Source organism: Gambusia affinis, linkage group LG08, assembly GCF_019740435.1.
Source record: "Gambusia affinis linkage group LG08, SWU_Gaff_1.0, whole genome shotgun sequence".
NCBI classification, from domain to species: domain Eukaryota; kingdom Metazoa; phylum Chordata; class Actinopteri; order Cyprinodontiformes; family Poeciliidae; genus Gambusia; species Gambusia affinis.
Window position 1 is genome coordinate 18772762 of NC_057875.1, and position 232327 is coordinate 19005088.

The 232327-nt window shown below is 39.1% G+C and overlaps 16 protein-coding genes across 43 annotated transcripts; 11 read left to right on the forward strand and 5 right to left on the reverse strand.

Annotated features, from left to right (window-relative positions):
• The first annotated feature begins 10732 nt into the window (after nt 1-10732).
• On the forward strand, nt 10733-12712 carry LOC122835628 (monocyte chemotactic protein 1B-like). The gene is made up of 3 exons (XM_044124823.1): nt 10733-10889; nt 11836-11953; nt 12044-12712. Exons 1-3 carry the CDS (start codon nt 10829-10831, stop codon nt 12156-12158), a joined length of 294 nt encoding a protein of 97 aa, XP_043980758.1. The 5' UTR covers nt 10733-10828; the 3' UTR covers nt 12159-12712.
• A 4429-nt stretch (nt 12713-17141) lies between these two features.
• On the forward strand, nt 17142-18769 carry LOC122835629 (monocyte chemotactic protein 1B-like). The gene is made up of 3 exons (XM_044124824.1): nt 17142-17275; nt 17902-18019; nt 18110-18769. Exons 1-3 carry the CDS (start codon nt 17215-17217, stop codon nt 18222-18224), a joined length of 294 nt encoding a protein of 97 aa, XP_043980759.1. The 5' UTR covers nt 17142-17214; the 3' UTR covers nt 18225-18769.
• Nucleotides 18770-21529: 2760 nt separating this feature from the next.
• Nucleotides 21530-65503, forward strand: LOC122835630 (septin-7). 7 transcript variants are annotated; one of them, XM_044124826.1, is made up of 15 exons: nt 21530-21620; nt 21711-21850; nt 26788-26887; nt 39736-39842; nt 52731-52831; nt 52907-53041; nt 55712-55829; nt 56364-56456; nt 57473-57569; nt 58788-58799; nt 61854-61905; nt 62830-62955; nt 63196-63331; nt 63589-63734; nt 64182-65503. In XM_044124826.1, the coding sequence occupies exons 2-15, from the start codon at nt 21812-21814 to the stop codon at nt 64219-64221; spliced, it is 1302 nt and encodes a 433-aa protein (XP_043980761.1). In that variant the 5' UTR covers nt 21530-21620; nt 21711-21811; the 3' UTR covers nt 64222-65503. The 7 variants fall into 7 exon arrangements, with proteins under 7 accessions (XP_043980761.1, XP_043980765.1, XP_043980764.1 ...); XM_044124827.1 differs by having other exon boundaries at nt 21617-21634; XM_044124830.1 differs by lacking the exon at nt 58788-58799.
• A 1070-nt stretch (nt 65504-66573) lies between these two features.
• Nucleotides 66574-69189, reverse strand: LOC122835632 (C-C motif chemokine 26-like). Its single transcript, XM_044124832.1, has 3 exons — nt 69061-69189; nt 66968-67091; nt 66574-66892 (listed from the first exon to the last, which is right to left on the reverse strand). The coding sequence occupies exons 1-3, from the start codon at nt 69119-69121 to the stop codon at nt 66781-66783; spliced, it is 297 nt and encodes a 98-aa protein (XP_043980767.1). The 5' UTR covers nt 69122-69189; the 3' UTR covers nt 66574-66780.
• Nucleotides 69190-76106: 6917 nt separating this feature from the next.
• On the reverse strand, nt 76107-76708 carry LOC122835634 (C-C motif chemokine 18-like). Its single transcript, XM_044124844.1, has 3 exons — nt 76607-76708; nt 76404-76530; nt 76107-76306 (listed from the first exon to the last, which is right to left on the reverse strand). The coding sequence occupies exons 1-3, from the start codon at nt 76668-76670 to the stop codon at nt 76198-76200; spliced, it is 300 nt and encodes a 99-aa protein (XP_043980779.1). The 5' UTR covers nt 76671-76708; the 3' UTR covers nt 76107-76197.
• Nucleotides 76709-79323: 2615 nt separating this feature from the next.
• LOC122835635 (C-C motif chemokine 4-like) lies at nt 79324-80489 on the reverse strand. 2 transcript variants are annotated; one of them, XM_044124846.1, is made up of 4 exons: nt 80459-80489; nt 79836-79991; nt 79633-79759; nt 79324-79535 (listed from the first exon to the last, which is right to left on the reverse strand). In XM_044124846.1, the coding sequence occupies exons 2-4, from the start codon at nt 79897-79899 to the stop codon at nt 79427-79429; spliced, it is 300 nt and encodes a 99-aa protein (XP_043980781.1). In that variant the 5' UTR covers nt 79900-79991; nt 80459-80489; the 3' UTR covers nt 79324-79426. The 2 variants fall into 2 exon arrangements, with proteins under 2 accessions (XP_043980781.1, XP_043980782.1); XM_044124847.1 differs by lacking the exon at nt 80459-80489 and having other exon boundaries at nt 79836-80030.
• Nucleotides 80490-82889: 2400 nt separating this feature from the next.
• On the forward strand, nt 82890-96002 carry si:dkey-30c15.10 (uncharacterized protein LOC559353 homolog). 10 transcript variants are annotated; one of them, XM_044124835.1, is made up of 25 exons: nt 82890-82985; nt 84128-84227; nt 84323-84490; nt 84719-84802; nt 85155-85339; nt 85494-85586; nt 85867-85956; nt 86454-86541; nt 87043-88020; nt 88750-89045; nt 89155-89246; nt 89698-89827; nt 90075-90210; nt 90519-90707; nt 90812-90938; nt 91107-91155; nt 91568-91621; nt 91712-91744; nt 91829-91853; nt 91961-92064; nt 92380-92433; nt 92658-92744; nt 93503-93610; nt 93694-93836; nt 94851-96002. In XM_044124835.1, the coding sequence occupies exons 2-25, from the start codon at nt 84134-84136 to the stop codon at nt 95014-95016; spliced, it is 3573 nt and encodes a 1190-aa protein (XP_043980770.1). In that variant the 5' UTR covers nt 82890-82985; nt 84128-84133; the 3' UTR covers nt 95017-96002. The 10 variants fall into 10 exon arrangements, with proteins under 10 accessions (XP_043980770.1, XP_043980775.1, XP_043980772.1 ...); XM_044124837.1 differs by lacking the exon at nt 82890-82985 and adding an exon at nt 83042-83363 and having other exon boundaries at nt 84752-84802; XM_044124833.1 differs by lacking the exon at nt 82890-82985 and adding an exon at nt 83043-83363.
• A 6045-nt stretch (nt 96003-102047) lies between these two features.
• On the forward strand, nt 102048-118040 carry exoc3l1 (exocyst complex component 3-like 1). 3 transcript variants are annotated; one of them, XM_044124848.1, is made up of 15 exons: nt 102048-102302; nt 106474-106637; nt 107186-107405; nt 109179-109391; nt 110060-110250; nt 110324-110542; nt 111512-111582; nt 112595-112712; nt 113634-113759; nt 114013-114113; nt 114269-114385; nt 114470-114740; nt 115715-115870; nt 116410-116567; nt 117114-118040. In XM_044124848.1, the coding sequence occupies exons 1-15, from the start codon at nt 102260-102262 to the stop codon at nt 117298-117300; spliced, it is 2355 nt and encodes a 784-aa protein (XP_043980783.1). In that variant the 5' UTR covers nt 102048-102259; the 3' UTR covers nt 117301-118040. The 3 variants fall into 3 exon arrangements, with proteins under 3 accessions (XP_043980783.1, XP_043980784.1, XP_043980785.1); XM_044124849.1 differs by having other exon boundaries at nt 116431-116567; XM_044124850.1 differs by having other exon boundaries at nt 116434-116567.
• Nucleotides 118041-118258: 218 nt separating this feature from the next.
• Nucleotides 118259-128969, forward strand: prmt7 (protein arginine methyltransferase 7). Its single transcript, XM_044124851.1, has 17 exons — nt 118259-118483; nt 119907-119943; nt 120270-120419; nt 121266-121374; nt 121928-122040; nt 123238-123467; nt 123539-123719; nt 124786-124913; nt 125011-125149; nt 125227-125310; nt 125411-125458; nt 125873-125962; nt 126914-127075; nt 127430-127504; nt 127721-127881; nt 128229-128325; nt 128456-128969. Exons 1-17 carry the CDS (start codon nt 118389-118391, stop codon nt 128612-128614), a joined length of 2058 nt encoding a protein of 685 aa, XP_043980786.1. The 5' UTR covers nt 118259-118388; the 3' UTR covers nt 128615-128969.
• Nucleotides 128970-129098: 129 nt separating this feature from the next.
• ciapin1 (cytokine induced apoptosis inhibitor 1) lies at nt 129099-135207 on the reverse strand. The gene is made up of 9 exons (XM_044124852.1): nt 135127-135207; nt 133556-133718; nt 133133-133276; nt 132445-132524; nt 131191-131359; nt 131010-131086; nt 130166-130284; nt 129875-129956; nt 129099-129780 (listed from the first exon to the last, which is right to left on the reverse strand). The coding sequence occupies exons 2-9, from the start codon at nt 133710-133712 to the stop codon at nt 129670-129672; spliced, it is 939 nt and encodes a 312-aa protein (XP_043980787.1). The 5' UTR covers nt 133713-133718; nt 135127-135207; the 3' UTR covers nt 129099-129669.
• A 200-nt stretch (nt 135208-135407) lies between these two features.
• coq9 (coenzyme Q9 homolog (S. cerevisiae)) lies at nt 135408-139781 on the forward strand. Its single transcript, XM_044124854.1, has 9 exons — nt 135408-135516; nt 136372-136552; nt 136694-136817; nt 137086-137228; nt 137850-137934; nt 138010-138114; nt 138420-138575; nt 138753-138806; nt 139433-139781. The coding sequence occupies exons 1-9, from the start codon at nt 135459-135461 to the stop codon at nt 139466-139468; spliced, it is 942 nt and encodes a 313-aa protein (XP_043980789.1). The 5' UTR covers nt 135408-135458; the 3' UTR covers nt 139469-139781.
• Nucleotides 139782-140595: 814 nt separating this feature from the next.
• polr2c (RNA polymerase II subunit C) lies at nt 140596-144959 on the forward strand. 2 transcript variants are annotated; one of them, XM_044124860.1, is made up of 9 exons: nt 140596-140757; nt 140948-140997; nt 141263-141331; nt 141431-141483; nt 142632-142760; nt 142852-142903; nt 142994-143162; nt 143247-143321; nt 144547-144959. In XM_044124860.1, the coding sequence occupies exons 1-9, from the start codon at nt 140672-140674 to the stop codon at nt 144689-144691; spliced, it is 828 nt and encodes a 275-aa protein (XP_043980795.1). In that variant the 5' UTR covers nt 140596-140671; the 3' UTR covers nt 144692-144959. The 2 variants fall into 2 exon arrangements, with proteins under 2 accessions (XP_043980795.1, XP_043980796.1); XM_044124861.1 differs by lacking the exon at nt 140948-140997 and having other exon boundaries at nt 140604-140757.
• A 285-nt stretch (nt 144960-145244) lies between these two features.
• On the forward strand, nt 145245-202202 carry wwp2 (WW domain containing E3 ubiquitin protein ligase 2). Of its 5 annotated transcripts, none has more exons than XM_044124855.1 (24): nt 145245-145409; nt 150912-150993; nt 155231-155387; nt 156235-156356; nt 157190-157327; nt 164719-164797; nt 167384-167541; nt 167670-167916; nt 169769-169858; nt 175860-176034; nt 184290-184344; nt 187550-187631; nt 189248-189376; nt 190425-190503; nt 191098-191169; nt 191422-191510; nt 194231-194390; nt 197035-197168; nt 198200-198340; nt 198439-198559; nt 199273-199377; nt 199526-199622; nt 200357-200429; nt 201581-202202. In XM_044124855.1, exons 1-24 carry the CDS (start codon nt 145386-145388, stop codon nt 201678-201680), a joined length of 2709 nt encoding a protein of 902 aa, XP_043980790.1. In that variant the 5' UTR covers nt 145245-145385; the 3' UTR covers nt 201681-202202. The 5 variants fall into 5 exon arrangements, with proteins under 5 accessions (XP_043980790.1, XP_043980791.1, XP_043980792.1 ...); XM_044124856.1 differs by lacking the exon at nt 145245-145409 and adding an exon at nt 146165-146313; XM_044124857.1 differs by lacking the exon at nt 145245-145409 and adding an exon at nt 147330-147481.
• A 2601-nt stretch (nt 202203-204803) lies between these two features.
• adat1 (adenosine deaminase tRNA specific 1) lies at nt 204804-217394 on the forward strand. 2 transcript variants are annotated; one of them, XM_044124863.1, is made up of 9 exons: nt 204804-205053; nt 205585-205653; nt 205834-205888; nt 205978-206108; nt 206380-206959; nt 207397-207542; nt 213167-213266; nt 213374-213460; nt 215604-217394. In XM_044124863.1, exons 1-9 carry the CDS (start codon nt 204891-204893, stop codon nt 215734-215736), a joined length of 1464 nt encoding a protein of 487 aa, XP_043980798.1. In that variant the 5' UTR covers nt 204804-204890; the 3' UTR covers nt 215737-217394. The 2 variants fall into 2 exon arrangements, 1 of the variants encoding a protein (XP_043980798.1); XR_006371335.1 differs by lacking the exons at nt 204804-205053; nt 205585-205653; nt 205834-205888; ... (2 more) ...; nt 207397-207542; nt 215604-217394 and adding an exon at nt 207553-210808.
• On the reverse strand, nt 216182-226310 carry gabarapl2 (GABA(A) receptor-associated protein like 2). Of its 2 annotated transcripts, none has more exons than XM_044124867.1 (4): nt 226113-226245; nt 225111-225166; nt 220690-220886; nt 216182-219500 (listed from the first exon to the last, which is right to left on the reverse strand). In XM_044124867.1, the coding sequence occupies exons 1-4, from the start codon at nt 226144-226146 to the stop codon at nt 219413-219415; spliced, it is 375 nt and encodes a 124-aa protein (XP_043980802.1). In that variant the 5' UTR covers nt 226147-226245; the 3' UTR covers nt 216182-219412. The 2 variants fall into 2 exon arrangements, with proteins under 2 accessions (XP_043980802.1, XP_043980803.1); XM_044124868.1 differs by having other exon boundaries at nt 216763-219500; nt 220690-220862; nt 226113-226310.
• tmem231 (transmembrane protein 231) lies at nt 226215-231973 on the forward strand. Of its 3 annotated transcripts, none has more exons than XM_044124866.1 (8): nt 226215-226343; nt 227486-227663; nt 228520-228686; nt 229412-229540; nt 229659-229802; nt 230235-230316; nt 230412-230517; nt 231253-231967. In XM_044124866.1, the coding sequence occupies exons 2-8, from the start codon at nt 227525-227527 to the stop codon at nt 231413-231415; spliced, it is 930 nt and encodes a 309-aa protein (XP_043980801.1). In that variant the 5' UTR covers nt 226215-226343; nt 227486-227524; the 3' UTR covers nt 231416-231967. The 3 variants fall into 3 exon arrangements, with proteins under 3 accessions (XP_043980801.1, XP_043980799.1, XP_043980800.1); XM_044124865.1 differs by lacking the exon at nt 226215-226343 and adding an exon at nt 227280-227359 and having other exon boundaries at nt 231253-231973; XM_044124864.1 differs by lacking the exon at nt 226215-226343 and having other exon boundaries at nt 227275-227663.
• Nucleotides 231974-232327: the final 354 nt, after the last annotated feature.

The window sequence follows — 232327 nt, forward strand, 5'->3', positions numbered from 1 at the left end:
TCTCTGATCGTTTTACAAGTTCTCAGGTTTCTCACAGCTACACCTCTCTATTTAAATTATAAAGTATTATCGCTGTGACAGAACCATTGGGTGTAGCAACCTAACCCTTCTCTCCCTCCTTCAACAGCTCAACAAGACATTGATCAGCAGTAGGAGAAGTCATTCACTCAGGTTCACCACAGTGAAAAGACAAAGAAGGTGCGTTAAATTAGAGCACTGCAGAAAAATGCGTTCTGGGAGGAACAATTTCCAAGTCTCGCAGTCGAAACACGCCTTTTGGCGGCTTTGTTGCGCAGGACAGTTTGACCATTTTCAGAGGAAAGTTTGTTCGATCATTTAAGTCTGACCTGTGAATCATTCAGGCATAAAACGGTTCAACTCAAGGGATTAACCAGTGGGGGGGGGTTTTGACACACAGCAGAGAGTTTTTAACTTATAAAATACATTTTAATGACAGATTCTTTATTCAGCAGAAAAGAGTTTTATCTGATCGTTCAGGACAGATTCTAAAGACACGTGATCGTAGAAGTGAACATGGACTGACTTCCAGTGTTTTACATGGTGAATGATGTTTACAGCCATTTTCAACCATCTGTTCCTAACTCACTTCAGGGGAGTTCGCACAGTAAATTATTATAAACTATTAAACTAGATAGGCTGTAGAAACATGAGCTGCTGACCACAGCAGTGAGACGGTGTGTGACACTATGAGTCAGAAAAATACCAGGTGTTGTGTGTTCATTTCTGTTTTACGGTTTCAGTCCAGAGGTCACCGGCAGCTCGGTCACACTCCTTATGACTCACATATGGTAGTTATTATGACAATTACTCTTATTTTTATGCTAAATGGCTTGTTTTTTATTTTCTAATTCATCACTTGTGTGATTAATTTTAAAAGAAATTTTGCTCCGATCCCAGAATTATTTTCTCATCTTTTCCTTAGATGTGCCGTCATTATACGTGAAAGTACACCTTCTTTCAGGTCAAGGGTTTAAACATCAAGATCCTGCTGCATATAGATCTGAAGTTATTTAAATATGAGAACTGCTCATTCCAACAGCAGGGTTCCCATGTGGCTGCATTTTACAAGCTCAGACATCTCTACGTTTTTCTCATCTGTCCAAAGTTCTGGAGGTTTTGTGGTCCATTCAGATGCAACTTTGCAAATTGAAGTCGTGATGCCATGTTAGTCTTTTCTTCCAATTGTCCTGCTAATATTTAACATGCTAGCTGTGAGATCTGACGTTTGGCTAAACAGCAACAGTGGTTTCTCCAAGGTCATTGCTTTTCTCTTCCCACCTTTGCATCGTGTGGGCTTCACAGCAAACTGCCAACATTTCTCCTCATTTAGAGGTGTTGTATTATCACAGTGCATTTGATTAGGAGCACATGGCTGCTCCAGCAAACAGTGTGTGCTCTCATTTGGTTTCATTTTGGATTCATCTTTGTTTATTAACCCACTGTGTGGAATTTGTCCACTTTAAGTTAGAATTAAACAAATTAAACTTTGCAAAGACCAACTCAGAGTTATTATTTTTGATATAGAAGACCCAAGAATTAGGAAGAGAGTCTACTTTCGTTTTAACTAAGACTATGTGAATCAAAAACCCCCACAGTGTGAACTCTGCTGATAAATAGGATCCTGGCTGGCTTCATTCAAGACTTTAAATTCATATCAATTTCTTTCTGCTTTTTATGGGGAAAATGTAATGGTGACAAACCCAAATTACCACAATGTAAAATATCAGTTTCAGAACATCATCTATATTGTTACCTTTTGTTCTTCAGATTGTTTCCATGTAAGTTTAAAAGCTAATTTACTGCAACACAGATACACAGACAGTGTTAAATTATATGTGGAAGGAAGAAGATCAAAAACACAAAATATGTTGGTGGAGAACAAGGAAAATGAAGTGATATTTTATGAGACAAGTTTCATGTCCTGCTATTTGCAAATTAAATACTATTAATATGGTTCTGTTTTTGTTTGTCTGAGCGGTTTTCAATCAATCAATCAATCAAATTTTATTTGTATAGCACATTTCAGCAGCAAGGGCTTTACATCAAATCAAACACAAAAACACAATGCAACATAGAATCAACAATCAAAACACGACAGTAAATCAGTTTCTGTTACGTTACGTTTCAAATACAACTCTAAACAAGTGGGGTTTTAGTTGAGATTTAAAGGAAGTCAGTGTTTCAGCTGTTTTACAGTTTTCTGGAAGTTTGTTCCAGATTTGTGGTGCATTGATGCTAAATGCTGCTTCTCCTCATTTGGTTCTGGTTCTGGGGATGCAGAGCAGACCAGAACCAGAACCTGAGAGGTCTGGAAGGTTGATACAATAACAGCAGATCTTTAATGTATTGTGGTGCTAAACCATTCAGAGATTTATAAACTAACAACAGTATTTTAAACTCTATTCTTTGAGCGACAGGGAGACAGTGGAGGGACTTTAAAACTGGTGTTATGTGCTCTATCTTCCTAGTTTTAGTTAGAACGCGAGCAGCAGCATTTTGGATCAGCTGCAGCTGTTTGATTGATTTGTTGGACAGACCTGTAAAGACACTGTTGCAATAATCAATACGACTGAAGATAAACGCATGGATGAGTTTCTCTAGATCTGGCTGAGACATTAATCCTTTAATTTCTTCTGTGCTGGAAGCAAAACACAGTTCACTGCAAATCCACATCTCCAGCCTCAGTTCATGTCACACAAACTCAAACGACATTAGTGCGAGGGCATCCGCCTTCCACCTGTTAAGCTACATTTTTTTAACAAAGACAGAGAAAACAGAAAGATATGTGGAGCTAAAAGAGCCAGCCTGGACATCCACATTTGGATCTAATTCCACGTCGAGCAAGGAGTTCAATTGCATTTTTTTTATTCAAGTTCTTGTGATCTTGTAGTTGTAGGTCTACAGAAATGTTATTTCCCAATTAAAGATACAAAAAAAATCAAAATTACAGATTAAAATTATTTATTGTAAGATGAATTCCTTGTTTTCTGAGGTTAAACTTTCACCACATTGAAAATAAACACCCAGCCAAAACGATGTTGAAATAATTCACAATAACGGAACTTTATGCTCAAATGTATATATAATTTTAAAGATGTTTAAAAAAAAATATAATCTTAGGGTGAATTTAATTATATGGAATTGAACATATAAAGAATTATGCCATGGATATTAGAGCATAAGAACTAGGAAAGAAAACATTGTCTGTCATATAGTGGTTGTTGATCAGGGATGGATTTGTGAGTCACCAGATGTTATAGTTATAGTACAGTTACAGTTTATCATTTTAATGATAGCTTTTAATCTCTTCTGCAGGCCAGCATGTACAACCGTTTTTGATTTTTTTTTTATGTTTTTCTAAACTAAGTCTGTTATCAGAGTCTGAACTTAAACATTCCATTTATAATTAAATTATGCCGCTAAAGAAAAGAGTGAAACTCTTTGCAGTCGGGATTTAGGTTATATTTTCCTATCCCTTCCTTCCTTATGGAGTTCAACCTCACTGACTCACATCACATAGTTTATATCCCATTTCCTGTTGATACTGTTGCTCACGGCATTCAAGCAACTGGAATTAGCCATCCGTAATCCCTGAGTAATTCGTTAAAAGCCGCTCTGGGGCAGGAATATTAAAATGTCCAATGTATGCTGGTGAAAGAAGGTTATTTGAGTTAAAGATTTAGATGTATGTTCAACATTACACAATGATTTATTGACATTTCATGTCCACAAAATATAGATCTGGTCCTGACAGCATTCTGAGGAAACTGGAATTTTTATCAAAATGTTTCCTTTTTCAAGTCAAAGTAGGACAAAGTTGCTGGAGGAGTTCAGCTCCAGGTTTGCATAGCTGCATGTACTGTAATAATGCTTCAGGCTAGTAGTCTCAGTAGAATTGATGCCTCACTTTGCTATCCTTTTCTGGTTTGACTTTTCTATAATTTCATCTTTTTTATTGATTTTTTTTTTCTTTTGTTGGGGATTGTTTATCTTTGGGATTGTCTAACTTGGTCTCTGTAACATGACTGAGGGTTCCGTTGGTTTTCTCTTTCTAATCTTCATCAAACTGCTTATTTTCTGCTTTTCTAAGATAAAAAACAAAGCAAACAAACTTTCACTTTATTTTTTTGTGTCTTGTGTCATTCTTTGAGCGCTATGAACTCTGATGTATGAGTGGAAATAATGATGATGATGGCTGTGAAATGAAGAAGTTGTCTGAGGTTCTAGTGTGAGCAAAGGGAACAAGCACTGATGAAAAAAAAAAGAATATCTTTATTTCTGCTTTTTATAATGTCATTAAATAGAAATGTCTACTGCACACCAGATGTGCCATTTCTACAACAAACAAAAATGTTTTCTAAAGGACACTTATTGGAGAAGTGAAAGAAGCAAGCAGAGGTTCCTCTTTTTGTGAGTGGGGGAGATTTCTGGCTATTTAAATTTACATACTGTGTCAAGTGTAAAAAACTCCCCCATACAGTGAAACTCTAGTTGTGTCCATCAACTTGAAGAAACATGGAGGTGTTAAACCAGAGAAATGTCAAAGGGGTTTGTTCGTTTCTACACAGCGATGACTCATTCTGAATGATTTGTTTGTCTCTTTGCTTTGGACATAAGAACCATTGATTTTATTTATTAAATTTTAAATAGTTAACATCCATGTATAAAGTAAGGTTGACGAATTAATGCAAAATACTAGTTAGATGATATTTTTATTTACAAAATTAGTTTTTAGTATTTTTTTCATGGGAACTTTAAGAGTAAAGGCCAGCAAACTCTTAAAAAACCGTCATTGATTTTGACATGTGACTCTCCGCAAGTTGATATCATAAAATTTAATGCATGACAGGGAAAAGACATGGCACTGGAAATGCAAGTAAAGTTTTTATAAGAACGAACGAAGGGGAATTTCGCCTAGTGGCTGCAGGATTAGGCAGCACATGGAGCAAAGACCAGGAGATATGCAGAACAGAGGTTGCAACAGAAGGAGGCAGTAAGAAAATAGAGGATCCATCCATCCATTTTCTGAACACCCTTCGTCCCTAATGGGGTCGGGAGGGTTGCTGGTGTCTATCTCCAGCTGCGTCCCGGGCGAGAGGCGGGGTTCACCCTGGACAGGTCGCCAGTCTGTCTCAGGGCAACACAGACACATACAGGACAAACAACCATTCACACACACACTCACACCTGGGGAGAATTTAGAGAGACCAATTAACCTGACAGGCATGTTTTTGGACTGTGGGAGGAAGCCGGAGAACCTGGAGAGAACCCACGCATACACAGGGAGAACATGCAAACTCCATGCAGAAAGATCCCCGGCCGGGAATCAAACCCAGGACCTTCTTGCTGCAAGGCAACAGCTCTACCAACTGCGCCACTGTGCAGCCCAGAAAATAGAGGATGAAAGATAAATATAGGCTTTGGAAGGAGTTAAAATGACAGGAGAGCCAGAGGACCCTATCAGGGAGACGTGGACACAGCTGAGAAAATAAGGAGAGGAGAGAAGCTGGCTGCAATCCTAAACAATAAAAAAACCTGAGACTTTGAAACTTAAGGGGAGAAACTTCAAACCATAATAAACACGGAACAAAAAAAAAACCCTTCTAATCTTAGGATCCTCAAAATGTGCAAGTGTCAATAAAAGTAGGAAATATCTAACAGGCGAGAAAATTGAAATGGTGAGATTTGACACATAAAATATAGAAATGACACTAAACAGAACGTACAAGACACAGAAACCAGAGGTGGACTGGCTGTCAGGTAATGCACCCACACACATTTTTGAGTCAGCCCAGGGATTTTATGATTTCACCAAGAACACATATTGAAAATTATTTTATCCACAGCCCATTGGTTAATTTTCTTGAAAGAAATGATCCAATGAAATCTCTCAACCAAGGTTCTATGTTATTCCATCTGAGCTGACCGGAGTTGGAGAAGTGAGTAGAAATCAACAAACCACAAAAGTGTGAGGGGAGGCTGCAAGAAAACAAGACTAAATGACATTTGAGTGGATGCAGCAAAATAAGCAAAACTTAGTGAAAAACACTTATTAGTACTTAGTGAAGAAGAGGACGACCAGAGAGACATGAACCAGAGACAGACAGAGGAAGAGACCAGAGTGGGTACTGGCACCTCCATGAGAAGTTACCAAAATGTTCATGAAGATGGATGTTTTGTGTATGGAAGCGGGCAGGTGTGTGTGCGTGTGCTTGTGTGTGTGTGTGAGATGTGAATTTGATACAGTATGAGGACCATTTTCCTAATGCATACAGCAAAGCATTTTGCCTACAAACACCAAATATCACCTTATTTTTGACAAACCAGTGATGTTCTGAAACTGCCTAATATATATATTGTTGGCTTTTCTACTTTATGGCAAATTATGGGGCTATGCGTCATTTTGGCACAGATGAAAACAAAATTGCATAAACTATTAATTATTTTGGTGTAAATGTTAGTAAACCACAAACAGTTATTTTTTTTCATCAGTCGTCTTTATTTGTAATTTCTGCATTTTTTTCTAATCAAAGCATTTGTTCAGTTTGCACATAAAAGCTAGATGGAAACATGTTTCTCTCATTACCTACTTTCCTCTCTAACCACTATCACATAAAGTCTGCTTGAGCCAATACAACCTTTAGAAAAACCCCACATTGTTTTTTTGCTTTAAGCATTTAAAGCTTCTTTCTGTTCTTTGTTTAATTGTTTATTCACTCTCGTAAGTTCACAGTGGCAGCCACCGTTTTCCAAAGAAGACTAAATAAATGACATTTAACACCCAAAAAGGAGAAGTACGATAAAGTTGGCTTTGTAAACACAAAAGTGCCTTACTATAATAGCCTCAAATGCACCTAATATGATTCAACTCAACACATGCTATGGTTTACAACTGATTTGTTGTCTGTATTTGATTTAGAAAGACATCATAAAGATGCTTTAGGCATTATGGAGCATAGAAAAACAGTTCAAATCAAAACAGCAAAACTGACAATAAAAATAAAATTTTTACTTTATTTAGATATTTCTTTGCATAGCCTATAAGTTTAAAACAATATTTTAAATCCCTCAGCAGTAATAGGCAGACTGATTTGCCCTTCCAAACTTGGACAATTAATTTTTTTTATCTCTTTTGATGCAGTAAGAAGAAAGACAGAGAGAATTGGCCTGAGATGTTTGCTTCTGCTTGTGATTCAGGTTATTAAACAGTTTGTAAAACAGATTTATAGGAAGGTGGGAAAACATGAAAAGGCTGTACTTTGTACTTCAAGCATGACTGAACGTATTATCTTGGGAATTTTGGCTGCAGCTGAAGAAAGATTTTCTTCATGTTTGACTGATTCAAACTCATCATTGGGATTACTATGAGTAAATTATGCAAAAAAAAACACAAATATGAGTCATTTTACAGTGAACTCTGAAATAGACATTTCTCAAAAAAACCCAGTCATTTCTTTAGCTTTATAAATGTGATGTTTGCCTTCTGAGCATGTTTAGAGGCATTTTTCTTCTGACAGGTAAGATAAGGTGTACTTCACTAATTCCAGAATTAGAAAATTATTGAGCATGGTATGACAAAAACATAAGTAGAGGCATCAAAAAAAAGAATATATATATATATATATATATATATATATATATATATATATATATATATCAGAATAAACAGTAACAGGAAAAACCCAATCTGGTGTCTAAAAGATGAGGACTATTTAGAAAAAGTCACTCTTGCAACATGAGAAAAATACAGACAACAGTGTAAACCTGGACCAGAACCCTGCCACAGCAGAGTCTCCAAAAACAAGAAATCCATTCAGGATAAATTTTTTCCCTGACAAATAGAAGTAACTGCTTGAAATTGAGCAAAGATCACAAGAAATTATTCAACACGTGACCAGAGGAATGTTCTTCTTATTGGTAAATCAAAAACTCCCAAAGCAGTTTTCATCTAAGCTGCCTGACCTTAAACCTAAACGCCAATGCTTGACTGTAAAGCTTTGAACAACAATAACTTTCAATTGTGTGAAAGATGGAACTTTTGGCTTATTTTTAAGGACTATTTCTTGATCTTCCACAATCCATCAGCGAAAAATCAGCACAAATAGCAAAAAGATCGGAAGCTGTCATTCGATTTTAATAGCAATCAATCATGAAGGAAGGAAAAAAGGAAAGCTGCGTTTTGAGCCTTCATATATGCTCTGCACACATCTGCTGTCTGACCCACTGCCCTCTGCTCACCATGGAGCATGTTTCAACAGGAAAACCAAGGTCATCACAGATGACCTCTTACACCCAGCCCACCCTCTGTTTGACCTGTGACCTTGTCTGAAATGCTTCAGGTTGTTCAGGTCACACGCCAACAGACTGAGCAGCAGCTTCTTTTCTTGACTATCAGACACACACACGCACACACGCCCTCACACACTGTTTGTCTTTCTGTCTTTACATTGACTTTGCATTGACTGTCATTAATTTCAATAGCTTAACTCTTACCCTTACCCTAAACCTAAGCTACACTCAATTCACACATTAGTCCTAAATTGAACCTGTTACCCAAAAACAGCAAATCATATTAAGAAAATGGTTCTGACAATGTATCAAATACAAGAACACAAACACACACAGACTTCATTATCCAATGATTACCCAATCCACCTCTTCCTACCTCCTCCCAGATCTTATACCGAATGCAATGTCTGCAGACACCTTGAACTTTAAATTATTAATCTTGTTTATGTATCTTATACACTGCAAGTAAAAAATACCTCTGTTTTAAATCTATTATCTCTTTGTTACTTTCTTGTGTTGTCTTTTTTTTTTTTTTTTTTTTTGAGTGGTGCATGGCGGTTTGGTGAGAGCATCCTTAATTTCATTGTGCCTCTCAGTATAATGACAATAAAGACCATTATGTTCTGCTATTTCTGAATTTTTTTACCTTTATTGTTAAACCACTTCCTTCTTATGGTTTCATGGTTGGGTACAGAGCCTTAGACTCTTCTGCTGCTTCCTCTCTTCCACATCTGACTTAATGAAGAAAGGACAATACCTTCCTTCCTTTGGTCACCAGCTGTTCTCTGTAATGTGGTCCTCTCAGCCCTTTTCCCCTGCATCATTTTCTCTGGTTAGAGCAAAGTCTTAATCCAGCCTCTCCTAAGGCAGCGTATCACGTAGCCTCATGGTTAACATTAGCATCACCAGGGATTTCGACCTCCTCTGGGCTCCAATGGTAGAAATGTCAAATGACCCTTCTCTGGTAATTCTAGTGTTAATGCTAAATCTATTGGGTTATTCTAATATAGATCTGTTATCTACAGCTAAAATAAGTGTAAAAACACCTGCCTTGTCTAAATGTGCTCTAAACTCACCTTAGACTGGAATGCTTTAATGCAATTAAAAACCAAATAAGCATAAAACATTAAACATTACAGAACATTAAATCAAAACTGGCTTCCCTTGAACTGGTTCCAGAATGGCTCTTTAAACAACACGTTTAAACTAGATTTGGGTATTGATTATTAGTTTCTGATTTCCTGAAGCTAATATTATTTATTAATGGCATTAATGTATTTAGGAAACGGTTATTAAACCAATTTTCTTGGCTCATCTCTGTTTTTCCTTATGAGTTTATTGCTACTCGAGGTAGAAGTATCGCATTTCCCGTGGTGTTGGAGTTCTTTATGTAACAATGTGGTTTTTCTGTGCATTCTTAGTTTATTTAGTCTCTGTGTTGTCTTATCAGATTCAGGAGCAGGTTCAGTGTCACTGATTATCCCTGATTGGTCCCACCTGTTTCTTGTTCCCCTTTTTATTTCACCTGTGTATTTAGCCTTACCTTTGTCCTCCGTTCCAGGCTGGATCCTTGTCTTCGTTGTTGCTGTCATTGTTGACTTTGTTAAGTCACAGTTCGCCAACTTGAGTTTGTGTCCATGTCTCGTCATTCACCTGTGGTTCCCGGCATTGTGTACAACTTGGACATTTAATAAAACTGATGTTCTCCACTTTATCCTGAGTCTCGCCACCATCAATCCTCATCATGAAGCTTTATCTGGGGATCTTTCATTTAAATTCCTGCAGGCTCTTTTAGTGCTTGTTTGTTCTTTTAATTAAGTTTCAGATTGGGACTTAAAACGTCCAGAGGACACCAAAGTACGCTACACTTCACTCAATCATTCACCCATTCACACACACTCTTACATGCTGATGGACTGTATTGTAGCTACGGCTGTCCTGGGGCAGTCAGAAGCAAGGCCACTAGCAGGCAAGAGTTCATGGGGTCACTTACCTGTTAGTGGCCCTTGAATTGTCTTGCCAACGACACAAAGACAGGCAGAGTTGGGGATTCGAACCTTCAGCCTGCCGGTTATAGACAAACTCCTGACCCCTAACCCAAGGTCACCCCAGAAAGTGACAATAACTTATGCTGATTGTTATTGGGGACAAAATATATCCAATGCTTGACTTCAGAAATGTTATAATATTTTATCAGATGAAGGTTTGTGATTAAAACAGATCATGTGACCACATAGTGGGAGAAAACACAGTTTTGGTCTGAGAGGGAAACCACGCTACTCATTATTCAACTTTAGTAGTTTAGAGAAGTGAAACAGGCACAAAGAAGGCCAGCCCTTTCATACACGTAGGTAATTCCCCAGTAAAAGATTGATGACATGGAAATTGGGGGGTGGTTTTCTTTTCTGATGTATAAATATGAAGGCAGATGGTGATCAAACAGCAGAGATAACAAGCTGACCTTAGCTGAGATTTTCAACCCGCTGCTGCTCCTTAACACCAACAAACACACTTCAGGATGGCTCGTCTTGCTCTGTCTGCGATCGTGATGATGATGGCCTTCATCGCTCTCACCGAAGGTAAGATGAAACTTTGAAATAAAACACAAACCGTATAATACATTTAATGATTATCAATCAACCTTTAAATTCTAAGATAAGTTTATATGATAAAAATACAGCGAGCTTAAAATATGCTGAACTAACATGGGTGATAGGTCAAAATATTTTGTTCAAACGTTTGTGAAAAGCACATTAAAATCTGATAAATTTAAAGTTTAAAGCTAAGTTTTGTATACAAATCAAATACTGCGTTTCTTAAAGATAAATATTTTAATCTTTGAAATATGTATAAAATTACAGAATAGTTTAATGTAATTCAATACATTAAAAAGCACTACAGTTGCTTAAGCAGCTGCAGAAATTTGCTTCTTTTTTGTACTTTAGGCAGCAGACTTTAGCAAGCATTAAACAGCTGGGATCAAAATAAGATTTCTAGATACTACAAAGTGTAACTTTTATGTCTTTAGTGACCATAAATCCATGTGCCACACACAGTTAAAGTTGCATTAAATAACATTTGGCAGGCAAGTTATACAGGCAAAAAGTATTATTTGTAATTGTGAATTGCCAATTAAGTATTACTTACCTCTACATTTCAGAAATCCTGGAAATAAAACAGATTTGACTTTTTACTTTCCTTTAAAAAGCGTCTAGAGTTTTTACTGACTTACTGATAAATGACCATCCATCACTTCATTGTTTAACATTTTTAGAAAGAAAAATGTTAAACAATGAACATTTGTCTTCTCAAACCCCACATATTTAATTTTTTACCAAAATAATGGAAAGCAGATACGAACACAGGTAAAGTCAGAAAGTGGAAAAAGCACAGTCTCTTCTATTTTTAAAAAAGCCATTTCAGATGTTGTCCTTTCACAGTTTAACAGGAAATCAATAAAGGGAATTCATAAAGATGAATTTGATGATAGATCTGAGATATTCACTCTGTGTTTTCTGTTTGCAGGCCTGCGTGGAGTTGGCCCAAAGAAGTGCTGCTTCAAGTTCAATGACAAGCCGGTGTTAGAAAATAAAGTTGTGAGCTACAGCAGAACCAGTCAGCGCTGCTCCAACCCTGCCATCTTGTGAGTATTCACTGTTACAGAAGTTGCACCAGTGACACTGAACCTGCTCCTGAATCTGCTGACACTCTCCTCTTCCTTTTTCACATCCAGGCTGAATACGGTGGCCGGCCGTCAGATGTGTGTCAGACCTTCAGCCTCCTGGGTGAAGGATCTCGTCACCTACCTGGAGACCAAAACTGTTGCTGGTGCAAACTCCAACCTGTAAACTTGACAATAACATGCCAACACTCCAGCTGACATAAATATGTAGGTTGTGATGCTACAGTTTCTTACTGAAAACAGCAGCTCTCTTTCTATGATATTTACCAAATATTCTAATATTTAGACTTGATAGACTACCAAGATGAGATGAAGGAGAATCAATTTTTTATATATAAATGAAGTATGTTTTTATTATGGTTGTTATGGAACAACAAGAGTATTTTGTTAAATGCAACACTTTAAGTTCAACCGTCAACACTGTAAGCTTTGATTGTAGTTTGAACTATCCAGATAAAGTATCTATTGTAAAAGACAAATGTCTTCCAAATAAACAAAGTGTCATCTTTATTAAATAAGCTAGGATCTGTTGCACTTGCTAATGTTCAAGAAATACAGCAAAACATTAGTTGCTGTAATTTAATTATTTAAAGTCTGTTATAGTCATGCTTTTGACCTCTTTGAATTTTTGACAGAAGTATTGTAATCCTTTCAGAAGTATAATTTTTCTATATGCTTACACATACATTGATTCTTATGAAATAAACTTATATTACTTTTCCAAATCAACAAAGTCTCTTTTTCATATTGTAAATTGTAGCTGAGTCTGGGATTACTGTTCACGGCATTAGAGCTGCCGCCTCCAACTCTGTTTCTGTCATGAAGTGGTGAGGCAGACACGATGGAACCAGGTTGCAGTGAATAAATGAAGATTTTAATAATGAAAAAACAAGTCAAAAGTCCAAAACTCCTGGCAGCACAGCTGAGCGGAAGCAAATGGCTCAATACTGGTAGCAAACAGGATAAACGAATGGACACAATGACAGCACGAGCAAACATCAGACGAGGACCCGACAAAGACACAGACACACAGGTGACACTAAATACACAGGAGGTAATCAGGGAATGAGACACACCTGGGAACTAATCAAGGGGAGACAGGACAACACGGAGACTCAGAAGAACACAAAAAACACAGATCACGACAGTTTCTGAACCCCTGCAGATGTCATGGCCATCAACAGGGTTTGCCAAATTCCTGTGCAAAGGTTTAAATCTGGTTGCTAGATGAGGCCAAAGCTACTGATCGACTACTGATAAGCAAATCCGTTTTTGTATGTCAATGTCAAACCAAAGCATTTGGCCTTAATACCTACAATAGTTTATTTGTGTGCCTGATCTGTAACATGTAGTATCCATTTTTCTTTTATATTTTAATATTTTTAATAAAAGAAGAATAAAGAAAACAAGACGTAAAACTCAACTTGAAAGTGTGATGATGCTCGAACAGGTTTTACAGCAAATGCATAAATTACGAAGTTTGTCACTGATTTTTGGGAAAAATGCATTCTCTAAAGCCCATCTATAGCATATAAACCAAGAGAAGTAATACCTGCTGGTATGATTGAGATTTTTACCTTTTTTCAGTTGCAACTTCATTGATGTTTTTAGAAAGATTTTCAAAAGTGGAAATTGAACAACATTTTTTTTGTAGGTTTTTATCTAAGCTACGCCCTAAAGAAGGCATTCCCTAATGTGTCATTTCCTTTATCTTTATGTGTGTATATATATATGTGTGTGTGTGTGTGTGTGTGTGTGTGTGTGCGTGTGTGTGTGTGTGTGTGTGACACGTCCCACAAAGCTAAGCTAATGTGATAAGGGCCAAGTTTGTTTAAATACTCTTCACCCTTAAACTAAATCGTCACTTCAAAGCTACTTTTTGGATTTACTCAGGTTGTCTTTGTCTGATATTTAGTTTTTTTTATGATGACTTAGTGTGCCAAATAAAGGGGAAAAAAAGAAGATATATTTGAGAGGGTAAACACTTTTTGCAACAATGTGGATGTTTGTTTAGTTGTTATTGATTCTTAGAAAAATATTTTCAAATAATTTGAAAGACATTAAAAGGTTAGATTTCATGACATGAAAATTGAACAGATAAAAATATATGTCATCTGCATACACTGAAATCGGTGCACAAGAAATGAGAAAGAAAAATCAGGGCTTGATTTGTGAGCTTCCAAATGTACAGTAATTATCTCTAGATTGATAGCTTTCTATGACTTCTGCAGGTCAGTTTTAATGTCAAGACATGGTCAACATTTTTATTTTTTCATTTTTTAATGGTTTTCCTCTATTTGAGCTTAAGCATGTAATTTATAATCAAATCACACTACAAGAGAAATAATGTTGTTTGAATCAGATGAGTCCAACTCCTGGCAGTAATAGTTTAGGATACATTGTCCTTTCGCTTGTTTTTTGGTTATGTTGTCCAACCGTACTACGGTAAATGTAGATCACATTTCCTATTACTACGGTCGCTAATGACATTCAAAGAAGTGGACTTAGATGTCCATAATCACGTATTAATTCCTTAAAAGCCAAACTGGGACAGGAATATAAAAAGGTCTAATGTGAAAGAAGGTAACGTAAGTTCAAATTTAGAAAAAATTTGATCTATGTTCAACATTGGCAACTTACACAGTTATTAACTTTTCACATCAACAGACATGTAGATCCGGTCCTGACAGCATTCTGAGGAACCTGGGACTTTTATTAAAGTGTTTCATTTTTCAAGTCAAAGTAGGATAAAGTTGCTAGTTCAGCTGTAATCTTGTACAGCTGTATGTACTGTAATAATGTTTTAGGCTTATAATGATGCCTCACTTTCCTGTAGCATGGCTGAAAGATCTGTTGATTTTCTCTTTTTAATCTTCAACAAACTTATTATTTTCTTGTGCTTTTCCATGATACACAACAAAAGAGCCTTTATTCTGAATTATTTGAGAGGAAATACTTGTTCATCTTAGCAGCCACCCATGACGTTGGCTGTGAATTACAGAAGTGGTCATGGATCACAGTGTGAACAAACAGAAAGAGCGCCATTGAAGTCTTACATCGATTAATTCTGCTTTTTTAATGTCATTAAATATTAATATCTGACTCACATCTAATTAGCTCTATCTAAATGTGTATTAGAAGACAAAAAATGTTTCTATTATTATTTCTGAAAGCAAGCCCAATCAAGAAGCGAAACCAGCAATTAGAGGTTCTGCTTTTCATGAACTGCGGAGATGTCTTGCTATTTAAATTTGCATATTTTGTCAAGTGTAAAATCTCCCCAATGACAGTTGTATCAGTGAACCCGAACAAACATGAAGTGTTAATCAGGAGAAAAGTCAAATGGGTTTGTTCTTTTCTGCACAGTGATACATATCTGTGATGACTCATTCTGAAGTGTGTGTTTTAAAATTTAAAACTGTTAATTTCATATAATTTTATTTACCGGTATACAAATTTTAAAAAGTCAACGTCCATACGTGAACTTTGGCTGGAGAATATACCAAGCGGAGTTGCTGACAAAAGTATTTTACAAAAACAGAGTTTTGCACTAACATTTTGCTAATGGAAAATTAAAAAGTAAAAGCAGTGTTTAATTTCAGGAGTTCTGGTGGAAGTCAAGTCAAATTCAGCAACAACCTCTACAGCAGAAAGACAAAATGTTGGGGGGAAGAACCTATAGTGGAAGCCCACATGGCTGGAAATGACAGGACAAAATCCCTGATTCAGTTTGATGTTGCTGTCGGTTGTTTTTGTCCAGTGTACTAAACAACCAAAGATTTTTATTAGGGATGCACGACATTGGATTTTTGGTCTTTATCCAATATGCCGATATACTAAAACTCATTTGGCCAACAACCGATACCAATACAGATATTTTTTTTCTTTTACCTACTTACTGAAACTATATGGCTTTCTCTTTTGTGGAATTAAAGTACTGCATTATTTTTGTCAATTAAGCCTACCACTAAATGAAAATGCTAAAAGGAGGCTGAAAATAATGTAAAGCTTTCAACTTATTCATGACATTTGCTCTCTCTAAGACAAGGAAACACTCAAACAGTGCAAGACATTTTGTGATTGTTATTAATTTTGTATTTCTTGGTGGTGTGCTGAAAATGTATTAATTGCTTTAAGAACTTATTAATAATCATTGGCAGTATTAAACAAATTAATATTTGTTAATTAATAGACTACGTTTTAGGATTGTATTCTTATTACTGAAATCTCTTTTATTGCCACAGGTTTGATTCTACAGTGTTGAGGGATGTTTTGGTCCAGTGTGAAGTATTAGATCAGGGTCCCAGTACACCTTGTTGGTGTTGTGGTGGAAAATTACTACAAGTTAACATCTGCTGATCACATTATATGAAATGCTTGTGAACTCTCACCAAAATAACTATGTGGGTTACATGTACAAGGTTGGAAGTTGTTTTCTACAGCAGAATCAGAACCAGACTGTTCTGATTCTACATTAATCCCTTATCCTTGGTATGAAACTCAAGTGTTGTGTCTGCCTGGCAGAGCTTTTCATCCAGACCTGGTTCATTATTGATTGTCCTAGGAGCTTTCTGTATTGTGCACAATATATGAATAAATCTGATTGAGTGATCTCACCTGACAGTGCTTCGTAAAATATATTTTTTTTCCACAACAGTGTTTTTTGAGATAGGTTTTTTAGTTTGTCCGAATCTCCATCAAACTCTTTTAATAAAACTTCAGATTCAGACTGAACAATGAACAATTAGTTATGCCTCTATGACTCAGATTGTTATTGAGGACCAAAAAAAAAAAACCCTGGTTTATGTTAGAAATTCTCTGCATGGTGGTTTGCACAGCAATGAGATTTTGCATTGTATACAGAGGCATCAGATAAAGTACCATGTATCAGATAAAGTACCATGTATCAGATAAAGTACCATGTGACCAAGTTGCAGGAGAAACCCCAGTTTTGGTCAGGAAGGGAAACCACTCTCTTCCTCATTATACACTTTTAGGGAAGTGGTAAGATATCACGTACTAGCAGATACAAAGAAGACCTTAAAAAATTATCCCGTGTACGTAGGTAATTCCCCTCCAAAATGGAAAATGGACTGGTGGTTCCCTTTTCTGATGTATAAATATGAAGGCAGATGGTGATCAAACAGCAGAGATAACAAGCTGATCTTAGCTGAGATTTTCAACCCGCTGCTGCTGCTTAACACCAACAAACACACTTCAGGATGGCTCGTCTTGCTCTGTCTGCGATCGTGATGATGATGGCCTTCATCGCTTTCACCGAAGGTAAGATGAAACTTTTAAATAAAATATGAACTATTTAATACATTTAATGACTTTCAAACAAATTTTTAATTCTAAGATAAGTTAATATGATAAAAAATACAGTGAGTTTAAAATATGCTGAACTACCTTATATAATAACTTAAATAATAATGCATTGCTTTGCATGAGATAATGGCAGGATTACTAAAGAGGCATATTTAATTCTTTAAAAACGTGTCAAAATATTGGCATTTAGCTACTGACTTGCTGATAAATAAGCATCCATGACTTTATAGAAAAGAAACACCAAAACAGATAGAAATACCTTAAATCTACACATGAGCACACTTTTAAGTATATCCATAACTTTTTTTCTGAATCTGTGTTTGGATTTTTACATCAAAGAAGTTCAAAATTGGCACAATTTTGTCTGTGTTCTGTCTTCTCAAACCCCACATATTTAATTTTTACCAAAATACGAACACAGGTAAAGTCAGAAAGTGGAAAAAGCACAGTCTCTTCTATTTTTAAAAAAGCCATTTCAGATGTTGTCCTTTCACAGTTTAACAGGAAATCAAGAAAGGGAATTCATAAAGATGAATTTGATGATAGATCTGAGATATTCACTCTGTGTTTTCTGTTTGCAGGCCTGCGTGGAGTTGGCCCAAAGAAGTGCTGCTTCAAGTTCAATGACAAGCCGGTGTTAGAAAATAAAGTTGTGAGCTACAGCAGAACCAGTCAGCGCTGCTCCAACCCTGCCATCTTGTGAGTATTCACTGTTACAGAAGTTGCACCAGTGACACTGAACCTGCTCCTGAATCTGCTGACACTCTCCTCTTCCTTTTTCACATCCAGGCTGAATACGGTGGCCGGCCGTCAGATGTGTGTCAGACCTTCAGCCTCCTGGGTGAAGGATCTCGTCACCTACCTGGAGACCAAAAATGTTGCTGGTGCAAACTCCAACCTGTAAACTTGACAATAACATGCCAACACTCCAGCTGACATAAATATGTAGGTTGTGATGCTACAGTTTCTTACTGAAAACAGCAGCTCTCTTTCTATGACATTTACCAAATATTCTAATATTTAGACTTGGTAGACTACCAAGATGAGATGAAGGAGAATCCATTTTTTTATATATAAAATGAAGTATGTTTTTATTATGGTTGTTATGGAACAACAAGAGTATTTTGTTAAATGCAACACTTTAAGTTCAACCGTCAACACTGTAAGCTTTGATTGTAGTTTGAACTATCCAGATAAAGTATCTATTGTAAAAGACAAATGTCTTCCAAATAAACAAAGTGTCATCTTTACTAAATAAGCTAGGATCTGTTGCACTTGCTAATGTTCAAGAAATACAGCAAAACTTTAGTTGCTGTAATTTATTTGTTTCTATTGTATTTTTATTGTCATGCATTTGAACTCTTTCAATTACTGACAGAAGTATTGTAACCCTTTCAGAATATGAAAAGGTTACAAGGGTATGTAATCATTTTTTTCTGTATGCTTAAATCTATGGAATTTTTATAAAATAAACCTAGATTTCTTTAAAAATTCAACATCTTTTAATTCTTATTTCAATGCTTTCGTATTTGTGGTTGAAGCTGGGATAAATGTTCGTGTCTTCAACTGTCCCACATTCAACTCTCTTTTTCTGTCTCTCAGAGGGTCCCCAAAATTTATTTTATACGTTGCTGAAAAGCCTTTAGTTTTGATTAAAACGTTAGAACTTTTTCTGTAGGAGAAGGTAGTAAAATACCTTACTGAGAGGTGGTGATTTTGACCTTTGTTTTACACAAATTGTCTTCTAATCTTCAAAGTTCTTTCAGTCATTTTATTTATTCTGATGTTCACTTCTTAATGAAGAACTGAAATTTTAGTCAAATTTCTTTGCAGGATTTGTGTACTAAGATTGTGCAATTTCTATATTATTGGTAAATGCTGTGATGGTATATCAGTGGCAACATTTTTTTCCCTCATCTATTTCACATTTATTGTTAAAATACTTCCAACACAGCATAGCATGTATTATCTGTTTGGTGTGGACATCGCCTGCAGCAAGATTCCATCTAACAAACAATGGCTTAATAGTCTCCACATGGACCTCAGGTTATGTAGTTGGAACAAGGTGAGGGTCATACCAAGCTGTGGAGAACTTCTCTGTCACTGGAGAGTGAGCACGTGATCTGGGCCACAAGGCATTAAACACTTGGTTGCCATGTTGGATTTTGTGGTTAAGTTGGCGGGGAAACTGTAAATTCCTACTTCAGGGTATATTTGTGTTTACTTATGCAACTTGGAACTTGGAAAATTCAGTTTCTTTATCAAATGGGATAGACAATTAAATGTACACACTTAAACCAAATTGATAACATTTTTCCTTTCTTTGTTGTGTAAGAAAAGCATAGCAATCAAAAATAAATAAATAAAGTGCTTTAATGTGGTTGTACCTGGAAACAATAGAATTTACTCAAGTGGTACTTGATATCCAAAGTTGGATAACATTTTAAGTTTGGAAAGTTTCTTTTTTAAGAATTGTGAGATTTTCAGCAGTATTTCATTGAATAATTGTGAACACTAGATGTCGCAACTCGATCATTTTGCATCTGAACAGTTTTACGCCTGTTCTCTACCGTGGTGTTACTGTACCGTAATTGCCATTACAAAATGTCAACAAGGTGGCAAGCGGTGCTTTGGTTGATGTATAGTCTATACTTGTTAATATTCTTGAAAAGGGTTTTAGGCAAAGTGTTTTGCAGCTCATTACCCAGTCATGTAAACACAGGGAGAGAGCATTTTATAGATAAAATGTCAAAAGTTTGAATTATCATATTTTCTGTAGCATCGGAGGGCATTATGTGGAATTGTAATATATTGCTAAATTTTCAAAGTTGCTCATGCCCTATTACAATTTTTCTGTTTCTTCTTAAGTGCTTTTGTTTTGTTAATTTTGAGGATATCAGCATATAGTTATTTTTAATTTGTTACATTTCAACTTTTGTTTTCTTTTTTGTTTTTCAAACCCACTGATTTTTTTTATAATAAAACACTAAATACAAAGCTAATAATGATAAAGTTTTAGAGTAACCAAGAGATAAATAAGCACTGGTCTATCCCAATTAATTACAATTCCATCTAGACGTTTTGTTTCTCTTTCTCTAATTCAGTTCAGGCTTTAAAGTATTTCATTTATAAGCTAGAAAATTCCTGAAGATACAGATACATCATAAGTTTGAGCCAACACACTGGAGGTTTTTCCCCAGAGAAATAGCTTTCAACAGAGCAAAGGTCAAGACTCTCTCACATTGTTATCCTCGTGATTCTTTTACCATCTTCCTGATTCTTCCTGTTTCTATAAAATTGTCATGTTGTCTGTCTGTTGACAGAGTATTTACTCTTACCTGTGCACGAGTGATGGCCTTGTTAGCTCTCAGTATTTGTGCAAGATATAAACAAATCTTACTGAGTGATTTTCACCTTACATTGAGTGCTTGGATTTATTTTATTTTATTCCAAAACAAGCCTCTATGAAAATGAAACTTTAGTATATAACTGGAGGCTGGTTCCACATCAGAAAAGGCTGATAACTAAAAGATCTGCCTCCCATTCTACTTTTCGAAATTCTTGAAACCACCAGTAAAGCTGTAGTCTGAGAGTGAAGAGCTCTATCAGGAACATCTGGACCAATCAGGTCTCTAAGATTTGATGGAGCTCGATTTTAAAAGCTCTAAATGCTTCTTAGTTTGTTTTGATTATATTCAATATGTTGATATTCATCTGCAGGAATAACAATTCATTCTTTTCTTGTTGTACTGGTCTTCTTTGTAGTCTTTCAAAGCAGTAGATTTGGTGCTGAACGCCCCACACCCACAACCAGGGGCCTATCCCATTTACGTTTGACCAATAGGAGAACGAATGAAGGATCCCGACAGATGAATCAAGTTACCCAAACTCAAGACAAAAACAGAGAGAAGATGGTTGTCTTTACTTTCAAAATAAAAGTATGGACTAGTTTTTTTCTTTGCAATGTCTTAAAGTAAATAGTCTGTTTGATGTGCAGCTGGGCACAGTCAATATTATATTACTTATTCACTTTTCATGTTTCTAATAATTTTTGTAGTGTTCACAGTTCATTGGATTTTTTTTTTTTAAAGCACACAAAGCAACTGTCGGTATACCAGCAGTCCAGCACACAGAAGCAAGTGTGCTAAAAAAAAAAAAAAAAAAGGGCACAAAAATAAAAGGTATTTTGAAATTCTCCACCGGAAGTGGCTTGGTGGAAGTACCGCTGGTTCTCCTCGTGAAGAAAAACAGCCGTTGGAGCATTTTCCTCCTCACTGTGCTCTACCTCCTTGTACTACCAGTAAGCGGCCATATGTAATTTGACCCAATTCATTCATTCATTCACTTTTCCACGTTGTTTCTGTTATCTTACTGAGCTTTGGTGTTTTAGCATAGAAAGCAACATTTTCTGCTAAGCTCCGTGACTCCCTCCGACGTTCCTCGGTGTATGCCTCGGTGAGTGTCCGTAGCAGGCTGGGTGGTGACAGCATAATGATCGAGCGACCAGAGACTGCTGTTCCGAGCATCGCTGTAAGTCCATGTCTACCTCTTCCAAGAGTCTGCTTTTGAGTATTTGTCTAAAAATATATTACAGTGTGTACCCACTCACGTGTCTTTGTTTCTTTGTATGTTTGCACACTATAATTTAGCGTCTTGGTTCTTGCCTTCCCATTTTTAAGCCCCTCTATTGGTTAAACGATGTTAAAATATAGCAGTCGTCATTTAGTCAGGGGAAGATGGACGCCTTCTTTATAAGTTTATTCTTTGGACAATATCACTGTGTTAAATTCTTGAGGAAATTAGACTGGTTTGAGGTCCTTATATAGGACATTTAGGGACGTGGTCTGGTTTCAATTAAAGCTGGCTGCGGTGGAAAAAGCTATACCTCTGCTCAGATAATGCTGTGGAAGTATGCAATGGATGCCTCAGTTCTTAGAACTACATGCTTCTGGTTAGTAGACCTTACACTCTTACCACGAGGAAGAGGAATTTAATAAACTAATGTATTTTATCTAAAACAACATTTGCTATTAAGTTTGCCAAAAAAGCATGGAAAAACAAATACTGCAATGTGAAGGAGCAATAAAAGTATTTAAATTATACAAGGATCATGAATGTTTGTAAACAATAAGGACAGCAACAAATTAATCAACCATTGATTCGAAACAATTACCTTGATCGGATCTGGTGGTAACAGGTTTGTGGAATACTGAAATAGGATACATTCTGCTTATTCATAAAATATTTCAAAACTGAAAACATCAGATTTTTGGTCAATAAGCACATGACCTAATAGCATAGTTTTGCGCCGGTTTTAAACTGTAGTAAATCAAGGCAGGGTATTGCGTAAGGTTGATGGATTTTTTTTGTAGCCCCACATTCACAACAAATGTCATTTCAAAGCACTTCCCAGAAAGCCAAGGTAATTCAATCAAATCATACATATTCTAAGTTAATTACATACAGTCCTAGTGGATCATAATCATGAATCAATGCACTTAAGTTCAATTTATAATTCAAATTTCTTAAAAGGTTTTCTATCTGAGGAAACCCAGCTGACTGCATCGAGTCACTGACTTGAGATTGTATTTATTTGGTCAAGCGGGGCCTTTATGCTTAAATTAAGTATTAATTTAAAACTTTTCTGTCTTTTGTTGGATTCAAAGCTACTAAATTTATATATATATATATATATATATATATATATATATATATGTATATATATATATATATATATATATATATATATATATATATATATATATATATATATAAATAAAAAAAACATAGCAGAAAATTAAACTATGTTTGTTATTGTTTTCAGGAGAATAAACTAAAGAATTGCCACGCAAGAGTTCAAAGAAACCCAAAATTGGCCAGGAAAAACTGGATTGTTCATCTCTGTTAACAGCATTTTAAAAACTTGAATGGCCTAAGCTCCCAAAATTACACAAAACCAGTAAAAACCTTAGCTTAAAAATCCAACAGAACATTGTAACAATCTTCAATAAAAAAAAAATTATGTTACTATGAAACAATCAACTGATTGCTTTATAATAACATGGAGGTTAGAATAAATGTCATATAATTGACTTGTAACAGGCTTTGTATTCAAGAAAAAAAAATTGTTGTTTTTTTTTATTGTATGACTCCACTTATTTCTCAAAGGTAATGTTTGAGTTAAATCCTGAAATTGAAAAGTTTATGATGGAATTTGAACCTTGAAGGATTTAATCCATCATGCTATCATACATCAGGTCAGTTGATTTTTAGGAATGTATTTACTGTAAACATCTCTAAGTACTTATTTGATTGAAAAAAACAATTTTCAGTGGGATCAATCACTGCTTTGTCGGATCAAAACTTCAATAAGCTCGAGCTGGGGAGAAGAACATACATTCACATGGAGAGCATTCATCCTAAATATAAGGTTGTCTTCCCAGATTCAAGTCAAATCTGCTGGGTAACCATGTGGCCTACTTTTTTGGTTTCATCTTGTAACTGGAAATATGTTCTGTATACGTTTTCAGTCATTTTCATTACCCAGCCATCTGAACGTTGGTGGTTTCTGTCTTTAGTGTATTTTTGGTGTCAGTTCATTATAAAATTTTAAACACAAGCTCTGATTTAGAAGCCACTTATGCCTCCATGTATGTCATTTCCTCTTTAGGAAGGCTTTTTTACACTGTCACTTACATTTAGCAATGAAGGATTACTCACCACAACGCATGCTACACCATGTTGTCATTCTGCATCTGTCTGCAATAAAGCCAAAGGTGACTAGCAGTGGCTTTCTTGGTATTACAAGGTAATGGTCATGCACAGAAAAATAGAAATAGCTGGGAGATAAGAGTAAAAAAAAATACCAAAACGGCACCAGCACGGTTATTCTTTTCAAAGGCATTCACTTCTCTCTTTGCTCTGCTTAAATAAAGCAATACTTGATGAATTATTCATTTGGAATATGTAAAACTAAAAACTGGAAACAGCTGATGGAGGCGGAGAGAAGGCCCAGGGATCAGCTGCTGCTGAATGCCTGTGGAGGGTGAGGGGCTTGGGAAGATGATGTCAGTGAGCCAGGCAGCTACTATCACCACTGGGTGGACTGGGGGATGGGGCTGCATGAATGGTATGGGCTGACTAGTCTTTTTTTTTTTTTCTCTCTCATCCCCCATTACTTCCTTTTTTTTAAGTCCCGTGCCTGCTGCTTTAACTGTTTCTCGCTTTCTTTCAGCTGTGTAGATCTGAAGTACACGCCTGTGCTCCTGCTTATTTCCGCAGAAACGTGAACCTATAAATTCACATGAACATGTTCCAACTGATCCACGCTACATCCATCTACCTCTTTGTTACATTCACAGTCAGGTGGTTGTTGGAGCTAAACGTTGACGATCTGAACTACCACTTTCTCCTGAAGTACTAAAATAAAAACTATGTGGGTACCCGTAATGTAGCACCAGGGAAGCGAACGGATTGTCAGAGGTGGTAGTTTATGTAACATACTCGGAGCATGTGAATGTGGGTGGATCACACATGGAAATGTTGGAAAGTGCTTCAGGCTTGTTTGGAGTAGTTACTCCTGCTTTTCTGCTGCAAGCATCACAGTATTGATGAGGTGAATAGATTGTGCCTGTTTTTGTTTTTGTTGCAGTTTCTGTGTTAACGTTGGCAAGGTACTTTCAGGTTTTTTTTCCCACACTAAAAGCTGAAAACCTTTTGTGTTACTGATTCTTTGTGAGAATTGATTGTGTTTCAACAGGTTAGATGTAAATAGGATATTAAATTCACAATAATTGTAGTGGTGACGATTAAGAAAGCTGCATGTGAAAATGTATGTGCCCTTTTCCTGAGTTCCCTTTTTTTTTTTTTTGCATGTTTGTTACACTTTAATATCAAAGTCAGTTAAATATTAGTCAAGAACAACAAGTAAACAGAAAATGCAGTTTTTAAATTAAGGTGTCCTGGCCCTGTGTGAAAATGTGATTGCCCCCGAAACCTAATAACTTGTTGGTCAACTCTTGGCAGCAAAAACTGCAATCAAGCATTTGCAGTAGCTTGAAGTGAGTCTTTTAGAGCTATGGAGCAATTTTGGCCCACTCATCTTTGCAGAATTGTTCTAATTGAGCCACATCACAGGGTTTTCACACATCAGCAGCATTTTTAAGGTCATGTCACTGAATCTGAGTAGGATTAATGTCAGGACTTTGACTAGGCCACTCAAAGTCTTTGAAACCGCAAAACAGCCCCAGACTATCATACTACTACCCCCATGTTTTACTGTTGGTATGCTGTTTTTTTCTCTGAAATGTGGTGTTTCTTTTACACCAGATGCAATGGCACACTTTATTCAATAAGCTTGGGAAAAGCTAAGGATCCTCATTTAGGTTACGGGAATATAAGATTTTTAGAAATGGCCTGTGGTTTACAGAATTTGCAAAGTGTCTACAATAATTCAGTCCAACTTTGACTAGTTGGAGGGAAGCAACCAAGGTGTAAAAGCACTGGACTCAGATGTAAAGTCAAAAAACATCAACTTAAGTTGGATTAAGTTGTGTCTCGAGTAAACTTGGCTACGAGGCAAGTAAAAATAAGAGAGGTAGTGAGTTTACTTATGTTGCCAAGTTCATGGAGGTATTAGTTTTAGTAGTTGGGAATGTGACAAAGGAAGTTTTTGATATTGTTGACCATTGAGTTTAAGATTAACACCTAATCTATGAGTAGCTCTGTCACTTCTGCACGTTTCCATCTGTGCCATGCATGACAGAGCTGGAGAGGCCAACAATCAATTGTGTTTGCCCCATGTAGCGTGCAGGACGCTGTATGGTGATTGGAGGGTTTTTATAATGATAACAAGCTGACAGAGAGACAGAGGGAGGGGAAAGAGAACAGGGAGAGAGATGAAGAGATACCTTTGTGGCAACCAGCTTCCTTCCTCACACCCGGTCGTACATAATGGACACGACTGAACACGTAGGATGTTTACTGTTTTTAATATTTTCATTTGGCTAAATATGTCTGCAGTAAGAAAGTAGATGTTTAGCAGTCTAATATTTCTGTTTTAGTTAGCGGAACTTGAGAGTTGTTTGCATCATTTTCCAACTAAAGCCTGTTATTTCTACTCTCAGCCCCCACCCAACCAAAGCAACTGTTTTTCCCCAACTTGTATTTATACCAGCTACACTTAAGTTGAAAGGGGTTCTGTCGATGTAGCAAAGGAAAAATGCTAATTGCAGGTTTTGAAAAGGAGAGAGCTTTTTGCCTTGTTTTATCGCTGCATTTTCTTTTTATATAAGTGTGAAGAAAAAGGAAAAGGACTGAAAAAGTTTTTCATGTTTGCATGCATCCTTCTGGTGTTAATAGGTTACTTTTCCCTGACCATGACTATATTTGAGCTAATCCAAGTTTGATAGTCTATTGTCATTGTCTGCTTATCAAACACTGAAACAGAAATCTTGTCTTTCTTTCAGCAGCGGAACTTGGAGGGGTATGTGGGCTTCGCCAATCTCCCCAACCAGGTGTATCGGAAGTCGGTCAAGAGAGGGTTCGAGTTTACATTAATGGTTGTTGGTAAGTTGGAAACATCTACGTCTTAACCGCCAGTATTCCATAAAAATGTTTGTGTCTGTGGTGAAGGCAGAGCGCTGCATGCACACCTGCACAACTGACAGTTTCTTTTAGAGCGTTAGTCGTTGGCGCAGCGTGACGGGGATGGAAATGTGTGGCGTCATGTGCACTGAGATGCTGAGGATGACAAGCTGACAATTTAAAGAATAGTTTCTGCAGAGAGCTGATGGCCTTTTTGGCCTGGCTGTAAAGGCCTTTAGACTGCTGCTTAGTTGGGAAGAATGTGTCAAAGATGGAGAGCTTGTCTTGTTTGCTCTGTTGGCCCCTGGACATTTATTGACACGTTTTTGTGTTTTAGGCCATTTCATTTGGAATGCGTGCTGCAGGATTTAAGCTCCAGTGTAAGTGACGTTAGGTGCAAAAACATAGCTAAGTACATCACAGCAGCAGGGAAGTGAACTCTGGCATGGAAGAACTGTGGTTTTGGCTGTACTTACAGACATGAAGCTGATACAGCTGTGGTGTTTTAACTTATTGAACAGAGCTCCATGTGGATTGGAGCACTGAGTAATTAACACATTGATTTTTACACAATGAGTTCTACAGAGCAGTGTCCAATATCTGGTGTAAAATTGATTGGCATAGGACACAGTTTTATTTTCAATTTCAATTTATTTTAAATTAAATCTTTTCAGACCAATGCAGCTCAAAAGATCAAAAAGTGAAAAAACGATTTTTTTCACTTTTTCTTCAAATAAAAGTTAACATGTACTCTTTTTAATTAGAAACTTGCTTTTCTTTTTGGTGTGTCTGTCACATACGCATGCAAGACAACACAGACTGTTACTTTAAAAAGCTTTAGTATTTTTAAACTATTGTGTGCAGTAATGCCAAATAGCCATAAAAGGAGAACTTTGCATCTGAAATTACATCCTCCTGCTGCAACAAATAAAATTAGATCATTGAGTGATTTAGACTGTGCACAAAGGCAAAACATTGAAAGTATTTTTTGTCCCCAAAACTGTTTCTAGCAGATTCATACCAAAGAGGTTTCAGTAAGGGATGTCTGCAAGAAATAGAAGCAGAGCAAAAAAAGTTACCTGGCCCTCCATCAGTAAATATGTTTTTAGTTACTCTTTCTCCTCAATATTGACATTTATAGTCTGTGTAATTTTAACACTTGCTACTAAGTGACTCTGCATACTAAACTTCTCTCACTCCAGAATTTATTCATTTGATCCATGCACAGGAAATCCAATCAGGTCCACAATGACTACCTACTGTTCTTGGGTTAGATTTGATCTAATAAATCTGCAGCTTGTGGCGACCCTGTTCTTTTCAGTGATAGTCAAGATGCAAACACAATGAGGCGTCCAGACAGGAAGTTCAGCTTCCTGTTTAGTGTCCATTAGCTTTGGACGAGCAGCACAGTGATGACTTGGGAGAGAATCAGAGACTTTCACATATAACAAATAAATGCCTGAAGTCCCACAAAGTCTGTATCTGGGTGGACACTTTTGGAAGAATAGTTATTCTTCTGAAAAACACATTGCTTTGTTTAATGAGTTTTTTGTCTTTTGTGGTTATGTATTGCTATTGAAATTCCTTTCACAATTTAAAATCAAACCATACGTCAAATGTGAGTAGTTTCTTCTTCTTTTTTTTTTTGGAACGCTTCAGGCAGTGGACTTGGAGGCTCAATTTTCCAAACACATTACTAACTTTACTTTTAATGTGATCTTTATTCCCTAAAGTCTCTCAAGATCCAAACAAGAGAGTGTTGTTAATTTATTTTTGTGATATTTAAGGGCTTCAAAGCTATTGGGTAATCTATGAGCTAATAAGGAAAAATACATAACTGGTTCAAATTTACACTTTGTCTTTTTTACTTGTATGGCAATTGTTTGTTAAAACACTAGCTGAACAAGAGTTTTGATGTATGAATATATACGAGATTGCTTTTAGTTATAGGGTTAAGAGACATATAAAAGTCAGCTTAAAGTGTTAGAAAAGCAGACAGAAAACACAACCAGCACTAAAAGAATAAACAGTTTGTCTAAGAGTATCGTTATTGTTTAAAAAGGGAGACTAAGCAGAATTTCTTTAACTATTTTTGTCCAAAAAGTTTGATTTTTTTTCTCAATGTCCCGATAAATATCCTAAATGTCAGATTTCCAGGGGTTGTTTCCAGAATAATCCACAGTCTCTTGGGGATCGTTCCAGTAAGAGGTCTTGAGACGGTTCAAGAATGTCTGGCAATCATTCAGCTCCTCCTTACAATCTAAAACTGTTTGACAGCCTTCATCAACAGTCTCTATAGTGGTGGAGTATTTATGGTCGAGATATTGCAGAGTCCCATCAATGGCCCAAAATGATCTCCCCAAGTGTAACATGCAGTTTCTGACAGTAATTGTCACAGCATCTTAAGAGTTTGTTTGCTGATTTTATCGAGTTGTATGGAGATTGTAAGTCTTTTCCATCCCACGTCTAGTGATCTTAGTGTTTTTGACGTGTGTGTAGCATCGAGCAAATGTTTCAACGCCAAAGCTAAACCCTAACCCACTGCTCCAGCTTCTAGACATCAAATGAAATTTGAGAATAATCCAAATTACCTCTGAAAGTACAGCTGCTGTTTGTAAATCATATGAGGGACTAAAGTCAAAAGGTTAAAAACTCAAATTAAAACCAGAGGGAGCTTTAAGAATAATACATCCAAAATACTTTGTCTGCTGACTGCTTTGTCCACAAATACAGTCAGAGAAGCTTACAATGGAGAGATGAGAAAGGAAATTTCAGTGTTGGACAGGAGAGCTGATCATGTTTTGATTTGAGGAGCAGCAGGATGAGGCAGGCTGTGAAAGTTGGTGCTGCTCTTGGCCTCTTGGTGAAGTGTGAGAACTTGGCTGGCTTTAGAGGTCTATTATTACTGTTCAGTGTTAGAACTAAAACATACAGATGGTGGAATATGAGGGGACTCTTCTGATCCCTGGAGGTCACTCACTCAAACTCCTGCTGCACAGATAGAAAGCTTCTTATGGGCACTTCTGATCAGTTAAGAGGTTAAATTAGAGTGCAGTAAAGCCTGTGAGCAAATATCAAAACTCTTAAAATGTGCAGTAAATCTGTAATGTTTATTGTAGATGGTAATCAGTAATCTGATAGTTGTCAAACCTGCTAAAACTAACTGAAACCTTTATGTACTAAAGGACTTACTTTCTGCTTTCATTGGTGTTTTAATACATATGGCTACATTCCTTGCATACAGGCCATAGATTAAAGTAAGTCATGTAAATACCATCAAGTTGGCCATAATCTATATTTCAATAGACATTTCTGTACTGACCTGTGATGGCAGCTGCACATAGTGTGAAGTAAAAAAAAAAAAGGGATAAACAAACATCAACTTCACCTTTTATTTTCATCTTTAAGTGACACGTGATGGCATAAAAAAAATAATCATATACCACGCCCTGCTTTGCCTGGTGATATTTGCTTATTGAAAGGGATTTAAACAACTCCATTAGCATGCATTAGTCAGCTGTTGCTTGGTTTGTTAGCATCTCTTTAGCCACAGCTCATGTTTCCCACAACAGTTATGTAACAACCAGGTTTTGCACAGGTCTAACATCTTCAATGGAAAGGTATTGACAAGAAATGTACATTTACGTCTGTTGTCTCTTGCCAGAAATCTTTATTTTTTCTGTCACTCGATCCCTCCCCAACAAGGAATGCCGTCAGAAACTTCTTCTCTGGCGGATTTTTCTTTTTCTTTGTATTTTTTCCTCCCCTCTGTCCTGCTCCCCTTCCCCTTCAGTCTTTGGGGAAAAAAGCTGCTTCCTGCCCCCCCTTTGTCCAGCTGGTGGTTTGAATAGAAACTCTTGGAAAGATTAGTGAGATCCAGCGCCAGCGAGGAGATCTGAACAGAGCTGATAGTCAGATGAGAGCTTGGAGGAGAGGGGAAGTGATGCCGGTTTCACGCTGCTCCTCATGTGTAATGAGACCAGTACTTAATAGCTCTGTCATGCTTCTGCTTTGCTAAAGCAACCCAGAATGAGAGCACAGAAGATGCTGTGTGGGATACTCACCACTGCAAGAAGAGTTGTGATGCAGATTGATATATTGCATCACAGATGCAAAAAAAATTGTTTTTGGAAAAGATTGTTTTATTTATTTATTGTCAAGCGGGCCTAAAGCTATAACACAATCATTATTACGATTAATATATTTTGAGTAAAAAAAAACAGGTTGGAATGATTGGATCAATTACATTACTGTGCAAGTAAAAATAAAAGATTAAATTTCAGCTTCCCAAAATACAATTGCCACATCCCTCAATTGTATATAGGATCAAAGTGACAAACTTTGCTTCCATTAAAGGGGTGATTGAGCCTTGAATGCATTTCACAGGTCAGGAACAGTTTGCCTTCTGGGTCAGGAACAGTTTGTCTGTCAGATTGATCCTTGTTTGATTTGAAAACTGTTTTAAATGAAAACCTCTTGTCTGTGCTGCCTGTCTGCTTGTTGTTGTCCTATAATCTTACAAGCTTTGTATGTGCACGTGTGTGTGTATGGTATGCACATCCAGATAAGACAGTCTGACAGGCTTAGGATTGACCGTCTTGTCTACTGACCTTGCAGAAAGAAGTGAATGAAGGGAGGCTTTGGTGCAGTTAATCTGCTGGCTTAAACAGATGCGCTGAAAACACACACATACACATACTACCACTACGTTTCTGCAACTGTTCATCATGTGGCTACTTAGTCATCCTTATAGCCATCGCCAAGGATTAGTTATGTATGTGCAACAATTTCTTTAATATTTTGTAAATATTACCTCATATGGCAATCTTGCATTGCATAACATTTTGAAAACACAAATGAGAATTTCAGATCATTTTCTCACAGATGCTTTAAGGAGGGAAATATTGTGGCCCAGCTGATCTGATCAAAATATCTGGTGTCTAAGGGAGGTACCATAATTTCTGAAATGAAATTAAAACAATGAAAACAAATATTGAGAAATTAATGCAATAAATTTTTTAGTGTGACATGCTGGGAACTAGGCTATATTAGGAGGCAAATCTGTTTCACGATATTGTGTATATTTCTCTTCTGCTAAAATGCTTCGCCTTCACATCCTCGCTACGATGGTTCTCATTATGCTGTTTACAACTGTTCTGAAGAGTATTGAACTAAGAAATCGTCCGTATGATAAATTCAGTAGACTCACAGCTCCACTAGGTGTTTGCTTATTGCTACTGTCGCTAGTTTGGGAGAGATTAAAGGATTTGTTAAACATGCATGAATGATAAAAGCACTCCCGTTATTTATATGGATTATTCACAACTGATGGCATCAGAACAATATTTACTAATAATTTCGCCGTCAGATGATTTTCTAATCATGCAACCCTAGTCACATATTTTGGACCACATGGATTCCTCTCTTTTGGTGTCACAATTAGCTAAATGACAGCTTTAACATTTCCTATGTAGTATGTGATACAACAAATTTTACTTCAATCAGTTTTCAGGAAAAAAAATCATCCGATTTCTGTAGATTTAAAAAAAAAAACAACTAGTGAATTTTATGGCTACATGTCTGAGATCTGAGGCTGTTTGAGAGGCCAGGTGTCTTTTTAGGTTATTGTTAGCATGTTGTAAGCAGTTTTATTATGCTGCTACTTCCTAAAACGATTTCCTATTTTTAACAGAAGTAATTCTGAATAAAAAAACATCTCTGTCAGAACTCTGACATTTGGTGATCTGTGATTAGCTGTATTTCCTGGCCTAAACTGTCAGCTTAGCCCGACTGAAGCATACGAACTGAAACGTACAGTCTGGTTTACACTGACTTCTGCAGTCACAGTAAGAATTAATTTTGTCTCGCATTCTTAAGTACTGGGACGTAAAAGATAAATGATGCACCATGCTTACTTCACAGAAGTTTTCTTTCTTCTTTTTCTAATTATGACGGAAGTTTATGTACAGTAAGAAATACAGGATTCCCTTTGTACTGGGGGTTTGTGACAAGACTGACTCTTGAAGATGCCAATGCTTCATAGACTCAGTAGGTAACGCTTCCAATGCCTATTTGCAGATTTACCATAGGTATTTTCCCATGACTTTGCCTGCAGGCTAGCTGCTTTTCTAGCTACACATAGACTGGGTAAGGACTTGACATCCGTGAAGATTATCTGTTTCGGCCTTACGGACAAATATGCAGCACTAATGGTCATGGTATAGATCATCTTTACCTCTTAATTTCACGCCAGTATATTTAAGTTGGCATTACTGCCTCCTGGGAGGGAATAATGTGCCTCTATAAACTTCTGCTCTGAGAAAAATAAATCGAGTCAAGAGAAATGAAAAGATTTCTCCTCAGAATGTAGATTTTGGGAGAACTATGTGAACATATTGGTATCATGTCGAAACATGAAAGTTGTAATATCACCTTAAAAGTTGTTGGAAAGAAGTACATCCTCAATCAAAATGACAGTTATTGCATTATTATAACCCTAGTAATCAGTATGTTACAGCTTTGTAACAGCAGCAATAATTGTTGTACTGTGATATCCTGAAAGGTAAGGTAAGGTAATTTTATGTATATAGCACATTTTCAGCAACAGAGCAACTCAAAGTGCTTTACATGAATTAGAAGGATATACAACAAAACAACAAACCAAAGGAAAGAGCAAAAGAAGAAAAAAAAAAAGTATAACCCCATGTTTAAGCATAAGTAGTCCATGATTTATAGAAACTGGGGTATTTTACTCAGGGTTATCATAACGTGAGAATCTTGTGGGCCCCTGCTTATCACCAGAGATGGATAAATGGAAAGAAGTAACTATTAGTGAAATCTGTACTTTTCCTGCTGTGACAAGTCAAAGTGTCAGGTGTCGAGTCGGCGAATGATAAACGATTGTGCAAACAAAAAGAGCTGAAATCTGAACATGTAACTATCATGTTTCTTACCTAAAGTCTAAGAAACTTTAGCCTAGTTTTGTTGTTACAAGTTAACATGGTGTAGGTCCACTGTGCAAAGACTTAAGGTCTAGAAGTAAAGAATTATGTAAAAAAACAGTTTCTGTTAAATCAGAGTAAAATACTTTTAAACAAGTTCAATATTAAGCTGGATTTATGCAAATCCAGACTAGGGTTGTCTGTCCTATTAGACCAGCAAGAATCTCTCAAACTAAAACGGTGGATTTGCTAAGGACCAAATAAATGAGGTATGCATGGCAGAGAGCTTTGTTACATTGCACAAGTGTTAGTTTGGCTGTACCCACACACCCCTACATAATGTGTTATGGGCTTGCTTGTGGTTACAAAAAGATCTTCAGCTTACCATTCAGGTTTCTCAGTAACACTCTTGTGGTATCATCTACATTTTATTGTGTTTTTCTGCAAGTTTTCCTAGCTCTAGTGTACTCCCTCCATTTAAGTGACAGAATGAAGGAAGTCAATTTCAGTGTTTTTCAGCGTAGTATTCTTCCTAGATGGGTTTAGTTTGCAGTCAACCGTTTGTAGAGCACTACATCATCCTGTTTACAAACCTTCCTCACCAAGTGTCCCCTTTGCCTCTGGGTTCAACACACTTCCCAGACTAAAATGCCAGAGTGCATAACTGTGTATGTATGTTTGGGAAAATGAGGTTGTGCATTTCTGCATGTCCGTGCATGCTCTGTTAAATTACTCCGGGCAAATCTCTTTTTGTTTCCTTCATTCTTCTTCACTGCTCTGCTCCCGTTCTCTCTCTGCCTCTATTTTGAGACGCACATGTATGCTCTGACCCAGCATGTGCCGATTCTGTCAGATTTAGTACTAGGCTCAGTGGATTGCACCAGATCGCCCTCTAATTTTAAAAGGAATAATAAAGTCAGAGAAAAGTAGTCTGTGTTCCTGCCTGTCTTTTTGATCACCAAGATGCAGAAAGAAAGGTTGCAAAGACCGTTTCGTTTAGGTTCTGACTGGTTTATAGGATCTGTCAGACACTGAGATCTTTATCTTTTCCCTAAACAATAACCTTTGCCCTCTGTTTCAGCTACTCCCCTTTAACTGCTACCATGGACAGTTATCTTCTCCGGCAGTCTGCTGTTTATCAAATACAAATTTCCTCCTGTCGACTGTGGCTGATGTTTTTTTGGGGGGTTTTCTTTATGCCTCTATATTTCCTAGTTGCCCCATTTCACAGTGTGTGGTTTTGACTTCACACATGCCTGATAGAGGTGTGTGTGTTTGTGTCAGGATGTGAGGGGGGCCAGCTGCTGTCTCCGGCCTGACCGATAGCGGCAAGGACAAAATGAGGAGAAAAATGAGGAATGTCAGGAATCTCATGGGAATCCCGCTGTGACCGTTTCTTGGATTGTTTTTCTGTTGTGCTCAGTCCATCTGGCTCAAACGTCTACCAGGGATTATATGCCTGGTTTTCTTCACATATATGGGGTAGGTCTACGTCATCCATGCTACTTGGTATTTGTGACTTACACTTTTAAGTCCCTAATTATATCCATCATTTATTTATCATATTTAAAATCTAAGGACTCATTAGATTAAAAATAAAAGCCAAAGTCTTATAAAAGAAATGTTGAGTAAGCCTGTAGATATGACAGCAATCTCAAGGGAGCTTAAATTTCAGATAAAATACCTCCACATGGCGAGGTGGCATAGAAATACTGACTCATTTAACAATGTTTCAAAACAAGAGTAAAGATATCTTAAGACCAAGTTGATCCCGTGAGGCCTCCACGTCATAAGCAATGAATAACGACATCTACAGTCGACAAGTATCAACAGGATTTTAGAAAAACATGTAGCATGTGTTTACCTTGTTAAATATCGTCAGGACGATTATTGAATAAACAAATACATGCTGTCATTACAGTTGTTGTGGTTTCATAACTGCAATAACCTTCCAGTCTTAGAGTTTTTATATTAATTTCAGTGAGATACCCCAGAAACAGCCAGTTTCTGGGGTATCTCACTTCTCCAGTTGTTTGAAGTGTAGAGTAGTGCAGCACGCCCGCCTTTCCCTCCCACATGTTGCTGTGCACTACTAGTCAGCTGGCTGAAAGACCACTGCTTCACTTTGTCCTCACTTACAAAAGAGACAAATTCATCAGAGTGGAAATAACTTCTGTGTGGAAAAAACGGTCATGTTTGGAAACTAAAGGAGTTCCACCCATGTCTCTTATTATGACTAAATAGCCAACTATTATTAGATTGTTATACTCTGTGTTCTCTGGATGTGACAAAAGTCAAAACCAATCCAAGTGAACGGCAGTATAGCCATACATTCACTACTCTGTTTCACAATTCAGAATTAAAACAGATATTTTCAGCAATAAAAAAGCCAAAGTGGACTTCAGGGAATGTAGATGGAAGATGGGAGAAAATGCTGAAGTTACTCAGAGAAAGAATATGAACAGCATGAGTGAGCTGGAAGGGTCAGCCATCCATCACCGGCGTTCAGGTCATTAGTCTGTTTACAGCTGGCAGTGCACTTCCACTTGTCATGTGGAACCAATATCTAATTAAAGCTGAACAAGAGGGGGCTAATTGGGACACTACTCTCCCCGAGGGAGTTTTTAGACTCCCGCAGTGCTTCCATCGCCCTGCGAGTCTCTCAACCAACGATACAAACTGATGAGCTACTTTCAGCAACAGCCACCGATCCTTTAGGTTCTGCTGTCAGCTTCTTGAAGAAACTGCTTTAATTATTATGTCATCATTGTGTACTTTTTAGAGTTTTAGTCAGAGACTAATTTGATTTCTCTGCAGTTTGAAATTCAAATTTACTTTGAGTTAAGATTTCAGTCAGCAGCTGCTATACTGATCACTGGATCAATGCCAAAAGTATTATTTTTCTTTCTATTTTTCCAGACGTTTTGCTGCTTCAAAGTGGGAAAGTGTCATAAAACCTTGATGGGTGGCACTTTGTTGACAGCAGTTGCTGATGTGAGGTGTTATATATTAAATTAACAAACATACTTTGCTTGTCATGAGTCTGCCAGTACTTTATGGTTTTGCAGCTTTCTTCTTCTTTTGATGAAAAGTTAGACTTTTCTTCAAAAGACTACCTTGTAAATGAATAGTTGACTGGCGAACAGATTGGATCTTTGCAGCCCCTCCAGAGTTCCAGTTGACTTCATGGCTGTTTTTCTAATTAATGGTCTCCTTGTTTCTACTGATATGTTTATAGTTGTTATACTCTTTCTGTTTTTGGATGATGGATTAAACATCGGTGGGATGCTTAAAGCTTGGGATATTATTTTATATCTTAACCGAGCTCTTGACTTCTCACAACTTCCTGCTGTGTTCCTCGGTCTTCTGGATGAAACTCGTTCATTGATGAAACATCACAAAACATCTGGAGTTACACGAAACTAAGCTACACGCAAACCAACAGTTTTCCAATTGATTGACTCCGGAAGGGAATTAGTTGCTCTGGATTTTATTTAGAGGTATAATAGCAATGTGGGCGGATTATAAATATACACCTAACTCATCAGATTATTCTTTGTAAAAAATTATTTCCCATGCTCTGCTTTGGTTTGTCCATTGCAAATCTATTGGATAGTGACAGTGTCAGAACAGACTGAGACGCTTCATTTCCCTGCTGTTTGTTTTAGTCGAGATAGCATCAGAAGTGGCACCATCCCGCCAAAATGGTCTCTGTGGACACGTGCATGCTGGACCTCGAACTCCAAATAGTCTGTAATTGATGAGTTGTTCATCTCCTCTTGGGAGAGACTGTGGGAGAAGCAGCATGTTCATCACTCAGACGGTGACAGAATATCATCCATAGCTGTGCAAACACACTCATGGCACCAGCTGAGAGTTGAAGACGGCGGGGAAAAAACACAAATCCACCAAGCTTTCATAGTCTGATTAAACCTCCAGATGTCCCACAGTCAATATAAAGGAAGGCCTGTTCAATTCAAGGGTGTGTCTAAGAGGAAAAGAAATGCATCCAAAAAAGAAGTATTCCCATAAGGAAATGGTGAAAGGCAAATATTTGTACAGAACTGGCTGACTTTGCATATTTCTGCAGATCTCAACAGCCAAAGCTCCCAGTATAGCTCATCACACAGACTGAAGTTTAAGAAAAGTGCTGATCAGTCTGGAGTTATTCAAGCAACATCTGATTATCATTTAGAAACAGGAAAACTTCTAGCTTAGTTCCTTCATGCTGCTTGCCAGCACTGTACAAATTTTTTTTAAATATATATATAAATATAAGTGATGAAAAGCAGCTTTGCACATTTGTTTGAGTCCAAGTATATCTGCAGAAAGTATGCTCTCCTTTGGCATCCTGTCTTGAAGCTGGAAGTCAATGCAAGGTTTCCCAGCCAGATGGGGATTCATAATGCAGTTTGTTACAAGAGGATATTTTTAATTTAAAAAAAAAAAAAAAAAAAAACACTTTTCATTCTTAGTTGTGCAAAGTTTCCAAGAGTAGAAAAGGACACAATGGGAAAGAGCCACTATCGGTATAGAGTGGGTAAAATAAGGAGATGTATTTGTGAATTTAAAAAGCTTTTTTGAGAAATAAAAATTACATAATGCTACACTTTTGATTCCAGTTTATCTGAAATTTATTGAATTTTATTTTTTTTTTATTATTATTATTATTATTATTATTATTATTATTTTATTTTTTATTTTTTAAAAGAATTGGAGGAGAAAATGGAGTCTTAGTTTTGTGGTACATTCCTAAGAAAAAATATACATCATAAAATCTGAACTGGGAGGAGACACTGGGGCAGATTCAGAATTTGCTGGCCTGGGAATGCCATGAATTTTCTGTAATGAGCTGGAGAGTAACTGAGTTGTCCGGGTTTTCCTTCCCGACCTGTTGCTTCGTGATCCGATCTGATAGGTGGAAGACGATAAACTACATGAATCTAAAGCCAAACACAAAATTGGAAACAAGTACAAAACCGACTAGTACATATTTCATGGTTTTATATTCTTATTCTCCGGCAATCCTTGTGGTAACAAAGCTTTGGAAATCTTTTTGCTTTTCTTTCACAAATGGAACACATGTTTCTAATCTCAAACTGTGTTTTTAATAAAAAAATCCCTTTAATAAAAAGGCAATAAGATAAGCTGGTGAACAATTTGGTCGTTGAACACCTGCATAGAAATTCTACAGCAGAGTGAAGTTAGTGATGCGTAGGGATGGCTTTGAGAGGCATGTCCAGCAAAATCCTCTCAAAAATTTTGGGGAACTTCAAAACGTTTTAACAGAAGATAACTATGTTTTGATATCATCAGATTGTGTTTCACCCTGTCTGCAGAGACTGCCTTGTCAAACAGACTTCCCTCCTCTTTAGTTTTACTCTTCATCTTCATGAGACATGAGCCAGATGCTCGGCCATCCCAGACCGCTGTGTGTGAGAAAGCATATGTGATATGTACACTTGGATTAAATGCACTTTGTCAAATAAATGTTTCTGCATCTTCTGTGTATTTGTCATCAGTGGGAGTGGAAAGTTTATACAGTGAGAAGAACAGAAATATTTTGATTTATTTATAAAGGAGGCATTCAGAGAGATGGACAGAGAGAGTGGATAAATGATAATGTTGAAGAAGGAAATCTCCTCAAGGCGAGGTAGAGAGGAAACGTTTTATTTCCTCTATCTGGGAGCTTTTTGTACTGGCGGATGACCTTTTTTCCTCACACACAGTGCATCCAGTTTTATTTTCTTTGTTGCAACCCATTTCCTAAATTCCACTAAATGTGTGCGGTGCATGCACACTGTATCTAGCCACAGAATTGAACAGGCAGCTGGTGTTCCATCATTATAACAGCAGAATCCTTGTTGATTCTTTACTTTTTGTCCTCAGGTGAATCTGGTCTCGGTAAGTCCACTCTCATCAACTCTCTGTTCCTGACTGACCTGTACTCCAAGGATTACCCAGGACCATCGCAGCGCATAAAGAAGACTGTACAGGTGAGTTCAGTTTGCTGTTGGACTAGCTTGATTCGGAATCGCAGCTCACTTCGACCTTTTGTCGTAGAATTGGTTTTGCAGATGTCAGCAGTAGCTCATTAATCTTTTTTTTTTGTTATGGTTTATTGCTTCTTTTTTTCTTTTTCTTTTTTTTGCTTGGTTTTGTTCGTTGATAGACGATGAGTTCTCTGACTGGATTCCTGATACAGAAACAAACACGGATGTGAGAACTGTGAATGTGGAAAGCAGATTTTCCTTCAACATTTAGTTTTTCAAAGTTGTTGTTTTTTTGTTGTTTTTTTTTGTATGGCCATTACCTTACTGTGCAGTTCTGCTAAAAAAAAAAAAGGATTCCTGCACGGTCTGGGCATCCTCCCCTAGACTCGGAATCTCCCCGGTAGACTTTATACCGGGCCAATCAGGAAACAGAAGGAGAAGTTGTGAATCATGACGTTGGCCACTCTTCCAAATATTTAATTAGTTTAGTTTTTAGTTTTTTTTGTTTTGTTTGTTTTTTGTTGTTTTGATCCATAGTTGAGAAAAAGGGGCAGATATTATAAGATTATTTTCTTCTTTCTGCTACCTTTCATTTCATTTTTAAATTATTATTTTTTTCTTCTTTGTATTGAATTTTTTTTTCTTTGTATTGAATGAAATGAATAAAGATTTAATAATAAAAAAAAAAAAAATTAACATTAATAGCCGCCTCGTTTGGATCAGTACTTCTCTCTGCGAGGTGGAGGATGGTTGTTTACAGCACAGGCAATTTCAGATAAGCTACTTGGCATTGAACTGGTGCATTAGTTAATCACGGGCAAATGTTAGCAATTGGGTAAAATTTAAAACCTCAACACAGTTCACGCCTCCAGGAATCACTTCTCATTAGCTGAGAGTCCAGATTCTATATGAAGAAAATTGTACAAGGGGCTGGTTTTTACCAGGCCGGTTTGAAACTTTTAGGACAGTTTTTAGTTTTGTTCAAAATCAAATTTCTTTACATACGAACCTTTCTTTAGCTTAGATATTTTAAACTGTTACTCTTATAACAAGTTATTTCTGAAAAATGCTAATCTTCCACAGTGATTGTTTTTAACATATTTCCAGTGTTTTGGGTTTTTTTTCCCTTTTTTTGTTATTAAGCTCTGCAAAGCGCGTGAAAAGTGCCCTATAAAGTTTATTTACGGTAATTGAAGTGACTGACACAGTAGTCTAGTCTATTTTCTGATTAAAATGGATAAAGATTTCTCTTTACCCCATGGTGAATGGAAATATTTGCTTAATTTCTTCATTTTTGAACCCTAATAAAACAGGCATTTTGGATATAACAGCATAGATTTTGCCTCAAACTCTGTCTCCTGCCAAAACTAACAGAAAAAGCTGTGAAACTCAGATCAGTTAATCCAGCCAAGCTTTTTAACATTATTTTGGTCTAAATATTTATGAGGCACAGCTTAAAACCGCATTTCTTATGGTCTCTTAAAAGCTTTAAAAGTATCCTAAAAATGGACTTTGTAAACCAAAAGAAAAAAAACCTCGACCCAGCTTGTGGTTGAGGTTCCAGTATTTTGATGGACAACAAACTGAGTCGCTGGTTGTTGAGTGTGAGGATCAAAAATAAACCAACCAAAGTTAAAGGAATGCACCAGTTCGTCCAAGTCAGACATTACAGCTGCCAAGTTTTCCAGATGTTTATCAGCGCAACATTATGAAGGACATTCGTTATGACTTAATTTGAAAGCCCTACGACAAATTAAGACTACTTTGATGCACATTTTCTGTGGTGTAAATGTGAAATGTTTCATTTAGTTATTCTTTAATTTGTCTTTATATACAAGAAAATTCAACCGTCCTCACTAAAAGTGACCACAGATATAGGAATGATGAGTTGGATGTCTGCAAAAATGTCTGCACCATACATTCCTGAGTTGCGACAGAGTCTTTGCAGACGTTTTGTGTGGTTTTTGCCTGCAGCGAAGTGGATAACGTAATGTCGAGTCAGGGAGTATGAAAAGGTCAAAGACAACAGACATTTCTGACAGCTTTGTTTCCAGTAATTCTGTCTTTAAAAGACAGGAGAAACTTAATGTGGTGAGGGTTAAAAGATCAGCTCTGAAAGGCGACTCCTGTAGTTACTAAACTAAAGGTCCCGATTGGTTTTCTGGCTCACTAGCTCAAAATGGTAAAAATATATTTTTGATTTGATTAGTTGAGACACAATTGACTTCAAGAACTACATATTTTTTGAATGAAACGGTGCAGATCATCAGCTCAACCAAGCTTACATAGTCATGTTGTTTCAGATATGTTCTATATAAACCAGTCAGTCTTGCGATCTGTCAAAAATCAGCCTAATAATGGGCGTGCTGTGGTGGCGTAGGGGATAGCGCGACCCACATTTGGAGGCCTTCAGTCCTCGACACGGCGGTCGCGGGTTCGATTCCCGTACCCGGCCGACGTTTGCCGCATGTCTTCTCCTTTCCTCTTCCTGTCAGCCTACTTTCAAATAAGGGACACTAGAGCCCACAAAAGACCCCCTGGTGGGGAAAAAAAAAATAAAAAATCAGTCCAATAATAGCAAAATCAATGCTTTAATAAACCTAAAAGAGAAAAGTACTAATGTTAAGGATTACTGTGGTCTGTATTCAGGCTGTTTTTTACTCAAAAGTGGTGGGACCTCTGCGTGTAGTTCCAGACCTATCTACAAGCTTGGATGACGGATGAATCTCTGCTCAACCAGCTGTTTCAGAAGGCAAAATCAAGAGTTTTATCCACTACATTTTACCTTTCTCCTTTTCATTGTTTCCAAAGAGTTGAAGCACAAGCAAAAAAAAGACACAGAGATGCTGCAGAATAAGAAAAACAGTTGGGGTAAAGGAGGATGGAGGAACTAAGAGGAAATCGGACTCAGTTGTGTCCTTTTATGGTTATGACAAACTAAAGAGGAGGAGGCAGGCTGCTGTTGGAAGAAAGGATAGAGAAAGAAGGAAGAGAAGCAATTTGTTAAAAGGAACAAGTTAAGGAATTTTGGGGGGAAACCACCAGGAAGTGGAAGATGACAATAGAAGCAAAAGGAAAGTGAAGAAATTTGAAGACAGGGGAGGAAGAAGCAATGATGGGTGAGGAAGACATCAAACATGGTATTGTTGGTGTCTGTCAGAAGGTATTGGGAATGATAAGTTTATAAGATGTGACAGAATTTAAAAAGAAAACGTGGCATCTGCTCAGAGATCAATTATGTCTCCCTGAGATTTGTGTGGGAAATGTTCTCACGAACCATCACACCATTCTGTCAATCCTTCATCAGCCCTGGCCTTAAAGCTGGAAAACCACCCTGTGTGGTTAATAAAGATCTTTAGATCACAAACCCCGCCACAAGGTTTGTGATTGGGCCGGGGTTGCAATGGCAGTGGAGGATTGCTGGATTGTTCTTTTACAAATCCCGTTTGTATAGGAACTCTAATTTACACTCTTTTACACCAGCACTGTGTTGTCTTTAGATCTAAACACAAACAAGTATCACCCACACAAACACATACAGGCCCCACAGCCTTTCCTTCTGAAAGGATGCTATTCAGTTTGCTGCTCAGCTGATTGGAAGTGCCTCTATGTGGGTTGGTGAGTGAGAAAGCTCAGCTGCACTGTGTGATTGTTCAGAAAGAATCAGTTTGTGGTATCTAGAGCACCGTTTAATCCAAATTACAAGCCTGGCTGTAATTCTTCACATTTTCTGAGGTCCCTTCAGCTGCTTGGCTCTTTCTACTTAGCAAATGGTTTAAATGAAAATGATCCAACAAGGAGTATAACCGAAAATAAGTAGGACGTTTTCTTTTAAAATTTTATGCTGCATCTTAGTTTAGAGCCAATCAGAATAGCAAATAAAAACTCAAAGTGGGAGGAAGCCCAGTAGCTATTGGACATGATAAACACAGCAAGCTGGATAAGGCTATTAAAATATACACAATATTTGCAGAGACTTCATTTGCTCATTTGTCTTTTGAGATGCGGCCAGTAAAAATTTAAGAAAAACATTTATTAACTTCATTCATTTGTGTCAAATTCCGTGTGTGTGGCTGTTAAATCTAATCATAAACCATGGCTTGTAAATCTGCCACCAGACCTGTTGGATATTTGAGTGTGTGCTGGGATCAGCCGGTGTTCCCACAGATTCATCAGTTTTTGGTCCTGCAGTCATTATCACACCCAATATCTACGTCTGTTGTACATAAATGAGACCCAGTGTGCTTTCCCAATCTCTTATTATTTGACTAAGTGGAGATGGCTGCCTTTAATTTCATTCATTTTCAAATTTTTCACTGCAGTGAATCATAACTTCTCATTCAATTGAAACAGAGAAAGTTGTGTTTAGGTTTCAAGCAGCTGCCATATCTAAAATATAACCTGCTGTGCAAAGTGATGGTAGATGACATTTGCCTTTGCATCTCTTCAGCATAGCAGCTTTATCACAATCAAGTCAGTGCATGAGAACAATGCTGCATTCATTGTCTTTGACTGAAGAACCATAACCTCCCTCTCCCCATGCATGCTGTGACTGTGGCGTGGGTTTGTGTTCTCCCCTCCAAGTAGGAGTTGGTGTCTGCAGGCGTGTTGGAAAAGGCCTTTGTGGTCTGAGGCTGACCAGCACAGAGTATTTATATTACAGAAAAATCTACCATGTTTTGTCGCTCACGGATCAGATTTCTTTTTAAATGATGCTTTAGGGCCTGAGGGGAAATTTTTGAGGCTTTCTCCCAATCTGTTTTCCCTTACGGAAACGGTTGAAATAGCCGATTTGGTTTCGGGACGGCTGACATTTCACGCACAAACACGTTTATTTGAACACACGTGACGTGTGATCAGTCAAACTCAGATATGTCAAATGACTGCGGTGCGTGATATATATGCTCAGTTATAAAGTCCGACAGATTATCTCAGGGTTTGTGGAAACCCAAGAATGTTTGTGTTGGAGTTAAAAGGCCGTAGTTCAAGTTTAAAGGGTGATCTGAAAATAACCAGATGGGCCTGTGAAAGAATGCAAGGCAGCAAAAAGCAACAAAGAATCTGTGTGACTGAGGAGCAGCTTTTCTCGTTCAACCTGAGGCCACTTGCAAGAATCAATCCATTTTCTAACACGAGTTTACTTAATTAGTTTTTTACTTTTTCTGACTTGAGTGTATTATGGCATAATAAAGCTAATAATGAAGTTAAATGTGCCAGTTTTTACAATTTCACTTAAACTAAATAAGGTCACTATTGCATACTAGTCATAATGTAACTGTGCACTTTTAGTAAAATCTATTAGGAAAAAATGCCTTTGGAGATCAATCATTGCCCACCTGTTTCTCTGCCTATCCCCAAAAAAATAATACACCCCATTACTTAATTGGACCGCCTTTTGCTTTGATTACATTGTCATTGAGGCAGTAGGTCTCTGAAATACCTTTTATTTCCATCCATTTCATTTATTTTTCAGTAGTATCTTGTTGAGAAGACGTGAGAGGCAGACTGCAGCACAAATTCTTCTACAGCACATTCCACCAACTCTTAGTAGGGTCAAAGTTTGGACACTTGGGTGACCAATCCGTTGGTGAGCAGGAGTTGTGGTTAAAAACTCATTGCTTGGTGAAACATAATAATCCATGTCGTAACTGTGCAATGGGAGACGCTTACATATTTCTAGGCCTGTCACGATAAACAATAAATCAATTAATCATACGATAAATTAAAACTATCGACGTCATTTTAATTTTCGCCATTATCGTCTCTTCCAGCCTTTTTCTCTTTCTGTTGATGACACTGAATGAAAAAAGGCTCAACTCCGGTGCGCTCCACTGACCCTCCCTTCCTCATTCCCTTAGTGTAATGTCCAGCGCACACTACACCATCTTAGTGCTGTTGGTCGATTGTTTCAAAACCTGAGAGACCACACATTAGCCGACAGAAATCCTAGGTGCCGTGTGGTGTCCAACAATGGGCACAAAATAATGGTTACAAGTCCAGTTAACTGATTTTAAAACCAGGCTTTAATCAATGCTTTACTACAATCTACCTGCAATACATGTGGCTCTAGTGTCAGCATAACGTCGTGACTGAATGAAAATCATTAGAACCTATTTATGTCACGTACCGGGTCGTAGCAATTTCGCTCCAACGCCTCCCCTCGTCATTTCTGTATTCTTTACACCAAATGTTTTATAAACATTAATGTTGTTTCCACATATCATATCCAATGTCCGCTGGACTTCGGGTTGCGCCGTGTCAGCTGTTTGGGATTCCCCTCTGTAATTTTCCCTCAGAAAACACAGAGGAGAATCTGTGCTTTCTGATTGGCTACCTGTCACATTCAACAGGCTGCGTTAACAATCCCAGTGGGGAAAACCCCTGATTTAGATCGGAGCGCCACAACGATCTAGCGTAACACACCACACACTACAGGATGATAACAAGCAACAATCTTAGAACAACAACGTTCTAAGATTGTCTTAAGGGGAAAATGTAGGTGTGAACTGATGTGAAGAATAGAATAAAAGTACTTTATTCATCCCAGCAGTGTGAACTATTGCATCAGGTAGTCGATGTGCCCATCTTCTCTATTTAAATCTAATGATTACTGAAGGGCAATATGGTAAACAGACTTCATAATCTGCAGTCTTTTGGTTGAATCTAGCATTTATTTACACTTTGGTGTTTTTATTCAAGTACATTTTTGCTAATGGAGACTGAGAATCCATTTTATTTTTGTTTTTGGTTGTTTTGTTTATTTTATCAGTTCCAGTGTTAAATGTTCTTTTGAAAATAAAGTGTCTCTATCTTTGGCAGGAAATCTCATGCATTATTATGTCATTTCCATTAAATCAGTGTACAAAGGTCTTCAAACAATATTATCGTCTATCGCAATAGTTTTTGAGACAATTAATCACTCAGCAAAAGTTGCTATTGTGACAGGCCGAAATATATATATATATATATATATATATATATATATATAGGTCTATATCCATAGATATAGATAGATATATAAATATCTATCTATAGATCTATATATATATAGATTTATTGATCTATATATATAGATCTATAGATAGATATATCTATATAGATCTATATCTATCTATAGATCTATATATCTATAGACCTATATATAGATAGATCTATAGATATATAGATATAGATCTATATCTATCTATATATAGATGGATAAAGATGTATATCTGTATCCATATATATACAGATGGATATATCTAGATATAGATTTATATCCATCTATAGCTATAGATCTATATCTAGATATAGATAGATATATCTATGTATATCTATCTATATCTATATATAGGTATATAGTATTGATATTATAAAAGTGTCAATTTGCATTCACTAAATCTTTTTAGACTGTGGCAGGAAGCCGGAGCACCCGGAGAGAAACCTGCAAACTATTTAGAAAGTTTAATTACAAAATGTATTTTTTATCTGCACCTAAAGAGAATTTAGAGAGACCAATTAGACAAATGTGATTTTAGACTGTGAGGAAGTCAGAGCGCCTGGAGAGAAACTTCAGACAAAAAAACAGTAAAATCCATTCACTAAGGTACAAAGGTTTCCAATACTTCTATTTAAAATCCCAATATAGAAACAGAAAAACAGAACAAACCAATGCCAAGGGAGAAAAGTGTTGATTTACTGGCCCAGTAAAAAACAAGACAAGGAAAAAACACCCAGCACAACAAACTAAACAAAAACAAAAAAACTGGCATAAAAACCTCCCAGAAAATTTCTGGGAGGAAATTTGTCTGACTCACTTCACTTTCTTCTTCCTCAAAATGGCCGCTTGTTTCATCCTCTGCATTATTCTGTTCTTCCAGACTTGGAGGTTCTGGCTCCTCTCCAGAACTTTCTTCATCATTCTGGAGAGGAGGGCCAGGAGAAAATGTCACACTAGGTGTGTTTAGGTGGTCACTGTGGGGTTCTTCTACATTCCCTCGCTTCTCATAGACATAAATAAATCCCCTTACATTCATGTCCTCACTGCAGGATTTACCAGCAGTGAGGACATACTCATCCACCACCTTTACTGTCTGTCGTCCCTGAATCAAATAGGTGTAGAAATTAGCTGATTCAGCATCTCTACAGATGACGGACGACAGACAGTACACCTCAGTTCCACTTTCTCCTGGTACCTCCATCACTGGATTGGGAACCACTGGGTATTTTCTAGTGACCCACTGTGGCAGAAACAAAACAATCACTTGGTTGTTGCTCAGGATGTTTTTACGATCTAAGCCGGACCTGCAACTTGAACAAGAAGGCGGGCGCCACATATTTATCCAGTTGTTAAATAAAGAAACAGTGTCGTTAAGTGTAGTCGAGGTCGGAAGCACAACGATAGGGCCGTTATTTAGGATCTGTGAGAAAGATGTTCCACAATCACTGCAGGTGTTTGTGCAGTACATTTCTCGATCTGTGCTGCCACCGTATGAGTCTAGCCAGACAAGAACAGACTCCAGTAAACAAGATATTTGATATTGTTTCCCCACGTCTGGTGACGGTTCTCTCTCCCTCAGTTCCATCAGAACTGGGGAGATTTCTGCTGGGGAAAACAAATATCCTGGTCGGTGGATGGCAGTGTGGATCAGAGAGGCACAGTTTGGGATTGACGAAGCCTCTTTGAACAGGTGTCTCTGGGCCAGACACCGTCTGGTGACGCTCAGGTGGAGAACACTCTGAAAACCGGCACTCATCCAGCTGTTATTGAATCTGTTTACAAATCTACAGATGTCACCCTCTGTCTGTCTCAACCTGCTTTGTTCATCATGTACAACTTTCCCATCCGGGTCAGTTTGTTGTTGAGGAACAGTGCAGTACTGGTTTCCCAAGACATTTCTCTCGTCCTGAGAGACCACTACCCCGGCCGGGGTAGTTTTGTCTTTGGGAAACGTAGAACCATCATTTGCTGGGTTTTCATTACTGATCCTGTCCGTCAAACCAGCTTCCCCTTCTGGGGTGCAGTCTAATTCAGGATCTACAGTAACCCTACGCTTCAACAATGGGTTCACAGACAGATCTCGGACTCTGTTTTCATTGTAAAGTGTTCGTCCCTCTGAAATGAATTCCTCGTCCGAGGAACTCTTCATGTCAGAGGAGCTGGAAAATGTGCCGTCGATCATCAGAGGTTTCTCTGCGAGTTCAGTCCCCGAAAAAACTTTCCCAGCCGGGTCAGTTTTTTCTTTGGGAACAACGGGCAAATTGTTCCCAAAGACTGAACTCACATCCTGAGTTGCGTCGAGAGACGATGTCTTAGTCAAATCCACTGCAGAGGCTTCATAGTCGACTTTCTGGTTGACAGACCAAACTGACCCAGCCGGGTCAGTTTGGTCTTGGGGAACCGTTGAAAGTTCATTCCCAATGGAAGTGCTCTCGTCCTTTGTACTGCGTTGTGAAATCTCCGTCGAATTAATCTCAGTGTCTTCGAAGTCAACTGGCTCGTCTTCAAGACAAACTGACCCAGCCGGGTCAGTTTGGTGTTGGGGAACCGTTGAAAGTTCATTCCCAAATGAAATGGTCTCGTCCTCTGTACTGTCTTCTGAAATCTCAGTCGAATTAATCTCAGTGTCTTCGAAGTCAACTGGCTCGTCTTCAAGACAAACTGACCCAGCCGGGTCAGTTTGGTCTTGGGGAACCGTTGTAGGTTCGTTCCCAAATGAAGTGGTCTCGTCCTGAGTGGCACCCTGGTCCAAGTCCTTTTCTGGCAGGTAATGGTCAAACAATTTCTTCATTCCTGTTGTGACCAGGTAACCAAGTCCCCAACCAACAGGAAAAATTAATGGGTAAGGCATCTCTAAAATACTACAAATCTTTGTCCGAAACGAAGCTGTGTTTCACTGAACTGTTTGGATCCTGACTGACGATGAACTGAGTTACACGCATTCAAAGTGTCATTGACCTTCTATGAGGTCATCATAGAAGGTCTATGAGGTCATTAATGACCTCACTGGAGCTCTGGTGCAAGGTCTTGCTTCTGATCGTTGCTATGGAAACGATCACATCAGTTCTGCATGACTCAAACTATAGATGGAATAATGACTAAATATTTGTATAATGTCATATTTTTAAAATTTATTTAACATAAAGAGATTGACAATAGATTTTTATATGATTGAATTGTTTCATTTGTGGTTTTCTGTATCTGCTGTGGTATAAATTGTCTTAACCCAATTATCCATGATTATTTTTTAACACAATCCTTTGGTAAGCTAGCTGTACCAAACTATGGTCCAGGGATCCCAGTTTGAGAAAGAATCTAATCTAATCTACTATTATCCGACACTTTCATCTCTCTGATTTTAGGGGATAAATCAGATGAGATTAACAATGATTTTCCAAAATGAAAAAAAGAAATGAAATGATCTATGCAGTTTGTCTTCAAGCAGCGAAAAGGTGCATAGACCCTGCAGTCATAGTGATGTAGCCTATATTTTATTAAATGATAACCTGATAAAAAAAAACCTACTTTGAAATATATATTTCAGGACTGTCAGCATTAATGCGTAAATACATGCGATTAATGATCTGAAAAGTTTAACTCGTTAATGTTCCTTCCACTGAAGCACCAATTTACTGTTAACAAAATGACTCATTTTAAACCATCTTGAATATAAATCATAGAAATCTGGCGTGAGACAATAAAAGGCTTTCTGAAACGGTTTAACGGTTCCGTAAGTAAATTTACGGAGTTAAAACTAAACTTGCTACTTACGATGCTAGAGCCGTTCCAGAGTGGACTTTTACATCACTTCTGCTGACTTTATATATTTTGATTTTCTGTTACAAAGTTCACTGATTGGAGATGGAAATATTAACTGAAGGGTTGTTGTTTACTATACTACCACAGTGTGAGTCACATATTCTGTAATGATTGATAAATAATGGATAATTGTTTGTCTATTCTTATTCTAGAGATTCTATGAAGTGTAAAAACTAATTCATTGGGTTTTTCTGTCATCTTTTTTAATAAATTGATCAAGTTTTTTTCATTGGACATCAAAAACAATATGTAAAGCATTTTGAAATGCCTTTCTGCTGAAATGTGCTATACAAATTAAATTTGATTGATTGATTGATAGTGTGAACTATTGCATCAGGTAGTCGATGTTCCATCTTCTCTATTTAAATCTAATGATTACTGAAGGGCAATATAGTATACATACTTCATAATCTGCACTCTTTTGGTTGAAACCAGTATTTATTTACACTTTAGTGTTTTTAATCAAGTATATTTTTTTGTTATTGGAGACTGAGAATCCATTTTATTTTTGTTTTTGTTTATTTTGTTTATCAGCTCCAGTGTTAAATGTTCTTTTGAAAATAAAGTGTCTCTAGTTTTGGCAGGAAATCTCATGCATTATTATTATTATCATCATTTTCATTAAATCAGTGTACAAAGATCTTCAAACAATATTATCGTTTATCGCAATAGTTTTTGAGACAATTAATCGCTCAGCAAAATTTGCTATATTGACAGGCCTACATATTTCCTTTATTAAATCCAGGTGGTTACTGTTTTATGTGGAAGTGTATAATGTATAAATCCAGACTGCTCTCCTGTCAGCACTGTTGTTTTTTCCCCCTCTGTGAATCTTTCACAGAATTGTATGCAAGAATGCAAATTGTCTGCAAAAATTTTAAAGCTATTTCCTAAACTGGTTGCTAGCTTAGAAAGGCGGCCTGGGAATTCATCAGTTAGTTTTCAGATCTAGGAAATGCCTCAGCATGTTGAAGAGTTTCTGACACATCGTTTTTCATTGTCTTCAGTTTGGATACAGTTGAATAAACATGTTTCAGATTTTAAGTAAAAATGAGTCAGCCAGACTTCTGCCTTTCTAAACAGGCTGTGAACAGGACGGCAAGTTTCCAAACTGTAGTTTTTGGATGGCTGCTCTCCTCGGCTCTCTGGACTAACACTTCTCCGCTCTTCTCATTTCCAGCTGTGAGAGTGCATGTCCAGAATGTCTGCTATGAAACACATGTCTAAACAGAACAAAATCCAAACAAAATTGCCTTCACATTCTGCTAACCGGTATTAATTAGAGAAAATAACTTGAATATGTGTGATCGTGAATAAACTTTGCATTGATTTATGAATTTGGGAATGGAGGGAGGTGAAATGGAAACGGTCTTTAGTTTTATTTTACAGAGCAGACAATATTTCTCACCTCTTAAAAGGTCTTTGTTGATTGACTCAGAATCCTCGAAATACTGTTAACTCATGAATACACATCTTCCAAATAAATATGCATGCCATCAATGTTCCTATGTTGTCCGGAAAAGTAGAGAATTTTATTCAAGGGTTTACAAAGTCTGGAATAGTATAGAAAAATATTTGCATTTCCAGATTTTCTGTCCATGTCTAATTGCCGTTTCCTTCCCATCCATCGTTTAACTCAGTTTTTTGGCCGACCCTCCATCCGTGTTCTTCCTCATCCATCTTTTCGTCCCCGCTTCCACCTTTTCATTGAATTATGTACATTGGACCACCACCTACTCCCAGTTCAGTATTCATTGGGAGTGCCCCACTAAGATAATTTTGTCCAATTTTGATATCTGATTTTGATATAAAATTATTGTTTTGGCCAATAATATCAACCAATGTTATAGAATTTATATTTCACTTACCCTTCGGCACCTTAAAAAAGAAACGGCGACACCACTGACTTCATCTCTGCTTCAGTTAAAAATCCCCACTAATCTGCCCTATATCACTAACACTGGTACATGACCAAATAAACCAGTTTTTCTTGCTGTTGATTGTCTGTACCCCCAAAATAAGGGGGTAGGAAGTCTGTAGATTATTGTCGGTGTAGTCACAATTATTCACAAGTGTGTGTTTGTATGTTTTAGGTAGAGCAGTCTAAAGTTTTGATCAAGGAAGGCGGTGTCCAGCTGACACTAACCATCGTGGACACGCCAGGCTTTGGAGATGCGGTGGACAACAGCAATTGGTACGAAATGCCGATAGTCGCATGTTTTCACCTTTTCCAGTATTCCTCTCTGATCTGTTTCCTCCATCTCACCAGCTGGCAGCCCGTCATAAATTATATCGACAGCAAGTTTGAGGACTTCCTGAACGCTGAGTCGAGGGTGAACCGTAGATCCATGCCGGATAACAGAGTTCACTGCTGCCTGTATTTCATAGCGCCTTCTGGACATGGGTGAGTACAGCATGAAATACGAGCTGATCTGAGACTTTTATTTGGAGGAAATGATGTCAATATGGCCACCATGTTTGTCTGGACACCATCGTATGGACGGATGTAGGGAATGCTTGCATGTCCCTGTGTTACAGAGGATGAGGCATGCAACCAAGGTTTGACCCACAAAAGTTATATAACCTAGTTCTGCACATGCTCAGAAAAGATCCGCTCACCATCACTGAATCAGCCAATTAGAATGGAGAGTCATAGATGCTCACAAAGGCAGACAAACGCCTTCTTCTGTCATCTTGAAACCTGTGTGTGTCTGTGTGCAGCTGTGGATTTGTGCAACTTTAAATCCATCTATCCACTTTGGCTTTAAGGAGGGATTTGAATGATCCCTGGAGTGTGAATAAATCTCTGGAGTTTAATCTCCTGCCAGGTGTGTAATTTGCATTAATATGTAAATATTTGAAGGGCAGCAGCCACATTGTGTCATACATGTTCCTGTCTGTTGAACTGGCAGAATTTTTCAACATGTAGATGAACTCAGCTGCACAATAATGTAGAGCAAATAGACCACGCATTACTGCTTAAATTACTCAGTTTTTGCAGAGCTTTTAGCAATGAGATTATGAGGGTGCAAGCAAAATAACTCCTGCACGTTAAAAACTGTAGAAATGCACACAAGTATCTATCTTTCTGTCCCAGATATATGTTCATATGTTGTGCAGACTTACAAAATTTTAAATAATCAGGTTCAATTTTTCAACATGCCCTCTAAATGTCTTTGACTGTAACTTCAGAGACGTTGACAAAAGTGCAGTTTCAAAGCAGCCGCCTTTCCCCTTTTAAATCTTGTCCGCTGAACAGCTGAAACGCACTCCAGAGCCGCTCCTTCCTCAATTCACAGAAAGCTGTAAAATTTGAAAACGTATAAATCTTGTTTTAGAGGTAAGCTCCAGGCGTGTTTCCAGGCTCGATCGTCTTCCAATGGATGGATTTCCAAAAAAGTTCCATCAGCGGATGAAATTTTGTCTGGCTGAAATGGGTTTTATTGATGGTTTCTTAAATCACTGCCAGTGTTCTCAGCTAATTTATGAGTTCTAATTCACAGAAATTCTTGAACACTCAATATCTTGTCTCCCTTAAGTCTGAACGCAGACAACCTGACTCCTGTTTTATCTGGCGCTGCTTACACTCAAATCGCTTTTGGAACAGCAGGACACAAACTTCTTCGTCTTCTTTTTGTCTGCTGCACACATCTTGTCTATTATAGTTGTTTTTGCACAAGCTTCCACAGTTGAATACACGCACAAATCAGGCATTGTTTAATTGCGTAAATAGAAATAACTACATCCATACAGACTCCACTGTTTACTGCCCATTTAATCATATACAATTGTTTTCACTGTAATGGAGTACATATTTGCCTTCCTACACCAGCTCTCTGAGTTCATTGTGTCAGGCGACACAACTAAGCAGAAGACTTATTTAACATTCAGTAGTGAAGACCCTGCAGGGACAGACGGCTTGTTTGTTCTCTTCTTTTGTTTTGCTCTAACTTTCTGTTCTCTGTGGCCCTCTGCTGGCGACCCACTGCACTGCAACTTCTTTGCAAAGTGGTGCAATGAGTAGGAAGGTTTAGATTCATTAATCTGGATTTATTTTTACTGTGAGTAACACTGCCTGACAGCGCTGCTGACCACAAATAAAGTTCACTGATGAATGTGGCAGCTCAGCATTTAATTGAGCCTGAATCTTCAGACTCAAACTCCAGAGACGGACTACAGAGCTGATTCTCATTTGGAGCTCGTTCTCCTCCAACTGCACTTTAAAGGGCTTCTGCAGAAGCATTTTTTTGTACAAACGTTTTAGTACTCTATTATTGTCACACTTGTCAAGGAGAAGTCACATATTAGAAGTATGTTTCCATTGGTTCATCAACAAATCAAATTAGACCAAAAAAAAAGAAAGATTAAGCATAAATAAAATAAAATATTGTGAAGAATGATGTCACACACTTTCTTGGGCATGTGCAGTGCAGTTCCTTTTGCTCTGATCCAAAGCAGAGCTGTTTCCTCTGAAGCATTTATCCTCAAACTATCGCTGAAACATCCCAATGTCACTAAAACCCTCATCTGCCCACCACCTGCAATACTCACTGTCATCTTGCAATCCTTTTTAATTCAGTTCTAGATTTTGTGGGCCAAAGACATGCCTCGACAGACTAAATTAACAGAATATTACCAATTACTACACACTATTAATAGTATTACATATTAACAGGATAGTTCCAGAAAATCCTCACTACTTTGGATACATTCAAAGAACCTCCTTAAACTTCATATGCTTGTCGTCATACTGTGGTATTTAATGTTCTGTGCAGAGGGTAATAATTAGTCACTCAGAGTTGAGTCATAGACTATTTAGTAGGTTATTATAGGTTCCAGGTATTCTCACTATACAGGCCAGTCAGAGATTTGACGAGTTGAAATGCCTTTTACTCCTCTGCCTATAAATCTTCCCAGTTAATTAATAAATAAAGCTCAGTAAATATAACTTAATACAAGGAGATAAACCTGCGTACACATTCTGACACATTTGAATGAATGAAGGTCTGTACATGAATATTATCTCCTTTTGACTTTAATACTTTCCTGTGTTTTTTTTTTTCCTCCACTTCAGTTTAAAACCTCTGGATATTGAATTCATGAAGAGGCTCCACGACAAAGTCAACGTCATTCCTCTTATTGCAAAAGCAGACACACTGACCCCCGAAGAGTGTCAACTGTTTAAAAAGCAGGTTTGTTTGTGATATATTACTTGGTATTAAACATCATTTGCCACACGTCCAAAAAATATTTATGCTGTTACAAAACGGCTCAAGCTTAATATTTTTGTCATAGCATTAGAAAACGGGGAGTGTCTTTGATCAGTTTCATAGATTACTTCTTTTTATTTTTAAAATTCACAGCTAGATGGTGATGTTGGACAGGTTGAGACTTATGCTTAATAGTCTGCTTGTTTATAAGAATGCTGTAAGGTGCGTGCGTGTGTGTGTGTATTTGGCTTAAGATCCTGGTTTTAAAAATATGCCTTAAAAAAATCTTCAACAAAAAAACCAACTACATACTCTTTGTTGACCTCTTTAAGTCGGAGGAAAATGAAGACAAATTATTTCTTGTGTCTCAAGGAAACGTTTTCTAATAAAACACAAATTTTTCCTGAAAATTTCAAAACTGTCTTTATTCTGACTCTTAACCAATTTAAGCTTTGTACTGCATTTCATGTCTTTGGGTCTCGTATCTTTGATTCTGAGTCGCTCGCTCAATTGCAGATCATGAAAGAGATTCAGGAGCACAAAATAAAGATTTATGAGTTCCCCGACACTGAGGACGACGAGGACAACAAACTCATCCGAAAGATCAAGGTAATTGTTATTATGGGGTCATTATTACATATCACGCCGACTTCTGATACAACTTATTAAATTTAGAAGCATCACGGTGACTCAAATATGTAAGGAGTTCAGTAAGTAACAAAATAGGTTTAAATTTTTGTGAGATGAGTTGTTGATGCAAAAATTAGTACAAAACTAATTAGACTGCTGTCTTACTATCGCTGTGTTCCTTCCTGAATGATTTAAGTGTTTAATCCTAACACACACAGGCCCAGGTTAAAACTGTGGTGGACTGTTTTTACATGATCATGTGCAGATATTTATTCTCAACAACATACAAGTGATTCCCACTTCATTTAGCCAATCATGAATAATATTGGTTTAAAATATAGGCGTTGAGCTCTTTGGTTGCCAAAGATCTAACAAATTTTCTTGGCATTTGCAGCTCCCAACGTCTCCACAATATAAAGATTCAAACATCTTCTCTTCTCTTAGTTTCCTGATTTCGTTCCAGTGTCTTAAAAGGTCAGAACATATTCTAGATTTATGGTACTATTACTGCTCCCATCACATAAAATACCATATAAATATTTTATAGCGCAAAACAAAACCTTTAGGTCACATTTGTGAAAACACTCAAAATCATTTCAATGTGAAACTACATTAATCATATTCATTATTATTACTAGAAACATAGAGTAGTGAAATATTAATGAAGTAACACCCACCTGTTTGACCAGTTGACTTACAAAATCACTAAATAGAGAACAAAACGGGCTGTAGTCACTCCCATCCGCAGTTCAAATTGTGGAACATGTGGAGCCTTCACTGGGTGCAGGCCAGCTGTGTTTTCTGCTTGGTGTTTCCATCATCCTCATTCAGAAAAGATTAAGTTCAGATGTGTTTCATGAGTTTTCTCTGTGGAAAGATGTCTGCAGTTTGGCCTGTTGAAGGAACCAAGTAATCTTGCAAGATTGTGAATTCTGAAATCAACTTTTTCTTGTTTGTTTGTTTGTATGTTGCTGTTTTTCGTTCTCTCCTTTTAGGAGAAGATGCCTTTGGCTGTGGTTGGCAGCAATGTGGTTGTAGAGGTGAACGGCAAGAAGGTCAGAGGTCGCCAGTACCCGTGGGGCGTGGCAGAAGGTAGGTTCGCTCAGGGCCAGGTCTGGAAGAGAGCAAAAAGGCTCCGAGTTTGTAAACGACACAGGCGACGAGAAGCAGTGTTTAGCTAAACCAAACAGCTGAGAAACCCACATTGTGTTTTAAGTTTCTGTAAGGTTTCTAATTTGGTTCTGTGTGAACTCTCACTGCACTCTGTCAGGCAGGGAGTCGTGCCAGAAAGAGGCTCAAATATGTCGCTGTTTAAAGTGTTTGGGAAGTATCCCACAGGCTGTTCTTCCTGTTTGGATGGATGAGACATGATTTTTCCCGAAAGAATGGCACACGATGCATGTTCTCCACAGTGACCCTTTGTGTCCACTCTGTGTGTTTATTACCGGGTAATGCATTAGCTTGTCAAAATGTTTATCAGCCAAACCTTATTTAGAGCTGCTATGATTGTTTAAGGGATTGTTTACAAGTACATATAGAGTCCACATTCAGCATAATGATAGCACCGTTTGAAGCTATTCTTCAAAACTAATTTACCTACTTTACCTACAGTCCTAGTACTGTCAGAGTAAGTTTAGTTTAGTTGTATAACTTTGAGATGTAAATACCTTATTTGTTTTTAAGCCGTTCAGTCTAATTGGAATTGACTAAAAGCTAAATCCCCAGAGGGGAACCATAGGCATTGTGGCTCTTTTTGTCCAATCAAACTATATCACGAAGAAGAAGAAACTGATTTACTAAGTCAGGGAAATATGTGTTAATCGTAAATAAAACCAAAGCTCCCTGAACTGAACTCATCTCCATCACTCTTTGATTTCCTCTTTAACCATTGCTGGGTTTATGAATCTTTTTTAGCCTGAGATATCAGCTTAACCACAGATTTGATGTGTATAGCGTTGAATTTTGACAAGTGAGAGGTTATCCGGTTATTTATTTCCCTCCTCCCTTCCCTTCTGCACCGGTGTACACACTTGTTGGTAGAGTTGATCCTGATGGGGATTCTGGAAAAGGAGAAAAGACCCAGAGTCCATTCTCACTATCAGCCACTATGAACTGTTCCTCTTTTCCTTGTTGTTGTTGTTGATGTTTCAGAAAGTCAGTATTTGTTTATTCTTAAGAAAATAAAGTGAAATACCTTTTTTGTTACTTTGTGGTTGACCATGTATCAGTCTATCACTGTTTCATTCTTTCTTTTCTCTCTTTTTTTCCTTTTTTTTTTGTTCTTTGTCTACTCTATTCCATGACTGACAGAGGGCATTTTTGGTAAACAAAACCATCTTTCACTTTATTTCATCCTCTCTTTTTACCCCCACACCTCTTGCCTCAATGTAAACTCCCTCCTCCCTCCTGTCAGAATCTGCCCATCCCTCCTTTGCCTCCACTTTTCATTTGCTTTGCTGTCACATCATCAGGCTGATGGTCCAACCAATGCTCGAATCAGACTTGGGCTATAGACTAAAAGTCTCCTTCACACTTCAGTAAATTAATTATGCGTAATCTCTGACATAAACTTATCTAGATGAATCTAGATTACATTTGCCTTTCAGATCGGTCTGAATGAGCTAGCGCATTAGTCTTGGTTCTCCCAGCAACTTGCTTCCATCTTTTTTGACGTATTACAAGATCCTGCAGGGTGCTTTTCCCGATGCTGCTTGCTAACACAGTGTGCAAACTGTCTGCTTGAAAAAGAGCTGAATGATCATTTTTAAGCAGTAAAAGTCTTAGATCTACCCGGAGACGAGGTTTATTCCCAGGTCTGATGCTGTAAATAGTCATGGAGAGAACTAGAGGCTGTTTGGTGCTGAATCCCCATCTGCAACAGGAACGTGTCACCCTAACGTTGCGGTTTCCTTCTTTGCTCCCAGGGCGTTTAAACACATCGCCATCGCTCTTAAACGTGAGCCCCGATTCACCCTGCAGCTCAGCTTGTGACGCCGCAGGCTGAGCTGAATGGTGCGGAGGGAGGATGGTGAGACGGCCCTGCTGTATCTTTGGATCAAGGACTGGAATCCAACATGTGCTAACACATTGCTTATAGTCTCATGAGTAACTGAGGGTATGTTGGTGTACTAGCAAGCCATGTAGCAGCTCATTTAGGGAAATAAGGTAACGTGGCTTGTCATGAATGTTCACTCGTTAGCATTCACAGAGTTTGAATGTTCGAGCTTTAACTTGGTGGAAAGATGTCTTGCTCAAATGTAGTTCTGCATGTATTAAATCAAAGGCTGTCCTCTTTTTTTTTTCATTTAACTAATGCAGTTCATCATCATAGCCTAAGTGAACCCAGTCTAGTATATAAAAACACTGAAAATACCTGATTCATGTGGAACTGTATTCTGATTGGTTAACTTTTAAAAAATTATATTGGACAACCAAGCAGTAGCAGCAATCAGGTGTTTTCTGTCATTTATTAATAAATAAGATCTTTATTTTCATAGTTGAAACTTAATTTTTCTTTGACCTTCAGCCTCCCACATAGCTCCTCTTCCTGGTCCCTTACTGAGGCTTGCACCCCCTGCTGGTCATGCACAGAACCTCCTGAAACACCCCCGTCCAACCACCACACACCCCCACACCCTTACAGAGACCTGTGCTCCTTAGCCAGCCAGTTTGGTCACATGCAGGTTTTGGTGTTTGAGCCGGGCCAAATCTGGGCTGAATCTGGGCCAAATGCTGGCCAGTTCTGGGCCACGTGTGAGCCGCACCAATCCCAGCAGCTCCAGACCCAGATTTAGCCCCTCGCTGGGCGCACACAGTAACTCAAAAACCGTACCCCTCCCCTTCGTCAGAGCTCCCTCCTCTAGAAGAGACAGGAGGTCAGTGGCTGGTTTGGAAGGCCAAGGGCAACGTCAGCTTAAGTTTCATCAATGGTAAGGTGTCCTCCTTCCCCCCACCCCCACTGGTGATGATGTGCTGCTGAGTTGGTTGGAGGCTAAACTAGAAGGAGCAACGTTCTGAATGAAGAGGAGGCTTGGAGATCCACCGTGTTCAACCTGAGCAGTAGTCTATCTGCAGTACTTTTCCAGAATCCCGTCTGTCCTCATAACCCTGTCGTCTTTGTCTCAGTATTTAAACCATCTAACTGAACCGTGACGTGTGAGCAGCTGTGTTTGCTGTTGTTTCTCCCACAACACCTCTGTTTGTGTTGCATCTGTGAGTCCAGTAGAGAACTGTGATCGGATGGGACGCTTTTCTTTTCCTACATAAGCAAAACTACGAACATGCGAAAGTTGCAATTTTGTATCAGATGCCAGATTAGTTCAAACTGGTTCCAGTGTTAGTCTTGATGTTTGTTTTTTACATGTAGTGCCCTAAAGAAGTCATTTTCGCCTTTTTTTGTAAAATAATTACAAAGTTCAATACAATGTACTGGTATTTTATCTGATAAACCGATGCAATGTAATATAGATGTGAAGTGGATCAGTATATACATATATATATATATATATATATATATATATATATATATATATTTGTTGTTTCCTGCGGGTTTGGCATTGTTCGGTCTGTTTTGGCTGGAGTCCAGCAGATTTACCAATTTATCATTAATGATTAGGAGCGAAACTGGAATGGTGTGATTAAGCAGAGGTTTGTCCTCAGGTTGTCCTGTAGGTGGCAGCAGTGCACATACAGATACCCTCAGAGGCTCATTGACTTTCTGAGTGTTTTTGCTTTGGGCTTCTAAGTGACACTGTGAGAAGACTTTCATTTAGAAACTTGAATAGTCCTGAAACTAGGGCTATTTTATTGAAACCATTCAAACAATAAAATTTAGTGTAAGACTTTTTTTTTTTTTCAGGAATCATTTCAGACATTATGATTGTGGGAGGAAACTGCAGCATGTATGCTGATGCTTTAAAGTATGAATTAAAAACTAGATGAAGCCATCCTGTCTGATCACGGTCTGTAATCCTTCTGTCCTTCGTTTTCTGTGAACGTGTTACTACAACTGATTCTACTCACACTTTAAACACTGGCGCCACCTGAACAGACCTCGTTGAATGTAGAGCCCTTCCTCTAGAACCGCTGAATGAATGATCACGTTGTCTTCTGTTAGTTTGATAACTATTTCCATTTTAATATCTCTGTTTTATTGTAACATTACTCAATCCATGCTCTAGCTACTGTCAGTAACATCCTGGACATCGTGTTGGTCTCAGTCTGTTTGGAGAGCAAACAAATCCCTGACGACTGGAAATCCACAGCAGAAGCTGTTAGATATCCAAGTTTCTGCCTCCGTTTCCTGGGAGGCATCAATGTTAAAATGTTTGTGTCTCTCACTGCTGCTGCGTTTTCCTCTTTGTTGCTTTGTTTCAGTGGAGAATGGAGAGCACTGCGACTTCACGGTTCTGCGCAACATGCTGATCCGGTGAGAAACGGAGCTTTTACTTCAGCACTTTTAAGTTTGCCCTGCTGGCTCTGAGTGTAATCGCTTTGTTTTAGTCCAAGAGATGGATGAAAGAAAGCGCTGCAGGTTCATTAGTAGAGTGCTGAGTCTGGTAGAAAAAGCGCGAATTAAGATTATACACATTTTTCCAAAACCTAAATCAGATCAAATGCCGATTTGTTGAGGCATTTACAGAATAGAAAATGTGGGAGTTTTTGGTTTTCATACATTTATTGAACTAAGTAGAACAATTATATTTGTCAGAAATTTGTGCATTATTTATTTTAAATTAGCAGTGTTTAGCCCTATAACAAGCTTCTGTTTTATATAAATGACCAAAAACATAATTTGTCATAAATTATCTGTCGTTACATTTATGTATTGATGGAAAATGCATTTATTTTCACAGTCATTCTTAAAGGAAAGTTTTTGCATAGCAAATTTCAAACGGGACAATTCAGAATGACGGGGAAAGATATAAATCACATCAAAAACACTTTGAAGATATCAAAAGAAATGTCGTAAAAACGGAACATTTTATTATTAAAATGCTAATTTTGCACAAATTTCTGTATTTATTTTTTTTAATTACAATTAAATTTAAAAAGAACCTTTAATCACGTCCACAATGGGGTTTTTATTTTAGATTGTAATATGTTTTTATTTTTTTTCATATTATGTGTTTTATTTTTGATACCTGCTATCTAAAACCTTGTAGATGAAGCAAGGGCATCATGTAAAATGTAATTTTTTATTTTATTTATTTATTTTTTTTACTTTTCATCATGTTATAACATTATTCCTTAATGCTTTGATTCCTTCATGCATGTTTGATAAATCCTTATATATTCTGGTGGATTTGGGGAACCTTCATGTCTCCTTATTTGTCTTTCTGTCCTTCCAAAGGACCCACATGCAGGACCTGAAGGACGTCACCAACAACGTCCACTATGAGAACTACCGCAGTAAGAAACTGGCCGCCGTCACCTGTAACGGGGTGGACACCTCAAAGGCCAAGGGACAGCTCACAAAGTAAGACCTCAGTGCTCAAAATTACACTTGGAAGGAGAAATGACCAAATATCTATGCAGATATGAAAACACTGAAATTCTGCTTGTTGTGGGTGATAGTAACTGAATGTTTGTGGTTTATGGAGTCGGGCACATCAGGAGTTATACTCAGCGTGTCAGATCAGTTTCTGCTGATGGAAACCAAATCAGACAGAGTGAAGTCAGCTTTGCGACTACTTTAATCTTTACTTTCTTTCCACAGAAGTCCTCTGGCTCAGATGGAGGAGGAGCGCAGGGAGCACGTGATGAAGATGAAGAAGATGGAGGCAGAGATGGAGCAGGTCTTCGAAATGAAGGTTAAGGAGAAGAAGCAGAAGCTGAAGGATTCAGAGGCTGAGGTTGGTGTGCTGCTCATACTGAAGAAACAAAAGTTTCAAATCAGCAGGAACTTATTTTAATTAATGAACATTATATTTTATTATTAAACAAATTTAAAAGAGCCATGGAAATGAGGGTAACAATGAAACTGTTACATGAACCTGTAAATACTGAAAACTACATCATTTCTTGCTAATTCTCACCAGCAGTGACGGCATCTAGAATTGAGCTTAATTTAGAGTTTCAGAGTGACTCTTTTGCTATTTTTAATCCAAAGCTGGAGAGGCGCCACGAGCAGATGAGGAGGAACCTGGAGGCGCAGTACAAAGAGCTGGAGGAGAAGAGGCGAGTGTTTGAGGACGAGAAGGCCAACTGGGAAGCTCAGCAAAGAATCCTGGAGCAGCAGAAACTGGACGCCTCCAAGTCAGTAACACCTCGATGTCATGTTGGTCACCTTCTGTCCTTCCAAAAAGAGCCAAATACTGTGGTGTTTGAAGTAACTTCATGATCCTCTGCTTAAGACAATCATGTGACCCCCTGGTGACCTTTTTAAGAATTTGATTCACATTTATCCAAATGTTATTTAGTCTTATTTTTCATTGGAAATGGAGACCACGTGTGAAAGGCAAACACAGTTTAATAAAACATCAGAGTTTATTTGAACATAGATTTCATTGTCCTGCTTATATACAAATACTGCTTATAGGCATTCAAATGAATATTCCATACCATTTTTTTATGTAATTCTTCATAAATTCTGCTTTTTTTTCCCCTTATAAATGTCTTTCATTATTTAAAGTATTCACATCTCTAGGCATAAATGTATTTTTTTTTTCTGTTTGTAACATAATTTAATTATTTCTCCCTCAGGACAATGGAGAAGAACAAGAAGAAAGGAAAAATCTTTTAAAAGCCCGAGTCGACCTCCCTGTTTGGTTTCAAACTTTCTCCTCTCCATCTCCTCTGAAGTCTTCGTGTCATGTGGGCCTGAGACCGCACACTCAGTCAGAAATCAGCTTCAACCTCCTCATATCACACGACACACACGCCGACTTGTCTCTGCGGCGCTTCTGGTTCTCATGAGGAATGAGAACCAGAAGCCTGAGCTTTTCCATTTTCCTGTATTTCTAGACAAAGAGGGGACTTCCTCGGAGTTGACACGTGGCAGGGACCGTGCATAGCCATTTGTAAACATGTAGTTGTTCGTAGGTCTGCAGATAAGCGAATGGTTTCTTCTAACCGTTATGAATTTGACACCTTAAACCCTCGCTGAGCGATTTGCAGCGAGGTCGGATAGATGTAGCTCAGAGAAATGCTCCCATCAGGACCTGCTTCCTCCAGCTGCAGACAGACCAAGTTAGCCAAGATGTTTAACCTTCAGCTGCTGTCGGCTATTGCAACATCTCCATCTGACTCAGGATTTTACTTCTTTCAAAGAAAAGAGTAACTAAAACTAGGAAAATATGATTCTATAACAGTATCTGAGTTTTAAAACGTATGTTGGCAAAATGTTCCTCCAAAATAACCATTTTTGTATTTTCTTGTTAAAAATGTCTTCTGTTAACAGACGCAAAGATCACATTTAAATGAAATATAATGTCCTCGTATTTAGCATTTTTGTCCAGTTAACCAGTTTAAATCGAAATGTTTTTCTTTTTATATGATGAATTTCACATTTTTAAATCTATAAATTTAAGGATTGCATACTTGTATACATTTTTTTTTTTTTCCCCATAATAAAACGGCATGATGAATTTGTGCTACGTTTTTATCAACGCATTTCAAATTTAAACCGGTTTCTATAAATAATCAGGTGTGAAGTTGTGGGTTCTGGCAGGTCGGGGTGTTTCGACATGATTCACTGTGCGGTGGCAGGTCTGTGTTATTTTATCAAATACTCAATAACATAGAGATTTTTGTTCACCTGAAACAAAACAAAGACGGGCGCGTTCTTCTGCTCGCATATATTTTTACTTCCATCTGTTTAAGACGTTATGCAAAAGACAAATTGGTGTGAAATCTCTCCTTGTCGCAGTAAATAGAAATGTTTTTAATATCGTGGTGTATGTGTGTGACGGTTGTCGTCATAGACCTCGAACCTTCATCTCCAGAATTTGGCCAAATTACAAAATTTATCTTTATGACCATTTAAAGAAACTTGAACCAAAGTGTTCTTTTTTTTTTTTTTTTTTTAATAAAAAACACTTTTTGAGTCGATAAACAATAAAGTTCATATGATTAAAATCTCCAGTTTTTTCCTCAGAGTTGTAATGTTTTATTTTCATATGATTAAAAAAAATACTCTATGTACAGCTGAATATAAAGTTTTTGATTTTGTGTTGAGTAGATCAATAAAGGGACAAACCTGCAGCACATAAAGCATTAACTAAATGCATACATGACTCTCCTCCCTTTGTTTTTCTTCCATTTAATTATTTTTTGTTTTGCATTGCATCTTGATAAACTATATGTAAACGCATCCATCTACACATCTGCACCCTTAAAGACCTTTTTCGTTATTTTGCATCAAATCTGAGATCATAAGGAACTTCAACGACTGGCCCAAATGCATCAGTTTAGCTGTATTTTTTATTTGTAATATTTTCTTTTTATATATAAATGCTGTGTTTCTTCTCTTTGTTTATCATGTGTTCTGTCTCTTAACTGTACATGGTTAATATTAAAGTTATGCTTTAACAACATCTGCTTCTGGGTTTTTTTCTCTGTAAACACCTGAATTTTAATCATTTCCAACTTTTTATTGCAATTTCTGTGAGGTAAAATTTTGGAGAGGTTTTTTGTTTTGTTTTTTCTGGGAAAGATGAACAAATTATTGTAAACATTTAGTTTCGAATTTTCTCAAGCTACTTGTTTTTCATGTGCATTTCTGTAAAAAAACGAATATCAAATAGTGGTATTTCAGTAATTTACTTTAAAAGGTGAATAGGACTGAAGAAAACATACATTTAATAATTTTTGTTTTCACCGAATATTTTTAAATCGGCTTTCTAAAGTCATTACATTATCTACCAAATCAAGATTATTGGTTCATGCAATAATGCAAAATTGAAAATTTTGTAATTTGCCATTTATTTCATGCTCCTACAAAACTGATTTTTTTATTATTATGATTCAATATATTTTGTAAATCACTCTGTGGTTTCTGACCCATAAAAAATGCTAGATGGATAAAATGTACTTGTTTACTCACTAAATTCATAACATTTCACTGTTCTGCAGTTTATTAATGAATCAAGTCTCATTCTTGTGAAATAAAGCTTTAATAGTAAAGTATCAGAAGTAGCACAGTAATATATATTTATGTGTAAGTTCCATACAAAGTAAAATAATACATGTTTAGGATATATGTAAGAATACAGTCAAAATCTGTCAGCTGGTTTGTTTCCTCAGTGATGAACAAAGATTTGAACCTTGCTGTGACACTGCAGAGTGACGTTCTTCGTGCTGTTCACACCGGAAGCGAAGTGGACGTGGCGACTTGTTTCGGAGTTTTCAGGAAAGCCTTGATGGCCCATTTCTGATCCACGTTCACGCAGAAGTTTCCTCGCGGGGTGTTGATCCTGTAGAAGGATAAATCTGCTTTACTCAAAAGCTCTTTGCGTAAACCTGGGTTATCAGTGAGACAAAAAACGTACACAAATCCTCGTTTGGAGCAGCTCTCGTGAGTTTTGGCAATGGACCGAATCTCTCCGACGGGAATCCTGCCCATGAAGAAGTGAAAGCAGCACTTCCCGGGCTTCAGGGCATTTGGTCCCTGAGCTGGAAAAAGAATTTTAAAAATGAGTTTACAGAGATAAATAAATCATGACCTCCTGAAACCGCATTTTTATCTTTTATGCCATGAGTAAAACGTGTCCTCAAGTCAGGACCAAGTCAGATGCAAACATTTACTCACTAAAACTCTTAAAACCAACATTTTGACACAATGGACTGGAAACGGAGAAAACCGTCCTCAGGTTGTCATTTTTCATCTAAAACATTTTTTTTATATAAAACTCCATTAACTTTTGAACTCTTGAGAAGAACACATCTTCCTACATGCCACTTGTAAAAAAGGAAGTTTTGAAAATGCTTGAAGATGTAGGTCTCCTGTGAAATTAGTTGTAGGCTATAGCCACCATTTGTGAGAACGTTTTTGTGTCCGGATCTTCCTCTGAACAGGTATTACAACCGAGGACGTTTGGAAAGCTTTCTGTTTCCTCAACAATACTTCTTGGTTTCGGCTCTGCGTGTTTGATTTTAGAAACAAACCCCACATAAAACTTTATCGTTGCCCAAACGGTTGGCTATTGGATGCTGGTTCACTTGGAGTGAATCAATCATTTTAAGGGCATTCCTTATTCAGCGTATGAGGGGAAAATGACATCTTCAAACATTTGACGTATGCAAAATAGGGCTGCACTGATTGCAGTTTCCAATTACAGATCTGTAACCTGACCTGCCGATTCCGATTTTGACCGATACAGAGGATTTTGTCAGAAATGTCGCTAAATATAGCAAGAAAGTCGCTGAGTTTGCAACAGTGGGGTGAATATTGTAAACTATTGTAAACCAGACTTGATCTGGTGGGTGGGTGTGTGCTAAACCTCTCTCACTGCAAAGTAAAACCTTTGCCAGGGTAGATAAAACCGGCTTCACATGTAAGTATCAACCGATCACTGATCTCACAAACTTCAGGAAGCTGACTGATTTCTCGGCTGGCCGATTTAATGTGCAGCCCGGATTTAAATTGATCATAGTATGTAGAAAGTTAAAAATGGGGCATAATAAGAGAGCCATCCGCGTACCGTGATTCAACAGCCACTTGGTACAACACTGCAGTACAGTGTTGTATCGCTTAGCCCAAAACAAAAAATCTTGCTCTAATCACTTGAAAAATGTTGTTGTCTTGCCTCAGGTTAAAATGTTCTCCAGGCCATATAATTTTTTGCAACAGTAAAATTTACATTTGATGTTTCTAAGCAATTTCTTGGCTTCATCCAAAGCTCGTTGTTCTCTCTTTTTTTTTTTTTTTTTTTTTTGTTCCATTTGAAAGCATTTGAGATCATTTTTAACTGAGCAATCAGTACATTTATTCGCTTCTGTAAACTTCCTCCTCTCCAAACCAACTTCTCAATCAAAGTATTCTGTTTCTACTTAGATTCTTAGAAAGCAATGGGCTTTGACCAGCAAAGTGCATTGCTGGTCGCTAAAATTATTTAGTGTTTAGTGCAACAATAAATAAGCAGCAGCTTATTTATTGTTGTACATGATATCACTTTGGTATCAAATGATATCAAGCACTGGAATTACTCGGAACAATGATCCAAAGAGCCCAGCTATTAATGACTCAAAATTAAGATCTAGAAGTGGCCTAGTCAAAGTCTGGAATTATAATAAAGGTTGCTGGCGCTCAAAAATTATTCACTGTGGCTGATTTTAAAACAAATCCCCGAGCGAGATTGTGCCACACTTCCTCTGCAGCATAGACTTGCTAATAAATCTACAAAGGACTCATAATTAGAGACGCAAGTAATTGGCAAACTACATTTTCACATATAACCAGATTGGTTTGTATAGTATTTCTCCTTAAATTTAACCATCTTTTGAAACGTGCATTTTGTCTGTGCTCTGGTTATCTTTCACACTAGAAATATTTTTGAATCAATAAAAATCCTAAAACAGCAGAAACCCGTGAGTGTTTGCTGGTTGTTGTGTGTGTCGGGGTGCAGAGAGGAGCCAGACTTACGCATTGCATCGCAGCAGCAGACGGCGAACAGCAGCAGTAGTCCCACGGTGAGAGTCTTCATGTTTACTTCTCTTCAAAGGTGGCGGCACGTTTGAAATGATCTATCCTCGAAACCTCGACCTATATTAGCCTGATTGCGCTCAGATCTGCATATTCATGAGCTGAAGGGAACTTTTTTGGAATTCACCCACCGTCTATGAACTTTGCTTCGAAATCAGGCCAAAGGAAGGTGGGGGATTTGGTGGTGACCCTCTTCCTGAGTACCCAATGTACGCAGCATCTCCATCTGCTGTGTAGTTACATAATGTTTTTTCCTGATTGTTTCCACCGTGGAAATCCTTTGGGCTCACTAGAATAAAGAACAGCGGAGTCCGTTTTCCACAAAATGAGCCCGGCCTTTTTCAGCGAAAGCTTTTTGAGGCTGTCAGTTCATCCCGCAGCAACCCTACAATTTAACAACTTCTAGGACCATTAATGGTACTAAGAGATAAAACAATTTGTTTTATCTTATGGTCTTTACGATTCTTCTCTCCCATAAGAAAGAAGTCACATGTTGCGTCAGTCGGCTGAGATTTGTAAACATCCTCTGGTTTTTGATTAGGTCGGGACTTTGACAGGGCCACTCCAATACCTTAACTGGTACTTTGTTCATGTTTGCCTCCTGTCTGGGTTTATGTTTCTATTGATGATCCATTTTGATCCAAGCTTCATAGACGAACAGCTTTACATTTGACTCCAGGAGGCTTGTCACGTGGAGTTCATGTTCAATGACTTCAAAGAGCCCAGGTCGAATAAACCCCGACATCATCACCCCTCCAACACCTTGCTTGACTGTGATCCTGAGCTTGTCTATTTAAGCAACATTGTTCAAGTAGTTTTGTTCTTCATTCTGGTTAATTTTGGCCAACCACATTCATGCTGCCTTGTTCATTTTGGAAAGAAGAAGCAAATTTGGACATTAATTATGTGTGGACAGCATGAAAAGTGTCACATGATATTTATTTTATTGTTGTTTCATGTCTAATTAATGCCAAGAGGACCTTGTTGGACATCTGCTGGCCTTTATTGAGCAGAATGTGATGCTTTATTGACACCAGGCTTCAAGCAATTTTCAGCAGAAACCATTTCAAATTGATTCTAGGACATGCATCGGGTTTTTTTTATAGATTCATATTTTCTTTTATCTGGTTATTTGTTGCTGCTTTTTGGTGAGGTCTCACTAGAAAAAGAAGTTTTAATCTTAAAGAGGAGAGGGAGTTATCCTGAAATAAAAAAGGACAGCAGTTCGCTCACTGATTGTGTATTTACTTTTGGTTGCTCAAGATTTAAAAGAAGAATTTGAGACACAGATTTCAGTTTTCAGACTCTAATATTAGAATGAATTTTAATGGAAAGGAATTAGACTCAACCAGTTTCCTTTTAGTTTTACTGGAGTGAACATGACTGAGATAAATTGTCACTGAATTTAAAGTACGCTTATATGTTAAATTTTTGTTTGGTTTGAAATTGAATTTTGGTGGATCCATAGAGTCTGTGCCTCAAAGTGGAAGAGTCTTGGTGTCTAGTTTATTAATGATGAAAATGGAGCAGGAGTTGGAAGGATTAGTCAGTTCTGCAGCAGTGTTGTTTTGATGAAGAAGGAGCTGAGTGAAGAAATGAAGTTCTCAATTTAATTACTCTTATCTTGAGATGTGGATCGTGACCGAAAGAGTACGATCCTGCACAGAAAAGACTCAAATGAGCTTCGGCTCTTTAAGAGTTTAGAGATTTGAGCCAGGTACCTCAGGTAAAGCCCACTTCTTCCTCACTGAAAAGGCTCAATGGAGCTGGTTTGACACCTGACCAAGAGGGTTCCTGGTCACCTGGATCCTGGAGGGATTTCTGTTATATCCCGCTGGGAGACTCCTGACCAGACCCAGAACTGGTTGGAGGGACGACACATCCATGTGAACACGGATCCCCCACAAGAAGCTGGACAGTCCTGGTGACAGGAGTTTAATCCATGGCTTGATCTCAGAAAAGTGGAAAACACAGATAGACGGTGGAAATGATTCCTTTAGACATAAAGATGATTAGTTGTAAAGAAGATAATAGTGCCAACAGTGTAACAGTGTATGTGTCATGTTTCTTTCCATTCATTTCAGTTCAGAAATACTTTATTAAGCAAAGAGGAAATACCACTTTCTTGAAACTCAATGTATCTGAGTTTCTTTAAGGATATTGTGGATGCTGATGGCTGTTGGCACAAAGAATCTCCTGTACCTGTCAGTATAGCAGCGGCTGTGAAGACACCTCTGATTGAAGATTATCTATTGTGTTGTTACAGTCTCCTGAAAGAGATGCTCAGGGTAGCCCAACATGTTATTCATTTTATGATGCATCCTTCATGAGTACATTACACAGCAGTCCCAGTGTAGAACCCTGTGGTACCCCATAAGTTACTCTGGTATTTGTCAGTCACACATCATTTGAAAGTGAAATTCTCCACACGATTTTATTCAGATATGTCCTGATTATATCCTGATTACGTGGTCAAAAGAAAAACTAACATTCAACAGAAGCAGCAGTAAAGCTGGCTTATAAATAACACACAGCATACCGTCTCTACAACTAAATAATCAACATATGGTGAGAGTGGGTGCTGTCCTGAATTTAAAGTCTTGTGTAACAAGTTGTAGTTTGCTTCACTCTGGCATTACGGCTCTGACAACATCTAAAATCCAAGACTGTGGGAAAGTACCGATGCTCTGAATGCAATCTATGACCCCAGCTAGTCCTTCATACATATCGGTCTTTCCATGTACCTTTCTGTTTATATAAACAAAAAATGTATTTAAGATGTGGAGTATGGATTATGTTCATGAAGTCAGATTACGTTTTATTAAAGTTATATTCGTTAAAAAGGTTTCTGATTTGTTGAAGTTAAATAAAACGTAACTTTGGTTTCACAACCTGCTCTCATCTTATCTCAACCTTTACAATATTACTCAACAAAAGAAGTCAAATCTAATTTTTTCTTTGACCTAGATTCACCCACCTCTTGTTCTGAAAGTGGGCAGCCGGTGTGATTTTTGGTGAAGATAAGGCCTGCAGGCTGCATCAAAGCTCAGCAGTTTCTTGCGATGCTATCGGAACAAACCATGGCTTTTCTGATGTTGATCTCTTTAAGTGGGACAAGGTCAAATGTTAGGATACATTTTCTGCAGCAAGCGCAGTGCAGGGAAACCTCACTGATTTTTATCTCAATCTGGAAACAGATGCGGTGTGTGTTTGTGCAGAATACCGCTGCAGATCTCTTGTTCATCTCTGAGAGAACAAAACGTTTTCAGGTGTACTGACACTCTGAAATCCCCAGTATCTCAGTAAAGATCTCGCATCTTAAAACAAGAGATAAAAAGTTTGTTAACACTGTTTGACCCTTAAGTCTTTACAGTTTATACATGGTTTAAAAATGACATTACAAAACTGTTAAAACACTTCAGAATATGTTCAAAATCAAATGGGTTTTTTTGTTTTGTTTTTTTTTTTTTTTACTAAAAAAGTCCAACGTGTTTTTAAGCTGCAATTAATTTTTTGTAAAGATTTGTTTTTTTTACATATTTGTTAAAATTTTCACTGCATCCTGATAGTCTATCATGAGACAGATGTTATGTGAAAATCTTGTTGTTCTGTCTCCATCCAGTGGTTTTACAGATATCTGCAGAAATGCAACGCTCCCTGTCTGAAACAACCGATCAGAGCCAAGAGTAGGGCCTTAGCGATGTCGATCGGTTTCAGACCTGCCATTAACCAGCCATCCCAGTTCAAATACGCTCTGGTTTTGCTGTGATCTGCTGGACTTTGACAATATTTTTAATGATTTTGGTTTCTTTATCTTTTGGTGAATTGCTGTGTTTTGTGATTTTAGTTAATCTTTTACCTCAGTGCTTCATTTTCCTGGCCTTTCGACCATTTTTTCTAATTTGTTAATGTACCGTCCACTAATCAGACTCCCCTGTTTAAATACCCCTTGCTTTAGTTACTCCATGTCAGCAGCTCTGCTGTCCATGCTGCTGTTTATGCTGTTTTCTGTCCGTGGACCAATTGGTACCGGGCCGCACAAGAAGTAATTAAATATTTCCATTTTATCTATTATTTGAGTCTAAAGGATCTCTTATTTTGAAAATCCTTTAACCGGATTCTCTCGGTTACGTCTTGTGGGCCAACATTGAGCCCACAGGCAGCAAAATGAGTAAGAAACAGATCAGATGTTGGAAATAAATTTTGGGAAGGGGAAAACACCCAGAGAAAGAAGAGACAGGAGAATGAATTTATCCCGGTAAATCCATTTATCCCACTTTCCAAGCCCGCTCTAAATAATATGCAGCGACCGGGATAAGTTAATTGATTTGTCGTTATCCTCAGTTAAAATTTTCACGAAAGTAAAATGTTCATTTTTGTGGCGCATCTGTATCTTATTTTGAAGGGATACGTAAACGTTACCATAGCGACCAGAGTCAGAGAGCATTAGGCCAGTGGTCGAGACGAGTTGAGAGGAGTAGAGTTTTTGAGTTTTAAGTCTGGTTCACACGGCACGATTTAAGGATTATGGGCCGATTTTCCAAACCTGTGAGCACACAGAACTGAGAAAAGTCCAACAGGTTCGGTCGGTTCGGGTGTCCAGCCACAAGGCAGGAGCAACACACCACACAGGAACCGATTCCACTCACGAACATCCAGGTTTCGGAAGAAGATCCCGTAAAACCCCAACATACGGTACGTGAATTTAGAATAATCAAACACGAATGACGATGTAGAAGCAGTAGTGATAGTTTGTGGACTCATTTTAAGCGATAAAAGACGTAACAAAAAGAAAAGGCGTTTGATAAAAAACGGCGGGAGCAGCCGCTCTATTTACTGCACTATGATTTGGAGGTGAGTTATGTTTTTTGTAGTTTACAGTTTTAACTGAATAAACATCCATGTTTATTAAGCGCATGATAGTTTCCACATATCATCTCCGATGTCCAACGGACTTTCGGTTGCGCCAAGTCAGCCGTTTGGGATTCCTCTCCGTGCTTACGTCACCGCGTTTTCTGATTGGCTCCCTGTCACGTTCAAAATTAAGCAGGTTGCTTTCTCGCTCCTAGTGAGGGTCAGGGAAAACTCCACATGCTGCCATGAAAGGGCCAAGACAATCCAACATGTTGAAAATGCCCGATCTACGTAACACACACAACACTGCGGGATGGTCGGTTACGATTATCGCAACCGAATCGACAATCTTAGAAGTTGGAACGTTCGTAAGGGGGAAATCAGTGCAAAAAATGTAAAATTATGCCATGTGAACTAGGCTTTAGGACACACCAACATGTCTTTTTTCTTGACGATCATCCTGATTCTTTGTCCTCTTAGTTTTCAGATGTTTTCTTGTCTTTTACTCAGCATGTGACAACTCACTCACAACAGCGTTCCAGATCTTGTTATGACTCATGTCCTGTCTGCAAACACTCTAGTTTGAGACGTTTATCTAACCACAGTTGTATCTTTTTTACTGTGTAAGAGTTTAAACTTTAGGAACTTCCTAAAAGGATTATTTGGAAGTGCAATATTGCCTCTGAAGTGGCTTCCAAATGATATTCCTACAGATAGTTTGAGGTTTTTACTGACTTTATTATGATTCTGTTACTTTGTGACATGAACAAGACTTTTAAGACATTCACCACAAACCCACAGTAAAGAAACAGCTTTTCGAGGCATTGTTTTAAAATGAGAGATAAAATGGAGAAAAACTATTGGAGGAAATTTATGTAAGAGGAAATGTATAGCTAGTTAGAAAAATTACAATGCAGCTGTAAAAGAAAGAGATTTCTATTTTTCTACACTAATTTACAACAATAAAATAATCAAAGAAATCAGTTCAGACAAAACTATTTCCACATCTTCAGTGTGTAAATCCCCCACCTCCCATCAGAAGTGAAATCCACAATATAAGTTTCACTGTATAGGAATAAATCTATAAATCCTTCTCTACTGGTGAGAAGTATTGCATAATTTCTGAAAACTTTATTCAGATTTCCAATAAAAGATTTGACTGACATTGTTCATTTTTTGGTTTTCCATCTCTGCCATCAAATCCTCTTCTGAGGAAAAGTCCTATTGATACCTTAATGGTTGATAAGCACAAATTTCTATGTTCCCAGTTTTAGTTTTAGATCGACTGGTTTTAATCAGTCAAATCATTTCCTCATTGATAAATAGATATCTGAACATTTCTAGTTTAGGTCCGCTCAGACCACAAACACCTGGATCTGAACAAACCGTCTACTATAACTCCTGGTTATTCAACAAAATTATTTATTTATGAATTCTTCCTGAGTTAAAACATTAGTGTTGTTGTTTCTAAATGAATATGAACTTGTGTTTTTGTTTTTTTGTTGTTTTGTTTTTTGTTTTGTTTTTTGCATTATTTGAGCTCTGAAATCACTGCATCTTTTTTGTGATTTCGTTTCTCATTTTCTGCTACTAAATTCAAAATTTTTGTTTTGAATTTTGAATACATGTTGTCAGTAGTTCATAGTATTAATGAACAATGTTTATTTTACTCAAACATACATCTATAAAAAGCAAAATAAGAGAAACTGATCATTTTAAGTGGCCTCTTAATTTTTTCCAGAGCTATATATATATCCTTTGTAAAGGACCTTATATGATAACTTAATGCATCATGGCTGCTTGTGATTTCACAAGGCTAAAACACACATTGTAAGTTGACAAAATATATTTTGCAGTCCCTTGCTGTATAAATGTAGACAGATTTTGGCCTTTTTGATTTTGTTGACTTTGCTGTTTACTTGGTTTCCTTGATTTTTATTTTCTGAATCCAGTTTTTCATTTGTTTTCATTCTGTGTCAATTTGTCATTTCCCCTCAGCTCTTACAGTCCTTCTCTACATACATTTAATTGTTCCAGATTTACCTCCCAACACAAATTTTAGTTGTCAGAAACTCGACCACTGAGTGTAAAAGTTTAAGATCAGCAAAAGATGCAAAAGACAATGCCGGGTCAAAAATGTCTGAGCATTCACTTGTTGAAGTTTATTTACATACAAAACAAATTAAAGCTTATTCATTCCAAAAACAAAACAGTCCAGGATGTTCATTGCTGCAGGCCGCTGCCTTCAGAGTTGATCATTCGATTGTAAACCTCCTCAACCCATGTAGTGGACGGTCTGAAGCAGATTAATCGTCCCTTTACAGTCTCTACTCTGCAGATTGTAAAAACAAAAAAGAAGTCAGTTTTATCCTCTTTGCACCTGGAGTCCAGTTTCTACGTCTTGTTGAAAAAATAAAAAGCAAACTCACATGAATCCTCTTTTCATGCAGGAGCTGTGGGTCTTTGTTATGTCCACAATCCTTTTTTCTGGCACTCTAATGTTGCTGAATTGGTCACAACAGGTTATAGGACCTGTGTTGTACTGTACAGCCTGAGCTGTGAGGAAAGCAAAGCAAGTCAGCATGAAAATACATATCAGATGTATTCAAATTGAAGAACAGAGATCACTCACGCACGGCATCGCAGCAGCAGGTGATGATCAGTATCATTCCTACGGACAGGCAGAGAGTCTTCATGATGCTGTTGGTGGAAGATGATGGAGGCGATGATCTTCTGTTGCTTCTCGTATTGCTATGATTGTGACTGAGCTCTGCGACGCTTATAAATCCTGTTCACAGTGGAACCATTTTTTTTTTTTTGAGGTGGCAATTTGTCCAAGCTAAAATTGTCTGCAAAAAATTCTTAATGGTTAAAAAAAATCTATTCCACAGGGGAGAAATGTTAAACCGCTGCTGCAGCACAGTTTCACAACGTCACTAAGTATCTGACCACAGATGGGTAGCAGAGATAAAGATCTTAATCTCTGTGACACTTGACTCAGCATTTGTCTTTGTATTTAGCTGTATCTGTAAAGGTGAAGAATATCACACCTTCAGTATTTTGAAACCGACATTTTTATACAGAGCAGAATAATATCTAGATTAGGTTAGCCTTTTATCTTGTCAATCCTCAAAATATAGCTATCATCATCAAGATATATATTTTTTTGGCCTAAGTGATCTTTTTGGTCATCTTTTAGTTCGACTGGAAAGAGGGGGAAGACATGTGGCAAATGCCACTAGGCTGGGAATCGAACCTGCAACCACCGTTATGATGACTATGGCTTCAATACATGAATCATGCTTTGCCCCGGCGCCACCACAGCAACCGTGAAACAGCTCATTTAAGGGGACTCTGACTGTGCCACATTCACCACAGTGAGAATCCAGCCCCAGTTAACTTGGATTTGGACGGGATAGTTATACAAAGTGTTGAGAACAAAGTGTTGCTGAATTTGACCCAAGTACCAACTGAATCCCATTAAAAATCTACCAACGGGTGGAAATAAAGTAGCCTAACCTTTTGGAGGATGCAACTCCTGTTACATCTGGCATGAAACAAAAAAGAACGTCATCTTTCAGAACCATGAGTGTTGCCATCTGCCAGAAAGTCCTGATGGAGAATATTCTGACATCGGTTTGTGACCTCAAGTTGAAACACTACAATTAGGCAGAAGAACAATGATCTCAAGAACAGCAGTAACTCCATCTTTGTTGGAAAGAAAATGATAAATGTATGTTTGGAGAGACCTAGTCAAAGTCCAGCCTTAAATCTTGTCCTAAAGTCATTTCATTTCAATGTGGCTGAAATGAAACAATTCTGCAACAAAAGTGGATCAAAGTTTATCCACAGTAAAAGACTCAATATTAGTTATCACCAATATTGGTTGCCATTTGTTATTGCCATGATTTAAGTTAAATTAAATTAAATTGAGTTTAATAGAATGAAATATACTTTATTGATCCCCAAGGAGAAATTGTTGATCAGTTGACAGGCTACTCCATCCAAATTGTTAAATATTAGTAGTACAAACATAACCACAAGCAATAAAAAGTCCATCCATCCATCTTCTTCCGGGGTCGGGTCACGGGGGTAGCAGCTTCAGAAGGGAGGCCCAGACTTCCCTCTCCCCACCCGCTTCTTCCAGACGCCTCTCACCTTGGGCAACTCCAGAGTGGAAGTATGTCCAGCCCCTCTCAAGGAGACTGGTTCCAGAACCAGAGCCATGCGTCGATGTGAGACCGACTATTTCTAGCCGGACCCTCTCGATCTCACACACTAGCTTCGGCTCCTTCCCCACCAGAGAGGTGACATTCCACATCCCAAGAGCCAGCTTCTTCAACTGAGGATCGGACCGCCAGGGTCCCCTCCTTCGGCCCCCACCCATCACACAATGCACCCGAGCCCTTTGGCCCCTTTCACAGGTTTCCTCTTTGGGCGCTCACCATCAGGCCCCATCTCCAGGCCTGGCTCCAGAGTGGGGCCCCGGTGACCCGCGTCCGGGCGAGGGAACATGCAGTCCAAAGTTCTTTTCCATCATTGGGGTCTTCGGGCTGCACTTTGTCTGGTCCCTCACCTAGGACCTGTCTGCCTTGGGTGACCCTACCAGGGGCATGAAGCCCCGGACAGCATAACTCCCAGGATCATTGGGGCTCTCAAACCCCTCCACCACGATAGGGTGGCAGCCCAAGGAGAGGCAATAAAATGTATCATATAAATATATACATTATTATGTACAAGGAGTTATGTATATATGAATGAAAATAAATATGTAAAGAAATAAATAAAATAACAAGCCTGCACATGCAACTATAAAACATTGATCTCGTCTCTGCTGGGAGATGAGATCAGAGATAAGATTTCTGCCGCAACATATTTAGATTGCAGCTTTCACACTTTTGTCCATGCAACGAAGTCGCAGCTTGTTGTTCAAAGGGACTTTCAGCCCTGCACCCATGATACAGTTCAATGTTTATCAATACATAAATCAGATAGATATATAGATAGATAGATAGATAGATAGATAGATAGATAGATAGATAGATAGATAGATAGACAGACAGACAGACAGACAGACAGACAGACAGACAGACAGACAGACAGACAGACAGACAGACAGATAGATAGATAGATAGATAGATAGATAGATAGATAGATAGATAGAACATTATTCTATTAAATTTAACTTATCTAGCATAGATAGATTTGATTATATTTATGGGATCTGTTAGTTTTGTAAAAGACCTTAAGGATGACTTAACACAAAATGGCTACTTGTGATTTTAACAATCAAACTCAGCCTGACAAACACACATTGTAACATGACAAAATATATTTTTCAGTTCTTTATTGTATGAGGTCAAAAATGTCTGAGCATTCACTTGTTGAAGTGTATTTACATACAAAACAAATTAAAGCTTATTCATTCCAAACACAAAAGAGTCCAGGATGTTTATTGCTGCAGGCCGCTGCCTTCAGAGTTGATCCTTCGATTGTAAACCTCCTCAACCCATGTAGTGGACGGTCTGAAGCAGATTAATCGTCCCTTTACAGTCTCTACTCTGCAGATTGTAAAAACAAAAAAGAAGTCAGTTTTATCCTCTTTGCACCTGGAGTCCAGTTTCTACGTCTTGTTGAAAAAATTAAAAGCAAACTCACATGAATCCTGTTTTTATGCAGGAGCTGTGGGTCTTTGTTATGTCCACAATCCTTTTTTCTGGCACTCTAATGTTGCTGAATTGGTCGCAACAGGTTATAGGACCTGTGTTGTACTGTACAGCCTGAACTGTGAGGAAAGCAAAGCAAGTCAGCATGAAAATACATATCAGATGTATTCAAAGTGAAGAACAGAGATCACTCACGCACGGCATCGCAGCAGCAGGCGATGATCAGTATCATTCCTACGGACAGGCAGAGTGTCTTCATGATGCTGTTGGTGGAAGATGACGGAGGCGATGATCTTCTGTTGCTTCTCTTTTTGCTATGATTGTGACTGAGCTCTGCGACGCTTATAAATCCTGTTCGAAGTGGAACCAATTTTTTTATTTTTTTTTTTGAGATGGTAATTTTTCCAAGCTAAAATTGTCTGCAAAAAATTCTCCCCTGTTAAAAAAAAATCTATTCCACAGGGGAGAAATGTTAAACCGCTGCTGCAGCTCAGTTTCACAACGTCATTAAATATCTGACCACAGATGGGTAGCAGAGATAAAGATCTTAATCTCTGTGACACTTGACTCAGCATTTGTCTTTGTATTTAGCTGTATCTGTAAAGGTGAAGAATATCGCACCTTCAGTATTTTGAAACCGACATTTTTATACAGAGTAGAATCATGTCTAGATCAGGTTAGGCTACTTTATTTCCACCCGTTGGTAGATTTTTAATGGGATTCAGTCGGTACTTGGGTCAAATTCAGTAACACTTTGTCCTCAACACTTTGTATCACCGTCCCGTCCAAATCCAAGTTAACTGGGGCTGGATACTCACTGTGGTGAATGTCAGAGTCCTCTTAAATGAGCTGTTTCGGGGGTGCTGTGGTGGCGCCGGGGCAAAGCACAACCCACGTATTGAGGCTTTAGTCGTCATAACGGTCGTCGCAGGTTTGATTCCCAGCCTAGTGACATTTGCCACATGTCTTCCCCCTCTATGCAGTCGAACTAAAAGATGACCAAAAAGATCACTGAGGCCAAAAAATATATATCTTGATGATGATAGCTATATTTTGAGGATTGACAAGATAAAAGGCTAACCTTTTGGAGGATGCAACTCCTGTTACATCTGGCATGAAACAAAAAAGAACATCATCTTTCAGAACCATGAGTGTTGCCATCTGCCAGAAAGTCCTGATGGAGAATATTCTGACATCGGTTTGTGACCTCAAGCTGAAACACTAGCATTAGGCAGAAGAACAATGATCTCAAGAACAGCAGTAACTCCATCTATGTTGGAAAGAAAATGATAAATGTATGTTTGGAGAGACCTAGTCAAAGTCCAGCCTTAAATCTTGTCCTAAAGTCATTTCATTTCAGTGTGGCTGAAATGAAACAATTCTGCAACAAAAGTGGATCAAAGTTTATCCACAGTAAAAGACTCAATATTAGTTATCACCAACATTGGATGCCAGTTGTTATTGCCATGAATTAAATTAAATTAAATTAAATTGAGTAGAATAGAATGAAATATACTTTATTGATCCCCAAGTAGAAATTGTTTATCAGTTGACAGGCTACTCCATACAAATTGTTAAATATTAGTAGTACAAACATAACCACAAGCAATAAAATGTATTATATAAATATATATATTTACATATAATATATACATTTTTGTGTATAAGAACTTATATATATATATATATATATATATATATATATATATATATATATATATATATATATATATATATATATATATATATATATATATATATGAATAAAAATAAATATGTAAACAAATTAATAAAATAACAAGCCTACACATGCAACTATACATAATCTATAAATGAGTGCAGAGAACATCAGGTTTAAGTTACTCAGAGTTATTCAGATTACAAGGGTGACAGTACTAATTAGGAAACCAGTGTCATTTTAATATAAGTTGAGTTTAATATAGGTTTGTTTAGATAGCGTATTTAAATCACAGTTGAAAAAATATATTTTATGTTTACCCAGTCTATCTGTCTGAAATCACTAAAAGGGAAATATTTTAAATGCTTAAAGTAATCTTTCTATTTATTTTTGAGACAGTGTACTAACCCTTTAAAATGGAGAACTTAAGTCAGTGCATTAGTCATTGTCTGGTTTATGGGTGTAAAGATTTCCATATTACAGTGGATCTGCATGTAATTCTAAGAAAGCTATGACCAGACACAATGTTATTTTTAAAATTATAGAAAGTCAGAGTTCACCCTTTCAATGGTTGCCGGATTATAAATATAAACTGAACATTTCTGTGTGGAAAGGCACCATGATTCAGTTCCTCTGTTTATGCAAATCTGTTTGCAAACAGAGATGGGGGAAACATTGATCTCATCTCTGCTGGGAGATGAGATCAGAGATAAGATTGCCGCCGCAACATATTTAGATTGCAGCTTTCACACTTTTGTCCATGCAACGAAGTCGCAGCTTGTTGTTCAAAGGGACTTTCAGCCCTGCACCCATGATACAGTTCAATGTTTATCAATACATAAATCAGATAGATAGATAGATAGATAGATAGATAGATAGATAGATAGATAGATAGATAGATAGATAGATAGATAGATAGATAGATAGATAGATAGATAGAGAGATAGATAGATAGATAGATAGATAGATAGATAGATAGATAGATAGATAGATAGATAGATAGATAGATAGATAGATAGATAGATAGATAGATAGATAGATAGATAGATAGATAGATAGATAGATAGATAGATAGATAGATAGATAGATAGATAGATAGATAGATAGATAGATAGATAGATAGATGTTTTTTTAATGGTTAAAAAATTCATTAAACAGAAGAGAAAAAGTTAAACCGCTGCTGCTCAGTTTCACAACCTCACTAAATCACTGACCATCGAAGTCACTGGCCTCAGTGACTACAGTGATCAGTAACTTCTGCAGTCACTGATCACTTGGTTGCAGAGATAAAGACCTTCTGTTCTCTGCATTTGTCTTTGTGTTTTCCTGGAAATTGTATCTGTAAAGGTGAAGTATATCGGCATTGGTTTGAAACTGAAGTTTTTATACAGAGTAGAATCATGTCTAGATTAGGTTAGGTGGAAAATGGGTAGAAATGTGAGAGAAAAATAGTAATCAAATGAAGAGTGTCTGTGTTTTCATCTGAGTCTTTATCCAAAATTGATAGCAAAGTTATTCAATATTTATTTTGGATCTAGCATGAATAAAGGGTGCCCACGCCCACTCCTCGAGAGCTACATCCCACAGTTTTTAGATGCATCCCTTCTCCAGCACACCTGAATCAAATGAGCTTCTCATCGGGCCTCTGCAAAGCTGAGTGACTGCTGGTGAGGCAATATGCTTTATTTTAGTATTTATAGTGCAACAGCTTGGACCTTTTATTCCAATTTCATTGCAGTAAAGATGTTCCCTTTTCGTGTCCATAACAGTAAAACATTGATTTGAATTGCTTGTTTGATTGTTATGTAATGAAACACAGGTCTCCGACCTTGTTTGATGACAAAACGTCGAGCTGCGCAGAGTGTCGGTTTATTACGGTAGGAGGAAGAGTCCATTTGTACGCTCCGCTGACGTCAGAGGACCCGCTGAAATTCAAAGTTAGAGAAGGACACTGCAACACCTGAAGACAAGGAGGCCGTTTTCTCGATTTAATGCAACTTAGGTTTGACCTGAATAGAACTTAAGGTTTTAAGACATAGTCTCGGGTAAGACATTAACAACTAATTTGGTTCTTATGTTGAGAAATTCAAGCTTTTTTTCCGCTTATAATTTCAACTCAAAGCTAAGCTAACGTTATGATGGCCGACTGTAAATAAGATGGCTCGTTTTAAACGCACAACATCTGTTAATATTGAAAGACCAACTCTTGATATTATTTTTTGTCTCCCTAAAGTTAGTTAAAACAGTTGCCACTTAGTTTTGTTTAGGTTTCTTGTGTTGGCTTGAAAACTATGGGTCACCTAGGGGAGCAGCTAGCAGCAGAACTAGCCACCTGTTTTACCTGCGTTTCATTTGAAACCTGCAGCGAGTCTGAGCGCTTTGAACTGGGCGTTGGCACCCCTCCTTTCACAAACGTCTTCTGTGTTTACTGCATGTGGTTGTGTTTCATAAAAAATGTATTTTAAGTCTAATTTGAACAATTGAGTGCTTGTTTTTATTGAACATCAACAGGTACGTTGTGTATATGTGTAAGACAGCTGACTACCACAAGGTTTCTGTTTATTATTTAAGCTAAGCTAACCCTCAAAAAGCTGTTACTGTGGTGAGAATGATGCAATAGTTATTTTGTGCTGTGTTCATGTATCAACATCTGTTTAGATGTTATGATTTTGCATTGTTTAGCAAGAAGTACTGAATGAAACTTTTTGGGCAAAGTTGTTATGTTAGTGGTGTTTAAGAGTTGTATTTGTTATAGTTGACTCTGCTTTTATATTTGACATTCAACATGTTTGTTTTTGTCTGTTTTTAGTTCATAATGGAAGCTGGGCAAGAAAATGGCAGCAGTGTCACCTTAAAGAGGCAGAGGGAACCTCTGTCGGACACTGAAGACAACATCGTCCCTGCAGCAGGTGTGCTTTTGACACCATTTACTACAATGTTAAGAACCAGATCTTCATATTTGTACTGTGCCGATCTTTAGCAAGCTTTCGCTTTGCTGTTTCAGATGTAAAAGATGGACTGAAGCGACGGCGTCTGGAAGCAGCTGGTCAGGAGAACCTGACTCCTGAGGCATCCTCATCTGGACGTCTGGCGGAGTTCCAGGCAAAACCGGACACACCAGTGATCCCGTCGGTCCGTTCCCGAGTCCAGCTGCTCACCCAGAGAAAAGACGGTAACTTCATCTTATTCTACTAACTTAAACTCCAACCTCAGACTGAATCGCGTATAAAAATACCATTGGCCTACAATTATTACTGATGATTTCCTGTTGGAATCGAGTCTAGCTGTAATTATAGAAAAATATATTGATATTTATCAAGATGTTGCTGAATTGTCAAATTCACCAATTTGAATGCTGGCATAACGCTGCGGTTTGTAATGATAAATGTTTTGTTTTTAGGTTTTTTTGCACAGCGTTCTTTCTCTCATCCAGGAAACGAAGGCCCATCGGTTCCCAGCAAGGGTGTCAGTGAGCGTCTTCTCGGTAGGGATGCAAATGAGATCACACCTTTACACTCGTCTGTAGAGGAAGTATTATCTCTGTGCTCTGGTGGAAACTATTTCCTATAATTTTTTACATTTTTATAAGTAAAGAAAGCAGAACTAATTGCATCACTGCTTTCTTAGAAAATGGGCATTGTGTTGTATAATCTCCAGGTCAATAAGACAGTCAAATAAATGAATGAAAGTGCATTATAAATGCTCAGAATATTATTTTGGAAATGGTTTAAACCAAAGAAAGTGTTTTTGAAGCAGTTTAGTAGGCTAAGTTGCTATTTATTTGAAACATTGGTCAAGAGTCACTATTTTGGCTGCTTTTATTATTATTTTTCCAGGTGAGGAAGAATTTCATCAACGGCTGGAGCGTTTTAAGGCACCAGCCTCTCAGGCCGACACCACCCAAACGCCGAGCCCTGCCGGCTCCTGCCCCCGGCCCCGCTCCGACTTTGTGTCTGGCATTCAGCAGAAACTGCAGTGCACAACAACACCCAGCTCCAAACAGGCTTCCATCATGCGCCAGGTCGGTTCTGCTGCTACAGATACCGGGTCTGTCGGTCCGTCTAGTTTCATCATAAAAATACTGGCAGCCTGAATAATGAAGTTATAAAGGCTTGTTGGCAGAATCTGAATATTTTTCTTGCTTTTTTTTTATTTTATATTTTATTTGTAATCAGGAACGGGAGCTGGAGTTAAACCAGTTGCCTTTCCAGCCAATCAGTAAGAACGCTTGGCTGAAAAGGTGCAGCTCGGATTCATCAATAACTCAGGTGGGTTTGAGGTGTCAGTCCCATTTATCAGGTGTACTTTTATGTAAATTATAGTTTCTAGGTTTTATTGAACATGTTTGGAAGCTTTACTCCTTTTAATTGATTTATTTTAACAAACTTTCAGTTGAGTTTTTCACCAAAAGTTGATTCTAACAAAAGACCATTAACACACTTTATAGCACTTTCCTCTCTGCCTTTTTTACTGTTTATTTTTAGAAATTGTGTTTGTGGTTGACTCTTAACATTTGTTTTCTTTATCACTTTATAAAACCATTAAAAGGGAGGGCCTCCTGCTGGCTGCTCTTCCCCCGCCTCTCGGGTTCCTGTGTCTAAAAGGACATTTTGTTGGCCTCCCATTCAGCCCTGGGATGTGAGTCGTTGTTTTAAATGCAACTTCACTGGCTGGCCACCTTTTGCACTTTTAACACTTGGGTAAAATGTGGAGTGGTTCACTAAACGGTCATCTCTTGGGTGCTGTGGTGGCCCAGCGGTTAAGCACAACCCACATATGTAGGCCTTAGTCGCAGGTTCGCTTCTCCGCCTGGTGACCTTTGCCACGTCTTCCCCCTTCTCTCATTACCCAGTTTTCTGTCAATTTATTATCAAATAAAGGCCACTAGAACCAATAAAACCTTAAAATAAATTCACCTCTTTATGTTCTCCTCGGGGTTTTACATTCTTTCATCTCTGACACAATCCTTTAGGACAGTCGTGTGGTTTGGGGAACATTATTTCTTTCTTACACAAATACATATTCAAACAGTTTCTGCTTCAGTTCTTACCATATTTGTTTAACTGAATACCACAACAACCCTTCCTCCTATCCTGATGTCCTTACTCTTTTTGTTTTTTCTTTTTCTTCTTCAGGAGGTCCCTGGAGACGTTGAGATGAAAGATGGGAGTTTTTCTGAAATGTTGACATCTGTGGCTACGACACCTTCTGGAAATATGACGGGTAAGAGCACTGACTGAACTTTCTCCTGAGCTTGTTTGTCTTTACGAAATCCTAGAATTGAATCCAAGGAGCTGAACGGGGATAAATAAACTTTAGTTTGAGTCTGTGGTTAAATTAAAAAACTTGATAAATTTCTCCGCTCTAAGACTGCTAAAGGAAAACGTGGACATTTGAGTATTGCGGTGACCATACTGAAATCTCCCTGGATTTTTGATCATGTTGCTCACTAAAGTACAATGAAAGAGTGAAAGGGTTTTAGTTGCCAAATATGTTTTTAAGAGAATGGCATCTGAAATTTTCTACCCTTTCAGTAAAATAAAAAAAAAATCTGTTGTTAAATGGAGTGTAAACTGTATCAAAGTATGAAACATTGTTCTTGAAAAACCAGGTTTTGCCCCCTTATTTTAAAATATTATGCTGATATCTGACAAATATTGTAGATTGTTGCCAGGATAAAAGATTTCAGTGACGCAACTGGACTCAGAGCTTCTCCCTCAACAGGTGAAGGAGCGGTCGCTGACGCTCCTGCTGCGTCTACAGAGCTTAAACTCAACAGAGAGGGGCAGAAGGAAAGCCTTCCTCACGGTGAGGAAGCAGGAAATGAGAACAAGCTCAAGCCTGCAACTGTGAATACAGAAGAGCAGCCAGGGTCCCAGCACCCAGAGAGCCAGACGGTGTTAAAGTTGTCTTTCAGTGATGAGCACAGCCTGTCTGATCTGCACACATCTGATAAACACAGCTTCTTGCAATCAACTCTCCTAGATGAGTCAAACACGAAGGAAACGAGCAAAGTTTCCAGAGTGACTGAGGTGGAAAAGTCTGAGGTGTTTCCTTTTGACGAAGATGAGACGATGGAAGGCTCTACGTGTGGTGAAGAGATTGAGCCTTCAACCGACGAGGAACTAAGGGAGTGGAGATATCCTCAAGGAAACGCGTCAGCTGACGAGGAGGCGATCTCGGAGGAGAGAGTGTTTAGTGAGGAGAAGGAAGAAGAAATGGAGGCAGCTAGAGAGGAGAAGGAGAAAAGGAGTAGCTTGAGAAATGAAGGTGATCCTGCTGATGTTAGAAGTGCTCCAGATCTAGATGTCTCAGAAAAGACAGCTGGCTTTGGTGGACAACAGGAAGATGAGAAGCTTAGACCAGAAGAGAAGAGGAGTGATGGAGATAACAGAGTAGATGACTCCTTGACAAGGAAATCGGCTTTAAAAACCAAAACATTGAGAGAGAAACCATCAGAAAATGCAGAACATGAAACCAGCTTTGAAAACGAAGCTCAACCTGGTGGGAGGGATGAATGTCAGGGTTCATCTGAGATCCAGATGTCAGACTCCCATCAGGGGGAGAGGGCAGTTTTAGGTGGGCTGAAAACAGAAAGCTCAAAAAAAGTCACCTTTTTCCTGGAGCCGGAGCTGATCAGTGGCTCTCCTTTACCTGAGCGCAACGCCTCAGAGGGGTCCAGGGCAGACGGCAGTCTGTCAGGTGAGATACGTCTGAAAAGCTACTTCTTGGAGGAGCATCCCTGTGGTGAAGCACTTTGTGGGTGATCATGTTCCACTGGTGAACTGGAAACACTGGGTTCACACTAAGAGGTGATTTTTAGAAAACACAACAAGCTTGTCATTGAATGTGAGCTGTACTCTTATTTTATCTGTATATGGATGTAGAAGATGTAAACATTCATAGAGCAGCAATTCATTTTTAATTGTAGGACTTCCTGATCACTGACCCAAGCCATTTAAAGTGAGGTTTTTACTAAAGAGTCCTAGTTGTACCACATGTACAGTTCAGGCAGGAAAATAAATCTGAAGATCTTTAACTTCTCCCTTTAAGAGGTTTAAATCTATCAAATAAGGAATAACTCAAGACTTTTGCACAATGTTATATCTGCATTAAGACGTCCTACTAATAAAGTATCTCTCAACTTACTGAGGGTGTTTTATGAATGAGTAACTTCAGCCAAGCCCTTTCTTATTGGAATAAATTACCTTGAAGCATTCGATAAAATACTGAACTTGGATAAAATGGCAGCTTTTGACTTGATTTGTTTGACGTTGTTCAGTGATGTTTTTGAATGGTTTCCTTTGCACTTGTGTGAGACGCAAGCACTGCGTTTTGAAGCTGATCGCATATGCACAGATGGATTCATGAACACAATTTAATGTGGCTTGTTTGGTGTTGGAAAAGCTCATTTGCAACGTTTCTCATCAGATTCAGGGTCAAGCTCTCATGACGACACCAACTCGACAGAAACCATTGAGAAGATGTTTGAAGAGGTGCTGGAATATGCCGGGCGTGCAGAAGAGGAGGGACGAGTTGAGGAAGACGGAGAGGATCATGACAGTGGCATCGGTTCTTGTTCTGTTGGAAAGAGTGGCGAGAAGATTGAAAGAGAGGAAGAGCCCAGAGGAGAGGAATGTGATGAAAACGATGAGCTTCTTACTTTTCCTCAAAGCGGCATCCTCTCTCCTCTCAGCAAGTCTTTTGAAGCTGTGGTTACCCCACTGGTAAGGGTGGTTTACGCCTTTGCTTTGTTTAAATTTCCTCAAACTTTTTCAGATTTGTGAGCTTCAGAAACAACAGTTTTCATAACTTCTCTGTGATGTTTTCCATCAGCGACTGGCTGCGGCCCAAGAGTCTCATCCTCCACCTTTGCTCCTGTCTCCAGAGGAAAGCAGCACTCCTCCTGAATCTGCTCCTCTGTACAGGTTGGAAAGGATTTTACTCTTTTTTTTTTTTTTTTTAACTAAACACAATTTAAGAACCATAAAAGAAAGTTGGAGATGTAATTTCTTTGAATATAGATGTTTTCATCTACACATTCACACAGATGTGTGTAAATGAGGAGAAAATTGAATAAAGAAGTTGCTAGTAAAACCTTTGCAAATGTGAAAAGTTAGAGCTAATATTCATTTCTCCTTGCATGTGGGATTTGTTTTTGTTTTAGAAATAAGGAAAGCACAATGTTTTACCATTGGGGGGAAAAACATTTTCATAAAAATAATGTCCCCATTAGAGGTTCTTTATGAGATGACAGCAGTTTTTAAACCATTTCATCTTGTTTTCAAGTCTCTCAGTAGTTTGATTCTAGTATGACAGACGGCAGGTGACTGGTTTGAGTAAACGGTATCCACTAACCTGATGGTTGTTGTTTGACAGCATCGATGCGTATCGCACACAAAGGCAACGTAAGCTGCCAGCCATCCAGAGCGTGACGCCTGTGGTTCAACGACGGACGCCAGAGACGCCGAAGCCCAAAGAGTCTGCCAACACCAAGGAGAAGATAACTGTGAGAAGCACATTTTTGTTTTTTTCCCCCTTTACATTTCCTGATATTTATTTTTAAAAAATAGTGTTCTAAAATCCGTTTCAATTTGTCCTTTCTTTAAGTTTCTAAAATATTCTTGAGCTTCACATGTGGGCTCTGTAACCAGCTCAATTTTGGTCAATTTAACAAAGTTATTTTTATTTTTCCTTAGATTTGTTTGAATCTGTTAAATGTTTACATTCCAACAACACTGTGTGTGGTTGCTCAGGCTCTGAATGAAGAAGCTGGGAAACTGCAGCTGGTGATCAACCAGACGCTGCAGGCGCTGAGCTGCTGCACCGATGAGGAGCACGGACGAGGCTCTCTGGAGGAGGCCGAAGCTGAGAAACTCCTGCTGGTGTCCTGTATGGAAACCACAGCATTTTAATCTCCACACTGGGTGTTTAATGATTCGGTCATCTTGATAGTGAATATTTCTCTACTCAGAATAACTAGCAAGGTGGTGAATCTTTACGTTTGTTTGTTTTTGATAACATTTAAATCCGCAGCTTTAGGCATTAACCTAGTTAGTAAATTTTGTACAGCGCATTTCCCAGATATTATCTCTTTGCTTTTACAGGATTAGGTCAAGCTGTGTTGCAGCAGATTGTGAGGTTGTTTTATTTTATATCATTTCTTTTTAAGTACATTCTCTCCACTTTTTGCTCTTCAGGTGAGAAACGGTCTGCTCTGCTGGCAGAGGTGTCCAGACTGCGGGAGGAGAGGAGCCTGCAATCTGAAGAGGCTCCAAAGGAGGACACGGACTACGTTTCCCAGCAGGCCTGCAGAGGAACCATCAACATCACCGACATCCAGCTGCCGCTGAAGGTTGAGTTTGTCTGCTCGTCGAACAGCCGTCCAGGTAGAACCACAGAGTAGCAAAGCTGTAATTTTCTCAAAGATTAAGGCACAAATGTTGCTTCAGATGACGCCTAACGGACCGACTGGTTTGTTGAACTGGTCTAGGTCGACCGAGCCACTACTTTTTCATCCTGATCCGCTACGGACCGTGCAACGTCATCGCCACGCCGCTGGCCACAGCTGCCGACGCTCAAAACGGAGACGCCATCTCCTTCCCGACTGCAGTCACTCTGTGAGCTGCGCCTGTTCCTCTGTGCTGCTCTTCTTCTGTTTACAAGTTTTTTGAAAACTAAACGCTGAGCTAAATTATTTCCTGATTTTTTTTTTTTTTTTAACTGCTGAATTATAGTTTCCAAATAAAAACATTGCACTACAAATGACTATTTATTTAAAATTTCAGAAAGGATATACGCTCGTCTTTTGAGATTGATGTTGAAGTCTACAGCCTGGTGAGACGTTCATTTTGATTTGTAGAGTTTATTGCTAAGCAAAATTTAATGGTGCAATAATTTATTGGGTTACAGAAGGACATTACAAATTTTGAAATGTGTGGCAGCCATATTGAAAATTTAACCTTGAAATTTCAGTTTTCCATCTCAGAAGCCTTAATCCAGAGATTATTGCATTTTTCATTTAATTCAAACTACAGAGCAAAGAGCAAAATGCCAAATCCTTTATTAGGGCTTTTTCTTTTTTTGTAGTTAAATGTCCCAAAGTTTTGCAAATGTTTTTTAAAAACAATCTGATATTTTTGAGTAACTTTATTCATCTTATTTGCAATTAAATGCATTTAAGTTCTGATTTTGTTTGAAACTGGTTATTTTTCTGTAGTTAATTTATTTGTTTTTCCACACAATCTAGTGTCCTAGCTCAGGATCCACCAGTACCTCAGACCGGACCAGCACCAAGTCCCGTGTAAGTGAGCGATTATTTTCCTCAGAAATTCAAAGCATGTTAATGAAAGCAGTCTAACGTTGTTGTTTTTTTGTGTGTTGACATGTCAAGGTCACACCAAGGAAGTTTCTGAACACCCTTACAGTAAGAGTTCATCTGTAATCACTCTGTGGTTTTAATGACCTTTTTCTGTTTCCTGCATCACTTTAATGTCGTCTTGTTGTTTAGCAGAAATCCAGCAACATTTTCACATGTAAGTTGAGTTTCTTTTCAGATTCAACTCTTTTGTATCTGCTGAACTCGGTGAAGGTTATATTATGCAGTTTCATGATTCATTTGTGTTTTTTTTTGTTCTTTAAGCTCCTGCTGCTCTCGGCACTCGCCGCTCCAGTAACTTTTCTCTGGTGGGTTCCCACAAGATCACCTGGGCTTCACTGGGACGCAGGAAGTTTCCTCTTGATAAGGTAATTTATGATTGGTGCTATTTTAGCGTGAAGGTAAAACAAGTCCTAAACAGTCACATAATTTACTGAGCAATATAAAATGAAACAAACCAAGCCGTGATTTTCCTCTTGGTTTCTGTTTTAGCTGAATCACAAAGTGAACGTCAGCTTTTCTCTGGGTTCTGCACATTACTGCACAGTTCAGTTTTATCTCCCACTGTTATCACTGTTTTAGTCACTTTGGTCCGTTTGGTTTTTGAAGTCCACACCTGGGTGGGTCTCACTGTTGACGTGATGTCTGTCCCCCCCTCCCTCCCTCTGTCTTCGTCCACTCAGATGAAACTTGATGGCAAAATCAGGAGGCTGCTGGGAGATGAATTTCAGGAAAAGGTTTCACTTTCTTTCTTTTTTTGTTTCTTCAACCTCCATCACTCTTCACATGTCTTCCCTTTTGTCTTCCTCTACTCAAAAACTAACCAGCTGCTTGATTTCAGTAATAATTAACCAGATTTAGATTTAGCTCGACCAGAAAGGATAAATATGACAGAGTGAAGTTTTTTTTTTCCCTCCATGTTCTATTAGTTTGAATGTGACTCCTCCTCTTGTGACTGCAGGTGCCATTTCTTTCACCACTGGAGGGCCACATCTACCTGAAACTGGACAGCGAGGGCCACTCCGATGTGCAGCACCAAGGCTTCCTGGTCAGCAATGTTACCATTTTGTTATTTACTCCCCTATTTGCTACAGCAGAGGTTTGTTTTTCAGAGTAGAAATTTAAAACTGGAGTGTTGAACTCTTGAGAACCGTCTGGTTCAAAGTAAGTTCTGGCCGGAATAACAACTTGCACAGCCGATATTACATTATTGATTACAATTATTTTCATTGCCTTAAATGTGTTTGCGGTTATATTGAAGTCATTTGTTCTGCGTTTCTTGTATCGAATACAGATCTGTTGCAATCATAGCATCTCAATGCAACTGGGAGTTTCTTTTTTCCATTTAATCATGAAGGTGCTGCTTTAATCTGGGGAACAACTTACTAACTTTCTACAAAAATCCTTAAATTTATAACGGTCTTAGATTTCAAGTTGGCATATTGAAGTAAATTGTGCAATGATTGGGGGGGAAAAACTTTTGATTTTTTTTTTTTCCTGGAACGACTCCCAAGAGATCTCTTTAAAAACCTGTTAGCATTACTTAGATTTGTAAAGACAATAAATCTCCATTTTTATTTTTTTTTTCTGTCTATGTGGAAAATGACCTCCCAGTTGTTGGCATGGACTATTTCTCTAAACACAAACTTTTGTGAATGTCCAAAAGATTATTTTGAGACCGACAGGTGATGCTAGCAATGAGGGCAGGTTCTGCAAACAGAAGTGTGCTACAGTGTCTCCACAAAGAGGATGCTGGTTTTTCAAGTGAAAAAAATCCAGGGATTGCTTCTGTCTTTTTCTCTGCAGACGATGTTTGAGTTGATCAGTGGATTTGGGGTGTGGAATCGGCGATATTTTGTCCTGGAGGAATGCAACTTGTCCTACTGGAGCAACCCAAATGACAAGGAGACCAAGGTAGCAACCGACTAACGGGTGTTTAAAAAAGGAGGAAGAAAAGCCGTCGGGTGACGATTTGATTCTCTGGTTGAACTCTTCAGGAAGCAGAAGGCAGCATCTCTCTGTCCAGGTCTCCCAGTCAGTGTGTCAGGCCTGTTAAGAGAGATTCATGTGCTCGACCTTTCACCTTTGAGCTGGTGAACGCCTCTCAGCAGGAAGACCAAAACCAGGACGTGCTATCCAAGTAAGTACATATAAAACTGCCAACATGACCCATCCCACCTGGTGAAACGGTAGAACGGGGATGGCTTGTATTCACTTGAATTACACAGAGAATGAATGAACAGTTTCCACAGGTTGGTCTGTTTATATTTGCCTCTGTTTAGGTCAGATCAGATCATGGGGGTTTTCCTTCATGTTTAATGATAAATTGTTGGAAAACATGAATAGTAAAAACTTTGGAAAATATTTTTATAAGATTATCTGTTGTGATTAATCTTCCTCACTCTTCAGTCGCTCTTCTTTTATCCTGATCAGCTCCAGTCTTTTGGCCTAAACTCTATGTCAGTTGTGTTCATGACAAAAGGCCTTCAGATGAATAATTAACCAAATATCTGCAACATGCAGAGAATGGCTGAAGGGCTCTTGAAATACAACACATTACACCAAGCGGTGCTGAATAATTGCAACCCTGCAGACAGTCATTTGAGATGAGGATTGCAGTTTGATTTTATTTTTCCGGCATAATTATTCCTGGTTTTTGTATAATTATAATAACAAATAATTTTCATGCAACTTTTATTTAAGTTCAGCTTTATTATTTAGTAAAAGTACAACATTTTCCCACAAAAGATTACATTTATAAAGTTAACACATGTATATTCTGCTGGGGTTTTTAGTACAATTTAACTGTTTAAGTCCATGTTCATTTTTTAAAAAATTGTATGAAGTTCAAAGTAGATTTTAGATCATCCATCAAGCCGTTGTTGACCAAATTCATAATTTCTGGCATTTTCCATTTTGTCATAAATTCAACCTGAAGGAGTAAAACTTTTTTCTTTTTTTTTTACTAAAGTAATCCTAGAATATGTTGCTATTTTTTATTTTTGAATCAAGTTTTTTATGCGGCAGTCTGTCTGACTTGTGCTAGTTTGTATTTATTTATTTACTTTTAAATCACCTTAAATGTGTCGGGCCTTAAACTCATAATGTGTGAGCTGCTGATAAGTGAGCTGTGTGTTTGTGTTGGACCTCTCAGGTGTTGGTTCTCGGCCGACACCAAGCAGGAGCGGTTGGACTGGATGGAGAAGCTCAACCAAGCCCTGCTGGACTTCCACACGTGGAGCCGTCCCCCGGCGGAGAACCAGGCGTTCAACGTGTCCAACGTGTCCAGCAGCGGGAACCTGACGGAGAGCATCCTGTAGCGCGAACAGAGTCCTGGATCCGTCCTGGAATCAGCTTTTTTAGGTTTTTGGTCTGAGCTGATATCGGAGATTAGATTAGATTAGATTAGATCAGATCAGAGCTGTGGGACACCATGAAACATCTCATGTTGATTTATTGATGGGAGACTAATTCATTTTTCTGTTTTAATCCCAATCTAATCTATAATCATTGGGTTTCAGTTTTATTTGCAGACTTTGTTGCAAATTGAATTTTTTTAGTATCATGTCAGATTTTTTTTTTTTAACTGGTTTTATTTTTTTTGCAGGATTTCATTTGGTGAGCAGCTGCTCTGTTAATAATTGGTCACTTTAAGTTGTTGTCGCCTTTGCTATTGCCAATATTTACTTATGTACATGAATGGATTCAGATTCTATTTTTATTGTTCAAGCTTGAAGGATAAATTGTGATCAATACACTAATACTAAATAAATGTATGACTAAGGCAGGATGGGAGTATCGGTGAGAACGTGAAACCGATCAAAAGCCGTTTTCTCTGTTAAATGTTCGGGTTTGGCTGCATTTGGCTGAGGGACAAAAAGCCTGTTGTTGGTTCTGGGATTTAATTAAGTGGAAGAGAAATATACAAAACTATCTTCTCCACCTTGATCTGAAGGAGGACGGTTTGGTTGCCTAGACTTTAAATATTCCTAATTTACAAAATTTTACCCTCAATATCTAAATGGTAGCAGTTTCTTTTAGTTTTCTTTTTTTTATATATATACAAACGGACCTTTTGATAACCAGCATTGCTGGTGTCTTGTCTGACTTCATTCCCAGCACGTTAAGTGTTAATCATTCTTACAAATACAAAGACCCATTTAGTTACTGACGTAAAACACGTATGTAAGGTGAGGGTAAATGATTTGTTCTGTTTAGTTTTCTTTCCCCTGTCATGTCGTTGGTTTTCTTGTATATGTGCGTTTTCAGTGTATGAGAATGTATCAATAAAGTCTAAGGATTGAAATGGCTTGGATGATTAAATCTGGCATGAAAAAACACAAATATCTAAGTTTGAGTGCAGTGCATTGCAAAAATGTTCTTTCTTAAAGGGTAAAGTTTCACATCAAACCTCCAGATTTTTTTTTTGCAACGTTTGTGATGAAATGATTAGGATGTAGAGGGGAAAATGATGCAGGGTTTGGAAAACATTACAAATTTAAAAACTGAACAGTTTGTCTTAAATTCACTTTACATTTAACTCCAGCTTCATTATGGTGTTGTGTCGCTGTGGAGTTACATCTACCTGTTTTTCACATAGGAGCTTCTTAGTGCTGCATCTCCATTGGTTTTAGGTCTGGACTTTGACTAGGACAGTATAAAAAATCCGTCTAAACCATTCTGTTTCAGCTCTGCCTGGCCGACGTCCTGCCCAGTTTCATGGAAGCCTCTAGCAGGTTTTCCTCCTGAAATATCCTGCATTCGTCTCCACCTCCCTTCCTGCAGCTTCACTGTCTATAACCCCACAGCATGATGTTGCTGCCGTTAGGTTTCACAGTGGGCTAGTTGTGCATGTGTAAGCCAGAAATCTTAGTTTTGGTCACAAATGATTAAGGTGCCTCAATTCACATTTGCTGTCTCCTTAATGTGGACTTCTTGTGACTCTTTTTTTTTCTTTTCTTAAAATTCATCTGTCAGTGCCAGATTTGTCAAGCCTGTGACTCATAACTGTCCTGTCGACGGTCTTCCACCTGAGCTGTAGGTCTTTGCATCACATCCATTGATTTCTCTGCTTGTAATACAACAAAGTATGAAGAAGCTGAAGCTGTCTTTATGCTTTCTAGGACATTTTACTGGTGTAAAGTTTCTGCCTTAATGTAAAGTCATTTCAGTATCAACAGGAAAGGTAAATGTTTCCTCTTGTTCTCTTGTTTATTTCTTTCACACCTGAGTAGTGGTGTGTTGTATGTCGTGCCAACTAAAACTGAAGCTCTGCTCCACATTCAGAGTCTGGCAGGAAGGCGGCTCAGGTCAGGAATGTCATACAGGAAGTGGTCTAGAATTAGACTTCCTGTTCGCTCCTCTGGGTGGAGGTGCTGCTGGGCGTCATTAAATCTAAGGTGATGACAACAAGGAGGGGAAGGGGGAGTGCTACACCTATTCGGCTGCGTTGGGCGGGGCAACCCTGGTGTTTTCAGCAGCTGTGCTTTCCAGTGGCACATAAACGCCTCACACAGCTGGGACAGATTTTTACTCCGTGACATTAAACTTATGTAAATCACACCAGTTTGGTTTCCTCTCTAAAACGAGTTTAGAGGGGAGAGCGGTCGTTGTGCAGCTGCAGTGTTATGAGTTTAATTTCATGTTTCCTCTCCTGCCACATGTTGATGTTCCCCAGAGCAAGGAACTGAATCCCAAGTCGCCTACCGAGCTGCATTGGTGCATAAACGCGAACGGTTGGCTGGCTGAATAAGAGCTGCTTTGTGTGGTTGGTATAATTAAAACGCTACATAATTTATTTTTTTCCCACCAGGGGGTCTTTTGTGGGCTCTATTGTCCCTTATACCACAGTAGGCTAACAGGAAAGGGGAAGAGAGAGGGGGGAAGACATGCGGCAAATGTCGTCAGGTCCGGGAATCGAACCCGCGACGGCCGCGTCGAGGACTCAAGGCCTCCAAACGTGGGTCGCGCTATCCCCTACGCCACCACAGCACACCCACGCTACAAAATTTTTAACCATTTGATCTTTTGGACAGTGAAAATAAAAATCCTTTTACAGTAAATCTAAAATTCTTGTTTGTGAAATACTCTTAATGTGTTTTTTTGTTTTTTTGTTTTTTGTTGGTGTTAGGTTCATAATTAAGTGTTGCTTCACCGGAAGCAGCCATCTTGAAAGTTACAAACCAGGGCAAGTGCTGTAGCTCTGTTGGCAGTGACCTTGTTTAGTTTCTATTTTCCAATTATGTCCTGTTGTATTTTACAACGTTTCCTCTCAGACCAAACATACAGGGTGATTGTGGAGAGGAATGTCTCCCTGTTAGGAGAACCAGCCTGAGAATCAACAGACAAAAACCATTTGGGAAGAAAAGCTCAATTTGAATAGATGCAATAATGGAAACTCTTAACAGTAGTCTTGATGTTGAATGAGCATCTGCCTCATGGGCAAAAACTGTTGGATCCACAGGAGACGATCCGGGTAATTGGAAGATCTGGTTCCGGTTCCAGTTTCAAATTATCGAGAGTTGCAGAAATTTAGTAACGTGAGCCGTATGGAGCCAAAATGCTTCAGCAGCAAGATGGCCGCTGTAATGTAATAGGACTCTGTAATGTCATCTTGCAGTTTCTAAAAGCTGCATCCTGCCTATGCTTAGCAGTTGTTCCTTATTTAATGTGCAGTATCTCTTGATTCAATGTTTCTTCTACACCAGCAGAAACAAACGCAGGTTTGTTCCTAAACAGAAATGTTTTTCTCATTTTTTTTTATTTTATTATTTGAATCCTAAACTACATCTTCACTCTAAATCTTGATTTTCTTGTTGGACTCTAATGGTGAAGAGTATCTGAGACCCAGATGAGAAGAAACACTCGAACGGAGTCCAGACAGTCGGCCAGCGGCCTTGTTGTCCGGGTCCATGTGGTTCCACCCGGGCAGGAATACGCCGTTCTCAGCATCCCGCTCTGCTCCACTCTGTTCTTTGCGTGGAGGCGAGGGGCGCTCTTCCTGTGTGGCAACAACACAGGAGGTGAAATGAAGGATCCACAAATAAGAGATTTATGGAAGGAGAGGTCCCGCCCTGCCTGGTCTGACAGAAAAATTATTTTTATCACGTCACTGTGCCGGATTTTGCTACGTTTTATTTAAAATGATACAAATTCACCTTCAGTGGAGTTTAGTAAAACATCCAGTTCACGTTCAGCTTTACAGAATCCAGTAGGACTGAGATTCAGTTAGCCCACTCCCGCAACTCATCGACTTCACAGCAATCCTTCATCCTGAGCAAGCACATGGCGACAGTAGGGAGGAACCACTCGTTTTAACGGGTGGAAACGTTTGGCAGAAGTTGGGTTTAATTTGCCGTCTGCTGCTGGTGGCTGGAGAAACACCGGGTAGGAGTATTTTCTGTGGTAAAGGAAAAACAAGGTTGTCGTGCAGAGTTAACCTCAGTGACCCCATCTGGGAAAGAAACTGAGAAAATCCCAAACCTGGGGCCCGAACAGACGACATAAGGCTGTTAGCGGGAATCGCAGCATGAAAATGGAGTTGGGGGGAAATGGAGAATAAAAAACTGGCAGAGAAAAATGTCATTCAGCCCCTTGAGCCACTTGTTTTTTCAGAATATTCAATCTTAACTGAATAAAGCCTTATGATGTTGTTACTTCACGACAGAGTTTCTATAGATGGTTACCGGCCAAATGTTTGAGTCATTTTGGAAGAGAGTATTTGGTAACACTTTAATTGAGGGGGCATGCATTAAACTGACATGATACTGTTATAAATATGACCCAATAACCTGTTATGAACATGAAGGAGGCTTCGTGACTGTTTGACTGTTGTCATGAAGTGTCATTTGGTAAAACATGACACCTTTAATGGAATGTAGAACTAAAAGTTGCACTAAAAGTCACTTAAAAGCATCAATTGTGCATTATTCATTCATTTCAGAATTTTTTAAAAGCAAAATTACATTAAAAGTTCATTAAAAGAGTTAGGTTTGCATTAAAAGTGTCATTATTTACACTTTCTGACAACAGTCACACAATCGTGAAGACTCCTTCATGTTCCTGACAGCTGTCATGTCAAACTTATGACAGCGTCATGTCAGTCTAATAAAGTGTCGCTGAATATTTTATGAGGTGAACTCTTTCCTTGTGTCAGCGCCTTGTTCTTACTCTAAACCAGGGGTCTCAAACTCCAGTCCTCAAGGGCCGCAGTCCTACAACCTTTAGATGTGCCTCTGCTGCACCACACCTGAATAAAATAATTAGGTCATTAGCAAGACTCTGGAGAACTGATCTACACAAGGAGGAGGCCGTTTCATTCCAGTGTTTTGTACCTGTGGCACATCTGAAAACTGGAGGACAGCGGCCCTCGAGGACTGGAGTTTGAGACCCCTGCTCTAAACAGTTCACCTCTCATGCTGAAGCCTTGAGTGCTGCTCTGAAAGCTGACGGTTCAACTCTGCCGTCGTTCAGCTGCTGCTCCAGAGCTGCAAATGAATCAAACATAATTCTGCTTCCACAGCAGATCATCCAGTGAGACGGGTTGCTGTTGTCGGAGACTTTGTGAACGCTTCCAGTGATATCATTACAGTCTCCATTAAGTCTTGTGTCCTCCCTTCAGATACCATGGGCGTAGACTAATGACTTATACATTATACATTGTGTTTTCCAGGAACCGCTTTCCCTTCACTAGTATGGGAGACTCCCAGTCTCCCAGAAGGTCCTGTACAACATCACATCCACCCCTCCCATTGCTTGTGCCACCACCTGATTGTTTTCCTCATCTCCTCCTTTCCTCATGGTCTGCTGGGACATTCATGTGTGTTAAGGGCTGCTGCTGAAGGGCAAAAATCGAAACATTCCTTACGATTGAAAGAAACTGGGAAGTTTACTGTCAGCGCCGTTGTGCTGGAAATACTTTTTGCATGCTCGGTATGTTCCACTGCTGCACATTTAACGTGTCGATACGATCAGCTGTACTGCTGCTGCTGCCACATGTTTGCTAAAGAGGAGTAGGGGCTGCAAAGTCAGCTACACTGCAAAAACGCAGAAGGATTTTTGGTCTAGTACGAAAGTCTTAGTACCCTGGAAGTAAGACAGAACTCACTTACCTTTTCAGCAAGACACCAGGGCTTGTTTAAATGAAAATTATGAAAATGTACCATAACAAGACATTTTTTCCATGTTATAAATGAAATAATCTGCCTATGGAACATTATTTATTTTATTGACTTAAAACAAGCTCATATGTTGCTGAAAAGTTAGTTTTGACTTTTATCAAACTAGAAGCTAGATCAGAAAAACTTGTCAAGATGATAAAGATTTATAATTTGAACCAAACACCATTGAATGTTATTGATTTTGAATATACTTGGTTGAACTGTGCGTGATCAATTGGTCTCGATTGGATATTCTTCATGGATTAGTGAACTGGATCATAAACTGTGAGCTGCAAATGGTAAGTACTAACAGTTGGATTTGGATCTGGGCTTTGACTAGGCCATTCTAACACATGAGCGTGTTAGAATTTAATCTTATTTGTTTCTTGCTGTATCTTTAGGTTCGGCCAGTCTCGACTCCTTTGCAGCGTCTCACATGATTTTCTTGTCCTCCGCTCCGCCCATCTTTCCATTTTCCCTGTTCCTGCAGAAGAACAACATTCCCACAGCATGATGCTCTCAACACCGTGCCCTGTGGGGTTGACACTCAGGGTAAAGCGAGCTATTATTACTTTCTGCGGTAAAGAAGATGAAGGAAAAACCCCAAAGTTAATGGAAAACATAGATTGGTCAATGACTCCATCCGGAAAAGAGATGAGCTGAACCCAAACGCTGAGTGAGGAGTGCTTTCTTTAATGACTTTATCTAATAAATAAAGCGATAAACACAGAACTTCTTGGCTAAATGTGTTTTCTGTGAAAAAGCAGCTTAGAGGTTTGGCACTGGACTTGATTTTCTATTAAGATGTTGAAGCTTCAGATCATCTTCAATCTGCCTCGAGAGTTTTCTTCTTCTGAGGTCAAAGCTTTTACACGTTTTCGCATAAAAACAAAAATAATTTAGAACCTTTTGCAAGCTGCTTTGTTTACATTTATCACCTTCGTATCCATAGAAAGTGCTTTGTTGACATCATTCCCACATTTAAAGGTTTTCAAATTGTTCTTTGCTCCTTTTTTTTTTCACCCAGGCTCTTGAATGCAACACATCCTCGCTCCTCATCTCTGTCCCTTCCTCCCCTCTCTCGCGCTCTCTATCTCCCCCCTCATCATCCAAGCAGCAATCCCCTCCTCCTGCTTCCCCTCAGCTCCCTCCCTTTCCTGCCGGCCTCTCGGCAGAGGATGTGTCTGGGAGAGAGAGTGCGTGTGAGGTGGGGGCGAAGGGGAAAGCCGTCAGTAGAATGGATATGTGCCCTCTCTCCTCCACCCTCTCTTCTCCTTCCTCTCCTCCTCTCCGGCTCTGCTCGGCCATCCCGGCCCGCGTTGCGCACTGGTCGCACCCTCAGCGCTGGCCCTCGGGGGTTGAAGGAGTCTCGTCGGGCGGACGGGCGGCTGAAAACTGAACTTCAATGTCAGCTGGGAGCCAGAAGAATGGAGGTGACAAACCTGAAGGTAAAGACGGCGACGACAGCAGCAGCGCTTTCTGGATGACCAACACCCACTTCCCTAAAGTCCCTGAGCAGAAATCAACAAAATGGGCCAGCAGTGCTGCTTCTCAGCCACAGAAATGAATGGACTGGGCTTTGCCTTACCTAGAGGAGACAGGTTGGGAGTGATGCATTGATTTGTGGGGTCTGACTGCGTATTGATCGCCATCTGAGTGATGGACGATGCTCCCTGAGAAGCAGGTTGAGGATTTTCAGAAAACATTACAAACTTGTCAGGAGGTTTTAATGTTGTTCTCTGAGCTAAATCTCAGTTTCGCTGTACTTTAGGAGCGGTGTGTTTTTTGTTTTTGTTTTTTGCATTTGCCCCTCCGAAAGGTGAATATTTAGTGAAAACAAGCTTTCAACCTAGACTAATGAACATTTCAAAGACAAAGTTTCAAGTGAGTTAAAGGAATGAAGTTTGACTGTTTTGAAAAGGAAAAGTTTCTCATTCTTGAGTCAAATGTCATTTAGATTAAATAAATAACACACTCCTGATCGGATCACTGATGAATTACACTAAATGTATGTTTAGATTTGATTTCAGAGCCATTTCACTCTGGAAAAACATTGAAACAAATCCTTAAAATCTCCAAAATTGACATGATCTTCGTAGAACATGATAGCTGTTTTGAACTCGTGACCACAATTTAAACTCCTTTGTGAAGAACGTTGAATTGTCAACCTGGGAAAGATCCTGTATAAATGAAAGTGCCAATGAGCCTGAACAGCGTTAACAAAAGATGACACCAGAGTTGGTTCTGGGGACTGAAATGAAAGTCTGGAGTGTTAATGTGACCATTTTCAAAAGTTAAGATTCTTAGGTTTTTCTTAGACATCTAAAGGAGATGCTGAATAAATATGGAGCTACATGTCACATGACATTATTTATCCTTTCACTCTGGGGCTTTTTAGATGTGCCTTGTGATCGTCTATCACTTCAAATCTCAACAAAATACAATGAAGTTTATAGCAAAAAGATCCTAAAATGTGGAAAAACTTGAAGGAAAAAAAAGAGGTATTTTTTTCTTTGCAGGAGACTGTACTCGAGTAAGATTTTTTGACATGTTTGGTGTTGCAAAGTAGTAACAACTTCATGAGAAGTTATAAGAAAGTTACAACATTTACATAAATCAACGAGGAAGCGTAACGTTTCAGCTTGCCGTGGATCTCTGAGCATCAGACAGTGTTTGCTGAGTCGCTGTCAGCCCGGGTGTTTCCCTGCTGATGCAGAAGCAGCATCATTGGGGCTTAATCAGTGTGGGACTGTGTGTTGTTTTCTGCCTGGCTTCGCTTTGGGCTCTGCTCCGCTGCAGAGGTAGATTACATTAGGCTCATCAGTTGTCACGTGGAGCTCTGTGGTTTTACTGTGTTGCAGTTTTGCTGTTTGACAACGATTCAGCGTCATCAGATTTGCTCCGGCCAGCATCCCATGACCTCCTCGGAGACAGAGACGGGCCTGTTGGCGTAACTGAGGCGTTAACAGAATCTCGTGACTAACAGAAACTGTTTTCCTGACCTGGACCCAGCATCGATCTCCACCGAGGCACTTGTGAAGCTGTTGTCCTGCTAAAGCCAATCAGGAAGTGGATCCCCAGACCGAAGCTCGGTCATGTGACCATGATGGCTGCAGAGCTCCCTCTTCTCATTGGCTGAACAGATCAGGAGTGATATCCAGGCTACCTGGACTGGTCAGCAGACCCTCTGCTCTGTCCTCTATGAAAAGCTCGTCTCCGTTAGGAAGCAGATCATGCAGCGAGTCTCACTGTCAATATTCTCCCATATTTTTTTGCACGCTCACAGTTTGCTTTATGTTACGATCCTTCAGATAGCTGCACAGGGTCCAGTTCCTATCAAATTGTTCTAACTATTTCTGTTTAATATTCGTCTCCTCCCTTGGTGAACACAGGTTTCAGAAGAAATGAAATTAGACTTGTAGAAGTAACTATTTTATCCATATCTAAATATAAAATATTAAATAAAGTGTCAATTTGACTGGTTAGTAATGCATAACTAACAATCGGGTCTGCAGAGATCATCTTTGGGGCTGACCTCCCCTCCATGCAGGACTTGTACAGGTGTAGGGTCAGGAAAAGGACAGTGAGCATCTGTGCAGACCCCACACATGCTGGACACAAACTGCTAAGACTTTTACCTCCAGGTTGGAGCTACGGTACATAGGTTCTTCCCCCGAGACTCTTTCAGTGATGAACACTAAGCAGAGTTCCCCGATAGAGATAATTCAACCTTATCTTCCTTTTCCTTCTTTCTTTTTCTTTTTTGTAAAAACAATTTATATGCACAGATTAAAAAAAAAAAATTTTAATTTACATTTCAAAGTCTTGATTGAGGACAAATTGGAGAAGTCAAATTCCCTGATTGTGTGTGCTCACTTAGCAAACAAAGCTGATTCTGCCATGTAATTAAGAAGTCTTATGTTTATTAATGAACCATTTAGTGAGACATTATCTGTTCCCTATAATCACTTGTTAAAGCAAATGTTGTCAGTACAATGTTAGATTGAAGCTTTGAGACATCATGTACACATCCATACTCTCCATGTTATTTCATTATCTTCTAATATATTAAACCATAGAAGAGAAAGAAGTTGCACTTTTTACTGCTGATGTCCAACAGCTAGAACACAAACATCTGAGTTTTCTGGTTTGTTTGTAATCAAGTCCTGAAACGTCTCTTAAAGACGTCCGTTAAAAACAGAGTTGAAGAGCGTTTCTCACGGACCTCTGTTTGGCTGCAGATACTTCTGGTTTACCAGCCAAATTGACCTGAAGCGTTGCCGTTTTCTGCTGGGAAACTCTTTCATCTATCGACAAACATCAGTTTGAGAAGTACATTTAAAATGCCGAGGTCTCTTAGAAACCCCATTGGAGCAAACGGCTCCTTAAGTCCAGGGCACAACCTTTTCCCATGACAGAAAAGCTGCAGCCGGCCAATTTAAGCTCCTTGTGAAGTTTAACTTGATCATCGGCGTCATTATCTCTGTAGCAACTGCAGCCTCGCTTCCAGGAAACGATTGCAGAAACTAAATTTGCTGTGCTTTGAGGTTCGTTGCTCATGAGTGATTGATCTGTGGCTCTGATTTATTGAGATTTGAATCTAATTCTCATACAGAATCAAAAAATAAATAAAATCTTCCCACTGTTAAGGTTTAAGGGTCAATTTGATCTGGAAAGAAAAAAAGTCGGCATGAGAAAAAGAAACTCGGTGCTTTGCCAAACTATTTACAGCCCTCTGACTTTCTCTCGTTTCAGAGTCGTTACGGCCACAAACCTTACAGCGTACTTTCCTGTGATAAACCGACAAAGTGGAGCACAGTTGTGAGGCTGAAGATGAATTGGTTTCAAAGCACTTTTACGGCTCAAAATCTGGAAAGTGTGGCATGCATTTGTTTTCAGCTCATGTCAGATTATTCACAGTAACTCCAGATATTCGGGGTTTGGTCTCTGTCAGCGTCTAGAAGGTGAAATTTGATCTCCTTCTTCTTACCAAAGTATTTCTGGCTCTGAGTAAATGCAATTTTTAGGTTTTTCCAAATATTACGAATTGTATTTAGGTGTGGACTTTGACTAGGCCGTTCTAACACATTAGACCTGCGACTCTAATGGAGTACAGTGTTTGGAGTTATCATGCTGTGGTGAACCTCTGTCCCATCCCTGACTCTTTCACAGCCTCTGAAAGGTTTCTGAAGTCAGTCATTCCCAGAGCATGATGCTGCCACAGCCATGTTTTACAGTGGGAATGACGTGGATTTTATCTAGTGGTATCAAGGGCTGAATACATCTGCACACCACACTTGTTATATATATTTATGGAACATTTTGACACTGCTGTGCAACACTTTTGTTTCAGTTTGGTGCATAAAATCCCAACAAAATAGCTTCAAAACTGGTTACAGTTTGACAAAATCTGACAAAGTGCAAAAGGTTTGAATAGTTCCACAGGGTTCTGTAAGAGAAACCCACATTTCAACCAAAAACACAACTTGATCTGTGAGCAGCTAAAGGACATTCACGCTCCTATATGTCACTATGTGTGTGTGTGTGTGTGTGTGTGTGTGTGTGTGCGCGTGTGGGGGCATGTGTGCGTGTGTGTGTGTGTGTCTTCTTTAAAACCAGAGGCTGCTGTCTGGCCAGAGGTGGAGCGGGCAGAGTGCTTGGCCCGCGGCGCTGCTCTGAAGTGGGCGTCTGGAGTTTTCTGTCGGCCCGAACATCTGGAGCGACTGAGCCAGTACAAGAAGAGAGAGAGCCAGAGGACGGCCTCCATCCACACCAGACTGAAGGTCAGAGAGAACCAGAGCGACGCATCGTCATGTTTATAATGTCTTAAAGCAGTCCATGTCATCAGTTTTCAAAGTGCGTGAAGGTCTTTTGATGCTTTCAACTTTGTCCCTCATTTCCAATTCAGTTCTTTACTTGACTGCGACAACATTATATGCAAAAATCAGGGAAGTGGGCAAAGAAAGTAGTAAATAGTAATGGAGTATTAGAAATGTATTATATATGTTTTGAAATCAAATAAATTAAAGACTTGACACAGATTCTGAAAGGTTGTCTATTGGTTATCTAATATATTCCAGGACACTACAACAATCCAGCTGGTTGAAAATGTTGTTTTCAGTACATTTCACAAACTCTAACCCTGAAAAATTCAGCAAATTGTGTCGTTTTGATTAAATCATTCTTTAAAAATGTCTCCAAGGTCTGACAATAAGCTAAACAGTGACCACTGTCTGAAGGAAGTCGTTATTTTTTTGTAAAAAGTCTTCAGCCCTGTTGATTAATACCACTTTAAAAGCTAACCCGACCTGCTGGGATGATTTGTTTCCAGTCGATGGTCCAGTCGTACCTGGAGGGGGTTGGCTGGGGCCTGGAGCAGCTGCGGGAGGCCCGGGACGAGCTGAGGGAGGTGTCGCTCACCCTGAAGGAAGCAGGACTGGAGTCGGATGGAAACACAGACTGCTTGGCGTCTCTGGAGAAGCTGAGAGAGGTTTCGGTCGACCATCGCCAGCTCGTCACCACCGTCAGCAACCTGCCTCGACTTTACGCCAGTGAGAAGCTCCAAGCCGCCGTGTGACTGCGCTGCTTGTGCAGAAATAATGTCTTACAGTTCTGGTCCGAAGCTTACACACACACACACACACACTCGTCATGGGGTATATGTGCCATGAAATTTTTACTAAGCTGTTTTTTTTTTCAGCTTTAATGATCATAAAAATCAACATTTATGATTCGCTTTGGAGGAAGGAGAATTAGTTTGGGAGTCCAGGCATGAAATCATCATCAACTAAACTGTTAGGCCTTGAACCAAGAAAAATAGAAAGATCAACACCTTCAGGCTGACCTGAAATGTGCAGCAGCTGACATGGACAAACCAAATACCATCCTGGGAAAAGTTACTTTTTTATTTGTTTTACATTTATTTAACCCAAAAAGTCCCATTGAGATTAATAAAGGGACTCCTGGCCAAGAGGCAGCAACGTTACACAAGAATGACCAATAATAACTTAATTATTCAATAAATAAATGTCAGAACGTCGGATGAGACGCTGTTCGGCCACAGTGACGAGAAGGACGTGTGGATGAGTCCAGGTGAAAATTTTAAACCCAAACAACCTTAAATATCAAACATGGTGGTGGAAGAATCATACTGAGGGTTAAAGAGGAAGGACCCGAACACCAGGTTCATTCAGAAAACCAACCAAATAAAATGAGTCGTTCTATTTATGATGTGAAGACTGGTCTAATTTTGACCCAAAACTGTGCCAGTGGTTTGTTGACAGGGACATGAAATGTGTGGTGGCTCCTCAGTTTACTAGATTTAACCAAGTATTGGACCGAACCAGGTTCTTCTGGTTCTCCTCTCTGCCGTCACTAGAGTCATGCTCAGTGTGAGGGACAGCCACAAACACACACACCTAACAACAACCTAGTGATTAAGCAAACAGTCGTGTCTGGGAGGAAACTGGAATACCCAGGGCTGGGAACAAAGACCCTGGGCTGGGATTTGAACCTAGGACCTTCTTACTGCAAAACACCAGAGCTACATTACATTTTTATATGAAGCCCCTTAAGGCACAGGTGTCAAACTCATCGTGAATGCTCGTAAAGGGCCGGTTGTGCCAGGATGCATAGATAAAACCTGTTCACAAACTGTTAAAATATCAATGAATTCTTAAAATTGAACAATATTATTGAGAATCTTTTTATTCCCTCCAGGATTTTGTGATTTTTTTTTTTTTTTTTTTTGCAATAAAAATGAAAGCGTTTTTGGTACTAATTTGGAAATATTTGCACTTAAAAGTAACTGTACATGTGACTTTTTATTACTCGTTGTACAGATCATGGACTGTAATCTGACATGAATTAAGGCCGAGGCAGCTGTTTAGGACAAGCAAAGAAGTTTTTGACAGTTTTTGAGAAAAATCTGCAATAAACTCCCAATTGTGAATTATAAACTTTCACGATAATTCTCAAGAAACTGAAGGGACTGATTGATATAATTTGGCATTAAATAGATAAAAACAATAATGATTTGATTGATAACATAATATTTAAGCACTCTTAATGTTTAGTCTAGAATCTAGAGGGCCACATAAAAAGCTATGGCGGGCCGGATTTGGCCCACGGGCCTCGAGTTTGACACATGGCTTAAGGGAAAAGCATTAAAGGCATTTTCAAAACACACAAATGTCGTGTTACTGCAGCTCACCCCACAGTAGTTTGACACAGGATTCAACGGCAGTGTTGTGCAGAAGCTTTTCACTTCCTGAGACGCTATTATTGAGATTAACATTCAGTCTTCCCTTCCTGGCTGTGTGCAGTCCGGGGCATGGTGCTGGAGACGGAGCGTCTGGTGGAGTCCAGGCGGCTCCTGGAGGCCCACGCCCGGCTAATGGATCTGGAGCGCTGGCAGGACGACATCCTCTGGCAGCTCCACGGGGCCGCTGGGACGGCAGGAAGTTCACTCTGCAGCGAGGACACGGAGCTGGTGGCCAAATATTTCTCTGGAGTCGGGCAGCTGGTGGACGCCCTGGGTGAGGACACCTCGGAGACGCAGCTGTAGCTTTTCCCTTCACGCTCCACAAAACGGCAGAGTTTTGTCTCGACGTTATTAAATTAGAAAATGCTACATCTACTTTTACACAAATGTTTTGGTCAGCAGGCATCTTAGCAGCAGCCGGTCTGGTAAGCGATTTAACACAACTCTAACACATTGCTATCTAACTATTGCATACAGTATCGCACAGACTTGAACAAGCAGAGGTCACTGGCATGAATGTCTCATTCATTTTATGTTTTTATTGATGTTTCTGAACCTGTTTTCAGGGGTGGAAGGATTATACAAGATTATACATGCAAGATCAAATATATATACACACGTACCCCTTATCGTAATCAGTCAAGGTCAGCTGCAAACATTTGGCATAACAGTGGATGAATATTTGACTACTGCTTTTGGCTGAGGTACTAAAGTTCATTTAAGTTTGGTTTGCTTTTCATGTTGGATTGTTTCCGTGAGATGATTGATGGTTCCTATTCAGGCAGATTGATCAGGGATAAATTGCACATTCTCTTTTATCACCGCAGAGCTCGTATCAATCAGCTTGTGAAATAATTTAGGATGAAAAAAAAAAAAAAAACAAGTCCAGAAGTTTGATCTCAAACCACTGCACTGACTTCCTGTCCCGGTGTGTGGCTGCAGGGAAGGAGCTGTGGGCAGTGGTGAGCAGCTCTCTGGCTCTGGCCCGTCAGAACCCCACGCCGTTTGTGTCCGCGGTGAGGATAGTGGAGCGTGAGGAGGCCCTGGACCGGGCTCTGCTGGCGGAGAGAGGCGGCGGCGGCAGGCCGCTGCCAGCAGGAAGACCTCGCTGCTGGAAGGCCTGCTTCTTCCAGGTGAGCAACACCTCAAACTCAGGTTTACATGACAAACTTCAGCCTGTCAAATCTTCCACTTTCTCCACATCAGGTGCTGGAGGAGGCGGTCTCTGCGCGATTTCGCAGCGTTTCCTATCTGCACACGCGAGGCCCGGGTTTGGCGGGCCACCTCTCTGCTCTCCAGCACGCCGTCATGGCTGACCTGGCCACAGTGCGCCACCTGCTGGAGCACTGCGTCCCACCTCACTACCAGCTGACTGCAGCTTACCTGAGAGCCAGCCACCGCTGTTTACACACTCACCTGGCGCAGGTCAGTGATGTTTTATGAATTATGAGTGGTGTTGGGCTCCGCGACTCGTGTACTATTGCATCTACAGCTGTGTTGCGTGAGAGACTTTCTCCTTCTGGTTTCTGATGAACAAAATTTAATAATCCTTGAAAAACAATTTGATGTCCACACTGATGTGTACTGACTCGACATTACTCTCATTGATTTGCCATATCACACCTTACTTTTAACATTTATTAGTATTTTTGACTTAATGAATAAATAAAGACTCATCCAGATACACATTTACTACCTGCTAGGCCTGAGGTACTTAACCTGCCTATAAAATGCACAACAATGTCATAAAAGTGCTCTTTGTTTTTCATTTAAAAACAAAATGTAGTTACTAATGTGCTTTAAAAAAAAATCAACATTTATCTTTGATATATTATTTCTTATCAAGCAACTTGACAGGTTGGGGATTTTGAAAAATAAGGCATCTAGATTATTCCAGATGTAAGAAAGGTAGGTAGATGACCTCATTGTTTCATTATCTGTGAAACCTAGAGATAATTCTAAGACCCAGTGAATATCCAAGACCGTTCCAGATTAATACTTTTAACCAAAATGTCCAGGAAGAAAGAAATCTTGAAATTTTAATTTAAAACGTGAGTTTTATCCTGGAAAATATGTAGGAACCCTGGTGAAACGTTGTTGTTCGATGTTTGTTTGTTGACATCATCATGTGGTTGCTCTGTATTATTTTTTGTCATAGTTTTTCAGTTAATTGCAGACTTATTTATGCTGATTTTGATGAAGGCGTTACACAAAAAACTTAATTATTGAAGTTGTTCTGCAGATAGATATGTCGCTCTAGTCTTGACTTACTTAAAGGTTGTTACATTCATGTTTTGATTCACACACTTTCACGTCTTAAGAGTGGAGTTTAAAGATTTTGTTTTCATCGTTGTGTGAAAACACCTCCACATCTAAGTGTTAATTATGGCCTAGGTTAGCAGCTGGGATCTGGAGAGCGGTGAAATATTTGCTGTGCTCAACTGGGTGCTGCACATCTACAACAGGTGAGTCTCAATACCGACACTTTGACGATGAATCCCTGTCTGTTTATCCTGCACTTTGACATGAATGTTGGTATCTTCAGTGATTCTTGAGAAGTGGGTTAGGGTTTTATATATATATATATACTTTTCTAATTACTTATTTGAATACTTATACTTAATTGTCAAAATATATTATCTTAGTATTCCTTTAATTGTTTTAATCTATTATAATGTATTGAGTTCTGCTCCAGGACAAGGGACTTTAGAGACACCATCCACCTACTACAATGTTTAAAATAAAAAATAATCAGCAAACACCAGGAAAACATACATTGTTGTGCTCATATGGCCCAGGTTAGTTTAGTCAGATATAAAAAAATTTTTAATTTTGTTTATATTTTAATTTTGTGCTTTATCCAAAGGACCTGTTTTGTCCCTCTTCTCAAGAATCAAATGTAAATGCAAGAATAGATTATGGCTTCTCATAAATAAGCTTCATGGATGAAACGAATGCTTCTAGCAAAGAACATGGAGCAAGCATCCTCCTCATCTTGCAAAGCAGGTGGAAAGTCTCTTCACAACCCTGGATTTTGTCACATTACAAGCAGAATCCAGCTGTTTGTGATATGACCCCCAGTTGTTCTCTGAAAAACTCAGATGTTTAACATTAAAGAACAACTAGCCCCATGAAAACCAAGGAAAACAGCAGACAGAAAATCCACTCAATACCTCCTGCCTTCCTCATTTTGTTCCACCGTCAAATCAAGCGTAGTCAGCTCTCATTATAAAGCTGAATCTAAAATGTATATTTCAAACGTAGTAAACTATACTCAGTAAAATTTAAGGTGGAGATGTTGAGGTGTGGATTTGTGTAACAGGAGTTCACAGCATTATTCAAAGAAATAATTTTACCTTCCCAACCCATATTAGGTCCGTGTCATGAAGTACGGCGTTTATACGTGCAGCATTACAGTGAATAATCAAGCCCAGTATCCAGATATGGCAGACGTTAAACGGTTAGTTTTGTTGGCAGCCCAGATATGATGGGACATCCAGAGCTGGTCACAGAGTTGGACAGGTCAGAGCTGGGACCGCTCATCTCCCCTGAGGGCGTCGAGCAGCTGCAGAGCAAATACGTGCAGAGTGTCCGGGTGAGTCGATCACAATCGCTTCTTCAACTTTCCTCAGAATATAACTCTGCCCCGGTGAGATGTGGGTGGTTTTTTGCAGACTTAATGAGAAGCTTCAGATGCTGCATCACTGCAAAAGATCTAAAATACATTTTCAACAAATTCCAAATATTTTAAGCAGGAGGAACAAAAACCTCCTCTGCAGAACATTATTTTCTTTTTACACCCTCAGACCAAAACAAAATAGCTCATAGTTGTGAAGTGAATGAAAATGATTAATTGTTTTCCCATTAAGAATGGTTGGTTGTCTGGTTCAAAATATCTCTGGCTGCGTCTTTAGTTCTTGTGGAAAAGTGAACTTCTGTCCCAGTCTAGTCTTTTATAACCTCTAATAAGGTGGTGTGTACATTTTTAGAAGCATGGACCAAAATTGTCTAGTTGATTGTACAGAGGGCCACAGAGCATAATAACTTTTCAATGGGAAATTCTGAAATAATTTTATTTATTTATTTATTTTTACTTGCATAATACCAAACAAAGTGGTTTTGTTTTTGTAGTGAAGCTATCATTAAGTTATTTCTTATACAACTCATAAAAAGAGTTGCATTTATATATGTATATAAAAAACATACAATTTCCTACATTTTCAAATGCTTTTTATTTTTCCTTGATCTAGATAATGTATTATCTATTCTCAGCAACAAGAGCAGGATATGAGTCACTCTCTTTAAAAGCCTGTGTTGTAGTAAATAGGTCCATGCATGTCTGCTTTTGAGTAAAAGTAACTGAAAATACAAAATACTCTTTTCCATCACGATATTATTCCATGAAAGTCCAGTGTAATGTGACAAAATATAAACTCTCAATTCCTATGAACACTTTTGGAAAGCGCCACATTGATTTCCTTCTTTTTTTCCCCCCTTTTCTTTTGTGGGTTTGCAGAAAAGTGTATCTGAGTGGATGCACAAAGCTCTGCAGGTGGAGCTGCAGGACTGGCAGAGAGATCAGGAGCCGGATACGGACCACGAAGGATTCTACCACACCAGCCTTCCCACCATCATCACTCAGGTGAGTTTTCTGCACAAACATAAGCTACTGTATAGTGTTTCAATGCAGATAATAAAAGATCACAAGTGGTAGAGTTAGACCGTTTATCGTGATGTAGCTGGAGATAAATTATAACCCGCTGATTTGATCATAATTATCTATATCAGTATCCACTCCCAGCATCTGCTTACTGTAAAGTCTTCATGTGTCTATTGCTGTATAAAAACGCTTCTTGCTGTTTTCAGGCTGCATAATTTGTGTCACTGCTTGTCAGATGCTGGAGGAGAACGCCCGGGTGGCTCTGATGATCGGGGAATCCCTGCGAGATCAGACCATCCAGATGGGGCTGTATGAGGTAGAGAACCTCCTCAACAGGTGTGTTGTTCAACAAGAGGCTACTTGAGCAGTCATACAACCGTTTGGTACTTTTATCTAGCCTTCTTCTTGTTCTTCTTGTCACGTATTACCAATTTAAAACCATGTCTTATTTTGCATAAACAAGGAAATGCATGTTTTAATGCAACTTTCAGGTTCCGGGAAGCTCTGGTTGAATTTGGGAAGGAGCACCGCAGGGATCCGACCAACAACAAAAACAAGTTCTACCTCCACTACCTGCTGGCCTCTATCAGCAACTGCATCATCCTCAAGTAATACGTGTTCTGATCGGAACCCTTCCCATCATCTTACTACTCAACACCACTCAGTTCAGCATCGTCTTGTGCTCAATGTAGAAAGTCCACGGAGAGCCTGCAGCAGCAGCAGTCGTCCCGCTTTGCAGGAATGTTCTCTCGGACTCCCCCCAACCCTCTGGCAGCTCTGGACCGGGCGGTGAGGCGGGCGTGTCGTCTGGTGATGGATCAGCTGCTGCTGGAGCTTCAGCCCTTCCTCCCCGGCCTGCTGACCCGACCCTGGCTGGTCCAGGGAGATCCCGTCCCGAAACTGTGCAGCGTCCTGGAGAGTCACTTGGACTTGTACGGTCGAGTGCGGCCGCCCTGCCGGCAGGTGACCAAAAATCGCTCGGCAGACTTTTGCTTTGAGAAGAAGTCAGTGCATTAACATTTTGTTAAGTTGCAATGCCAATCTTTTGGATTTCATGAGGTAATTTGAGAAAAGTCCAGCAACTTATTCTCAGACGCAGCGCGCAGTTAAAAACAACACAAAAGGACAATACTAAGGTGGAATGTGTCCAAACTTTCTTAGATATAAAGTTACAGTTTGCAGATGTTGCCGCTTATTATTATGTAATATTAGAGAAACATTGTTTTGTGGAAACAGATGATTTATCAGTGGTAATCAGAGAAGTAAAACCAGTGAAATTCTCTCTGTGCTTTTTATACTTTAAAAAACAGAGAGGAGCTCTTTATTTTACATGCATATGATATGATAATGGGTCTTTAAATCAGTATAAACACTATATTTTATAAAACACCAAAAATACACGATTAGCAGTGTTTCTTTGATGGGAATTGTGACCCTGTGGCCGCCTGTCCCACAAAGACCTACATGCTTATTGTGTAAATATTCATGATGAGCCACCAGGGCCAAAAACACCAGGGCCAGGTTTTGGTCCCAGTCCACCTCTGAAGCCAAAACATCAATCAGAGAAGCTGCCAAGAGGCCCCTGGTCATTCTGGAGGAGCTGCAGGGATCCACAGCGCAGGTGGGAGAACCTGAAAGGGCAACTTTTAGCTGCAGACTCCAAATTTGGACTTCAAGAAAAAAACTGTTAAACAGAATAGTTTTTTACTTTAGCACGATCCATAAGAGAGAAATAGCAAACATACAAGAAAGTTATCTCAACGGATGAGGTCAGAACGACCCTTTCTGGCCAATATAAAAAACGTGTGAAAAAACAAAAAAAAGATTAACATACGTCTCATACATGTATTTTAACGACCCAGTTGTTTCCCGTGGGAGGATGAAATTTACTGTGCATATGTTGCGTCATAACCCCGTCCTGCTCCCTGTGGCTGCAGCGGCTGCAGGAGGAGGCCCAGTGGCTGATGGTGGTGGAGTACGTCCGGGCCCTGATGCAGAAGAAGCTGGTGTGTCGGAGCAGCGAGGAGAGGAGGCAGCTGGCCCAGCAGATGATCCTGGACGACCAGCTGCTCAGAGATGTCTTCCACGGCCTGGTGAGGATATTGAGTTATTTCATTTACCATCTCTTTTTATGCGGAATCAGTGAGATTCAGCGATGCATCTCTACTTTAAAACACCTGAATCAAAAGAATAGGTCGTTACCAGGCCTCTGCAGAGCTGATTGACAGATGAGGGAATTTGGACTTTTGATTTATGTTTTCTGGAGAAGATGCGTTTAAAGGTTGCAGGATAGAAGATGTCTAGCACTTGGACAGCCCTGTTTTAGTTGAACCCTTTGCAGCAGCCTCCACAACTTTATTTTTACTATTGTGGTAAAACATCTTAACAGCAGAGCTTCCTTTCCTCATGGCAAGGTTTAATATTTTTTTTCACCAATGCACCATCATGTAAAAGTAAGTGTGCGTGCCGTTTGCATCTTAGAAAAAGACCTATTCATCGCCTCTCCCAGGATCATGTAAAGAAATTAGAAAAGTATTAATACTTTTTAACCATATTATTCTGATTTAATCAATAATTTAATTAAACAGCATAAGTTTAACATGGCGGCCTCTTTTCATGTCTAAAACCCCAGACAATCACTTTTCATTCTCAGCAGGAGAGCGAGGTGTCGCTTCCTGAAGTGAATCCTCTGGCTTTGCTCCCCGTTCTGGCTGACTTCATCCGTCTCAAAGATCCCGGCATGCTCACTCTGGAGGTTTCTGGACTTGCAGCCAAATATCCGGACATCAGGTAACCCTTCCCCACGTAAAGTGATGCAGCCACACGCAGAACTGATCTTCCACAAATCTTCATGTTCGTAGTGTGATGGCTTGTATGTGGCACGCCGGTTGTTGCTTTTAAATAAATGTAACATGGCATGGCAACAGAACTGCTAAAGGAAGGGTGAAAAAACAAAAAACTAAAGTGTTGCAATTTTTCAGTCAAACTCAACATGTTAGCCTGATTGACCAGCTGTGAGAGAAATGTCTGCAAACATCACTGAACTGAAGCAACGTCGTGAGCAAAAGCAGAAAAAAAAAGTTTCATATCGACATGAGAGGCGGAAATGTGAAAATTATTAAGATATCTTTCAATTAAAACCTGTTTTGAAACTGTTTAGGATTTTTGGGTTACTTAGTTTTTATTTTGACTTGGTCTAAACAAACAGCTTGTTTTTAATACCATGTCTTCTAACTATCTGCTTCTAAAACTCATTCAGCACAAAATCATCTGCAAAACCCTGAGTGTGTTTGAACTTTCAAACATTTTACACGCCGTGTCCTCGTCTCCCCTCAGTGAGGAGCATGTGTCTGTACTGCTGGACGTCCGTGGAGACGTCTCCAGGGACATCCGGTGGGCCGTGCTGGACCTGCTGGAGCAGAGCGCCCCCCCTCTTCCAGCCGGATACCGGCCCATCTTCACAGACATCCTGGTGCCGCCCTCCACCTTGGCCTTCTGCCTGCCGACGGCCAAGTGTGCATGACTAGATGGTGGATCAAGCGGGGGAAAGAATCCTCTTCTGTCCAGATTTCTGGAGCGTGATGGATCTGTTTCTGCTGCAGCTTATCAGGGAAAAAGTTTGTGACTTGCTGGTTCGGGTCTGACTTGTATTCACTGTAAAGATCTGCCGTGCCTTAAGTGACTGTCTCTCTCTCCCTCAGCTGGTTCTCAAAGTTAATGCTACAGATTTATTATAAATTGTATATAAATAGTTTTATTCAGACCTGATATTTATTGTCAAATCTTGTCCTTGTTTAGGTAATTCAATCCAGACTGACCTACAGTGTGTCAATTTAAAAAAACAAAACAAAACAAAACAAAAAACAACAAATATTTGATTTACTCGGTCTCATGTATTTGCATTAAAAAAAATTATCAGATATTTTTTCGCATTTTATTGGATGCATGTTAACGTCAACATATACAATAAAAACCGGAGGTAAATACATGAGTCTTTCAAGAGAATGCCCCCCATGAGTGAGAGAAAAACATACTGCATAATAACTATGGTTTAAAATCATCACATTCATTACCATTAGGTTATTATTTTCCAAAAACTTTACTGTTTTCAAAGTCGTCTCCCCCTTGTTGTTTATGCCAGATTTCTTTTTTTTAATTTGTTTTTGCATATTTATTGTATTTAAGTGGTGGTGTTTTTTCCTTTTGTTGTATGCACTGTAATCTTGATCACATTGAAGTTTAAATAAAAAGTTTCGAAGTAGACTTTTGTAAAACTTATTTTCTCATTGTACGGAAAAATTGCATAAATCTGATTGTACTGTAGGTCCCTGGTTCACCACACCAACATATTTTGGGCAAATTATTAGTTTCTCTGTAATAATCTGAAACTCTGTGCTGACATCTAGCGACGAGAAAATATAGGACGCTCTTTGACACGTGACACGTACTTTGGTCACGTGACCATAACAGCTAGTGACGTTTCATTCCAATATGGTGGCCTGCATGGAAGCAATGCAGTGTTAATAATCCTGTTAACTTTTAGGTTTGTAGGGAATAATAATTCGACTAAAATCAGCTTTTTTTTTCCACTCCTTGGACCTCCTGGCGGAAATGAAGACCTTCTGTGGCAGAGCGAACCCGACCACCGGAGCTTTGGACTGGGTGGAGGAGAGCGAGGAGTACGACTACCACCAGGAGATAGCCAGGTGGGTCCGACACGACCGGGCGGCACTAGGAGCGAGGCAGACGGGATGGAAACTATGGCGAGGGGCCGCTGTGCTGCTGCTCTGATGATACAGTGGCTTAAAAGCGTGTATATGTGAACATTAAAATTCACATTAGAGAGGACATTGTCGGTTATATCTGTTATAAAAATCATGAAGCATTATTTGATAAAATCTTAAGTTGTGAATTCGACCCAGCAGTACCGAGCTTTGACCGGTTTTGCTTTGTAATTGGATAAGCAGGACATTTATAGTCAATAAATAGTCAAACCTTGATAAAAGAAGGTTTGACAAAACTCTTGGTATTGATGATACATTTTTAGACAAGCTGATGAGAAAGAGAGGATGCAATTGACAGAAGGCAAATACATCAGCACACCACATGAATTAATTAAATATCAACTTTAAAAATAGTACGAAAATACTAGAGTAAGTTAAAAAGACACACTTAGGATGTTAAATCATTCCAATATGGTGTCTGAAAGAAAATTTACTTTACCAGTTGCAGTTTTTATTATTTGTAAAAAAAAAAAATAAAAAAATAAAAAGAAAAAGAGAGAAAAAAAGAAGAAAATAAGAAAAACCTTATTTTTAAAAGGTCATTAAACAGATAGTTGACATCGCTGGTCGTCTCATACAGAAAGAGGTTCTGGTTCAGGTTTCATTCAGGTCAAACCTGAGAGTGTAGTAGCTGATCACTACACAGCTCTGGAAAAAAAAATTAAAAGACCAGTTTCTCTGATTGTACTCTATAGGTATATGTTCGAGTAAAATTAACATTGTTTTTTTTATACTATGAACTACTGACAACATGTCTCTGAAATTTTGTATTTATTAGCATAAAATGAGAAATAGTCAAAATAACAAAACGATGCAGTGCTCTCAGACCTCAAATAATGCAAAGACAAGAAGTTCATATTCATTTAGAAACAACAATACTGATGTTTTAACTCAGGAAGAGTTCAGAGAATTAAGATTTAGTGGAATAACCATGAGGTTTTTAATGGGGTTCAGAGTACTGGGCTCTTCATTTTTTCCAGATTTGTATAGGTTTAGAATGGCAATAAAATCCAAATTATCTTTGGCCACTGAATTAGATCAACGTTTTTAAATGTTTTTTTCTTATTATTTCTAGATGTTAAGTATCAGGTGAATAATAAAGTGGAGATGCAGCAGATTATTTATGATGTCAAGTAATGTTGAGAAGAAAATATAATTACGATTTCTAATTTTTCATTGATAGTTGGAGGCTTACCAGATTTATACAATATCCTGTATTCTTTTGTTCCAGATAAAACAAAAAAACCCAGACCCAAAACAATCTGAATCTACAGGGTTGATGTCTAAAATGTCATGATCGAAGTGTTGTGAGATTAAGACATTAGAAAATATGTTTCTGTTTCAGGTCTTGTTATGCCGACATGCTGCATGACCACGACAGGGTGAGAACTCCACACACACTTCGCTGCTCCCTGACTGCATTTAACCATCCATGTAGTGACTTCTAGTTGATTAATGACAGCATAGATGGTCTTCGTATGGTGAATGAATTTGAATCTGTTTATACCTCATCGTTTTGGCTTTATAGCCTTTTTAATCCTCTAAAAACCTATTTTATCCACCTGAACTCGTCAAAGATTGCCTGCGTTATTTGACAAGAAAGTTAAAATCACAGCGATTTACAATAAATATTTTCTTATTAAAAGTATGCTAAAAGAAAGTGGTTAGCTGTGCAAATGTTTGCTTGAATAATTTCGCCTCCTTTCAGAACGAGAAGTACTACCAGGGCATCCGGGCCGCTGTGTCCAGAATAAAGGCTCGAGGCGAGCGAGTCGTCGTCCTGGACATCGGGACTGGAACCGGCCTCCTGTCCATGATGGCCGTCACCGCCGGAGCCGACTTCTGTTACGCCGTGGAGGTACTGAAATATTCTCTGTTTGTCCCGTAAAATGTCAACAATTGCAGCAGAAGTTCACTGAAAATCGAAGCCTAGAAAAACAATTTCTTCATCATTTGACCTCTGATGTCATTTGACCTTTAAAGTTTTGTCTGTTCTTTACGCTTCACTGCATTTCGTGCTTTGGGTTGCATTCTTGTTCAAAAAGTGCCTTATAAATACTGTTGACTTTATGCACTTAAAAAAAAAAAAAAGTATATGGACTTCTAGTGGCTCAAGCAGGTTTCCAACCATGTGGTTTTTTTACTGCAACTGAGGTATTTTTTTAATATACCTCCGTTGCACATTGTTTTGAAGAGTATTCCAGACTTTTAGCTAATCTTTTTAGTTTTTTTTTTCTTCATAATTTAGAAATGAGAAATTTAAACAACACCGGCTTCACTTCGGTGCTTGGAAGGAGCAGAAGAAAGAAATTGTTGCTGCAAAAACACATAAAGTGCAGCATGAATGTCAATTTTTTTTTGTTTCAGGGATTCCAAGTCAAAGTTTGCATCGTCTTGGTTGACATTTGGGCAACAAAATGAAGTAGTTTAAGGGCTGAAAAAAAATCTTCAGCAGAGGAAAAGTTTGTGAAGTGAACAAAATATTGTCCTGAAAAGGGACTAGAACATTTCTGGTTCCTTAAACTTGAAGTATTTATCTGAAAATGATGACGGACACGAGTGAAAATGAGTGGAAAAGCAGCCAAGTTTCTTGAGAACCACTGACCATCATCAACACTTCATGACGAGCCAACAAGAAAAGCAGAGAGCTGCACAAAGCTTTGCTCTTCCTAAATAATTGTAATAAAACATGGATTTTCTGCAGGTCTTTAAGCCCATGGCAGAAGCGGCTCAGTGCATCGTGAAGAAGAACGACTTCTCTGACAAGATCAAGATTATCAACAAACACTCGTCAGATGTGACGGTGGGACCAGGTGAGAGAGAAGCAAGCCATAAAATACACATCCCTGCTCTGACTACTGATGTCTAACTTGGAAATTAATTTATACCTAAAAAAACAATCACAGTTGTTTAATATAGTAAGGATGGCTACCAGATTATAACCACTTTTAAGTACAGTAAATGTGCCTTCTATTTACTGAATCTGTTGCATCACCCAACCTTAGCGTTCAATATAAACTTACCTAAATTAATCAATTAATTGAATTAATTAGTTTATGTTATTTACTTTGTTTAGTTACTTTTAAACTAAGCCGAGGAATGAGTCACTTATAATGTTTTTGTTGCATTTAAATTTCATCTCACAGCTTTAATCATGTTCAAATCTGTATTGTTTATTTTTTTCCTGGAAATATTTCCTGCCGATTCATTTATTTAACCTCTCAAAACATTTTTGAGAACTCATCGAAAGTTGTTTCTAAATATTTAGGCGTCTATTTATTACTAGTGAAAGTAAAAGTCTTTTTTTTTTTTTCTTTCCTTTCTCAGTGGCTTCATTTTGTGAATATTCTGGTTGTGTTTTAACAGATGGGGACATGCAGGAGAAGGCCAACCTGCTGATCACAGAGCTGTTTGACACCGAGCTCATCGGGGAGGGAGCTCTGCCCAGCTACGAGCACGCTCACCAAAACCTGGTCCAGGTTTGTCCAAAGCCTTTCAAATTCAATACCCTTCTTCACTGCCGCTCATACAGATAAGAGGTAATGTATTTTTTTCCATGTCTGAAATGTACGAGAGGCCATTTAAGCTGTCATCTGTTTCTTCTCTCCATCCAACGTACATTATTTTCACACAAACCTTTCCTCACAAATAGAAATGGTATTAGTTTTAGAAATAAGTTAAAAACCAGGAGTAGTTTCTAGAGAAAATGCTAACATGAAATAAGTTTAATAAAGCCTTTACATCATTTCATAAATGCCTTCAATAGATAAAATTAATAAATCTTCTTAATAGAAATATTTTAAATATCTGTTGTTTTTGTTTATTCTGTTTTTAAAATATTTGAGAAAAAGAGACATACTTTATTTGCAATACATTATAGTTATTGAAGATGCCTTAAATTAGCATTTTCTGCCCCTTTGGAAGCGTTTTTGTCATTGGTTCAAGTGTTTATATAATTGGCCAATGACTGTCCACCTTGTTGCAGAGTAAAGGTCGCGATGTGGCTAAAAATTAGTAAGATGTGATCTAATTTCTGTTCAACTTGTTGTTTCATTTGGCCTCATTGTGAAGAAATTAAGTAAGTTTTTCCTCGTATTTTGTTTGTATGAATATGTAAGATATTTTTAGGATTTGTGTTTTAAAACTGAAGCTTAGCACCACTTAGTAAATACACTAATATTTTACTTATGTTGAGTAAAATACTGTATTAGTGCAGATAGCTTTTAGAGCATTATGTGCCTTTTTTTTTTTTTTAAGGTTTTAGTGGCTCTAGTGGCTTTTATTTGATAGTTAATTGACAGGAAAGTGGGTAATGAGAGAAGGGGGAAGACATGCGGCAAAGGTCGCCAGGCCGGGAATCGAACCCACGACGGCCGCGTCGAGGACCAAGGCCTCCATATGTGGGCTGTGCTTAACCCCTGCGCCACCACAGCACATCCCATTATGTGCGTTTTTATGCCACCTGCTATTGGAGATTTATTTTTTATTTAATTCATGTCAATGGCATTTCCCTGTAGAGGGCGCTTGAAAAGTATTTTTTTCATTTTGGACCAGATGAAAAATGTTTGCACCTTGGTTGTTTTATTCATCTGTCAGCTTTTCATTTGAACCTCTTAAATCATCGGTTGTGTCTGCTGGATTATTTTTGGCTCTTCACAGTTTCTCTCTGTGCGCAGGCGGGCTGTGAGGCGGTGCCTCACCGGGCCACCGTCTACGCCCAGCTGGTGGAGTCGGAGCTGCTGTGGAGCTGGGCCCAGCTGCAGCCAGCGGAGGTGGAGGGGGCCCGTCTGGTCCCGCCGCCCGCCGTCGGCCGCTGTGCCGGCGCTCACTCGGTTTGTGACGTCCAGCTGAGCCAGGTCCCCCCCAGCAGCTTCACCCCGCTGAGTCCGCTCTGCACCATGTTCAGGTAGAAGAGTCTTCTGCTTTTCTTGTTTCCAGCACGCGGTCACTGCTCTCACCTGTCTGCGTCCTTCCCAGTGTGGACTTCAGCAAACCAGTTAGCAGTGCCTTCCAGTTCCACTCCACCAGGTTCGTGGCTCGCTCCGGCGGTCGGGCTCAGGTCGTTCTGTCCTGGTGGGACCTGGAGATGGATCCCAGCGGAACCATTGTGTGCAGCATGGCTCCTGGCTGGACGTATCCACAGCCGGCGAAGGCCCCAGTGAGTAACTGGTCAGAGCGTTAGGAGGCAGATCTGTCCAGAGCGACGACTCTAAAGCTTGTTGGGGGTAAAAGATGTGCAGAAGATTTACGACACGAGTTTAACAAACTGAGTTTAATTTGTTGCTGTTTCTTAAAGTGGGGGACTTCAGATTGTTAGCGTAGTGTATTTATTGATTTATTGCTCAACCTTTTTAGTCTTACCAGCTATCCGAAGTTTTTAATCGACAAGTTTTGTGTTTTTTAACCTCCATTGATTGAAGCAGTGGAATTAAATGCTACACCCTCTAGTTAAATATTAATTGTTGGTGTCTTGTTTTTACTGTGACTTTCTGTAATATTAGTTCCCTATTGGGACATGAATGAATATCTGAATCTGAATGTGTGAAACTTAAGGTCCGGGGTCCAAATCCATCCCGCCGTTGCTTTTTATGTGGCCCTCTGAACTCCAGAGTTCTTAAATATCATCATATCAATTAAATCAAAGAAGTTTTTATTTGTTTACTGCTAATTACAGAGCAGCCCTTCCAGTTTTTCATGATTAACTGATGGTTGAAATTCATGCAAAATCAACAGATTCACATGTTTTTGTGCGAATGCATAATTGTGAGTCTATTGCAATTTTCCACAAGAAATGGTCAAAAACGTAGCGTTTAAGTGATGCTAACTCCCGCCTGCAAGTGGCAGCATTTCTTACTTCCATCACAACGCTCCCTCAGCTCCACTTAATGTCAAGTTGTAGTTTGTGATCAATGTGGTGAGTAATAAATATTTTTAAAGTAGCTCTACAAAATCAGTGATTTTGATTGCAAAAAAATCACAAAAATAATCTTAAGATCCTGGACGGACCGGTCAGTGGGAAAAGATGTACAATATTATTTAGTTTACACAAGTCATTGAATGCAGACGGAGCTTTTCTTCATATTTTAACTGTTTGTTAATGTGTTTTATCAATACATCCTGGCGAAACCAGCCGTTTGAGAACATCTGTGACGTAGATTTGGCCCAAAATGAAAAACCAGCTGTAAGTTTCTCCAGTAAATCCGAGTCCTGCTGGTGTGTTTTAGTGGCGGGATCACTGGATGCAGAGTGTTTACTTCCTGCCTGCAGAGCGCCAGGTGGCTGAGCAAGAGGAGCTCAGTCTGTCGGTCTGCCATGACGACTACAGTCTGTGGTACAGCCTCCAGCCTCACAGGTCAGCTGGGACAGCTTTGTTTTGTCATTACTTCCCCAATTAATCGAGGTGTAACGTTTACCTCAGTTTGGTGAACCTCTCCGTCCCGATGTTTCAGTCTCCAGGACGCCCAGGCTAAGACCCCGCCGTCTCGGCCGTGTTGCACCTGTCAGGCTCACCTCGTCTGGACTCGGCCTCGCTTCGGTGAACTAAACGACAGACGGCGTACGGGGAGCTACGTCGCAGCTCTTCGGAGTGTAAGCGAGCGCCGTCGTCATGGCCGAGTGTACATGGTTGCGTTTGTGTGCGTTCATTAAAGCGACGGTCCCTCCAGGTTCTGAGCGAGGACAGTGTGTGTCTCTCTGTCAGCGATGGAAGTCTGCTTCCTGTGTTCGCTCACATGCTGGGAGCCAAGAAGGTACGGCAGCGCCTGCAATCCAAATGTCCCTGCTCAGATTCTCGTATTAATGTGTTGTTTTGTTTTTGTTTGTTTTTTTGTGCTGTTGTTCCTGACTCAGGTGTTCAGTTTGGAAAACTCCAGAATGTCCAAACAAGTTATTGAGGAGGTAAAACTACAAAGTTATTGTCTGAAGGCTTTTGTTTGGTACCAAATGATGGGATGGTGATTAATAGAGGGAAGACTTAATTAGCTCTTTGGCGTATCAGCAAGCTTTGGAAAGCCCTGGTTTTTACTTATGACCACAATCAGCTTCATTGGGGCAAGTTGGAGCAGGAATGAATCCAGAGGCATTTGAAGAATGGAGTTGCAAACTCCTGAGACAGATTATAATTAACCCACATTTTCTGGACACTTTTCTTTTTTTGTTACCTAAACCTAAACCAGGCGTCAAGCTACCACTACGCTCAGTCCTGTTGAATACATTTAGCTAAAGCTACAAACGCTACATAATCTAAAGAGTTTTTTTTTTGGTTGTTGTTGTAGAAAAATGTTTCATTTTCTGATTAATTTTGCTCTGCAGATGCTGGAAGCCAACTCTCAGAAAGGCGGGGTTGAACTGCTGGAGATCAGGCCTGAACAGCTCACCAGTCAGGACCTCAGAGGAGAGCAGGTGCCGCTTTGAACGATGATCACACCGTGCAGCAGGACATTTCATTTATTTGATGATTTAAAAACAGAGCAAGAGGATGAAAACAGTCATTTTTATCAGAAATAGCATCTTTCACTCTGATCTGCTTCTCTGAACATCAAGCTAGCACCAAAATAGGGAGTTGGAAGAAGTGTTGTTTTTAGTATTTTTTTTTATTAGACCTAACCTCCAAAAGTACAAAAAATACAGGTGGTTGAAAGTTGTTGTTTTTTTAAGATATAATCAGAATAATTTTATTAAGTAAATCACCACAAAACATTAAAGAAGGGTCACTTGGACTGGGATTTACTTGAACAACCTTGTAACTCCTAGTTTGTAATTGTTGGGATTTTTAAATGCTAAGGTTAAATAATATAGAGCTTTCTTCTTTTTATACTTCTTAAAGCCCTTTCTGGGAAACCTTTTTACATTTGTAACAAATAGAGATGAACTAATCAATTGATCAGAGAGCAGGTCATTTGATAAATTAATTTTTATTTTTCATTTATTTAATGGCTAAAAACGCAGATCTCCCATAATCATCATCTTTCACTTTTTTGGAGTTTAGTAGAGATCTAGGTACATATTTTTTTGATGGATGAACAATTATAATCTTGTAATCCCTCTGTAATCTTGGATTCAGGACTTCATCAAACAACCTGCAGTCATTTTTTCTCTGTTAGGTGTTTTAGTCTTCAGGTAAAAAAACCAAAAAAAACAACCTTTGGGCTAAAATAACAATGAGACAGCAAGATCTCAAATAAAAACAATTTGCAGCTCTAGTAATTAGTTATTTTCTGTCCCAATTAAAGCAAAGTCATCAAAAAGTAACTTTAAGAATGGTGCATTTATTTAAAATAACACTTTACAAGTTAAAGACCCAGTTATGTTTTTAAGTTGATCATCTAAAACCTGGTGTTACGCCTCCTGCAGATTTCTGTCCTAATGGGGGAGCCGTACTTCAGCACCAGCCTCCTGCCGTGGCACTCCCTGTTCTTCTGGTACTGTAGGACGGCTCTGGCGGGCCTCCTGCGGCCCACTGCCACCATCCTGCCCTGCTCTGCCTCCCTGCATGTTGTGGCTGTGGAGTTCCAGGTCAGACAATCGAGCGATTGACCAAACATCATCCGAAAGGCACAACAAGTTGTTACCAGAACAATTCAACTTTTATGCACAATTACGTTTCAGTTTGAGTTGTAGAAACCTGATGATCTGATGCTAGCGTGTGCGACTCATTTAAAAAAATATTATTAAAGTTATTTTAACATGCTAGTATTAAATGAGATCTCTGACTTGTATCATTTTGAGCTCCTTCCTAATAGAGCCGTTCCTTTGAAAGGCTTCAGGTATTTCCGTTTTTGCTGAAAACTGGCAAGATTTGAAGTAAATTTCAAGCGAGTCCATTAAGATTTCAAAATAAATTATTGTGTTATTTTTGTTTATTGTCAGGATTTGTGGAGAATAAGAGCGCCGTGTGGAATATGTGAAGGTTTTGATGTCACTCCCATGGATGAGATGGTCCAGGTAAAGATTAAAATCAAGGTCAAGCTAAAATTTAACAAGTTATTTATTCCTAGGGTTGATGTATTAATATTAATACTATGTTGAGATGTGTTTTTGTATTTGAAAATGTATACGTGTGTATTTAAATCACCCATGAGAGGAAACCAAGGTCTGAGCCGAGTTCATAAAGCTGAGCTGGAGTTGCAGAAGGTGGATTCAGGCTCTGTGTTTCCACAGCGCTCTCTGGATTTCCGTGAGTCCCGTGAAGCAGAGCCCCACCCGCTGTGGGAATATCCATGTCGAGCTCTCACTCACCCCGCTGCTGTCATGACCTTTGACTTCACACAGTGTGTCCCTCGAGAGCCAGTCAGCAGCCAGGGCTCGCTGCCTTTCATAAGGTAGAATCTGCTTCCTTCCTTGTGACGCTCCAAATGGAGAATCAGAAGAATGTTTGTGTGTTTACGGTAGTTAAATTATTATTTTTATTTTATTGAATGCACTTTTTCATTTAGGTTACTTTTACTGAGTAGCTTCATAGTTCAGATTTGGAAGGTCTAGTTTTCTTATGCATCATTTTTGCAAACTACTGCAATAAAAAAATGCCACCTTCAGCTTAGGGGAGAAAATGTTTTTTTTTGAGACGGGTTTGTTTATGTTTAATTAAATTTTCTTCTACTGCTGCTTCATTTGTCCAGAAGTTAGGGCTTGGTATTTCTGTTAAACTGTGTTTAAAAATCGGTTTCAGGACAGGTCGATGTCACGGTGTTGCCTTGTGGATGGAATATCACCTGACTGATGATGTCACTGTCAGTGGGGGTCTGACTCAACCGATCAGTGAGCAGGTACCTTCCCCTTTTGTCATCTGCGCAAGCATATCGGGGAACAGTCTTTAAAATAGTCTTTTTCAAGTCGTTAAAATCATTCAAATTCGTCTGAAATCTGACGGCTCGTGTTTTTCTGTTTTCCCTGCAGGGGGACTGCGAGTGGAGTCGACACAGGAAGCAGGGAGTTTACTTCCTGAGGTCGGCGTGGGACAGTTTAGGTGACGGCAGGACCGGCGTGTCGTACAGCTTCACGTTCGAGCCCAGTTTAGGAGACGTCAAGATGGACTTTAGCATCACGGGTCACTGATGTGAATCCAAAGCTGCCTGAAAAAGTTTTACCTCAAGTCTCTTATTTAGAGGACATTTAACAGTGTGTTTACTATTGCTGTAATGACAGAAGTTACCGTTTGCCTTTTTTAAAAAAAAAAACATTTTTAACATCTGGAATTCTCAGGGCCAAACAGGCTTTGATATGGAGACATAAAAACCTCCTGCACAAGTTATCCTCCGACAGACCCACTGTTGTCTTGTTTTATAGTGAAAAATCAGACATGGACTTGTTTCTGTAAACTCCTAACTTTGCACAGACGAAGAAAACAAAAGTTTGGAGCACAAAACAAAAAAAAAGAGCGGAATAAAACAGAAGTAACATCTTTAGGTTCCCTGAGAGTCAAAGACTTTTCTATAAAGTTATATTACACAATTGTAAAAAAAAAAAAAAAAAAAAGATCCTCTGGTTGATCTGACAGGCATACACTGCTGGCAACAGAAAAGGACGACAAAACCCGAAGTATCAGAGCCCTTCACCACATTCTGTGGATTAAATTCAAAAGTTTATTTCTAATAAATGACAGAAAGTGAAATGATGACTTCATACATAAATAAGCTTCAGTTCAACAATTTCAGTGCAGCTTTCTGCGCCACTGTTCCAGCTTTGACAATGTCGGAAGATGATTTAAACCCCCAAAAACATTTCTATTCTGTGATTAGTTTTAATGAATGAAAAAAAAAAGAACAGACAACTGAGGTAAAGAGTTTCATTACTAGATTGCCAGAAAGGATGCTGGTTTCACTTGCATTGTCTTTTGACCCATGAAAAATCTGGCATCCTCTTAATTCAGGCACCAGATCGCATAGATATATTGATTGCAAATTTAAAATTCTGACCGAGTTGTTTAGGTTCTCGCTTGTTAAATGGCTCTCCTGTAAAGTCGTCGTGGCGTCACGATGCCTCATGGGAAACAACATTGCAGTGGCGTCAATGAGAACCCCCAGAGGGGCCTGACCAGTTCTGGGTGGATGGAGACGGAGGAATGTTAATGTCCTGAAGCGTGAGCAGCAGAGATGTGGAACGTTTTGGTTTCAGGCGTCTGTCAGCGTGTTGTTGTCCAGGACGATCTTCTCCCCGGGTTTGAACGCTGGCATTCCCAGGTACGGGCAGCTGGCGCAGCGGAAGGCATCACCAAGGTAACACTAGCACAAATTAAATACATCAATATTATTTTAATTATTTGGAAACAGAAGTCAACATTCTGATTTTTTTTTGTTTTTTTGTTACACTACTCACACTTCCACACGCAGACTTTGGTAGGTTAGTTTTCTGGTTCTCTTTGCTCTCCTGCTCCAATTCTTCAGCAAGCCCACACGTGCTGCACAATGACAGAATATACTAAATCATCTTAAAATATTAACAGTCTGGAACGACGTAGTGTAAATATATCAGATGTAGATATGATAGGACCTCAAATCAGCATGTCATCTGAGAATAGCCCAACCTCTGACCTCTCTGACCTTACGGCTTAGAGATTGAAGTGAAAGACGACCTTGGAGGATTTTAAAACGTAAGGGGGGACCTTACCAGTTCTTGCAGGCTTTTTTCTTGCCAGTTCCTTCTCCGCAGCTCGAAGCTTTAAGAGAATCTGGGTCCGGCTTCTTTAGGTCGTCCTCATCGAGAAGAGTGTCAGAGTCCAACAGATCCTGCAGCAAACGGAGCAGCAGAGTGGGGACAAACCGCATCAAGAGGCTGCAGCAGCTAGGTTACACTTTTTTAATTCTCGGTTTGTGGAAATCGCTTCTGACAAGCTAATAAATATGTTGCCACAATATTGCACAATTTTACATAAAGTTTATATTTAGTATCAAACAGACCTCTCAGTAAAATGAGTCATATTTGCCATATTTTATATTTCACGTCTAAACTCATCTTAAATTTATTGTTGGATAATTAGCTTCATGTCATCACTCTACATTTGTATACTGTAAGCCTCTTACTTCTGTTTGGTTCTATATTATCCATAATTGTCTTAACTCAACCCAGGAAGGTCGCTGTGTTTACATTACATACAGTATTTTCAGCTTCTTTTTCAAACAGTAAAACAAGTCAGAAACTGAACAACAGTCCAATAACGTTACCGAGTCACTTAAAAATACTCCAAAAATGATGTTCTTCTTTTGTGCAATTAGGATTTTAAGCTGTTTAAACCCAGTTTTAACAAATTGTTATTAATAAAGTCCAGGTTCTTATTTCCAATACAGCATTTTCTGATGATATTTCAGATATTTCTGTCTGTCATTGTACAAGCTGGATAAAGCATGCTCATTCAAAGGGCACGCAGCTCCTGGCTTGCTAACACAACTCATTAACCACAGTTTAAGTCATTCCTGCAGTGGTTTATGAAAAATCTAACTGGCTTTGAACTCACCACGTCGTCGTCGTTCATGTCGTTTGCTGACAGCATCCACATTTTCTTAGTGTTGGGATCCAGAGCTGGTTTCTCTGCTAAACACACAGATGTTAGCATTTATAGAGATTATAATGAACAAATGCTGCTAAAGCAGGTATGAAGATGATGACTGAATGACAGACCATCTTTGTAAACTTACCAGGCGTCTGTGTTTTTTTCCCAAACGACAGTTTGATCTGGCTGGCAGATCCCACCTCATAGTTGGGTTTGGCGGCAGATACGCGGACTCTAGTCAGAGTGTTTCCTTGGTAACCAGTGGCTGCTCTGAGGGAGCTCAGCGCCTCCGGGCTAAGTTCTGTTTTACTGACCTGAATGAAGAGACAGCAAGAGGGTCAGCAGATCTAACAGGGGATTAAACACAGATAATCTTGTAATGTTTTTTGACCCTATTTATTATTTGGGGGTGTACCATTAGCATATTTTTCCAGACTGAATACAAGTTTGAGTATTTCAGATTAGGTACTTACTGATTCCAAATAGTTAACAAGTTGGTGCTGACACATTACACAATGACTTTTATAAACACGTTTACATAGAACAAGCTGGCTTTTCTTCTTATAAGCTCAGAGTCCCAGCTGACTGATGAATAAAACATGACACACAGTGTTGCATTCATTTAAAACACATTTAAAATAATACAAAATGTACATTTTTTACAGGTTTTCCTGAACATACAACCACCATATATGTCAATTTAAATGTAAACTAAGAAAACGGTAAATTTTAGCCCCGCATCCCTATGATAGCAGAATTTTGTGCTCTTCTTCATGTTTCTGGAAGAAGACCACACTGTTGGTTACAGTGTGGTTGTGCTGTGCTGCAGCTACCAGCATCACACTCTTTGAATGCGTTTGAATTCATTGTTTACCTTTATCAGATCACCTGCGTTTTATTTGGAGCCACATTTCGCCCCTCCTCTTGACAGACTGTTTCTTTTTCTACTATCCTTTGTGTGTTTCTTTAAATTTCTCCAAACTACAGATATTTTCGCTCCCTCCGCCATTTAACTTCTCCCACCACTATTATCAATAACAACAAAATTCAGCCATAGAGTAGAAAGAAAGCAATTAAAATTCAGATGCACAAGCTAACTTACAAACAACTCACAGTTCCACAACCTTTTATCTCTTAATCCAGCCACCCTGTAGTTGACCTACATGGTAACTACTTGCAGAGGGAACAAACTTAAGAACCCAACGAGGTTTTAGCAACAGTGTAACCACCAAGCCACTGAATTAATTCTAGTGACGGCTTGATGTTCTTATTTAAACTCCGTTTCGTTCTCGTGAGTGATGACATCTATTTGGCTAATAATTCTGCCATGTTCATCTCCAGTATAATCACAGTAGATAATAAATTGGAGCATTTTACTGAACCCTTGCTTTTCACTCACCTCTGTTACCGACATGAAGCCAGACAACTTCAGAGCCGACATGAGTTTCTCTGCAGTCCTCATTGTTTGTGCTTCTGTGCCTGTAACACAAACACGGTTCATTTAGAGAACGCATAACAAACGATAACCAAGCTTGGGTTTTTTAGCAGGACTGCGTTTATAAAAGTTGTGCTGTACTTCTGCTGGCAATCGAACATAATTCCTAATGATTCTGAGGCCTACCCCATTCTCTCATAGTAACACAATAACACATATTTAGCACCTTTTAAGACCATTATGAATATAATTTAAACCTGTATCATGTCATATATGTACAAAGAAATCATTAAAAAAAAAAAAAAAATCACATATTTATATTGCCGTAGTGCTAAGCTTTTTAGCACAGAATGAATGCAGCATTGCTGAAGACGAACGTCATCCAGACAAGAAATTTACACTTACGACAGACATGAAAAGCTACTTTCTTAGTTATAAATCTTACTGGATGCACACATTGCAAGTGAAGGATAACAAATCCAGTTTACCAGGTGCCCTAATTTCTTTTTTATTTTTAAGTTACCCATGTAGTCCAACACTGTTATCCCCTGGGTATTTCAGACAAAAATGGCGGACAAAAGGGTTTCTGGTGCGGCTGCGTTAGAGTCAGCCACAGTGACCGTACTCCCAATCAGAGAATGATTCATCTTACCTGTGACTGGTTCATCGAGGAGCAGCTTCCCACCAGGTCGCAGCACTCTGACCATCTCGGCTAAAGTGTCTGGACTGTGGCTGTAGGAGCAGTCGGCCAGAAGACAGGAGAGCACCCAGTCAAAGGAAGAAGCTGCATGAGAGGCTGTGATGAAGAAGGAAGAACTACTGTCAGACTTTCTACTCATGCTTTCAATAGAAACTTTTTTTTGTCTAAATTATTGTTATATTTTTTTGCTCATGTATATCTGATTTTAAGATATCAATCCCATTAGAACTCAAAACAGGGTAAACTTTATTTAAAAACTTGGCCATAATCTGGATGTTTCAATACAGAATAATCATTTTAAGGAAGAATACATTGTTGTGTCACCAATTAAACTTAACTGGGTTGAATAATTCAATTGGTGGGCGATTGACTCACAGAGGGACAGTCTCTCCATGTTCTCCACTGAGACTTTTCCATCTGCACCTACTGCTGCCCTGAGTTCCTCAGCATATTGCTTCAAGGTTTCTGGTGTTGACGGCTGAGTCCACACCAGCAACACTTTGTCTCCTGCTTTGATACCAAGGTCGGCCATGATTTCCTGGGGAAAGATTAATCAAAATTGTTAACATTTTGCATTTCCCTTTTAAAAATTGGATAATTTACAAATTGCTGCAAAACAAAATATTACAAAGATGTTCTAAAAATAAGGTAAGGTTAGATCACAACTTTTAGGACTCGGTCTGAGCCTGCAGATTGGGTTTCAATTCTTCATAATATGTCAGCACCTTTAATTATAATGTTCAAGCAATACAGAAACAACACAAAGGTAGGCAGTATTTATACATCAACAAAACAAAATAGTGGGAGAGGAAAATGACAGGCTTGCTGTTCTTTTCCTTGATCTGTCAACATCGTCAACCACCAATTTTACATCACGTGACCCTTCAGGCTCAGACCAATATCCCAACGGAAAGAAACATGAGTTTTTCAGATCACTCCATCAATTCCATTATTTCCTGGAAGGTTTAAAGATTATGTGTGACCTTTAAATAAGTACATTTTTCTTTGTAAAAAAAAATAACCGCTATGAATAAAATATAAACCCTGGACTTTCTCAGTTTATGGTTTTATCTTTTGGGTTTGATATTTCTTAAGAATTGTTTTATAATACTTAGATGTAAAGCATAGACTCCCCAACTAGACACCAGTCAGGATCCAGATCAAAATGAGGATGTTTTTGGTTCCAGGTCAGTTTTTCGATTTCTGAACTCCAGTCTTGTGAAAGGCCTCAAGCCTGAAGTGTCTTATTTTATAAACAAATACAGGAAAATGTGCACACTTTACATTTCTGCTTCTCTCTAGCAGCACCCAATGTGCCATTTGGGGGTTTCCAAATTCTGTATATATAAAAAACAAATAATAATAATTACATACTTTTTAATACTGCCCAGATGTTGAAAAATGGAAACTAGAAAATGACACTTATCCAGTATATATGATGATCCCGGCTACAGTTCAGAACCAATGTGTAAGTTTTAAATACGGCTTTAATGTTTGGTAAACATTACTAAATTATGTGAATCATTCACTCTGCCCTTAACGTGGCTAATTTACAAATCAGCTAATAACTAATGTACAAATAAAACCTTGAAGATGAACTGACCAGTTATCTAGAATGTTCTCTATCAACTGAGTAACAAAGCCGCAAATTAAAATCCTCACTTGGTGTAAACCGAATACTTTTAGTATCAACAATGATCCACCAAACTTAGCTTTGGTGAAAATCTTTTTTTTTTTACTAAAAACCGACACAGTGACGCAGTTTGTAGCCGTTAGCGACACTTCTGAGGTTTTTTTGACACGTTGTTTAGACAGTGGGAGCCCGGTAAAGTTCTACCCCCAGAAAAAAATCAATAAAGGTTTCTAGTTATCTATGTAAAACACCTCCAATAAGTAATATTAACTAATTAATATAAAAACTAAAAGGATTTCTCTCAATGACTCACCTGCTCTTCTGACGGTACTTACACAAAACAAGTCGCCTAAGTGAATTGAAGGGGAGTGTTTCCGGTTATTAACTTTCAAAATAGAATTTTTTAAACGTTTAACATTTTAAATAATTTAATTCAAACAGAAATAATGTGGTGATGTATATTTATTACTTAATATATAATTATTCTGTTGCATAATATTGTGTTTCATGTACAAAAAATTTAGTAATATTGATTTTAATTTTAAATTGTTTTGGTAGTGAAGTTTTGTTTTAAACTAAATTTCCGGTAAATTTGCGTCGCAGTAAAGTGACGCAGCTGTGAACCTCCCAGTTGTGCAGCTTGTTATGGCGGCGCTCCTGAGAGGACTGCGAGCTGGAAGGCTCCTCCGAGGGCTGTCTAGCGGTAAGACGGACTTATTCTTGCTTTGTTTCACCGCAGAACACCCAAGAAAACAAAAACACGCCTACGAATCTTTCTGTTTCAGTTTTACATTTTGAAAAAATAAGCCAACTGACGTTAGCTAACCGAAGGTGATCATGAAGGACAGTAAACAGGTTACCTTTCGGTGGTGTACGCTTTATAAAAATTAAGTATTTAAGTAATACAATCAGGCATACGTTAATCGCGTTGCAGTGCATTGTAAGCATGTTAGTCTTTACAGCTGAGGGGCGTGTTTTTATGCAGTTATGGCGAGCGTTGTTTCTAATAAATCGGCTATTTATAGCTGAGTATACTTGTTTATTTTCTTGTTTCATGACAGATTTTCAACGGCTAGCACAGATTACGATATAAGATGGACTATGTCAGTACTTATATTTTTATACATTGGTAAATCTAACATAATAGCAGTATTACTACCTCATATCAACATCAGTGCCAATTTTTCACATTTGAGCTTCCCTAACAATAACATTTCTGTAGTTTAGAAAATTAACCTGTAACAATATCAGCTCACTTTCTAAGTTAACCTGTAGAAAAGTTATACAAAAATCTGAAATTATATTCAGTGTAATAATAAAGTAAGAATAAAAATGCAAACACCAGCAATTTGAAAACAAATTTTAAACAAGAGTACGTGTTTATTTGTTATATGTAGTTGCTGAAATTCAAAGACATCTGTGGTGAATGAGTAACTTGCTTGTTCAGTGTGCAACAACATCCCAGCTCAGACTTTGGTTACCCAGTAACCGTTCTTAATGAAAAACCCTAATAACCGAGTTGATTTGGAGAGTGAGTAAAATCTCTGCCCTCCTCCAGTGGTCGCTGCACCGACATCAACAACCCCTCAGTGCAGCAGCCGAGGCTTCCACTGTGCATCACTGAGACTGAAGGACGAGTCCAAATCTGACAAACACTCTGCATCTTCATCCTACTCCTCCTCATCATCCACAACCCACAATGAGTACACCTCCCAGCAGGATTCAGATCCAAGCAGTGGGTCAGTTATTAAGAAGCTGTTTGCGAGCTCTGCTGCTGTTCCACCTGCTGAGCACTCAGCAGGTCTCAAAGTGCTAATTCAGACAAGTTTAACTTCTTGTGCTTCATTCGTTGTAAACTATTACTCTGTGTTTGCACAAAGTGATCAGGAGCAGGACGAGGAGTATGAAACAGAGGAGCAGCTGCAGGCTCGAATTCTGACGGCGGCTCTGGAGTTTGTCCCGCTGCACGGCTGGTCCATGGAAGCCATCTCCGCTGGGGCTGAAGTAAGATTTAAACAACTCCCAGTATATCTATTTTTCATTTTTTTTACTTCTTCTATCAGCAGTTAAAATGATATCTTGACTTCTTTTGAATGTTTGGGGGTTTTTTTCAACACAACTTCACCTATTTAAGGCTAAACTAATTTGTGAAGCAATTTAATTTGAGATTATCTGGATTAACAGGAGTAATTTAATTACAATATTTTAAAGAAGGCTTAAGGTGTCTTTGAAGGGTCAGCTCATGTTTTTGTTGTTGCTGTGCTGCCCCCAGGCTGTGGGTTTGTCCTCTGCATCCACTGGGATGTTCATCAATGGAGCGGGAGACTTGGTCCTACATTTCATCTCCCAGTGCAACTCCAAGCTGACAGAGATCCTGGCTGAACAACACAATCAAGTCCAGCTGGGTCAGGCAGAGTATGTATGCACAACCTCACTGTGCATTTCAGAAATAAAACCTTTTAGAGTCTGCTAGAGACTTGAGACTTTACTCATCGGCAGGAGAGCTCTAAATTACAAGCAGAGCTGCAGTAGAAGGGTTTAGATGAGGAAATTTTAATTTTTTAGAATGATCAAGTCAAAGTCAAACCCTACATCAAGTTGGGAATGTATATTGACACTTGAAGATTAATGTTTTCATGCTATCTTGCTGCGTTGAGCTGCTTTGCAAAAAAGGGGGCAAACGTTTTAGTTTCTAGATCTGCAAAGCTGATGGAGACACGCCACAAAAACAACCTGCAACTGTAATTTGAGCAGAAGCTGGTTTTCCAAAGTATTATCTCAGGAAGGCTGGATACACATGTATGCCACACAATTTTTAGATATTTTCCTGTAAAACATTTTGAAACCTTGCAGTCTCTCCCTTCAACGTCACTATTATGCATTACGGTACTATGGGATGATCTGTCACATAAAATCTAATTTTCGTTCAGTGAAGTTTGGATTTGAGAAAATGTTCAAAAGTTGTAGTATAACTACTTTTGTGAGAATTTTTGGAAAAGTAAACCCAAACTCCCTGTCGGCTATTTTTCGTTGCAGACCAAAGAAGACGGCTGACTTCCTAAGAGATGCAGTAGAGACCAGGCTGCGGATGTACATCCCCTACATGGAATCCTGGCCACAGGTAACCATCAACACTCACTCCCAGCAGAAACTGTAAGAATTACATTTCATCTATTTTTTGCTGTTGCGTCTGCAGGCGATGAGCATCTTGCTCCTTCCTCACAACATCCCCGAAAGCTTGAAGCATCTCTCCACCATGGTGGACGACATCTGGTACTACGCCGGGGACCGCTCCACAGACGTGAGTGGATCCTCCTGCCTTTGATCCTCCTTGTCTTCTGCTCATACCTTCCTCACCCCCTTTCATCATCACCCCAACAATTTCCGGCCTGCTACGTCTCAGGTTACCCCACCCATCACCGAGCCAACTTTCGTGTCTTCTTTCTCTTTTTCTTCTTCAGATTTCTGAACCTCAATCTACTGCATGCTTCTTTTTTTTTAGTTTGCATCTTTTGTCTTAATAAATGGTAAATTCATATGTGATAGTACTATTTTTTCCTCAACAAAATGTCAAAATTTATTTTTCCATCTGCCTTCTGTCTGAAGATGAACTGGTACACAAAGCGGGCAGTGCTGACCGGTCTGTATAACGCAACAGAGCTGGTGATGCTGCAAGATTCCTCTCCGGACTTCCAGGACACCTGGACCTTCCTTGATAACCGCATTCAGGACGTAACCAACATGGCCGTCACGGCAAAGCAGGTACAGAAGAGTTAAGACAGAAGACATTCAAGTTTGATCATTCAAGAGATGAATCTCTCTCTTTTAGAAATGTTCTGAATGTTCTCTGCCCTGAGTGGGCAGCAGAGAGAGTGTGAATGAATTAAAAACCAAAATACCTATCCGGACGACGTGGCATAATTTTCTTTTCCCCTGTAGATGCAGTTGACTGGTGAAGCTGTAGCACAGGGTCTTATGGGAGCTGCAGTTACGGTGAGTTTTCAGGGTGTGTTTTTTCTTTTTAATCAGCAAATAAAACTAAAACTACTATAATCATCATGGCTTCTAATGCACATCTCTGGCCTTTCCTTATTAATGGACATGGTCTATTTTTCAACTGTTAGAATTTTCTGTAAAACATCCACATTTGCCCACATGATGGCAGCAATGGATCTGCAAAATTGCCTCAATACTGCAAATTACAACACAGCAATAGAAAAGGAAGAGGTTTTATATATATATGTATGTATGTATGTATGCATGTATGCATGTATGCATGTATGCATGTATGCATGTATCGTTCCACCAGCTCTGATAAAAAGTTTTATGATTGCATCTCAATGTCTTGGAAAAAGTAAATTTTTATCCCTATTTGGCTGAAAACTCCAACAAACCCTCGGTGGACCTGTCATCTATCAATTACTGCTTTTATTTTGGAGCATTGGACATGTACGCCTTAGTTTAATTTTCTAAATCATGCAGAATACTATATTAAATTATTTTTAATACTTCCTATTAATGTGGGGTTACATATGAGCGTTAGTAGCTTTGTAGTTAATGATAAATGTAAGCTGATCTGAAATAAGGTGACTCGTTTTTGAAATATGTTGTTTTTTCAGTTGAAGAACCTCACAGGACTGAACCAGAGACGATGATGTGAAACATTTCTCAGGCACAGGAAGCCCAACCATAATGTCATGAGCTGAGGATGGTGTGTTTTCTGAGACGGGGGGGATTGCTCTTATCTTTTCAGTTGTATGGTGTGGCTGAAGGGATTTCACTATTGATTTTAAGAACACAGAAACACCTGATTTGTTGAAAGTCCTCTGTATATTTCAGTTCACCTTCAGTACGAGTGGCTTTCTTTTGTTTTAGTCAAATAATTATTTTTGTCTGTTGTATAGCAGTACAAGAACAGATTCAATTTGGTTGTGGAGTCGTAAGCCAAATAAAGTAGTGTATATTCAACACATGTCTGTTGTGATTTTTATTACCGGTACATGTGTAGAAAATAAATCATTCATTCTGTATTTAAAAAAAAAAAAGCAATTTCTCTTTGATTTTAGTTTTTTCACAAATGCAAGTTTAACAATAGAACCATGCAGCTTAGTGTCCAAATTAAGATTGTAACCATGATTTTCTTTATGTAAATGTATATATTTTTAAGTTCAGTAGTGCAAAATATTTACTTCCTTATGTTGCAAGGTTAAGAAAAGCAGGGAGAATTATTTCTTTGAAATTAGACCCTAATATTTTTCAAGACTAAAAAGAAAATCAGTTACATTTTTTTTTATGTTTTGTTGTAGAGTTATAACCTCAGTCAATGACTTAGAACAGCTGGGGGTCTGCAACCTAACCTAACTATTAAAATGATAGTGAACTGTTTCCAATATAAATTTCATAACAAATGCAGGTTTAAGTACTTTTTATATTTAAAAAAATAACACAACTTAATCACACTAAAAACACCAGTGAGGTTCCAGATTTGTCTTTTGTGTCATTAAGTTGGAAACTATTTACTTTTTTCCATCTTCCATAAATTTCAACATCCCACAGAAGAAAACTCATCTATCTTCTTTCACTAAAACTTTATTTTTCTTCATTGTGAAATCTAAAAACAAAAATATTTGTTTGTAAATAAAAGGGTTTAAAATTTGCAGCTAAGCAATAATAAGAATTGCCAAGGTTATGCACCCCTATTTTAGAACGACCAATGGGGTTTTATTTTGAAAATCCACTAATGCACCCTGAAGTCCCGCCTCCTCTGTTGAGCCAATCAGCTCAGCAGTCATTTCCGGGAGGCCTAAAAGCCGAGGTGGTGCAGTGCTTGTCAGTTTTAAACAGAGTAACATTTAAGGATGCCGTATGCTAACCAGCCGACTGTTAAAATAACAGAATTGACAGACGAAAATGTCAAATTTGTCATCGAAAACACGGATTTGGCGTGAGTATTTATTTCCCCCCCTTCTTAAAGTTGTATTGCGAATAGGGCGCCTATTGTCCTTATGTGCATATATAGAAGCACGAGTCACGAAACAATACAAGAAAAATAAATGCCAGAGAAAATAGAGGTCAGGCCTACAAAATATATATAGCGTTACATCACATCTTACACCTTTTTTTCTTGCTTTCAGGGTTGCAAACTCTCTCCGTCGTGTCTTCATGTCAGAAGTTCCCACAATAGGTAGTGTAACAATATCTTTGGTCCGTCAATACCCTTTAGTTCTTTTGTCTTGTTACGACGTTTTTCTAAACATGATGATTTCGGATGCTAAATACAGAAGAAGTTCTATTTTATTATCGTGTGACATTACGCTTTCAATAGACACACTATTACAAGCCTTTAAACTCTTTGTTTTAGTAGGATAAACAAAACTAAAGCCTGAGTATGGTTTTCTTCAACATATGTTGTAGCTACAGCATCACTTTAACGCATAGTATTTTTTCAGCCATCGACTGGATCCAAATCGATGCTAATTCATCAGTGCTGCACGATGAGTTCATCGCGCACAGAGTCGGTGTGTATCTCCAGAGCCCCGTCCTGTTGATTGCAGGGTAATAGGCGATTTATGAGCAGAGATCTGAACACTGATCTGCTCGCTTTCGTGTGTTGCCAGGTCTCATTCCCCTCACCAGCGACGACATAGTGGATAAAATGCAGTATTCAAGGGTGAGTGGACTGCTGCAGCTGAAAAACAAAAACTGATGTTGCTCAAAGCTATTTGGGGAAAAAAATAAATAATAATGATTGAGTCTAAACCTATGACCTGGAAGAAGGTTTTGCTGATTGTGTGCTGAATAAATCAGCTAACATGTATAGAGCTTTTACAACATCTAAAAGGGCAACCACGGTGCTTTACAGAAAAAAATAAAGCAAATAATGAAAATCACACAAAAAGAAAATAAATCAAAATACAATTTGCACATAAAAGTGTTCCTAGTGTCAGAGCATCACAGTACTACTATGTATTAAGAGCCATTTTAACTAAATATGTTTTAAGATTTTACTAAAATAATAATTGAGTCTAAATTTGCCACATTCCTGAAATTTGCCACGTTGCTGTTTCATTTCTGAAGCAGCAACAGCTTCTTCGGTTCTTCCAAGATGCATGTAGGGTTGGATGGATGAACTCCCGAAATCAACCCGGTGTGATAAAAGCATTTGTGTGAAAGGTGAATATTGGTCAAACTTTACCTTTTGGGACAATTACTCAACTAAGTGTTTAGACAAACACAACTATGGATGTTAGAAACACAATATTTCAGGTAACTTCTGAAATTTATACCAACATTTTTGGTGATGCATCAGAAATAAAGTAATAAATCTTTCTTTATTACTGGGAACGAAAGCTTTTAAATATGTTGCTAGTCATTACTGGAACTAATTACAGAAAGCTAACTTGAGATAATTCTGCTTTTATCCTGATGGTCCTGCTTTTTAAAAGTTTCTTTAAGGCTCTAGCTGCCTTCATTGAACAATAAATGGGCAGGAAATGGGTTGGGGATGTATAGCCAGTGAGATTGGGCATCGTACCCAGGAAAACCTCATCGAGGACTGCAGCTACCCAGCACACACATGCGGATCTTTCAACCAATCGGAATTTAATCAAGTTTCATTTGCAGCTTCAGTCTCTCAATTGAAAACAACAAAGAAAAATATCCTTTGCATGCAGAATTTCATTGGTTATTTTCTATTGTGTATGAAAACCAGAGGTTCTGTTAGTAATAAAAGCAAACTGTGACAAAAAAAGAAAACTGCTCAGACTAGGAAGAATTTATTGTTGAAACTGAGTATGTTTCTATGTGCTCCTGTTGCAGGACTGCACTTGTGATGACTTCTGTCCCGAATGCTCCGTGGAACTGACCTTGGACGTCCGCTGCACCGAGGACCAAACGCGTCACGTCACCTCTCGCGATCTGCTCTCCAACAACCCCAGAGTGATCCCTGTGAGTCTTTTTTTGTGGTGTTTTCACACCTGATAGTCCAGTACGTAGGATGGGGACCAGGGAAGGAATCTGAAGTTGTTTGGTTTTCCAGGTCACTTCCAGAAGTAGAGACAATGACCCGAACGACTACGTCGAGCAGGATGGTACCCTCAGATCTTGTCTCACAACCCTTTTTAGCCTTTTCTGCTACTATCTTTTAATAATTTACATCCTTGTTGCGTTGTCCGTGTTAGACATCTTGCTGGTGAAGCTCCGTAAAGGTCAGGAGCTTCGGCTGAGAGCGTACGCCAAGAAGGGCTTCGGTAAAGAGCACGCCAAGTGGAACCCGACGGCGGGGGTTTCATTCGAGTATGACCCGGACAACGCCCTGAGGCACACAGTCTATCCACGACCCGAGGAATGGTAGGTATTCATTTCAGTAAACGTCACTGTGAAGTACAAGAGTTGATCATTTAATCAGCGGTGGAATGGTGTGATTTTTCTCAGGCCAAAGAGTGAATACTCAGAGATTGAGGAAGATGAAGTTCAGGCGCCCTATGACCCCAATGGAAAGCCGGAAAGGTGAGCAGTCTGCGGATAAGTTATTTGCATAAAGTTTAAGTATTTGATGTATTTTCAGCAAATATTGACTGTTTCTATAACTACATGCCAATAGTTTGGTTCTTACCAATAGTTTGGTTCTCATGTCATAAACACATATCGTGCATGTTTAGTGGACATGGCAATTTCTCTGTGTTTAAAAAAATCATGAAGTCAAATATTTGGATAGTAAAATGATAAAAAGGCAAATTTAATTGAAACCAAACCTTTTCATAAACTGTATAAAAACAAAGTTAACCTTATTTTCCCTTCTCTGTCTCTTTTGTCGCTGAACTAGATTGAACTCTCCAGTTATAATTAGGATGCCTAAATTATGTCTATTTGCTAAATAAAAGAAAAAAATAATGTTTCTTGTTAAATTCAGAAGTTTACATTCATTTCCTTAGTATTTAGAAGAACAAATACCACCTTTTAAAATTGCCTTATATCAGTCTGCTTTAAGGCAGCTGTAACTACAATGTAGCTTACCCCCATCAGCGTGTGAATGTGTGTAATAATAGGTGAATGAAAAAGCAATATACAATTGAAAGAGTGTGGCTTATTCCAAAGTTTTTGGAGGGGTGAGGGGTGGTTGTGTTTTTTTTTTTCTTATAACATAGAAAATAAAATTAGATGTGGTAGCTCGTCAACCAATATTTTCTCCTCCATTGAGAAAAGTAGGGATGCACTGAAAAGACAATTTTGGCCAATAGGAATATTTCTGTTATGGCCGATAATATTATTACATCATATATATTTCCCTAGCTTTTCAACATAGTGAGAAAATGACCACGTCATTGACATTACTTCTCTTTTTTTAGGTAGACACTCTAAAAACAATCCCACATTGCATGACTATCAGCGTCACATGCCTAAACAAATACCACATAGCCATCCCTTCCCGAAACACAACCGGTAGCAAGATAGAAATAAACATTTAATATCAGCCCAGTTTTACTTATGTGATCAATATGTTAAAAAAATGACCAACATTGGTTGATACCAGTGGTACTGACAATACATCACTTGTAAAATTAACTTCTCTCTAGATGTATCTACACAGGCAGACATATTGTTGCAAAAAACAAAACAAAAAAGGTTGATTTTCATTTTTATAAACTTTTAGTAGTTTCTCTTCTTGTTTAATTGTCCCTGCAGCTTGACAGAAACTTTGAACACAGCTCATGTGAGATTTGACTCTCCCCAGATTTTATTTCAACGTGGAGTCCTGCGGTTCGCTCCGGCCGGAGACCATCGTCATGTCGGCGTTGGCGGTTCTGAAGAAGAAACTCAGCGACCTGCAGACCCAGCTGAGCCATGAGATCCAGAGTGACGTCCTCACCATTAACTGAAGACACCTTTGTTGTTGCCGGAGGCTCGACCTCAAGATCTCTTTTCAGATGCAGCTGCCTCCTCTCTGTAGACTGAACCCAGATCTACTGGATCAAATTCATCTGTAATATTGAATTAATTTGTGTTCATTTATTTCACTCAACAGAGGGGAGTTGTATTGCAGCAGAAACTGTTAGCTTAAAGATGTGACACATGCTCATTCTCTCAAGAGTTTATTTGTATGGATGCAAGCTTTTTTTTTAAATAAATTCGTTCTTTGATATTTTATTTGCTTTTGTTGTCAAACTAATGCTTTGCATTAATGCAGCAGCTTCTTTCTCTTAAAGCTGCAATGTATCTTTTATAAGAAAAAATGTTTTTTACAGATTTATGCTGTCAGTACATTGTGACAGTATAGACAGATAATCTATGAAATAATTTAGCTCCTCTGCTTTCTTCCAGTGCTAATAACCAATCAGAGACAGGAGGAGGGTCTTAGTGCAGTAAATCATCTTGTGTGCGGTGCAAGCCTTCCTCCTCATTTGGAAAGTGCCCACACTTGTAGGTGTATGTGGTGGCTGAAGGGAAGTGAGTGCCATTTTGGAGAGATATAAACAAAGAAAACAAGACTTTTTGTTGATTTTTCTTTTTTCTTTATCCAAGTAGATTAGCACAATTTAGCTATGGTAGAGACTTGCTGCGTTATTGGATATAATGTCTGGTCACACGATTGAAATGGTAAGAAGATAGAAAACAGGCATTCAGTTAATTGTTTTCACATCTGGAAACAATGCGAGGGAGCTCGAACAAAGAGGAGACGAATGGTTTGCACATCAGTGATGAGACGTCCTTATATATGAACTTCTGCAGCTTCCAAAGATATTTGCAAGTTTGTTACAGACATTTCAATCTAGTGAATCTCTAAATTTTAGTGATAGTGAGTGGAAGCTTTGTGATGATCCTTGAAGAAAATAGAAATTATATAATGTTAATAATAGTGTGGATGTTTTCAGATTAAAGAGTACTGGTAATACTTCGATTTTTGAGTAAAGTGGGGGTGGGAGGGGTTAATAATTTTTGCTATCTTACCCTGTGTTATATAATAAATGCTTAGGGTCAAATAATCCACTTATGTCGGATGAGGAAGATAAATATCGGCACCACATGAGAGCAGTGTCGCATTTTATCCAGTCTGGTGACAAGCTCAAGTACTGCAGTAGAGATTAAGAAAATAGCACTTACATTATTTAGATCATATTTGTATGACACATTCCAGTTAGTTCATACTAATGATAAATATCCCTGACACATCTATCTCTGCATTGTCACCTTTAACAGCATTACAAATAGGTGGCAGAGGGGAGGAGTGTTGCCCCTCTACATTTGTCTGCCTAGCAGCGCCCCAGGATCCATGTCAGTTATTTATTTCTCACCTACCTGACAAGTTAATTACAGCAATACAGCGCACTCACATCAGCTAATTCAGATGGAAAGGCATTTGATATGCTAATTGATGTTTATCATTACTAATATGACACACAAGTCTTTGTGCAATCACAACGACGTCGGGTTCATCACGTGGTTTTGTCACAGGCGGAAATGAAAGTTCAGTAGCGACAACGGCAGAGCACAGCTGAACAAGGTACGTGAATTATCACTGCTTCGCTTCAATTTCCGGCATGTCAAGTCGCCTGTCACTTACTGACATATAAGACGCTACTATAAGCACGGCTCCGCCTGCTCCCGGGTGGTTAAAACGACATTTGCCGGTGTGTCCTTTTGTGAAATCCCCCTACGAAGCTGCCTAGCTAACAGTTAGCCTTCTTAGCATCAAGCTGGCTAAATTTAAGCGCGTCGGACCGGATGTAAGGAAGAGCACTCTTCAAATTTAAGGACGTATTTCCACTCCTATGACGTGCGGTATTTTTTTAAATAAAGCGTAAAGAAATCCAAACCAAAAGCTGTGTGCTCACAAAAAGACAATTTTGTTAAACTTTTCAAAAAATATATTATTTAACGTTAAGTGTGTCATTATACATAATACCCCCATCTAGCTTTTGTTATTCAGCTATGTCAATGTGATCTTATTCATCTTATACTTATGTACTTTAACCATGTGTTTTCCCCCTTAACATTATATCGGCGATACAGTTGACAGTGAAATGATAAAATTTATCATTTAATTTATATCGACTGCCTTTTATTATCTGAAAATGTGCATTGTGCTGCACTCCCACTGATAAACCCTGTTTTACATAGTTGTTTCCAATATCTAACTGATTATTTTGGTTGTGCCCGATAAGACCAGAGGAAACCTGAGCAATTAGCTCTTGACAGGTAACATTACTGAATCACATAATAAAAATTTCTCATAGTACATTATATCAAGAATAAGAAAGCACTGAAATACATGTAAAACCACAGCATGGTTGATCATGTATATTCTGTTGTCTGGTACGAACCGCCCTAAACTGCAAAGGTAGGAAAGAGAGTGGTGCACGTACTGAAAAGTATCCTACACCCGTTTGGCTTGTTAATACGCGTTTCCCTTGCGTCTTATTTTTAAAAAGACGTGCCGGAAGTTTTGCTGTTTCCTAATTATCTCTTGACTATGGGGTGCGAACCTCAATGATCTTCCGTGTTTGTGTTTTGTGCGCAGCTGCCATGGATGTTTATTAGGTTGAGTATAAGTCTGTTTATCAACAACGCACATTTGACAGTTTAAATGAAACTAAAGTCGGTTCCAAACAGACCAGCTAATATCCACATTCTGTTCAGCCGGTCAGCTTGGTTTGCAAAGTGGATAGGAGGTAATGTTGTCCTCTTTTGTTGTGATAAATCCCATCGTATCATCTGCGGTTGTGGCGGTGACCTTAGGATTTTTGTTTCTTGTTGGTTCAATACCCAGTTGTCTGCTTTGATTATTACCAAAAGTATTCCAGCTATGTATCATAGTTTCCTGTGGTCCCAGGCTGGGATGACAGCATTAGTCACCTTGATGCAGCAGTTATATTTTCCTACAAAGTGGAGAGACACATTGTGTTTTGACTTTGGCAATGCATTTTGATGGTACAAAATAATAAGTTATGTATCTAAGATTTTTAACTTGTGGATTTCAATTGAATTGTGTCAGAAAATAGAAAGACGATTTCTAGTCTTTGATTCAGGCTACCTCAACAGATGACAATTCAACCAAACAAAACATAAAATAATGTAGTTGTATGTACAACTACATTGTGTTGTACATACTGATCATTGTGTTGCTGAGCTGAGTTCACTTTTAAACTGTCTTTAGCATTTTGTTTTAGTGATGAGCTCAGTTTTTTGCCTTTAGCATTACAAAGACCAGTCTCTGTGTGTATTACTTGTTGAGTTTGTAAACCCTCACCCTAACTTTGAGATTTTCCAACACAGCCAACATTTCTTGTTGCATACATGACACAGTTGGTCTTTTTCAAAAAATAAAAAAATAAAATAAAATAAAGCAAGGCAACTTTGCTGTAAGGTATTCAACTTCTTGTTATGTGCTGACGTCCTTCTCTCAATGCTCTCCTAATTCTGATGATGAAAAACCTGAGTTTTACTCACTCAGTCAGGACCAGCTTTACACACAGATTAATATTATTTATGATACATTCACAGTACTTTTTTTATTTTGTTTTCTTTAAGCAAGCTGCCAATATTTAATTATTTCTAAGATTATACACGGCATTTGTGTAAGTAAGTAATTGGCTTCTGTATCAAATCATGTCAGGCTCTCTTGCCAAGACCTTCACAGTTTTCAATACAGAATTAATGCAGCTGAAAACAACCGAATACCATAAACCTGATTAGGTCTGCAGCTGCAAAGAGTTGGAGGCAAACTTCAGTGTAGAGGCAATATAACCAGTAGAATGGAACCACTTTCACATCATTAACTTTGTTCTTATTCTTAAGTATTTCTGGATTGTTACCCTCAGAAACCAATGGAAAACGTGCTTTTTGGTTTAGTGATTGGAAATGGCGGGATAAAATAGTAGCAATTGATCGGGATTTCTGTTTCATACTTCGATCAACTCCACTGTTTGAATGGATGCTGTTTAAATAAACAGAATTGAATTGAGCAGCAGTTCAGTCACTCAGTAAAATCTGTGTCTGCTGTGGACCCATCAAGGTCAGAAAGAGGTTGTGCAGCTGACCAAAATTATTTAAAGGATGAATTCAGTCAGCCACTCCATTGTAACCACAATATTGCACAAACTGATGTTGTAATAATGATTATGATTGAATGTATTGCGCAGAGTGATATATTAATTATACAGACGTCTGCTCCTCATTACTTTATTGTTTACAATGTCTGAGCAATAACACTGTAAAACTACAAAATCTTACCAAGTATTTTGGTCTAGTTTCGAGTACAAATATCTTAAGGCAAAAGTATGAAGACAAAATGAACTTGACATAGCAGCTAATTTCAAGTAGATAGTTACTTCATATTGATGAAAAAGTGCTAGTTCCTTTGACAGATTATTCCACCTATAGCAAGAAATTTTTTCCATGCTATTAGTAAAATAATCTGCCAATGCTAGGCCTGACAACAATAAATCAATGAATTGCATGATAAATTAAAAGAAACTCAATAATTTTCATTTGCTTGATTTATCGTTTTTCTCTTTTCTTTCTCTTTTTGCCAAAAACTGAATAACAAAAGTTGTCAGTTTGGTGTCTTATTAATTTTATTTGTTGTTTCTTTATTTATTTTGGATATTTAAAATTTCTTCCAGCTCTAGTCTTTAAATGGTTTTATGATTTAAAGGATCTTTTCATTGGTGGAGTTAAGTGGTGTATAAAGTACTAAAACAAATGCTTCATAGTTGGTCTGGGATGGAAGTAGATGAAAAGATGATGTTGACGCAATTTAAACAGACGATATATAAATTTTAGAGAGTAAACCAAGTTTAAGAAGAAGCTCTGGGTTAGTGAACAGCAATGTAACCAGCAGAGTGACAAACCTTACCTTGATAAAAGAGTTTGCAGAAAGAACAGCATCTTAGCTGATTGCAATCTGTTTGTGCATTGCAGTTTTCTTATAGTTAAATGCTGCAGAGCTTATCTGTGACTTTGCTCAAGGTGAAGCCAATGAGGCCCAAACCTCTGCTGTGATATTGACCATGTTGCTCACAGAAAATAATTTTTTATTTTATTTTTTCTGTTGTGATATCTGTAGACATCATAATATTAAACAGGCAGTGGACCCATATGAATTGAACTTCACAATAGGGTGCAAATGTCTCAGTGAAAAAACAACCCATAATATCACCTGCATATTATAGCAAATACATAATAATAAACGCTGAGTTTATTTATTTTTAAATTTATTTTTAGTTTTACTTTTTTAAGTAGATTGTTTTGGTTTAATTTTAATATTATTTGGATCTTCAGACCTTTTACAGGACCCTAATATTGTGGATGCTCAATATGAGAGATTGCTGAAAAGTCAATGTCTCAGTGCAGTCATCTGTCCACTGTCGCCACATGCTTGTTCGGTTTGAAAGATTGCGATGAAGTGTTTGCTTTGATTCAGTCGGCAGCATTTCCTCAGATGCTTTTTTTTTTTTTACCAGTTGACATGTTAGATTAAACTTGATTGCATTAATAGTAATTGGTATTGAATTTGAATGTATTTAATTCAATTTAAATCTGTATCTCAATTTGACTATTTCAGCATAGAAATAAGATGAATTTGTTTATGTACATTAAGATGAAATTTGTTGTGATTGGCAGTATGTAAATAAACCAAGTTGAATTAAAACTTTATTGACCAAGACGCTGAAGCACAAACGGGGTGTTTGAGACAAAATGATGGAGAGCAGTGAGTTTTTCACATCCAGTATTGTCATTGCAGTTCATGCTGTTCCACTAATTTTAAAGTCTACTTCATTCTTTGTTATTGATTCTTAGATAATTGGTAGCAACAGAAAAAGAAATAAATGTTTATTGAGCCTGTGTAGACAGAACCCCTCTGCAGACTTGGTGCAGGTTTGCGTTGGTTGTCGGAGAGGAAAATCGCAGCGATCAGTTCAGATTACAGCCAGGGCTGTAATCTCATTGACTAATGTGTCTCCAAGGCTGTTTAGCAATTATATAGTATCTCTCCCCTACACAGATGGGATAGAGTCCTCACATCGAGCACCTCTGGTTTAAAAGCGATCGGGAGGCATATTGCTTAATATTGTGGGGGGTTTTGTGGTTGTGTTACAGAGCTGTGATGTCATGGCGGCTGCCAGCGTGACCCGACCTGGCAGTGCCCAGACCCCCGAGAAGTCTCAGTTGATCCTGAAAGGTAAAGAGCTAATCAGCATGTAAAATGTTCTGCTTTGATTTGTTTGCACAGTTTTTTTTTTCAGTGTATTTTGTAATTTCATGCCACACAAACTACAATGACGAATGACGTTCAGCTGATGTCTCAGTCAAACGTCACATTACACACATCTGTATTGCTACAAGTCGATGGTTCTGTAGCCTGACGAACTGTATTTTTCATCTTTAATTGCAACAAATGTGTGACTTTCAGTATTTAACCTAATGATTAAGGGAAAATGGTTCAAATCAAATTTTGCTGATTGACTGGTGCAAATAACAGACAACATTAAATACAACACACACAGCTGAAGTTCAGCTGAGTGCAGAAATGGTTGTAGAGCTGATCATGCTGCCTCATAAGGTTTCACCTTCACTGCTGCAGGGCAATATTTTCTCTGTTCAGCCACCCAGTCAACTCCGCATCTGTGACATTATAGGTTGGCGTATATTACCTTATTATCTGAATATCCATGATGTCTCCTGCATTCGCCTGGTGGATGTAAATAATTGGGAATGCAGGAAGTCATTGGGTTTTTACCATTAAGAAACTACACTCCAACATTGCCCTCCTTTATAATTGACCCCACTGGTAAAGATGTGCCCAACGGACTTAAAAAAAAATTGCTGTGGATACTTGACAACCACAAAATGCCACTAACTCCTGCAGCTAATTGAGTCTCCCCCACCCCCCATCTTCCTCACTGTTTATTAACAAAGTACATATGGGTCCTTGTCCAAATTTGCCACAGTTCCAGTAGTTTTAAACTTTATTTTCGCTCTTGCTACAAGATGTGGTTAGGTTTGTAGCCATTTCCATATTAATTTCCCGACCTATGGAGATTAGCACACATCTGCCTTATTTAAACGGTTTGTTCTCCTTTCTTTCCCATTTTGAAGAGACTAAGAAAATTTGACTTGTGGGATTTCATCTTCAGATCTCTTCCTTTACAGTTATTGAATCTTTTTATATGCTTTTTAAACATTGTTGCCAGATGTACCAATAATTGCAGAGGGCACATTTTCTGCTTTGGTGAATTTTGCTTGCCAGGAAACTTTGTGTTCAGTCTTTTTCCACCTGTCAAATTGTTCAGTGTGAGAGAAGGTGCAGCTCGCCCCAGGCTGCAGTTTTACAAGCTTCTAATAAAACTTAAGCTGCAGAAACGGATGGAGAAACAATCTGAGGTCTTGCTTTATGGCAGGTATGCTGAACATTGCATTCAAAAGCACCATGTTGGGTCACAGGACACATCTGAGCATAAAACTGCTACTTTGTGGTTGTGTTAGCAACTGGTACCACACACTGGTAAAAATAGACAGCTGCTTATCAGATGGATTTTCACATCAAGTTCGTGAGTTTGTCAATATAAGCACATTCAAAGTGCAATTGGAGCTTCTTAGAAATTAAACTAATTTGGTCTTTTCATTTGCGCATATTAATTAGGGGTGTGCTGATTTAGCGACACCCAATTTTCTTAATTTTGGGAGATCGGTGATAGGCCAATATTTACATGTGAAGCCAATCTTATACACTGCCCTTATCAACCACAGCAAAAATCTCAAAATCAGCCACTGTCTTCTTCTGCTCTCCCATGAGAGAGATTTGACTGACAGACTGGCCCACCAGCTCATGTCTGCTCATTTCCAGAGAACATTTGGCCGCCCCACTGTTGCCAAATCAGTGACTTTCTTGGTATATTTAACAACTTTTCATACAGACAAAAAAAATGGTTACCAGCCAAAATTGGTGTTGGCAGGTCAGGCTTTTTAAAGATCTGCAATCGGTGATTTCCCAGAAAACTGCAACTGGTGCACCTCTAATAATAATAGTGATAGCAAAGATAAATTTGTGTTTATAAAGTACATTACAGGTTTTTTCTACAGAGAGTTTTTTACAGAAAGGTCAAAATACCTTTAACGTGTAAAACTGATTGGCATTCTAATAGTTGGTCAATAATTGTGCACACAAATTTTCTCTTAATTTTCGTATTTTGAAATCACTATGTTCCTTGAGGTTTAACATTTTGGATCGACTGATGGCTCCAACAATAAAACAAATCTTGAAAAATAAAACTTTTCTTTTAACTGTGCACGCAGTGAAGCTTGACTTGACCAGTGGTGTTTTTCTTTTGTAGTTCTTTTTTAAATTTTTTTTTTATGTCAACTCTGACTCACCGCCTCATAAAAAGGCCATACAGCTCCTCTGCGCCTGGCCTTATCATTGAGACCTGCTATAGTTGTTTCATAACTGGCCTTCTGCCATCTTTCTATCATTTCCTCCTAACTGCAGTGAGTCACATTTGTTTTGCCAGATGTTCTGGAGCACAGACGTCATCAACATGTCTCGACCAGATTAGATCTTCTCATGTCTTTTCTGCAATGGATTTATACGCTTGTCTTTGGCCGTTTTGTCACGATGAGCTCCTCCGCGTTTTCGAACTGCAACAAGCTCTGATGAGATTCTCAGAACATGTAAACAATTTCAACCCCCCAAAAACATTCAGGATAGTAGACCCAGAGTACCAGGATTCAAGTAGTACTGCATGTTTTCTTTTATGCCACTAGAGGTCAGTGTTTGTATTCTGGTTTGTCTCCCCAACACTGGAAAAAAGGCCATCTGCATCCTGAGCAAGCTGAGACACAAAGTTCATGACAAATTGCTGCAGGCACTTCAAATAAAGATGCAAATCATTTAATAATTACATACTTTAATACATATTTAAAGCACATTGTATTAATAGCATGAAAAAGACTTTTAACACATTCCTTTATTAACTGTGAGATTTTCAGGAAAAATAATTATTTTGCTTTTATAAGCTGGCAAATGCATAAAGAATTCACTACCAGTAATTATTGTTGATCATAGAACTGCAGTCAAGTACATTCATGAAACCAATTAAGCACCAAAGGGGAATTGGAGATTTAAGATTAAATAGTAGTTTAATTAAGCTACTACTTGGGCATAAATAAAACCCTATATTCATGTGATTACTGCATCTGAATTTTCTGTTTAATCAAAATGTACTTTAAAAAAATGTTATACCTGTGTTTGATGGACACTAACAATAACAATCAATTTTAATATTTATGCATTGTTATGTTATTTGCCTTTTTTATGAGAGAAATTCTTAGAATGTGGGTAATGTTTATCCTGAGTTGTACGTTGTAGAGGAAAGCAAATTTGTTGGAAGAAAACTGGGATGCTTGCAGCAAAGAAAAGGGCTCCAGCTTTCTGTAAACTACAAAAAAAATTTAATTCAGAATTTAAATATTCAAGGAGGAGTGTCTGAGTGACTGCATTGTAAAGGACAACAATCCAGACTCAGACTGTACATATTAAGATTATTATTATTATTATTATTATTTACAATTTTTTTAACAAATAGCTAAATTTTGCGTCAGATTTTAGCTTAATTCATGGTATTGTATAGGCCTGTCACGATAACAACTTTTGCTGGGTGATAAATTGTCCCCGAACTTATTGAGATAAACGACAATATTGTTGTTGTTTTGAGACCATTTTCAAGTAATACAATAGTAATAATGGCACAATAATGCAAGAACACGTTCTCAATGATCAGTAAACCTTAAATTCTAATGAACATTTGAACACTGGAACTGGAAGACATTTTGAATATCCAAAATAAATAAAGGAAGCACCATGAACAACAAATACAATTATGATGTCTCTGTAAACAAAATTGTCTTTCAAAAAAAGGAATAACTGAGACCAAAACACCAGACTGAATACTTTTATCATTCAGTTTTTAGTAAAAAAAAAAAAAAAGAGAAAAACAATAAATCAAGCAAATGAAAAATATTGAGTTTCTTCTTTTGATTATGCAATTAATTGATTTATTGTGACAGGCCTGGTAGTGTATTCATTTTACGTTATAAAAGCAAAATTTTCTATACTGAGTTTCTTTTTTACATAGAATATCAAAGGGTATTTTCTGATCATCTTTAAAATTTTTATATTTCGACATGTGACATTACTGTCCTTTTAAAGTAAAACTTTCATCTATATTCTGATTAAGCTGCCTAAAATCTGTTGAACTTTATTTTTCTGATAATTTGTTAACAGAACATAGAATGGGCAAAAAAACGTAGCACCGGTTTTGTGTCCTCCTCAGTAACCAGTTTTAAAAAATCCAAACAAGCTTTTCATTGTGACTGACTCATCTGTGTTCAGATTTAATAATGCGTCTGTTTGTACGCAGTGGTCTCTGCAAAACCCCAGTCCCCAAAGCTGCCGAACCGTCACTCTCGGCTCAGCTCCTTCGTCGAGGTGACTGCCGATGGCCTGACCAGTGAAACCAAAAAAACAGGCAAACGCACCGGGCACCTGGAGCTGCAGTGGAATGAAGACCTCACCCTGTAAGAGCAACTCGCACAGATGCACACAGCTCATCTGAGTTTTAAAATAATCTCGGTACAGGAGGAACCTTTCCCCTGCTTAAATGAGGAGTTTATAGCTGTGGATAACTTTGATTAGCAAACCTGATAAAATATTTGGTTCCCTTACCCTTTTTTTTTTTTATCTTCTTCTGTTAGGAGTCTTGGTGTCATTTTGGCGGTTGTTTGAAAATTGGATGGACTTATCCATGCCTTTGTTACAACGTGCTTAGATTACTGTTACTCACTATACAAAAATATGGACCAGTCTTCCTTACTTTGTCTCCAAATTGTTCAAAACGCCACAACTCAACTCTGGAACCCAGAAACATGAGCAGATAACCCTTGTATTGGTCACCGGTTTTATATTGGATTGATTTTAAAATTTTTGTATTGGTTTTTTAAAGTTGTGAATGGCTGAGCACTGTCTTATCTCCAGGATATTCTTCACTACCACTCCATTTCCAGAACCCTTCGATCAGATAATAAAAACTTGCTCTTCAATATTAAATCTGCCCATAGCCTGGAACATTTCAAATCACTCCTTAAAACAAATTTTTAGTATTTGGCCTTTATGTAAGGTCTGACATTGTAATCTGCCCTGTCTGTTTAATTAATTGTGTTTTACTCTAATGTGTTTCTTCACATGTGGTTTTATGAATATCACACAGCACTTTGGAGCAATTAATAGCTGTTTTTAAAGTGCTTTATAAATAAAACTGACGTTTGATATCATTTTAAAAGTCAAAGAAATAGAGCTGCACATATGATACACTGGTCAAGCAAAAGCATTCTCATGCAGCCTGCATTGTTGCCCTGTGTGCTGCAGTAATGTGACGCCTCAGAGTCATCTGGATCTGAAGCTGTGGAGTTGCCACACCTTGAGGAAGGAGCTACTGGGCAGCGCTACCATAGACCTCCTGGACACTCTGCGCACACACGATGGCAAAAGTAAGAAAATGCGCTCCAAAGTAAGAAAATTCACTTTTTTTCCTGGGGTATAGGAAAAAAAAAGAGAGTTATTATTTTGTCCAATTTGGAGTGGAGCGATACGAAACAGTGTGGCAACATTATCAGTTCAGCTACTATTTGACTTCACAGAACAATTCAGACTTAATTTTATTACATTTGCCAGTTTTGACATTCTTAATCAACTTGCTTTAGAAATCTCCTTTTTCTGTTTAGTTGTTTGACACAGACCCTCATAAAATAGTAATTCATACAAAAGCAGTCCGTATGTCCTGACCCTGGTGTGGAAGCAGCTCCTCACTCTTTCAGCTGGGGTCGTACAACTCGACCCCAGCTGAAGCGCAGCACTGCAGCGCTCTAACAGAGGTGGGCTCTCACTTGTTTGCTTGATTAGGTCCAGGTGATGTTGTTTTTTTTTTTGTATTTTTATTTAGCTAGTGAATGTAGCTCACCTTGACACAGCTGTTTGTGCAGATGTCTGCAGCTGGATGCAGCCACAGAGCCCAAAGAGGAGTGGGGGCATTATAATGCAATCATGCCTCTACCCTTATCTTAACTGTCTTTTATTTTTAAATAACAAACACAATAGATTAATTGATTTTACTCCATATGTAATCACATTCACGCGTGATGAATGAAGACAATATCTAAACCCCTGAGTGGAAGTTCTTGAGGAAGGATGTCCAATTACACTCTTCCTCCCCCTATTACCCTCTCGCCACAACTTTCTCCTTTTCTTAATCACTCATTCTTTCTCCATGTGTGTGTGCGTGTGTGTGTGCATGTGTGTGTATGCGTGTTCTCTCTCCTTCTAGTGGAGAACGTCCAGCTGAGTCTGGTTCTGCAGACGGAGAACAAAGGCTCGGTTGTGGCAGGAGGGGAGCTCAACGTCTGTCTGGACGGCATGGTTGTTGATCTGGGCTCTCTGCCCAATGGCAGTGCAGCAGCAGACAGTAAGTCCTGCCTCTTACCACACGCTCACACACGCACGCACGCACACACACACTCCTACACACTCAAACACTCAGCCTCATTTACTCAAAGGTGTGAGAAGGAACAGAAATGACCAGAGGAGCACCTCGTTAAGCCTTCACACCACAGACTTTAGATACACGATTGGTTATTATCACGTTTTATGAATTGTGCTGCTGAATTAGTTTGAGGTACAAAAAAAATCAATGCTTATAGCTGCTGCTTGTTTTAAGTGAAAATACACATGCTTAGTTTAGCAAAACACAGCCCAACATTAAACCATTTTTCCTCCTTTAACGCCATCTGTTCCTGTTTTTCCTTGATGTTTGGTAATGCTGCAGGACAATCGCATTGTACAAATTAATATAAAAGCTTGGGTATCTGTTTTAAACTGTGATATTTGTGTTTTCCCACCCTAGCAATGCGTGGTTCACCAGCTATTTCAAAAGCAGTAGTAGTAGCAGGAAAGGAGAGTGTTGTAGCATTGATGCCAAAGAAATATGGATAGCGATTTAAAAAAGCAAAGAATATGGTGGTGCCGAGGAGGCAAAGGGAAAAGGTGACATTTAGAGGTGGAAGTCGCTAACTAATGATATTAGAAGCATCCCAGAAATAAGTGTGTAGCCTGGAGGCTGCAGCTCCAAGGAGGCGATTTGTTAGATCAAGCATTTATGCAAATGGCTTCCATCGGAGATTCAAGGATTTTTCCAACATGCATGAACGACTCAAGTAACACTCCAGGTATTTTATGATGTAGGCATAATATTACAGCGTGATGTAAACCTAAAAAAAAATCAATTTTATTTTATTTTATTTTTTTTTACCCCTAACAGCACAGAGAGTGTTTAAATACAAAAATGACATAGATAGAAAGTGGCTCACGGACTGAGGAAAACCATACAGTGGCACAGTTGAGAACACAGATCTCATGTTTTTATTTTGTTCTTGCAAAAGGTGTTTGGTTTCATTTTTCAATTGTTCCACTATTCCTTCATAAACCATTTTTTTAATGTAGAAAAATGTGCATTTTTATGAGTGTAGCATCTGTTTATTGTTTTCTTTTTATAAATTTTTTTAAATTAAAAATTTAATTGGCAACAATAATAATTGAATTGTTAATTGTGCTTAACGGTAGTCGATAAATTCAAATCTTTCCCAAATATTCTCTGGCTTTTATACTTGTGGCATTTCAGCTGCCTTCAGCTGTACTTAGAGGAAATATGGGTAAAATCATTTGCAAGATAAATACACTGAAACTAACTCTGGTGTCGCACTCATAAGCACCACCAGCCTAAAAAGAAGCAAGGAACATCTTCTGGTGGCTACTTATGCAATACATCAATTACATCTCAATTCAAAAAGTTACCAAGCCCAGCTTTGGTCGAGTTCTAAATCCATGGATCTGTTAGTAGATATTCTATCATGCAACTTTTATTTGCATACCTGAATTTCCTTATAAGCAGGTCATTTAGCTCTGCAGAGGCCTGGTAACAAGTCATTCAGCTGATCAGGTGTCCATCTAAAACCTGCAGGATACGAAAACTTGAAGCTCTGATCTGGAAGCAGCAGGCATTATGAGCTCACACTTCTTCTGGGAGCACTCTTGTGCATACTGTGTTGGAGAAGAAGGAGCCTGACCATTTCAACATTTAAAATCTAAAATTAAAATCTTAAAATCAATCCTAAAACATGCCTTGCAGGGAGGAGAATACGGGGGTAATGTGCTCACGTGGCTTGTTACCTGTCGTTTTGGACCAGCTGCAGGCGACAAGAGTTGTAGTACCGTAGTTGAGTTTAGAGGTAATAAAAACATGCAACTCTTTTTTTTTTTTTTTTTTTTCTGGGGCACCATTAGGTAAATAAGGTTCAATTTTGCTTATTAAACTCAAATCAAGAGAGCTAGACTGGACTACAACAGTGACCTGTGTATCAGAATTAAGACGGTTTCTTGTCTGTGTCGTGGCATTTCTCCTCAAAACACAAATTTATGTCTGACCTCCAGACAGAACAGCACAGTCCTGGTTATTGTGTAGCATGGGTATTTTTGCTGAACTGTGTAAAATTTACGTATCCGACATAAGTACGTCGTTTGCTTGCAGAGACTTAGTCTGCAGCTTGGGTTTCTCTGCTGCAGAATCACACCAGCCAACAGTTAAGGCCGGCCTATATGTGCATTTATTCATTTCAGAAAAGCCTGGGTTTTAGTGGAGAGTTTGACTGATGTTTAAATTGTATGTCAGAGGTTCTTCTGTCTTGCCAACAACAACATGTCAAGTATACTGTTAAACCTAAAGTAACCTGATACCAGCAGCATATACCGACTGTGTTCGGCTGCAGTATTTTCTACCACAGAGCTTTAACATCAGCATGGGAGAACACTTAATCTTCACATTAATGTGCTCTTCCCGGACCAATTGCTCCTAGAAGGAAGGTTTTCAAAGCATTCACATTCAATCAACAGTACTTTCTCCTTCCAGGTATTGCACTAACATTTTACCTTCCTCTATGGCTTGGAAGCAAAGACTAAAAGTCTTTTTTTTTTTTTTTACAAGTACACTGTTCTTTGACTGTCCCTTCCACCCTAGCCAAGTCCATGCAGCAGCTCACACACAGCTTTTCATTTAGCAGCACACAGAGACGGCTGTGTTTCCTGCTGAATGAACACAGGAACAGCAGTGAGGGCCTGCCATGAACACATAAACGTGTCTCTTTGTAAATGTTTAGTTGTGAAGTGAAATTAAGCGATCGTGTCTGTTTATATTTGTGTGTGCTCCATGTTGCACCACAGGGACAGCAAGATGGGGGGAAAGTCTCATAAAGATCGGATTCAGAGGCTTTTCTGCAGGTTTAACTGAGTGGATTGACCGAGTGATGAATTGGAGTGAGTGGGACAGTTTCTGATGTCTAACAGTCAAACTGGAGATGGCAACCGTGTCAAATACAATTTACTTATAGTCTAAAAATGTGTATTTGTTCTGAATATTTATGAAGCAGAAAATAAATCACTTCAGAGTAATTGCCTCATTGCTTTTTGTTTGTTCAAAGAAGCACTGGTTCTTAATCTATGTGGTCTGCCTTTCCGAGATTGTTACCACAGCTTTATCGTTCCCCAGAAAGATCAATTGATTAATGTAGTTTTTTAATTAAATATATTTCATCTATAAAGTCCTTGCATTGTACCTTATATTCTCTCTTGACTTATGCTTTTATGCAAAAAGAAGAGGAAGGCAAAGTTTTCTTTACTTCGGCACCTTATGTTATTTCAGTTAGAAGTAAATTTCTCTCAGAGATCCTAGAAATATTTTACTTGTGCTCAGCTTTAAACTTTACAAATCATCAGAGGCACAAACCAAAGGTTCAGGCGATCCAAAAGGAACTTTGGCAGCACGCAAGATGAACATTACTCATTGATTTGTGCCTATTATTTTGTCCAGCTGTGTTTTGTGCGCTCAGTCCGAAATTGACCATCCGTCAAGTATATATTGTTGGTTTTTGGAGACCGACTTGCTCAGTGCTGCATTCTTCTGAGAAACGTTTCGTAATTTTCAGCTTTTCAGAGTCAGTGAAATCTCTTTTTATGACCCATTTTGCCAAAAGGAAAGGAACTGACAAATAATTATGCACACCTCGATACAATGTTGACCTTAAAAAAAATCTTTAACTCCATCAAGCATTGAAGTTCATCCAGCTTGGGATTAAAAAAAATACCTAAAAATTGTGTTATGGTCAAAACAGTCAATTGACTAATAATTCTGTACCAGCTTTACCAAACCAACTAGTTTTCAAGTTCAGTTCTTAAATGTTGAGTTATTCCCTTAAAAAAGTAAACCCTGACTAACAAAGGAACCAAGCAGTGAAAGAAAGCTGCGGCTATAATTGTAGCATGTGTGCAGGTCAAAGGTTACCATTTAATGAAGAGAAACCTCCCTTTATCCAGTTTTCTTTTTACGACCCGTTGTTTGGAGTCTCTCCACACCCATAATCACAGACATCAGGAGCGCCTTTGTCTAATTTGTTTCTGACGATTGCATAATTGAGCCTTATTGCTTGCAGCACAATCACCTCCTGTGATCCTAAAGCTTTGTGTATGTTTACCCGGGGAGGCGTGGTTGTTCTCCTGACTTGTGGGGTTGGGGATGACAGAAGTCGTGTGTGTGGTTGGGTTTTTTTTTTTTTGTTTTTTTTTTTGGAGCGGGGTGGGAGGGGCAGGAGCAGCAGTAAAGAGATGAAGTGTCACAGTTCTTGTCTTTGCCTTATGGTTTTGTAGATTCAGGCATGCACATGTTATACATTTATTGTGTGTATGTGTCCACACGCGTGTTTGTGTGTGTGTGTATGTGTGCACGCTTGTAGACCAGTGGGACCCGAATGAATATATAAAGGTAGGAGTGTGTTGCCTGCTGCTGGCCTGAAGGCACCCTGTGTTCCTGCTCTGAACGTTACTCTGTTAGTTCCAAGATTTTCCTTATTTTCTTCTGGCAGCTCCTCTGAGACGCACAAATGCACACATACATGTGGAAGCCTTCATAAACAAAACTTCCATTCAAGGGTGGTGAGAAACAGAATCCAGAGCAGAGAGAGTTTTAGCTCTGGAAATATTGGCACCCTTTCTGACTGGGACTCTCACATATTCAGACTTCCCTTTTCCACAGAACCGTGAGATAATTTTTTATTTTTTTTCCCCCTACACAGCACAGACACGCTCAGGCTATGAGTAACATCCAGCTTCCTCCCCGTGTCGTATCGAGATCCGTTCATTAGTGTGATGAATTTGCCAGTAGTTGATTTAATAAACATCTTTTATAGCAAAAGGAAACCTTAAGAAAATTCAGTTTTGTCAATCTTTAAAGATTGTTTACCTAGTTAATAAACCTCATGTCGTTTCACTGAGCTTTGTAGACGTGTGGTTGTGTTTTCTCCATGAATGTTAATTAGTGGTTAAATATGTTGATCTTATGTAACTTTGCTTTTGAAAAACATTTTTTGGTTGTATTTTTTCCCCTAGATTATAGGATCTGGGAATTGAATATCAATACTCTGAGTGTCCACAAGTGATCAGATAATAAGACCTACATACAGAAAGTAGGTCGGACCATCAGTTTCACTTTAACTTTTAATAATCAGAGATCCAGCATCCAGCAATAAGTGAATCTTCTTCAGCGCAGACCAAGCATTTGCACAGTGTGGTATGAACTTGAGTCATCATTGGATGACGACTTGGAAAAACAGTTGTAGAAATGTTTTTGCTGTGCTGGATATGTGTGATATATATGCCAGATCAGAGCTGCAGCTACTTCTGTTGATCAAATTATTTACGTTACAGCATTAAATGTATAGGAAGATGACAGTGGAGTATTATTTACCCAAGACAGCATATCTTCATATGCCACTGAAGCACAAGGCAGCTATGCAATATTATGACAAGGGAATAACAGTATTCATTTGACAAACTGAGATACTTTTAGAGAACCTCATAGTTTACTTCCTGCATCTTCACCATGACTTTATGCACGGAGGATGTAATATTAACCATGCATTCACTACAACGATACAGTTATGGTTCTTCACGTATAACATGGAGGATCTTCACCACCCCAATTGTTTTGCAATGCAACTTTTCCCATGTGCTGAAAATCCATTGAGAGAAACTCATAAAGTGTGTTGACGTCATCAGCACTTGCTGTCCTTTTGTGGGTATTTTGAAATCTACTTTTTCTCCATTCTCACCAGGACAGGAATCTTTTTTGTTCTCAAACTGAGGGAGAATACATTCAAAAATGATGCATTCATTTATTTTTAAACCCTAAAATAAAAATAGGCTACAGTTTACAGCCAAAACCTGCCTTTCTTTTCCTTAGATTTTGGTTGTTGGGATTTTTCTACACATAAAATCTCTCTTCTTCATTTCTACAGACACACAGCCTACCAGTAATTAGAGCCCTGCTGTTCTGAGGGAGGGGGTGCCGAACTCAGTTAGCAGGCTATGACACAATGGTTTCTCCTCAAGACCACTGTTTATTTTTCTGCATGTCCCCAGGGTCTGCACACAAGAAGCTCTTTCATAGCCACAAAACAGAACTGTATGTCTGTGCAAAGGAGCCTGTAAGGGCTTACCTGTTTGCCTTACTTTAGATAGCAGGATGTACTGTATGTGTGTGTAAACAGGGGTAGCGTTTGAGGCGCTTATTCCTCCGGTGTGTCACTGGAAGATGCTGGATGTTTGTATGGAAAGGAGAAAGTGAGTGTTAATGAAAAGCTCGATACAGGCCTGTGGTTTTCGGTCACAGACGGGACCGTAAGTCACACATTCCCTCACACCACCAAGACCGCACAAGGCCACGCTCACAAGCCCAGCGCAGACTCCGTGGCACACACAGGGATGAATGGTCCATGTCAAACCACTAACTTCACTTCCCCTGCCACATGTGACGGCTGCATGGATTTCATTATATTTTTTTTTATAAACATAAAGAGGTCTAAGCCTCTCTATGATCACTTTCTCATCCTTTACAGCTGCAAGGAGGACAGCTGACCTCAGTAATGTTCAAAGAGGCAGTAAGTCTTCTGTTGGCAGACTGGAACTGACGGTAGTTTGAAGAAAGCAGATTTTTGGAAAGCTTTGGCCTGTGTTGTTAAAACCTTTTTTCTGCCTTTTACTAGGTGTTTTCTTTTTTTATTTGGCTTGAAGATTGTTAGAAAATGTTAAGTTTAGATTGTCAGTTTGCTACAATACCTCATTTGGGAAGTTTTATTGTATGATTATCACATCAACGAAGAAAACATGGTATGAATAGATGGAGTTGTTGTTTAAATGGATTTGTTTTTCATTTTAAACTTCGTACCTGTAGTGAAAACGGCTGATTCTTAGTCTTTGTAATTCGGTTTAGAGAAATTGCTTTGCATATCTGGCAACATATTTCCAGACACCCTGTAAATTTAAGTTTACAGCAAACAACCTTATGTACTTGCAACTAAACGTCTTGCTGCTTGAGAAAAATACTTTTTAACTCGTATGTTGTGAATTTGAAAACATTTGGAAAGGTTGGTCTCTGAACGCTGGTCAAGTTCAAAACCAATAAATTTTATCAGCCGATTTCCTTGTGCATTTCAAATCACTTCAAGAAACTAAAGCACAATCTATTAAGAGGAATGTCAGTGAAAATAATAAACATTAACTCTTGGTGTCCAACCCTTTTGCTGCTACTTGGCAATCAATGTATCATTATTCCCTGCACCATTTTTCATTAGTTTAACCACCAAACCCCAACTAATTTCAAGTTTGCTTTTCTTTTTCAGCTCCAGTCTGACTGACTGACTGACTGCTGGCCGTTTGTGTTGCTACAGGAATGATGTGTTTATGTTTGACTTACAGAGATCCTCCAGCCTAACAGACCCAACCTGAGGAGGACACAGAGTGAGGGGACTCCCACTTCAGCTGGACCAAACAGCAGGTCCGACCAAACACACTAACACAGGATCATAGTGTGTCATCCAACAGTGTTTAGCGCCAGCTGGATGCAGTGACTGGACTTTCAAATGTTTATACGCAGAAAAAAAAATTGAGGCACGTTAATCAGATGGGAGGTGACTGATAATTTAGATTTAATTTATGACATTTTCTTCGGTTCACCATAATATCAATCACTCAATCCATCAAATTTTATTTGTATAGCACATTTCAAAGTGCTTTACATCAAATCAGACACAAAAACACAATGCAACATAGAATCAACAATCAAAACACGACATTAAGTCAAGTTCCATCAATAAATTTGTAATTGATTACGTTTCAAATACAACTCTAAACAAGTGGGTTTTTAGTTGAGATTTAAAGGAAGTCAGTGTTTCAGCTGTTTTACAGTTTTCTGGAAGTTTGTTCCAGATTTGTGGTGCATAGATGCTGAATGCTGCTTCTCCCTGTTTGTGTCAACCTTCCAGACCTCAAATCTCTGGAAGGTTGATACAATAACAGCAGATCTTTAATGTATTGTGGTGCTAAACTGTTCAGTGATTTATAAACTAACAACAGTACTTTAAAGTCTATTCTTTGAGCTATAGGGAGACAGTGTAGGGACTTAAAAACTGGTGTTAGGTGCTCTATCTTCCTGCATTTATCATTGTTCTGAGCCACAACAGCGTTGTTCTTTACCGTTCTGCTTCATAATCATACACCTTGATCAAGAGTCTATTTAGCTGCCATGTTTTGAAGATAAAATGATGTTTTATTGTAAAGGAGCAGAATGTTTTCTCCTTCCTCCGTCATCATTCACAGCCTTAAATATTAAATTGATTCCATTGATCAGCTTAAACCATGACAAACCTTTAATTGGTCAACACGATGAGAAAGAGAATCTGATTATTATTATTATTTTTTTACCTTTAGCACGTAGCATGTTGACTTTCAAATTCAATCAAGTGAAACTTTGAGTGAATGGACCTAAAGATGGACCAGATATTAGCCCAGCTCATCGTCATTCCGTTGCCATGACGCCTTTAACCAATAAGACTGAGTCAAATGACCTTTTTAAGTTTGTTTGAAAAGACCTTTCTTAACTTTTTCCATTTGCCATGCATAAATGGAAAAAGAATGCAATGCCTGTTTTGAATTTATACTATATCTGGTTGTTATAGTAACAATAAAAAAGGTCATTTTGTAAGTAAAGGAAATTGTGAGTAATGAGAAGAGGACCTACTTTGCTCATTAGACAAATTTAAGTTTCTGGATCCTTGTTAATCATTCACTGGAAAGTTTTGCTGTTGTTCTACTTAGTTAAAATCACACTTCAATTTAATTAGTTTTTTTTAACTACCTGCTTGGTAAATATTGTATCAGATCAATCAATGTGTTAAAAATTGGAACCATAAAAATATCTGTGCAAAAACAAAAAAGAATTAGAATCTAGTTGGAAATGTGTGTTTAAAATTACATCCAGAGAAATGAAGGTTTTGGGTTTTGTCATTATAATATAACAAGACAGACAGGAGTTGGATCATAAATCATAGTCAGCTTTATAGCTGTAAAGAAGGACAGACGAAAACAGCTTTTCAGGCATCAGAATCCATAAAAGTACCTAATACCGCTGCTTTCAAAACTCTGCAGACCTTGTGGTCAGATAATAAGAATAATAGCACAATAATAAAGTCATGAAACTGTTTCTTAAATACTGTTTTGCAAAGCGCTTATATGAAAATCCTGAAACCAGAACATAACAGTTTTCAAAATAAATGGAAGAAAGAGGAGGATCGGATGAACGGGTCCGGTGCCAGCTTGGTCGGCGGGAGCATGATGCGGCGTGCCAGTGTGTTATTCCCCTCTGACTGCGGTTTCAGACGCTGCTCTCATCGGCTACAATAGTAGCAGAATAATAAATAGCTGCATTTATTTCAAAGCCTGGCTGCGGGGGGTGCAAGAGGTCAGATGGTATTTCCTTCTAAACATCGTGGGGGGGCCCTGCATACGGTTCAGCCAAGAGCTCAGAGCACAGCTGTCACAGAGAAGCAGTCAGCAGCTTTATGTTTCACATTAACGAATATCACCAGCGCATGTTTCTTCTCCTGAAACGAGAAAAAAATATCTCGCGTAAATAAAATTGTAAATGTCGTTTTTCTTCCTTTGTCTTTTCATGCTTTTGTTACGACTAATGAAGCAGTGACTTCTCGATCCAACGCGATCCTTCACCTAGGTGGGGGAATTTATTGTATTGTTTATCATTTTTTGTGATAAACGTTTCGTCGTGATAAGAAGTTTGTCACGATGACCTCCAGATGATGTCTAAACCCCCACAGAAGGGAACAAACACGAGATTATCCAGAAAGGTAAATCAACACCTCATCAGGTGTTTGTGGGTTTGACTGTGACCAAAGCTGCACCTGTGCCAGCTCAACTTGAGGAACCACAGTAAATGTCTGAGAGGGGAGAGCATGGAAGCAGGGGCTCATATTGAATGTTTAGAAAAACAGATGTTTCCTTTTCTTAAATCTTCTTTTTGTCCATTTCATCGTCTTATCTGTCGTCTGTTTTGTTTTACTGTTTGCAGGAGCAACAGGCACTCAGTGGGAGGTCCGCAGGGCGATTCCCCTGGGGGCTCCAGAGAGAGGACTGTGCATAACGGGGAGCTTACCGAGGAGCAGAACCGTGACACGTCCAAACACCGACAGCCCGCAAAGAGCAACGGCAGCCCGGGTCACAGTGCAGGTGACCCGTCTGCTCAAATAGATCCACAATAATGCATAAAATCATGTTGGATCGGACAGCGTTTGATTTGATTCCTTCCACTTTAAGCAAATCTGCTACGATCTTCTTTCCTCTGCGTCTTCTCGCAGACAAAGTTGAACTGGCGTCCAATGGGTTGGACGGCAGTCGTGGCGTCGTGGCCCGTCAGACTCCTCCCCCTCCGTCTTCCCCGTCAGGCCAGTCTCCAGCGGTCAACAGCAGCGGCAGTAGCCCCTCTCCGGGACAGGATGCCGTGGGTCCGGCGGCCCCGGCAGAGCCCAGCCCCAACGCCCCCTCCAGCGCAGAGCAGGCCAACAGCAACACAACTGAGTCGACCACAGATTCGCTTCCGGCAGGGTAAGAACTGGCACATCCTCGTCTCTCAACATAAACAAATATCACGGTAAAAAAAAAAGGGCTCTGGAAGATTCTGGAATTGAAGTATTTTCCCGGTCTGGTTAAGAGGTGAAGAAGCAAATAAAACCAAGTATGTCGTATTTCTCAACTCTGTTTCCCTCCTATCTACATCCAGACTCCATCAGTCCATCCAATCCAGGCCAGACTGAAATATTAAAAGTCCCTTACATTGCTTTTCAAAGTACAAAAACAGAAGGTTAAATTATTTAAAGCTGAAATTTCTATAACCTGCCATAAAATAAAATGTGATATTTGGACATTACACAAAATCGTAAGACATGAATCTCGAAAGCTCAGTCATTTTGAAATAAAATTATGTATTAAGGTGTGTGCCATGAATCAAGCAGACTGCAAATGTTGCAGGAGTTCATTTGGAAGATCAGAAACCTTTTTGATTAATTTTGACATGGAAAGAAAACCTCTAAAAATACGCTTTTTCAAATTAGCACAGATAAAGCCTTACATAAGGCAGAAGATGTTTTAAATATTTAATTGTAAATAAGGTGAAAATCCACCGACACTAAAATGCTCAATTTCCTTTCCTGTGTTCTTTGTCCTTCGTTCTTGCTCAAAACAGGTTATTACTTCAGTTAATCATTATTCTGCGGTCTAATTTAACTTGTGAACAACTGAAAAATTCAAAGAGGCTTTCACTGTTTAAACCTCAAACATTTAGTTTGATGACTGTTGACGGATGAGCAAACACCATGATGAGATCTAAAGAGCTGCTTCGGGTCTCCAATAAGACGACTTCAGCAGCTCAACCAAATCTGAAATCAGCGAGAGAAACATAACCAATTTATACAGACATGTCATTTGGATTCACATTACTGGTTTTTAAATTTTGGAATTTTGAAGTATTCAAGAATACGTTCCCATCTTTTTTAAAAAGCATGAAATTTCCCATTCATACAATATCTCAATCTTTCTAATACAATAACTTCAGAAAGTAAATTTTTCCATAGCTGGATCGAAGGGGCATCAGAACCAACCCATTTATTTATTATTATTATTGATTTTCTGGCCAACATCAATAGAAATTGCACAGTTTCTTTGTGAGTATCCAGATGACTGGGTATGAACCCAAGGAGACACAGGACCGGACCAGGGAGTTTGTCCTATAGCGGAGCTAATTTCTCGACATGCTGCTCGCCAGAATGCCTCTATAATTTCACACTCCCATAAACAGTGAATTCTAGTCCCTGTAATTGCATTATTTTACATTTGGGACAATTTGGAGAACTTCTTGGTATGTAGGGAACACATTTTTGTTTATAAATCTTCTGTTTAATAAATTAAACTGAGTTTATTTATTTATTTATTTTTTGTTTATTTGAGTGCAGTTAAATCACTTTATTTCTCAGATATGTGATCGTTTCTTTTGTAAGGACAAAATACTTAAAAGATGTGATCTCTTTTTATACATAAACAAACAAATCACAAGATAACCTTAAATATATTGCATCCTGTTTATTCCATGTCGGAAACCTGAAATTAACTTCTATATATTAAGAAAAGCCCAGGAGAGGAGATAAAAAAAAAAGCATGCATTTGGTAAACTCTGTGATTACAGGTAATTTGGTTAGATTTAGATCTGTGGAGTTTTCCATGGATTTATATCATCAATGCTGGTTTGTGTCAGCGTTAATGTCCCATCCTTACCTAACGAGGAAGGACACTCCCTGTCCTCTCTAAATAACATTCAGATCCATTCATTGTGAAATCCTACCAAATAGCATCTTTGTTTTTGTTTTCAGTGATGAAGTAAATGTGTGCTTGTCTCTCTGTGCAGCTGGGAGCAGCGGGTTTTACCTCATGGGAGAGTGTATTACGTTGACCACAACACCAAAACCACAACTTGGGAGAGACCACTGCCAGCAGGGTACGCCCATTCCACTTTTTATATCTGTTTTTCCTGTTGATGCCCTGGGTGAGCCGGGTAAGGCCGAGTAGCGCAAGTTCACGTCTTAAAAATGAATTGGGCGTTTCTTTCATATTCGTCCAGATACAGAAGGTTGTAAAAACAGATGTGATTTCAAATAATATTTGTTCTATTTATAAAAATATATAGGTTACATTTATTTTGGAAGGTACATGCAACTTGCTTTAAAATACGTTTCTGGGTAAAGAGGAAGGTGGTTTGGTGTTTAGTGTGAACATTGGCGTGGTTAATTTACTGTTAGCATATTGGAAGAGATTGATATGGATGACACACATTGGAAAGGTTTAAATGTCGTAGCTGTCAGCTGTTGTCACTGATGAGCAGCTGCTGATGGTCTTCTGTTGTCAAGTTTCTATTGCAGCAGGTAAGTATGTTTAGATGAATCAGGGTTTCTACATTGTCTTGAAAAATATTTTTAGGATTTTAAGATCCCTGGAAAAAATGGAGAAAATGAAATATTTAATTCTTGTCTTCTCAGCTACAGTTTGGTGAAATATGCAGAGTGTCCGCACATCCTTCAAAAGTCTTAAAATCTTAAATTCTTGTGTCTAAAATGAAGGCCTTTACACATCTTAAATGCATTTAAAAGATGCCAATTTGTCATAAATTCATTCATCACGAGTCTTAAACTTTGTTGTGGAGGGAGTATTTAATCTTTATCCTTGTATTCAGTCTTTTTTCTCGCGGGACTTTTCTGTTGGGTAAAAGTTTTTCCCGCTTGCAGAAATCTTCATTGCGATCTGTGACTCTAGATAGTTGAGGCTACTGCTAACTAGCTACTCCCATACCCTTGCTAGCTATGCAGCCAGCTAGCTTTTTTGTGTCCATCATGGATAAGTGCAAATTTATTGCCAGTTGGCTGGATGAAGCATGTTTTCACCACTGGCTCACTTCTGATGCCAACCCAGCCGAGGCCTGATACTAAAAAAAACTATAAAAGCTCGGCACGATGAGTGTGAAGCACAAAGCCGCTGCTAAGATCCACAAACAGACCCCAGAAATTTAAGTTTTTGCTGTGCTTGATTGTAATGCAGCAAGATCCCCCAACCATCCCCTACATTTATAGTTTGTTCGGCCTTAAATTTTATTCAAGTTGGCATTAAAAATGTTTTTGAAAGTGTTCAATTTGACTTTTAAAGAGAGCGTTCCCTTATCCTGCAGTCTAATTGTAATATATGCGTACAATTGGAAGTGCACTCTCCATTTTTAATCAGTTTTTCTTATCAGAGTTCAACTGTTTTCATGACATTTTTACTTTCCCCTTGTATTTATTGGTTTTCACAGCGTGTTTGACTGGGTGACAGAGAGAAAAAGAGTCTGTTTTAAGTAAAGGTCACCCCCCCTTTCCTCCTCCTCTTTCCAAACTCCTGCCCCCCATGTCAGTTTTTCCATGCAAGGAACAAGACTGTTGGGGCCCTGAGAACAAAAGTCCTTTCTTAGAGCCACATGAACCTCCATGCTCCGCTGTGCTGGCTGCCGTGGCCTGTCAGAGGATCAATTAGCAGGCTAATAGTGGGCCAGCGCTCCAGATGTACGCACCAGGAACTGTTTAGGAGGTTGAGTGGGGGTAGCTGAGCAGAGCTTGGAAGCTGGAGTAATGAAAGCCATCCGAAGCTAGGCTGGGGAGAGCTTATGAGTCACACTGTTTTTATCAAATATTCTGTCGTGTTTTGAATCCAGCCTTGCAAACATAGTGACTCTTGTTTTTCTACCTCTCACTGTTACGGACTTTATAAACAAAGCTAAAGGCATGTTTACACAAAGCTATACTTTGCATGGTGCCTTTTTTATCATGTGGCGTTATGTAGACACAGCCTATAGAAAGCAGACTGCAAAGCTGCATTTTGTGCTTATAGCAAGCATATTTCAAAATGTAGTAGTTACATTTTAACAAAAGTATTCTTTTTTTTTTTTCATCTTTTGTGTTAAAGAAATACCAGCCTCGAGATTGAGCACCTCTGCCAAACCAAATCGGAGCACTTACTTCTACTTCCAGGGATAAACGACCACACTAAAGCGCATGGCTGTCGCATGTGTACAATGCAATCAAAGCTCCGATCAGTAATCACGGCTCTATTGTTAATGTGGCTGCATTTTTGTGCAACAGTCACTCTTTTTAAAACTGTGTCTGGTGCACACTGAACAACATTACATTCTGGTAATCAGAGCTGTCATGTTGCAACTCATTCTCAAACTATCCAATAGTATGTGTTTGATTTCGGTCTGTCCCATGTTTATTATTAAACAGACAGTAAAGTGAACCAATTGTGCCTCATTTTGCATATTAGTGAGATTTTTCTCTTTGGTCTTCTTAAAAACTACCATTTTAGTCGTTTATACCTGGCAAACAGATACTAATTTTTGATTAGACTATGGGAGTCAATGATACACATCAGGACTTTTTTCTTAAGTCATTGCATCTATTTATGTGAGTTTTGCAGCTCCGTTCCCTTTTAGATCCTTAACCGTTTCAGTAAACACATATTAGTAAGACCAAAGAATAAGCTGTACCCTTTCCTGTTTGAGTAAAGTACCATCAGAGAAAATTAGGGAGTGTTATTTTTACATCACAGGCAATCAGATCTGGAGCCACAAGTACTGCAGTCATTTAATATAGGACCGAACCCAGAGAATATCCACTTGAGACAAAAGCCTGACATTATCCAGGGTGTTTGTGGGTTTTTGGTTTAGTTTAAAAGGGGTCACCGCGGTGTCAGGAAGAAAACGTTCTCAGAAGCCTGTTTTTTTTATACTCTTCTCGCATACTGTTTTTTAACTAATTGTATTGAAATTGCAATCACTTATTGATCTTTTCACTCTTTTCTTTGGTTATTAAAACAAAACTTTAACTTTAACCCTCAAACATGGAGAAGATCTTACCCTGAATCGAAACAGTGATGAGTAACGAGTGGCCCGTCCAAAAGAGGAACACAGATGTACTCCGAGCCTTAACTGGCAGTTCTTGGAGATATAATCAGATAAATACCTATGTAGAGGCTCAACGGACCACTGTGGGTTCTACGGATTTCCCCTGTCTCCAGTAAATGAGTAGCTACTGTTAATAATGCCAGAGAGTGAAGAGTCCTGCTGTTTACATGATGCACAGAAACATAGAGGTCTTTCGAAAAACTCTTGTTTGTAATCATCTCCACTGGTGAAAAGTCCTTCAGCAGCATGCAAACTAGAGCGCATTGCTGATTAACGGGTTGTTATGGCGACAACCGCTGTTCATTCATATCGTATACTTTTCAGTAACATTTTCTCTGAATTGCTGAGCAACCAGTGAGTGGACCTTACAGGTGTACGACTGTAATACAGTCACTTGAGACACAATGACTGCACTCATCGTGGGACGATTAGCTTAGCCAGTCGCAGTAAGCAAATAATCATTTAATCACATGATCATTTTAAATGAGCTTCTCAATTCCTATTTTGATGATTAGTATTTTTGGAAGGGCAATTTTGTTTAGAGACTTCGTAATAGATTTTATTAATGGTTTCATTTGCGTGTGGTTTTTGTTTTTGTTTTAATTTTTTTTTGGATGTTATCTTTTGTTAAGGGTCTTTTCCAAATTAAAGTTTATTGGTCTTTGTGAGAGCGAACTTGCATTTTTATGACTTTATTAATCTACTACTTGAAAATGGTCTCGAAACAACAATCTTATTGTTTATCGCCAAATTTTGTTGATCATGATTGATTTGTAAGAGCAATGAAAAGTTTAACGCATCCAATGGTAAATACTTTTTATAGCTCCAGTAAATATTGTTTTTTTTATCCCAGTCCGTTTCTTACATACTGAAGAATGTATGCAGTTCTTCTGCCCACTGAGCAGACTGAATGTGTTTGTCTTTGTGTGAGTTTGCATTAATAACTTTGGAGCAACCAAAGTGCATCTATTCAGAGCTTTGGGAGGCTATGCAAACTAAAAGTTGGAGTATTAAAGCTGAAGTAGGGAAGAGACCTGTGCCCTGACATATAATGACTTACAGCTTTACATGGCTTGTCTTTAACCTTTTCTGGTTATAAGGAGAAACGCCCGTCTTGCACCACACGGGACTTCTTTTTGCTCTTGTGCAGATTTTAAAAGTTTCCTAAGAAATCAAGTCCGTGTTTTTCCAAGCACATGGAAGTTGATGCTGATTTCTCTTCTAAATTCTGCAACGCTTAAGTCAGATATGAGAATAGCAGCAGTCCAGCAGTCAGTCCATGTGTGTGTGGTGTCCTTCATAACACTGTCCTTTGTGTGTGTTTGTGTTTCTGTGGGTTGCTACTATCTCAGCCTCCGTCCAGACCTCCTGCCTCTGGGGAAAACTGGAATACACATTCACCTCTGAGTAATGCCACTGGCAAGCAGAGGCGGACAAAAAGCACACTGTGGTGCAAACATGGCTATCGGTAGTCAGAAATGCTTCTCCCGTTGTTCTCTCTCATTTACATAATTGAAAACGGGCTTTGGCTTGCAGTGTTTTGCATTAGGCAGAGCAATTTCATACTAACTTTATGTGCTTCTCATTGAAAGATGAAACCCCAAGAAATGGCGCAATCGAGAATAAATGCAATAAAGCACTCCCCGAAGCATAAAGGGGGGAAAAGAAATGAGACTCAAACAGAATAAGAAGTTGTAGTCAACATGCTGTAATCTTTAAGGAAATCTTAATAGAGTTCAGTATTATTGAAACATTTTCAAAAATGAAGAAGCAGTTAGAAACAAAGAAAGCTTTTTTTTTTTTAGGTGTTTGTTTGATGTGTATGGCTTACAGCTAATAACAACCCAAAACGTAGGTACTCAGAAAATCAGAATATGATTTGACATCAATAAAAAAAAAAAGAAAGACTTTTAAGATCTACTGGGTCTATGGGGTGTGGCATGGAGGCGGTTTTCTCCTGTGGCTCTGCTGAGGTGTAATGGAAGTCCAAAATGCCTTCAGGTCATCTGGATTGTTGGGTTTGGTGTCTTTTGTTTTTATCTGACAGTTTCTCTTTGTGGCCAGTTTGCTGAGAGATTAAACATAAGGAGCGAGACGGTTTCAGGTCCTAAATACTTCTGTCTGGACCTAACTCCAGCTACAGTCCACACCATTATTAATTTCTCCCAACACTCAAATACTATTTTCATCTGAAGTCACTGTCAAGGTAGTGGTTATCTCGGTCTCTTGTGCACTTACATTTTTATTGCAGTTTTACCTTCCACTCAATTTTCTATGCAGCACCGTATGAGCAGCCAGCTTCTTTAACAACAGTCTTTTATGACTTAGCCTCTCTATGTAGCAGGTCAAACACTGTCCCACAATTGCACCATCCACACCGCAGTAATTTTGTATTTAAATAGTCTTTTATGTCAAGGAATTTAACAGAAATAATCACTCGAAACTAATCACTCAGTGTGCAATGGATACATATAATTTACTATTTCAATGGAATTACTAAAAAAAAAAATAGCGAGCAGCATAAAATTACAAGGAAGAATGTCATCCATCTCCTGTTTGGCTGTTGTAATCCATTTTGGGTTTTGTGGAATAAGCTTTCACCGCATCATGATTAATTTCTAGGAAGGTTTATATTTTAGGTGTGGAGCATAAAAATAACATTTTAAATATTTCTATAGGAATTTCTAAAATTTTCTACGTTTACATTTTTAGCAGCATTTTCCCTTTTTTTCCCTCCTCCTTCCCTGTAAAATATTATCCTTACGTTATTGCTTTATTCCCTCCTTGCCTTTTTTTCTCTCTTCCTTTCTCAGCTGCCACTCGCTCATCGCCTCCTCTCTCTGTTTTCCTTCCTGTTCTTGTCTTTGTTTCGTTTTCCTCGACTTTAGAAACGGGGAGCAGCTTTTTGGTGCAACCACCCACTCTTGACTTGTCAAATAAAAAGCAAAATGTTGCTGAAAGCTAAACCCCGACTCACCCCAACTTGTGTTTTCCAACCCATTCCCCCTTTCAGCTGGGAGAAACGAGTGGACCAGGGAGGCCGCTTCTACTATGTGGACCACAACACCAGGACCACCACATGGCAGAGGCCCACGGCCGAGTCCGTGCGCAACTATCAGCAGTGGCAGAGCCAGCGCAGCCAGCTGCAGGGCGCCATGCACCAGTTCAGCCAGCGCTTCCTTTACCAGGTACCCTCACTGGTTCACAAGACTGCAAATGGTTTTAGCTAAAGGTAGCTTCTGCTGGGAGGTCAATTCACCTTGTTTCAGCTGCGTCCCTTTGCTTACCAAGACTTAAAGCCACCTTTAAGCGATCAGTTTGCTATTGTAGGTCAGACGTAGCAAATTACTCAAATCAATCAAATTTTATTTGAATAGCACCTTTCAGGAAAAAGGCATTTCAAAGTGGTTTACATCTTAAAAACACAAAAATACAAAGTCATAGAGGACACAGTCAACAACATTACATTTTGCACATCAGATTATTGATTAATGTTTCATGAATAGGTTTCAAAGCAACTCTAAACAGCTGAGATTTAAAGGAAGTCGGTGTTTCAGCTGTTTTGCAGTTTTCTGGAAGTTTGTTCCAGATTTGTGGTGCACAGAAGCTGACTGCTGCTTCTCCATGTTTGGTTCTGGTTCTGGGGATGCAGAGCAGAACCAGAAGACCTGAGAGGTGTGGAAGGTTGATGCAACAACAGCAGGTCTTTAATGTATTGTGGTGCTAAACCATTCAGTGATTTATAAACTAACAACAGTATTTTAAAGTCCATTCTCTGAGCTACTGGGGGCCAGTGCAGGGACTTTAAAACTGGTGTGATGAACTAATATTCTGTTAGTTATTGCTATCATTTAAATCAGGTGTGCTGGAGCAGAGACATATAAAACCTTCAGCTCAGGGGGCCAAGAAAAGCGAGGCTGGAGACTGCTGCTGTCGTGTAGCGAACTCCTGAGTCATCCCACATTTTCTCATTCCTTCTTTAGAGCATTTTTGTGATATTTAAAATTCTCTAATGAAGTGATCCAGAGAGCCTTTTCCTCTCCCTCCATCTCAATAAATGTAATTTAGAGCTACAAAAGTTACACAATCTTTTGAAAAAGGACAAAAGTCTAAGTCGTGAATAATACATTCTTTGGAACATTTGTTGTTTTATTTTTGTGTTTTAATAAAAAAAAAAAAAAACTGTCACCCCTAAAAACACTTATATGTTATCTTGTTAGTTAGGGGTTTTAATAAATCTGAATATTATTGAGAAGTCCATTTATCTCAGGAACTTCATCTCTAATTGAAACATTATATAGACACAGACGTGTGTTTATTCCAGTGGAGTTCATTGAGGCCTTGGGTCTGAATGGAGCAGTCATGGTCAGACAGTTGCCAGACATTAACATTATACTGTATTAAAACAACAAAACTTCTTCAATGGGTTATCAGTTAAACCAGCATTAAAACTTATACAAGCTCCAATAAAGTCTCCCCATCCTTTGTGTTTTACTTTTATGCAACTTTGGTGTTTTTTGTGCACTTCTTTTTGTTGTCCCGCGCCTCTTTGGGATTTATGGTCTTCCGGGTGTGGGCTTTATTTGTCTTTGGTCCAACCGCCACTTTACAGTTTAGCCCTAAACATCCCTTAAATGCTTCTTTTTATCCACATGCTCTTTTTTTTTTGAAAGAAAACTGTGTTTTATCCCACTAATTGCTCATTTTATGCCCAAATACTTTTCTTTTAGCACCCTGAATCAAACCATTGTGTTATATCCCTCTCTTTATTTTTGGGAAAAGTTTTTTTTTTTCCCTGCTAAGTTAGTCAGTAAAATAATTCCAAGTCTAGATGTGACGTTTCTAGTTTTTACAGCTCAGATTTGCTGTGAAAATCAGGTGTAGATCGACGTTATTGGAACAAGTGAAATGCCCTCCAGAGGAATTCAGCCTGCTTGACCTTTTCACAAGTCACAACTTTACAACCAGATTTTAGTGGATTTTAGTGGTATTTTATGCTGCAGACAAACACAAAGGAAGCTCAACAAGCTTCAGAAGTCGCCTGTCTGGTAAACAGAGTTCAATAGAGTCAGGTTTTCAGTCTTTTGCATCATATAACAAACAATTATTGAATTGCTTTGATGTGAAATCGTATCTTCTTTTTCTCCTGGTTTGCTACTTAGCAGTAAGCAAAAGAAACATGTTTATTTTCCAAATGAGAGTGGCAATTGCTTATGACCAATATGCACTATTATTCATCTGACTGCATGTAGCAGGAGATGATGTCTGGACTGTGAGCATTCAGTAAAGGTACGAGTACCTTTACGCATCAGGACTATCAGGTCTGCAATGGTACCTTTATGTAACATTGTAGAATCCAGTTTAGTTCTCGATGTCATATTGTCAGTTTATCTGATTTATTTATTTTTTCTCGCGTCTGGTGAAATAAATGTTTTGAAGCGTCACAATCCATACCATATTGGTTCTGTGGGAAATTAATATCCAGACTTTGAGCGTTAAAGACATTTAGAACCTGCCAGAACCACCTGCCAGCTGTTTGAGAAGGATTGGATTTATCGGTAACCAAGCATCCTCCTTTACGCCACTTTCTCTACAGGCAAAAGCTGCAGAGAAAGCCAATCAGCTACAAGCATTCAATGTGTTTTTTTTTTTTATTATTATTATTTTTTTGGACAGAATCAACAACTCCACCATCGTCCTTTCCTTCTCTCCTTCCCTTCTTCACCCAGTGTGTGAGAACAGCCAAGAGTGGCAGGTTGTTGATAGTACGCTGCTCTGTCTTGGAATGCCCGAACTGCTGATAGCGCTGACTATTTATGGCCCCAGTGTGTGTGAACAAGGAAACAGGCTCACAAAAGGGCTCATAGCTTCACTGTGAACACAGCCACACGATCCGCTGCCTGGCTGGCGCGTTCACTTAGCTGCACTGTTTTCCCAACCAGCTGAAAGGTTCTGCAAGCATTGTAAAGTTGTTCATTTTTGGTTGAATGAAAATGAACTGGATTGCAGACTTTATGCACTAGAGCAGGGGTGCCCAAAGTCGGTCCCCGAGGGCCGACATCCTGCACGTTTTAGTTCTCTCCCTGGTGGCACCAACAACCTTTTCAGCCTGTCAGTGTTCTTCTTAGGCCTCCTAATGAGCCATCATTTGATCCAGGTGCGTTAAACCAGGGAGAAAACTAAAACATGCAGCATGCCGGGGCCCTCGAGGGCCCACTTTGGACACCACTGCACTAGAGGATACATCGACTCCTCTGTGCATGTTGAGGGGCAGCATCATGTGCTCCTTCTGTCTCGGTGTGAGTCAGAGCTGCTAACGTTGAGCTCAGGTGCAACATTTTTCTGCGCTGCACATGGCAACTGAAGAGGGTGAAGTGGCCAGTCTTCTTAAATCCACGGAGCTGCTCTAAGGGGCATGCACATTTTTCACACAGCTGTATGGAAACATTGTGCAAAGGCTCATCTGCACAAACCAATACACACACGCACCAAAGCAGCTCTTCATTTGCACTGCTGTGCAAAAAGTGTTGGAGCTCGCTCCTGTTTTTCTGTTTGCTTCCAAGAAGCCAGACTTTGACATTTAAACTGGTCCCAGTGAATATATTTGGGCAACTATTAAGATGTTTTTTGTTATACTTCTTTACTGTGACTCCTTATTCAAGGATGAAACACTCCTATTCACATCACAAAATCTCTATTGATCTTATTTTAATTAAGTCCATGAAAAATACTCACAATAACACCTTTACATAAAATAACTGTTCAGCAAATGCAAATTTCTGAGTTTTTTTGATTGTAAAATGGCAGACAGTGTTCAGTGTCAAGCTGATCTTACTTTGTTCTCCATTTCTTCATATTTTAACACCAGTCAGGTCTGTTGTTCTGTTTAAATCTGTATTGACAGCAGAATGGAGGTGGTGAATTTATTTGTGTTAATTGATTTCCAGATGGAAATAATACGTTGCTTCAACAACTTTGTCAGATGTCAACAAATAAAACTCACCTCAAACCCTTTTTTTTTTTTTTTAAGTTGATATTCTGATGTTTCTTTGTCGAATTACAGATTAAGTAAATATTTTTGATTTGTCGTTTATTAAGTAAAACTTGAGACTTTCCCTTGTTTTGCTTTTTCTTTAAGCAGGCGAAGAACGTAGTTGAGAAAGTAAACTTAACGTGAATCAACAGTGAAAACATTGACCGCCTCTGTCTCAGTCCATGCAAAGACAGAAGCACAAATGTGTGTTTGCAGAGTAATTTCAGCTCGTTAGAAGGGCGGCCTCGTGGCCATCAGCTGCCGTTTCCAGCTCTCCCCCGTTCCCTCCTTCTCTGCCTGTCGTCCCTCCCTTGTTACTCACCCTCGCTCCTTCCTGTAATCCCTCCTCATCATTCCATCGCCCTTGTTAAAAAAAAATAAATCTCCTTTCGGTTTCCACAACTTTCCCTTTCTGCATCAGAACGTCTTCATTCTCACCTGGCTTTATTTCAGACATAATTTTTCCAGCCTTGATTATCTGCTGTCAGGTCGGTTTCCTTCCCAGCAGTATCTCCTCATCCCTCCTCCTCCACCGCTCCAATTATGAGTTCAGCCCATTTTTGCCTGAACAAGGGCTCCTTAACAGCAGCACCTGAATCAACCCTGTGTTTTATCACTCACAGCACAGAAAACTCACACACGTCCACACTGCTCCTGCTAACACCTTAGATTGTGTTTACACACAACCCGTCAGCACTCATATTTCCACATGCGACATTTTTGCCATGAAAGAACAATGAACAGAAAATGTTTAAGCAGCACCACTCTTGCTCTGTACATTGGACCCTGGTGGACTTATACTTTGGACTAAATATGGCAAATTAGTTCTTAAAAAACAAAACAAAAAAAAGCTGTAAAAATCCTGCAGGTAAAAACACTAAACATGAAGAACAGCTAGGCTTTTGTTTTTTTTTATTTTAATTGGGTAAAAGAAAGTTTTTGAATTGGAGTTTGTTTTGTTTTTTTCTGTAAAACATTATTAAAATGCATTTCTCCTTCCCATTTTCACATAAAACTTACATTTGGGTAAACCGCTGGTATGTTTGTCACTGCCTGCTTTATCTAATGCACAAAACCACTGAGAAGAGAAAAAAGTAATTTCTATTAACTGATATGTAAATTTATTCCTGTTCAGTTTGGCTCTTCTTATTATATAAATGTCAATTTTTCTTGCAATATAAAATTAAATTCAGTTAAGCTTACTTATGTAGCGCCAATTCACAAAAAAATGTCTCGAGGCATTTAGAAAAAAACCCAATAATTTCAGTTCAATCACACAAACACTCCAATTAATCCCAGGTATCAATCTGATTCAAATGCTCAATTAATTATTCAAAGTAGGTTAAAACGTATTCTGTCTAAACCCAACAGATTGCATTCAGTCACTGACTTGCAGCAGAAAATTGCTTGCGTTGTCATTGACTTTCCAGCAATGCTTTATGTTTCATGTGGCGACATTGGAGAGGAAAAACTCCCCTTTAACAGGAAGAAACCTCCAGCAGAACCAGAACCAGGCTCAGTACAAGCGGCCATCTGCCACGACCCACTGGGCGTTTGAGAGGAGACGGTTAGCTTCTATGGAGAGAAAGACAACTGTGAGAAAGCAAAAAGTTAGCAGTTGAAATCACAGCAAATTGGAGAGTAGTAGAAGAAGAAAGTGAGGAAAAATTGGCGAGTTTGACATCCAGCTGCCTGAGCCTATGTCTGCATAACTGAAGCTAAAGGATAATCTGACCTCATCTGACCTCTTGTTACGGATTCAAATGTAAAAACAAGAGAATCTAGTTTAAACATTTTGTTCTTCATTTCTAACTTATCCACCAATTCTTGTCAGTGAAGCCCTGGATAATCTTAAATGTTTCAGTGTCTAATGGATAAATATCTAGATTTCTAAAAGTACGTCCGTCTGACAACCCATCCATCTGTCCGTCAGTTCGTCCATTCATCCATTAATCATCCAGTCAGTCAGTCCAGCTGTCTTTTTGTCCATCTGATCATCCATTCTTACACTGTGTGTTTTTTTTATTTTTTTATTTTCCACACTTAAAGCTTCACTACTGTTGAGATTTCCACCATAAACTTTATTGGCACTTTAAAAACAGGCCAAAAGCTGAAATCCTCTTGAAATGCGAGTTGACTGTAAGACCGTTTTCTGCTACATTAGCATGAAGCACTAAGATGACTTGGTATTTTCTCAGGCAAACTCCATGACCTTATGATTAAGACACTCCCAACCCGTTTTTTTCCCTATAGTACATGATTTTTACCCCCTGCTGTATGTTCACATTAACAACTAAGTTTAGTTTTATCCTTAGTATTTTTTTCTCATGGGTCCAAAGCACCAAAGCTACATTTTCACCTGCAGCCCTCCCACAATCCACAGCACACTGTCCTTATTTCACGTTTGTGCCAAATGGCTGCTTTTCCTCACTTCCTCTCCCTCCCTTGTTTTCCCAGTCTCCTTTTCTTTTCCTCCCTCCAGCTTCGCTCTGTCTGGAAGCCACGGAGGAGCTGACTGGTCAGAGCCAGGATGAAGTCATCATGTCTTTATATCATTATATTCTCCTTTTACCTTTTTTAGTCACAGAAAACCCATACGGGTGGGGCTAAGGGCATAGATTGGCTGTTGATGGGAGCGACACACACTCACACACATAATCGCACACACCCTTTAACCCTGTTTGTGCCCAGTCTCACTCCTTACGCATTCCCAGTCCTTTCCATCCCGACTCCCTCAGAGTTTCCATGACAGAGCTGCTTTAAAAGACGCTCAAAGTGACGCTGGCATTAGGTGGATAATACTCCATTTAGGCTCGCCGAGGAAAGCATCAATATTTTAAGCTCCAGCATGAGAGAAAGACCTTTGAAGAAGCACCAGATTTCGTTTGGAGAAATTCTGGTTTGAGTTTTCGTTAGCTTGCATTCAGCCTCCAAAGGCTTTGCACTGCAAAAAACACAAATCTTACCAATTGGTTTTGGTCTGGTTTATGGTGCAAATGTCTTAATACACATGAAATAAGATAAAACTGCTCTACAAGCATTTGTTTCAATAAAATATAACAGCTTGTTTTAAGTCAACTATTAACATTGGTGAAAAATGCCAGATTATTGCACTTGTAACAAGATGTTAACAAGGTTTTATAAGTGAAATAATATCCCAGTGGAACTAGTACTTTTTCATCAATATTAAGGAAATATTGACTTAAATCAAGTACATATTTAAATTTTATTATTGCTGAAAAGTTACTTTTGAGCTAGTTTTGTCTCATTTCAAGTGTACCAAGAGATCTGCAGCAGAAACTAGACCAAAAATGCTTAGTAAGATTTGTGTTTTTCGCAGCGTACGGGGATTTCAGTGAATGTAATTCTGCCGAAAATGACCATTTATTTTAGGTTTTCTGCATAAATAAATAAATTAAGCTGTAATAGCGTGCATCCTGACTTCTGGTAAACTCTCCTGTGATGCTGGAGCGTCTTGTAACATTCCCAACAAGCAAACGTTTGAGCCGCTTTCCCCGTCGAGTTAATATATTCCTGCCTGCTGGTGTGTGTGTTTATCCTCATATTAAAGCGTACACACTGACCGACTGTTTGCCACGGACAAATTTTCCACACTTTGCTACACACAGACACATCTTTTTTTTCCTCTTTTAGGTGTGTGTGTGTGTGTGCAGCCTGAGTAAACCCCACAGTGGTTTCCAAGCCCACGGTGAATAAAGGTGCCTTTTGTGAGACTTTGGGTGGGTGGGGCTGGAGAGGAGGTGGGGTGTCCAGTCTGGAACAGGCATGAATGTTCCCTCAGTTTGCTCAGACATCACACTTCCCTGCCTGGTTTCACAGCAGCGCTAGAAAGGAGGAGGAGGAGGAGGAGGAGGACCTGAGGGCTGGGTCGGTGGATGAGGAGGTGGTGTTGGTGGGGGCGGGAGGGTGTGTGTTCGAGGAGTCGAGCGGGAAGCTGAGTGGGCGGGGCTTGCATCCAGCCAGTGAGCTCATTGGAACAGCGTTGTTGTTTTATCCTCCTACTGAGCGTGTCGCTTTGGGAAACCACTGGAGCCGCCGGCCGGCCAGCTCCCTCAGTCGCCTCTCGCTGCTGGAGCAGAGAGGAGCCCCCCCGCCCCACCATGCTGCCCCGCCAGACCCTTTCTATCTTAAATACTTCACACACACTCGCACACTGAGCTTCAGGTGAAAAGATCTGCTGCCCTTGGAAGAGCAGAACTGAGTAGGTTTTGGGTTTTTTTCTCAACTTTTCCCTTCTTTGATTGACTTTTTTTTTTTCCCCCCACACAAACGGCATCAGGAAAGCAGAACACCGACACAGAGTGACACAAGGCTGAGAAGAAACATGCAGCATGTGGAAGTCAAGAGACAGAAAGATGTCCTAACTGGATTTGTGTTGTCTCTCCTCAGCCGTCCGGCGCTCCAGTAGAAAATGACCCCCTGGGCTCGCTGCCTCCTGGATGGGGTAAGTTCGCCTGACTCGCTCGTATGCACACAGATTATTATTATTATTATTATTCTCCAGCTGCCTTTATGTCGTCATCTGCTTATGGCTGCACAATATCTTCAGGCTTCCTTTGAAGTCTTGGAATTGGATTTAAAAAGTTTCAGAGTCTGGAACTGGATTGAGGAAGAACGATGTTTATTTCTGAATCCCTCATCTAATTGTATGAGTAGTGACTTTAAGCATTGATTAAATATCAAATTAATTTGATTCAACAAATCGTTTTTCTAATTTACAGGGAATAAGATCTAACTCATACAGATATTAAACAAAGGGTCGATTTCACGTCTCTTTTGGCCACTTTGAGCTGTGATTCTTAAAGTTGAGCTGATTTAGAAACCAAATGAAGCATTCACGTTTCCATTGTTTTGAAATTTCCAAATAAAAGCATAACAGATCACTACCTGTCATTTAACGGATCTGTGGTTAATGTTCACACTCTATACGTCTCAGCTTTATAAATCGTTTCACTCCTAGTTTGTACGTTTGCCAGGAAAGAAGTGAAATAGTCGCTTACCCCAACGATGTAAACGATTTCTACTCTAAAGTTCACGATGTTGCTTGAAAAATCCAGAAATTGGAGTCTGGTAAAGGTATGAATGTTTTTTGTTTTTTTAAATGGGACCTGAAACCCAATCAGGTCAATGCAACTTCAATCTGTGCAATGATGGAAACCCAAAATATTTCTTCAAGGCTGTTATTTTCCAGGTAGTTCATTAAAACTCTGCTTCCCGATATTTTATGCCACTTGTTAGATGGACTTTTGCTGACATGGGATCTAGATCTGAGCGAATGAATCAGAGAGTGGTAGGGACCAGATGAGGATGAAGAGTTGCTGCAAAATTTGACATCAGTTATCTTACCTCAACTAGAAATACATGTTTCTTAACTTGTTCATTTAAATAGAAAGCTGGCAGTGCTCTCCTGGCTCGTCAGCAGTGAATCAGCTTTTATTTTGCATCAATATGAATCTGTTTTTTTTTCATTAAGTACGAGATTTCTAATGTAGATTAAGTTCCTGCTTTCAGCTGTGGAGAAAAGGTTTGGTAAAGAGTCTGCAGAGGATCAGGCAACAGTAGAAAAACCTGGGCGATGTTACCGGTGAACTCTGCAGCGACAATATGGATTGGGATTTTCCTCAGTCTTTTTTTTTCATCGTTGTGACTTTCCCCTCCACTATTCCTGAGCTTTTAGGATCATTTACGGCCGTAAAGGAAACAAACAAACGCATCCGAACACGTTATTGGTCAGCAGAGTTTTAGACCTTGCTACTAAATATCCCATCAAAGCGGTGTTGTTTGATGCAGCGCTGATATTTCCAGGATGGTTTTAATGGGATACTTTGTGTAGCAGAGCGTTATTTTTGTTTGTTCAAGCACTTTTTGTTTGGGTTTTCTGAATAATTTGAAAGAATGGTTTTGTTTTTCACAAGCACAAGGTCAATTTGTCATTAATCCACATTTTTTGTCCTGTCTTTGCTGTCATCACAATGTCGTGAGCAATTTCCCTGAACTCCAGGGACACTTAGATGAGCTGTGACAGTAAAAGTGCATCTTGTTGAGCAGCGGAGTTTTAGCGCTTGGCTTTTGAGATGTAGTAGCCTGGTAAATATTGCATCCCACCAGCGTTTTACAATTGTGATTTGATCCATCGTGCAGATCTACAACGCATTAAGTGTATTTTGCTTTTGCCAACCTCAGAGCAATTTTTAGTGGTGTTAGGCCTTCAGAAAACAACAGAAGGAATGTTCTCCCTTTGGTTTTGTCCGGGGGGACGCTGGTGCTGCTAGCGAACCGGTCGTTAATTGGCAGATTTACGTCTCCACCCGAGTGATTCTGATTTCTGCTCCGTTGAAGAAATTCTCTCCTGGTTTCTATTTGTTGCTCCGCTCGTTTATCACTGTAAGGACTCCCTTTTCTCTAAAGGTCTACAAATTACAGGGGCCGTGTTATTGATGGGACCCTTCATCATCCAACATTTTCCCTACAGAGTAATGTAATGGGATCCACGCAGACTCCCCTCGTCACACACATTCATTCATAAACGAACGCCGCTGGCAGCTCCGCGTCCGCCAGCATTTTCATAGCCGCGTCCTCTCCAGAAACGCTCCCTCTCCTCTGCCCATGATGCCTTTTCAACATGTTGTGGTACCTCAAGACGAAAACCTCAATTATATCATTGGCTCAGCTTCGCCTCTCTGGCGCGCTTTCTTTCTTGCTCTTCTTTTCTTTTTTTTTTTGTCAACTGCGGTCTCTTCCCTCTAGTTTTTTTTTCTTTTTTTTCCTCTTTTGTTTGAGGCTCAGATTCGGAAAGAGAAGGATGGGAGAAAAGATGAAGGAGAAAGGGAGCTCTGACTGGATGGTGAAGGGGGGTGGAGAGAGGAAAGGAGAACGCTAGCGGGAGCTGCAATGTGAGCACTAATGTTTCTGGGCCCTCCGCTTACTGCTGGTAATGAGAAAAAGATGTCAGAGCAGCGGAGGGAGGAGGATGGGGCACCGGCTTAACTTTCATGGCACAGACACATTTTTGCATGAAAGAAAAAAACTTCTACTGAAGTTTGCTTCTGTAAAACTTTATTAACCACCAGAAACACACATGTATTCACATCAAGCCATGGTGAAATACCACACAGACCTGCCAGTTTTAACTCGGAGTACTGATAATTTTCCTCTCCTCTTCATCCCTAAAGGGGATTCCTTTGATTTAGGGGTGAGCAATCTGAACAGTACTTTATGGTGCTACTGTCATAACAATAAAAGTAACAATAAAAGCTTTTTACTTCTTTTTTAAGGTAACTGAGGGGCTGTGCACAGCAGTCAAAGCCCCACAATTTGTAATAAGCTTCTTTAGGACATGAATCGCATTAAGAAGTGTGATGTGTATCACTGAAACGCTCACAGTTACGGCATTTTAATGATATTTTCAAATGTATTGATATTTATCGATGCACCTTTGTTGAACAAACTGGATAAATAAATAAATAATTTGTAACAATCCTAACAGTGCAGAATTTTATTTGTCGTTTTTAAACACTATTAATTGGAGCGATAAATCAAATCTTATCGTGGTGCAAAGTTCACCACGACAAATGATATACGATTCGGTAAGTGCCTACTCTGATTTCACCACAACATTCATGCTCCTTCTGTCCCTCTTGTGTTCACAGAGAAACGTCAGGACAATGGCCGGGTGTACTTCGTCAACCACAACACCAGGACAACTCAGTGGGACGATCCTCGGACCCAAGGGTGAGACCGCCAGGCTCCCGATTCAACACGAGTGTGTCTGAGCATGTGTGTCTGCCTGCTTGTTAGGTGGCGCCTTGCTTTGAGTGTTTGCTCAGACAGAGGGAGACGTGAACACGACACTGCTGTGAGACAGCTTTCCGAGTTATGACCGAAACAGACGTTGAAGTGTTTCCCAGGAAGGGCGCAGCGCCGGGTCTTTACAAAAGTTTAATTCGAAACTACAGACAGACAAAAGTGCTCACGAAGCCATTTTCAGCGTTTATCACAACACAAGCGATCATGTTGCTGATGTCATTTTGTCTTCCTTTAGCCGGAGTTTTTAAATTATTTTGTTTTCATGTCACTCATAAATAAACTCTCATGATATTTTCACTCATTTACGATTTTGCTAAGTTCAGACAATTTGCCTCTTCGAATGGGAAAACACCTTTTACCCGCCTTCCATGCCTAGTCAGTCTGCGTTCTTTTAGATATAAATTAATATTTTTTTAATTTAAAACAGCAGTTAATTTGTATTTCTTTCTGAAAGCACTTTAGCATCCTTCATATTTACTGGTTGCATGAAAACCTTAAAGTTAAACCTTTGACTGTGCACCCACACCCTGGAATCATTTCTATTAACACATAGCTTACTCCAGGACCAAGTTCTCTTGTCTTTCCTATTTTGATGAGTTGCTAATAAAAACGGGCCTGCTGTGGTGCCAGAATTTCCCCCAACTTTATATTTCACGGACAGTTGTGTCTGTTTCCGGCTGGCTCCACTATCTGGACGTATATCTTCTTCCCTCTGTGATCAAAACCTAGTGGATTCAGTCTAATATGGTATTCAGATCAGATTTTTGTTGTTGTGGTTTAAAGTGAAGTGAAGTTTCCCCCAAATTGTGTGGTAGTATCTAATCAGAGTTTATCCAAACAGAAATATTTTATCACATTTTCACCTCAAAACTTCGTTTATGGTTTGGCAACTATGCAGAGACTCCTTATCAGGAGAAAACCTTTTCCCTGAGGAACAAGAAAAACAAAGAATGAACCAGGCAGCTACCATCGTTCTTGTAAAAATCTCCTGCAGTGGAAATGCATCTTTTCTTACCTCTGAGTAATCAATGACTTCCTGCTTGCCTGGAGCGTGAATATCGGCTAGGATCAACTTTAAAATGTAAAACATAAATGACAAAAAAAAAAAAGAACCTCATTTGCATTTATTTTATAGGGATTATACAGGGAGCCAATAAATGTGGCCTCTGTGATTTAAAAAGTATTTTTGAATAATTGTGCCTAAAAATGATAGATTAAAAACTTCTTAATTTGTCAGTGAGATTTTGCTATTGGCCATTGTTCGTTATGTGGAGGGTGCTGTATTTATTTATTTATTTGACTCTGTCACAAATAAGGCGTGCACAGCGAAGCTTTTTTTTTTTCTTTTTCTTTTTTTTATCTAAGCTGATCTCCAGTACTTTCAAACTTCAAGGTTTTGCCACATTGTGGCTCATCTTATTGCTTTAGCACCCTGGCTTTTTATCAGCACAGGTTGACTGGGGGGATTGTGTTAGCTTCGCCCCCCCCAGACGGGGCCCCTCGGCTTGGGAACGTGCTCACTGCCCCTCTCCCTGTTGCAGGATGATCAAGGAGCACCCCCTGCCCCCTGGCTGGGAGATGAAGTACACCGCAGAGGGAGTGCGGTATTTTGTGGACCACAACTCTCGCACCACCACCTTTAAAGACCCCAGACCCGGCTTTGAGTCAGGGTAACTATTGTCTCTCCCCCTCAAACCTGCCACAGACCGAGACAGAGAGCCTTTTTAATGATCACAATCAGATTTATATTTGTGTTCAAATACTTTGTTTCTGACACAGTAATTCTGCCTTGGTCTGGCCTGAAATGTTAATTTCCACATAACACGGTCAAAATGTCTCTAAATCTGAACTACATTTTATTCTTTTTGATTTATTTTTTTTTTTTCATCAGCTTGTTTTCTTAACTCCACTCCTTTCATTTCTTCGTCTGTGACTTAGGTTTCCTTTTGTCGTAGCAGTTTAATTAAGAGATGACATTAAATCGCAGCAACATGCTCATCCGGACACACAAACTGTAAACGTCTTTATTGCGGCAGCTTGAAATCTCACAGCCAGAGTCAGGCTGCGGAGCTGTGTGCCGCGCCGCAGACTGCCCTGGCATCTATGTGGCTGTTTGTGCTTTTCTGTGTGTCCTCTCTGTGGCCGCTGCTGTATACGGCACGTGTTTGTGGAGAAAGCTGCATGAATCTGCTCCTCCTGTCGATGTTTGCTCTTATTTTTAGTCCGGTGGCTTCAGAGTGGTCCAGAAAGACACTTTTGGACTGTTTTTTTGCTCTGGATCCTGCAGTGGCGCGGGTTCGCACGGACGGCGCGCTGCCGCTGCGGTCTCCGCTTCCCAACCCAGACTGAGAAGTGCTTGGCAGCTCAGCGAGCCCCACACATTTCGTCTCCTCCTCCCCTCTCTCTCTTTTTTTTTTTCTTAAACTTTCTTTTTCTCTGCATCTTGGCCTTTTTTTGCTGCTGACACAGCAGAAATCCTGCATGTGTGTGCAGAGAGTTTGTGGGGCTAACACTAACACAGCTGCAGCCCTAAGCTCACCTTTCTCTTCGAGGCCCAGACATTGATCTGCAGCAGAATGGATGACCTCAATACAATATCACTTGCTCCCTGGAACATCAGCTTCTTCATTTTTCTATTTTTTGCTTGCCTTTTATTTTGCTTTTCTTGGAATAACGTGAAACTGCCCAATTTTTATCTGTTTTCATGTCTGTGTTCAGGTCAAGGCAGGGCGGCTCGCCTGGAGCTTATGATCGGAGCTTCAGATGGAAATACCACCAGTTCCGTTTCCTGTGTCATGTAAGTGTTAAACGAAGTCTGCAGGTTCAATAAAGCACTCAGTTCACCTTTAACTACTTTGATCCAGTCTGTAAAAGAAAGGGAACGATCCTCTCACCGAGTTCCTGTGCAACCTGGAAATGTTTGTAGTGATTTGAGTTTCTCCAGGTCTGGATAAGTATAGAGGAAAAAAACTTTGCATCCATCAGTCAGACCATCCATTCGCTCGTTTTTCATAGGCTGCATATTTAAATGCATACCTTTGTCAAAATATAGGTCATAAATTCATAGTGTTTTGTTTTACCTTTATAATTGGATCAAAAGAACTGAGAAGTTTGGGCATTTGAGTTAGTAAAGGTCTGAAATTTGGACACAATAGGCTTAAAAACATTTTTACCCTAATTGAACATTTAGGGTGAAAATGTCTTTTAGTCCCACATGAAGTTTACCTAATTAGTGCTGAAGCTTCCAATGAGAAACGTTTAATTTCCAGGATTTAGCTCTCCCAGTCAGCTAAAACTGCTAAGTTGTGACAGGGTCTCCAGGAAGGTCCTGTGTGCCAAAACCAATGTGCAAACATTCCTGATATTCCTGATGTCTGTGGTCTCTGTGCAGTCCAACGCCTTGCCCAGCCACGTGAAGATCTCCGTGTCCAGACAAACACTGTTTGAAGATTCGTTCCAGCAGGTCAGGCACACACAGCACTCATTACATCTTCTCTGCAGCAGTGGAATTAAAATTACCCCATTAAATAACACGTGTATTCAGTTTTGTGTATTCTGAATGAATGGTGTTTATGTTTGGTAATATACAGCATTTCATTTATGCACACCTTTTCCCTTTGTGTTTAGATTAAAAGTCAAAAGTATTAAAATCTCTTTACCCAAACACTTAAGTTCTGAACTCTACATCAAAAGCTAATGAACGATTCTTCGTCAGATCATGAACGTGAAGCCGTATGACCTTCGGCGCCGGCTCTACATCATCATGAGAGGAGAGGAGGGTCTGGACTACGGCGGTATTGCCAGGTGAGCGTCGAACCGCCGTCTTCCTGTCGCACTCTGGTTTTGTTTCTGGGCTTCTTTTTTTGACCTCTTTTTGTTCTACTGATGTTGGTGATGGTGTGCCGTTTCTCTGTCTTTGCTGCTGTTCAACCTCTGACCCCATTCTTTGGATCAAAGCAGAAGCTGTGATGATAACAAGACAAGGCACAAAAGAGATGAGGCTCATTCAGTATATATTACAAATGTCTTTTGACAGTTGATTGGATATAAAACTGCAATGTTTCCCCCAGAAAATTTGCAAAGCTTGGTGGATGGGGATTTAGTGCAGTCATTCATCCAGCAGCCCGTCGTGTTTTTGAGTTAAAAAATGTTTAAACTTGACAGGAAATATGAAAATATAACTTGATAATTCTGTGTTATTGAAAGATTGGCAGATTAATACCTGAATACCAACTTTGAAGTCTTAAAAAATGCAAACATTTTAAAAAGACTCCAATAAGTAAAACTTAACCTGGTGGCCTGCCAGGCTTATAATACACTGGGGGAAACACTGAAAATGGAAGAATGAATAAATATGTTAACATAGTATACTGCGATAAATTATCCAAACCTAATAAATTATTTTGGGATTAGTTAATATCGTATTTTTGTCCCTTTACTCCCTGTGGACCCATGGGGCAGACTGTTCTCTAGCATTTCAAGGAGAATAAAATTCAAATTATTTAACATCTATCCCGAAACTGTTTTGTTTTTGTCTCATTGATGTTTAACCTTCCTGTCAATCATCACTTCTGTTATCACTCAGGGAACCTTTCATATATTTGAGTACAATCTATGGTTTGACTTGCAGCTCACATTTTGAGCTACAGCAAGCCGCAGTGTCCAAAACCGGACACAGTTCAGGACGGTACAATTAGAGAGGAGTGTTGCTGGACGGATGTGCTGGTGGAGGAGTGACGCTTTGTTCTGGTTCTGCAGCCGCTGGACCTTCAAGATAATCCTGGCAAATATTTATAGAACATAGAATAACAAAAACGTTTCTTCACCAAAAATAATTTTGTTAAATTATTTTCCTCAATCCAAATCTAAATTTTCTTCAAGTTTTTATTAAAGATCTTTGTTCGTTTTTATTCCATAAAACTGTATCAAGTTGTAACATTTGAGTTTTGGGCCTCGTGCGTCTGATGTAAATGTTGTTGAAGCCGTGCAGCACGCCCTCCTCCTCCTCCTCCAACATTTCTGTCCTCCCTCATCCTGTTCATCCTCCCTCTGCTGTCCTCCAAGTCTCTGTAATATGTTGCCATTTTTTCTGTTTGCCGTGTTTTTGCTCTTTTTTTATTTTTATTTTTTTTCCCCTCATTTTGTTTCTGTTTGGTTTCGCATTGTGTCTCTGTCTCCGGTGTCACGTCAGTGGTTTTACCCTATGGTAGGTGACATCATGCTGTTCTACCACAGGGTAGAACCACGGACGGGATGTTGGGAGGTGTCTGCGTCCAACCGTCCGTCCGTTCATACGCCTACTCCACCCGATGTGTGCTGAAACGGGTGAACCGTGGGAGCGCTTGGTGCTGCAGCTGGTGGAGGGCCTTCATTTTCTCTAACATGCATCCTTCCTCATTATCCTGTTTTTTTTTTTTGCTGTTGTTGTTTTGTTTTGTTTTAAGTCCACCATTTTTGATGTTGCGTGTTTTGCTCTCATGTTGTTTATTTAATGCTAAATTCTGATTAAAGACCAGATTTTTGTTATAGTTGGCATTTTAAATTAGATTTCAGCAACACAAAATAACATCTTGGTGGCGGCTTTTGGGGTCATAAGTCACACACCGTAGATTTGCTTCTCTGCAAATTGATCACAAGTCTGATTCCTTGCAAGAAACGGCATAGTTTCATATTTTTATTTGTCTTTATTAAAACGTTTGGAACATAATAACTAAGATAATCCCACTGGTTTTAATTGAAAATAGAAAGGGCAACTCCTGCTATAATGTCACATGTAAAAATATTTATTCTCATAGTTATAATCAGTTGTGCACCAAATAAATACCGACTCAAGATTGTATCCGAGTTGCATGATTGACTCTATTATGTAAAACTTTAGAAGGGCTGGGTAAGTGTGCTAGTAATTTAAAATGCATCAAAACACGTGTTATCTGATTTTTAATCAAATAAAAAATGCGTCATGGAAGAAAATGGTGAGAAATCTTGGTTTTTATGCATGTGATGTACGAAAAGAAAAATCTGGTTTCTATTATTTTCTCCTATATTTGAAATAAAATTGGGGAAAATGGGCACTATTTCTTTGTATTAATTTCACTGAGTTTAAGTTCTGAATTAAACTGTCTAAGTTCAGAATATTACAGCTATTCTGCATCAGTTCTGGTATTTTTAACCACCTTCTCCTCTCCAGTGGTTAACCAGCTGGATTTATTATAGTTAAGATTAAACATAGACTGGGTTGTTCTCTGCCAGTATTTGTTTCTAAGCAAGAAGAGATAAACAGCACAAAACAGGACTGTTTGTGTTTTCTGTAATATTTCACCAGGTTTGTAGAAAATGGCTCGGTTTAAATCTGTTGCTGCTGTTTTTGTGTCAGTGGTGCTAAAACATGTCATAAGCTAATGTTGGTTTTGCTCTGCTCTCTGTGGTTGAAGTTTCTCTGTGTCTGCACAACAGTTTCTCATGCTAAATTACAGGTTAATGGAGTGATTTCTATCACTGATGACCTTTGTCCTCTGGCTCTGCAGGGAGTGGTTCTTCCTGCTGTCCCATGAAGTCCTGAACCCCATGTACTGCCTGTTTGAATACGCCGGAAAGAACAACTACTGTCTCCAGATAAACCCGGCCTCCTCCATCAACCCTGACCATCTCACGTACTTCCGCTTCATCGGTCGCTTCATCGCCATGGTGAGCTTCACCTCAGCTACGTATCTTTGATTTGAGTCCCTCTTCAAACAAAGTTCCTGCCATCGCTTTTGAACCTTCGTGCTCATTTGCTCTGCTAAAGAAATAAAAAGCGACGTCATGAACTTCTATAAGATCAAATCTACGTCTTTGATGTGTTTTCGGTTTTCTGCTAGGAACAGAAAGGGGCCGTCCCCAAACTGTTCCCACAAAGTTTGGAGCACTAAATGGTCCAAAAAGTCTTGGCACGCGGAAGCATGAAGAGGACTTTTACTGGAACTAAGGGGCCGGTTTGAGCCGGCCGTGGAAACTGTTCTTAAACTGATCTGAAAGCCCCGTGATGTTTGGAGGTCTGCAGCTGCTGACGATGCAGAAAGTCGAGCTCTAACATCTTTGTGATTTGACGTAGCGTAGCACTTGGTATTTGAGTCGCATTCACCTCCATTTTGTTTTAACTGTCTGTAGAATATTTAGCAGTGAACTGCATTTCATACACCTGTGGTCAACTAAGTGGCTGGAACAGCTGAACTCCATGGTTCAACAAATACTTTTGGCAACATGGTTTATAACTGTAGTTATTAAAGTAATTAGCCTTGTTACTACAGATTAATAGAAACCCAGCAGGGGCTTTTCTGTATGGACTTTGCTTGTTCTCCCTTTGCAGGCCTGGATCTTTAATACAGGTTTCATTATGTTGAAACTTTAGCACTATTTGTCAAAACTCACAAAAACCGATATTTCCTCTTACAACCAACCACAAAGCAAGTATTCAAAACAATATTCCATTTTGTTCTGAACTATTTAGAACTGGATAATTCAGATTAAACTGATTAAACTCTCTATGTTGCATACAGAAAAAACAACTTTTTGAGCGGGTTATTTCTGGAGTTAAGGGCATTGTATATGGGGTCTTCCTTAAAAATCTTTGTGCCTGAAGAAGCCAAGCCTACGCTGAGTTATTCTTCTCTGAGTTCAGAACATTTCCAGCTAAGTTTGTGGGCCGTTTCATGTATCGCGTCATCTAACGACATGAGTGTGTCCTCACACCCCTGCTGTGAACACATCTCCAGCTCTCGCAGTGTAAAGCGAAAAGCTGAAGGTTTCTCTTTGGGATCGACTCCAAACGGTTCAGGTTCCCAAACCCGCCGCCCTCCTGCCAGCTCTCGCCCACACCATGAGCTCACTGCTTCAACCCGCCCACACCAGCTGCCTTTATTTAGAGCACAAATTCACTTTGTTGACTTCTTTTCTCCTAAAGTCGATTTTCTCCATCTAGCGAGCCGGTGCAGTCCTTCGTTTTCACTTTGTAAATTTCCAGAGCCGCCTTCTTCTGCCTGTGAGACGAACGCAGGTCGGTCCAGTCGGTAACGCGGAGCAGACTGTGACTGAGTCGGTCCTTGGACGTCTGTGTTATTGTTGGCATGGCGGCTCTGAACCCTCTGTGGTTTCTCCAACGCTAAACGGCTCCGTCTGTCTGATTTTCTGCAAACACACACAGACACCTAAGCAGGATTAGGTCTTGAATTAAACCTCTTCAAGTTCTCACATTTGTATAAATCTTGTTTTTTACATGTATACGTAACACAAGAAGAAGGCAGCAGCTCTTCTGAGTCTGTAATAAATTGACTGTTTTAGTCACACACCTTATGCGAGTGATTTTGGTAAATGGCTGCAACGATTATAGAAATAAAAGACCCGTTCATGATTCTTGTAAAAATAATGGCTGTTGAAACTTTTCTAACACCTAAATAGGCACCAGATAATCCCCCCGTGAGTCATCAGTACAAACACCTAATGACTGAGTTTTCAGTGACCTACTTTCAACCATGTGTCCATGAAGTAACCATAAATTATCCCAGAATAGCGAGAGGGCAAAATTACGACTCTGCGCTTGACTTTGTCCTGGAACTTAAACCTGATGAAATCAGAGGAGAAACAAATCAGAATCGCCTTTTAGCTGGTGTGTGTTAGTCTCTCTGTTCTCCGACTTTAAATGGGCGTTTCAAATAGGCAATGGGTCAAAATTAATGCCAAATTACTTACAAAGTGGCTAAAGGACAAACAGTTGTGAGAGGCTTGTGGAAGAATATTCATAACTTTTGACCCAACTCACAAAGTTTAAAGGCATTGCTTCCTTGTACGAAGGTAATTTATGTGAACCTGTGGCTTTGAATTAAGCTTTTTAGAAAAATCTGCCTTTAATTATTCAGACATAGCACAGAAATAATTTTAGGAATCCCAACCCAATGCATTCATTCAGTCGACATACATCTATTTATTTATAATATTAACACTTTTACCACAAAGTGATGCCAGTTCCTGTGTAAAAGCGATTGGTCTCATCCATTTGTGAGGCGCTGCAGTGTTTTACAACACGTTCTGCCACCACATGTTGGTCTTTCATTCATGCTGCCATGTCAAATTAAAGCAGTAAAAAATACTTCCTCTAAATCATTTGGGTGTTTTTGTAGGATATCTGCATCTCTTTTTATACACAAGCACATTAAAAGCCTTCATCCGTGACTCCAACACATCACCTGCTTGTTTGAGCTGCAGACAAACCTTTGATTTTACTTGTGAAGGAATCTGAGCAGAGAGCTGCAGACGGCCTCAGTGTGGTTTCTAATGCAAGGCGTCCTCCCTGCAGGCGCTGTACCACGGGAAGTTCATCGACACCGGCTTCACGCTGCCGTTCTACAAGCGAATGCTGGACAAGAAGCCAACTCTGAAAGACCTGGAGTCCATAGATCCCGAGTTTTATAACTCCATCATGTGGGTTAAGTAAGTGGAGTCCTTCTTGTTTTTAGGAGGCCTTCAGTCCTCGACGCGGCGGTCGCGGGTTCGATTCCCGGACCCGGCCGACATTTGCCGCATGTCTTCCCTCCTCTCCTTCCCCCTTTCCTGTCAGCCTACTTTTGAATAAGGGACACTAGAGCCATAAAAAGACCCCCTGGTGGGAAAAAAAAGAAATGGTTGGTTTGAATCCTCTGAACAAAATCAGGATGTTTGACTTTTACATTTTTATTTAAATTAAGATTTCAACAGCATCTTAGAATGTTTTCTAAAAAAATCTGCAATCATACTTTCAAACCGTTACAATAGATAACTATATATTATAAGACCATAATGTCAATTGATGAGTAGAGATCAATGTTCAAAGAGAGTAAATTAATAGAAAAGTTTTCAGTATCGTCTCTGAATGTGTTTGTTACTATATTGATCATATTTCTGTAGCTGAAGGGAGACATTATGTTTGTTAATGCAGCGGCTTGTGCTGCTGACTTTATTTTTATAAATATTTCTAATAATTATTCTAGGTTTCAGGTACTGTCTTTTATATTCATCGTGTATATTTTGAAGGTATTATTGATCCGTATTGGTAAAAAATACTGCAGTTAATCCGAAGTATTAGTTGTTTCAAATCTGGTTTCTATCTTATTTTCATAACACTGGAAAAAGAGATATGATAGATGATTATAGAGTTTACTTTTTAAAAAACATGTTGTATTTATTGTGATGATAATAAAAAGAAGTATTACAAAATGAAGCACAGCTTTTTGGCAATACATCTTTAACAAATACATGTATGGCCTAATAAATCAAACTTTTATCAACACTTATCAAATATGCATAAATATTGAAATTTGAAATAAACATGGGATTTTAGCCCCTCAGGAGTTTCAAGTCTACAACCAGAAATGGACTACTAGATGATCTTAAAGTGTTAAGTGTGTAAAAACGCAGCAGATGAGCAGGAGTTTACCTGTGATTTTTGATGCGGTAACATGTTTTGTGTTTTTCTCTGTTTCCAGAGAGAACAACCTGGAGGAGTGCGGAGTGGAGCTGTATTTTGCACAGGACATGGAAATCCTCGGGAAGGTTTCCAGTCACCCGCTGAAGGAGGGCGGAGAGGACGAGCTGGTCACAGAAGAAAACAAGGAGGAGTACATCAGGTGAGCCGCCAGAAGCTGTTGGACTTCGCAGGAGAGGAATGAAAGATGTGAGAGAAGCGGTTGAAGCCAGACCTTGAAAAGGCGTTTTGTCCCTGCAGCCTGCTGACAGACTGGAGGTTCACCCGCGGGGTGGAGGAGCAGACCAAGGCCTTCCTGGACGGCTTCAATGAGGTGGTTCCTCTGGAGTGGCTTCGCTACTTTGATGAGAAGGAGCTGGAGGTGAGGAGGACCAGAATCAGGGGTCTGAATTTCAACACGACAATGTTCATAAAACGTTTCCATGTGTTTGGTGTCTTGTTGAATCCTTAGACTATTTTCCAATTATTTAACGAGAAAGGTGACTGTAAAATCTCCCAGGCTCAATAATGCAGGCATTCATCTTCTCACATCCCAACTCAAGAACTATTTTCATCAGAACTGTGAGCTTGTTAATTTACTTTACAGGGTTTCTACACAATATCCATTTATTATCCCATTAGTTTCCAGACTTTGTCAGACAAAAATAGACTACATTTGCTGTATAAGTAAAAGTTTCTTTGGGTCATTTGGCAATTACAAATCTGAGTGAGCAAAGCTCACGTGGTGTTCCTCAAGGCTCCAGTCTCGGGACCCTTTTGTGCAGTATTTACATTCTCCCACTGACATCAGATCATGATGTAATGCAGCTTTTCTTACCATAAATATGCTGACGATGCATAACTTTATATCTCATTGTCGCCACACAATGACAGACAAATCCACAAGATGAGCAATTGAACAACAGATTATATCAACAACAAAGTGTATCCAGGAACTCTCCGTTCAGATATGAGCTGGAAAGTCTGGTTGTTTTGAGGGGTTTTGTGGTTCAGAGAGTTGGACTGAATGTCGATGCGTAGAACAAACATGCAGCTACTGTAACCACGTCGCTGATGTTGTTTTGTTGCTTCCAGCTGATGCTCTGCGGCATGCAGGAGATCGATCTGGCCGACTGGCAGAAGAACGCCATCTACAGACACTACACCAAGAACAGCAAGCAGATCCACTGGTTCTGGCAGGTAACGATGTCCAAACAGACACACTTGCACACCTGTGAACAGCCGCACGCTGAAGGAAGCCCAAACATTGACTTGAGGCTTGGAATTAGCCAAGAGTCTTCAGGGATGAAAGATAATAAAATGCTTTTATTGTGTGACTGACGTGCAGGTTGTGAAAGAGATGGACAGCGAGAAGAGAATCCGTCTGCTGCAGTTCGTGACGGGAACCTGTCGACTGCCGGTCGGAGGCTTCACCGAGCTCATAGGTACACCGGTTCACCGGGATCAGAGGATGAGACGAGTTACGCTGCGTTTGATCAGGATGAGGCGAACGCAGGGGGAATGTTGTGCATGGAAAACTAAGTACTCCCCAGGATCCAATAATCCTCAGAAGTCATTTTCCGCCTGACCTCATCAGTCTCTCGCTCGTCTTTAAAAGCGATGCTTCAGTTTGTTGAGCCGAGTAGGTCTCATCCTTCACATGATGCTGGCTGAGATACTCCTGCTATTATTGACATTTCTCATTCGTTCAGCGCTCCTGTATGCTACTTTGCTGCCTAAATCCCATGGGAACATCTGTCTTGTTTTCCACCCATACTTTTTCTCTTCTGTGATTAGTCAGTAGTGACAACGTTCCATCTGTTGACTATTTATGATGGAAAAGGTTGAATTTAAACAAATCTCAGAACCTCATAAGGACCAGATGATTTATATCAGACAAAATAGTCTTGGTAAAAAATTTGCTTTAATAAAACAGCAGAGTTTGTTTTGTTTTTTTGTTTTTTTAACAATTGTCAGCTTGGTCGTCCTGTAAGACGGTATCGCTCAATTACTTATAGACGCTGTGAAAGCAATAATGAGTTCCTTGAGTTTACCGTTTTCTTTTTATATTTATGAATGATAATTTAATCTGTGAAAAGGAAAATTGTGAATCATTTTCATTTATGTTTCCAGATGAAAGTGTGATGAGTTTTGTTCTTTTTGCTCTTCGTCCCTGCAGGAAGTAACGGTCCCCAGAAGTTCTGCATAGACAGAGTGGGGAAGGAGACTTGGCTTCCAAGAAGCCACACATGGTGAGAAACGGACTGCTTGGTTGTTTCTACAAACCTCAAGTCTGTATAAAAAAAACGTCTCTTCTTCTTTAGAAACAGGAATTGCTAAACGGATCGTCTTACTGATGAGGAACACATTTTTTATACGTTGAATGAGAACAATGCTGTATTGTCAAACATAAGACATTAATGCATACAGCTGAAATTAGTTATTTAACCCACATGTTCTGGACAAAGGCATAAACATGTGATTTATATAGCTTTACATGTCTAATATCATAAGTCGTTTTCTCACGATAAATCCAGAGTCTCAAAATTATTTAACCGTTTCAGTAGAAATTAGAGCCTCCTTATGTGGTTTTGCTGTGAAAAGAAACCAGTTCATTCATTTTTTCAGCTGGCTGTAACTACCTTTTTTTAATCCCAAAGGAGAATTTAAATACAGTTCAGTTTTGACGACCATGATGGCCGCAATCCTCTGTAGATTTTCAGATTTCTTTGGTATCAGAGAAAAGTCTAACGCTTCCCAAACTTCAGCTTCCTGACAGACAGAGTGACATTTTCTCCAAGGATGTCCTGATACGTTGAGTGGCTGCAGGTTTCCAGTGTCAGAGAAAGCAAGCCAGCCCCAGATCACTACTGAGTCACCACCATGCTTCACTGTAGGCATATTACTTCGTCATTCCTCCTCCTGAAAATGTTGTAGTTATGATCCAGGGCTCCACTGAGCAGAAGCCTAAAGCATCTTTAGCGTTGGGCTAATCATGTTGGCTAACTGGAGTTTTGCTGAAAGTCTTTTGCAGTTGAAAGATTTTGCCCACTTCTTTCTATCTGGTGGAACTTTGAACATGTGAACTATGAATCCTTCTCTGTTTTTGCGCAACTCGGGGAAATCATCTCTTAAGTTTTAAAACGGTTCTTTTAAATCAGCCACATTTACTCCACACTCATTTAAATTCTTGTATTTTAACATATTTTTGTATGTTTCGGTTTGTTGCAAACACCTGAAAAACCTCTTTCTATTGCTTGCTTGGTTGTCCTGTGTCTCTCTGACAAGCTGGTCCAGTGACCGCTGGTCTTCCCAGCGTCTTAAAGTATTTTCACTGTAAGCAGTAGGAGGATGTCTTAACCCGAATGCATAACTTTGCTGCTCTGTTTTCTGTTCTTTTCAGCTTCAACCGTCTGGATCTGCCGCCCTACAGGAGCCTGGAGCAGCTCAGAGAGAAGCTGCTGTTCGCCATCGAAGAGACGGAGGGATTCGGACAGGAGTGAAGCCGCTAAAGCAACAAAATTAGTTTCTTGTTTTTGTTATCGATCCTATTTTGCATTTGTTAATCACAGGGCTGCAGTCTCACCAAGCCGCTCACTTGCAATCAGATGATGTCTGTTGACAGAAAAAAAAGTTGAAGTTGGAGCACGGTTGCTTCGAGAGCGAATGGACACTTGTGTGTGGATGCTCACTTTATTGTAATCGTCTAAATTTGACAAGAACGTGCCGACAGCACCACTCTGAGCTTGCAAACTGCACCAAAACCAGACGGCATTAAAGCTTTAATGCCGCTCCACAACCACAGCACAGTTAACCGCGAATGCAGCGTAACGTATCTACCAGAGACAAACACTTTTAGCGTTTTAAAGAGAGGAACACATCCGAGAGGTTATCAGGAACTACTGCACCTCCTTTACAGAGGTTAGAGAGAGGAGATATGATTTTGTTTTTTATTTCTATGTTAATTTTAAAAGTCTGCATTTTCTCTTGTACAGACCCTAAATAAATGAGACTTCAATCGTAAACAGAGTTGATTCGTCCTTTGCAGATTTGTATAACTAGACGTTGCTCGACCACCATTGCTTCCAGTGGTCGATTGTAAAGGTGGCTGACTCCTGGCTGCAGGTTTTGGGTACAGAAAAACACAGAAATGCTGTTCCGGCAGGTTTTTCTATGTTTAATTAATGTATGAGTTATTAGTTTTTAGTAACTTCTAGGAAACAAACGAAACCTTCATGTAAGCTACTGCCTTCAAGTACAGTATTTGGCAGTACAAAGCTCCCCATATAGGCCCGTCACGATAACAAATTTTGCTAGACAATAAATTGTCCCAGAACTTATTGCGATAAACGATAATATTGTTGTTTTGAGACCATTTTCAAGTAATATAATAGTAATAATGGCACAATAATGCAGGAACACGTTCTCTAAGATAACCTTTAAATTATATTTAAAGACTAGAACTGGAAGAAATTTTAAATATCCAAAATAAATAAAACAGAAACGACAAATAAAATCAATTAAACACCAAACTGACTTTCATTATTCAGTTTTTGGTAAAAAGAGAAAGAAAATAAGAAGAAAAAAACAATAAATCAAGCAAATGAAAATTGAGTTTCTTTTAATTTAACATGTGATTAATTGATTTATTGTGACAGGCCTAATCCCAGCTTCTCTTTTGCCTGTTCTTCCTTTGTTAAACAAGATGAATTTTTAAAAAATATATGTTTTCTTAACATTTTAAACAAAAAGCAGCTTCACTGAGCGAAGCTGCTTTTGTTCCTACACATATTGTGTTGATGCTGATCTCTGATGATATATTTAGACGATACAGGCCATTAATTGTTAATATCAAGTAACTCCTTTTCATTTATAGGTCACTTTCTCTAGTTTGACATTTCCTTATACCACATCCTCTAGCTAAAGGCGAGTCCATTTTTCTCCATGTAAAAGGCACAAGTCTCATTTGAAAAAGTCCAGGGGAATATTGATTGATTATATATTGATTATATTGCATTTTAATGGTGTCAGTCTTGTACTAAAAGGTTTCCAAGCTTTTCAACATGCCATTTCCCTCTGATTATTCTTGAATTTCTGACGCGTTAATGCAAAGTCTTCAGCGAGTTAGTTGTGAAAAAATGTGTCTCGAATGTATGTGATTGAGATCTTCTATAAAGAGGAATCAGAGCAAATCTTGGCGTCCCAATGGTGCTGAAAGATTTTAAAGTGGCAGCGTCCATTCACTACTTGGTTGCCATAGATACAAAATGCAGTTTGTGGGAATGTTGATACCAATCAAGGAGTTGGGATAAATTATTTGGTGGGAACCAGCTGCTTGGAGGCGATGCCCCTCAAAATGCTGTTGGAGAAAGGCAATTTCATTTTTAGTAGGCCTACAATCATTTGTAGCAGTTCTTCATTTAAACACAACTTGATTTTTCAATTTTCAGAGCATCAAAGGGAACGTGAACAATGTTGACCATAATTAAACCCAGTGCCTCTGAATCTACAAGCCGAAACTAGTCGGTGATTGTTGGAGCTGATGGAGCTGTGCAGCGTTTTCCACTCATCGAGACCCAGTTTGTGGTTTGGCCGGCAGGCTTTCAGTAATTGGAAATAGATGCTGGGATGCAGCCACACAAACAAACTGTTGTCATGTCATCCCCACCGGTGCCAACAATGGTTCCAGTCTTGAATTGGGAGCGATGGAATTGTTCCAAGTAGCATAAGCGGTTTGCTGTAAATCGTACTGAGCAAATATATGAACTGGAATACCTTAGAGGTGCAACAGAACATCAAAGACAATGCCTAAATACTGAAAAGAGACGCAACTGGATTGAGTTGTGAAAACAGACTACAAAGTAAAAATCATCTGCTTATTTCCAATGGTGGACAGGATATCAGCCTGTCACAGGGGAACTCAGAGACAAACACCGTAGAGCAGGGAGGGAATCAAACTCTTTTTCATTTTGGGCCAGTTCAAGGTCATGAATGTCTCCAAAGGGCTGGTTGTGGCAGAATGCAGGGATAAAACTACCCACTAGCAAACTTAAAATATTCATAAATAGCTGTCTCTTATTATTTTTGATGTACTTTGCCACTATGCAGAGAAAAATTGCTTTGATTCAATAAAGAATTTTAAGCCCATATCTGTTACCTTGAAAGTTCAAGTTCTGTAATTCTTCAGTCTAAAGGGCCACATAAAAACTTATGGTGGGCCGGATTTGGCCCCCAGGCCTTGAGGTTAACAGATTTGCCTTCTTTGGACCTTCTTGCTACAAGGAAACATTGCTACCAAGTGGTGCGCCCAGAATGAACAAAATGGACATTATATTCATAGGTCATGTGGTAGGTTATTCAACAATTGGTCGCATTTCTTTTCTTTTCTGTTATTCCTCCGTGTGTTATGGTTTTGCTTATGAGAATTGCGCTTTAGTCCAGATTTTCTGGAATTAGTTTTTTTTTTTTTTTTTTTTTTTTTTTTTTTTACATATATATCCTGCAATATTAAAGATTTCTTTCTGCCATTCTACTTTAGGTTGTAGAAAAAGAGAAGAAATAACACAAGGGGCTTTTATTGTGAAAATCCCGGCTTCTGTCCATCCCGGAAGTACTTCCTCCTTGTTTTGGAGATGTTTTCAAATCGGTTCACGTGGTTCAGTCAACACGCTTCTAAACTAATACATGTCAAACAACAATTTGACCACATTTGAATGATTTTTCTCCTGTTTAATATGATAAATGCGGATGAAGTCGCCGAGTTGTGCTACGAGCGTTTCCGCCAGCTGCCCCGGAGAGGGAAGCCCGAACCCGGCAGAGAGTGGAGCCTGCTGGCCGCTGTGCTCCGGATCACCCGGAGACCAAACTCCGACTCAGGTTAGAGAGCAGAAACAACCACAACATCATGGTCTTATTGTACCAGTTAATAAATCCGTGTTTTTAAAAAACTATCTTAGTTTGTGAGAGCCTGGAATACTGTGCAGAATCCGATTGGCATACGGCTAATTAAATGCAAAATTTAATTTCTCAGAAGATGGAAATTATTTATTTAGTTAATTTCATAAGATCATAAGATTGGTGGGAAAAAAGGATTTGTGTTTGGAACATGGAGAAGAAACCCTCTGGAAAGTGGGAATGCTGAAGCAGGTAACTGAGAAAGAGACTTGTTGTAACATAGATGGAAAGCTTAGTGGAAGGAAAAAAACTTCCACAAAAGAAATAGTGGATTTGACAGGATTGTGAGGCATCAGCATATGCTTCATTTCTGACTGGAGCAAAGCAAATTTTAAAAAGGTGGTTTAAAATGTTTGCATAGTCGAGACTCGGGCCTTGTTGTTCAGCACAGCATAAACATTACATAAAAGTCTGGATCTCTGACATGTAAAATTAAATGTTTTTGTTTTCCAGTGGAGATGGAGGTCGTTTCCTTGGGAACTGGGACTAAGTGTATCGGGAAGGCAGCCATGAGTGCCGCTGGTCTGTGTGATCCAGTTTTTCCTTCGTCTCTCTGCCTCGCTTACATAATTTATCATTCAAATATTTGCTTTGGACGTTGCTTTAAAATGTTCTCAGCATTTTAGTGTCTTAAGGTCTGAATGCAGTGCAGCTTAAAGACGAGCTTTCTCCTTTTTAAATGAAAACCGTTCTCTGGATCAGGTGACGTGCTCAACGACAGCCATGCTGAAGTCATCGCCAGAAGAGGCTGCATCAGGTGAATATTTGAGCAGAATTTCTCTCTGTCATGTTTCTCCGTGGACGTTTTCTCCACCCTGAGCTCAGTGCGGATGAATTTCTGTGCAGGTATCTGATCCAGGAGCTTCACAGAGCCGTGAGCTCTCGCTACAGCTCACTGTTTCGCCCGGCGGATCAGAGAGGGAAGTGGAGGCTTCAGCCTGGAGTTTCCTTCTTGCTCTTCACCAGTCACACTCCCTGTGAGTCCAGTATGCTCCCACTGTGCTTAGAGCTTCTAAGTAAGCTAGGAAAGTGTCATTATTTGCATTATCTTCATCTTTAGCGACAGAACAACTACTAAAAGTGAGTTTGTAGTACAGTAAAATCCAGAATTTATTTCACCATTGAAATAAATTCTGACACTGACATTTTCTGCCGGTTAATCTTTAGGTTTCGTATGTTTTACTAGTTCGTCACCATGGAAACTCTCTGACCTGAAGGTTTCTGATGCTCTTGTTTTTTTATCCCCAGGTGGTGACGCGTCCATCATCCCCATGATGGACTCCCAGTCCCAGCCCTGTCCCACCGTCACATCTGTGAGCAGCTGTGGATGGAGGAGGAACTTGAAAAGGAAAGTCGAGGATCCCGGCGAAGGCGGGAGCTTGAAGCTGCCTCGACTCGCAGAGGAAGAGACAAAAGAAGAAGAAACTGACCCGTTTGAATCCCGGATTAAATCGCCTGACGGAGTCGCGTCTGTTCCTGCATCAGCGTCGGAGCTCAGACCAGGAGACTCCGCAGACTCGAGGCGGTCAGACGCTGAACTGGTCGGAGACGTTCACAGGACGGGCGCCAAGTGTGTCCCTGGAGGCCCGGCCGACCCGCTGCGGCCTGGGGCGGGCTACCACAGCACCGGGGTCCTCCGTGTGAAACCGGGTCGAGGAGAGCCGACTCTGTCCCTGTCCTGCAGCGACAAACTGGCCCGCTGGGGGGTGCTGGGCTTCCAGGGTGCGCTGCTGTCCCATTACCTGGAGGAGGCGCTGTACTTCGACACGGTGGTGGTGGGCAAGTGTCCGTACAGCCAGGAAGTCATGTACAGGGCGCTGGTCATGAGGTGCGTGGCCAGCAGAGACTCTTCCTCTTATTCTGCTGGAGGAAGGCCAAGTGCTTTTCTTTTTAAGGATTTTATTATTATTTTTAACAATATTTAAAACGTTTAGTGTAGAAGACTAACTAACTGCACCACATACAGAAAAATCAAATCAAATAGAGACTTTCAAACCCAGAAATATTGTATCAGCTTGCTGCTGCTTAGTTATGGCAGCATCATGCTGAGTGCTTATATAGTGATGCTGTACAGCTAGATGCCTGAAAAAGAGGACCCCAATGTCCTATTCAAAGCCCTGATGTCAACACTGTTTAAAAATTCTGGGCTGTGTTTAAGAGCCGCGTACGTAGCAGGAAACCAGCCTGCTAAAGCCTATCAGTTCCTCCAAGAACAGATACAGAACGTAGTTAAAGTCTTTGCGGATCATTTCCTTCTACTTGCAGGTGCTCCCGCGTTTCAGAGCTTCCTGCTGGTTTCTCTGTCTGTTCGCCGCTGCTGCTGCAGTCCAGCCTGGAGTTCCAGTTCAGCCAGAACCGAACCGAGCTCCAACACCAGGGCGGACAGGGACGCATCTCCCCGTGTGGAGCGGGTCAGTTCTCCCAACAAATACTATCTGAGATATTAGATAGTAACCGGAAAGAAATCCAAACTAATGACAGAAAAACCCAATGAATTAGTTTTTACACTTCATAGAATCTCTAGAATAAGAATAGACAAACAATTATCCATTATTTATCAATCATTACAGAATATGTGACTTACACTGTGGTAGTATAGTAAACAACAACCCTTCAGTTAATATTTCCATCTCCAATCAGTGAACTTTGTAACAGAAAATCAAAATATATAAAGTCAGCGGAAGTGATGTAAAACTCCACTCTGGAACGGCTCTAGCATCGTAAGTAGCAAGTTTAGTTTTAACTCCATAAATTTACTTACGGAACCATTAAACCGTTTCGGAAAGCCTTTTATTGTCTCACGCCAGATTTCTATGATTTATATTCAAGACGGTTTAAAATGAGTCGTTTTGTTAACAGTAAATTGGTGCTTCAGTGGAAGGAACATTAACGAGTTAAACTTTTCAGATCATTAATCACATGTATTTACGAATTAATGCTGACAGTCCTGAAATATATATTTCAAAGTAGGTTTTTCTTTATCAGGTTATCATTTAATAAAATATAGGCTATATCACTATGACTGCAGGGTCTATGCACCTTTTTGCTGCTTGAAGACAAACTGCATAGATAATTTCATTTCTTTTTTTCATTTTGGAAAATCATTGTTAATCTCATCTGATTTATCCTCTTAAATCAGAGCGATCAAAGTGTCGGATAATAGTAGATTAGATTAGATTCTTTCTCAAACTGGGATCCCTGGACCATAGTTTGGTACAGCTAGCTTACCAAAGGATTGTGTTAAAAAATAATAATGGATAATTGGGTTAAGACAATTTATACCACAGCAGATACAGAAAACTACAAATGAAACGATTCAATCCTATAAAAATCTATTGTCAATCTCTTTATGTTAAATAAATTTAAAAAATATGACATTATACAAATATTTAGTCATTATTCCATCTATAGTTTGAGTCATGCAGAACTGATGTGATCGTTTCCATAGCAACGATCAGAAGCAAGACCTTGCACCAGAGCTCCAGTGAGGTCATTGATGACCTCATAGACCTTCTATGATGACCTCATAGAAGGTCAATGACACTTTGAATGCGTGTAACTCAGTTCATCGTCAGTCAGGATCCAAACAGTTCAGTGAAACACAGCTTCGTATTGGACAAAGATTTTTAATATTTTAGAGATGCCTTACCCCTTAATTTTTCCTGTTGGTTGGGGACTTGGTTACCTGGTCACAACAGGAATGAAGAAATTGTTTGACCACTACCTGCCAGAAAAGGACTTGGACCAGGATGCCACTCAGGACGAGACTGCTTCATTTGGGAACGAACCTACAACGGTTCCCCAAGACCAAACTGACCCGGCTGGGTCAGTTTCTCTTGAAGACGAGCCAGTTTTCTTCGAAGACACTGAGATTAATTCGACGAAGATTTCAGAAGACAGTACAGAGGACGAGAGCACTTCATTTGGGAATGAACTTTCAACGGTTCCCCAACACCAAACTGACCCGGCTGGGTCAGTTTGTCTTGAAGACGAGCCAGTTGACTTCGAAGACACTGAGATTAATTCGACGGAGATTTCACAACGCAGTACAAAGGACGAGAGCACTTCCATTGGGAATGAACTTTCAACGGTTCCCCAAGACCAAACTGACCCGGCTGGGTCAGTTTGGTCTGTCAACCAGAAAGTCGACTGTGAAGCCTCTGCAGTGGATTTGACTAAGACATCGTCTCTCGACGCAACTCAGGATGTGAGTTCAGTCTTTGGGAACAATTTGCCCGTTGTTCCCAAAGAAAAAACTGACCCGGCTGGGAAAGTTTTTTCGGGGACTGAACTCGCAGAGAAACCTCTGATGCTCGACGGCACATTTTCCAGCTCCTCTGACATGAAGAGTTCCTCCGACGAGGAATTCATTTCAGAGGGACGAACACTTTACAATGAAAACAGAGTCCGAGATCTGTCTGTGAACCCATTGTTGAAGCGTAGGGTTACTGTAGATCCTGAATTAGACTGCACCCCAGAAGGGGAAGCTGGTTTGACGGACAGGATCAGCAATGAAACCCCACCAAATGATGGTTCTTCAACGTTTCCCAAAGACAAAACTACCCCGGCCGGGGTAGTGGTCTCTCAGGACAAGAGAAATGTCTTGGGAAACCAGTACTGCACTGTTCCTCAACAACAAACTGACCCGGATGGGAAAGTTGTACATGAGGAACAAAGCAGGTTGAGACAGACAGAGGGCGACATCTGTAGATTTGTAAACAGATTCAATAACAGCTGGATGAGTGCCGGTTTTCAGAGTGTTCTCCACCTGAGTGTCACCAGACGGTGTCTGGCCCAGAGACACCTGTTCAAAGAGGCTTCGTCAATCCCAAACTGTGCCTCTCTGATCCACACTGCCATCCACCAACCAGGATATTTGTTTTCCCCAGCAGAAATCTCCCCAGTTCTGATGGAACTGAGGGAGAGAGAACCGTCACCAGACGTGGGGAAACAATATGAAATATCTTGTTTACTGGAGTCGGTTCTTGTCTGGCTCGACTCATACGGTGGCAGCACAGATCGAGAAATGTACTGCACAAACACCTGCAGTGATTGTGGAACATCTTTCTCACAGATCCTAAATAACGGCCCTATTGTTGTGCTTCCGACCTCGACTACACTTAACGACACTGTTTCTTTATTTAACAACTGGATAAATATGTGGCGCCCACCTTCTTGTTCCAGTTGCAGGTCCGGCTTAGATCGTAAAAACATCCTGAGCAACAACCAAGTGATTGTTTTGTTTCTGCCACAGTGGGTCACTAGAAAATACCCAGTGGTTCCCAATCCAGTGATGGAGGTACCAGGAGAAAGTGGAACTGAGGTGTACTGTCTGTCGTCCGTCATCTGTAGAGATGCTGAATCAGCTAATTTCTACACCTATTTGATTCAGGGACGACAGACAGTAAAGGTGGTGGATGAGTATGTCCTCACTGCTGGTAAATCCTGCAGTGAGGACATGAATGTAAGGGGATTTATTTATGTCTATGAGAAGCGAGGGAATGTAGAAGAACCCCACAGTGACCACCTAAACACACCTAGTGTGACAGTTTCTCCTGGCCCTCCTCTCCAGAATGATGAAGAAAGTTCTGTAGAGGAGCCAGAACCTCCAAGTCTGGAAGAACAGAATAACGCAGAGGACGAAACAAGCGGCCATTTTGAGGAAGAAGAAAGTGAAGTGAGTCAGACAAATTTCCTCCCAGAAATTTTCTGGGAGGATTTTATGCCAGTTTTTTTGTTTTTGTTTAGTTTGTTGTGCTGGGTGTTTTTTCCTTGTCTTGTTTTTTACTGGGCCAGTAAATCAACACTTTTCTCCCTTGGCATTGGTTTGTTCTGTTTTTCTGTTTCTATATTGGGATTTTAAATAGAAGTATTGGAAACTTTTGTACCCTTAGTGAATGGGTACAAAAGTACCCATTCACTAAGGGTACTTTTGTGAAAATGGGTACTTTTCACAAAAGTACCCATTTTTGTGAAAATGGGTACTTTTCACAAAAGTACCCATTTTTGTGAAAATGGGTACTTTTTCACAAATGGGTTTTTTTACAGTAAAAAATCCATTTTACTGTAAAATCCATTTTACAGTAAAATCCAGTAAAATGGATTTTACAGTAAAATCCATTTTACAGTAAAATTGATTTTTTACTGTAAAAAAACCCATTTGTGAAAAAGTACCCATTTTTTTTATCTGAAGTTTCTCTCCAGGCGCTCTGACTTCCTCACAGTCTAAAATCACATTTGTCTAATTGGTCTCTCTAAATTCTCTTTAGGTGCAGATAAAAAATAAATTTTGTAATTAAACTTTATAAATAGTTTGCAGGTTTCTCTCCGGGTGCTCCGGCTTCCTGCCACAGTCTAAAAAGATTTAGTGAATGCAAATTGACACTTTTATAATATCAATACTATATACCTATATATAGATATAGATAGATCTATATCTATATTTAGATAGATATACATAGATATATATATATCTACATATAGATATAGATCTATAGCTATAGATGGATATAAATCTATATCTAGATATATCTAGATCTATATATATAGATCTGTAGATATATAAAGATCGATATAGATATATATCTATAGATCTATATTTATAGATCTATAATATAATATCTATGGATATAGACCTATATATATATATATATATATATATATATATATATATATATATATATATATTTCGGCCTGTCACAATAGCAAATTTTGCTGAGTGATTAATTGTCTCAAAAACTATTGCGATAGACGATAATATTGTTTGAAGACCTTTGTACACTGATTTAATGGAAATGACATAATAATGCATGAGATTTCCTGCCAAAGATAGAGACACTTTATTTTCAAAAGAACATTTAACACTGGAACTGATAAAATAAACAAAACAACCAAAAACAAAAATAAAATGGATTCTCAGTCTCCATTAGCAAAAATGTACTTGAATAAAAACACCAAAGTGTAAATAAATGCTAGATTCAACCAAAAGACTGCAGATTATAAAGTCTGTTTACCATATTGGCCTTCAGTAATCATTAGATTTAAATAGAGAAGATGGGCACATCCGACTACCTGATGCAATAGTTCACACTGCTGGGATGAATGAAGTACTTTTATTCTATTCTTCACATCAGTTCACACCTACATTGTTGCCCATTGTTGGACACCACACAGGATTTCTGTCGGCTAAAGTGGTCTCAGGTTTTGAAACAATCGGCCGACAGTTCTAAGATTGTGTAGTGTGCGCTGGACATTACATTAAGGGAATGAGGAAGGGAGGGTCAGTGGAGAGCAGCAGAGTTGAGCCTTTTTTCATTCAGTGTCATCAACAGAAAGAGAAAGAGGCCGGAAGAGATGATAATGGCGATAATTAAAATGACGTCAATAGTTTTAATTTATCGTATGATTAATTGATTTATCGTTTATCGTGACAGGCCTAGTAAGTACTAAAAGTTGTCAGAAGATGAAGGTTTTACACAAACTGGAGACGGACATCGACTCTGGAAATCTGATCAGTACATCTCTGGATTCTCCACATCGGCACAGGCAGAGGCTCCTGTGTTTAGAGCAGGATGACACCCGTTACAATCCTGCAAGAGTTACAGTGATTCAGATCAAAGCATATTTATGGGTCAGAATGGCGTAGTCAAAGTCCAGACCTAAACCTACTTTGAAATTTATGGCAAATGTTCACAGACGCTGTTTATCCAGTCTGACTGAGCCTGACCCAGAGTTTCAAATAAACTGCACAATTTATATTTGCAATAATGTAGTGTTTGTGTTAATAAAAATACATTTATTTTGTGTTCGGAAAGTAAAAAACTGACTTTATTTCAAAAAGATTGTAGAAATATTAACCTAGAAGAAAATTTATTTGGGCAGCACTATGCTTTGTTAGAATCTATACAAAATGCTATATACATTTTTGAACAATTATTTTCTATCTAAGGAAAAAAGATTTAAGTGTGGAAAAAAGTACATTTAATGCAGTTTTACTATTTCTTATTAGCTGAAATAATTGTCCCTCGCCTTTCAGCCATCAGCTGGTGTAATGTTGCAGATCAGCCACTAGATGTCACTGCCAACGGCTACAAACATGGCGTCACGAAGAAAGTCCTGGGAACACCGAAAGCTAGGTAGAAGCCTCATGTCTTACTGGCTCTTGATTTAAGTATTGTTTACTGTTATTGTGTCATTAAAGTTTCCTCCTGAGGTTTATCTTCATGTCGTTTTGTGTTTTAAGGTCTCTGTTGTGTAAACTGGAGCTTTTTCACTCGTTCCTGTCTCTCGTAGCGGCCACTGACCCTTCGGCTCTGCCCGACTCTCTCAGGTGACAAACAGACTTTCCATCCTGGAGAAATCTGGGATTTTTTTATTTTTATTTTATTAATGTTGTGCAATAAAAATTCCCCTTCATGTTTAAAATGAACTGAGCTTTGGATGATGTCTGGCACCAAGAAGTGTGTTAAAGTCCATTTAAATGTATTTAAAAAATATTTTTACACTGATTTAAATGTTTTTTCCTGTCTTAGCAACTTCTTTTTGCACTGCTCCTCATTTTGTTACTAAAGCCATCCTGATACTCAGATATTAAACTCTAAATATTATTTCGGTCAGAAATTTTGACCGAATACTTGTGCTTGTAATACAGTTAGTAAATGTCTGTGTTGAACTTTGACTATAATCATAGTCATATATGACAATATAATCATTTGGTCGCTTTTAAATCCGACTATCTTTGAATCTAGGCCAGTATTTAAGCCCTTAAAAGGCAAAACAGTAAAATTCAGTTTTTACTGACCAGATTTTATGTGATCATCTCCTTCAGTTTGCCCGAGGCTGTGCCTGTTCACACATTTCCCATATTTTTTGCTGGTGTTTTCTTATGATCATATCTATTTGGGTCAGTTTACACAAAGCTATTGTCAGATTGTTCCTTTCCGGCGGATCCCAGAATGTTCAAAGTTTTTTCTGTCACTAAATGAGGAAGTTTTTAAGTAAAAATTCAATACTTTTTATGCATTTTTAATTTTTTGAATAGTTTCATTATTGCTCCGAATCAATATGCATCCCCTAAAACAATAGGAACACAGGTTTCTGTTTGAATGTGTGTAACCAGACTCTCATTGTGTCCTGATTGCTGGGAATCTTTTCTGAAAGAGAAACAGAGGCTCCTTTGTTTCTCAGCGCTTTAGCACAGAACCTGATCCGCTGCTTTCTTCGCACAAGTCGCTCATTATTCCCCACCTGAAAACAAAAACTGCAGCTTCCAGTGACATGGTTACCTTACCAACGGGTCACCAGGAAGTTTTCTTTTCTTTGCAGTGACAAGAAGAAGGTGCAGATGAATTGTTGTTCTGATTATTTAGATCCAAACTGTGCAGCTGCATGAAAAGTGATCACTGGAGAATAAAGCAAATCACTGATTTATTGGTGTGTCTCAGTAAATGAGAATAGCATCAAAACTCATTTGTTTCAAAAATTTATCATGAAGGTAAAAAGTTGCAGCTTTTTCTTGTAATTTTAATGATGATGGAGAAACTGAAACTTTAGTTTGGTTTCTCAGACAATAGAAATATTGCAAAAGACCAATAGCATAATAAATATTAGCCAGGATACTTTAAAACATGTTAATTTTCTGTACAGTATAATTAGCCGCTTCTTCATTGCATTGTAATTCAAAACGGTTGAGGCTAACAGTAACTAGCTGCTAATATACCCTTGCTAACTAGCAAGGCGCATATTAGCAGCTGTATTAGCAGGAACTATCAGCTCCGGCTCCTGCAGTGGAAACGGAGGAAGGAGAAAAATTAGCTAGCCAGCTAAAACAAAAGCTAGCTAGTTAGTTACTAGCTTGCTATTTTATAATTGTCTTAAAACGTCTCATAAATGAGTTGGTGAAACCACCAGAAATCTTGTTTGCCATAGCAGAAAATTTCTGCATTAAAAATCCCATTTGAATCTAAGCTTTTAAATTTCATTAACTTGTAATCATAAAAAGTATAAATAGAAAATATTTTTATTTGAACATATTACTCTGGGTGTAAAGACCCTAATATGAATTTTATTTTATGAAATCAGTTACATTTGTGAATATCCGATTAGATAAACTCAGATTACTATGTGATTTCTCAAGTTGTTAAATCATAAAACTGCGGCGCTTGAGATGTAGCATTAGTGTGTTAGTGATGTTTGCTGTGAATTTCTCATTTTGGCAAAGCACATCTGACTGTCGTAAATAAGAGATCATGAGAAGAAACTTCAGCTACTTTATTCAGAAACATGTCCCAGTTTTACCAGAGGACAGGATCAGGTAGTCATACGCTACACAAACACTCCAGGTATTTCCTGCCTCATGTGGTCCCGTGATGGAAAATATTACTCATCTAGCACCTTCCACCATTTTTATTCCCGTTCAATACTTGAAATACAGGCGCACAAAGAGTCCAACCCTCGTTCTTCTGTTTGCTCAGGTCAGCAGAGCTGCACACCTACTGGGACCATAAGCGGGCCTCCCAGTCGTACCAGCAGGCCTGGCAGCAGCTGCGTCTGCAGGCCTTCCCTCTGTGGCCTCGCAGCGACAGAAACCTCCTCCTGTTTCGCTGAAAGCCGACTCCGCAGCAGGAATGTCCTCGTCAGGCTCGATGAAAAAACGGCTTTGTTGCAGCGCATAGCCGGAGGGTCACGTGCCGAAACAGCCGTCGGCCAGCAGAAAACTCTGATTTCAGACCGAGGATGGCAGAACCAGAGACAAAGCGTCGCTTTCCGCTGTTGGCTCAGCTGCTCTGCGGCTCAGAACCCACAGCAGGACGGCCCGCTCCGTCCCGCTGATGTCCACATGTGGCTGCTTTATTTTCACGTTGCGAGAGCTCTCTGAAAACACAGCTGGGAGGAACCCGCCTGCACCTTTCACTTTGCTGCATTAATTATCAAACTCTCCTTGTGTTTCTCCCACAGAACTTGAGATCGACCTTTATGTTCTTTTCTTTTCTTTTTTTTTTTTTGCCAAACGGAGTTTCTTTCTTATTGCTGAGTCATGGACTCTGACCTGACCTGAGGCTGGTGAGGTCAGCAGAGTTTAGATGCTCTAGGAGTTATTTTAGTTGGTTGGCTGCTCCGGGTCTCTCAGCGTGGTTCCCTGCTGCCCCAAAGCCTCACAAACGGCTTCGTATTCGTTTCCAGACTAGTAGCAGTCATTGACGTCTTACCTGTTCTTGGATTTCCTTAGATTGGACTAGGGCTGTTGTAAACAGATATTTTAGTAATCAAGTCATCTATCGATTAGTCTTACGATTAATCGAGTTATCGGATAAAAAAAATTATAAAATAAAGTATTGGTAAATCTGGCATAACAGCGGTTTTACTATCGGATATCAATATCAGTCCAGTTTTTCCTTTTTGAGCGTCCCTAACAGTTACTTTTTTGTAGTTTAGGAAACTAACCTGTAACAATAATAGTTCACTTTTTAAGTTAACCTGAAGAAAAGTTACGCAAAGATCTGAAATCCTATTCAATTTAATAATGGTAATGGCCCCCAAATAAGCCAAAAATAAAGCCAAACTGCGTTAAAAACTGAATCTACCTGGCCAGGTGCTGCCAATTAAACGCGTTGATTGATTAATTGTCATCAGGTGTTTGGTAACCAAACGCCAAGACGGAAAGACATCAGCAGTAACCCTAGGGAAGGATCTGTTGATGGTGCAGATCAAAATGGGAAGATGACAGGATGCTTTGCAAACATCTGAACTCCGTCATCCAGACAGAAAGAAACAAGAATCTGGGAACTTCAACGGACTAAACTGAAGAGTCGGGCGTCGTTTCATCACATCGACGTGAAAATCTGATAATAGTCACCCAAACTAGCAATGTTGTAACTCATCATAGACATACAGAGTTAAAAACAACCAAACAACCATTAAGAAGACAGACTTCCAAATCAGCTTATTATTTTTATTGATCACTTCATTTGGCTACATACATTTTACAAATGTGGAAAATCCCTTCACATCTGCAACGTGTAACTAATAACGATGGAAGAACAATGGACAACACTCCTCCTCGTTCAGTCAGTATTTTTCAACGGCGGCTTCATTTTTGTGAGGCTCAGCTATGATTTCTCAGCACCAAAACAAACTACAGCTGTTAAAATGTCAGCCAGCTTCGTCTGAGAGAAGAGAGGTTTATAAACCAGAGAAATCATGTCTCTAGCAAGATCATTAAAAACTATTTCTCTGTGACTGCATGATTGGTGATTTCTGCTGTAAAGTATACAAATAAATAAATAAATCAGCAACATGTTGTGACAAATCCCATTTTAAAAAATCTCTTTTCTGCTGATCTTTGGGTGCTTCTTGTCAAGCTAAAATGGCACAAAAAAATAAGAAATAATCTGAAGGTATGTGATTATTAGCGTAGAGTTTACTCTTCAGTAACAGAAGTGTAGAAATACGAGGAGAAAGTGTAAAAAAAATGAACACGTATAATGACTGCATGCGAGCTGTTTAGTATGGCTTCAATTTCCCCCTCAATAGTCAAAAATCAGAACTTTTCTCTCGTGTCTCTAAACAACATTTCATGGCCAGAAGTCACTTGTTTGAAGCTTTTAGAGCTCTCAGCAGTTTAAGATTTTAGGTCACAAATTTGTTTTCTTCTGCTTCGAAATGTCCTTTTAGGGTATGTCTGCTCTATATGTCTACCACAGAACCGTACCAGGCTCCAAGCTGTGACCAGAGCGGTACCGCTGGTGGTTCTTGGGTTGCCGTTATCGGTACCCGGAGATCATTTTATAGTGTCAAACAATAACAAGGTAAATGTAAAGCCAATTAACTTTGCTGGTGGATGGTTAGTGATCTGTTTTAATTAATTAAAATATATATATATTAAAAAAAATAATTAAAAAAATCTACTGCCGTTTTAGTGACACATTTTAAATGTTTATTTCTGTTGCTTTAATGATCATGGCTGGCAAACAAAATACATTTCCAATCTTTCTTATGAGAAATAAATAAATGATTGAACCTGCACCGTTAATTCTGACCTAATGGGCAAAAAAGCTTAAAAAGTCAAATTTTCCACTTTTTTAAAACAAAAAATGATTAGAGTTGTACATCATGAAGAAAAGCATTGAAAGATTAGCAAAAAAGGGTTGTATGATCACTTTTAAACTCCTGACCAACAGGTTTTGGGCCAAAATCCCAGCAAAGTATCACAAAGGCTTGAAAGTTTCATCAAACCTTTGAACATCATCATGATAGTTTAGCATACAAGTTTAAGAAAAATAAACTTTGTGTTATTAGAGTGAATGTGCCTATAACAACTTAAAGTGCTTAACAAATACTATCTGCGAAAAACAAACTTCTGTCAGACTGACAAATGCAAAAATTAAACAAACAAAAAATAAAACTAACGGTTAACAAAAGAAAATTGAAAGCAAATTTGAGTCTTCCATTATTTTTTTTCTTATCCTACATATTCTGAGACACTTCATTAAAATCCTTCCAAATAAATTATGGATTTATAATCTAATGGTGCAGAAAGATCCAAACACGGATCAGAAGGGAGCAGTAGCTAACCTCGCCCTCTCTTTGCTCGTATGTAGCAGGAATAAAAGTAGCATTTATCATTATTACTGTTTCTTCGCTTTTCTGTCGTGTCTTAAATGACTGAGATTCTGCAGAACAATATGCTTTCTTCCTGCCGGCAGACAAATATCACAGTTCAGCACAGCTAGCTTCAAGTAACGTTTGAATCCTCATGCGCTCTGGATCCTGAATCAACAATCACAATGTGCAAATATAAACCAGCCAAACTGAGGAAGCACTGACACCCGTTTAACCAGCCATCAGGCCACTTTTCATCCACTTGAGTCTAAAGCGCCAAAGACCACTGTTTCCTTCATGCTTTGGATGAACACAAAAGAACAGAAACAAAGCAAACATGGGAGGGAGGACGGAGGTTGTTTTCCTGCTTTTATATACTATTTTTCATTCAGGTGCGTCTGACGTGTGTATCGGATTCAACGGCAGTGTTTCAGATTTCTCTGTCCTTAACAGTCGAGTATTTTCTCTGTGTGTCTAATCATCCAAACTAGACCCAAAGCAATGGAGCATTTTGTTTTTGTTTTTGTTTAACCCAATAGATTTAGATATTTCAGTATCGAAAACTGAAGTGTGTGTGGGCGTTACTGGAGTACCACAAGTGAAGGCCCATGTTGCTGTCAGGCCGTGTGTGTGTGTGTGTGTGTGTGTGTGTGAGGGAGAAGGCTGGATGCTCGGTGAGGCGTTAACCGAACGTGTTTTCTCCGCTGTACGCCACGTACAGAAAGCCGTCCTCGTCCTTCTCCTTGTCGTACAGCTGGCCCATCGTCAGACTGCGGCACAAAACAGAAACGTGACCCGAGGTTGTCGCCGCTGTCGAGAGCGGTCCGCCTCATCACGCCTCATCTGAACGCGTCGCAGCGGGCAGATTATAAAAAAATGATCAAGAACTGATATAAACAGGACAGATTTCATGGAGATCGTGAGTTTGGTTTATTTATGCTTCATCTGAGGAAAGAGTGGCATTATGGGAAGTGGACTGGGTTAGAAACAATCTCATGATGACAATTTCCCAGATTTATGATGGTGGATTTTGTCACTTGTAGTTGTAGCTATGCAGGGAAACTGAAAATCAACCAAAAATTCAGCAAAAATAAAAAAAAAGTGCTACATATATGGTTTAAGCTGAGCGGCGTCACACTGAGCAAAAGAGGTAAAAGAGTGTCATGAAAGGCCACTCAGTAAAAAAGTTAAGATTTTGCAAATGACCAAAAATGAAAGATCTGTGTAAAAAAGGGTGGCCTGTAAATCTCATAGAGCTAAACCAGAGGAAGGAATGGGCCAAAATCCCAGCAAAGTATCACAAAGGCTTGAAAGTTACCTAAAACCTTTGAACATCATCATGTAGTTTAGCATACAAGTTTAAGAAAAACTGTGGTAATGCACGTAAACAGCTGGATTGTACTAACAGGCTCTCAAGCATTTACCAGACAAAAATAAAAGTACTAATTCTAACTCAAAACAGGTGAAGATTAATCATCTCTAATGTCGCAAAATCGGTAAAAAGAAAAAAAACCCAATCTGATGTGTGTTTTAGTACAGCTTTTAAGTAAACATCTGGTTGTGACGATGTGGGAACAAGTGCTTAAAGAGGTGAAATGGTAAACATTACACCTTTTAAAACGTTGTCAGTTTAGGATTAAATGAACTGAGGCCTAATCCTCGCACAAAAAAGCCAGATGATTGTTGGACCTTCCAGCTCTGTAGTTGAACAGATGGGTGGATAAACACTCTGCAAATACGACATGCGGATGCAAGAGAAAACCTTTCACTAGTTTAGCTATGATACCCACTCAATTTGCATAATTAACAACCTTAAAGGATTTGAGAGTTGATTTGACACGTGGACATAAACAACATTCGTTAAAACCTGCTTTAATCACGTCGTCTCGTCACTGTCGTCTACTAGAAATAACACGACCACTCATTTACCCACCGTGGGGTCACCTGTGTGGCTCTCACCTGGACTGGGGGACTGTTTTGTCTACAAAGAGGAAGATGGCTTTCTCCGAAGGCAGCTGGATGCGTTTCCTGATGATCCACATGAACTGGGCCACCGTGATGTCCGACGGCACCAGGTACTTCCTCTTATCGATGTCGACTATCTGGGAGCCGGAGACCTTCTCCACGATCACCTGGAGGCCAAACAGGAAGCCGCCCTGAGAGGTCAGACGCGCACTCCAACAAGAAGATTATTCAGAAGGGTTTTTTTTTTTTATCCGTCTGCCTTCCTAAAGTGTTTTGTTCTGCTGGCTGTCAGTGGAAGTTCCTGGAACAAGATGTCACAGTTTGGCCCTAGGCAAAGCATTGCCTTTTGATCCCTGTGAAAACTGAAGTTATTCCTGCATTAGCCTTCTTAATCTTTGCTCCTCCTAAAATGACGTCAAGGAGGCATAAAAGTTGAGCCAAGATCAACAACCAGAAGGCGCCTGACCATTTGTCATCAACGGGTCATGTACAATCTTTTCATGTGGCTGACGTTTTGTGTCACAGCAGCTGTTTGGTAGATCCTTGTTCTGTTACAAAAGAAGCAAACAAACCTGTCCAAATCTGCACTGAGAGAATCTGAGACAAAAGTCACTTAATTAAACTAATTAAATACACGGAAAAATGTAAGTGGATTTTCTCTATATTTGAGTATAATGTCTAATTTAAACGCATTAACACTAAGAAGCGGGGCGCTCTAAGGTGATATTTGAAGAATGGCAATCACCATAAATGCTGCAGCCTTTTAAATATTTTCTGATTAAATTGGAATATTCTTTTTTCATGGCAGAATTATGCACTAAATTTGAGAAAAATTAGACGCAGAAATTGATGCCGTTTTCTTAAAGCTGTGAGAAGAACTGCGTCTCACTGTAAAAGATACGAGGAGGAAACTAAGATCCCAAAAGAGAATATTTTATTCATTATATTCCTTTATCCCATTGCGAATAAATCTATAAAATCCAGTATCTGAAGGTTCTCTAAATAGAAGTTTAATTTTTATGACTAACTAATTCAACCAACTTTGTAAACTGTTGGGCAAGTGCAGCTGCTGATTTGTTCTGTGTTTGAGGGTGAAATTTGAATTTCAATCAGCTGTGATGCCCAGGCCTGTTTTCCGAATCTCCCGTTTAATGTTCCTGATTGTTCTCTAACTTCCTTGTGAAGTTGTCAGGAAGACGTATTAGCACCGGGTTTAAATATGCAGGACTATGTAAAGTTGCAGCGTTTTATCTGTGCAGCACGATGCAAAGTTGGCAAGAGATTAATTTAGCTGCAGCGAACAAGTGAGAGACGTTTTCCAGAATAGAGCAGGACGGAAAGCAAAAGGTGCCAAAATTCAACATGTATCAAATTTAAATACATATTTAGCCTGGACACATTAAATATTGAATAATTATATGTAATTTGTAAGATATATGTGGAAATAATTACATGAAGTAAGTGTTAATTACATGAAGTTTTATGGATTTTTGTTTTATTTAATTATATTATTTCACAGTCTTATTGTGACATATTATGAAATTATATTGTCCGTCCACCAGAACTAGTGGGCGGGGCTAACACTGCGACGTGATTGACTTAAATTATTTCATGGTAAACTGTAGAATCCGAAATATATATCAACCAAATTTGAGACATTTACAGGTAATTTTCACACATTGTAAAGTTTTAATAATTAATTTCAATATTTAATTATTTTACTGCTTATTGTGGATATTAGTGACTCAGTAATATATTATTATATTTTCATATTCTACAGTTTTTATTTTTATGATCACAAACATTTATTGGTTTAATTTATTGGTAAAACTTCTGACCCTTAAGAGAAGAACCCGTTCACTGTGAATTTTGTCCTCTAAGACAAGTATTTCCAGGATTCTGGAAAGTTTTTCCTCATCTGGTTCAAATATCTGTTTGAAGAAATGTTCTTGCTTGTTACATATACATTTCTTTTAAGCGCATATATCCAGAATGCTGCTGCTCGCGTTCTCACTAAAACTAGGAAGATAGAGCACATAACACCAATTTTAAAGTCCCTCCACTGTCTCCCTGTAGCTCAAAGAATAGACTTTAAAATACTGTTAGTTTATAAATCACTGAATGGTTTAGCACCACAATACATTAAAGATTTGCTGCTGTTGTATCAACCTTCCAGAACTCTCAGGTCTTCTGGTTCTGGTTCTGCTCTGCATCCCCAGAACCAGAACCAAACGAGGAGAAGCAGCATTTAGCATCTATGCACCAAAAATCTGGAACAAACTTCCAGAAAACTATAAAACAGCTGAAACACTGACTTCCTTTAAATCTCAACTGAAAACCCACTTGTTTAGAGTTGTATTTGAAACGTAACGTAACGGAACCTGATTTAATGTTGTGTTTTGATAATTGATTCTACGTTGCATTGTGTTTTTGTGTTTGATTTGATGTAAAGCCCTTTGAAATGCCTTGCTGCTGAAATGTGCTATACAAATAAAGTTTGATTGATTGATTGATTGATATAAATGGTAAACCCCTTTCCTGCATCATCCTGTTTTACTCAAAAAGCACACGGCTTGATGGCCACATATTTCTTCCCCTGCTTTTTTCAGGCAATGGCCTCCTAAACCTGTCAAGCAGAGGAGGATCAGAATCTCTGACCAAGTTCGACCGTGAAGAGCAGGACCGCGCTCGTTGTCTTTTTTTTTTAGGTCAGTCTCTATTTCTGGGTGAAAACTGAGGGAATGAGGCGAGTCTAAGCTGACAGCAGGAGTGACATGTTCAGTGTAAAACACTCTGAGCTGAAACTCTGCTGAGTCACGGTCGGAGGAGCCGCCAGGGAGCTTCAGCGGCTCTTCTGGGAGATTCTTCACTTAGAGAGGAGATATTGGGACAGATCCGTGTCACACTAGTAGGATTATCTCTCCTCTATGGCCTGGAAACACCTCAGGATCCCACTGGAAGAGCTGCATCTGCGTTACAGCCGGTACCATGCATATCTGTTTGCATTGCCATCAGTCTGATTCATTCAAGATTGATGAGCAGCAAACGCTGTGCGGCTCATCTCACAGTCACCATGCAGTGACGATTCAGTGCAATATATCAGGATAAATGAAGGTGATGAGACTTTGTCACTTAACGACAATAATTATTGCATGTTCTGAGTAAATCGCACTGGTGGGACAATATAAATGTGTATTTGCAATGTGTCACATGCTGATGTAAATATGACAATTACAGTTAAATCTATTTTTGCACATCTAATGAGACATGCAGCAATGCAACAAAATTAGATTTTTATAAGCCATAGAGAATACAAATAAGTTAAGCTGTTATTTAGAAAAAAACACTCATAAATCGGAAAATGTAAACTTGGTGACCATCGCATCATCTAAAAACTAGTTTGAGGTTTTCCCTCGGTGTATTATAAGCCTGGCGGGCCACCAGGCTTCACTTATGCCCCTACCAGGCTTAGCATCGTTAACTTATCTTAGTTTTTGTTTTTTTTAATTATTGCCTTTTTTTAAGACTTCTTTGTTGGTGTTTACGAAGTAATCTTCCAGTCTTCCAATAAGGCATAAAAATCAAGTGATGTTTTCAAATTTCCGGTCAACTTTAAACATTTTTTTAACTCAAAAACACAGCAGGCGGCTGGATGCAGGACTGCCGTAGCACCCGAGCGCCGGGCTTAGCAAAAAACCTCAAGCTTTTTTGCTAAAATGTTAACAATGGGAAAGAAAAATGATACTAAATGTTTTTGTTAAAATGTTAACAATAGGAAAGAAAAATGATACTAAATGTATCAAATGTGTTTTCTTAAACTTGTGGCTTGAATTTGCAGGTTTTGGTAGGAGCCGGATGGGCGGTAACCCAGAGCGGCATGGACACCACGGGACAAAGCAATCAGGTCAGGGAGAACATCCTGGAGAAGTTTAGAGCAGGATTAAATTATCAAACAGTTTCCCAATCCTGGAATATCTCACAGAGATATCTGAACACTGACAGTACAGCAACCAGGACGTGAAAATCCAACTAAACTGAAACAGTGAATCAGAGAAGCGACTGAACCTCATGGTAACTCTGGAGGAACTGCAGAGATTGAAAAAAGTTTTGACCAGCAGTTGAGAACTCCACAAATATGGCCTACATGGCTAATCGCACTGGGGCCAAATTGAAAGAAAGCAACAGTAAGTCATGTTAAGTGATGCCAATCATACTTCTTTGTGTCCTAAATAAAATAAGATAATTTTATTAGTCTCCTATAGGAGAAATTTGTCTTTTTTAGCCACACCGTTACCTAAAAAAAGAAGTGATAAATAGCTATCCCCTGCCTCTGCTTTTATTTGTTGACTCTGTCACTTCATCTGAACCACGGCGGCCTTAAAATAAAAGAGCACCTCCCCTCCCCCACCACTCACCGGTACTCTGTCCGGGTATTTGTTGCGTATTTTGGCTGACTCCACACATCGGTGCTCTGGGGGGAGAGACAGCAAACAAACAGGAAGTCAGAGATTAAAGGGATGAGTGAGGCCTCTTGGGATTCTTGCTCTGCTGCTCTGCAGCCGGGCCCGGTTGGATAGAGAGCTCAGCAACCAAGCACAACACGACAAGCAGAGAGATAAGCCGATGCTTGCTCATGCACACAAGTACAGTATTTTCTGAATCTGGCACCTTTTCTCAGGCATATCCAGGGCTGTCATGGAGCCCAGAAGCTGCCAGAAAATGAGCTGAGGTCAGGAAGGTGGTAAAATGTGGAAGGACTCATTTAGGTGCGGGCCTTCATTAGCCTAGATAGAGGGGCTAATTTGGGATGCTCCTCTAAAGAAAGGCGCTTGGAGGTTATCTAAAGAGAGTTTCAAAATAAAAGCTGAGTTCAGAAACATTAATAGTCATATATTCAATAATTTGTTACAGAAATCACAGCATAAAGTCAAGTGTGTGTAAAACACAAATTCTGGCATCTGGGTACAGGTAAATCTAATTTTGCTAAGTAACATTGCGGGTCAACACCCTTTAAAAGTTGATCAACTCGCTAATTTCAGTAATTAAACTTGATAATATAAATAAAACAAACACCTGCACACAAGAGAATATTTTAAGGTGCAATCAGCTGATTAATTTGTTTTCTAAGCCCCTATCCTGCAGCAAAGACACGTTATCAGAGGTGGATACAGCCGAAGCGTCAGCCATTATTGATTTACAGCATTCATCTGCAGGTTGCAAAGGAGAAAAAAAACCGTGCATTAATGCGCCAATGAGGGTAAATCGAAAAAAAACCCAGGAAAAAAAACATGAAAGCGGGAACTGCAAAGCAGAAAGGAAAGAAGGAATCAAGACGCGTGACAAAACAAGAATCAGCTCCGGTTTTATAACAATCCAATCCCCTTTTCTTTTTCTTTTTTTGTTCTTTCTCTTTTTACCGAGGGAATGGTCCTCTTTAAACATCCATTTCATCTTTGCAGGATCCCCGCACTGAGGCGTGACAGTACGAGCTTCTGGATCCGCTGAGAATGCTGGTGGAAAAAAAATCCAAACAAACGCGAGCAAAACAAAACGTCAACAAGAAGTCTCTGCCTTTCAGCCGTTCGTCTAACACAGGGTGACGTCATCGTCTGACAGAGCGCTGCTGCCTTCAGGTGCACTCTCAGACAGTGAGTATTTGCGCCCTCACACGTCCATCTCAGTAAAATAGAAGATCGTCATATATGAAATGTATATAAACATACATTATTATAGGGAAGCCTGCTGACTTGAGAGTTGTCCAGAAGGCAATCGTAGATGCCCTCCAGGAAAATTGTTTGTGTCAAAACTTATTTATTCAAAGTTGAGTGGATGGAAAAACTACAGTAGAAAATGGCGATTTTAATCCCACTGTGAATCTATAAATTATTGTTAACAAAAAGATGAGATGCCAGAGCCAATGATGCATGTAAGCTGAAGGATGCTAATAAAGATGTGTGGTATTTGAGTAGGCTCACCGCCTACATGCCATGCAGTGTTTGGGTAGTTCTTCTTTGTCAGGGCTAAGGAAGCCCTGACAAAGTATTAAATCCATGCAGATTTTTCTTTAGCAAGTGGAAAAATCTGCTGGCAATCATGAACTCAAATTTTCTGAGGTTGTCATTAGTTTTAGGATTTTTGGGTCATTTATAATCCAAATTAATCAAAAGACACATTTGAAGTGTCACTCTCTGTGTAACAAATCTAATATGGTTTCTGGTAATGAAGGAATTAGTCAAATTAATCAAATGTTCCAGCTTTGTTTGCAAATCTGCCCTGACAGTGTAGGGCAACCAGACCCACTATATCGTTTGCCTAAACTGTAACGCCATACAATGTTGAAAAAACAAACAAAAATAAAACGACATGGAGAACAATCAAAAATAAACTTAAAATTGTAGAGATTATAAGAAGATAAACAGCAATAGATAAATAAATACATGAACAAAATAACATCGTATGATATCTTATGAAAATTGTGCTACAAGAACTTCCCAATATAAAGTTTTACTCTTTTCAACTTATGTGTAGATGATTTTAAAATAAGCTCCAGCAGTACTTGAACGCACCCTGACTGCTAAAAGTGGCAGCCATGGAAACCATTTGACGCTAGACATGGCGCGGTGGCTGCTAATACGCTAAAGTAAAGCTAGCACTGCTGGCATCTGTAAGCGCCACATTTTGTCAATATTACGCACGTAAAGTCGTTGGAGACAGCTAGATGGACATTACCTAACAGGAGCAATATGTTATTCACCTCAATTTGTTTTGTGTGAATGTTTGCTCACTTTAGATCCCTCGGTTAGCATCTCTGCTAGCTTTAGCGTCACCGATGGCTTTCTATGAAGTGTACTCTCATCCGGCTCTGGTCCGGTACCGAACCAGCGTTTGTACAAAGGCCACCCTGTTCCTGGTGGTTGTTCTTTGCCTCACATACATCGCGCCTCTGCTGGTCGCTTATAGAAGCCAAGGTACAGTGGTGTTTTTATGCTGCTCTTGTCCCTATGTGTTATTCGCTGATTATACTCTGCCGTAACTGCTGGGAACAAAGATTTAAAAAAATGGTTTAGGTGTAGAACTGGAGTTGCAAACCCCTATTAAAAGGTAGCATAACATGGACTTGCAAAGTTGCATGTGACTACTTCAAGACTACTTCATCAAACTAAAGGTTTTTGGCCAAATAAAAACTAGCACAGCCTATCAGAACAATCACCTCAGATGTCAAATGTGGCAAAATTGTTGTGACAGCTATATCCGGGTAATCTGAGAACAAATATACTCAAAACAGGAGCAAATCCACAACACAATCGCTGAAAAACAAAATTAAGACATTTCTAGTGTCCTAGTCAAAGTTCAGAAAATGTGAAACTAATGTGAAAGAAACCTCAGTGAATTGGAGAAAAGTTAAATAAGAGTGTGCCAACATTTTACTGCAACAATGTGAGCATTAGATGGCTGTAAGTGTGGCATCATGAGATGCACTCAGGTGTTTCTTTCAGTTTGTCCATTTTTGATTAACTTTTGTTTAATAAATGATGATTACACTCTGCAATTTGTAGATTTTTAGGTCAAGTTTTTTAAATTTCATGCCTCAGAGTGACTGTTAAACCGATTATAAATACCAATTAAATGTAGGTTTCATCTGTTTATTGAAAAGTCTTGGATATAACTTGCTGAATTTGCAGACTGCATCTTCTAAGGTTCTTTTAAGAGTGCACGTATGAAGGACAAATTATAAAATATTGTCATAAAATAAATGCTTAAACTGTAGTGAAATGTACAGCCGGACAATGCATTTTCAGTTCTGAGCTGTCGTTTCTGTTTCAGGTTTCTGGATTAAGAGAAAAACTTATGAAGAACAGCCAGTGGTGAGATTCCAGTACCAAACCCTGCTGTTCGCAGCCACCAGTTTACAAGGAGACTACGTTGCCTGGAGCACGTTTCCTCATCTCAACAACATGCTTGGGACCAACCTAAGGATTCCCGCCGTCTCTGTAAGAACAAAACACTGGGTGGCTTTACTGATAATGTCGCAACTTCAACAGCTTTTACAAAGGATACAGTGGTATCTTTTCCTGTGCGATGTTTCTGTTGTGCACTAAAGTTTAGTATTAATTTTATGACCTTAAAAGAGGAAGGCATCAACCACATGCAAAGCTTCAATAATTTGAGTGTCTGCTTTTGTTTTTTTAATGCTCCTCAAAGTCACTTTTGCACCATCTTCATCGATGGAGCGACCACGTGTTGCTCCATCACTACTTACTTTCCTCTCAGGACAGGTTTGGATCTAAATCTGATGAGTTCACCAAATTGCTTTTTGACCATTGACCAAAGTTGCTTTTAGAGATTGTTTTCTTTATTCGCTGCTGTGTTTCTATAAAAAACTGAGTTAGCCCACTTTCTTGGAGGAGGAGGGATGTTTACTATCTACATGGCATGTCCAGAGAGACTTTCTTCTTCAGACTTTCCAGACAGACAAGGTTTCTTCAGAGGAAATAACTCTATTCCGCTCATCTTCAAGTGCTCTGTGCAGAATATAAATCTACACTTTATGTTTTTCTTTTAAACAGCTGGCTTATCTGTTGCCCTTCTTGACATCAGTCAGTGTTTAAAATTACATTCCTTCTTCAGTCTCCGTCTTATCGTGTTCAGGTTAGGAAACTGTACCATACTTAGCCAAATGCTATTTCTTCTATTTCTTTATGCATCTACATCGTAGGTGAGAGAAGAGGACCAGAACCAAGATGGGAAGTTGGACCTTTTGACATTTCAGCTGCAGCTTCCTCTGAAATCTGATGAACATGTATACAGTATTCAGCTGCTGCTCACCTTCAGCTACCAGCTCTTTGTACGTATTCTTTATGTAAATTAGATCTTTTTTTTTTTTCCCCTAATATGTTGTAAAAAAATAAATAAAATAAGGATGCCGCAGAGATTATTCTTACATTATCCCTTTTCTTCTCCAGCGGAAGGCCACTGTAGTGATGCAGAGCCTTGCGTTTGTGCAGCACTCGTCTCCGGTGCCCGGAGCGAAGATGTTCATCAGTGGAGACCTGAGGCTGCAGCAGAGGATTCCTCTGCCTCACAAGGGGCTCCACAAGATTTACAACGTAAGAGAGCATACACACACACACACACACACATGCACACACACTCCTGGGGTGCTAGCACTTTAAATACAGCAGTCTGTCTTTTAGAGACAAACTTTCAAATTGGACACATAAACCCAAAATTTACTGAAAAAGATTACTGTAAATATAGACAATAACTGGCATGTGAAGAATCGGTGCTGACACTTTAAGTTGTGCTAGAAAGTCTGAGAATGCTTATCATGTAGCGTTTTACTACTGAATGATGTCAGGAGTCATGTCATCTAATTACCTGGCGATGCCACCAGTCAGGACCCCTGGGGCAGATTTAGACGTCCCATCTCCCTTCAAATTAAATATGGTTGGCTTATGTTTCGTGCATTAGCCACATTCTGCACTTGTTCAGAATCAGGCTCTCAGGTGTCATCCAGTCTCCTCTGTTTGGTTGCAAAGGTCTCAGTGATCGACGGCGCCAGCCTTTTTGCAAGTTCATATGACCTGATCAACATCATGAGGAGCTACCAGGAGAGAAACTGTAAGTTAGCAAAGGGAGTCATTTTGTTTGCTTGCCGTCTCTGCGCACTGGGATTGAAACGTATTATTTTCTTCACTGCGTTCTCTGACCTTTAGTATCGACGGTGCTGTCCAGTCCAGTACTGGTCTGGATTGTGGGTCGAGCTGATGGCTCCCCCTTTGAGCTGAATGCTGAAATCCGTTATCCTTTGGAGATCATCAGATATCCTTTAACAAGAACAGTGACTGGATTGAGCCTACACTTTATATTGAGTCTCTACAATTTTTTTAATTCCAGCTATTATAATTTAAAATGCCATAAAACAGAAAACAGGAATAATAAAAAAAAATAATGTTACACAAAAACCCCATCATTGAATTTGTTTTTACTTACTTGTACTATATATCAGTGGTCCCCAACCACCGGGCCGCGGACCGGTACCGGTCCGTGGACCAATTGGTACCGGGCCGCGCAAGAAATAATTAAATATGTCCGTTCTATGTATTGAGTATGGAGGAGCTTTTATTTTGAAAATCGTACACCGGATGCCGAGGTTTCAGTCATGCGCTAGCTCACAACGTGCGCACCCAACCCCCCCCCCCCCCCCCCCCTCCTCTTCGACCTTCACAACGCACGCACGAACCCCCCACCCCCACCCCCAAGGCTTGGCCCGGTCCGCTGTACTAAAAAGGTTGGAGACCACTGCTATATATGAACATCTTACACAGTTATGTAAGGAATGCTGAAAAGCAACAAGTTTAATTAAGAAATATCCCCTAAAAACAGTAATGACACATGTAAATATTTGTAAATATTAACTTGTTCTGACCTTCTAGTTCAGACCAGGTGAATCAGTAACACTGAGGCATGTTGGGAATCTGGACTGAAGAACATATCGAAAGCCAATTAAAGATTCTGCTGACAGAGCTACGTTTGCACCTTAACCTCTCCCTCCACCTATCGACCCGGCTTCTGGGAAACCATCAAGTTTGCCTGGATCCAGTATGTCAGCATCCTCCTAATCTTCCTTTGGGTCTTTGAACGCATCAAGAGATTTGTTTTCCAGAACCAGGTCATCAGAACCGTACCCACACCTGCGGGAAAACCTCACTTTTCCTGATGCAGGGGTAGTATGTTTTCTATAGGTGTAGACTATATGAAATTTTCTCACATAGCTCCATATTTTTGATATTGTTTTTTTTTTTGTTTTTTTTTACTTCATAATCTGACTAAATGTTAAAGGAGAGAGTTGATCCGTTCAGGACATTTCATAGCATTGTTACAAGAACACATACACAAGTAAAGAAGATTTTCTCCTGAAAGGCTTTTTTCCGGTAACAGCACACAGATGACTCTCATTGAACACCCTTTAGATTCATTTCAGAACATAAAACTTATGGACGCAGGACAGAAAGTTGTTTCTGTTTGTGCTGATTAATCAGATTAGACTTTTCTTTGTAAAGGGAAACTTACAAGAAAAGCACATTTATTGTCTGATAGAGTCCTATAGTTTTTCTGCGTAGTAACCTAATAAACCTTTTTCCTAGAAGATAATTATTCTTCTTTTTCTGCTGTTTTATAGCATTTGAAGTGTAAGGATTTTGTGAATTGTCTTTATTTTTGCAACTGTTTAAAACAGTTTGTGATATAAATAAAATTAATTATTTTGTACAGTAAATGCGGAAGCTTTGGTTTCTTTCTTTGTCTTTTCTCATTCGTTCAAATAAATTTTTTGTATATTTGCATGAAACTTGGTGTTTAAGAGTTGAATATTTTTCCAGGTAACTTCATAAAGGATAGTTATAACTTTTTTGTAATTCTTTAAACAATCATTTAATAATGACAAGATAACTTGTTTTTTAAACTGTAAAGTTAAACATTTTGTTTCCACAAGTATTTGGAAATTGGAACTTTTGCTCATTTTGTCTTCACCTCACTTCCTTTCTTCCTTCCATCCATCCATCCATCCATCCATCCATCCATCCATCCATCCATCCATCCATCCATCCATCCATCCATTCATCTTGTCAAG

What these genes read in the sequence shown, in the direction of transcription:
- LOC122835635 (XM_044124846.1), bottom strand. Translation starts at nt 79,899, where the DNA reads ATGAAGACACTCTGCCTGTCCGTAGGAATGATACTGATCATCGCCTGC. An exon ending in CTGCTGCTGCGATGCCGTGC is followed by an intron (nt 79,760 to 79,835) that starts GTGAGTGATCTC and finishes CTTTCCTCACAG; the next exon opens with TTCAGGCTGTACAGTACAAC. An exon ending in TGCATAAAAACAGGATTCAT is followed by an intron (nt 79,536 to 79,632) that starts GTGAGTTTGCTT and finishes TACAATCTGCAG; the next exon opens with AGTAGAGACTGTAAAGGGAC.
- ciapin1 (XM_044124852.1), bottom strand. Translation starts at nt 133,712, where the DNA reads ATGGCCGACCTTGGTATCAAAGCAGGAGACAAAGTGTTGCTGGTGTGG. An exon ending in GAAAAAAACACAGACGCCTG is followed by an intron (nt 131,087 to 131,190) that starts GTAAGTTTACAA and finishes CTGTGTGTTTAG; the next exon opens with CAGAGAAACCAGCTCTGGAT. An exon ending in CAAAGTCTGCGTGTGGAAGT is followed by an intron (nt 129,781 to 129,874) that starts GTGAGTAGTGTA and finishes AATTTGTGCTAG; the next exon opens with TGTTACCTTGGTGATGCCTT.
- LOC122835632 (XM_044124832.1), bottom strand. Translation starts at nt 69,121, where the DNA reads ATGAAGACTCTCACCGTGGGACTACTGCTGCTGTTCGCCGTCTGCTGC. An exon ending in CTGCTGCTGCGATGCAATGC is followed by an intron (nt 67,092 to 69,060) that starts GTAAGTCTGGCT and finishes TTCTTTTTCCAG; the next exon opens with CTCAGGGACCAAATGCCCTG. An exon ending in TGCTCCAAACGAGGATTTGT is followed by an intron (nt 66,893 to 66,967) that starts GTACGTTTTTTG and finishes ATCCTTCTACAG; the next exon opens with GATCAACACCCCGCGAGGAA.
- si:dkey-30c15.10 (XM_044124835.1), top strand. Translation starts at nt 84,134, where the DNA reads ATGGAAGCTGGGCAAGAAAATGGCAGCAGTGTCACCTTAAAGAGGCAG. An exon ending in GAATCTGCTCCTCTGTACAG is followed by an intron (nt 89,247 to 89,697) that starts GTTGGAAAGGAT and finishes GTTGTTTGACAG; the next exon opens with CATCGATGCGTATCGCACAC. An exon ending in ATGTTGAAGTCTACAGCCTG is followed by an intron (nt 91,156 to 91,567) that starts GTGAGACGTTCA and finishes CACACAATCTAG; the next exon opens with TGTCCTAGCTCAGGATCCAC.
- LOC122835628 (XM_044124823.1), top strand. Translation starts at nt 10,829, where the DNA reads ATGGCTCGTCTTGCTCTGTCTGCGATCGTGATGATGATGGCCTTCATC. An exon ending in CTTCATCGCTCTCACCGAAG is followed by an intron (nt 10,890 to 11,835) that starts GTAAGATGAAAC and finishes TTCTGTTTGCAG; the next exon opens with GCCTGCGTGGAGTTGGCCCA. An exon ending in TGCTCCAACCCTGCCATCTT is followed by an intron (nt 11,954 to 12,043) that starts GTGAGTATTCAC and finishes TTTCACATCCAG; the next exon opens with GCTGAATACGGTGGCCGGCC.
- LOC122835634 (XM_044124844.1), bottom strand. Translation starts at nt 76,670, where the DNA reads ATGAAGACTCTCTGCCTGTCCGTAGGAATGATACTGATCATCACCTGC. An exon ending in CTGCTGCTGCGATGCCGTGC is followed by an intron (nt 76,531 to 76,606) that starts GTGAGTGATCTC and finishes CTTTCCTCACAG; the next exon opens with CTCAGGCTGTACAGTACAAC. An exon ending in TGCATGAAAAGAGGATTCAT is followed by an intron (nt 76,307 to 76,403) that starts GTGAGTTTGCTT and finishes TACAATCTGCAG; the next exon opens with AGTAGAGACTGTAAAGGGAC.
- exoc3l1 (XM_044124848.1), top strand. Translation starts at nt 102,260, where the DNA reads ATGTCAGCTGGGAGCCAGAAGAATGGAGGTGACAAACCTGAAG. An exon ending in GGAAGGCCTGCTTCTTCCAG is followed by an intron (nt 110,251 to 110,323) that starts GTGAGCAACACC and finishes TCTCCACATCAG; the next exon opens with GTGCTGGAGGAGGCGGTCTC. An exon ending in AATACGTGCAGAGTGTCCGG is followed by an intron (nt 112,713 to 113,633) that starts GTGAGTCGATCA and finishes GTGGGTTTGCAG; the next exon opens with AAAAGTGTATCTGAGTGGAT.
- prmt7 (XM_044124851.1), top strand. Translation starts at nt 118,389, where the DNA reads ATGAAGACCTTCTGTGGCAGAGCGAACCCGACCACCGGAGCTTTGGAC. An exon ending in AGGACCTCAGAGGAGAGCAG is followed by an intron (nt 125,963 to 126,913) that starts GTGCCGCTTTGA and finishes CGCCTCCTGCAG; the next exon opens with ATTTCTGTCCTAATGGGGGA. An exon ending in CCATGGATGAGATGGTCCAG is followed by an intron (nt 127,505 to 127,720) that starts GTAAAGATTAAA and finishes GTGTTTCCACAG; the next exon opens with CGCTCTCTGGATTTCCGTGA.
- tmem231 (XM_044124866.1), top strand. Translation starts at nt 227,525, where the DNA reads ATGGCTTTCTATGAAGTGTACTCTCATCCGGCTCTGGTCCGGTACCGA. An exon ending in CCTTCAGCTACCAGCTCTTT is followed by an intron (nt 229,541 to 229,658) that starts GTACGTATTCTT and finishes TTTCTTCTCCAG; the next exon opens with CGGAAGGCCACTGTAGTGAT. An exon ending in GGCTCCACAAGATTTACAAC is followed by an intron (nt 229,803 to 230,234) that starts GTAAGAGAGCAT and finishes TTGGTTGCAAAG; the next exon opens with GTCTCAGTGATCGACGGCGC.
- adat1 (XM_044124863.1), top strand. Translation starts at nt 204,891, where the DNA reads ATGATTTTTCTCCTGTTTAATATGATAAATGCGGATGAAGTCGCCGAG. An exon ending in GAGACCAAACTCCGACTCAG is followed by an intron (nt 205,054 to 205,584) that starts GTTAGAGAGCAG and finishes TTTGTTTTCCAG; the next exon opens with TGGAGATGGAGGTCGTTTCC. An exon ending in CTTCACCAGTCACACTCCCT is followed by an intron (nt 206,109 to 206,379) that starts GTGAGTCCAGTA and finishes TTTTATCCCCAG; the next exon opens with GTGGTGACGCGTCCATCATC.
- coq9 (XM_044124854.1), top strand. Translation starts at nt 135,459, where the DNA reads ATGGCGGCGCTCCTGAGAGGACTGCGAGCTGGAAGGCTCCTCCGAGGG. An exon ending in CCTCCGAGGGCTGTCTAGCG is followed by an intron (nt 135,517 to 136,371) that starts GTAAGACGGACT and finishes GCCCTCCTCCAG; the next exon opens with TGGTCGCTGCACCGACATCA. An exon ending in TGGCCGTCACGGCAAAGCAG is followed by an intron (nt 138,576 to 138,752) that starts GTACAGAAGAGT and finishes TTTCCCCTGTAG; the next exon opens with ATGCAGTTGACTGGTGAAGC.
- LOC122835630 (XM_044124826.1), top strand. Translation starts at nt 21,812, where the DNA reads ATGATCGAGCGACCAGAGACTGCTGTTCCGAGCATCGCT. An exon ending in GTTTACATTAATGGTTGTTG is followed by an intron (nt 26,888 to 39,735) that starts GTAAGTTGGAAA and finishes TTTTGTCCTCAG; the next exon opens with GTGAATCTGGTCTCGGTAAG. An exon ending in TGAAGGATTCAGAGGCTGAG is followed by an intron (nt 63,332 to 63,588) that starts GTTGGTGTGCTG and finishes TTTAATCCAAAG; the next exon opens with CTGGAGAGGCGCCACGAGCA.
- gabarapl2 (XM_044124867.1), bottom strand. Translation starts at nt 226,146, where the DNA reads ATGAAATGGATGTTTAAAGAGGACCATTCCCTCG. An exon ending in TAAAGAGGACCATTCCCTCG is followed by an intron (nt 225,167 to 226,112) that starts GTAAAAAGAGAA and finishes CTCTCCCCCCAG; the next exon opens with AGCACCGATGTGTGGAGTCA. An exon ending in AATACCCGGACAGAGTACCG is followed by an intron (nt 220,887 to 225,110) that starts GTGAGTGGTGGG and finishes CTGACCTCTCAG; the next exon opens with GGCGGCTTCCTGTTTGGCCT.
- LOC122835629 (XM_044124824.1), top strand. Translation starts at nt 17,215, where the DNA reads ATGGCTCGTCTTGCTCTGTCTGCGATCGTGATGATGATGGCCTTCATC. An exon ending in CTTCATCGCTTTCACCGAAG is followed by an intron (nt 17,276 to 17,901) that starts GTAAGATGAAAC and finishes TTCTGTTTGCAG; the next exon opens with GCCTGCGTGGAGTTGGCCCA. An exon ending in TGCTCCAACCCTGCCATCTT is followed by an intron (nt 18,020 to 18,109) that starts GTGAGTATTCAC and finishes TTTCACATCCAG; the next exon opens with GCTGAATACGGTGGCCGGCC.
- polr2c (XM_044124860.1), top strand. Translation starts at nt 140,672, where the DNA reads ATGCCGTATGCTAACCAGCCGACTGTTAAAATAACAGAATTGACAGAC. An exon ending in GTCAGAAGTTCCCACAATAG is followed by an intron (nt 140,998 to 141,262) that starts GTAGTGTAACAA and finishes GTATTTTTTCAG; the next exon opens with CCATCGACTGGATCCAAATC. An exon ending in CCCAATGGAAAGCCGGAAAG is followed by an intron (nt 143,322 to 144,546) that starts GTGAGCAGTCTG and finishes GACTCTCCCCAG; the next exon opens with ATTTTATTTCAACGTGGAGT.
- wwp2 (XM_044124855.1), top strand. Translation starts at nt 145,386, where the DNA reads ATGTCTGGTCACACGATTGAAATG. An exon ending in CTCGCTGCCTCCTGGATGGG is followed by an intron (nt 184,345 to 187,549) that starts GTAAGTTCGCCT and finishes TTGTGTTCACAG; the next exon opens with AGAAACGTCAGGACAATGGC. An exon ending in GACGATCCTCGGACCCAAGG is followed by an intron (nt 187,632 to 189,247) that starts GTGAGACCGCCA and finishes TCCCTGTTGCAG; the next exon opens with GATGATCAAGGAGCACCCCC.